The sequence below is a fragment of the Larus michahellis genome, chromosome 21 (assembly GCF_964199755.1).
Source record: "Larus michahellis chromosome 21, bLarMic1.1, whole genome shotgun sequence".
Lineage (NCBI taxonomy): Eukaryota > Metazoa > Chordata > Aves > Charadriiformes > Laridae > Larus > Larus michahellis.
This window is the reverse complement of record NC_133916.1, coordinates 7,814,932-8,100,332: the sequence shown is the minus strand read 5'-3', so window position 1 is coordinate 8,100,332 and position 285,401 is coordinate 7,814,932. Positions and strand designations below refer to the sequence as shown.

General features: G+C 49.8%; 4 protein-coding genes and 2 long non-coding RNA genes across 13 annotated transcripts; 2 read left to right on the top strand and 4 right to left on the bottom strand.

Annotated features, from left to right (window-relative positions):
* Window positions 1–86,863: 86,863 nt before the first annotated feature.
* Window positions 86,864–91,424, bottom strand: LOC141733602 (uncharacterized). 2 transcript variants are annotated; one of them, XR_012584349.1, is made up of 4 exons: window positions 91,252–91,424; window positions 90,076–90,262; window positions 88,058–88,279; window positions 86,864–87,421 (listed from the first exon to the last, which is right to left on the bottom strand). It is a non-coding gene; the product is annotated as an uncharacterized LOC141733602 (long non-coding RNA). The 2 variants fall into 2 exon arrangements; XR_012584350.1 differs by lacking the exon at window positions 88,058–88,279 and having other exon boundaries at window positions 86,867–87,421.
* A 1,137-nt stretch (window positions 91,425–92,561) lies between these two features.
* Window positions 92,562–234,248, bottom strand: LOC141733732 (uncharacterized). Its single transcript, XR_012584378.1, has 4 exons — window positions 233,905–234,248; window positions 154,944–155,127; window positions 121,446–121,516; window positions 92,562–96,513 (listed from the first exon to the last, which is right to left on the bottom strand). It is a non-coding gene; the product is annotated as an uncharacterized LOC141733732 (long non-coding RNA).
* On the top strand, window positions 140,778–169,740 carry NGF (nerve growth factor). Of its 2 annotated transcripts, XM_074564512.1 has the most exons (4): window positions 140,778–140,957; window positions 146,279–146,402; window positions 165,464–165,604; window positions 168,904–169,740. In XM_074564512.1, exon 4 carries the CDS (start codon window positions 168,916–168,918, stop codon window positions 169,633–169,635), a length of 720 nt encoding a protein of 239 aa, XP_074420613.1. In that variant the 5' UTR covers window positions 140,778–140,957; window positions 146,279–146,402; window positions 165,464–165,604; window positions 168,904–168,915; the 3' UTR covers window positions 169,636–169,740. The 2 variants fall into 2 exon arrangements, with proteins under 2 accessions (XP_074420613.1, XP_074420614.1); XM_074564513.1 differs by lacking the exon at window positions 146,279–146,402 and having other exon boundaries at window positions 140,798–140,957.
* On the top strand, window positions 207,838–257,829 carry TSPAN2 (tetraspanin 2). Of its 5 annotated transcripts, XR_012584377.1 has the most exons (10): window positions 207,838–207,984; window positions 210,158–210,260; window positions 223,576–223,673; window positions 224,126–224,200; window positions 224,729–224,830; window positions 226,024–226,092; window positions 226,828–226,911; window positions 244,680–245,085; window positions 245,882–246,062; window positions 247,049–257,829. XR_012584377.1 is itself a non-coding variant. In XM_074564515.1 (8 exons), the coding sequence occupies exons 1-8, from the start codon at window positions 207,916–207,918 to the stop codon at window positions 228,980–228,982; spliced, it is 666 nt and encodes a 221-aa protein (XP_074420616.1). In that variant the 5' UTR covers window positions 207,838–207,915; the 3' UTR covers window positions 228,983–233,764. The 5 variants fall into 5 exon arrangements, 3 of the variants coding, with proteins under 3 accessions (XP_074420616.1, XP_074420617.1, XP_074420615.1); XR_012584376.1 differs by having other exon boundaries at window positions 244,680–246,062; XM_074564515.1 differs by lacking the exons at window positions 244,680–245,085; window positions 245,882–246,062; window positions 247,049–257,829 and adding an exon at window positions 228,917–233,764.
* TSHB (thyroid stimulating hormone subunit beta) lies at window positions 238,619–242,737 on the bottom strand. The gene is made up of 4 exons (XM_074564518.1): window positions 242,624–242,737; window positions 242,182–242,351; window positions 239,680–239,842; window positions 238,619–238,936 (listed from the first exon to the last, which is right to left on the bottom strand). The coding sequence occupies exons 3-4, from the start codon at window positions 239,839–239,841 to the stop codon at window positions 238,694–238,696; spliced, it is 405 nt and encodes a 134-aa protein (XP_074420619.1). The 5' UTR covers window position 239,842; window positions 242,182–242,351; window positions 242,624–242,737; the 3' UTR covers window positions 238,619–238,693.
* SYCP1 (synaptonemal complex protein 1) lies at window positions 250,185–285,176 on the bottom strand. 2 transcript variants are annotated; one of them, XM_074564510.1, is made up of 37 exons: window positions 284,967–285,176; window positions 280,260–280,386; window positions 278,711–279,076; window positions 277,970–278,110; window positions 277,223–277,362; window positions 277,029–277,133; window positions 276,839–276,938; window positions 275,903–276,031; window positions 275,257–275,373; window positions 274,743–274,856; window positions 274,365–274,585; window positions 272,933–273,017; window positions 272,734–272,780; window positions 270,561–270,628; window positions 270,303–270,376; window positions 269,002–269,060; window positions 266,006–266,114; window positions 264,560–264,654; window positions 264,242–264,426; window positions 264,020–264,087; window positions 262,805–262,866; window positions 260,513–260,616; window positions 259,902–260,019; window positions 259,590–259,660; window positions 258,877–258,958; window positions 258,230–258,292; window positions 257,720–257,782; window positions 256,985–257,047; window positions 255,621–255,737; window positions 254,891–255,001; window positions 253,780–253,872; window positions 252,751–252,825; window positions 252,212–252,271; window positions 251,890–252,069; window positions 250,848–250,991; window positions 250,414–250,500; window positions 250,185–250,328 (listed from the first exon to the last, which is right to left on the bottom strand). In XM_074564510.1, the coding sequence occupies exons 2-37, from the start codon at window positions 280,348–280,350 to the stop codon at window positions 250,185–250,187; spliced, it is 3,951 nt and encodes a 1,316-aa protein (XP_074420611.1). In that variant the 5' UTR covers window positions 280,351–280,386; window positions 284,967–285,176. The 2 variants fall into 2 exon arrangements, with proteins under 2 accessions (XP_074420611.1, XP_074420612.1); XM_074564511.1 differs by lacking the exons at window positions 266,006–266,114; window positions 269,002–269,060; window positions 270,303–270,376; ... (2 more) ...; window positions 272,933–273,017; window positions 274,365–274,585.
* Between the last annotated feature and the right edge of the window lie 225 nt (window positions 285,177–285,401).

The following is a 285,401-nucleotide window of genomic DNA, read 5'->3' as shown; positions in this document are numbered from 1 at the left end:
GCGCGGCGGCCCCACCTGGGCGCCGGTGTCGCACAGGCTGACGGCCGCCAGAAAGCCCGCAGCCCCACGGGCTGTGGGGCCACGCGAGCGGCTGCCAAAGAGCTTTCCAACGAGGCACGGCTTTCCCTCCTGGCTCTTCGGGCGTGGGAGCTGTCGCCAGAGACGCGGCCCTACCGGAAAATGCTTCGCAGGCTGGCGCGGCGGCGCCACGTGGGCGCCGGTGGCACCGAGGCTGACGGCCGCCGCAAAGCCCGCAGCCCCACGGGCTGTGGGGCCACGCGAGCGGCTGCCAAAGAGCTTTCCAACGAGGCACGGCTTTCCCTCCTGGCTCTTCGGGCGTGGGAGCTGTGGCCAGAGCCGCGGCCCTACCGGAAAATGCTTCGCAGGCTGGCGCTGCGGCGCAACGTGGGCACCGGTGGCGCTGAGGCTGACGGCCGCCGCAAAGCCCGCAGCCCCATGGGCTGTGGGTCCACGCGAGCGGCTGCCAAAGAGCTTTCCAACGAGGCACGGCTTTCCCTCCTGGCTCTTCGGGCGTGGGAGCTGTCGCCAGAGCCGCGGCCCTACCGGAAAATGCTTCGCAGGCTGGCGCGGCGGCGCCACGTGAGCGCCGGTGTCGCCCAGGCTGACGGCCGCCGGAAATCCCGCAGCCCCACGGGCTGTGGGCCCACGCGAGCGGCTGCCAAAGAGCTTTCCAACGAGGCACGGCTTTCCCTCCTGGCTCTTCGGGCGTGGGAGCTGTCGCCAGAGCCGCGGCCCTATCGGAAAATGCTTCGCAGGCTGGCGCGGCGGCCCCCCCTGGGCGCCGGTGTTGCCGAGGCTGACGGCCGCCGGAAAGCCCGCAGCCCCACGGGCTGTGGGGCCACGCGAGCGGCTGCCAAAGAGCTTTCCAACGAGGCACGGCTTTCCCTCCTGGCTCTTCGGCCGTGGGAGCTGTCGCCAGAGCCGTGACCCTACCCGAAAATGCTTCGCAGGCTGGCACTGCGGCGCCAGGTGGGCGCCGGTGGCGCCGAGGCTGACGGCCGCCGCAAATCCCGCAGCCCCACGGGCTGTGGGGCCACGCGAGCGGCTGCCAAAGAGCTTTCCAACGAGGCACGGCTTTCCCTCCTGGCTCTTCGGGCGTGGGAGCTGTCGCCAGAGACGCGGCCCTACCGGAAAATGCTTCGCAGGCTGGCGCGGCGGCACCACGTGGGCGCCGGTGTCGCCCAGGCTGACGGCCGCCGCAAAGCCCACAGCCCCACGCGCTGTGGGGCCACGCGAGCGGCTGCCAAAGAGCTTTCCAACGAGGCACGGCTTTCCCTCCTGCCTCTTCGGCCGTGGGAGCTGTCGCCAGAGACGCGGCCCTACCGGAAAATGCTTCGCAGGCTGCCGCGGCGGCGCCACGTGGGCGCCGGTGTCGCCCAGGCTGACGGCCGCCAGAAAGCCCGCAGCCCCACGGGCTGTGGGGCCACGCGAGCGGCTGCCAAAGAGCTTTCCAACGAGGCACGGCTTTCCCTCCTGGCTCTTCGGGCGTGGGAGCTGTCGACAGAGAGGCGGCCCTACCGGAAAATGCTTCGCAGACTGGCGCTGCGGCCCCACGTGGGCGCCGGTGTCGCCGAGGCTGACGGCCGCCAGAAAGCCCGCAGCCCCACGGGCTGTGGGGCCACGCGAGCGCCTGCCAAAGAGCTTTCCAACGAGGCACGGCTTTCCCACCTGGCTCTTCGGGCGTGGGAGCTGTCGCCAGAGACGCGGCCCTACCCGAAAATGCTTTGCAGGCTGGCGCGGCGGCACCACGTGGGCGCCGGTGTCGCCCAGGCTGACGGCCGCCGCAAAGCCCGCAGCCCCACGGGCTGTGGGGCCACGCGAGCGGCTGCCAAAGAGCTTTCCAACGAGGCACGGCTTTCCCTCCTGGCTCTTCGGGCGTGGGAGCTGTCGCCAGAGACGCGGCCCTACCGGAAAATGCTTCGCAGGCTGGCGCGGCGGCGCCACGTGGGCGCCGGTGTCGCCCAGGCTGACGGCCGCCAGAAAGCCCGCAGCCCCACGGGCTGTGGGGCCACGCGAGCGGCTGCCAAAGAGCTTTCCAACGAGGCACGGCTTTCCCTCCTGGCTCTTCGGGCGTGGGAGCTGTTGCCAGAGCCGCGGCCCTACCGGAAAATGCTTCGCAGGCTGGTGCGGCGGCCCCACCTGGGCGCCGGTGGCGCTGAGGCTGACGGCTGCCGCAAAGCCCGCAGCCCCACGCGCTGTGGGGCCACGCGAGCGGCTGCCAAAGAGCTTTCCAACGAGGCACGGCTTTCCCTCCTGGCTCTTCGGGCGTGGGAGCTGTCGCCAGAGACGCGGCCCTACCGGAAAATGCTTCGCAGGCTGGCACTGCGGCGCAACGTGGGCGCCGGTGGCACTGAGGCTGACGGCTACCGCAAAGCCCGCAGCCCCACGGGCTGTGGGGCCACGCGAGCGGCTGCCAAAGAGCTTTCCAACGAGGCACGGCTTTCCCTCCTGGCTCTTCGGGCGTGGGAGCTGTCGCCAGAGACGCGGCCCTACCGGAAAATGCTTCGCAGGCTGGCACTGCGGCGCAACGTGGGCGCCGGTGTCGCCGAGGCTGACGGCCGCCGCAAAGCCCGCAGCCCCACGGGCTGTGGGGCCACGCGAGCGGCTGCCAAAGAGCTTTCCAACGAGGCACGGCTTTCCCACCTGGCTCTTCGGGCGTGGGAGCTGTCGCCAGAGCCGCGGCCCTACCGGAAAATGCTTCGCAGGCTGGCGCGGCGGCCCCACCTGGGCGCCGGTGTCGCCCAGGCTGACGGCCGCCAGAAAGCCCGCAGCCCTACGGGCTGTGGGGCCACGCGAGCGGCTGCCAAAGAGCTTTCCAACGAGGCACGGCTTTCCCTCCTGGCTCTTCGGGCGTGGGAGCTGTCGCCAGAGACGCGGCCCTACCGGAAAATGCTTCGCAGGCTGGCTCGGCGGCGCCACGTGGGCGCTGGTGGCACCGAGGCTGACGGCCGCCAGAAAGCCCGCAGCCCCACGGGCTGTGGGGCCACGCGAGCGGCTTCCAAAGAGCTTTCCAACGAGGCACGGCTTTCCCTCCTGGCTCTTCGGGCGTGGGAGCTGTCACCAGAGCCGCGGCCCTACCGGAAAATGCTTCGCAGGCTGGTGCGGCGGCGCCACGTGGGCGCCGGTGGCCCCGAGGCTGACGGCCGCCGGAAAGCCCGCAGCCCCACGGGCTGTGGGGCCACGCGAGCGGCTGCCAAAGAGCTTTGCAACGAGGCACGGCTTTCCCTCCTGCCTCTTCGGGCGTGGGAGCTGTCGCCAGAGCCACGGCCCTACCGGAAAATGCTTCGCAGGCTTACGCTGCGGCGCAACGTGGGCGCCGGTGGCGCTGAGGCTGACGGCCGCCGCAAAGCCCCCAGCCCCATGGGCTGTGGGGCCACGCGAGCGGCTGCCAAAGAGCTTTCCAACGAGGCACGGCTTTCCCTCCTGGCTCTTCGGGCGTGGGAGCTGTCGCCAGAGCCGCGGCCCTACCGGAAAATGCTTCGCAGGCTGGCGCAGCGGCCTCACGTGGGCGCCGGTGGCGCCGAGGCTGACGGCCGCCGCAAAGCCCGCAGCCCCACGGGCTGTGGGGCCACGCGAGTGGCTGCCAAAGAACTTTCCAACGAGGCACGGCTTTCCCTCCTGGCTCTTCGGGCGTGGGAGCTGTCGCCAGAGACGCGGCCCTACCGGAAAATGCTTCGCAGGCTGGCGCGGCGGCCCCACCTGGGCGCCGGTGTCGCCCAGGCTGACGGCCGCCAGAAAGCCCGCAGCCCCACGGGCTGTGGGGCCACGCGAGCGGCTGCCAAAGAGCTTTCCAACGAGGCACGGCTTTCCCTCCTGGCTCTTCGGGCGTGGGAGCTGTGGCCAGAGACGCGGCCCTACCGGAAAATGCTTCGCAGGCTGGCGCGGCGGCGCAACGTGGGTGCCAGTGGCGCCGAGGCTGACGGCTACCGCAAAGCCCCCAGCCCCACGGGCTGTGGGGCCACGCGAGCGGCTGCCAAAGAGCTTTCCAACGAGGCACGGCTTTCCCTCCTGGCTCTTCGCGCGTGGGAGCTGTCGCCAGAGCCGTGGCCCTACCGGAAAATGCTTCGCAGGCTGGCGCGGTGGCGCCACGTGGGTGCCGGTGGCGCCCAGGCTGACGGCCACCACAAAGCCCGCAGCCCCACGGGCTCTGGGGCCACACGAGCGGCTGCCAAAGAGCTTTCCAACGAGGCACGGCTTTCCCTCCTGGCTCTTCGGGCGTGGGAGCTGTCGCCAGAGACGCGGCCCTACCGGAAAATGCTTCGCAGGCTGGTGCGGCGGCGCCACGTGGGCGCCGGTGTCGCCCAGGCTGACGGCCGCCGGAAAGCCCGCAGCCCCACGGGCTGTGGGGCCACGCGAGCGGCTGCCAAAGAGCTTTCCAACGAGGCACGGCTTTCCCTCCTGGCTCTTCGGGCGTGGGAGCTGTTGCCAGAGCCGCGGCCCTACCGGAAAATGCTTCGCAGGCTGGCGCGGCGGCGCCACGTGGGCGCCGCTGGCGCTGAGGCTGACGGCTGCCGCAAAGCCCGCAGCCCCACGGGCTGTGGGGCCACGCGAGCGGCTGCCAAAGAGCTTTCCAACGAGGCACGGCTTTCCCTCCTGGCTCTTCGGGCGTGGGAGCTGTCGCCAGAGACGCGGCCCTACCGGAAAATGCTTCGCAGGCTGGCACTGCGTCCCCACGTGGGCGCCGGTGTCGCCCAGACTGACGGCCGCCAGAAAGCCCGCAGCCCCACGGGCTGTGGGGCCACGCGAGCGGCTTCCAAAGAGCTTTCCAACGAGGCACGGCTTTCCCTCCTGCCTCTTCGGGCGTGGGAGCTGTCGCCAGAGCCGCGGCCCTACCGGAAAATGCTTCGCAGGCTGGCTCGGCGGCGCCACGTGGGCGCCGGTGGCGCCGAGGCTGACGGCCGCCGCAAAGCCCGCAGCCCCACGGGCTGTGGGGCCACGCGAGCGGCTGCCAAAGAGGTTTGCAACGAGGCACGGCTTTCCCTCCTGCCTCTTCGGGCGTGGGAGCTGTCGCCAGAGCCACGGCCCTACCGGAAAATGCTTCGCAGGCTTACGCTGCGGCGCAACGTGGGCGCCGGTGGCGCCGAGGCTGACGGCCGCCGCAAAGCCCGCAGCCCCACGGGCTGTGGGGCCACGCGAGTGGCTGCCAAAGAGCTTTCCAACGAGGCACGGCTTTCCCTCCTGGCTCTTCGGGCGTGGGAGCTGTCGCCAGAGCCACGGCCCTACTGGAAAATGCTTCGCAGGCTGGCGCGGCGGCCCCACCTGGGCGCCGGTGTCGCCCAGGCTGACGGCCGCCAGAAAGCCCGCAGCCCCACGGGCTGTGGGGCCACGCGAGCGGCTGCCAAAGAGCTTTCCAACGAGGCACGGCTTTCCCTCCTGGCTCTTCGGGCGTGGGAGCTGTCGCCAGAGACGCGGCCCTACCGGAAAATGCTTCGCAGGCTGGCGCGGCGGCGCAACGTGGGTGCCAGTGGCGCCGAGGCTGACGGCTACCGCAAAGCCCGCAGCCCCACGGGCTGTGGGGCCATGCGAGCGGCTGCCAAAGAGCTTTCCAACGAGGCACGGCTTTCCCTCCTGGCTCTTCGCGCGTGGGAGCTGTCGCCAGAGCCGTGGCCCTACCGGAAAATGCTTCGCAGGCTGGCGCGGTGGCGCCACGTGGGTGCCGGTGGCGCCCAGGCTGACGGCCACCACAAAGCCCGCAGCCCCACGGGCTGTGGGGCCACGCGAGCGGCTGCCAAAGAGCTTTCCAACGAGGCACGGCTTTCCCTCCTGGCTCTTCGGGCGTGGGAGCTGTCTCCAGAGACGCGGCCCTACCGGAAAATGCTTCGCAGGCTGGTGCGGCGGCGCAACGTGGGCGCCGGTGGCGCCGAGGCAGACGGCCGCCGCAAAGCCCGCAGCCCCACGGGCTGTGGGGCCACGCGAGCGGCTGCCAAAGAGCTTTCCAACGAGGCACGGCTTTCCCACCTGGCTCTTCGGGCGTGGGAGCTGTCGCCAAAGACACGGCCCTACCGGAAAATGCTTCGCAGGCTGGCGCGGCGGCCCCACCTGGGCGCCGGTGTCGCCCAGGCTGACGGCCGCCAGAAAGCCCGCAGCCCCACGGGCTGTGGGGCCACGCGAGCGGCTCCCAAAGAGCTTTCCAACGAGGCACGGCTTTCCCTCCTGGCTCTTCGGGCGTGGGAGCTGTCGCCAGAGACGCGGCCCTACCGGAAAATGCTTTGCAGGCTGGCGCGGCGGCGCCACGTGGGCGCCGGTGGCGCCGAGGCTGACGGCCGCCAGAAAGCCCACAGCCCCACGGGCTGTGGGGCCACGCGAGCGGCTGCCAAAGAGCTTTCCAACGAGGCACGGCTTTCCCTCCTGGCTCTTCGGGCGTGGGAGCTGTCGCCAGAGACGCGGCCCTACCGGAAAATGCTTCGCAGGCTGGCGCGGCGGCGCCACGTGGGCGCCGGTGGCACCGAGGCTGACGGCCGCCGGAAAGCCCGCAGCCCCACGGGCTGTGGGGCCACGCGAGCGGCTGCCAAAGAGCTTTCCAACGAGGCACGGCTTTCCCTCCTGGCTCTTCGGGCGTGGGAGCTGTCGCCAGAGCCGCGGCCCTACCGGAAAATGCTTCGCAGGCTGGTGCTGCGGCGCAACGTGGGCACCGGTGGCGCTGAGGCTGACGGCCGCCGCAAAGCCCGCAGCCCCACGGGCTGTGGGGCCACGCGAGCGGCTGCCAAAGAGCTTTCCAACGAGGCACGGCTTTCCCTCCTGGCTCTTCGGGCGTGGGAGCTGTCGCCAGAGCCGCGGCCCTATCGGAAAATGCTTCGCAGGCTGGCGCGGCGGCCCCCCCTGGGCGCCGGTGTTGCCGAGGCTGACGGCCGCCGGAAAGCCCGCAGCCCCACGGGCTGTGGGGCCACGCGAGCGGCTGCCAAAGAGCTTTCCAACGAGGCACGGCTTTCCCTCCTGCCTCTTCGGCCGTGGGAGCTGTCGCCAGAGCCGTGACCCTACCCGAAAATGCTTCGCAGGCTGGCACTGCGGCGCCACGTGGGCGCCGGTGTCGCCCAGGCTGACGGCCGCCGCAAAGCCCGCAGCCCCACGGGCTGTGGGCCCACGCGAGCGGCTGCCAAAGAGCTTTCCAACGAGGCACGGCTTTCCCTCCTGCCTCTTCGGGCGTGGGAGCTGTCGCCAGAGCCGCGGCCCTACCGGAAAATGCTTCGCAGGCTGGCGCGGCGGCCCCACCTGGGCGACGGTGGCGCCGAGGCTGACGGCCGCCGCAAAGCCCACAGCCCCACGCGCTGTGGGGCCACGCGAGCGGCTGCCAAAGAGCTTTCCAACGAGGCACGGCTTTCCCTCCTGGCTCTTCGGGCGTGGGAGCTGTTGCCAGAGCCGCGGCCCTACCGGAAAATGCTTCGCAGGCTGGCGCGGCGGCACCACCTGGGCCCCGGTGTCGCCCATGCTGACGGCCACCGGAAAGCCCGCAGCCCCACGGGCTGTGGGGCCACGCGAGCGGCTGCCAAAGAGCTTTCCAACGAGGCACGGCTTTCCCTCCTGCCTCTTCGGGCGTGGGAGCTGTTGCCAGAGCCGCGGCCCTACCGGAAAATGCTTCGCAGGCTGGCGCGGCGGCCCCACCTGGGCGCCGGTGGCGCTGAGGCTGACGGCTGCCGCAAAGCCCGCAGCCCCACGGGCTGTGGGGCCACGCGAGCGGCTGCCAAAGAGCTTTCCAACGAGGCACGGCTTTCCCTCCTGGCTCTTCGGGCGTGGGAGCTGTCGCCAGAGACGCGGCCCTACCGGAAAATGCTTCGCAGGCTGGCGCGGCGGCGCCACGTGGGCACCGGTGGTGCCGAGGCTGACGGCCGCCGCAAAGCCCGCAGCCCCACGGGCTGTGGGGCCACGCGAGCGGCTGCCAAAGAGCTTTCCAACGAGGCACGGCTTTCCCTCCTGGCTCTTCGGGCGTGGGAGCTGTCGCCAGAGCCGCGGCCCTACCGGAAAATGCTTCGCAGGCTGGCGCGGCGGCGCCACGTGGGCGCCGGTGGCGCCGAGGCTGACGGCCGCCGCAAAGCCCACAGCCCCACGGGCTGTGGGGCCACGCGAGCGGCTGCCAAAGAGCTTTCCAACGAGGCACGGCTTTCCCTCCTGCCTCTTCGGGCGTGGGAGCTGTCGCCAGAGCCGCGGCCCTACCGGAAAATGCTTCGCAGGCTTGCGCTGCGGCGCAACGTGGGCGCCGGTGGCGCTGAGGCAGACGGCCGCCGCAAAGCCCGCAGCCCCACGGGCTGTGGGGCCACGCGAGCGGCTGCCAAAGAGCTTTCCAACGAGGCACGGCTTTCCCTCCTGGCTCTTCGGGCGTGGGAGCTGTCGCCAGAGCCGCGGCCCTACCGGAAAATGCTTCGCAGGCTGGCGCGGCGGCCCCACCTGGGCGCCGGTTTCGCCCAGGCTGACGGCCGCCAGAAAGCCCGCAGCCCCACGCGCTGTGGGGCCTCGCGAGCGGCTCCCAAAGAGCTTTCCAACGAGGCACGGCTTTCCCTCCTGGCTCTTCGCGTGTGGGAGCTGTCGCCAGAGACGCGGCCCTACCGGAAAATGCTTCGCAGGCTGGCGCGGCGGTGCAACGTGGGCGCCGGTGGCGCCGAGGCTGACGGCCTCCAGAAAGCCCGCAGCCCCACGGGCTGTGGGGCCACGCGAGCGGCTTCCAAAGAGCTTTCCAACGAGGCACGGCTTTCCCTCCTGGCTCTTCGGGCGTGGGAGCTGTCGCCAGAGCCGCGGCCCTACCGGAAAATGCTTCACAGGCTGGTGCGGCGGCGCCACGTGGGCGCTGGTGGCGCCCAGACTGACGGCCGCCGCAAAGCTCGCAGCTTCACAGGCTGTGGGGCCACGCGAGCGGCTGCCAAAGAGCTTTCCAACGAGGCACGGCTTTCCCTCCTGGCTCTTCAGGCGTGGGAGCTGTAGCCAGAGCCACGGCCCTACCGGAAAATGCTTCGCAGGCTTGCGCTGCGGTGCAACGTGGGCGCCGGTGGCGCTGAGGCTAACGGCCGCCGCAAAGCCCGCAGCCCCATGGGCTGTGGGGCCACGCGAGCGGCTGCCAAAGTGTTTTCCAACGAGGCACGGCTTTCCCTCCTGGCTCTTCGGGCGTGGGAGCTGTCGCCAGAGCCGCGGCCCTACCGGAAAATGCTTCGCAGGCTGGCGCAGCGGCCTCACGTGGGCGCCGGTGGCGCCGAGGCTGACGGCCGCCGCAAAGCCCGCAGCCCCACGGGCTGTGGGGCCACGCGAGTGGCTGCCAAAGAGCTTTCCAACGAGGCACGGCTTTCCCTCCTGGCTCTTCGGGCGTGGGAGCTGTCGCCAGAGCCGCGGCCCTACCGGAAAATGCTTCGCAGGCTGGCGCAGCGGCCCCACCTGGGCGCCGGTGTCGCCCAGGCTGACGGCCGCCGGAAAGCCCGCAGCCCCACGGGCTGTGGGCCCACGCGAGCGGCTGCCAAAGAGCTTTCCAACGAGGCACGGCTTTCCCTCCTGGCTCTTCGGCCGTGGGAGCTGTCGCCAGAGCCGTGACCCTACCCGAAAATGCTTCGCAGGCTAGCACTGCGGCGCCACGTGGGCGCCGGTGTCGCCCAGGCTGACGGCCGCCGGAAAGCCCGCAGCCCCACGGGCTGTGGGGCCACGCGAGCGGCTGCCAAAGAGCTTTCCAACGAGGCACGGCTTTCCCTCCTGGCTCTTCGGGCGTGGGAGCTGTCGCCAGAGACGCGGCCCTACCCGAAAATGCTTTGCAGGCTGGCGCGGCGGCGCAACGTGGGCGCCGGTGGCGCCGAGGCTGACGGCCGCCGCAAAGCCCGCAGCCCCACGGGCTGTGGGGCCACGCGAGCGGCTGCCAAAGAGCTTTCCAACGAGGCACGGCTTTCCCTCCTGGCTCTTCGGGCGTGGGAGCTGTGGCCAGAGCCACGGCCCTACCGGAAAATGCTTCGCAGGCTGGCGCAGCGGCCTCACGTGGGCGCCGGTGGCGCCGAGGCTGACGGCCGCCGCAAAGCCCGCAGCCCCACGCGCTGTGGGGCCACGCGAGTGGCTGCCAAAGAGCTTTCCAACGAGGCACGGCTTTCCCTCCTGGCTCTTCGGGCGTGGGAGCTGTCGCCAGAGACGCGGCCCTACCGGAAAATGCTTCGCAGGCTGGCGCGGCGGCGCAACGTGGGTGCCAGTGGCGCCGAGGCTGATGGCTACCGCAAAGCCCCCAGCCCCACGGGCTGTGGGGCTATGCGAGAGGCTGCCAAAGAGCTTTCCAACGAGGCACGGCTTTCCCTCCTGGCTCTTCGCGCGTGGGAGCTGTGGCCAGAGCCGTGGCCCTACCGGAAAATGCTTCGCAGGCTGGCGCGGTGGCGCCACGTGGGTGCCGGTGGCGCCCAGGCTGACGGCCACCACAAAGCCCGCAGCCCCACGGGCTGTGGGGCCACGCGAGCGGCTGCCAAAGAGCTTTCCAACGAGGCACGGCTTTCCCTCCTGGCTCTTCGGGCGTGGGAGCTGTCGCCAGAGACGCGGCCCTACCGGAAAATGCTTCGCAGCCTGGTGCGGCGGCGCAACGTGGGCGCCGGTGGCGCCGAGGCAGACGGCCACCGCAAAGCCCGCAGCCCCACGGGCTGTGGGGCCACGCGAGTGGCTGCCAAAGAGCTTTCCAACGAGGCACGGCTTTCCCACCTGGCTCTTCGGGCGTGGGAGCTGTCGCCAAAGACACGGCCCTACCGGAAAATGCTTCGCAGGCTGGCGCGGCGGCCCCACCTGGGCGCCGGTGTCGCCCAGGCTGACGGCCGCCAGAAAGCCCGCAGCCCCACGGGCTGTGGGGCCACGCGAGCGGCTGCCAAAGAGCTTTCCAACGAGGCACGGCTTTCCCTCCTGGCTCTTCGGGCGTGGGAGCTGTCGCCAGAGACGCAGCCCTACCCGAAAATGCTTTGCAGGCTGGCGCGGCGGCGCCACGTGGGCGCCGGTGGTGCCGAGGCTGACGGCCGCCAGAAAGCCCGCAGCCCCACGGGCTGTGGGGCCACGCGAGCGGCTGCCAAAGAGCTTTCCAACGAGGCACGGCTTTCCCTCCTGGCTCTTCGGGCGTGGGAGCTGTCGCCAGAGACGCGGCCCTACCGGAAAATGCTTCGCAGGCTGGCGCGGCGGCGCCACGTGGGCGCCGGTGGCACCGAGGCTGACGGCCGCCGCAAAGCCCGCAGCCCCACGGGCTGTGGGGCCACGCGAGCAGCTGCCAAAGAGCTTTCCAACGAGGCACGGCTTTCCCTCCTGCCTCTTCGGGCGTGGGAGCTGTCGCCAGAGCCGCAGCCCTACCGGAAAATGCTTCGCAGGCTGGCGCGGCGGCCCCACCTGGGCGCCGGTGTCGCCCAGGCTGACGCCCGCCAGAAAGCCCGCAGCCCCATGGGCTGTTGGGCCACGCGAGCGGCTCCCAAAGAGCTTTCCAACGAGGCACGGCTTTCCCTCCTGCCTCTTCAGCCGTGGGAGCTGTCGCCAGAGACGCGGCCCTACCGGAAAATGCTTCGCAGGCTGGCGCGGCGGCCCCACCTGGGCGCCGGTGTCGCCCAGGCTGACGGCCGCCAGAAAGCCCGCAGCCCCACGGGCTGTGGGGCCACGCGAGCGGCTCCCAAAGAGCTTTCCAACGAGGCACGGCTTTCCCTCCTGGCTCTTCGGGCGTGGGAGCTGTCGCCAGAGACGCGGCCCTACCGGAAAATGCTTCGCAGGCTGGCGCGGCGGCGCCACGTGGGCGCCGGTGGCGCCGAGGCTGATGGCCGCCAGAAAGCCCGCAGCCCCACGGGCTGTGGGGCCACGCGAGCGGCTGCCAAAGAGCTTTCCAACGAGGCACGGCTTTCCCTCCTGCCTCTTCGGGCGTGGGAGCTGTCACCAGAGACGCGGCCCTACCGGAAAATGCTTCGCAGGCTGGCGCGGCGGCCCCACCTGGGCGCCGGTGGCGCCGAGGCTGACGGCCGCCGCAAAGCCCGCAGCCCCACGGGCTGTGGGGCCACGCGAGCGGCTGCCAAAGAGCTTTCCAACGAGGCACGGCTTTCCCTCCTGGCTCTTCGGGCGTGGGAGCTGTCGCCAGAGACGCGGCCCTACCGGAAAATGCTTCGCAGGCTGGCGCGGCGGCCCCACCTGGGCGCCGGTTTCGCCCAGGCTGACGGCCGCCAGAAAGCCCGCAGCCCCACGCGCTGTGGGGCCACGCGAGCGGCTCCCAAAGAGCTTTCCAACGAGGCACGGCTTTCCCTCCTGGCTCTTCGGGCGTGGGAGCTGTCGCCAGAGACGCGGCCCTACCGGAAAATGCTTCGCAGGCTGGCGCGGCGGCGCCACGTGGGCGCCGCTGGCGCCGAGGCTGATGGCCGCCGCAAAGCCCGCAGCCCCACGGGCTGTGGGGCCACGCGAGCGGCTGCCAAAGAGCTTTCCAACGAGGCACGGCTTTCCCTCCTGGCTCTTTGGGCGTGGGAGCTGTCGCCAGAGCCGCGGCCCTACCGGAAAATGCTTCGCAGGCTGGCACTGCGGCGCAACGTGGGCGCCGGTGGCACTGAGGCTGACGGCTGCCGCAAAGCCCGCAGCCCCACAGGCTGTGGGACCATGCGAGCGGCTGCCAAAGAGCTTTCCAACGAGGCACGGCTTTCCCTCCTGGCTCTTCGGGCGTGGGAGCTGTCGCCAGAGACGCGGCCCTACCGGAAAATGCGTCGCAGGCTGGTGCGGCGGCGCAATGTGGGCGCCGGTGGCGCCGAGGCTGACGGCCACTGCAAAGCCCGCAGCCCCACGGGCTGTGGGGCCACGCGAGCGGCTGCCAAAGAGCTTTCCAACGAGGCACAGCTTTCCCTCCTGGCTCTTCGGGCGTGGGAGCTGTCGCCAGAGCCGCGGCCCTACCCGAAAATGCTTCGCAGGCTGGCGCTGCGGCGCAACATGGGCGCCGGTGTCGCCGAGGCTGACGGCCGCCGGAAAGCCCGCAGCCCCACGGGCTGTGGGCCCACGCGAGCGGCTGCCAAAGAGCTTTCCAACGAGGCACGGCTTTCCCTCCTGGCTCTTCGGGCGTGGGAGCTGTCGCCAGAGACACGGCCCTACCGGAAAATGCTTCGCAGGCTGGCGCGGCGGCGCCACGTGGGCGCCGGTGGCACCGAGACTGACGGCGGCCAGAAAGCCCGCAGCCCCACGAGCTGTGGGGCCACGCGAGCGGCTTCCAAAGAGCTTTCCAACGAGGCACGGCTTTCCCTCCTGGCTCTTCGGGCGTGGGAGCTGTCGCCAGAGACGCGGCCCTACCGGAAAATGCTTCACAGGCTGGCGCGGCGGCGCCACGTGGGCGCTGGTGGCGCCGAGGCTGACGGCCGCCGCAAAGCCCGCAGCCCCACAGGCTGTGGGGCCACGCGAGCGGCTGCCAAAGAGCTTTCCAACGAGGCACGGCTTTCCCTCCTGGCTCTTCGGGCGTGGGAGCTGTAGCCAGAGCCACGGCCCTACCGGAAAATGCTTCGAAGGCTTGCGCTGCGGTGCAACGTGGGCGCTGGTGGCGCTGAGGCTAAAGGCCGCCGCAAAGCCCGCAGCCCCACGGGCTGTGGGGCCACGCGAGCGGCTTCCAAAGAGCTTTCCAACGAGGCACGGCTTTCCCTCCTGGCTCTTCGGGCGTGGGAGCTGTCGCCAGAGCCGCGGCCCTACCGGAAAATGCTTCGCAGGCTGGCGCGGCGGCCCCACCTGGGCGCCGGTGGCGCCGAGGCTGACGGCCGCCGCAAAGCCCGCAGCCCCACGGGCTGTGGGGCCACGCGAGCGGCTGCCAAAGAGCTTTCCAACGAGGCACAGCTTTCCCTCCTGGCTCTTCGGCCGTGGGAGCTGTCGCCAGAGACGCGGCCCTACCGGAAAATGCTTCGCAGGCTGGCGCGGCGGCCCCACCTGGGCGCCGGTTTCGCCCAGGCTGACGGCCGCCAGAAAGCCCGCAGCCCCACGGGCTGTGGGGCCACGCGAGCGGCTTCCAAAGAGCTTTCCAACGAGGCACGGCTTTCCCTCCTGGCTCTTCGGGCGTGGGAGCTGTCGCCAAGGCCCCGGCCCTACCCGAAAATGCTTCGCAGGCTGGCGCGGCGGGGCCACGTGGGCGCCGCTGGCGCCGAGGCTGACGGCCGCCGCAAAGCCCGCAGCCCCACGGGCTGTGGGGCCACGCGAGCGCCTGCCAAAGAGCTTTCCAACGAGGCACGGCTTTCCCTCCTGGCTCTTTGGGCGTGGGAGCTGTCGCCAGAGCCGCGGCCCTACCGGAAAATGCTTCGCAGGCTGGCACTGCGGCGCAACGTGGGCGCCGGTGGCACTGAGGCTGACGGCTGCCGCAAAGCCCGCAGCCCCACGGGCTGTGGGGCCATGCGAGCGGCTGCCAAAGAGCTTTCCAACGAGGCACGGCTTTCCCTCCTGGCTCTTCGGGCGTGGGAGCTGTCGCCAGAGACGCGGCCCTACCGGAAAATGCTTCGCAGGCTGGTGCGGCGGCGCAATGTGGGCGCCGGTGGCGCCGAGGCTGACGGCCACTGCAAATCCCGCAGCCCCATGGGCTGTGGGGCCACGCGAGCGGCTGCCAAAGAGCTTTCCAACGAGGCACAGCTTTCCCTCCTGGCTCTTCGGCCGTGGGAGCTGTCGCCAGAGCCGCGGCCCTACCGGAAAATGCTTCGCAGGCTGGCGCTGCGGCGCAACGTGGGCGCCGGTGGCGCTGAGGCTGACGGCTGCCGCAAAGCCCGCAACCCCACGGGCTGTGGGTCCACGCGAGCGGCTGCCAAAGAGCTTTCCAACGAGGCACGGCTTTCCCTCCTGGCTCTTCGGGCGTGGGAGCTGTCGCCAGAGACGCGGCCCTACCGGAAAATGCTTCGCAGGCTGGCGCGGCGGCCCCACCTGGGCGCCGGTGGCGCCGAGGCTGACGGCCGCCAGAAAGCCCGCAGCCCCACGGGCTGTGGGGCCACGCGAGCGGCTTCCAAAGAGCTTTCCAACGAGGCACGGCTTTCCCTCCTGGCTCTTCGGGCGTGGGAGCTGTCGCCAGAGACGCGGCCCTACCGGAAAATGCTTCGCAGGCTGGTGCGGCGGGGCCACGTGGGCGCCGCTGCCGCCGAGGCTGACGGCCGCCGCAAAGCCCGCAGCCCCACGGGCTGTGGGGCCACGCGAGCGGCTGCCAAAGAGCTTTCCAACGAGGCACGGCTTTCCCTCCTGGCTCTTCGGGCGTGGGAGCTGTCGCCAGAGCCGCGGCCCTACCCGAAAATGCTTCGCAGGCTGGCGCTGCGGCGCAACATGGGCGCCGGTGGCGCTGAGGCTGACGGCTGCCGCAAAGCCCGCAACCCCACGGGCTGTGGGTCCACGCGAGCGGCTGCCAAAGAGCTTTCCAACGAGGCACGGCTTTCCCTCCTGGCTCTTCGGCCGTGGGAGCTGTCGCCAGAGACGTGGCCCTACCGGAAAATGCTTCGCAGGCTGGCACTGCGGCGCAACGTGGGCGCCGGTGGCGCTGAGGCTGACGGGTGCCGCAAAGCCCGCAGCCCCACGGGCTGTGGGGCCACGCGAGTGGCTGCCAAAGAGCTTTCCAACGAGGCACGACTTTCCCTCCTGGCTCTTCAGGCGTGGGAGCTGTCGCCAGAGCCGCGGCCCTACCGGAAAATGCTTCGCAGGCTGGCGCGGCGGCCCCACCTGGGCGCCGGTGTCGCCCAGGCTGACGCCCGCCAGAAAGCCCGCAGCCCCACGGGCTGTGGGGCCACGCGAGCGGCTGCCAAAGAGCTTTCCAACGAGGCACGGCTTTCCCTCATGGCTCTTCGGGCATGGGAGCTGTCGCCAGAGACGCGGCCCTACCCGCAAATGCTTCGCAGGCTGGCGCGGCGGCGCAACGTGGGTGCCAGTGGCGCCGAGGCTGACGGCTACCGCAAAGCCCCCAGCCCCATGGGCTGTGGGGCCATGCGAGCGGCTGCCAAAGAGCTTTCCAACGAGGCACGGCTTTCCCTCCTGGCTCTTCGGGCGTGGGAGCTGTCGCCAGAGCCGTGGCCCTACCGGAAAATGCTTCGCAGGCTGGCGCGGTGGCGCCACCTGGGTGCCGGTGGCGCCCAGGCTGACGGCCACCACAAAGCCCGCAGCCCCACGGGCTGTGGGGCCACGCGAGCGGCTGCCAAAGAGCTTTCCAACGAGGCACGGCTTTCCCTCCTGGCTCTTCGGGCGTGGGAGCTGTCGCCAGAGACGCGGCCCTACCGGAAAATGCTTCGCAGGCTGGCGCGGCGGCCCCACCTGGGCGCCGGTTTCGCCCAGGCTCACGGCCGCCAGAAAGCCCGCAGCCCCACGCGCTGTGGGGCCACGCGAGCGGCTCCCAAAGAGCTTTCCAACGAGGCACGGCTTTCCCTCCTGGCTCTTCGGGCGTGGGAGCTGTCGCCAGAGACGCGGCCCTACCGGAAAATGCTTCGCAGGCTGGCGCGGCGGCGCCATGTGGGCGCCGGTGGCGCCGAGGCTGACGGCCGCCAGAAAGCCCGCAGCCCCACGGGCTGTGGGGCCACGCGAGCGGCTTCCAAAGAGCTTTCCAACGAGGCACGGCTTTCCCTCCTGGCTCTTCGGGCGTGGGAGCTGTCGCCAGAGACGCGGCCCTACCGGAAAATGCTTCACAGGCTGGCGCGGCGGCGCCACGTGGGCGCTGGTGGCGCCGAGGCTGACGGCCGCCGCAAAGCCCGCAGCCCCACAGGCTGTGGGGCCACGCGAGCGGCTGCCAAAGAGCTTTCCAACGAGGCACGGCTTTCCCTCCTAGCTCTTCGGGCGTGGGAGCTGTAGCCAGAGCCACGGCCCTACCGGAAAATGCTTCGCAGGCTGGCGCGGCGGCGCCACGTGGGCGCCGGTGGCGCCGAGGCTGACGGCCGCCACAAAGCCCGCAGCCCCACGGGCTGTGGGGCCACGCGAGCGGCTGCCAAAGAGCTTTCCAACGAGGCACGGCTTTCCCTCCTGGCTCTTCGGGCGTGGGAGCTGTCGCCAGAGCCGCGGCCCTACCGGAAAATGCTTCGCAGGCTTGCGCTGCGGCGCAACGTGGGCGCAGGTGGCGCTGAGGCAGACGGCCGCCGCAAAGCCCGCAGCCCCATGGGCTGTGGGGCCACGCGAGCGGCTGCCAAAGAGCTTTCCAACGAGGCACGGCTTTCCCTCCTGGCTCTTCGGGCGTGGGAGCTGTCGCCAGAGCCGCGGCCCTACCCGAAAATGCTTCGCAGGCTGGCGCGGCGGCCCCACCTGGGCGCCGGTTTCGCCCAGGCTGACGGCCGCCAGAAAGCCCGCAGACCCACGCGCTGTGGGGCCACGCGAGCGGCTTCCAAAGAGCTTTCCAACGAGGCACGGCTTTCCCTCCTGGCTCTTCGGGCGTGGGAGCTGTCGCCAGAGACGCGGCCCTACCAGAAAATGCTTCGCAGGCTGGTGCGGCGGGGCCACGTGGGCGCCGCTGCCGCCGAGGCTGACGGCCGCCGCAAAGCCCGCAGCCCCACGGGCTGTGGGGCCACGCGAGCGGCTGCCAAAGAGCTTTCCAACGAGGCACGGCTTTCCCTCCTGGCTCTTCGGGCGTGGGAGCTGTCGCCAGAGCCGCGGCCCTACCAGAAAATGCTTCGCAGGCTGGCACTGCGGCGCAACTTGGGCGCCGGTGGCACTGAGGCTGACGGCCGCTGCAAAGCCCGCAGCCCCACGGGCTGTGGGGCCACGCGAGCGGCTGCCAAAGAGCTTTCCAACGAGGCACGGCTTTCCCTCCTGGCTCTTCGGGCGTGGGAGCTGTCGCCAGAGACGCGGCCCTACCGGAAAATGCTTCGCAGGCTGGTGCGGCGGCGCAACGTGGGCGCCGGTGGCGCCCAGGCTGACGGCCACTGCAAATCCCGCAGCCCCACGGGCTGTGGGGCCATGCGAGCGGCTGCCAAAGAGCTTTCCAACGAGGCACAGCTTTCCCTCCTGGCTCTTCGGCCGTGGGAGCTGTCGCCAGAGCCGCGGCCCTACCGGAAAATGCTTCGCAGGCTGGCGCTGCGGCGCAACGTGGGCGCCGGTGGCGCTGAGGCTGACGGCTGCCGCAAAGCCCGCAACCCCACGGGCTGTGGGTCCACGCGAGCGGCTGCCAAAGAGCTTTCCAACGAGGCACGGCTTTCCCTCCTGGCTCTTCGGGCGTGGGAGCTGTCGCCAGAGACGCGGCCCTACCGGAAAATGCTTCGCAGGCTGGCACTGCGGCGCAACGTGGGCGCCGGTGGCGCTGAGGCTGACGGCTGCCGCAAAGCCCGCAGCCCCACGGGCTGTGGGGCCACGCGAGCGCCTGCCAAAGAGCTTTCCAACGAGGCACGACTTTCCCTCCTGGCTCTTCAGGCGTGGGAGCTGTCGCCAGAGACGCGGCCCTACCGGAAAATGCTTCGCAGGCTGGCGCGGCGGCCCCACCTGGGCGCCGGTGTCGCCCAGGCTGACGCCCGCCAGAAAGCCCGCAGCCCCACGGGCTGTGGGGCCACGCGAGCGGCTGCCAAAGAGCTTTCCAACGAGGCACGGCTTTCCCTCATGGCTCTTCGGGCGTGTGAGCTGTCGCCAGAGACGCGGCCCTACCCGAAAATGCTTCGCAGGCTGGCGCGGCGGCGCAACGTGGGTGCCAGTGGCGCCGAGGCTGACGGCTACCGCAAAGCCCCCAGCCCCATGGGCTGTGGGGCCATGCGAGCGGCTGCCAAAGAGCTTTCCAACGAGGCACGGCTTTCCCTCCTGGCTCTTCGGGCGTGGGAGCTGTCGCCAGAGCCGTGGCCCTACCGGAAAATGCTTCGCAGGCTGGCGCAGTGGCGCCACCTGGGTGCCGGTGGCGCCCAGGCTGACGGCCACCACAAAGCCCGCAGCCCCACGGGCTGTGGGGCCACGCGAGCGGCTGCCAAAGAGCTTTCCAACGAGGCACGGCTTTCCCTCCTGCCTCTTCGGGCGTGGGAGCTGTCGCCAGAGCCGCGGCCCTACCGGAAAATGCTTCGCAGCCTGGTGCGGCGGCGCAACGTGGGCGCCGGTGGCGCCGAGGCAGACGGCCGCCGCAAAGCCCACAGCCCCACGGGCTGTGGGGCCACGCGAGCGGCTGCCAAAGAGCTTTCCAACGAGGCACGGCTTTCCCACCTGGCTCTTCGGGCGTGGGAGCTGTCGCCAGAGACGCGGCCCTACCGGAAAATGCTTCGCAGGCTGGCGCGGCGGCCCCACCTGGGCGCCGGTGTCGCCCAGGCTGACGGCCGCCAGAAAGCCCGCAGCCCCACGGGCTGTGGGGCCACGCGAGCGTCTCCCAAAGAGCTTTCCAACGAGGCACGGCTTTCCCTCCTGGCTCTTCGGGCGTGGGAGCTGTCGCCAAAGACGCGGCCCTACCGGAAAATGCTTTGCAGGCTGGCGCGGCGGCGCCACGTGGGCGCCGGTGGCGCCGAGGCTGACGGCCGCCAGAAAGCCCGCAGCCCCACGGGCTGTGGGGCCACGCGAGCGGCTGCCAAAGAGCTTTCCAACGAGGCACGGCTTTCCCTCCTGCCTCTTCGGGCGTGGGAGCTGTCGCCAGAGACGCGGCCCTACCGGAAAATGCTTCGCAGGCTGGCACTGCGGCGCCACGTGGGCGCCGGTGTCGCCCAGGCTGACGGCCGCCGCAAAGCCCGCAGCCCCACGGGCTGTGGGGCCACGCGAGCGGCTGCCAAAGAGCTTTCCAACGAGGCACGGCTTTCCCTCCTGGCTCTTCGGGCGTGGGAGCTGTCGCCAGAGACGCGGCCCTACCGGAAAGCGTTTCGCAGGCTGGCGCGGCGGCGCCAGGTGGGCGCCGGTGGCGCCGAGGCTGACGGCCGCCGCAAAGCCCACAGCCCCACGGGCTGTGGGGCCACGCAAGCGGCTGCCAAAGAGCTTTCCAACGAGGCACGGCTTTCCCTCCTGCCTCTTCGGGCGTGGGAGCTGTCGCCAGAGCCGCGGCCCTACCGGAAAATGCTTCGCAGGCTGGCACGGCGGCGCAACGTGGGTGCCAGTGGCGCCGAGGCTGACGGCTGCCGCAAAGCCCACAGCCCCACGGGCTGTGGGGCCACGCGAGCACCTGCCAAAGAGCTTTCCAACGAGGCACGGCTTTCCCTCCTGCCTCTTCGGGCGTGGGAGCTGTTGCCAGAGCCGCGGCCCTACCGGAAAATTCTTCGCAGGCTGGCGCGGCGGCACCACCTGGACCCGGTGTCGCCCAGGCTGACGGCCGCCGGAAAGCCCGCAGCCCCACGGGCTGTGGGGCCACCCGAGCGGCTGCCAAAGAGCTTTCCAACGAGGCACGGCTTTCCCTCCTGGCTCTTCGGGCGTGGGAGCTCTCGCCAGAGACGCGGCCCTACCCGAAAATGCTTTGCAGGCTGGCGCGGCGGCACCACGTGGGCGCCGGTGTCGCTGAGGCTGACGGCCGCCCTAAAGCCCGCAGCCCCACGGGCTGTGGGGCCACGCGAGCGGCTGCCAAAGAGCTTTCCAACGAGGCACGGCTTTCCCTCCTGGCTCTTCGGGCGTGGGAGCTGTCGCCAGAGCCGCGGCCCTACCGGAAAATGCTTCGCAGGCTGGCACTGCGGCGCAACGTGGGCGCCGGTGGCGCTGAGGCTGACGGCTGCCGCAAAGCCCGCAGCCCCACGGGCTGTGGGGCCACGCGAGCGGCTGCCAAAGAGCTTTCCAACGAGGCACGACTTTCCCTCCTGGCTCTTCAGGCGTGGGAGCTGTCGCCAGAGCCGCGGCCCTACCGGAAAATGCTTCGCAGGCTGGCGCGGCGGCCCCACCTGGGCGCCGGTGTCGCCCAGGCTGACGCCCGCCAGAAAGCCCGCAGCCCCACGGGCTGTGGGGCCACGCGAGCGGCTGCCAAAGAGCTTTCCAACGAGGCACGGCTTTCCCTCATGGCTCTTCGGGCGTGTGAGCTGTCGCCAGAGACGCGGCCCTACCCGAAAATGCTTCGCAGGCTGGCGCGGCGGCGCAACGTGGGTGCCAGTGGCGCCGAGGCTGACGGCTACCGCAAAGCCCCCAGCCCCATGGGCTGTGGGGCCATGCGAGCGGCTGCCAAAGAGCTTTCCAACGAGGCACGGCTTTCCCTCCTGCCTCTTCGGGCGTGCGAGCTGTCGCCAGAGCCGTGGCCCTACCGGAAAATGCTTCGCAGGCTGGCGCGGTGGCGCCACCTGGGTGCCGGTGGCGCCCAGGCTGACGGCCACCACAAAGCCCGCAGCCCCACGGGCTGTGGGGCCACGCGAGCGGCTGCCAAAGAGCTTTCCAACGAGGCACGGCTTTCCCTCCTGGCTCTTCGGGCGTGGGAGCTGTCGCCAGAGACGCGGCCCTACCGGAAAATGCTTCGCAGCCTGGTGCGGCGGCGCAACGTGGGCGCCGGTGGCGCCGAGGCAGACGGCCGCCGCAAAGCCCGCAGCCCCACGGGCTGTGGGGCCACGCGAGCGGCTGCCAAAGAGCTTTCCAACGAGGCACGGCTTTCCCACCTGGCTCTTCGGGCGTGGGAGCTGTCGCCAGAGACGCGGCCCTACCGGAAAATGCTTCGCAGGCTGGCGCGGCGGCCCCACCTGGGCGCCGGTGTCGCCCAGGCTGACGGCCGCCAGAAAGCCCGCAGCCCCACGGGCTGTGGGGCCACGCGAGCGTCTCCCAAAGAGCTTTCCAACGAGGCACGGCTTTCCCTCCTGGCTCTTCGGGCGTGGGAGCTGTCGCCAAAGACGCGGCCCTACCGGAAAATGCTTTGCAGGCTGGCGCGGCGGCGCCACGTGGGCGCCGGTGGCGCCGAGGCTGACGGCCGCCAGAAAGCCCGCAGCCCCACGGGCTGTGGGGCCACGCGAGCGGCTGCCAAAGAGCTTTCCAACGAGGCACGGCTTTCCCTCCTGCCTCTTCGGGCGTGGGAGCTGTCGCCAGAGACGCGGCCCTACCGGAAAATGCTTCGCAGGCTGGCACTGCGGCGCCACGTGGGCGCCGGTGTCGCCCAGGCTGACGGCCGCCGCAAAGCCCGCAGCCCCACGGGCTGTGGGGCCACGCGAGCGGCTGCCAAAGAGCTTTCCAACGAGGCACGGCTTTCCCTCCTGGCTCTTCGGGCGTGGGAGCTGTCGCCAGAGACGCGGCCCTACCGGAAAGTGTTTCGCAGGCTGGCGTGGCGGCGCCAGGTGGGCGCCGGTGGCGCCGAGGCTGACGGCCGCCGCAAAGCCCACAGCCCCACGGGCTGTGGGGCCACGCAAGCGGCTGCCAAAGAGCTTTCCAACGAGGCACGGCTTTCCCTCCTGCCTCTTCGGGCGTGGGAGCTGTCGCCAGAGCCGCGGCCCTACCGGAAAATGCTTCGCAGGCTGGCGCGGCGGCGCAACGTGGGTGCCAGTGGCGCCGAGGCTGACGGCTGCCGCAAAGCCCACAGCCCCACGGGCTGTGGGGCCACGCGAGCACCTGCCAAAGAGCTTTCCAACGAGGCACGGCTTTCCCTCCTGCCTCTTCGGGCGTGGGAGCTGTTGCCAGAGCCGCGGCCCTACCGGAAAATGCTTCGCAGGCTGGCGCGGCGGCACCACCTGGACCCGGTGTCGCCCAGGCTGACGGCCGCCGGAAAGCCCGCAGCCCCACGGGCTGTGGGGCCACGCGAGCGGCTGCCAAAGAGCTTTCCAAGGAGGCACGGCTTTCCCTCCTGGCTCTTCGGGCGTGGGAGCTCTCGCCAGAGACGCGGCCCTACCCGAAAATGCTTTGCAGGCTGGCGCGGCGGCACCACGTGGGCGCCGGTGTCGCTGAGGCTGACGGCCGCCCTAAAGCCCGCAGCCCCACGGGCTGTGGGGCCACGCGAGCGGCTGCCAAAGAGCTTTCCAACGAGGCACGGCTTTCCCTCCTGGCTCTTCGGGCGTGGGAGCTGTCGCCAGAGCCGCGGCCCTACCGGAAAATGCTTCGCAGGCTGGCGCGGCGGCCCCAGGTGGGCGCTGGTGTCGCCCAGGCTGACGGCCGCCGCAAAGCCCGCAGCCCCACGGGCTGTGGGGCCACGCGAGCCCCTGCCAAAGAGCTTTCCAACGAGGCACGGCTTTCCCTCCTGGCTCTTCGGGCGTGGGAGCTGTCGCCAGAGACGCGGCCCTACCCGAAAATGCTTTGCAGTCTGGCGCGGCGGCGCCACGTGGGCGCCGGTGTCGCCCAGGCTGACGGCCGCCGGAAAGCCCGCAGCCCCACGGGCTGTGGGGCCACGCGAGCGGCTGCCAAAGAGCTTTCCAACGAGGCACGGCTTTCCCTCCTGGCTCTTCGGCCGTGGGAGCTGTCGCCAGAGACGCGGCCCTACCGGAAAATGCTTCGCAGGCTGGCGCGGCGGCGCCACATGGGCGGCGGTGGCGCAGAGGCTGACGGCTGCCTCAAAGCCCGCAGCCCCACGGGCTGTGGGGCCACGCGAGCGGCTGCCAAAGAGCTTTCCAACGAGGCACGGCTTTCCCTCCTGGCTCTTCGGGCGTGGGAGCTGTCGCCAGAGCCGCGGCCCTACCGGAAAATGCTTCGCAGGTTGGCACTGCGGCGCAACGTGGGCGCCGGTGGCGCTGAGGCTGACGGCCGCCAGAAAGCCCGCAGCCCCATGGGCTGTGGGGCCACGCGAGCGGCTGCCAAAGAGCTTTCCAACGAGGCACGGCTTTCCCTCCTGGCTCTTCGGGCGTAGGAGCTGTCGCCAGAGCCGCGGCCCTACCGGAAAATGCTTCGCAGGCTGGCGCGGCGCCGCAACGTGGGCGCCGGTGGCACTGAGGCTGACGGCCGCCGCAAAGCCCGCAGCCCCACGGGCTGTGGGGCCATGCGAGCGGCTGCCAAAGAGCTTTCCAACGAGGCACGGCTTTCCCTCCTGGCTCTTCAGGCGTGGGAGCTGTCGCCAGAGACGCGGCCCTACCGGAAAATGCTTCGCAGGCTGGTGCGGCGGCGCAACGTGAGCGCCGGTGGCGCTGAGGCTGACGGCCACTGCAAATCCCGCAGCCCCATTGGCTGTGGGGCCATGCGAGCGGCTGCCAAAGAGCTTTCCAACGAGGCACAGCTTTCCCTCCTGGCTCTTCGGCCGTGGGAGCTGTCGCCAGAGCCGCGGCCCTACCGGAAAATGCTTCGCAGGCTGGCGCTGTGGCGCAACGTGGGCGCCGGTGTCGCTGAGGCTGACGGCTGCCGCAAAGCCCGCAGCCCCACGGGCTGTGGGGCCACGCGAGCGGCTGCCAAAGAGCTTTCCAACGAGGCACGGCTTTCCCTCCTGGCTCTTCGGCCGTGGGAGCTGTCGCCAGAGCCGCGGCCCTACCGGAAAATGCTTCGCAGGCTGGCACTGCGGCGCAACGTGGGCGCCGGTGGCGCTGAGGCTGACGGCTGCCGCAAAGCCCGCAGCCCCACGGGCTGTGGGGCCACGCGAGTGGCTGCCAAAGAGCTTTCCAACGAGGCACGGCTTTCCCTCCTGGCTCTTCAGGCGTGGGAGCTGTCGCCAGAGCCGCGGCCCTACCGGAAAATGCTTCGCAGGCTGGCGCGGCGGCCCCACCTGGGCGCCGGTGTCGCCCAGGCTGACGGCCGCCAGAAAGCCCGCAGCCCCACGGGCTGTGGGGCCACGCGAGCGGCTGCCAAAGAGCTTTCCAACGAGGCACGGCTTTCCCTCATGGCTCTTCGGGCGTGGGAGCTGTCGCCAGAGACGCGGCCCTACCCGAAAATGCTTCGCAGGCTGCCGCGGCGGCGCAACGTGGGTGCCAGTGGCGCCGAGGCTGACGGCTACCGCAAAGCCCCCAGCCCCATGGGCTGTGGGGCCATGCGAGCGGCTGCCAAAGAGCTTTCCAACGAGGCACGGCTTTCCCTCCTGCCTCTTCGGGCGTGGGAGCTGTCGCCAGAGCCATGACCCTACCCGAAAATGCTTCGCAGGCTGGCACTGCGGCGCCACGTGGGCGCCGGTGTCGCCCAGGCTGACGGCCGCCGCAAAGCCCGCAGCCCCACGGGCTGTGGGGCCACGCGAGCGGCTGCCAAAGAGCTTTCCAACGAGGCACGGCTTTCCCTCCTGGCTCTTCGGGCGTGGGAGCTGTCGCCAGAGCCGCGGCCCTACCGGAAAATGCTTCGCAGGCTGGCGCGGCGGCGCCACGTGGGCGCCGGTGTCGCCCAGGCTGACGGCCGCCGGAAAGCCCGCAGCCCCATGGGCTGTGGGGCCACGCGAGCGGCTGCCAAAGAGCTTTCCAACGAGGCACGGCTTTCCCTCCTGGCTCTTCGGGCGTGGGAGCTGTCGCCAGAGACGCGGCCCTACCGGAAAATGCTTCGCAGGCTGGCGCGGCGCCGCAACGTGGGCGCCGGTGGCACTGAGGCTGACGGCTGCCGCAAAGCCCGCAGCCCCACGGGCTGTGGGGCCATGCGAGTGGCTGCCAAAGAGCTTTCCAACGAGGCACGGCTTTCCCTCCTGGCTCTTCGGGCGTGGGAGCTGTCGCCAGAGCCGCGGCCCTACCGGAAAATGCTTCGCAGGCTGGCACTGCGGCGCAAGGTGGGCGCCGGTGGCGCCGAGGCTGACGGCCGCCGCAAAGCCCGCAGCCCCACGGGCTGTGGGGCCACGCGAGCGGCTGCCAAAGAGCTTTCCAACGAGGCACGGCTTTCCCTCCTGGCTCTTCGGGCGTGGGAGCTGTCGCCAGAGCCGCGGCCCTACCGGAAAATGCTTCGCAGGCTGGCTCGGCGGCCCCAGGTGGGCGCTGGTGTCGCCCAGGCTGACGGCCGCCGGAAAGCCCGCAGCCCCACGGGCTGTGGGGCCACGCGAGCCCCTGCCAAAGAGCTTTCCAACGAGGCACGGCTTTCCCTCCTGGCTCTTCGGGCGTGGGAGCTGTGGCCAGAGACGCGGCCCTACCGGAAAATGCTTCGCAGGCTGGCGCGGCGGCGCCACGTGGGCGACGGTGGCGCCGAGGCTGACGGCTGCCGCAAAGCCCGCAGCCCCACGGGCTGTGGGGCCACGCGAGCGGCTGCCAAAGAGCTTTCCAACGAGGCACGGCTTTCCCTCCTGGCTCTTCGGCCGTGGGAGCTGTCGCCAGAGCCGCGGCCCTACCGGAAAATGCTTCGCAGGCTGGCGCGGCGGCACCACGTGGGCGCCGGTGTCGCCCAGGCTGACGGCCGCCGCAAAGCCCGCAGCCCCACGGGCTGTGGGGCCACGCGAGCGCCTGCCAAAGAGCTTTCCAACGAGGCACGGCTTTCCCTCCTGCCTCTTCGGGCGTGGGAGCTGTCGCCAGAGCCGCGGCCCTACCGGAAAATGCTTCGCAGGCTGGCGCGGCGGCGCCACGTGGGCGCCGGTGGCGCCCAGGCTGACGGCCGCCGCAAAGCCCGCAGCCCCACGGGCTGTGGGGCCACGCGAGCGCCTGCCAAAGAGCTTTACAACGAGGCACGGCTTTCCCTCCTGGCTCTTCGGGCGTGGGAGCTGTCGCCAGAGACGCGGCCCTACCCGAAAATGCTTTGCAGTCTGGCGCGGCGGCGCCACGTGGGCGCCGGTGTCGCCCAGGCTGACGGCCGCCGGAAAGCCCGCAGCCCCACGGGCTGTGGGGCCACGCGAGCGGCTGCCAAAGAGCTTTCCAACGAGGCACGGCTTTCCCTCCTGGCTCTTCGGCCGTGGGAGCTGTCGCCAGAGACGCGGCCCTACCGGAAAATGCTTCGCAGGCTGGCGCGGCGGCCCCACCTGGGCGCCGGTGGCGCAGAGGCTGACGGCTGCCTCAAAGCCCGCAGCCCCACGGGCTGTGGGGCCACGCGAGCGGCTGCCAAAGAGCTTTCCAACGAGGCACGGCTTTCCCTCCTGGCTCTTCGGGCGTGGGAGCTGTCGCCAGAGCCGCGGCCCTACCGGAAAATGCTTCGCAGGCTGGCACTGCGGCGCAACGTGGGCGCCGGTGGCGCTGAGGCTGACGGCCGCCAGAAAGCCCGCAGCCCCATGGGCTGTGGGGCCACGCGAGCGGCTGCCAAAGAGCTTTCCAACGAGGCACGGCTTTCCCTCCTGCCTCTTCGGCCGTGGGAGCTGTCGCCAGAGCCGCGGCCCTACCGGAAAATGCTTCGCAGGCTGGCGCGGCGCCGCAACGTGGGCGCCGGTGGCACTGAGGCTGACGGCCGCCGCAAAGCCCGCAGCCCCACGGGCTGTGGGGCCATGCGAGCAGCTGCCAAAGAGCTTTCCAACGAGGCACGGCTTTCCCTCCTGGCTCTTCAGGCGTGGGAGCTGTCGCCAGAGACGCGGCCCTACCGGAAAATGCTTCGCAGGCTGGTGCGGCGGCGCAACGTGAGCGCCGGTGGCGCTGAGGCTGACGGCCACTGCAAATCCCGCAGCCCCATGGGCTGTGGGGCCATGCGAGCGGCTGCCAAAGAGCTTTCCAACGAGGCACAGCTTTCCCTCCTGGCTCTTCGGCCGTGGGAGCTGTCGCCAGAGCCGCGGCCCTACCGGAAAATGCTTCGCAGGCTGGCGCTGTGGCGCAACGTGGGCGCCGGTGTCGCTGAGGCTGACGGCTGCCGCAAAGCCCGCAGCCCCACGGGCTGTGGGGCCACGCGAGCGGCTGCCAAAGAGCTTTCCAACGAGGCACGGCTTTCCCTCCTGGCTCTTCGGCCGTGGGAGCTGTCGCCAGAGCCGCGGCCCTACCGGAAAATGCTTCGCAGGCTGGCACTGCGGCGCAACGTGGGCGCCGGTGGCGCTGAGGCTGACGGCTGCCGCAAAGCCCGCAGCCCCACGGGCTGTGGGGCCACGCGAGTGGCTGCCAAAGAGCTTTCCAACGAGGCACGGCTTTCCCTCCTGGCTCTTCAGGCGTGGGAGCTGTCGCCAGAGCCGCGGCCCTACCGGAAAATGCTTCGCAGGCTGGCGCGGCGGCCCCACCTGGGCGCCGGTGTCGCCCAGGCTGACGGCCGCCAGAAAGCCCGCAGCCCCACGGGCTGTGGGGCCACGCGAGCGGCTGCCAAAGAGCTTTCCAACGAGGCACGGCTTTCCCTCATGGCTCTTCGGGCGTGGGAGCTGTCGCCAGAGACGCGGCCCTACCAGAAAATGCTTCGCAGGCTGGCGCGGCGGCGCAACGTGGGTGCCAGTGGCGCCGAGGCTGACGGCTACCGCAAAGCCCCCAGCCCCATGGGCTGTGGGGCCATGCGAGCGGCTGCCAAAGAGCTTTCCAACGAGGCACGGCTTTCCCTCCTGCCTCTTCGGGCGTGGGAGCTGTCGCCAGAGCCGTGACCCTACCCGAAAATGCTTCGCAGGCTGGCACTGCGGCGCCACGTGGGCGCCGGTGTCGCCCAGGCTGACGGCCGCCGCAAAGCCCGCAGCCCCACGGGCTGTGGGGCCACGCGAGCGGCTGCCAAAGAGCTTTCCAACGAGGCACGGCTTTCCCTCCTGGCTCTTCGGGCGTGGGAGCTGTCGCCAGAGCCGCGGCCCTACCGGAAAATGCTTTGCAGGCTGGCGCGGCGGCGCCACGTGGGCGCCGGTGTCGCCCAGGCTGACGGCCGCCGGAAAGCCCGCAGCCCCATGGGCTGTGGGGCCACGCGAGCGGCTGCCAAAGAGCTTTCCAACGAGGCACGGCTTTCCCTCCTGGCTCTTCGGGCGTGGGAGCTGTCGCCAGAGACGCGGCCCTACCGGAAAATGCTTCGCAGGCTGGCGCGGCGCCGCAACGTGGGCGCCGGTGGCACTGAGGCTGACGGCTGCCGCAAAGCCCGCAGCCCCACGGGCTGTGGGGCCATGCGAGTGGCTGCCAAAGAGCTTTCCAACGAGGCACGGCTTTCCCTCCTGGCTCTTCGGGCGTGGGAGCTGTCGCCAGAGCCGCGGCCCTACCGGAAAATGCTTCGCAGGCTGGCACTGCGGCGCAAGGTGGGCGCCGGTGGCGCCGAGGCTGACGGCCGCCGCAAAGCCCGCAGCCCCACGGGCTGTGGGGCCACGCGAGCGGCTGCCAAAGAGCTTTCCAACGAGGCACGGCTTTCCCTCCTGGCTCTTCGGGCGTGGGAGCTGTCGCCAGAGACGCGGCCCTACCGGAAAATGCTTCGCAGGCTGGCGCGGCGGCCCCACCTGGGAGCCGGTGGCGCTGAGGCTGACGGCCGCCAGAAAGCCCGCAGCCCCACGGGCTGTGGGGCCACGCGAGCGCCTGCCAAAGAGCTTTCCAACGAGGCACGGCTTTCCCTCCTGGCTCTTCGGGCGTGGGAGCTGTCGCCAGAGACGCGGCCCTACCGGAAAATGCTTCGCAGGCTGGCGCGGCGGCGCCACGTGGGCGCCGGTGGCGCCGAGGCTGACGGCCGCCGCAAAGCCCGCAGCCCCACGGGCTGTGGGGCCACGCGAGCGGCTGCCAAAGAGCTTTCCAACGAGGCACGGCTTTCCCTCCTGGCTCTTCGGGCGTGGGAGCTGTCGCCAGAGACGCGGCCCTACCGGAAAATGCTTCGCAGGCTGGCTCGGCGGCGCCACGTGGGCGCCGGTGGCCCCGAGGCTGACGGCCGCCGCAAAGCCCGCAGCCCCACGCGCTGTGGGGCCACGCGAGCGGCTGCCAAAGAGCTTTCCAACGAGGCACGGCTTTCCCTCCTGGCTCTTCGGGCGTGGGAGCTGTCGCCAGAGCCGCGGCCCTACCGGAAAATGCTTCGCAGGCTGGCGCGGCGGCCCCACGTGGGCGCCGGTGGCGCCGAGGCTGACGGCCGCCGCAAAGCCCACAGCCCCACGGGCTGTGGGGCCATGCGAGCGACTACCCAAGAGCTTTCCAACGAGGCACGGCTTTCCCTCCTGGCTCTTCGGGCGTGGGAGCTGTCGCCAGAGACGCGGCCCTACCCGAAAATGCTTCGCAGGCTGGCGCAGCGGCCTCACGTGGGCGCCAGTGGCGCCGAGGCTGACGGCTGCCGCAAAGCCCGCAGCCCCACGGGCTGTGGGGCCACGCGAGTGGCTGCCAAAGAGCTTTCCAACGAGGCACGGCTTTCCCTCCTGCCTCTTCGGGCGTGGGAGCTGTCGCCAGAGACGCGGCCCTACCGGAAAATGCTTCGCAGGCTGGCGCGGCGGCCCCACCTGGGCGCCGGTGTCGCCCAGGCTGACGGCCGCCAGAAAGCCCGCAGCCCCACGGGCTGTGGGGCCACGCGAGCGGCTGCCAAAGAGCTTTCCAACGAGGCACGGCTTTCCCTCCTGGCTCTTCGGGCGTGGGAGCTGTCGCCAGAGACGCGGCCCTACCGGAAAATGCTTCGCAGGCTGGCGCGGCGGCGCCACGTGGGCGCCGGTGGCGCCGAGGCTGACGGCCGCCGCAAAGCCCGCAGCCCCACGGGCTGTGGGGCCACGCGAGCGGCTGCCAAAGAGCTTTCCAACGAGGCACGGCTTTCCCTCCTGCCTCTTCGGGCGTGGGAGCTGTGGCCAGAGCCGCGGCCCTACCGGAAAATGCTTCGCAGGCTTGCGCTGCGGCGCAACGTGGGCGCCGGTGGCGCTGAGGCAGACGGCCGCCGGAAAGCCCGCAGCCCCACGGGCTGTGGGGCCACGCGAGCGGCTGCCAAAGAGCTTTCCAACGAGGCACGGCTTTCCCTCCTGGCTCTTCGGGCGTGGGAGCTGTCGCCAGAGACGCGGCCCTACCGGAAAATGCTTCGCAGGCTGGCGCGGCGGCCCCACCTGGGCGCCGGTTTCGCCCAGGCTGACGGCCGCCAGAAAGCCCGCAGCCCCACGGGCTGTGGGGCCACGCGAGCGGCTGCCAAAGAGCTTTCCAACGAGGCACGGCTTTCCCTCCTGGCTCTTCGGCCGTGGGAGCTGTCGCCAGAGACGCGGCCCTACCGGAAAATGCTTCGCAGGCTGGCGCGGCGGCGCCACGTGGGCGCCGGTGGCGCCGAGGCTGACGGCCGCCAGAAAGCCCGCAGCCCCACGGGCTGTGGGGCCACGCGAGCGGCTGCCAAAGAGCTTTCCAACGAGGCACGGCTTTCCCTCCTGGCTCTTCGGGCGTGGGAGCTCTCGCCAGAGACGCGGCCCTACCCGAAAATGCTTTGCAGGCTGGCGCGGCGGCACCACGTGGGCGCCGGTGGCGCTGAGGCTGACGGCCGCCGCAAAGCCCACAGCCCCACGGGCTGTGGGGCCACGCGAGCGGCTGCCAAAGAGCTTTCCAACGAGGCACGGCTTTCCCTCCTGCCTCTTCGGGCGTGGGAGCTGTCGCCAGAGCCGCGGCCCTACCGGACAATGCTTCGCAGGCTGGCGCGGCAGCCCCACGTGGGCGCTGGTGTCGCCCAGGCTGACGGCCGCCGGAAAGCCCGCAGCCCCACGGGCTGTGGGGCCACGCGAGCGGCTGCCAAAGAGCTTTCCAACGAGGCACGGCTTTCCCTCCTGGCTCTTCAGGCGTGGGAGCTGTCGCCAGAGACGCGGCCCTACCGGAAAATGCTTCGCAGGCTGGCGCGGCGGCGCCACGTGGGCGACGGTGGCGCCGAGGCTGACGGCCGCCGCAAAGCCCACAGCCCCACGGGCTGTGGGGCCACGCGAGCGCCTGCCAAAGAGCTTTCCAACGAGGCACGGCTTTCCCTCCTGGCTCTTCGGCCGTGGGAGCTGTCGCCAGAGCCGCGGCCCTACCGGAAAATGCTTCGCAGGCTGGCTCGGCGGCACCACGTGGGCGCCGGTGGCGCTGAGGCTGACGGCTGCCGCAAAGCCCGCAGCCCCACGGGCTGTGGGGCCATGCGAGCGCCTGCCCAAGAGCTTTCCAACGAGGCACGGCTTTCCCTCCTGCCTCTTCGGGCGTGGGAGCTGTCGCCAGAGCCGCGGCCCTACCGGAAAATGCTTCGCAGGCTGGCGCGGCGGCCTCACCTGGGCGCCGGTTTCGCCCAGGCTGACGGCCGCCAGAAAGCCCGCAGCCCCACGGGCTGTGGGCCGACGCGAGCGGCTGCCAAAGAGCTTTCCAACGAGGCACGGCTTTCCCTCCTGCCTCTTCGGCCGTGGGAGCTGTCGCCAGAGACGCGGCCCTACTGGAAAATGCTTCGCAGGCTGACGCGGCGGGGCCACGTGGGCGCCGCTGGCGCCGAGGCTGACGGCCGCCACAAAGCCCGCAGCCCCACGGGCTGTGGGGCCACGCGAGCGCCTGCCAAAGAGCTTTCCAACGAGGCACGGCTTTCCCTCCTGGCTCTTCGGGCGTGGGAGCTGTCGCCAGAGACGCGGCCCTACCGGAAAATGCTTCGCAGGCTGGCGCGGCGGCGCCACCTGGGCGCCGGTGGCGCCGAGGCTGACGGCCGCCGCAAAGCCCGCAGCCCCACGGGCTGTGGGGCCACGCGAGCGCCTGCCAAAGAGCTTTCCAACGAGGCACGGCTTTCCCTCCTGCCTCTTCGGGCGTGGGAGCTGTCGCCAGAGCCGCGGCCCTACCCGAAAATGCTTCGCAGGCTGACGCAGCGGGGCCACGTGGGCGCCGCTGGCGCCGAGGCTGACGGCCGCCGCAAAGCCCGCAGCCCCACGGGCTGTGGGGCCACGCGAGCGGCTGCCAAAGAGCTTTCCAACGAGGCACGGCTTTCCCTCCTGGCTCTTCGGGCGTGGGAGCTGTCGCCAGAGCCGCGGCCCTACCGGAAAATGCTTCGCAGGCTGGCGCGGCGGCACCACGTGGGCGCCGGTGGCGCCGAGGCTGACGGCCGCCGCAAAGCCCGCAGCCCCACGGGCTGTGGGGCCACGCGAGCGGCTGCCAAAGAGCTTTCCAACGAGGCACGGCTTTCCCTCCTGGCTCTTCGGGCGTGGGAGCTGTCGCCAGAGCCGCGGCCCTACCCGAAAATACTTCGCAGGCTGGCGCGGCCGCGTCACGTGGGCGCCGGTGGCGCCGAGGCTGACGGCCGCCGCAAAGCCCGCAGCCCCACGGGCTGTGGGGCCACGCGAGCGCCTGCCAAAGAGCTTTCCAACGAGGCACGGCTTTCCCTCCTGCCTCTTCGGGCGTGGGAGCTGTTGCCAGAGCCGCAGCCCTACCGGAAAATGCTTCGCAGGCTGATGCGGCGGGGACACGTGGGCGCCGGTGGCGCCGAGGCTGACGGCGGCCACAAAGCCCGCAGCCCCACGGGCTGTGGGGCCACGCGAGCGCCTGCCAAAGAGCTTTCCAACGAGGCACGGCTTTCCCTCCTGGCTCTTCGGGCATGGGAGCTGTCGCCAGAGCCGCGGCCCTACCAGAAAATGCTTTGCAGGCTGCCGCGGCAGCCCCACGGGGGCGCCGGGGGCGCCGAGGCTGACGGCCGCCGCAAAGCCCGCAGCCCCACGCGCTGTGGGGCCACGCGAGCGGCTGCCAAAGAGCTTTCCAACGAGGCACGGCTTTCCCTCCTGCCTCTTCGGGCGTGGGAGCTGTCGCCAGAGCCGCAGCCCTACCGGAAAATGCTTCGCAGGCTGGCGCGGCAGCCCCACGTGGGCGCCGGTGGCGCCGAGGCTGACGGCCGCCGCAAAGCCCGCAGCCCCACGCGCTGTGGGGCCACGCGAGCGGCTGCCAAAGAGCTTTCCAACGAGGCACGGCTTTCCCTCCTGGCTCTTCGGGCATGGGAGCTGTCGCCAGAGCCGCAGCCCTACTAGAAAATGCTTCGCAGGCTGGCGCGGCAGCCCCACGTGGGCGCCGGTGGCGCCGAGGCTGACGGCCGCCGCAAAGCCCGCAGCCCCACGGGCTGTGGGGCCACGCGAGCAGCTGCCAAAGAGCTTTCCAATGAGGCACGACTTTCCCTCCTGGGTCTTCGGGTGTGCGAGATGTCGCCAGAGCCGCAGCCCTACCGGAAAATGCTTCGCAGGCTGGTGCGGCGGGGCCACGTGGGCGCCGCTGGCGCCGAGGTTGACGGCCGCCGCAAAGCCCGCAGCCCTACGGGCTGTGGGGCCACGCGAGCGGCTGCCAAAGAGCTTTCCAACGAGGCACGGCTTTCCCTCCTGGCTCTTCGGCCGTGGGAGCTGTCGCCAGAGCCGCGGCCCTACCCGAAAATGCTTCGCAGGCTGACGCGGCGGCGCCACGTGGGCGCTGCTGGCGCCGAGGGTGACGGCCGCCGCAAAGCCCGCAGCCCCACGGGCTGTGGGGCCACGCGAGCGGCTGCCAAAGAGCTTTCCAACGAGGCACGGCTTTCCCTCCTGCCTCTTCGGGCGTGGGAGCTGTCGCCAGAGCCGCGGCCCTACCCGAAAATGCTTCGCAGGCTGGTGCGGCGGCCCCACGTGGGCGCCGCTGGCGCCGAGGCTGACGGCCGCCGCAAAGCCCGCAGCCCCACGCGCTGTGGGGCCACGCGAGCGGCTGCCAAAGAGCTTTCCAACGAGGCACGGCTTTCCCTCCTGCCTCTTCGGGCGTGGGAGCTGTCGCCATAGACGCGGCCCTACTGGAAAATACTTCGCAGGCTGGCGCGGCGGCCCCACCTGGGCGCCGGTGGCGCCGAGGCTGACGGCCGCCGCAAAGCCCGCAGCCCCACGGGCTGTGGGGCCACGCGAGCGCCTGCCAAAGAGCTTTCCAACGAGGCACGACTTTCCCTCCTGGCTCTTCGGGTGTGCGAGCTGTCGCCAGAGCCGCGGCCCTACCCGAAAATGCTTTGCAGCCTGTTGCGGCGGCGCCACGTGGGCGCCAGTGGCGCCCAGGCTGACGGCCGCCGGAAAGCCCACAGCCCCACGGGCTGTGGGGCCACGCGAGCAGCTGCCAAAGAGCTTTCCAATGAGGCACGAGTTTCCCTCCTGGGTCTTCGGGTGTGCGAGCTGTCGCCAGAGCCGCAGCCCTACTGGAAAATGCTTCGCAGGCTGGTGCGGCGGGGCCACGTGGGCGCCGCTGGCGCCGAGGTTGACGGCCGCCGCAAAGCCCGCAGCCCTAAGGGCTGTGGGGCCACGCGAGCGGCTGCCAAAGAGCTTTCCAACGAGGCACGGCTTTCCCTCCTGGCTCTTCGGGCGTGGGAGCTGTCGCCAGAGCCGCGGCCCTACTGGAAAATGCTTCGCAGGCTGACGCGGCGGGGCCACGTGGGCGCCGGTGGCGCCGAGGCTGACGGCCGCCGCAAAGCCCGCAGCCCCACGGGCTGTGGGGCCACGCGAGCGGCTGCCAAAGAGCTTTCCAACGAGGCACGGCTTTCCCTCCTGCCTCTTCGGCCGTGGGAGCTGTCGCCAGAGCCGCGGCCCTACCCGAAAATGCTTCGCAGGCTGACGCGGCGGCGCCACGTGGGCGCCGCTGGCGCCGAGGCTGACGGCCGCCGCAAAGCCCGCAGCCCCACGGGCTGTGGGGCCACGCGAGCGGCTGCCAAAGAGCTTTCCAACGAGGCACGGCTTTCCCTCCTGCCTCTTCGGGCGTGGGAGCTGTCGCCAGAGCCGCGGCCCTACCCGAAAATGCTTCGCAGGCTGGTGCGGCGGCCCCACGTGGGCGCCGCTGGCGCCGAGGCTGACGGCCGCCGCAAAGCCCGCAGCCCCACGCGCTGTGGGGCCACGCGAGAGGCTGCCAAAGAGCTTTCCAACGAGGCACGGCTTTCCCTCCTGCCTCTTCGGGCGTGGGAGCTGTCGCCAGAGACGCGGCCCTACTGGAAAATACTTCGCAGGCTGGCGCGGCGGCCCCACCTGGGCGCCGGTGGCGCCGAGGCTGACGGCCGCCGCAAAGCCCGCAGCCCCACGGGCTGTGGGGCCACGCGAGCGCCTGCCAAAGAGCTTTCCAACGAGGCACGACTTTCCCTCCTGGCTCTTCGGGTGTGCGAGCTGTCGCCAGAGCCGCGGCCCTACCCGAAAATGCTTTGCAGCCTGTTGCGGCGGCGCCACGTGGGCGCCAGTGGCGCCCAGGCTGACGGCCGCCGGAAAGCCCACAGCCCCACGGGCTGTGGGGCCACGCGAGCGCCTGCCAAAGAGCTTTCCAACGAGGCACGGCTTTCCCTCCTGCCTCTTCGAACGTGGGAGCTGTCGCCAGAGCCGCGGCCCTACCCGAAAATGCTTTGCAATCTGTCGCGGCGGCGCCACGTGGTCACCGGTGGCGCCGAGGCTGACGGCTGCCGCAAAGCCCGCAGCCCCACGGGCTGTGGGGCCACGCGAGCGCCTGCCAAAGAGCTTTCCAACGAGGCACGGCTTTCCCTCCTGGCTCTTCGGGCATGGGAGCTGTCACCAGAGCGGCGACCCTACCGGAAAATGCTTCGCAGGCTGGCGCGGCGGCGACACGTGGGCGCCGGTGGCGCCGAGGCTGACGGCCGCCGCAAAGCCCGCAGCCCCACGGGCTGTGGGGCCACGCGAGCAGCTGCCAAAGAGCTTTCCAATGAGGCACGACTTTCCCTCCTGGGTCTTCGGGTGTGCGAGCTGTCGCCAGAGCCGCAGCCCTACTGGAAAATGCTTCGCAGGCTGGTGCGGCGGGGCCACGTGGGCGCCGCTGGCGCCGAGGTTGACGGCCGCCGCAAAGCCCGCAGCCCTACGGGCTGTGGGGCCACGCGAGCGGCTGCCAAAGAGCTTTCCAACGAGGCACGGCTTTCCCTCCTCCCTCTTCGGCCGTGGGAGCTGTCGCCAGAGCCGCGGCCCTACTGGAAAATGCTTCGCAGGCTGACGCGGCGGGGCCACGTGGGCGCCGCTGGCGCCGAGGCTGACGGCCGCCGCAAAGCCCGCAACCCCACTAGCTGTGGGGCCACGCGAGCGGCTGCCAAAGAGCTTTCCAACGAGGCACGGCTTTCCCTCCTGCCTCTTCGGGCGTGGGAGCTTTCGCCAGAGACGCGGCCCTACCCGAAAATGCTTCGCAGGCTGGCGCGGAGGCGCCACCTGGGCGCCGGTGGCGCCGAGGCTGACGGCCGCCACAAAGCCCGCAGCCCCACGGGCTGTGGGGCCACGCGAGCGGCTGCCAAAGAGCTTTCCAACGAGGCACGGATTTCCCTCCTGCCTCTTCGGCCGTGGCAGCTGTCGCCAGAGCCGCGGCCCTACCAGAAAATGCTTCGCAGGCTTGCGCTGCGGCGCAACGTGGGCGCCGGTGGCGCCGAGGCTGACGGCCGCCGCAAAGCCCGCAGCCCCACGGGCTGTGGGGCCACGCGAGCGCCTGCCAAAGAGCTTTCCAACGAGGCACGGCTTTCCCTCCTGCCTCTTCGGGCGTGGGAGCTGTCGCCAGAGCCGCAGCCCTACCAGAAAATGCTTCGCAGGCTGGTGCGGCGGCCCCACGTGGGCGCCGCTGGCGCCGAGGCTGACGGCCGCTGCAAAGCCCGCAGCCCCACGCGCTGTGGGGCCACGCGAGCGGCTGCCAAAGAGCTTTCCAACGAGGCACGGCTTTCCCTCCTGCCTCTTCGGGTGTGGGAGCTGTCGCCAGAGCCGCGGCCCTACTGGAAAATACTTCGCAGGCTGGCGCGGCTGCCCCACCTGGGCGCCGGTGGCGCCGAGGCTGACGGCCGCCGCAAAGCCCGCAGCCCCACGGGCTGTGGGGCCACGCGAGCGGCTGCCAAAGAGCTTTCCAACGAGGCACGACTTTCCCTCCTGGCTCTTCGGGTGTGCGAGCTGTCGCCAGAGCCGCGGCCCTACCCGAAAATGCTTCGCAATCTGTCGCGGCGGCGCCACGTTGGCGCCTCTGCCGCCGAGGCTGACGGCCGCCGCAAAGCCCACAGCCCCACGGGCTGTGGGGCCACGCGAGCAGCTGCCAAAGAGCTTTCCAACGAGGCACGGCTTTCCCTCCTGCCTCTTCGGCCGTGGGAGCTGTTGCCAAGGCCGCGGCCCTACCCGAAAATGCTTCGCAGGCTGACGCGGCGGCGACACGTGGGCGCCGGTGGCCCCGAGGCTGACGGCCGCCGCAAAGCCCGCAGCCCCACGGGCTGTGGGGCCACGCGAGCGGCTGCCAAAGAGCTTTCCAACGAGGCACGGCTTTCCCTCCTGCCTCTTCGGGCGTGGGAGCTGTCGCCAGAGCCGCAGCCCTACCCGAAAATGCTTCGCAGGCTGGCGCGGCGGCCCCACGTGGGCGCCGGTGGCGCCGAGGCTGACGGCCGCCGCAAAGCCCGCAGCCCCACGGGCTGTGGGGCCACGCGAGCGCCTGCCCAAGAGCTTTCCAACGAGGCACGGCTTTCCCTCCTGGCTCTTCGGGCGTGGGAGCTGTCGCCAGAGCCGCGGCCCTACTGGAAAATGCTTCGCGGTCTGACGCGGCGGGGCCACGTGGGCGCCGGTGGCGCCGAGGCTGACGGCCGCCACAAAGCCCGCAGCCCCACGGGCTGTGGGGCCACGCGAGCGCCTGCCAAAGAGCTTTCCAACGAGGCACGACTTTCCCTCCTGGCTCTTCGGGTGTGCGAGCTGTCGCCAGAGCCGCAGCCCTACTAGAAAATGCTTCGCAGGCTGGTGCGGCGGGGCCACGTGGGCGCCGCTGGCGCCGAGGTTGACGGCCGCCGCAAAGCCCGCAGCCCCACGGGCTGTGGGGCCACGCGAGCGGCTGCCAAAGAGCTTTCCAACGAGGCACGGCTTTCCCTCCTGCCTCTTCGGCCGTGGGAGCTGTCGCCAGAACCGCGGCCCTACCAGAAAATGCTTCGCAATCTGTCGCGGCGGCGCCACGTTGGCGCCTATGCCGCCGAGGCTGACGGCTGCCGCAAAGCCCGCAGCCCCACGGGCTGTGGGGCCACGCGAGCGCCTGCCAAAGAGCTTTCCAACGAGGCACGGCTTTCCCTCCTGGCTCTTCAGGCGTGGGAGCTGTCGCCAGAGCCGCGGCCCTACCCGAAAATGCTTGGCAATCTGTCGCGGTGGCGCCACGTGGGCGCCTCTGGCGCCGAGGCTGACGGCCGCCGCAAAGCCCGCAGCCCCACGCGCTGTGGGGCCACGCGAGCGCCTGCCAAAGAGCTTTCCAACGAGGCACGGCTTTCCCTCCTGGCTCTTCGGGCGTGGGAGCTGTCGCCAGAGCCACGGCCCTACCAGAAAATGCTTCGCAGGCTTGCGCTGCGGCGCAACGTGGGCGCCGGTGGCGCTGAGGCTAACGGCCGCCGCAAAGCCCGCAGCCCCATGGGCTGTGGGGCCACGCGAGCGGCTTCCAAAGTGCTTTCCAACGAGGCACGGCTTTCCCTCCTGCCTCTTCGGGCGTGGGAGCTGTCGCCAGAGCCGCGGCCCTACCGGAAAATGCTTCGGGGGCTGGCGCGGCGGCACCACGTGGGCGCCGGTGGCGCCCAGGCTGACGGCCGCCGCAAAGCCCGCAGCCCCACGGGCTGTGGGGCCACGCGAGCGGCTGCCAAAGAGCTTTCCAACGAGGCACGGCTTTCCCTCCTGGCTCTTCGGGCGTGGGAGCTGTCGCCAGAGCCGCAGCCCTACCCGAAAATGCTTCGCAGGCTGGCGCGGCGGCCCCACGTGGGCGCCGGTGGCGCCAAGGCTGACGGCCGCCGCAAAGCCCGCAGCCCCACGGGCTGTGGGGCCACGCGAGCGCCTGCCCAAGAGCTTTCCAACGAGGCACGGCTTTCCCTCCTGGCTCTTCGGGCGTGGGAGCTGTCGCCAGAGCCGCGGCCCTACTGGAAAATGCTTCGCGGTCTGACGCGGCGGGGCCACGTGGGCGCCGGTGGCGCCGAGGCTGACGGCCGCCGCAAAGCCCGCAGCCCCACGGGCTGTGGGGCCACGCGAGCGGCTGCCAAAGAGCTTTCCAACGAGGCACGACTTTCCCTCCTGGCTCTTCGGGTGTGCGAGCTGTCGCCAGAGCCGCAGCCCTACTAGAAAATGCTTCGCAGGCTGGTGCGGCGGGGCCACGTGGGCGCCGCTGGCGCCGAGGTTGACGGCCGCCGCAAAGCCCGCAGCCCCACGGGCTGTGGGGCCACGCGAGCGGCTGCCAAAGAGCTTTCCAACGAGGCACGGCTTTCCCTCCTGCCTCTTCGGCCGTGGGAGCTGTCGCCAGAACCGCGGCCCTACTAGAAAATGCTTCGCAATCTGTCGCGGCGGCGCCACGTTGGCGCCTCTGCCGCCGAGGCTGACGGCTGCCGCAAAGCCCGCAGCCCCACGGGCTGTGGGGCCACGCGAGCAGCTGCCAAAGAGCTTTCCAACGAGGCACGGCTTTCCCTCCTGCCTCTTCGGCCGTGGGAGCTGTCGCCAAGGCCCCGGCCCTACCCGAAAATGCTTCGCAGGCTGGCGCGGCGGCGCCACGTGGGCGCCGGTGGCGCCGAGGCTGACGGCCGCCGCAAAGCCCGCAGCCCCACGGGCTGTGGGGCCACGCGAGCGGCTGCCAAAGAGCTTTCCAACGAGGCACGGCTTTCCCTCCTGCCTCTTCGGGCGTGGGAGCTGTCGCCAGAGACGCGGCCCTACCGGAAAATGCTTCGCAGTCTGGCGCGGCGGCACCACGTGGGCGCCGGTGGCGCCGAGGCTGACGGCCGCTGCAAAGCCCGCAGCCCCACGGGCTGTGGGGCCACGCGAGCGCCTGCCAAAGAGCTTTCCAACGAGGCACGGCTTTCCCTCCTGGCTCTTCGGGCGTGGGAGCTGTCGCCAGAGCCGCGGCCCTATCCGAAAATGCTTCGCAGTCTGGCGCGGCCGCGCCACGTGGGCGCCGCTGGCGCCGAGGCTGACGGCCGCCGCAAAGCCCGCAGCCCCACGGGCTGTGGGGCCACGCGAGCGCCTGCCAAAGAGCTTTCCAACGAGGCACGGCTTTCCCTCCTGGCTCTTCAGGCGTGGGAGCTGTCGCCAGAGCCGCGGCCCTACCCGAAAATGCTTGGCAATCTGTCGCGGTGGCGCCACGTGGGCGCCTCTGGCGCCGAGGCTGACGGCCGCCGCAAAGCCCGCAGCCCCACGCGCTGTGGGGCCACGCGAGCGCCTGCCAAAGAGCTTTCCAACGAGGCACGGCTTTCCCTCCTGGCTCTTCGGGCGTGGGAGCTGTCGCCAGAGCCACGGCCCTACCAGAAAATGCTTCGCAGGCTTGCGCTGCGGCGCAACGTGGGCGCCGGTGGCGCTGAGGCTAACGGCCGCCGCAAAGCCCGCAGCCCCATGGGCTGTGGGGCCACGCGAGCGGCTTCCAAAGTGCTTTCCAACGAGGCACGGCTTTCCCTCCTGCCTCTTCGGGCGTGGGAGCTGTCGCCAGAGCCGCGGCCCTACCGGAAAATGCTTCGCAGGCTGGCGCGGCGGCCCCACGTGGGTGCCAGTGGCGCCGAGGCTGACGGCCGCCACAAAGCCCGCAGCCCCATGGGCTGTGGGGCCACGCGAGCGCCTGCCAAAGAGCTTTCCAACGAGGCACGGCTTTCCCTCCTGGCTCTTCGGGCGTGGGAGCTGTCGCCAGAGCCGCGTCCCTACCAGAAAATGCTTCGCAGGCTGGTGCGGCGGGGCCCACCTGGGCGCAGCTGGCGCCGACGCTGACGGCCGCCGCAAAGCCCGCAGCCCCACGGGCTGTGGGGCCACGCGAGCGCCTGCCAAAGAGCTTTCCAACGAGGCACAGCTTTCCCTCCTGCCTCTTCGGCCATGGGAGCTGTCGCCAGAGCCGCGGCCCTACCGGAAAATGCTTCGGGGGCTGGCGCGGCGGCACCACCTGGGCGCCGGTGGCGCCGAGGCTGACGGCCGCCGCAAAGCCCGCAGCCCCACGGGCTGTGGGGCCACGCGAGCGCCTGCCCAAGAGCTTTCCAACGAGGCACGGCTTTCCCTCCTGCCTCTTCGGCCGTGGGAGCTGTCGCCAGAGCCGCGGCCCTACTGGAAAATGCTTCGCGGTCTGACGCAGCGGGGCCACGTGGGCGCCGGTGGCGCCGAGGCTGACGGCCGCCGCAAAGCCCGCAGCCCCACGGGCTGTGGGGCCACGCGAGCGGCTGCCAAAGAGCTTTCCAACGAGGCACGGCTTTCCCTCCTGCCTCTTCGGTTGTGCGAGCTGTCGCCAGAGCCGCAGCCCTACTAGAAAATGCTTCGCAGGCTGGTGCGGCGGGGCCACGTGGGCGCCGCTGGCGACGAGGTTGACGGCCGCCGCAAAGCCCGCAGCCCCACGGGCTGTGGGGCCACGCGAGCGGCTGCCAAAGAGCTTTCCAACGAGGCACGGCTTTCCCTCCTGCCTCTTCGGCCGTGGGAGCTGTCGCCAGAACCGCGGCCCTACCAGAAAATGCTTCGCAATCTGTCGCGGCGGCGCCACGTTGGCGCCTCTGCCGCCGAGGCTGACGGCTGCCGCAAAGCCCGCAGCCCCACGGGCTGTGGGGCCACGCGAGCAGCTGCCAAAGAGCTTTCCAACGAGGCACGGCTTTCCCTCCTGCCTCTTCGGCCGTGGGAGCTGTCGCCAAGGCCCCGGCCCTACCCGAAAATGCTTCGCAGGCTGGCGCGGCGGCGCCACGTGGGCGCCGGTGGCACCGAGGCTGACGGCCGCCGCAAAGCCCGCAGCCCCACGGGCTGTGGGGCCACGCGAGCGGCTGCCAAAGAGCTTTCCAACGAGGCACGGCTTTCCCTCCTGCCTCTTCGGGCGTGGGAGCTGTCGCCAGAGCCGCGGCCCTACCGGAAAATGCTTCGCAGTCTGGCGCGGCGGCACCACGTGGGCGCCGGTGGCGCCGAGGCTGACGGCCGCCGCAAAGCCCGCAGCCCCACGGGCTGTGGGGCCACGCGAGCGCCTGCCAAAGAGCTTTCCAACGAGGCACGGCTTTCCCTCCTGGCTCTTCGGGCGTGGGAGCTGTCGCCAGAGCCGCGGCCCTATCCGAAAATGCTTCGCAGTCTGGCGCGGCCGCGCCACGTGGGCGCCGCTGGCGCCGAGGCTGACGGCCGCCGCAAAGCCCGCAGCCCCACGGGCTGTGGGGCCACGCGAGCGCCTGCCAAAGAGCTTTCCAACGAGGCACGGCTTTCCCTCCTGGCTCTTCAGGCGTGGGAGCTGTCGCCAGAGCCGCGGCCCTACCCGAAAACGCTTGGCAATCTGTCGCGGTGGCGCCACGTGGGCGCCTCTGGCGCCGAGGCTGACGGCCGCCGCAAAGCCCGCAGCCCCACGCGCTGTGGGGCCACGCGAGCGCCTGCCAAAGAGCTTTCCAACGAGGCACGGCTTTCCCTCCTGGCTCTTCGGGCGTGGGAGCTGTCGCCAGAGCCACGGCCCTACCAGAAAATGCTTCGCAGGCTTGCGCTGCGGCGCAACGTGGGCGCCGGTGGCGCTGAGGCTAACGGCCGCCGCAAAGCCCGCAGCCCCATGGGCTGTGGGGCCATGCGAGCGGCTTCCAAAGTGCTTTCCAACGAGGCACGGCTTTCCCTCCTGCCTCTTCGGGCGTGGGAGCTGTCGCCAGAGCCGCGGCCCTACCGGAAAATGCTTCGCAGGCTGGCGCGGCGGCCCCACGTGGGTGCCAGTGGCGCCGAGGCTGACGGCCGCCACAAAGCCCGCAGCCCCATGGGCTGTGGGGCCACGCGAGCGCCTGCCAAAGAGCTTTCCAACGAGGCACGGCTTTCCCTCCTGGCTCTTCGGGCGTGGGAGCTGTCGCCAGAACCGCGGCCCTACCAGAAAATGCTTCGCAGGCTGGTGCGGCGGGGCCCACCTGGGCGCAGCTGGCGCCGACGCTGACGGCCGCCGCAAAGCCCGCAGCCCCACGGGCTGTGGGGCCACGCGAGCGCCTGCCCAAGAGCTTTCCAACGAGGCACGGCTTTCCCTCCTGGCTCTTCGGGCGTGGGAGCTGTCGCCAGAGCCGCGGCCCTACTGGAAAATGCTTCGCGGTCTGACGCGGCGGGGCCACGTGGGCGCCGGTGGCGCCGAGGCTGACGGCCGCCGCAAAGCCCGCAGCCCCACGGGCTGTGGGGCCACGCGAGCGGCTGCCAAAGAGCTTTCCAACGAGGCACGACTTTCCCTCCTGGCTCTTCGGGTGTGCGAGCTGTCGCCAGAGCCGCAGCCCTACTAGAAAATGCTTCGCAGGCTGGTGCGGCGGGGCCACGTGGGCGCCGCTGGCGCCGAGGTTGACGGCCGCCGCAAAGCCCGCAGCCCCACGGGCTGTGGGGCCACGCGAGCGGCTGCCAAAGAGCTTTCCAACGAGGCACGGCTTTCCCTCCTGCCTCTTCGGCCGTGGGAGCTGTCGCCAGAACCGCGGCCCTACCAGAAAATGCTTCGCAATCTGTCGCGGCGGCGCCACGTTGGCGCCTCTGCCGCCGAGGCTGACGGCTGCCGCAAAGCCCGCAGCCCCACGGGCTGTGGGGCCACGCGAGCAGCTGCCAAAGAGCTTTCCAACGAGGCACGGCTTTCCCTCCTGCCTCTTCGGCCGTGGGAGCTGTCGCCAAGGCCCCGGCCCTACCCGAAAATGCTTCGCAGGCTGGCGCGGCGGCGCCACGTGGGCGCCGGTGGCGCCGAGGCTGACGGCCGCCGCAAAGCCCGCAGCCCCACGGGCTGTGGGGCCACGCGAGCGGCTGCCAAAGAGCTTTCCAACGAGGCACGGCTTTCCCTCCTGCCTCTTCGGGCGTGGGAGCTGTCGCCAGAGCCGCGGCCCTACCGGAAAATGCTTCGCAGTCTGGCGCGGCGGCACCACGTGGGCGCCGGTGGCGCCGAGGCTGACGGCCGCCGCAAAGCCCGCAGCCCCACGGGCTGTGGGGCCACGCGAGCGGCTGCCAAAGAGCTTTCCAACGAGGCACGGCTTTCCCTCCTGGCTCTTCGGCCGTGGGAGCTGTCGCCAGAGCCGCGGCCCTATCCGAAAATGCTTCGCAGGCTGGCGCGGCCGCGCCACGTGGGCGCCGCTGGCGCCGAGGCTGACGGCCGCCGCAAAGCCCGCAGCCCCACGGGCTGTGGGGCCACGCGAGCGCCTGCCAAAGAGCTTTCCAACGAGGCACGGCTTTCCCTCCTGGCTCTTCAGGCGTGGGAGCTGTCGCCAGAGCCGCGGCCCTACCCGAAAATGCTTGGCAATCTGTCGCGGAGGCGCCACGTGGGCGCCTCTGGCGCCGAGGCTGACGGCCGCCGCAAAGCCCGCAGCCCCACGCGCTGTGGGGCCACGCGAGCGCCTGCCAAAGAGCTTTCCAACGAGGCACGGCTTTCCCTCCTGGCTCTTCGGGCGTGGGAGCTGTCGCCAGAGCCACGGCCCTACCAGAAAATGCTTCGCAGGCTTGCGCTGCGGCGCAACGTGGGCGCCGGTGGCGCTGAGGCTAACGGCCGCCGCAAAGCCCGCAGCCCCATGGGCTGTGGGGCCACGCGAGCGGCTTCCAAAGTGCTTTCCAACGAGGCACGGCTTTCCCTCCTGCCTCTTCGGGCGTGGGAGCTGTCGCCAGAGCCGCGGCCCTACCGGAAAATGCTTCGCAGGCTGGCGCGGCGGCCCCACGTGGGTGCCAGTGGCGCCGAGGCTGACGGCCGCCACAAAGCCCGCAGCCCCATGGGCTGTGGGGCCACGCGAGCGCCTGCCAAAGAGCTTTCCAACGAGGCACGGCTTTCCCTCCTGGCTCTTCGGGCGTGGGAGCTGTCGCCAGAGCCGCGTCCCTACCAGAAAATGCTTCGCAGGCTGGTGCGGCGGGGCCCACCTGGGCGCAGCTGGCGCCGACGCTGACGGCCGCCGCAAAGCCCGCAGCCCCACGGGCTGTGGGGCCACGCGAGCGCCTGCCAAAGAGCTTTCCAACGAGGCACGGCTTTCCCTCCTGCCTCTTCGGCCATGGGAGCTGTCGCCAGAGCCGCGGCCCTACCGGAAAATGCTTCGGGGGCTGGCGCGGCGGCACCACCTGGGCGCCGGTGGCGCCGAGGCTGACGGCCGCCGCAAAGCCCGCAGCCCCACGGGCTGTGGGGCCACGCGAGCGCCTGCCAAAGAGCTTTCCAACGAGGCACGGCTTTCCCTCCTGGCTCTTCGGGCGTGGGAGCTGTCGCCAGAGCCACGGCCCTACCGGAAAATGTTTCGCAGGCTGGCGCGGCGGCGCCACGTGGGCGCCGGCGGCGCCGAGGCTGACGGCCGCCGCAAAGCCCGCAGCCCCACGGGCTGTGGGGCCACGCGAGCGCCTGCCAAAGAGCTTTCCAACGAGGCACGGCTTTCCCTCCTGCCTCTTCGGCCGTGGGAGCTGTCGCCAGAGACGCAGCCCTACCGGAAAATGCTTCGCAGGCTGGCGCGGCGGCGCCACGTGGGCGCCGGTGGCGCCGAGGCTGACGGCCGCCGCAAAGCCCGCAGCCCCACGCGCTGTGGGGCCACGCGAGCGCCTGCCAAAGAGCTTTCCAACGAGGCACGGCTTTCCCTCCTGGCTCTTCGGGCATGGGAGCTGTCGCCAGAGCCGCGGCCCTACCCGAAAATGCTTCGCAGGCTGGCGCGGCGGCGACACGTGGGCGCCGGTGGCGCCGAGGCTGACGGCCGCCGCAAAGCCCGCAGCCCCACGGGCTGTGGGGCCACGTGAGCAGCTGCCAAAGAGCTTTCCAATGAGGCACGACTTTCCCTCCTGGCTCTTCGGGTGTGCGAGCTGTCGCCAGAGCCGCAGCCCTACCGGAAAATGCTTCGCAGGCTGGTGCGGCGGGGCCACGTGGGCGCCGCTGGCGCTGAGGTTGACGGCCGCCGCAAAGCCCGCAGCCCCACGGGCTGTGGGGCCACGCGAGCGGCTGCCAAAGAGCTTTCCAACGAGGCACGGCTTTCCCTCCTGCCTCTTCGGCCGTGGGAGCTGTCGCCAGAGCCGCGGCCCTACTGGAAAATGCTTCGCAGGCTGACGCGGCGGGGCCACGTGGGCGCCGCTGGCGCCGAGGCTGACGGCCGCCGCAAAGCCCGCAGCCCCACGGGCTGTGGGGCCACGCGAGCGCCTGCCCAAGAGCTTTCCAACGAGGCACGGCTTTCCCTCCTGCCTCTTCGAACGTGAGAGCTGTCGCCAGAGCCGCGGCCCTACCGGAAAATGCTTTGCAATCTGTCGCGGCGGCGCCACGTGGTCACCGGTGGCGCCGAGGCTGACGGCTGCCGCAAAGCCCGCAGCCCCACGGGCTGTGGGGCCACGCGAGCGGCTGCCAAAGAGCTTTCCAACGAGGCACGGCTTTCCCTCCTGGCTCTTCGGGCGTGGGAGCTGTCGCCAGAGCCACGGCCCTACCGGAAAATGTTTCGCAGGCTGGCGCAGCGGCGCCACGTGGGCGCCAGCGGCGCCGAGGCTGACGGCCGCCGCAAAGCCCGCAGCCCCACGGGCTGTGGGGCCACGCGAGCGCCTGCCAAAGAGCTTTCCAACGAGGCACGGCTTTCCCTCCTGGCTCTTCGGGCGTGGGAGCTGTCGCCAGAGCCGCGGCCCTACTGGAAAATGCTTCGCAGGCTGGCGCGGCAGCCCCACGGGGGCGCCGGGGGCGCCGAGGCTGACGGCCGCCGCAAAGCCCGCAGCCCCACGCGCTGTGGGGCCACGCGAGCGGCTCCCAAAGAGCTTTCCAACGAGGCACGGCTTTCCCTCCTGCCTCTTCGGGCGTGGGAGCTGTCGCCAGAGACGCGGCCCTACCGGAAAATGCTTCGCAGGCTGGCGCGGCGGCCCCACATGGGCGCCGGTGGCGCCGAGGCTGACGGCTGCCGCAAAGCCCGCAGCCCCACGGGCTGTGGGGCCACGCGAGCGGCTGCCAAAGAGCTTTCCAACGAGGCACGGCTTTCCCTCCTGGCTCTTCGGGCGTGGGAGCTGTCGCCAGAGCCACGGCCCTACCGGAAAATGTTTCGCAGGCTGGCGCAGCGGCGCCACGTGGGCGCCAGCGGCGCCGAGGCTGACGGCCGCCGCAAAGCCCGCAGCCCCACGGGCTGTGGGGCCACGCGAGCGCCTGCCAAAGAGCTTTCCAACGAGGCACGGCTTTCCCTCCTGGCTCTTCGGGCGTGGGAGCTGTCGCCAGAGCCGCGGCCCTACTGGAAAATGCTTCGCGGTCTGACGCGGCGGGGCCACGTGGGCGCCGCTGGCGCCGAGGCTGACAGCCGCCGCAAAGCCCGCAGCCCCACGGGCTGTGGGGCCACGCGAGCGGCTGCCAAAGAGCTTTCCAACGAGGCACGGCTTTCCCTCCTGCCTCTTCGGGCGTGGGAGCTGTCGCCAGAGCCGCGGCCCTACCAGAAAATACTTCGCAGACTGGCGCGGCGGCCCCACCTGGGCGCCGGTGGCGCCGAGGCTGACGGCCGTCGCAAAGCCCGCAGCCCCACGGGCTATGGGGCCACGCGAGCGGCTGCCAAAGAGCTTTCCAACGAGGCACGACTTTCCCTCCTGGCTCTTCGGGTATGCAAGCTGTCGCCAGAGCCGCGGCCCTACCCGAAAATGCTTTGCAGCCTGTTGCGGCGGCGCCACGTGGGCGCCGGTGGCGCCGAGGCTGACGGCCGCCGCAAAGCCCGCAGCCCCACGGGCTGTGGGGCCACGCGAGCAGCTGCCAAAGAGCTTTCCAACGAGGCACGACTTTCCCTCCTGGCTCTTCGGGTGTGCGAGCTGTCGCCAGAGCCGCAGCCCTACTAGAAAATGCTTCGCAGGCTGGTGCGGCGGTGCCACGTGGGCGCCGCTGGCGCCGAGGTTGACGGCCGCCGCAAAGCCCGCAGCCCCACGGGCTGTGGGGCCACGCGAGCGGCTGCCAAAGAGCTTTCCAACGAGGCACGGCTTTCCCTCCTGCCTCTTCGGCCGTGGGAGCTGTCGCCAGAGCCGCGGCCCTACCAGAAAATGCTTCGCAATCTGTTGCGGCGGCGCCACGTTGGCGCCTCTGCCGCCGAGGCTGACGGCTGCCGCAAAGCCCGCAGCCCCACGGGCTGTGGGGCCACGCGAGCAGCTGCCAAAGAGCTTTCCAACGAGGCACGGCTTTCCCTCCTGCCTCTTCGGCCGTGGGAGCTGTCACCAAGGCCGCGGCCCTACCCGAAAATGCTTCGCAGGCTGACGCGGCGGCGCCACGTGGGCGCCGCTAGCGCCGAGGCTGACGGCCGCCGCCACGTGGGCGCCGCTGGCGCCGAGGCTGACGGCCGCCGCAAAGCCCGCAGCCCCACGTGCTGTGGGGCCACGCGAGCGGCTGCCAAAGAGTTTTCCAACGAGGCACGGCTTTCCCTCCTGGCTCTTCGGGCGTGGGAGCTGTCGCCAGAGCCGCGGCCCTACTGGAAAATGCTTCGCGGTCTGACGCGGCGGGGCCACGTGGGCGCCGGTGGCGCCGAGGCTGACGGCCGCCAGAAAGCCCGCAGCCCCACGGGCTGTGGGGCCACGCGAGCGCCTGCCAAAGAGCTTTCCAACGAGGCACGACTTTCCCTCCTGGCTCTTCGGGTGTGCGAGCTGTCGCCAGAGCCGCAGCCCTACTAGAAAATGCTTCGCAGGCTGGTGCGGCGGGGCCACGTGGGCGCCGCTGGCGCCGAGGTTGACGGCCGCCGCAAAGCCCGCAGCCCCACGGGCTGTGGGGCCACGCGAGCGGCTGCCAAAGAGCTTTCCAACGAGGCACGGCTTTCCCTCCTGCCTCTTCGGCCGTGGGAGCTGTCGCCAGAACCGCGGCCCTACCAGAAAATGCTTCGCAATCTGTCGCGGCGGCGCCACGTTGGCGCCTCTGCCGCCGAGGCTGACGGCTGCCGCAAAGCCCGCAGCCCCACGGGCTGTGGGGCCACGCGAGCAGCTGCCAAAGAGCTTTCCAACGAGGCACGGCTTTCCCTCCTGCCTCTTCGGCCGTGGGAGCTGTCGCCAAGGCCCCGGCCCTACCCGAAAATGCTTCGCAGGCTGGCGCGGCGGCGCCACGTGGGCGCCGGTGGCACCGAGGCTGACGGCCGCCGCAAAGCCCGCAGCCCCACGGGCTGTGGGGCCACGCGAGCGGCTGCCAAAGAGCTTTCCAACGAGGCACGGCTTTCCCTCCTGCCTCTTCGGGCGTGGGAGCTGTCGCCAGAGCCGCGGCCCTACTGGAAAATGCTTCGCAGTCTGGCGCGGCGGCACCACGTGGGCGCCGGTGGCGCCGAGGCTGACGGCCGCCGCAAAGCCCGCAGCCCCACGGGCTGTGGGGCCACGCGAGCGCCTGCCAAAGAGCTTTCCAACGAGGCACGGCTTTCCCTCCTGGCTCTTCGGGCGTGGGAGCTGTCGCCAGAGCCGCGGCCCTATCCGAAAATGCTTCGCAGTCTGGCGCGGCCGCGCCACGTGGGCGCCGCTGGCGCCGAGGCTGACGGCCGCCGCAAAGCCCGCAGCCCCACGGGCTGTGGGGCCACGCGAGCGCCTGCCAAAGAGCTTTCCAACGAGGCACGGCTTTCCCTCCTGGCTCTTCAGGCGTGGGAGCTGTCGCCAGAGCCGCGGCCCTACCCGAAAATGCTTGGCAATCTGTCGCGGTGGCGCCACGTGGGCGCCTCTGGCGCCGAGGCTGACGGCCGCCGCAAAGCCCGCAGCCCCACGCGCTGTGGGGCCACGCGAGCGCCTGCCAAAGAGCTTTCCAACGAGGCACGGCTTTCCCTCCTGGCTCTTCGGGCGTGGGAGCTGTCGCCAGAGCCACGGCCCTACCAGAAAATGCTTCGCAGGCTTGCGCTGCGGCGCAACGTGGGCGCCGGTGGCGCTGAGGCTAACGGCCGCCGCAAAGCCCGCAGCCCCATGGGCTGTGGGGCCACGCGAGCGGCTTCCAAAGTGCTTTCCAACGAGGCACGGCTTTCCCTCCTGCCTCTTCGGGCGTGGGAGCTGTCGCCAGAGCCGCGGCCCTACCGGAAAATGCTTCGCAGGCTGGCGCGGCGGCCCCACGTGGGTGCCAGTGGCGCCGAGGCTGACGGCCGCCACAAAGCCCGCAGCCCCATGGGCTGTGGGGCCACGCGAGCGCCTGCCAAAGAGCTTTCCAACGAGGCACGGCTTTCCCTCCTGGCTCTTCGGGCGTGGGAGCTGTCGCCAGAGCTGCGTCCCTACCAGAAAATGCTTCGCAGGCTGGTGCGGCGGGGCCCACCTGGGCGCAGCTGGCGCCGACGCTGACGGCCGCCGCAAAGCCCGCAGCCCCACGGGCTGTGGGGCCACGCGAGCGCCTGCCCAAGAGCTTTCCAACGAGGCACGGCTTTCCCTCCTGGCTCTTCGGGCGTGGGAGCTGTCGCCAGAGCCGCGGCCCTACTGGAAAATGCTTCGCGGTCTGACGCGGCGGGGCCACGTGGGCGCCGGTGGCGCCGAGGCTGACGGCCGCCGCAAAGCCCGCAGCCCCACGGGCTGTGGGGCCACGCGAGCGGCTGCCAAAGAGCTTTCCAACGAGGCACGACTTTCCCTCCTGGCTCTTCGGGTGTGCGAGCTGTCGCCAGAGCCGCAGCCCTACTAGAAAATGCTTCGCAGGCTGGTGCGGCGGGGCCACGTGGGCGCCGCTGGCGCCGAGGTTGACGGCCGCCGCAAAGCCCGCAGCTGCACGGGCTGTGGGGCCACGCGAGCGGCTGCCAAAGAGCTTTCCAACGAGGCACGGCTTTCCCTCCTGCCTCTTCGGCCGTGGGAGCTGTCGCCAAGGCCCCGGCCCTACCCGAAAATGCTTCGCAGGCTGGCGCGGCGGCGCCACGTGGGCGCCGGTGGCGCCGAGGCTGACGGCCGCCGCAAAGCCCGCAGCCCCACGGGCTGTGGGGCCACGCGAGCGGCTGCCAAAGAGCTTTCCAACGAGGCACGGCTTTCCCTCCTGCCTCTTCGGGCGTGGGAGCTGTCGCCAGAGCCGCGGCCCTACCGGAAAATGCTTCGCAGTCTGGCGCGGCGGCACCACGTGGGCGCCGGTGGCGCCGAGGCTGACGGCCGCCGCAAAGCCCGCAGCCCCACGGGCTGTGGGGCCACGCGAGCGCCTGCCAAAGAGCTTTCCAACGAGGCACGGCTTTCCCTCCTGGCTCTTCGGGCGTGGGAGCTGTCGCCAGAGCCGCGGCCCTATCCGAAAATGCTTCGCAGGCTGGCGCGGCCGCGCCACGTGGGCGCCGCTGGCGCCGAGGCTGACGGCCGCCGCAAAGCCCGCAGCCCCACGGGCTGTGGGGCCACGCGAGCGCCTGCCAAAGAGCTTTCCAACGAGGCACGGCTTTCCCTCCTGGCTCTTCAGGCGTGGGAGCTGTCGCCAGAGCCGCGGCCCTACCCGAAAATGCTTGGCAATCTGTCGCGGTGGCGCCACGTGGGCGCCTCTGGCGCCGAGGCTGACGGCCGCCGCAAAGCCCGCAGCCCCACGCGCTGTGGGGCCACGCGAGCGCCTGCCAAAGAGCTTTCCAACGAGGCACGGCTTTCCCTCCTGGCTCTTCGGGCGTGGGAGCTGTCGCCAGAGCCACGGCCCTACCAGAAAATGCTTCGCAGGCTTGCGCTGCGGCGCAACGTGGGCGCCGGTGGCGCTGAGGCTAACGGCCGCCGCAAAGCCCGCAGCCCCATGGGCTGTGGGGCCACGCGAGCGGCTTCCAAAGTGCTTTCCAACGAGGCACGGCTTTCCCTCCTGCCTCTTCGGGCGTGGGAGCTGTCGCCAGAGCCGCGGCCCTACCGGAAAATGCTTCGCAGGCTGGCGCGGCGGCCCCACGTGGGTGCCAGTGGCGCCGAGGCTGACGGCCGCCACAAAGCCCGCAGCCCCATGGGCTGTGGGGCCACGCGAGCGCCTGCCAAAGAGCTTTCCAACGAGGCACGGCTTTCCCTCCTGGCTCTTCGGGCGTGGGAGCTGTCGCCAGAGCCGCGTCCCTACCAGAAAATGCTTCGCAGGCTGGTGCGGCGGGGCCCACCTGGGCGCAGCTGGCGCCGACGCTGACGGCCGCCGCAAAGCCCGCAGCCCCACGGGCTGTGGGGCCACGCGAGCGCCTGCCAAAGAGCTTTCCAACGAGGCACGGCTTTCCCTCCTGCCTCTTCGGCCATGGGAGCTGTCGCCAGAGCCGCGGCCCTACCGGAAAATGCTTCGGGGGCTGGCGCGGCGGCACCACCTGGGCGCCGGTGGCGCCGAGGCTGACGGCCGCCGCAAAGCCCGCAGCCCCACGGGCTGTGGGGCCACGCGAGCCCCTGCCAAAGAGCTTTCCAACGAGGCACGGCTTTCCCTCCTGGCTCTTCGGGCGTGGGAGCTGTCGCCAGAACTGCGGCCCTACCGGAAAATGCTTCGCAGGCTGGCGCGGCGGCGCCACGTGGGCGCCGGTGGCGCCGAGGCTGACGGCCGCCGCAAAGCCCGCAGCCCCACGGGCTGTGGGGCCACGCGAGCGCCTGCCAAAGAGCTTTCCAACGAGGCACGGCTTTCCCTCCTGCCTCTTCGAACGTGGGAGCTGTCGCAAGAGCCGCGGCCCTACCCGAAAATGCTTCGCAATCTGTCGCGGCGGCGCCAGGTGGTCACCGGTGGCGCCGAGGCTGACGGCTGCCGCAAAGCCCGCAGCCCCACGGGCTGTGGGGCCACGCGAGCGGCTGCCAAAGAGCTTTCCAACGAGGCACGGCTTTCCCTCCTGCCTCTTCGAGCGTGGGAGCTGTGGCCAGAGCCGCGGCCCTACCGGAAAATGCTTCGCAGGCTGGCGCGGCGGCCCCACATGGGCGCCGGTGGCGCCGAGGCTGACGGCTGCCGCAAAGCCCGCAGCCCCACGGGCTGTGGGGCCACGCGAGCGGCTGCCAAAGAGCTTTCCAACGAGGCACGGCTTTCCCTCCTGCCTCTTCGGGCGTGGGAGCTGTCGCCAGAGCCACGGCCCTACCGGAAAATGTTTCGCAGGCTGGCGCGGCGGCACCACGTGGGCCCCGGCGGCGCAGAGGCTGACGGCCGCCGCAAAGCCCGCAGCCCCACGGGCTGTGGGGCCACGCGAGCGCCTGCCAAAGAGCTTTCCAACGAGGCACGGCTTTCCCTCCTGCCTCTTCGGGCGTGGGAGCTGTCGCCAGAGCCGCGGCAATACAAGAAAATGCTTCGCAGGCTGGCGCGGCAGCCCCACGTGGGCGCCGGTGGCGCCGAGGCTGACGGCTGCCGCAAAGCCCGCAGCCCCACGGGCTGTGGGGCCACGCGAGCGGCTGCCAAAGAGCTTTCCAACGAGGCACGGCTTTCCCTCCTGGCTCTTCAGGCGTGGGAGCTGTCGCCAGAGCCGCGGCCCTACCGGAAAATGCTTCGCAGGCTTGCGCTGCGGCGCAACGTGGGCGCCGGTGGCGCTGAGGCTAACGGCCGCCGCAAAGCCCGCAGCCCCACGGGCTGTGGGGCCACGCGAGCGGCTTCCAAAGTGCTTTCCAACGAGGCACGGCTTTCCCTCCTGCCTCTTCGGGCGTGGGAGCTGTCGCCAGAGCCACGGCCCTACCGGAAAATGCTTCGCAGGCTGGCGCGGCGGCCCCACGTGGGTGCCAGTGGCGCCGAGGCTGACGGCCGCCACAAAGCCCGCAGCCCCATGGGCTGTGGGGCCACGCGAGCGCCTGCCAAAGAGCTTTCCAATGAGGCACGGCTTTCCCTCCTGGCTCTTCGGGCGTGGGAGCTGTCGCCAGAGCCGCGTCCCTACCAGAAAATGCTTCGCACGCTGGTGCGGCGGGGCCCACCTGGGCGCAGCTGGCGCCGAGGCTGACGGCCGCCGCAAAGCCCGCAGCCCCACGGGCTGTGGGGCCACGCGAGCGCCTGCCAAAGAGCTTTCCAACGAGGCACGGCTTTCCCTCCTGCCTCTTCGGGCGTGGGAGCTGTCGCCAGAGCCGCGGCCCTACCCGAAAATGCTTCGCAGGCTGACGCGGCGGGGCCACGTGGGCGCCGGTGGCGCCGAGGCTGACGGCCGCCGCAAAGCCCGCAGCCCCACGGGCTGTGGGGCCACGCGAGCGGCTGCCAAAGAGCTTTCCAACGAGGCACGGCTTTCCCTCCTGCCTCTTCGGGCGTGGGAGCTATTGCCAGAGCCGCAGCCCTACCGGAAAATGCTTCGCAGGCTGATGCGGCGGGGGCACGTGGGCGCCGCTGGCGCCGAGGTTGACGGCCGCCGCAAAGCCTGCAGCCCCACGGGCTGTGGGGCCACGCGAGCGGCTGCCAAAGAGCTTTCCAACGAGGCACGGCTTTCCCTCCTGCCTCTTCGGGCGTGGGAGCTGTCGCCAGAGCCGCGGCCCTACCGGAAAATGCTTCGGGGGCTGGCGCGGTGGCACCACCTGGGCGCCGGTGGCGCCGAGGCTGACGGCCGCCGCAAAGCCCGCAGCCCCACGGGCTGTGGGGCCACGCGAGCGGCTGCCAAAGACCTTTCCAACGAGGCACGGCTTTCCCTCCTGGCTCTTCGGGCGTGGGAGCTGTCGCCAGAACCGCGGCCCTACCGGAAAATACTTCGCAGGCTGGCGCGGCGGCCCCACCTGGGCGCCGGTGGCGCCGAGGCTGACGGCCGCCGCAAAGCCCGCAGCCCCACGGGCTGTGGGGCCACGCGAGAGCCTGCCAAAGAGCTTTCCAACGAGGCACGGCTTTCCCTCCTGGCTCTTCGGGCGTGGGAGCTCTCGCCAGAGACGCGGCCCTACCCGAAAATGCTTCGCAATCTGTCGCGGCGGCCCCAGGTGGTCACCGGTGGCGCCGAGGCTGACGGCTGCCGCAAAGCCCGCAGCCCCACGGGCTGTGGGGCCACGCGAGCGGCTGCCAAAGAGCTTTCCAACGAGGCACGGCTTTCCCTCCTGCCTCTTCGAGCGTGGGAGCTGTGGCCAGAGCCGCGGCCCTACCGGAAAATGCTTCGCAGGCTGGCGCGGCGGCCCCACATGGGCGCCGGTGGCGCCGAGGCTGACGGCTGCCGCAAAGCCCGCAGCCCCACGGGCTGTGGGGCCACGCGAGCGGCTGCCAAAGAGCTTTCCAACGAGGCACGGCTTTCCCTCCTGGCTCTTCGGGCGTGGGAGCTGTCGCCAGAGCCACGGCCCTACCGGAAAATGTTTCGCAGGCTGGCGCGGCGGCGCCACGTGGGCGCCGGCGGCGCCGAGGCTGACGGCCGCCGCAAAGCCCGCAGCCCCACGGGCTGTGGGGCCACGCGAGCGCCTGCCAAAGAGCTTTCCAACGAGGCACGGCTTTCCCTCCTGCCTCTTCGGCCGTGGGAGCTGTCGCCAGAGACGCAGCCCTACCGGAAAATGCTTCGCAGGCTGGCGCGGCGGCGCCACGTGGGCGCCGGTGGCGCCGAGGCTGACGGCCGCCGCAAAGCCCGCAGCCCCACGCGCTGTGGGGCCACGCGAGCGCCTGCCAAAGAGCTTTCCAACGAGGCACGGCTTTCCCTCCTGGCTCTTCGGGCATGGGAGCTGTCGCCAGAGCCGCGGCCCTACCCGAAAATGCTTCGCAGGCTGGCGCGGCGGCGACACGTGGGCGCCGGTGGCGCCGAGGCTGACGGCCGCCGCAAAGCCCGCAGCCCCACGGGCTGTGGGGCCACGTGAGCAGCTGCCAAAGAGCTTTCCAATGAGGCAGGACTTTCCCTCCTGGCTCTTCGGGTGTGCGAGCTGTCGCCAGAGCCGCAGCCCTACCGGAAAATGCTTCGCAGGCTGGTGCGGCGGGGCCACGTGGGCGCCGCTGGCGCTGAGGTTGACGGCCGCCGCAAAGCCCGCAGCCCCACGGGCTGTGGGGCCACGCGAGCGGCTGCCAAAGAGCTTTCCAACGAGGCACGGCTTTCCCTCCTGCCTCTTCGGCCGTGGGAGCTGTCGCCAGAGCCGCGGCCCTACTGGAAAATGCTTCGCAGGCTGACGCGGCGGGGCCACGTGGGCGCCGCTGGCGCCGAGGCTGACGGCCGCCGCAAAGCCCGCAGCCCCACGGGCTGTGGGGCCACGCGAGCGCCTGCCCAAGAGCTTTCCAACGAGGCACGGCTTTCCCTCCTGCCTCTTCGAACGTGAGAGCTGTCGCCAGAGCCGCGGCCCTACCGGAAAATGCTTTGCAATCTGTCGCGGCGGCGCCACGTGGTCACCGGTGGCGCCGAGGCTGACGGCTGCCGCAAAGCCCGCAGCCCCACGCGCTGTGGGGCCACGCGAGCGCCTGCCAAAGAGCTTTCCAACGAGGCACGGCTTTCCCTCCTGGCTCTTCGGGCGTGGGAGCTGTCGCCAGAGCCGCGGCCCTACCAGAAAATGCTTCGCAGGCTGGCGCGGCAGCCCCACGGGGGCGCCGGGGGCGCCGAGGCTGACGGCCGCCGCAAAGCCCGCAGCCCCACGGGCTGTGGGGCCACGCGAGCGGCTCCCAAAGAGCTTTCCAACGAGGCACGGCTTTCCCTCCTGCCTCTTCGGGCGTGGGAGCTGTCGCCAGAGACGCGGCCCTACCGGAAAATGCTTCGCAGGCTGGCGCGGCGGCCCCACATGGGCGCCGGTGGCGCCGAGGCTGACGGCTGCCGCAAAGCCCGCAGCCCCACGGGCTGTGGGGCCACGCGAGCGGCTGCCAAAGAGCTTTCCAACGAGGCACGGCTTTCCCTCCTGGCTCTTCGGGCGTGGGAGCTGTCGCCAGAGCCACGGCCCTACCGGAAAATGTTTCGCAGGCTGGCGCAGCGGCGCCACGTGGGCGCCAGCGGCGCCGAGGCTGACGGCCGCCGCAAAGCCCGCAGCCCCACGGGCTGTGGGGCCACGCGAGCGCCTGCCAAAGAGCTTTCCAACGAGGCACGGCTTTCCCTCCTGGCTCTTCGGGCGTGGGAGCTGTCGCCAGAGCCGCGGCCCTACTGGAAAATGCTTCGCGGTCTGACGCGGCGGGGCCACGTGGGCGCCGCTGGCGCCGAGGCTGACAGCCGCCGCAAAGCCCGCAGCCCCACGGGCTGTGGGGCCACGCGAGCGGCTGCCAAAGAGCTTTCCAACGAGGCACGGCTTTCCCTCCTGCCTCTTCGGGCGTGGGAGCTGTCGCCAGAGCCGCGGCCCTACCAGAAAATACTTCGCAGACTGGCGCGGCGGCCCCACCTGGGCGCCGGTGGCGCCGAGGCTGACGGCCGTCGCAAAGCCCGCAGCCCCACGGGCTATGGGGCCACGCGAGCGGCTGCCAAAGAGCTTTCCAACGAGGCACGACTTTCCCTCCTGGCTCTTCGGGTGTGCAAGCTGTCGCCAGAGCCGCGGCCCTACCCGAAAATGCTTTGCAGCCTGTTGCGGCGGCGCCACGTGGGCGCCGGTGGCGCCGAGGCTGACGGCCGCCGCAAAGCCCGCAGCCCCACGGGCTGTGGGGCCACGCGAGCAGCTGCCAAAGAGCTTTCCAACGAGGCACGACTTTCCCTCCTGGCTCTTCGGGTGTGCGAGCTGTCGCCAGAGCCGCAGCCCTACTAGAAAATGCTTCGCAGGCTGGTGCGGCGGTGCCACGTGGGCGCCGCTGGCGCCGAGGTTGACGGCCGCCGCAAAGCCCGCAGCCCCACGGGCTGTGGGGCCACGCGAGCGGCTGCCAAAGAGCTTTCCAACGAGGCACGGCTTTCCCTCCTGCCTCTTCGAACGTGGGAGCTGTCGCCAGAGCCGCGGCCCTACCAGAAAATGCTTCGCAATCTGTTGCGGCGGCGCCACGTTGGCGCCTCTGCCGCCGAGGCTGACGGCTGCCGCAAAGCCCGCAGCCCCACGGGCTGTGGGGCCACGCGAGCGGCTGCCAAAGAGCTGTCCAACGAGGCACGGCTTTCCCTCCTGCCTCTTCGGCCGTGGGAGCTGTCGCCAAGGCCGCGGCCCTACCCGAAAATGCTTCGCAGGCTGACGCGGCAGCCCCACGTGGGCGCCGGTGGCGCTGAGGCTGACGGCCGCCGCAAAGCCCGCAGCCCCACGGGCTGTGGGGCCACGCGAGCGGCTGCCAAAGAGCTTTCCAACGAGGCACGGCTTTCCCTCCTGCCTCTTCGGGCGTGGGAGCTATTGCCAGAGCCGCAGCCCTACCGGAAAATGCTTCGCAGGCTGATGCGGCGGGGGCACGTGGGCGCCGCTGGCGCCGAGGTTGACGGCCGCCGCAAAGCCTGCAGCCCCACGGGCTGTGGGGCCACGCGAGCGGCTGCCAAAGAGCTTTCCAACAAGGCACGGCTTTCCCTCCTGCCTCTTCGGGCGTGGGAGCTGTCGCCAGAGCCGCGGCCCTACCGGAAAATGCTTCGGGGGCTGGCGCGGTGGCACCACCTGGGCGCCGGTGGCGCCGAGGCTGACGGCCGCCGCAAAGCCCGCAGCCCCACGGGCTGTGGGGCCACGCGAGCGGCTGCCAAAGACCTTTCCAACGAGGCACGGCTTTCCCTCCTGGCTCTTCGGGCGTGGGAGCTGTCGCCAGAACCGCGGCCCTACCGGAAAATACTTCGCAGGCTGGCGCGGCGGCCCCACCTGGGCGCCGGTGGCGCCGAGGCTGACGGCCGCCGCAAAGCCCGCAGCCCCACGGGCTGTGGGGCCACGCGAGAGCCTGCCAAAGAGCTTTCCAACGAGGCACGGCTTTCCCTCCTGGCTCTTCGGGCGTGGGAGCTCTCGCCAGAGACGCGGCCCTACCCGAAAATGCTTCGCAATCTGTCGCGGCGGCCCCAGGTGGTCACCGGTGGCGCCGAGGCTGACGGCTGCCGCAAAGCCCGCAGCCCCACGGGCTGTGGGGCCACGCGAGCGGCTGCCAAAGAGCTTTCCAACGAGGCACGGCTTTCCCTCCTGCCTCTTCGAGCGTGGGAGCTGTGGCCAGAGCCGCGGCCCTACCGGAAAATGCTTCGCAGGCTGGCGCGGCGGCCCCACATGGGCGCCGGTGGCGCCGAGGCTGACGGCTGCCGCAAAGCCCGCAGCCCCACGGGCTGTGGGGCCACACGAGCGGCTGCCAAAGAGCTTTCCAACGAGGCACGGCTTTCCCTCCTGGCTCTTCGGGCGTGGGAGCTGTCGCCAGAGCCACGGCCCTACCGGAAAATGTTTCGCAGGCTGGCGCGGCGGCGCCACGTGGGCGCCGGCGGCGACGAGGCTGACGGCCGCCGCAAAGCCCGCAGCCCCACGGGCTGTGGGGCCACGCGAGCGCCTGCCAAAGAGCTTTCCAACGAGGCACGGCTTTCCCTCCTGCCTCTTCGGCCGTGGGAGCTGTCGCCAGAGACGCAGCCCTACCGGAAAATGCTTCGCAGGCTGGCGCGGCGGCGCCACGTGGGCGCCGGTGGCGCCGAGGCTGACGGCCGCCGCAAAGCCCGCAGCCCCACGCGCTGTGGGGCCACGCGAGCGCCTGCCAAAGAGCTTTCCAACGAGGCACGGCTTTCCCTCCTGGCTCTTCGGGCATGGGAGCTGTCGCCAGAGCCGCGGCCCTACCCGAAAATGCTTCGCAGGCTGGCGCGGCGGCGACACGTGGGCGCCGGTGGCGCCGAGGCTGACGGCCGCCGCAAAGCCCGCAGCCCCACGGGCTGTGGGGCCACGTGAGCAGCTGCCAAAGAGCTTTCCAATGAGGCACGACTTTCCCTCCTGGCTCTTCGGGTGTGCGAGCTGTCGCCAGAGCCGCAGCCCTACCGGAAAATGCTTCGCAGGCTGGTGCGGCGGGGCCACGTGGGCGCCGCTGGCGCTGAGGTTGACGGCCGCCGCAAAGCCCGCAGCCCCACGGGCTGTGGGGCCACGCGAGCGGCTGCCAAAGAGCTTTCCAACGAGGCACGGCTTTCCCTCCTGCCTCTTCGGCCGTGGGAGCTGTCGCCAGAGCCGCGGCCCTACTGGAAAATGCTTCGCAGGCTGACGCGGCGGGGCCACGTGGGCGCCGGTGGCGCCGAGGCTGACGGCCGCCGCAAAGCCCGCAGCCCCACGGGCTGTGGGGCCACGCGAGCGCCTGCCCAAGAGCTTTCCAACGAGGCACGGCTTTCCCTCCTGCCTCTTCGAACGTGAGAGCTGTCGCCAGAGCCGCGGCCCTACCGGAAAATGCTTTGCAATCTGTCGCGGCGGCGCCACGTGGTCACCGGTGGCGCCGAGGCTGACGGCTGCCGCAAAGCCCGCAGCCCCACGCGCTGTGGGGCCACGCGAGCGCCTGCCAAAGAGCTTTCCAACGAGGCACGGCTTTCCCTCCTGGCTCTTCGGGCGTGGGAGCTGTCGCCAGAGCCGCGGCCCTACCAGAAAATGCTTCGCAGGCTGGCGCGGCAGCCCCACGGGGGCGCCGGGGGCGCCGAGGCTGACGGCCGCCGCAAAGCCCGCAGCCCCACGCGCTGTGGGGCCACGCGAGCGGCTCCCAAAGAGCTTTCCAACGAGGCACGGCTTTCCCTCCTGCCTCTTCGGGCGTGGGAGCTGTCGCCAGAGACGCGGCCCTACCGGAAAATGCTTCGCAGGCTGGCGCGGCGGCCCCACATGGGCGCCGGTGGCGCCGAGGCTGACGGCTGCCGCAAAGCCCGCAGCCCCACGGGCTGTGGGGCCACGCGAGCGGCTGCCAAAGAGCTTTCCAACGAGGCACGGCTTTCCCTCCTGGCTCTTCGGGCGTGGGAGCTGTCGCCAGAGCCACGGCCCTACCGGAAAATGTTTCGCAGGCTGGCGCAGCGGCGCCACGTGGGCGCCAGCGGCGCCGAGGCTGACGGCCGCCGCAAAGCCCGCAGCCCCACGGGCTGTGGGGCCACGCGAGCGCCTGCCAAAGAGCTTTCCAACGAGGCACGGCTTTCCCTCCTGGCTCTTCGGGCGTGGGAGCTGTCGCCAGAGCCGCGGCCCTACTGGAAAATGCTTCGCGGTCTGAGGCGGCGGGGCCACGTGGGCGCCGCTGGCGCCGAGGCTGACAGCCGCCGCAAAGCCCGCAGCCCCACGGGCTGTGGGGCCACGCGAGCGGCTGCCAAAGAGCTTTCCAACGAGGCACGGCTTTCCCTCCTGCCTCTTCGGGCGTGGGAGCTGTCGCCAGAGCCGCGGCCCTACCAGAAAATACTTCGCAGACTGGCGCGGCGGCCCCACCTGGGCGCCGGTGGCGCCGAGGCTGACGGCCGTCGCAAAGCCCGCAGCCCCACGGGCTATGGGGCCACGCGAGCGGCTGCCAAAGAGCTTTCCAACGAGGCACGACTTTCCCTCCTGGCTCTTCGGGTGTGCAAGCTGTCGCCAGAGCCGCGGCCCTACCCGAAAATGCTTTGCAGCCTGTTGCGGCGGCGCCACGTGGGCGCCGGTGGCGCCGAGGCTGACGGCCGCCGCAAAGCCCGCAGCCCCACGGGCTGTGGGGCCACGCGAGCGGCTGCCAAAGAGCTTTCCAACGAGGCACGGCTTTCCCTCCTGCCTCTTCGGGCGTGGGAGCTGTCGCCAGAGCCGCGGCCCTACCAGAAAATACTTCGCAATCTGTTGCGGCGGCGCCACGTTGGCGCCTCTGCCGCCGAGGCTGACGGCTGCCGCAAAGCCCGCAGCCCCACGGGCTGTGGGGCCACGCGAGCAGCTGCCAAAGAGCTTTCCAACGAGGCACGGCTTTCCCTCCTGCCTCTTCGGCCGTGGGAGCTGTCGCCAGAGCCGCGGCCCTACCCGAAAATGCTTCGCAGGCTGACGCGGCGGCGCCACGTGGGCGCCGCTAGCGCCGAGGCTGACGGCCGCCGCCACGTGGGCGCCGCTGGCGCCGAGGCTGACGGCCGCCGCAAAGCCCGCAGCCCCACGTGCTGTGGGGCCACGCGAGCGGCTGCCAAAGAGTTTTCCAACGAGGCACGGCTTTCCCTCCTGGCTCTTCGGGCGTGGGAGCTGTCGCCAGAGCCGCGGCCCTACTGGAAAATGCTTCGCGGTCTGACGCGGCGGGGCCACGTGGGCGCCGGTGGCGCCGAGGCTGACGGCCGCCGCAAAGCCCGCAGCCCCACGGGCTGTGGGGCCACGCGAGCGCCTGCCAAAGAGCTTTCCAACGAGGCACGACTTTCCCTCCTGGCTCTTCGGGTGTGCGAGCTGTCGCCAGAGCCGCAGCCCTACTAGAAAATGCTTCGCAGGCTGGTGCGGCGGGGCCACGTGGGCGCCGCTGGCGCCGAGGTTGACGGCCGCCGCAAAGCCCGCAGCCCCACGGGCTGTGGGGCCACGCGAGCGGCTGCCAAAGAGCTTTCCAACGAGGCACGGCTTTCCCTCCTGCCTCTTCGGCCGTGGGAGCTGTCGCCAGAACCGCGGCCCTACCAGAAAATGCTTCGCAATCTGTCGCGGCGGCGCCACGTTGGCGCCTCTGCCGCCGAGGCTGACGGCTGCCGCAAAGCCCGCAGCCCCACGGGCTGTGGGGCCACGCGAGCAGCTGCCAAAGAGCTTTCCAACGAGGCACGGCTTTCCCTCCTGCCTCTTCGGCCGTGGGAGCTGTCGCCAAGGCCCCGGCCCTACCCGAAAATGCTTCGCAGGCTGGCGCGGCGGCGCCACGTGGGCGCCGGTGGCACCGAGGCTGACGGCCGCCGCAAAGCCCGCAGCCCCACGGGCTGTGGGGCCACGCGAGCGGCTGCCAAAGAGCTTTCCAACGAGGCACGGCTTTCCCTCCTGCCTCTTCGGGCGTGGGAGCTGTCGCCAGAGCCGCGGCCCTACCGGAAAATGCTTCGCAGTCTGGCGCGGCGGCACCACGTGGGCGCCGGTGGCGCTGAGGCTGACGGCCGCCGCAAAGCCCGCAGCCCCACGGGCTGTGGGGCCACGCGAGCGGCTGCCAAAGAGCTTTCCAACGAGGCACGGCTTTCCCTCCTGCCTCTTCGGGCGTGGGAGCTGTCGCCAGAGCCGCGGCCCTACTGGAAAATGCTTCGCAGGCTGGCGCGGCAGCCCCACGTGGGCGCCGGTGGCGCTGAGGCTGACGGCCGCCGCAAAGCCCGCAGCCCCACGGGCTGTGGGGCCACGCGAGCGGCTGCCAAAGAGCTTTCCAACGAGGCACGGCTTTCCCTCCTGCCTCTTCGGGCGTGGGAGCTATTGCCAGAGCCGCAGCCCTACCGGAAAATGCTTCGCAGGCTGATGCGGCGTGGGCACGTGGGCGCCGCTGGCGCCGAGGTTGACGGCCGCCGCAAAGCCTGCAGCCCCACGGGCTGTGGGGCCACGCGAGCGGCTGCCAAAGAGCTTTCCAACGAGGCACGGCTTTCCCTCCTGCCTCTTCGGGCGTGGGAGCTGTCGCCAGAGCCGCGGCCCTACCGGAAAATGCTTCGGGGGCTGGCGCGGTGGCACCACCTGGGCGCCGGTGGCGCCGAGGCTGACGGCCGCCGCAAAGCCCGCAGCCCCACGGGCTGTGGGGCCACGCGAGCGGCTGCCAAAGAGCTTTCCAACGAGGCACGGCTTTCCCTCCTGGCTCTTCGGGCGTGGGAGCTGTCGCCAGAACCGCGGCCCTACCGGAAAATACTTCGCAGGCTGGCGCGGCGGCCCCACCTGGGCGCCGGTGGCGCCGAGGCTGACGGCCGCCGCAAAGCCCGCAGCCCCACGGGCTGTGGGGCCACGCGAGAGCCTGCCAAAGAGCTTTCCAACGAGGCACGGCTTTCCCTCCTGGCTCTTCGGGCGTGGGAGCTCTCGCCAGAGACGCGGCCCTACCCGAAAATGCTTCGCAATCTGTCGCGGCGGCCCCAGGTGGTCACCGGTGGCGCCGAGGCTGACGGCTGCCGCAAAGCCCGCAGCCCCACGGGCTGTGGGGCCACGCGAGCGGCTGCCAAAGAGCTTTCCAACGAGGCACGGCTTTCCCTCCTGCCTCTTCGAGCGTGGGAGCTGTGGCCAGAGCCGCGGCCCTACCGGAAAATGCTTCGCAGGCTGGCGCGGCGGCCCCACATGGGCGCCGGTGGCGCCAAGGCTGACGGCTGCCGCAAAGCCCGCAGCCCCACGGGCTGTGGGGCCACGCGAGCGGCTGCCAAAGAGCTGTCCAACGAGGCACGGCTTTCCCTCCTGGCTCTTCGGGCGTGGGAGCTGTCGCCAGAGCCACGGCCCTACCCGAAAATGTTTCGCAGGCTGGCGCGGCGGCGCCACGTGGGCGCCGGCGGCGCCGAGGCTGACGGCCGCCGCAAAGCCCGCAGCCCCACGGGCTGTGGGGCCACGCGAGCGCCTGCCAAAGAGCTTTCCAACGAGGCACGGCTTTCCCTCCTGCCTCTTCGGGCGTGGGAGCTGTCGCCAGAGACGCAGCCCTACCGGAAAATGCTTCGCAGGCTGGCGCGGCGGCGCCACGTGGGCGCCGGTGGCGCCGAGGCTGACGGCCGCCGCAAAGCCCGCAGCCCCACGCGCTGTGGGGCCACGCGAGCGCCTGCCAAAGAGCTTTCCAACGAGGCACGGCTTTCCCTCCTGGCTCTTCGGGCATGGGAGCTGTCGCCAGAGCCGCGGCCCTACCCGAAAATGCTTCGCAGGCTGGCGCGGCGGCGACACGTGGGCGCCGGTGGCGCCGAGGCTGACGGCCGCCGCAAAGCCCGCAGCCCTACGGGCTGTGGGGCAACGTGAGCAGCTGCCAAAGAGCTTTCCAATGAGGCACGACTTTCCCTCCTGGCTCTTCGGGTGTGCGAGCTGTCGCCAGAGCCGCAGCCCTACCGGAAAATGCTTCGCAGGCTGGTGCGGCGGGGCCACGTGGGCGCCGCTGGCGCTGAGGTTGACGGCCGCCGCAAAGCCCGCAGCCCCACGGGCTGTGGGGCCACGCGAGCGGCTGCCAAAGAGCTTTCCAACGAGGCACGGCTTTCCCTCCTGCCTCTTCGGCCGTGGGAGCTGTCGCCAGAGCCGCGGCCCTACTGGAAAATGCTTCGCAGGCTGACGCGGCGGGGCCACGTGGGCGCCGCTGGCGCCGAGGCTGACGGCCGCTGCAAAGCCCGCAGCCCCACGGGCTGTGGGGCCACGCGAGCGCCTGCCCCAGAGCTTTCCAACGAGGCACGGCTTTCCCTCCTGCCTCTTCGAACGTGAGAGCTGTCGCCAGAGCCGCGGCCCTACCGGAAAATCCTTTGCAATCTGTCGCGGCGGCGCCACGTGGTCACCGGTGGCGCCGAGGCTGACGGCTGCCGCAAAGCCCGCAGCCCCACGCGCTGTGGGGCCACGCGAGCGCCTGCCAAAGAGCTTTCCAACGAGGCACGGTTTTCCCTCCTGGCTCTTCGGGCGTGGGAGCTGTCGCCAGAGCCGCGGCCCTACCAGAAAATGCTTCGCAGGCTGGCGCGGCAGCCCCACGGGGGCGCCGGGGGCGCCGAGGCTGACGGCCGCCGCAAAGCCCGCAGCCCCACGCGCTGTGGGGCCACGCGAGCGGCTCCCAAAGAGCTTTCCAACGAGGCACGGCTTTCCCTCCTGGCTCTTCGGGCGTGGGAGCTGTCGCCAGAGACGCGGCCCTACCGGAAAATGCTTCGCAGGCTGGCGCGGCGGCCCCACATGGGCGCCGGTGGCGCCGAGGCTGACGGCTGCCGCAAAGCCCGCAGCCCCACGGGCTGTGGGGCCACGCGAGCGGCTGCCAAAGAGCTTTCCAACGAGGCACGGCTTTCCCTCCTGGCTCTTCGGGCATGGGAGCTGTCGCCAGAGCCACGGCCCTACCGGAAAATGTTTCGCAGGCTGGCGCAGCGGCGCCACGTGGGCGCCAGCGGCGCCGAGGCTGACGGCCGCCGCAAAGCCCGCAGCCCCACGGGCTGTGGGGCCACGCGAGCGGCTGCCAAAGAGCTTTCCAACGAGGCACGGCTTTCCCTCCTGCCTCTTCGGGCGTGGGAGCTGTCGCCAGAGCCGCGGCCCTACTGGAAAATGCTTCGCAGGCTGGCGCGGCGGCGACACGTGGGCGCCGGTGGCGCCGAGGCTGACGGCCGCCGCAAAGCCCGCAGCCCCACGGGCTGTGGGGCCACGCGAGCAGCTGCCAAAGAGCTTTCCAATGAGGCACGACTTTCCCTCCTGGGTCTTCGGGTGTGCGAGCTGTCGCCAGAGCCGCAGCCCTACTGGAAAATGCTTCGCAGGCTGGTGCGGCGGGGCCACGTGGGCGCCGGTGGCGCCGAGGCTGACGGCCGCCGCAAAGCCCGCAGCCCCACGGGCTGTGGGGCCACGCGAGCGGCTGCCAAAGACCTTTCCAACGAGGCACGGCTTTCCCTCCTGGCTCTTCGGGCGTGGGAGCTGTCGCCAGAACCGCGGCCCTACCGGAAAATACTTCGCAGGCTGGCGCGGCGGCCCCACCTGGGCGCCGGTGGCGCCGAGGCTGACGGCCGCCGCAAAGCCCGCAGCCCCACGGGCTGTGGGGCCACGCGAGAGCCTGCCAAAGAGCTTTCCAACGAGGCACGGCTTTCCCTCCTGGCTCTTCGGGCGTGGGAGCTCTCGCCAGAGACGCGGCCCTACCCGAAAATGCTTCGCAATCTGTCGCGGCGGCCCCAGGTGGTCACCGGTGGCGCCGAGGCTGACGGCTGCCGCAAAGCCCGCAGCCCCACGCGCTGTGGGGCCACGCGAGCGCCTGCCAAAGAGCTTTCCAACGAGGCACGGCTTTCCCTCCTGGCTCTTCGGGCATGGGAGCTGTCGCCAGAGCCGCGGCCCTACCCGAAAATGCTTCGCAGGCTGGCGCGGCGGCGACACGTGGGCGCCGGTGGCGCCGAGGCTGACGGCCGCCGCAAAGCCCGCAGCCCTACGGGCTGTGGGGCAACGTGAGCAGCTGCCAAAGAGCTTTCCAATGAGGCACGACTTTCCCTCCTGGCTCTTCGGGTGTGCGAGCTGTCGCCAGAGCCGCAGCCCTACCGGAAAATGCTTCGCAGGCTGGTGCGGCGGGGCCACGTGGGCGCCGCTGGCGCTGAGGTTGACGGCCGCCGCAAAGCCCGCAGCCCCACGGGCTGTGGGGCCACGCGAGCGGCTGCCAAAGAGCTTTCCAACGAGGCACGGCTTTCCCTCCTGCCTCTTCGGCCGTGGGAGCTGTCGCCAGAGCCGCGGCCCTACTGGAAAATGCTTCGCAGGCTGACGCGGCGGGGCCACGTGGGCGCCGCTGGCGCCGAGGCTGACGGCCGCCGCAAAGCCCGCAGCCCCACGGGCTGTGGGGCCACGCGAGCGCCTGCCCCAGAGCTTTCCAACGAGGCACGGCTTTCCCTCCTGCCTCTTCGAACGTGAGAGCTGTCGCCAGAGCCGCGGCCCTACCGGAAAATCCTTTGCAATCTGTCGCGGCGGCGCCACGTGGTCACCGGTGGCGCCGAGGCTGACGGCTGCCGCAAAGCCCGCAGCCCCACGCGCTGTGGGGCCACGCGAGCGCCTGCCAAAGAGCTTTCCAACGAGGCACGGTTTTCCCTCCTGGCTCTTCGGGCGTGGGAGCTGTCGCCAGAGCCGCGGCCCTACCAGAAAATGCTTCGCAGGCTGGCGCGGCAGCCCCACGGGGGCGCCGGGGGCGCCGAGGCTGACGGCCGCCGCAAAGCCCGCAGCCCCACGCGCTGTGGGGCCACGCGAGCGGCTCCCAAAGAGCTTTCCAACGAGGCACGGCTTTCCCTCCTGCCTCTTCGGGCGTGGGAGCTGGCGCCAGAGACGCGGCCCTACCGGAAAATGCTTCGCAGGCTGGCGCGGCAGCCCCACATGGGCGCCGGTGGCGCCGAGGCTGACGGCTGCCGCAAAGCCCGCAGCCCCACGGGCTGTGGGGCCACGCGAGCGGCTGCCAAAGAGCTTTCCAACGAGGCACGGCTTTCCCTCCTGGCTCTTCGGGCATGGGAGCTGTCGCCAGAGCCACGGCCCTACCGGAAAATGTTTCGCAGGCTGGCGCAGCGGCGCCACGTGGGCGCCAGCGGCGCCGAGGCTGACGGCCGCCACAAAGCCCGCAGCCCCACGGGCTGTGGGGCCACGCGAGCGGCTGCCAAAGAGCTTTCCAACGAGGCACGGCTTTCCCTCCTGCCTCTTCGGGCGTGGGAGCTGTCGCCAGAGCCGCGGCCCTACTGGAAAATGCTTCGCAGGCTGGCGCGGCGGCGACACGTGGGCGCCGGTGGCGCCGAGGCTGACGGCCGCCGCAAAGCCCGCAGCCCCACGGGCTGTGGGGCCACGCGAGCAGCTGCCAAAGAGCTTTCCAATGAGGCACGACTTTCCCTCCTGGGTCTTCGGGTGTGCGAGCTGTCGCCAGAGCCGCAGCCCTACCGGAAAATGCTTCGCAGGCTGGTGCGGCGGGGCCACGTGGGCGCCGGTGGCGACGAGGTTGACGGCCGCCACAAAGCCCGCAGCCCTACGGGCTGTGGGGCCACGCGAGCGGCTGCCAAAGAGCTTTCCAACGAGGCATGGCTTTCCCTCCTGCCTCTTCGGCCGTGGGAGCTGTCGCCAGAGCCGCGGCCCTACTGGAAAATGCTTCGCAGGCTGACGCGGTGGGGCCACGTGGGCGCCGCTGGCGCCGAGGCTGACGGCCGCCGCAAAGCCCGCAGCCCCACGGGCTGTGGGGCCACGCGAGCGGCTGCCAAAGAGCTTTCCAACGAGGCACGGCTTTCCCTCCTGCCTCTTCGGCCGTGGGAGCTGTCGCCAGAGCCGCGGCCCTACCCGAAAATGCTTCGCAGGCTGACGCGGCGGCGCCACGTGGGCGCCGGTGTTGCCGAGGCTGACGGCCGCCGCAAAGCCCGCAGCCCCACGGGCTGTGGGGCCACGCGAGCGGCTGCCAAAGAGCTTTCCAACGAGGCACGGCTTTCCCTCCTGCCTCTTCGGGCGTGGGAGCTTTCGCCAGAGCCGCGGCCCTACCCGAAAATGCTTCGCAGGCTGGCGCGGAGGCGCTACCTGGGCGCCGGTGGCGCCGAGGCTGACGGCCGCCACACAGCCCGCAGCCCCACGGGCTGTGGGGCCACGCGAGCGGCTGCCAAAGAGCTTTCCAATGAGGCACGGCTTTCCCTCCTGCCTCTTCGGGCGTGGGAGCTGTCGCCAGAGCCGCGGCCCTACCAGAAAATGCTTCGCAGGCTGACGCGGCGGCGCCACGTGGGCGCCGGTGGCGCCGAGGCTGACGGCCGCCGGAAAGCCCGCAGCCCCACGGGCTGTGGGGCCACGCGAGCGGCTGCCAAAGAGCTTTCCAACGAGGCACGGCTTTCCCTCCTGCCTCTTCGGGCGTGGGAGCTGTCGCCAGAGCCGCGGCCCTACCGGAAAATGCTTCGGGGGCTGGCGCGGTGGCACCACCTGGGCGCCGGTGGCGCCGAGGCTGACGGCCGCCGCAAAGCCCGCAGCCCCACGGGCTGTGGGGCCACGCGAGCGGCTGCCAAAGACCTTTCCAACGAGGCACGGCTTTCCCTCCTGGCTCTTCGGGCGTGGGAGCTGTCGCCAGAACCGCGGCCCTACCGGAAAATACTTCGCAGGCTGGCGCGGCGGCCCCACCTGGGCGCCGGTGGCGCCGAGGCTGACGGCCGCCGCAAAGCCCGCAGCCCCACGGGCTGTGGGGCCACGCGAGAGCCTGCCAAAGAGCTTTCCAACGAGGCACGGCTTTCCCTCCTGGCTCTTCGGGCGTGGGAGCTCTCGCCAGAGACGCGGCCCTACCCGAAAATGCTTCGCAATCTGTCGCGGCGGCCCCAGGTGGTCACCGGTGGCGCCGAGGCTGACGGCTGCCGCAAAGCCCGCAGCCCCACGGGCTGTGGGGCCACGCGAGCGGCTGCCAAAGAGCTTTCCAACGAGGCACGGCTTTCCCTCCTGCCTCTTCGAGCGTGGGAGCTGTGGCCAGAGCCGCGGCCCTACCGGAAAATGCTTCGCAGGCTGGCGCGGCGGCCCCACATGGGCGCCGGTGGCGCCGAGGCTGACGGCTGCCGCAAAGCCCGCAGCCCCACGGGCTGTGGGGCCACGCGAGCGGCTGCCAAAGAGCTGTCCAACGAGGCACGGCTTTCCCTCCTGCCTCTTCGGGCGTGGGAGCTGTCGCCAGAGCCACGGCCCTACCGGAAAATGTTTCGCAGGCTGGCGCGGCGGCGCCACGTGGGCGCCGGCGGCGCCGAGGCTGACGGCCGCCGCAAAGCCCGCAGCCCCACGGGCTGTGGGGCCACGCGAGCGCCTGCCAAAGAGCTTTCCAACGAGGCACGGCTTTCCCTCCTGCCTCTTCGGCCGTGGGAGCTGTCGCCAGAGACGCAGCCCTACCGGAAAATGCTTCGCAGGCTGGCGCGGCGGCGCCACGTGGGCGCCGGTGGCGCCGAGGCTGACGGCCGCCGCAAAGCCCGCAGCCCCACGCGCTGTGGGGCCACGCGAGCGCCTGCCAAAGAGCTTTCCAACGAGGCACGGCTTTCCCTCCTGGCTCTTCGGGCATGGGAGCTGTCGCCAGAGCCGCGGCCCTACCCGAAAATGCTTCGCAGGCTGGCGCGGCGGCGACACGTGGGCGCCGGTGGCGCCGAGGCTGACGGCCGCCGCAAAGCCCGCAGCCCCACGGGCTGTGGGGCCACGCGAGCAGCTGCCAAAGAGCTTTCCAATGAGGCACGACTTTCCCTCCTGGGTCTTCGGGTGTGCGAGCTGTCGCCAGAGCCGCAGCCCTACTGGAAAATGCTTCGCAGGCTGGTGCGGCGGGGCCACGTGGGCGCCGGTGGCGACGAGGTTGACGGCCGCCGCAAAGCCCGCAGCCCTACGGGCTGTGGGGCCACGCGAGCGGCTGCCAAAGAGCTTTCCAACGAGGCACGGCTTTCCCTCCTGCCTCTTCGGCCGTGGGAGCTGTCGCCAGAGCCGCGGCCCTACTGGAAAATGCTTCGCAGGCTGACGCGGTGGGGCCACGTGGGCGCCGCTGGCGCCGAGGCTGACGGCCGCCGCAAAGCCCGCAGCCCCACGGGCTGTGGGGCCACGCGAGCGGCTGCCAAAGAGCTTTCCAACGAGGCACGGCTTTCCCTCCTGCCTCTTCGGCCGTGGGAGCTGTCGCCAGAGCCGCGGCCCTACCCGAAAATGCTTCGCAGGCTGACGCGGCGGCGCCACGTGGGCGCCGGTGGCGCCGAGGCTGACGGCCGCCGCAAAGCCCGCAGCCCCACGGGCTGTGGGGCCACGCGAGCGGCTGCCAAAGAGCTTTCCAACGAGGCACGGCTTTCCCTCCTGCCTCTTCGGGCGTGGGAGCTTTCGCCAGAGCCGCGGCCCTACCCGAAAATGCTTCGCAGGCTGGCGCGGAGGCGCTACCTGGGCGTCGGTGGCGCCGAGGCTGACGGCCGCCACACAGCCCGCAGCCCCACGGGCTGTGGGGCCACGCGAGCGGCTGCCAAAGAGCTTTCCAATGAGGCACGGCTTTCCCTCCTGCCTCTTCGGGCGTGGGAGCTGTCGCCAGAGCCGCGGCCCTACCAGAAAATGCTTCGCAGGCTGACGCGGCAGCGCCACGTGGGCGCCGGTGGCGCCGAGGCTGACGGCCGCCGGAAAGCCCGCAGCCCCACGGGCTGTGGGGCCACGCGAGCGGCTGCCAAAGAGCTTTCCAACGAGGCACGGCTTTCCCTCCTGCCTCTTCGGGCGTGGGAGCTGTCGCCAGAGCCGCGGCCCTACCGGAAAATGCTTCGGGGGCTGGCGCGGTGGCACCACCTGGGCGCCGGTGGCGCCGAGGCTGACGGCCGCCGCAAAGCCCGCAGCCCCACGGGCTGTGGGGCCACGCGAGCGGCTGCCAAAGACCTTTCCAACGAGGCACGGCTTTCCCTCCTGGCTCTTCGGGCGTGGGAGCTGTCGCCAGAACCGCGGCCCTACCGGAAAATACTTCGCAGGCTGGCGCGGCGGCCCCACCTGGGCGCCGGTGGCGCCGAGGCTGACGGCCGCCGCAAAGCCCGCAGCCCCACGGGCTGTGGGGCCACGCGAGAGCCTGCCAAAGAGCTTTCCAACGAGGCACGGCTTTCCCTCCTGGCTCTTCGGGCATGGGAGCTCTCGCCAGAGACGCGGCCCTACCCGAAAATGCTTCGCAATCTGTCGCGGCGGCCCCAGGTGGTCACCGGTGGCGCCGAGGCTGACGGCTGCCGCAAAGCCCGCAGCCCCACGGGCTGTGGGGCCACGCGAGCGGCTGCCAAAGAGCTTTCCAACGAGGCACGGCTTTCCCTCCTGCCTCTTCGAGCGTGGGAGCTGTGGCCAGAGCCGCGGCCCTACCGGAAAATGCTTCGCAGGCTGGCGCGGCGGCCCCACATGGGCGCCGGTGGCGCCGAGGCTGACGGCTGCCGCAAAGCCCGCAGCCCCACGGGCTGTGGGGCCACGCGAGCGGCTGCCAAAGAGCTGTCCAACGAGGCACGGCTTTCCCTCCTGGCTCTTCGGGCGTGGGAGCTGTCGCCAGAGCCACGGCCCTACCGGAAAATGTTTCGCAGGCTGGCGCGGCGGCGCCACGTGGGCGCCGGCGGCGCCGAGGCTGACGGCCGCCGCAAAGCCCGCAGCCCCACGGGCTGTGGGGCCACGCGAGCGCCTGCCAAAGAGCTTTCCAACGAGGCACGGCTTTCCCTCCTGCCTCTTCGGGCGTGGGAGCTGTCGCCAGAGACGCAGCCCTACCGGAAAATGCTTCGCAGGCTGGCGCGGCGGCGCCACGTGGGCGCCGGTGGCGCCGAGGCTGACGGCCACCGCAAAGCCCGCAGCCCCACGCGCTGTGGGGCCACGCGAGCGCCTGCCAAAGAGCTTTCCAACGAGGCACGGCTTTCCCTCCTGGCTCTTCGGGCATGGGAGCTGTCGCCAGAGCCGCGGCCCTACCCGAAAATGCTTCGCAGGCTGGCGCGGCGGCGACACGTGGGCGCCGGTGGCGCCGAGGCTGACGGCCGCCGCAAAGCCCGCAGCCCTACGGGCTGTGGGGCAACGTGAGCAGCTGCCAAAGAGCTTTCCAATGAGGCACGACTTTCCCTCCTGGCTCTTCGGGTGTGCGAGCTGTCGCCAGAGCCGCAGCCCTACCGGAAAATGCTTCGCAGGCTGGTGCGGCGGGGCCACGTGGGCGCCGCTGGCGCTGAGGTTGACGGCCGCCGCAAAGCCCGCAGCCCCACGGGCTGTGGGGCCACGCGAGCGGCTGCCAAAGAGCTTTCCAACGAGGCACGGCTTTCCCTCCTGCCTCTTCGGCCGTGGGAGCTGTCGCCAGAGCCGCGGCCCTACTGGAAAATGCTTCGCAGGCTGACGCGGCGGGGCCACGTGGGCGCCGCTGGCGCCGAGGCTGACGGCCGCCGCAAAGCCCGCAGCCCCACGGGCTGTGGGGCCACGCGAGCGCCTGCCCCAGAGCTTTCCAACGAGGCACGGCTTTCCCTCCTGCCTCTTCGAACGTGAGAGCTGTCGCCAGAGCCGCGGCCCTACCGGAAAATCCTTTGCAATCTGTCGCGGCGGCGCCACGTGGTCACCGGTGGCGCCGAGGCTGACGGCTGCCGCAAAGCCCGCAGCCCCACGCGCTGTGGGGCCACGCGAGCGCCTGCCAAAGAGCTTTCCAACGAGGCACGGTTTTCCCTCCTGGCTCTTCGGGCGTGGGAGCTGTCGCCAGAGCCGCGGCCCTACCAGAAAATGCTTCGCAGGCTGGCGCGGCAGCCCCACGGGGGCGCCGGGGGCGCCGAGGCTGACGGCCGCCGCAAAGCCCGCAGCCCCACGCGCTGTGGGGCCACGCGAGCGGCTCCCAAAGAGCTTTCCAACGAGGCACGGCTTTCCCTCCTGCCTCTTCGGGCGTGGGAGCTGTCGCCAGAGACGCGGCCCTACCGGAAAATGCTTCGCAGGCTGGCGCGGCGGCCCCACATGGGCGCCGGTGGCGCCGAGGCTGACGGCTGCCGCAAAGCCCGCAGCCCCACGGGCTGTGGGGCCACGCGAGCGGCTGCCAAAGAGCTTTCCAACGAGGCACGGCTTTCCCTCCTGGCTCTTCGGGCATGGGAGCTGTCGCCAGAGCCACGGCCCTACCGGAAAATGTTTCGCAGGCTGGCGCAGCGGCGCCACGTGGGCGCCAGCGGCGCCGAGGCTGACGGCCGCCGCAAAGCCCGCAGCCCCACGGGCTGTGGGGCCACGCGAGCGGCTGCCAAAGAGCTTTCCAACGAGGCACGGCTTTCCCTCCTGCCTCTTCGGGCGTGGGAGCTGTCGCCAGAGCCGCGGCCCTACTGGAAAATGCTTCGCAGGCTGGCGCGGCGGCGACACGTGGGCGCCGGTGGCGCCGAGGCTGACGGCCGCCGCAAAGCCCGCAGCCCCACGGGCTGTGGGGCCACGCGAGCAGCTGCCAAAGAGCTTTCCAACGAGGCACGGCTTTCCCTCCTGCCTCTTCGGCCGTGGGAGCTGTCGCCAGAGCCGCGGCCCTACCCGAAAATGCTTCGCAGGCTGACGCGGTGGCGCCACGTGGGCGCCGGTGGCGCCGAGGCTGACGGCCGCCGCAAAGCCCGCAGCCCCACGGGCTGTGGGGCCACACGAGCGGCTGCCAAAGAGCTTTCCAACGAGGCACGGCTTTCCCTCCTGCCTCTTCGGCCGTGGGAGCTGTCGCCAGAGCCGCGGCCCTACCCGAAAATGCTTCGCAGGCTGACGCGGCGGCGCCACGTGGGCGCCGGTGGCGCCGAGGCTGACGGCCGCCGCAAAGCCCGCAGCCCCACGGGCTGTGGGGCCACGCGAGCGGCTGCCAAAGAGCTTTCCAACGAGGCACGGCTTTCCCTCCTGCCTCTTCGGGCGTGGGAGCTTTCGCCAGAGCCGCGGCCCTACCCGAAAATGCTTCGCAGGCTGGCGCGGAGGCGCTACCTGGGCGCCGGTGGCGCCGAGGCTGACGGCCGCCACAAAGCCCGCAGCCCCACGGGCTGTGGGGCCACGCGAGCGGCTGCCAAAGAGCTTTCCAATGAGGCACGGCTTTCCCTCCTGCCTCTTCGGGCGTGGGAGCTGTCGCCAGAGCCGCGGCCCTACCAGAAAATGCTTCGCAGGCTGACGCGGCGGCGCCACGTGGGTGCCGGTGGCGCCGAGGCTGACGGCCGCCGCAAAGCCCGCAGCCCCACGGGCTGTGGGGCCACGCGAGCGGCTGCCAAAGAGCTTTCCAACGAGGCACGGCTTTCCCTCCTGGCTCTTCGGGCGTGGGAGCTGTCGCCAGAGCCGCAGCCCTACCCGAAAATGCTTCGCGGTCTGACGCGGCGGGGCCACGTGGGCGCCGCTGGCGCCGAGGCTGACGGCCGCCGCAAAGCCCGCAGCCCCACGGGCTGTGGGGCCACGCGAGCGGCTGCCAAAGAGCTTTCCAACGAGGCACGGCTTTCCCTCCTGGCTCTTCGGGCGTGGGAGCTGTCGCCAGAGCCGCGGCCCTACCGGAAAATGCTTCGCAGGCTGGCGCGGCGGCCCCACGTGGGCGCCGGTGGCGCCGAGGCTGACGGCCGCCGCAAAGCCCGCAGCCCCACGGGCTGTGGGGCCACGCGAGCAGCTGCCAAAGAGCTTTCCAACGAGGCACGGCTTTCCCTCCTGGCTCTTCGGGCGTGGGAGCTGTCGCCAGAGCCACGGCCCTACTGGAAAATGCTTCGCGGTCTGACGCGGCGGGGCCACGTGGGCGCCGCTGGCGCCGAGGCTGACGGCCGCCGCAAAGCCCGCAGCCCCACGGGCTGTGGGGCCACGCGAGCGGCTGCCAAAGAGCTTTCCAACGAGGCACGGCTTTCCCTCCTGCCTCTTCGGGCGTGGGAGCTGTCGCCAGAGCCGCGGCCCTACCGGAAAATACTTCGCAGGCTGGCGCGGCGGCCCCACCTGGGCGCCGGTGGCGCCGAGGCTGACGGCCGCCGCAAAGCCCGCAGCCCCACGGGCTATGGGGCCACGCGAGCGGCTGCCAAAGAGCTTTCCAACGAGGCACGACTTTCCCTCCTGGCTCTTCGGGTGTGCGAGCTGTCGCCAGAGCCGCGGCCCTACCCGAAAATGCTTTGCAGCCTGTTGCGGCGGCGCCACGTGGGCGCCGGTGGCGCCGAGGCTGACGGCCGCCGCAAAGCCCGCAGCCCCACGGGCTGTGGGGCCACGCGAGCGGCTGCCAAAGAGCTTTCCAACGAGGCACGACTTTCCCTCCTGGCTCTTCGGGTGTGCGAGGTGTCGCCAGAGCCGCAGCCCTACTAGAAAATGCTTCGCAGGCTGGTGCGGCGGGGCCACGTGGGCGCCGCTGGCGCCGAGGTTGACGGCCGCCGCAAAGCCCGCAGCCCCACGGGCTGTGGGGCCACGCGAGCGGCTGCCAAAGAGCTTTCCAACGAGGCACGGCTTTCCCTCCTGGCTCTTCGGGCGTGGGAGCTGTCGCCAGAGACGCGGCCCTACCAGAAAATGCTTCGCAAGCTCGCTTGGCGGCGCCACCTGGGCGACGGTGGCGCCGAGGCTGACGGCCGCCACAAAGCCCGCAGCCCCACGGGCTGTGGGGCCACGCGAGCGCCTGCCAAAGAGTTTTCCAACGAGGCACGGCTTTCCCTCCTGCCTCTTCGGGCGTGCGAGCTGTCGCCAGAGCCGCGGCCCTACCCGATAATGCTTCGCAATCTGTTGCGGTGTCGCCACGTGGGCGCCGGTGGCGCCGAGGCTGACGGCCGCCGCAAAGCCCGCAGCCCCACGGGCTGTGGGGCCACGCGAGCGGCTGCCAAAGAGCTTTCCAACGAGGCACGGCTTTCCCTCCTGCCTCTTCGGGCGTGGGAGCTGTCGCCAGAGCCGCGGCCCTACCCGAAAATGCTTCGCAGGCTCGCTTGGCGGCGCCACCTGGGCGCCGGTGGCGCCGAGGCTGACGGCCGCCGCAAAGCCCGCAGCCCCACGGGCTGTGGGGCCACGCGAGCGGCTGCCAAAGAGCTTTCCAACGAGGCACGGCTTTCCCTCCTGCCTCTTCGGCCGTGGGAGCTGTCGCCAGAGCCGCGGCCCTACCGGAAAATGCTTCGCAGGTGGGCGCGGCGGCGCAACTTGGGCGCCGGTGGCGCCGAGGCTGACGGCCACCACAAAGCCCGCAGCCCCACGGGCTGTGGGGCCACGCGAGCGGCTGCCAAAGAGCTTTCCAACGAGGCACGGCTTTCCCTCCTGGCTCTTCGGGCGTGGGAGCTGTCGCCAGAGCCGCGGCCCTACCGGAAAATGCTTCGCAGGCTGACGCAGCGGCCCCACGTGGGCGCCGGTGGCGCCGAGGCTGACGGCCGCCGGGAGCCCGCAGCCCCACGGGCTGTGGCGCCACGCGAGGGGCTGCCAAAGAGCTTTCCAACGAGGCACGGCTTTCCCTCCTGGCTCTTCGGGCGTGGGAGCTGTCGCCAGAGCCGCGGCCCTACCCGAAAATGCTTCGCAGGCTGGCACGGCCGCCCCACGTGGGCGCCGGTGGTGCCGAGGCTGACGGCCGCCGCAAAGCCCGCAGCCCCACGGGCTGTGGGGCCACGCGAGCGGCTGCCAAAGAGCTTTACAACGAGGCACGGCTTTCCCTCCTGGCTCTTCGGGCGTGCGAGCTGTCGCCAGAGCCGCGGCCCTACCCGAAAATGCTTTGCAGGCTGGCGCGGCGGCCCCACGTGAGCGCCGGTGGCGTCGAGGCTGACGGCCGCCGCAAAGCCCGCAGCCCCACGGGCTGTGGGGCCACGCGAGCGGCTGCCAAAGAGCTTTCCAACGAGGCACGGCTTTCCCTCCTGGCTCTTCGGCCGTGGGAGCTGTCCCCAGAGCCGCGGCCCTACCGGAAAATGCTTCGCAGGCTGGCGCGGCGGCCCCACCTGGGCGCCGGTGGTGCCGAGGCTGACGGCCGCCGCAAAGCCCGCAGCCCCACGGGCTGTGGGGCCACGCGAGCGGCTGCCAAAGAGCTTTCCAACGAGGCACGGCTTTCCCTCCTGGCTCTTCGGGCGTGCGAGCTGTCGCCAGAGCCGCAGCCCTACCCGAAAATGCTTTGCAGGCTGGCGCGGCGGCCCCACGTGAGCGCCGGTGGCGCCGAGGCTGACGGCCGCCGCAAAGCCCGCAGCCCCACGGGCTGTGGGGCCACACAAGCGGCTGCCAAAGAGCTTTCCAACGAGGCACGGCTTTCCCTCCTACCTCTTCGGGCGTGGGAGCTGTCGCCAGAGACGCGGCCCTACCCGAAAATGCTTCGCAGGCTGGCGCGGCGGCCCCACGTGGGCGCCGGTGGCGCCGAGGCTGACGGCCGCCGCAAAGCCCGCAGCCCCACGGGCTGTGGGGCCATGCGAGCGGCTGCCAAAGAGCTTTCCAACGAGGCACGGCTTTCCCTCCTGGCTCTTCGGGCGTGGGAGCTGTGGCCAGAGCCGCGGCCCTACCAGAAAATGCTTTGCAGGCTGGCGCGGTGGCCCCACGTGGGCGCCGGTGGCGCCGAGGCTGACGGCCGCCGCAAAGCCCGCAGCCCCACGGGCTTTGGGGCCACGCAAGGGGCTGCCAAAGAGCTTTCCAACGAGGCACGGCTTTCCCTCCTGCCTCTTCGGCCATGGGAGCTGTCGCCAGAGCCACGGCCCTACCGGAAAATGCTTCGCAGGCTGGCGCGGCGGCACCACGTGGGCGAATGGTACGTGATGGTACGTAATAGGAATGGACTGTTGAGCCCACTAAGATGGACGTTCAGGAATCCTGCCTTCAAGACCTAAGAACATAACGACGCAGGGAAGAAATCCCAGTCGTGGAAGTGGGCTGTCTGTAAACTTCTGAGACAAGACCAATGCACACTTTAAGATGCTAACGCAAGAAGAGCAGCAGCCAAATTGTGCTACGCCCACGGGCCTGAGCATTCGAGACCCTAAGGATGATGCGTGGGGCCCCACATGTTGCTCCTGGAGCTCAAAGATGACCTCGAGACCCAGGAAAGGGCTAAGATACACAACACAGACCACATGAATGACATGACAACATGCACAGGCTAGAAGTGCCCTGCCCAGGACGCGCTAGCATCACACTGAACAGTAAGCCGCATCCTGTACCTTCCCAAATATGACTGTGCCCCAGGACAGCACTCGCCACTACGCTAACATCAAAGACCCCATTTTGCAATTGTCCACCTCGGCCCCTCTCCGGCGCCTGACTGTCAACTTAGCTTTTAGAGGGCCAGGCATCTGACTCGTTCTTCGATGCGGTCCGCAAAAACCAGCCACCCGATACATTTCCACAGTCACCAGGTTCCTCCTCTTCCTCTGCAAAAGGAAAAGAAAAAATAATCCCAGAGGCAGCCACAGCACAAGCAATAAGCATCCTGAGAGGAGACGCCAACCTCTTCCACGACACGCTCAGCCTCACGAATGCTGTGGCATTCTGCTTGCCCGCTCCACGCCTATTCCGGAGTCCAAGGCTGCGGTGATAGTTATTCACAGCACCTAAGAGACCAAGAAACACAGCATTACCACTTCGCTTCTGCCAAACCGCCACACCATCAACTCTTATCTTCTGTCTTCCCCACAGACTCCGGGCTCTGCTGCAGACCCACAGAGTCAGCAAAGCCCTGACCCGACCTACACCAGGGGCCTGCTGCAAGCCGCAAAGGCTCCAGGGACACGGCAGTACCCTGCGTACTGTGGGGGAAAGTGAACAGGCGCCCCATAGCCTGAAAGAGGTTATACCTTACGGCCCTGCTGCTTTCCTGTGAAATGTGAAAACTCCATCTACGGCTGCAGACAAGATGCTCACCTGGTCCCTGAGTAGTAATCTCATCTGCCCAATTTAGAAAAATTCTATCGGTGTCTTACCTGGGATACAGCAAAGCCGGTGGAAAAAAAAACCTCCCCAAGAAAGGTCCATCTTCAATACACTCAGGGATTCCAGGAAAATACCCGTGCCTGGAAAATAGAAAACTATACCCTTAAACCATCTCGCTGCCGCTGAAACACTCATTACAACAGGACTCAGCCTGACTGCAACAATTCTTATAGCCCACTCCTTCCTTTACCTTGCCCGTTGGTCCACCTGGCCTCCATACTGTGGGGCTGCCGCCTTGAGGCTTGCGCACACCAAAACCAAAGGACTTTTAGAACTTCACCCACAATACAACACCTGAAAGAACTGTGATTTCAGACCCACCCACCCCCACCCACCCCCAAGCTACTCACCTTGTCACACTCAGCCCCTGTGCCCATATTGAATATTGCTCATTGCTTCAAATTGAAAAAAAAATAGGATACCGTAGTGTACTTGTAGAGTCACCGGGCACATCTTCCCTCTCAGACCACTCACCGACCCAACTTCTTACCGCATGCCACTCGGCTCTCCTGCGTTGCTCGATATAGCTTGTTCCTCATGCATCTGATAAAACAATATCGAACTAATAACCTGAATGCAGAGCGATACCTCCATAATACCAAAAGCCTTGTTCCAATTTAGAAATACCATCTCAGCTCCAACTATAGCCTACCATTAAAAAACCCACTGAATTTAAGGCCCACACAAAGCACCCTTAACGTCTTTGAAATGCAGTCTCCTTCAGAACTGCTGAACAGCCCCTCCCACATAGCTCTGCTCTTCCCCGTAACACATGGCCATACAACATGCTGATGTCTACTCCATCTGAGGCAATTGTACCGCCCTAGCCTCAGCAGCCTAGGCAGATCCACATACTAACTGTAGACTCTTATCACTGTTCCGCCTACCCCTGACTCTACATCCCCGGGCAGGGTGGCTCCGAGCCAAACACACACAAGCACAGACCAACACTACACAGAATACTACAAACAATGCACCACAAAGATGAGAGAAAACTCTCTGCAAGAAGAATGACACCAGGATGGAAGTCACCACCAGGCAAGAAGACCTGTGGGTCCATGATGGTGATGTGAAGAGGCTCTATGGAACTCCCTGAAACCAAGTGTACAATGTCATGGTCCGTGATAAGAAGAGACTCTCCAAAATGAGAGGATGTGTGCAGGAAGCCTGACTTCAAGACCTAAGAACATAACGATGCACGGCAGAAATCACAGAAGTCCCTGAAAATGGACTGCTTAGTGAGCAGAACTACTCATGCAACCAGGAACAACTCTGCAAAAGAGGACCAACCGGAAACTTCCCAGACTTGACAGCAATCCATCATTTAAGCTTGTAACGCAACAAGAAAAGCATTGCCCAATTGATGCTCTGCCAATATGGACAGACATTTGAGGCCGCAGGGGCTGCGACCGAGGTGCATGCTGTTGTCCTTCAGCACAAAGGGCAACAAGGACATAGAGAATCCGGGAAGGTCTAAGACACAGAAGACAGACAACACCAACTACGCAACAACAGACACAGGCTGGAAGCACCCTGCCCGGCACAACCTAGCATCATACCGAAGACTAACCCGCTCCCTTTACCTGTCCCGAGGGGACCACTCCTGGAAACGCCTCTGCTCTACGCTGGCTTTAAAACCCCTCCCTGCAATTGCCAACCTTGTCCCCTCCCTCCCCCAACCCCACTCCAGTGCTAGTCCCTCAACTTATCTTTTAGAGGGCCGGGAGTCTGACTCCATCCTCAACAAGGAAAACCACAATCAGACAACGGGATGAATCCTTCAGTCTTCAGGTTCTTCATCATTTACAAAAGAGTCCACACACAACAGTGTGGTCAGTCAGCCAACGCATCAGGCAACACAGACCCTTCGTCCAACAACCTGCTCCTCAGAGGGCTCTTGCCTTCTGCTCACTTGCACTGTGGAAACTCCAAAGTCGGATGCTGCAGCTGTGTCTGAGCTGGTAGAGGCATGATACATTAACAACCGCAAAACAACAGAAGAACTGCAAAGAATAAATGTATTTTTGTTACATGGCCAACAGAGGAATTCCAAAAGCGGCACACGGGCAAAGGCACACAAGCAACACTGTAGGTGCTGCAGAGCTCAGTCGATGCTAACGGATCACCAAGCACCCTGTTTTCACTGGTCTATCAGGGATTGACACAGGTAGAGTTTACCACTGTGCTTCGATCTTTCCATGGCAGAGCAGGGGTCTCAAGCGTGTTCCTTAGGGTGCTTCTGAGTCTACAACAGGCCTCTTATAAGTCAACAGGTGTTCTACTTGTTAAGCACAGAAGACTGAACACCACTTAAGATACAAATGTTTTTTTACACCCCATCCTTAGAGTGACCTCTAAGTCACTTGAGTGTGTCTAGAGGCCTCCTCACCAACATTCCCTTTTCACCGCCCCCCCCACAGGCTATCTTTGATTATGGCATCTAAGAGACCAAGACACAGATAATTGTCATTGCACTTGCAAGTAATCACCAGCCCCATACACCTCCTCTCTACTACCCAGCTCACCTCAAATGCTCATCCGGTTCCACAGGCCAACCACACGTACCTGAAAACTGAAGACAAGCACTCCACTGAGCTGCCACATAGTATTCTGCTGCTAGACACCAACTGTACCTACAAATACCTCACCTGTTTGAGTCCCTTATCAGCATGTGGCATCACCCCTCTGAGTCTGGGTGTGGCACCTGCAAAAACCCAAGCAAAACAGTACATGCTGAGATACTGCCCAAATCCATAGCCTGCACACACCAATTCCCTTCTCCCATCCCTTTACCTTGACAGCTTGCTGGCCCGTCCTCTGTCAGGTTGGGTTGCCACCTGGAGGCTTGCGCATCACCTGCAAAATCCACATCAAACAGGTTGCTTAAAACTTGACCCACAATATAACACCTGGAAAAATAACTGCAACTTCAGCCCATCGTTTACCTTGCCCTAGTCATCCCCGGCAGCCAAATCCAACATTGCTTCAAGCTCCAAACTGAAAAAAATATATTACCATAACACAGTCATAGATCCACACATCCCACCTTAGCTCTAATACCACCCACTGACCCCCTTTTTACGATGCTCCCTTCGGCTCTATGTTGCTCTGCACATCTTGTCCCCTGTGCATCTGATAAAACTGTATCAAACCAGTCAGCTGGATGCAGATCAATACCTTCATAATGCCAAAATTCTTCTTCCTATTTAGAAATACTATCTTGGCTGTAACTACAGCCTATCATTAAAAACCCCATTAACTTTAAGCCCCACACAAAACAGCCCTGACATCTTTGAGATGCAATCATCTCCTTCACTATTGAACAACCCCTCCCACATAGCTCTGCTCTTCCCATAAAATAATTAATAAGAACCTGTCCACACAGCCTGCTGATGGCTACTCCGAGATGACTGTAAAAACCTTTATCTCAGTCTAAGCAGATCCACATATTAATCACAGACTCTTATCGGTACTCCTCCTACCCCTGACACTACATCCCCAGGCAGGGCAGCCCCGAGCCAAACACATATATGCACAAACCAACACTACACAGAACACTACAAACAATGTGCCTCTAAAATGAGAGAAAACTCTCAGCAAGAAAAATGGCACTTATGAGAGAAAAATCTCATCAAGAGGAATGCATGGAAGTCACCCTTGAGCAAGAAGGCCTGCGGGCCCCTGATGGTGACGTGAGGAGGCTCTAGGGAAGTGCTAGGAAAGGGGCAGAATGACATGGCCCAAGACAAGGAGTGACTCTCAGAACTGAGAGGACATATGCACAGGAAGCCCGGCTTCAAGACCTCAGCACGTAATGACGCATCTCAGAAGTTTCCAGACAACCCACTTCCATGACTGGGACTTCTTCCCTGCAAGACCAATCTACGCTTTAAGTGCGTAACACAAGAAGAGCAGCAGCCAATTGGTGCTATGCCCACAGGTGCAGGCATTTGAGATGCTAGGGATGGCGCCTGAGGCGCTGTGCCGTGTTACTTGAGCTTAAGGACAACATCGAGGCCCAAGAGAGGTCTTAGACACAGAACACAGAGCACACAAATGACACAACAGACACTGGCCGGAACTACCCTGCCCAGGACGCACTAGCATCATGCTGAACAGTAAGCCGCATCCTTTACCTGCCCAAAGGGGACTGTGCTCCAGGACAGCCCTCGCCACTACGCTAACTTCAAAGGCCCCTTTTTGCAACTGTCAACCTTGTCGCCTTGGCCCTTCTCTGGCACCAGTCTCTCAACTTAGCTTTTGGAGGGCCGGGGGTCCAAATCCATCCTTGACACAATCCACAGAAAACAGCCATCTGATATGTTCCTGTGGCCACGAGGTGCCTCCTTCTTCCTCTGCAAAAGAAAAAAAAAAAAAACATAAATCCCAAAAGCAATGACCGCATCAGCAATAAGCATCTTGAGATGCCACCCTCTTCCATAACACCCGCATCCTCCTGAACACTGTGATGTTCCACTTGCCTGCTCTATGCCAATTCCAGAGTCTGAGGCTGCAGCAACAATTATTGACGGCACCTAAGATACCAAGAAACACGTTACCATTGCACTTTGCCAAATCACCAGTCCCATGCTCCTCCTCAATACTATCAAGCTCACCTCAAATACAAGAGCCTAGAAGAGACCAGATCCTGTTGACACCCAAACCCAATGGCGAAACCTGTCTGAGAAAGACACGTGAACCTGCCTCCCTTTTCTAGTCATCCCTCAGTGCTAAAAGTTTAGGACCCCTCTTTCTTCTCCTGAACTGTCAGGGAAGGAGCCCAACTTCTTCCCGACAGCTCCCGCCCTCTATTTGCCAGCCTGAACCCTCTGCATCAGCTGCTCCTCTGGAACTGCTCTTCTGAACCCTGCTCTGCATTTGGTGGGCACCTCTTATCTTGTGTCTTCCCTTAGACTCTGGGCTCTGCTACAGACCCACAATGTCAGTGAAGCCCTGACCTGACCTAGCAGGGGCCTGCCACAAGCTGCAAAGGCTCTACGGACACCATGACACTCTGCACACCATTAGGGAAGACAACGAGCTGTCCCATACCCTGAACGGCAGCATGCCTTACATCCCTGCTGCTTCCTCAAAGCGCTAAAAGTCCATATATAAACACATACAAGACATTCACCCTAACTCCTACTCAAAAATTTCATAACTGGCCCAATTAAAGGTAATAAAAACAACTGCTTAGAGAGTGTAGAGCAAAACTAGAGAAAAACACGGAATTCTACCTTCAATAAAGTCCAGAATTACAGTAAAACACACAGCACCTGGAATAAAAAAAAGGAGAGACATACTATTAAACCACCTAGCCACACTAAACACTCATTGCAAAACTACTGATCTGAGGAAAAAAAAAAAAACACAGAGAAGGAACATACAAGTCAATTTTCTACTATATATAGCATCAAACCTCACATTGTCTGAGAAGCCTTACCTCAAATTTCTTACCTATACTAATCTTAATGTTAAAAAAGACTTGCCCAAACACCTGAACAAGCTCTAAAGTTATACTTAAGCACCTGCAAACTCCCATCCTGGAGAAGGCCAGCAGCAGAATGAGCTCCTGAGGGGAGGCTGGGGCTCATATACCCCAGGCCCCGCCCACAGCCCTCAGGCCCCCGCCCACTGTCCTTCCCACAATCCCCTGGAGAAAGGGGCGGAGACAACCCCCCCAGAAAACATAAGGGCGGCCACAGGAGCAGCAGCTGTTTTTCTTCTGCCTTAACTTGTCAGCAGGCAAAGCACCACCTTTTTTTATTTCTATTTGGGAGTTACCTCTAGTGATTCTCTTACCACTTTTGTTTGGTTTCTGTCCAGTTGTTGCTGTGGAGAGGAGAGCTCTGCAGGGGCTGCTTTATTTTTGCGATCTTCAGATATTTTTGTGGTTAATCGTATTTTGTGGTTTTGTAAAAGTGCTGGAAGCATATGATTTCCAGAAGACTGATGAGCATTTCTGGGGTCCTGGAGGACTAAAGTGCCATAGAGACGCACGTCGAAGGACTGAGGAGGCTCCTGGAGGACTAAAGTGCCATAGAGACGCGCGTCGGAGGACTGAGGGGGCACTTCCGGGCTACTGGAGGACTAAAGTGCCATAAAGACGTGAGTCGGAGGACTGAGGGGGCACTTCCGGGCTCCTGGAGGACTAAAGTGCCATAGAGACGCGCGTCGGAGGACTGAGAGGGCACTTCCGGGGTCCTGGAGGACTAAAGTGCCATAGAGACGCGCGTCGGAGCACTGAGGGGGCACTTCCGGGGTCCTGGAGGATTAAAGTGCCATAGAGACGCGAGTCGGAGGACTGAGGGGGCACTTCCGGGCTCCTGGAGGACTAAAGTGCCATAGAGACGTGCGTCGGAGGACTGAGGGGGTCCTGGAGGACTAAAGTGCCATAGAGACAAGAGTCGGAGGACTGAGGGGACACTTCCGGGGTCCTGGAGGACTAAAGTGCCATAGAGACGCGCGTCGGAGGACTGAGGGGGTCCTGGAGGACTAAAGTGCCATAGAGACGCAAGTCGGAGGACTGAGGGGGCACTTCCGGGCTCCTGGAGGACTAAAGTGCCATAGAGACGCGCGTCGGAGGACTGAGGGGGCACTTCCGGGCTCCTGGAGGACTAAAGTGCCATAGAGACGTGAGTCGGAGGACTGAGGGGATCCTGGAGGACTAAAGTGCCATAGAGATGCGCGTCGGAGGACTGAGGGGGCACTTCCGGGCTCCTGGAGGACTAAAGTGCCATAGAGACGCGCGTCGGAGGACTGAGGGGGCACTTCCGGGCTCCTGGAGGACTAAAGTGCCATAGAGACGCGCGTCGGAGGACTGAGGGGGTCTTGGAGGACTAAAGCGCCATAGAGACGCGCGTCGGAGGACTGAGAGGGCACTTCCGGGGTCCTGGAGGACGGCGGGGCCATGGAGATGGACACCAGGAAAACTGACGGGGGCGCGGTAACGCGTAAGAGCCGATACTGAAGCGCCGACGGCCGCTCTCGAGGCCCGGCGGGCGGCACCGATCCCGCTCCAGGTGGCGCGGAGCTCGCCGGAGTGCCAGCGGTCCTGGTTCGCTTTCCGGCCGCCGCTCTCTCGACACCGTCGCCAGACCGGCCTCCGCGAAGCCGCTCATGCGCACGAGCTGCGGAACAACGCACAGCGCCGCCGGGGGCGTGGCCAGGGAGGGCGGGAGGCGGGGCCTCAGCGCACGCGCGGCTCCCCGCCGCAGGACCAGCCTTCAGCCGCCGGGCGGCAGCAGCCGCTCAATTATTTACACGTATGTGTATGTATTTAGGGAATTTATGTTACCTGTTTATGCTTATATAGAAAAATCTGCTTGGACATATACATTAACACTTATGATACAGAATATCTATTTAGACTGTCTGTTTACACATCTATTTTGACACGAACATCTTTTTATAAATACATTTTTTTAAAGTATTTTTTTATTCTAGGATCTTTTATATAACACAGAAGCACAGAATCATAGAATCCTTAGAGACAGAGGACTTTATTTTGAACTTATTTTACATACATAATATTATTTATTTTTTTTCTTATATATAAATGAGAGACTGTTCCCTATTTCAATGCCTCATGCCCATAGTTACAGCTTTTTACATTTTTTTTAATGCATCCCAAGAATTTTCAGACATTTTGGGGCTGTGACCTACCTCTTTCGGGAGATCTTCATGTAACCCCCTCCCCATCCCCCAGTCAACTGCTCCTCTGTTGCATCATCGCTGCCCCAATGACATTGGGGTGCCGCACATGACATCATCACCCCCTGAGACACACACAGACACCCTTCTATTCACCCCAAAAAGAGGCCCAAACCAAAACCACCCAGACCCAGGGCTGGCCTCTTCCATTCAGGGGGGCTCCACCACCAGCTGCAAACCTGGGCTGGGGCATCTCTCGAGCAGCACGAGACGTCTACAACAAGGCACCTGGAAAAAAAAATCCCCAATTATAGCTCAGCATCTTAAAAAATAGCCCAGAAGGAAGTAGAGGAGTTCCGTCAGACCGAGGGACAGGACAGGAGCTGAGCTACAGGAGGATTCTGGGGAAACAGCTCAGCTCAAAATACAGCACAGCCTTCAAAAACCGGCGCCAGCTCAACTCTTAAAGTCAGGATTAAGTCTACTTACTACAATTTTGAACACGTTCTTAGCATAACGGTAAACCTTCTCACTGGTGTTGGGAAATGCCTCGTCCCTTCCCTTTTGGTGAAAAGGTGTGCATTAGGTTTATGTACACCCAATAAAAATACTTACACTATAAAAGTATTTGACTTCCCTCTGGCACTAATTTCACTTGCACAGCTGTGAATTGATACCATGACACTATCTCTCGTCAAAATACATAGTTATAATTGGACTACAAGGGTTTTTGTGTGCTACACAAGGAGGAGGGACATCTGGCCAGCAGCACTGCCCGACAGAGATGCTACTGGGCTGCCTGGGAAATGTGCCACTAAGAGCCAGACAGAAATAAAGTACTTCAGAGCACGCTGTCTAAATATCAGGGGGAAAAACAAGCCTGTTACATTCAGTTGCCTCTTTTTAAAGCTTTAGCGCAAATACCTTCCTCCATCTCCAAGGCACCTGGTGGCACTTCATCTCTCTTTCCCTCTCTCTTGTCCCGTCAGAGCCCCCATTGGTCTCTGCTCCGCAGCTCCTTTATCCTCCTCTCCACCATCCAGGGGGTCCCTGCTCAGTTCCTCTCTCATTCACTCATCTCTCCTGTGCCGAGATGCTCTGTGGGGCTCCAGCGCTACCAGAGGATTTGGCAGGAGCTCGTGTTTCCTGGGAGGGGGAAGCGGGTGTAATGGGGGTCCCAGAAGGTCCCAGTGGGATGTAGGGGGTACTGGGGGGGGGGGGCTCTAGGGGGTCCCAGATGGCTCTGGAGGGTCCTGGAGAGGGTGCAGGAGGGTCCCAGAGGGGCACTGAGGGAATGTGGGTGTTTCCAGAAGGCTCTAAGGAGTCCTGGGGGAACACGATGGGTTGCAGAGGGTCCTGGGAGGCACCAGAGGGTCCCAGGGGACTCTGGGAGGGTCCCAGGGGGGTCCCAGAAGGCTCCAGGGAGCCCTGGGGGAACATGAGGGGTCCCAGGGAGTCCTGGAGGGCCCTGGGGGCTCTAAGGGGGTGTGGGGGTGTCCCAGGGGGATGTGGCGGGTACCACAGGGGCTCCAGAGAACTCTGGAAGATCCTGGGGGGCGGGGGAGGGTCCCAGGGGATCCTAGACGGCTCTAAGGGGTCTCTCTGGGGGTGTGGGGGCTCCCAGGGGGATGTGGAGCATATCGTGGAGGGCTCCAGGGGGTCCCAGTGGGGCCCAGGGGTGTCCTGGGAGTGCGTGGAAGGGTCTCAGGGTGCTCCAGGCAGTCCTAGGGGTGAATGTGGGGGGTCCCAGAAGGTCCCAGAGAGTCCTGGGGAATATGAGGGGTCCAGGGGGTCCTAGAGGGCTCCAGGGGGCTGTGTGGGGTCTGGGTGCGGGGGTGTGTAGGAGGGTCCCAGAGGATCCTAAAGGGCACTGGGGGTGCTCTCAGGAGGTGTGGGGGGTCCCAATGGGATGTGGGGGGTAGCAGGGGGTGCTCCAGGGGGTCCCAGAGGTCTCTGGGGTGTCCTGGGGGGCTTTGGGAGGATCTATGGCATGCTGAAGAGGGTGTAGGAGGGTCCTGGGGGCTCCAGGGAGTCCTGGGGGAATGTGGGGGGTCCCAGGAGGGTCCCAGAGAGTCCTGGGGGAAGACAAAGGGTCCCACGGGGTCCTGGTGGACTCTGAGGGGCTCTCACAGGGTTGGGGGAGGAGGTCCCAGGGGGATGTGGGGGTACTGGGGGCCGGAGGGGGCTCCAGTGGGTCCCAGAGGGCTCTGGGGTGTCCTTGGTGGCTCCGGGGGGCTCTAGGGGATCCTGTAGCAGGTGTTAGAGGGTCCCAGAGGGCTCCAGGGGGTTCTGGAGGGCTCGGAGGTGTCCCAGAAGTCTCCAGGGAGTCCTGGGGGGAACATGAGAGGTTCCAGGAGGTCCTTGGGGGCTCTCAGGGGGTGTGGGGGGTCCCAGGAAGATCCCACAGAGATGTGGCAGGTACCAGGGGGAGCTCCCAGAAGGCTCTAGAAGGCACTGGGATGTCCTAGGGGAGCTCAGGGAGGTCCTGAAAAGCATGTAGGAGGGTCCCAGGGGGCTCCAGGGGTCCTGAAGGCCTCTGAGTGGGTAGGGGGTGGTCCCAGGAGAGCCCCAGGCGGATGTGGGGGATACTGGGGGGGAGCTCCAGGGGGTCCCAGAGGGTTCTGGGGCTTCCTGGGTGGCTCCAGGGGGATCTGTGGGGTCCTGGGGGGACTGTGGGGGGTCACAGAAGGCTCCAGGGAGCCCTGGGGGGAACATGAAGGGTCCCAGTGGGTCCCGGACGGTCCCAGAGGGGTCCTGGGAGAACATGAAGGGTCGCAGGGGGTCCTGCAAGCTGTCAGGGGGTGTGGACGGGTCCCAGAAGATTCTAGGGGCTCCCAGGGAATCCTGGCAGGGGTTGGGGGATCCCAGGGGGTATCAGAAGGCTCTGGTGGGTCCCAGGCTGCCTCAGAGGGCTCTCGTGGGGGGTTCCACTGTCCCCATACCTGTAACGTGGACGGCAACAGCACAGGCCCCCAGGGAATAGCTGGTGTGGAGGAGGCAGTCCCCGCTGGGGGGAAAGCGTGGCGATGACACAGGGCACACTCCTTTGAAGCCAAGAACAATGACCTTGGAGAAGTCGCTGAGCCCCTCGCAGATCCTCAGGTACAGGTCACTGCAGGGCTCCTCATCCTGCAGGAGAGGGCACAGTGGGGGGAGTGGTCACAGGGACCCCCAAATTCCAGGGGATGCCTCGATCCTCCCTTCCCACCCCCAGCCCCTCTTCAGCCCCCCAATCACCCCTCAGCCGATCCCTGTCTCCCCCTCACAGCCTCCCTCCAACTCAGGGCCCACTTCAGGCCACAGCCTGCCCCCTCCCCCCCAAACTCAGGGCTCCCCCAGCCCCACCACCACCTCCTAGCTCAGGGCTCCCCTCACGCCCCACCACCACCACAGCCCCCCCCAGGGCTCCCTTCAGCTCCCGATGTCCCCTACTCAGCCCCCTACAGTGCCTCACTCTCAGGGCCCCCTGTTTGCCCCCATAACCCCTCACGACGCTCTCAGGACCCCCCTCCCCACCGTCTGGGCCCCCTCAGCCTCCCTGTTCCCCCAGGCCCCCTCAAGGCCCCCCCCTCACCCCTCAGGGCCCCTTTGACCCCCCCCCGATCCCCCTCATCCCTCTCCTTCCCCCAAAAAGTTCCCCCCCCCGAGAGTCCCCTCAGCCCCCCCATCACTCCTCAGCCCCCCCTCAGTCCCCTCAGGACGCGCCAGTCCCTCTCAAGGCCTCCTCCCCATTCCCCTCAGGAGCCCCGTCCCTCCCCTCAGCCACCCTCCAGGGCCACCTCAGCCCCCCCCCATTCCCCCTCTGGGCTTCCATCCCCCTGTCAACTTCCCCGTTCCGCCCATGTCCCCCTTAAAAGCCTTCTCAAGACCCCCCTCGGGGCCCCCTCAGCGCCCCCTTAGCCACCCCTCAGCAGCCCCCCGTTCCACCTCAGGGACCCCGTGTCCCCCCCCTCAGCTCCCTCCACCACCCCTCGGGGCCCCCACAGACCCCCCCGTTCCCCCCAGCCTCCCTCAAGTCCCATCCTCAGCTTCCCCAACCCCCTTTGGGATTCCCTCAAACCCCCCCACCCCCATCATTCCCCGAGGCACCCTCAGGCCCCCCGCCGCCCCCCGCTCACCTTGACGCGATCCAGACGCCTCACAACGTGCTCGTGGAGGCCCCACGAGCCCGGCCCGGCCCGGCCCGGCCCGGCCCGGCCGAGGACCCGCTCGTTGAGCCCCACTTTCCGCCCAGGCCGCCCCGCTCCGCCTTCGAGCTGGCCGCCATTTTCCCCCGGGCCCCTCCGCTTCCGGAGCGCCCCGGCCCACCCACGATGCGCGCCCATTGGCCACCGCCCCGCCGCCCGCCCCCCTACTTGGGCAACCCCTCTCCACTGGTCCGTCGCCGCCGTCAATCCCTGCGCTGCCCCAGCCCTGGCAAGCCGATCCGACCAATGGAAGCGCGGCGAGGCGATCCGACCAATGGGAGCGGGGCGCCCGCGCTCTGATTGGCCCATCCTCCCGCCCATCTGCCCAGCAACGGTTGCCATGGTGAAGACGCCGCGGCGGGCTTGCCGGGCTATTGCCGTGGCACTGGGACTGACGCGGAAGCGGATTTACTAAAACCTGGATTTTTCTCCTTAAAAACTTTATAGATTTATGTGCGACAGCACAAAATAAACCCGGGTCCACCTTCTTCTCCTCTTGCCTTCTGTCCGCTCTCGTGTAACTCCCTGGGGCTGCTCGGACCCGGATTACCTCCAGCTCCCTGGTAGCCTGCCAGCGGGCAGTTTGAAGCTTCCCGCCCAGACAGCCCCGGGCGGCCAGGGGGGGTCGGCTCGCCTCCCCGGTGGTCCCGGCCTTCCCCCGCCGCCGAGAATGGCGCCCGGCAGCCGCCCTTGCGGGGCCGGCGCTGCAGTACCGCGCTTTGGCCACGGGGGGGAGGCGGCAGCGAGAGCGCGGCGGGGCGGGGCTGAGGGAAGGCGGGAGGCGGGGCCGAGGGCGCGGGGAGGGCCGGGAGGGCGGAGCCGAGCGGGGGGGTCGCGATGTGACCGTCAATTGGGATGGTGAAAGGGGAAAAGGAGAAGGGTGCTCAGCATAGATTCGTGTGCGAGAGCACAAAATAAACGCCTTGCGCGGGTTTATTACCCGGCCCCCCTGCAGCGCTCTCTGGGGTCCGCAGCTTCGAGGGCGGACGGGGCTCCCGCAGCTCGGGGGCAGCGGCCGCTGTGGCTGCGTGTGGGCCAGCGCCTGCGGGGGGGGACACGGCGGGAGCGGCGGGGAGACTCCGGGGGAGCTGTGGAGACCTGGGGAGGCGGCCGGCGTCTGCGCCCGGGGGGTGTTCGCCGCCTTCCCCGCTTGCCTTCCGTCCGCTCGCGGGTACCTCCCCGGGGCTGCCCGGACCCGGCTCGCCTCCAGCAAGTCTCTAGACACAATACAGCTCACAACTAAAGTTCAAGATTTTATTTCCATGTTGTTAATAAAAATAATTACATGACTTCGATAAACCACTGCATAAACGCTACAGTATAGAAACGCATTAACAATTTTAAACAGTTAACTACAATTAAGTCGGTACGCATTAAAAATAATGCTTTGCATTAAGAACAATTTCATTCACAAAATCATTTCTGTCTGTACACTCAAAACATTAACGGCTTCCATAAATTAATATGAGTAAAAATTCCATATTTATTTAGGGTCTGATGGTGACCACAGTCTCACAAGCATAATGTGACACTAATAATATTACCACCTATATATTACATACTTGAATGGCAATATAGAACAAAACAAGTATGTCTTTAATAATCTGCTACTCAAAGAAGACTAATAATAAGCCTGTAAGATGCAGCTTGGGATCTACTTGTAATTAGCACACTTTTGGTTAAATTACAGCTCCTAACTGTAAAAACCCTGAGAAATCACGATTTTAATCTATTATTCTCCAGGCTAAAATAATTGTGAGAACATAATGGCATTCACATTAAAAATCACATTATTGCACAAATTAACAATTTTGCCAAATACCAAAATGAATCTTGAAAAATCAATTTAGTTTGCTTCTACGCATATTGTGAATTCAGCAAGGTGCCATACTGTAGTCTCACTACAATACAATTTTCATGTATCCAGTTTCTAGATAGCGTATATAGCACAAGGATTAATACTTAAAAAGGTCAGGTTTCCCTTCTGACTTCTTCCAAATAGTCATCTCTAGTCAACTACATTAATTTTATTATCTTCCATTTTAAAATATTGGTGTAAAATATGTATCTCTGTATATTACATAGTTAATAAATAATTAAATAAATATTTGTATTTGCAGTTGACTTGCTTTAATAAGATACAGAAAACTTTGCTTAGAATTCCTCACAAAAAGAATTTTGTGAAGAACAAGTGTGTTATTTCCATGTGACTGCAATGTATGATGATCTATGGTTCAAGTGATTACCTAATGATTTGTCTTATAGCAAGCTACCCTGCCTGAGAATTTCACACATAGGTACATTTCTTTGCTATGTGTTTTTTTCCTTCTCCACAAAATGGTTGGTCAATAGTTTTTAAACACGTCCGTAATTCAGCACCAAAGATTACACAGAAAACTTCCAAAATTTTCACTACCGATATTACTATCGGACACACATCATTATTTTCAAGATTCATCACTGTAGAACACAAAACATACAACTCTTTAAAAAGCAACAGACTAAACAGATTAGTTCATTGCCTTTAAAAATGCAGCACACATAAACTATGAACGTCAACGTGGTGATTCACGCTGCAAGTGCTGTTTATATTCCTTTTTTGTTGGTGCCGCGACATTAGGAAAATCGCCTGTTACTACCAAAAAAAAGGGACCAAAAGACAGCCCTAAGCCACAGGCAATCGCACGTGAAGGGCTCCGACCTTAGGCGAGCAGCACCAACCCGCGCTCCCGTCGCCGGGGCAGCACGGCGCGGCCCGGGCGCGTTTCTTCTAAGGCAGAACGGCAGCAGGGAGCACGCCGACCAGCAAGGACGAGCGGCGCCGGCGGCCACCGGGCGCGGCCGCCACCTCCCAGCGCCCGCCCGCTGCACTGCGCATACGGGGACGGCCGGCGGCCGCCCTGGCACCGGAACGCGCACGCGTACGGGCGCCGGCACCAAACCAGCGCGACACGGGCAAACCGGCCGGCCGCACCGCACACGGGCACGCAGCGGTGCGCGCGACCACGCGCACTGCGCATGCCGCAAAAATCACGTGGTGAAGTGGGCCAATCAGATGACATGCCGCATGCGCAATGCGACCACCGGCAGTACCCGAGCGCAACCGAGAGGGGGCACCACCGGGCGCCCTCCGTGAAAACGCGCGTGCGCCACCCGATGGTCTGCAGTGCCGCTGCCCGCCACCAGGGGGCGCGGCGCACGGGCGAGGCCTGAGCCGGCCGGGCCGCACGTCACGCAGCGGAGCGGGGCCGGCGAAGCGGTGGCCCGGGAGGGGACGGCCGGCGGCGGTACCACCGCAGCGCTCCGAGGAGCTCTGCTCACTTACGCGTGCGTAGGAGCGCTCTCAGCCCGAGTCGCAGTGTGCTGCCCCGCTTCCTGCTGGTGTCCCAGGGACAGGCTGCCTGCTCAGCAAACCTGTGGGAAGGAACTCAAAGACTCTCAAACAACTCTCCCAAGACATACCAGCTTTGGGCATCGCCAAGCTGTCCAAAAAACACGGCAAAGACCTCAAGGCACCCTGCCATGGCCCCAGGGAACCACCAAAAGCATCAAGCACCCAAGATCACCCCTGCACCTGCCTGAATGTGGCAGCGCAGTGGTAGGAACTGCCCTGCAGACCCCAAATGAGCTCCCCCACACCGAGAACAGAGCTCAAAAGTGAGTAAAAGCCCCAGAGAGCCTGGCAAAGTGCCAGAGAGAGATCACACTACCGCAGAGCCACAAGTGTCCCACCACAGGCCGTTGGAACTGCCCAACAGAGGTGACCAGAGCACTTCAGGGATTCCAGGCTCCGTGGAAGCAAAAATAGCCATAGAGGACCTGGAAAAACCTGCTCTGAAGACCCCAGAACACCTCCACAGGCACACAGAATCAGGGGAAGAGCCCCCTGCACCATAAAGGATGCAAGTGCATGCAGGCACATGCATGCAGGCAGAGACATCCTGCACCCCTGGTGTAGGCACAGTGAGGGAGCAGCTCTGCCTCACCGCCAGCACGAACACAGGCACATAAACCCACCCATAGAGAGTTAACTTCTCCACCTGTCTGACAGACGGACACCACGACCAGGGAAAGCGGGATGGGTAGGGTACCGAAGGCATAACAGCCTCCTCCTCCACATGCAGACATTGGTGCATGCACACTTCTCCATGAACACTGGTACGGCTGACAAGGCAGACACCACCATGGAGAAAGGCACTGTGCAGTAATCCTGCAGGCAAGCATGGACACTCCCCTCAGCACCACGACGTACCCAGCAGCCCAGATGCATACACACAGCATCCCATCTCCTCCACACACTACCCATCAGGAACCTCTCGCAACACGCACAGGTAACCACAAACCTGCACCCAAGACCCCACTACAGATCCAAGCAGCCCAGCCCAGCCCAGCCTATGTCCCGCCCGCTGAACAACCTGCTCAGGTAACTCCACTCACTCCTTGGAGCTTCCGCTTGCAGCCTCCATCCTTCCTCACACCCTGCCTGCTCCTTCCATACTCAAAGGCCTAATGGTGCCCCACTAAAGCAGGTGTGATTCATGAAGAGAGCTGACTAACAAATCCAGAAGCTGCTGTTGGTTTCAATGTACTTTTTCTCCCCTTCCTTCTTGGGCCAGGGCAAGTGGATGTGCTGCCAGGAGAGAGACAGCTGACTGACCGTAAGAAGCCAGAGTAACACTGCAGGGAGCATGCTAGGTTGAGAAAAGTCATGCCTTCCAGAGAAGTAAGGGACTACGCTCTGCTCCCTTTTGCCTCTGATAGCCCCATGCTCATCCAACAAAACAGCTGTGCCGCAGTGCTAGGGGACTGCAGAGTTGATGCAGTCCTGTTGCAGGCAGCAAGGAGGACCCCAATACAGTCTGAGCATAGTGGGAAGCACATCAGCCTCCAGCATGGCCTACGTTGGGGCTGAACAGGCTGGCAGCCACCTGGCCAAGCCTCACACTTTCCCCTGATGTAATCTAACATCAGCATTCACTGACAAAAAAGTGAAGTCAAGAGCTAGCTTGTGCTTGTCTTACTGCAATGGGAAAAGGAAATGCTGGTAAACTCCAGGGAGCAACGCATCCTCTGCTGGGTCTCTGAATGGCCTGTGCCTCAGTCCCTGCCGTGTCCAGCCATCCATCCCATTCTAATGCAGCACAGGACCAAGGGCGTACAGGACCATGTAGGCACCAAGAAGCTGACTCCAACCTGTGAAGGGAGATGAAGAGACATCTGCAGTCGTGGTGTTTTGGGGGCAGGATTGTAGGTGGTTTGCGGTTGCTGGGAGTACTGGAGCATTGTTTGGAGGTGGACTTAAGGGGAATGAAGACAGAATTGCGGATGGTGGGGTGAAGCAGGCTTCAGGGGTGCCATCAAAGGCATTGGTGGTCTTGGGCAGGCCTTAGGGGGAGTTTTGAGATTGTAGGAGGGGGATGGTTCAGGTGTGGGGGTCGTTTTGAGGTCCAAGGACTTCAGAGGCTAGTAGTGGTATTTAAGCAGGTTTTAGTGACCAGGGGCTTTGGGGTTGGTTTGAGTGGCATCTGCGGAGCCCTTGGGCTCAATGAGTTTGCAAGCAGCAGGTCAAGGTGGGGGCTACCTACCAGAGGGGTTCTAAGTGCGTGTGGGTAACGGTGACCTGGGTACTACCTGTGCCTACTGACATTGTAGCACAAGTCCCTGGCGACCCCAGAAGCAGCCCTGTCTTCAAGGACATTGCGGGGGATGCCAGTGGGCACATTAGGGACCTCCTTGGAGATGAAAAGCCCACATCCGTTATTCCTTTAGACCCATCTCCCATTTCTCTCCATGTGAGTTTGTCACAGAGCAGCCCTCACCAAGATCTAGCCCTGCTCACCCCTCACTTGCCCAGCACACAGCGCCCAATCCACACTGACGTGCCTGGCCTCAGAACAAGGACTCCATGCCAAAAGCCCGCTTGCAGGCCTGAGGCAAAACTTTGGGTTCATCCATGGTATTTTTCCATTCCTTGTGTGCTATGCTCTCTCAGACCTTCCTATAAACAATGCTTAACCAACATTCCTTCAGCTTTTAATGGCTTAAGTACTGAGGTCATTTAGTTAGCTTTTCCTCTGTCAAACGCTCCTTGCTCTTTCCTTTCCTGTTTGCTACCCCTTCTAGGCCCCTTCTATACTTACCTATTTCCTTAGAAATACATCACTGAAATGAATAAATCAGGTCAGACTGTTTCTCTTCCAAGTTTTTGGTCCTCAGAGGACTAACTTGCAAAAGAAAAAAACGTACCCAGCCTGGTCTCATTCTTTGAGAGTTGGTTTGGGAGCACTGAGCTGGGGTTTAAGCACACCTTAGGTGTTTTGAGGCAGGATTTAGTTGGTGCTCACTTTAGTTGGCACCTCCAGTCTGTACGCGGGGGTAGGCATGGTCCCTGGCCGTCAAGGCCTGGAGACCTGAGGATCTGAAGGAAGGGGTGACAGAAAGAGGGAAAGATGAGGAAGAAAGCAAACAGAAAAGAAAGAAGGATGGGAGGGACAAGGGAAGGTGAATTTGTATGATGAGGGAAAGGGGGGAGAAGAGGAAATGGGGGGCCAGTGTGAGAGAAAGGGGAGAAGGGCGGAGGAGACAGAGGAGAAAGGATGTCAGGAAAAAAGGGGGTGACGGAGGGAAAGGAAAGAAGGACAGAAGAAATCGAGTGGGGAAGGGGTGGGGAGAGGAAGGGAAGAAGGCGAAAAAGCAGGTGGGAAGCGCAGGAAAGAGAGAAGAGGCAGGGAGAGCGAAGGGAAAGGAGCTTATTGGAGAAAAACCTGCGGGACCGAGGGCAGGACTCGGCCGCGCCCCCGGCCCCCGCCCCGCCCCGCTGTCCCGGCCCCGGCCCCGGCCCCGGGCCCGGCCCCGGCCCCGGCCGCCCCCCGCGGCAGAGGAGCTGCCCCCCGGCTGGCGGCCGCGCGCGGGGCGGGGTCTCGGTCGGCCTGCGGGGAGCGGCCCCGCCACCGCCCAGCGGCGCCATGGAACGAAAGAACGACCCTTGTGGGAATTCTGAAGACAAGGGGAGGGACTGGGCTGGTTTTTAGGCGATTCTAAGGGAAGATTTGTTAAAAGTTCGAAGATGATAATGTCGTTTGAGAATGTCTTGAGACATCAGGATGGGATGCCGTGAGAAAACGCTGGCTGCATGCCTCAAGACAGCGCCAGACGGCTCTCGCTCTGGAACTTGGCGGGAGATGCTGGGATGGGTAAGGAAGCGAAGGAAGCCTCCAGGAGCAGCGGTGGAGCTGCGGCCAAGGGGTGCCAGAGCTTTGAAGGCAGGAAGGGGCTTCGCTTCCAGGCTGGTCTGGTGCTCTGAGGTACTAGGCAGGTGTCAGGGTGCAAGGTTTGACCCATCTGCTGCTTGAAAAGTTGTTTCTTTACTGCTTTGCTGCGCTGCAGGCTGCAAGCTAGACTCTCATTTCATAAGTGGTACCATAACTCGATTCTAAAGTGTGACCGTAACTCGATTCTAAAGCAGGTGTTCCGAATTACATCTCTGCACTGTTGTCTGACGTGGTATCTCCTGTGCAGAGAGATTCTTACTTTTTTAATGGATACCAGTGCTAACACTGTGCAGGACGAGCGTTAGATGGACATCTCTGCTAATTAAATTAAAAGTATAGACTGAAAATGTGTAAGCCAAGCATCAGAAGTGACTTCAGCCTTTATCTTGAAGAGACAACAAGGCAACAGTAAGTTCTGATGTCCTGCAGTGTTATGAGATTCTTGTTGTTTCTCATTACAACTCAGCTTTTAATTTTGCAGTCCTGCTGCGGACACGAAGTTTGTGGAGGAAGAAATTAAGACCTTAGAAGGTGTGTGTCATGCTACACTGACTTTTGAGTTGTCCACTCACACTCTATAAATATTTCTTCTGTCACGCTGCCCGTCTCACAGGGTTACTGTGACAGCAGTTCTGCCTAGATTTTGTGAAAAACTTGTACAATAAAAACCTCAAGTTAATGCAGAGAAGAAATACATCTTATCTGCCACAGGCAAGGGAAAACTAGCCCCACACTCAGGCAAGGTTCAATTTTGAGTGCTTTGTGCTCCCTGGCATAAAGGTGATCAAATAAACTATAGTATATATTGATTAATATGACTACTGAAGGAGAAAGAAGAGTCTCAGGAGATAAGAGTCTCTTCTTGCGTCTCCTTTCTCTCTCCAGGAGCACCTCTTAAGAGAGAAATACCTTGGCTGGGTTTACACAGGGATGTCCCATCTGACCCCTTCCCACCCACGCCTTCCCGCACTCCAGTGTTTGATCTATTCTGTGGGCTTCATTAGCTAAGTAAAGAGGAGTCCCAGTATCAATTAACATGCAGTCCTTGACGCAGCAGGAGAAAACACTGGTTAGAGTGGGGGTGTTGATCTGTGCGTTACCTGGATTCCACCCACCGCACTGCCCCCAGCCAAAGATACCAAAGAATCCCCATGAACCCTACACTAATCCAACAGATACCGGCAGCCGCTCCCTCCTACAATCCTCAGTGGCCTCAGAGATGCTGCATAACCTTGTCTGCGGGACGGCTTGTCCAGGACAACTTTTACTGTGTGCAAGCAGCACACAAGGAGCACCTACACAAGTTCAGAGTATAAAGCAGAATCATTATCACATACAAACAAGAACTAAGATTTAGTGGGCTAGCAGGATGAGCATTAATATGCTCACTGCCCATTTTCTTCATGACCACGCGATGAAGTCCAAAGAAATGCCACTGCCCAGACAGCTATTGGCCAGAGAAAGACTGGCTTCTGCTCCCTGTGTTTCTGAGATGCTAGCTGGCAATTCCTCAAGTTTTCCTTCAAAATTATTGAGATTTTTACTATTTCAGTGCTTTCTGTGGGTGGGTAACCACCACGAACCTTCTTTCTCAAATCCCTGAGGTACTACCCAGCCCCGTTTCAGGCTCATGTCTGTGCTTCCACTATCTTTCATGGCTACACAGTATGTACTTCCTTACAGCTCTCTCCAACAATTTAGCAATTTCCTGAGAAGTCTGAGTGCACGTAATGAAGCTATCAAAACCAGGTCTTGAATCAGACCACAGAGAGACGAACCCTGGATAGTGAGGCAAGAAGACTACATATCTTACTTAAGGGTTGGAGTTCAAGAGTTGTATCGTTCATGAGTTTATAATTTACTTTAGCAAACCACAAAATGCTAAACATCGAGTATGAATCCTAAATGATAAAGCATGAGGCCTGAGAGTAGAGTAATCGATAAACCATAAGCCATTGATCACAGCAATATCCTGTAAGTCATAAACTCCTGGCAATATATGGCAAACACTGAGGGCTAAACCATCAACCCAAAGCAATAACCACTTAAGCCAGGTGAAAACCTGGAAATGCTACTACAGTTGTTTTACAACTTTTTCTTTCTTTTTTTTTTTGGGGGGGGGTGGAGGGGAAGGTGGGGGGGTGCAGAATAGTAGCTTCTGTCTGAAAAATGTTATTTCTGAGAAGTCTCCTACACTATTAACAGGTTTAATGCGTTTACAATTCCAAAGGCCTTTTCCTATCTTAAATGGAAGCACTGAACGATGCTTTGTATGACCAGCCTCAGGAAAAATGGTCTCAAAACAATGCTGAATTACATGTGAGATTATATTAACTCAAATCAAAGGTTACTTTTATCATTCAGAATCAGCAGACTGATTAGTCAAAGGCAAGACAGTTAACCAACTGATACCTATTGCTGGTATAAATGGGTTCCAGGGCAGAACTGAGAGTATCTGTTACCACACCTAAGGATAAAAGGATACTACCAACATTCCTAACTACTCACAATTCCTTTGCTATAGCTATTGCAAACAACTATACGAGGTATGTAGAGAAAGCTAATGAGAACAACTATACTGGCTATGCAGAGCAGAACACTTAAGGGTACTTGTTTGTGCCAGAAAGCAATTCTTTTTAGGAAAAGAAGAGTAAACAAAAAAATAATAATCAAACAACAGCAGCTTTTATGATCTTATGTAAGCTGACACTTTCAACTTGAAGCTGAAACAGAAAATACAAGTGCCTTTATATGTGCGTGTTTGTAATAGGTAATATCCCAAATTCAAGCCAATAAAAAAATTCGGCGAGTGTTTTTTTTTTATGGGTAACTAACTGTATGACACTTTGTAGCATAGGCTTAGGGAAGACTCACAATACTCCTGTATTACCAGAGACACAAAAAAAGGCATTGTGATAAACCTAAAAATAAAAGCCAAGTTACAGCCAAATTACATGACTGATAAAAGACAAAGAATTCTGATAGACCCAGTAATTTTCTGATGGTTCTTTCCCTCAAAACAATTACTTCATTTTTCATGAAGCAGCATCATCCAGGCTCAACAGCTAAACTCGTCAAGCATTTCTGCCTCCTGGGGTTTTCCAGGGGTTATTTTGACTACTGATAAAGCCTGTAGTGTTATGAAATTAAGTCACATTAAACGAACTGAACAGAGAGCATTAATCTGGGCAAATTACTTCCAACAATTATAAAGCCATGGCTGTAGCAAAGTCAGACAATAGCTTCTATCAGAGAACAGAAAAATAATGCCATATATAACCTCCTTTCTCTTAGACCCTAGATACAGCTCAAGGTTTTCATTCTACTGTAACAGAATTTAGAAAATATTTCCTGGATCCCTGGTAGAGTAGATGCCCAGCCTTCCTATTATGTTATTCGTAAGTGCCTGGGATGATGGGTGAAAACACAACTTTTCTTTTGGAGAACCCTGAATTCCAGCTGAGGGAGAACATATGGGAAGAAAACAGAAACATGCAGCATTCTTTCATTTCTTTTGAACAACTGTTATTGGAAGTTAAACCTAACTGATTACATTCCTTGTGCATATTTACAAGCTTTTTTTTGGCAAAGATGGTGCCATCTGCAGTAACACCTGTACAGTAGTAAGGCTTGGAGGAAATAATTTATTCTGCAGTTAGGCTGGAGATAATATGGAAATAGAAGTTTCCACTGGTCAAAAGCTCCCGTTCTCCCCTGTTCTCTTTTGACATGTTTCTCCCATATTTCAGCCCTCCGATCAACTGTATTGAATACGTGCTTCTAGTCAGTCGCTTCTAACACTGAATCCATTCTAAAACTGAATTCACAGTGCAGCAGAGAGCTAAAAAAGAGAAAGCCTCATCATCCTCTGTCTCTATTATATCTGCGGCCCATATTCACAGAAAATTAAACATCTCAGCACATCAGTATAGACTCTGGGAACAGTCGCCCAAGTTATTTATCTTATTATTAGAAAATGCTTTTGAGACACATTTACAGGAAGCTCCCATATAATAACTCCCTTGAGTAAGTGTGTGTTTCCCCACTGAGTTTCTCTAAATTACCAAGGACAGAGATTGTACCAGTTAAATATACTTCCCTATTAGACAGATTATAACAGCAAGTGTTGCAGTGTGAAGTCAGTCCTCCTCCTTTCTTTTTGGACTGTCAGTAAAACACAGCGATGCTACTGAGCGCTGCCGCTCATGCTTTGTGGCGCTGAACAAGCCTCCCTGTTTGTCCTGCGTGGAACAATGAAAAACATACGCAATACGACACACCCAAGTATCCACAAAAAGTGAAAAGTGCTCAAGTCTTACACATAGTACCAGAATAATCTTTCCAAAAGCAGGAAATAATCTTCCAAAAGAGGAAGAAGGATTTAAACACTCAGGTCCATAAGCCAGTAAGCAATATTCCTAAACTGGCAGTCTGCGAATAAAAACCTCTGTTATGATAGCATTTTTCATTCTGATCACCAGAAAGTTTGTGCTGAATGTTGAAGACAAAAACAAAGCCTTCATTGAGGCAAATATGGAGACTTTGCCATTGAGGCAAATGGAGGCTTCATTCATGAGAGAAGGAGAAAAGGAATCAGGAAGATAATAAGACATTTTGCAGGCATGCAAATCTCACTGAATAGCAGCGCAAGAGCACTTTCCTGAAATATTATCCATGGTAAATTGCCTGCACACAGTCTATTCACAGATGTCTCTGTTCTGCCAATCTAAAGTAGCTATTCTCTCAGTATTTTAAGAGCAAATACACACTTGTGACGCATCCAGATATCACTGACTGCATTCAAGTGTCTAGCATTCAAGTGTCTATCATACAAAAACACTCTTGAGTTCAGCGAGGCACTCTCAGGCACAGAAATTTTTTAGTTCTTAAAGGTCAGTAATGACAGCTTCATTTCACTGTTCTGCGCTGAGGATTTTTTCCATGCAAAGCTGTAGTGTCGACTGAGAGAGCGGTACAGAACCAGCTCTCCCAGCTGTAAAAGTAATAGTTTTAAGTCAACAACCTCTGTCTGCTCAAAACCAGCTGTGATATGGCCCTCAAATGACAGAATCCGCCTCAAAAAATTCACTAGGCTATCTGTTCTGTAAGACCAACTCCCTAGACTGTTGCAGCTTGCAACGGAAAATGAGAGCTGTTTATCGATAGGTCACTCTTCCAATTCTGAATAATTTCAGAGTTACATCTAGAAATAATTACAAAAACTGGTTCTAGCATGGCAAAAACAAATATACTTCATAAATTCACTCAGGATTCAGTGAGCCTGAGGCAAAGCGATCAGGATATGAACATTTTGTCTTACACAGTGTCTTCAGTTCTCCAGCCTCCAAGCACAAGGGTATCTGAAGCTTTTTGCTTAAGCTTCTATTGCATTTTTAAGTCTTTGAAAGGCCTGCTGCATTCTGTAGCACCACAGCTAAATTTGAGGTTTCTTGACACATTAGAGTCAAGTGCATTGAGAAGATGTTTCTTTGTGTAAAAATATACGCATATATCCTCCCGTGTTGTCCCCAGTGGGACACCTCTTCTACATTAAGAGGCTTGTGTAAGATACAGTTGAGTATCTTTGAATAACTGAAGAAAAATGTAACAAGTAAACTGGAAACTTGCGGGTGTTTAATCATCCAGTTTGTACCTAAAATTACATGCATCAGCATGAGGAAGAAATGGACAATTTGAATGCCTGGAGAAAAGTGGGCCAACCATCACATGTCACTAGTATGGCTCGCTGTCAGTAGGAAATACAGTTTGGGGCACAAGCAGTGACTATAACCGAGTTTCATTTTTAAACATTGGCTCGCTACATGTGGCCAGTGAATAAAAGGTCATTGGAATTTCAACTTAAAATTCAATCAATTAATCCCTTCAGGCCAGTTAAATGATTGCAAGTTAGAAACATGAGCAAGACCCTGCATCGTGTAGAAAAATCACTACAGCATAGCTGCCATAAATTTGAACTACTTACATTCATAGAAATGTATGGAACCTTATTTGTGTTTGTTCTTAGGATCATAGGAAAAATCAGGTTGGAAAGGACCTAAGGAGGTCTCTAGGCTCCTGCTTGAAGTGGGTCAGGAATAAGGTTAGACCATGTTACTCTGAGCTTGTGAAAAGGAATTCAAGAAAGCAACCTCTAAATGAAAACAGAGGGGCAAAATATCCCTTCCCCCTTGATCCCACCACCACCACTGCTTAAAAGACTGTACAGAACTAACATTAAAAGTACATTTCCAGCAGTCATTTGTCACCTGTATTAATTCATTTGGTTCAAATTATATAAAATCCCTTGTAAAGGAAGTCATATAAATTAATAGGAGAACAGAGCTCACGTCTGGGGGAAAAAAAAAGAAATACGGCTTGGAATCATAGAATTGTTAGGGTTGGAAGGGACCTTAAAGACCATCTAGTTCCAGCCCCCCTGCCCTGGGCAGGGACACCTCCCACTAGATCAGGTTGCTCAGAGCCCCGTCCAGCCTGGCCTTAAAAACTTCCAGGGATGGGGCTTCCACTACCTCTCTGGGCAACCCACTCCAGTGTCTCCCCACCCTCATGGTGAAGAGCTTCTTCCTAACGTCCAGTCTGAATCGACCCATCTCTAGTTTTAATCCATTCCCTCTAGTCCTACCATTACCCGACATCCTAAAAAGTCCCTCACCAGCTTTCTTGTAGGCCCCCTTAAGATACTGGTAGGCCACTATAAGGTCTCCTTGGAGCCTTCTTTTCTCCAGACTGAACAACCCCAACTCTCTCAGTCTGTCCTCATAGGAGAGGTGCTCCAGCCCTCTGATCATCTTCGTGGCCCTTCTCTGGACACGTTCCAGCACATCCATATCTCTCTTGCAGTAGGGGCTCCAGAATTGGATGCAGTACTCCAGGTGAGGTCTCACAAGAGTGGAGTAGAGGGGGAGAATCACGTCCCTCGACCTGCTGGCCACACTTCTCCTGATGCAGCCCAGGATACGATTGGCTTTCTGGGTTGCTAGTGCACACTGACGGCTCATGTTGAGCCTGTCGTCCAGCGGCACTCCCAAGTCCTTTTCTTCAAGGCTGCTCTCAAGCCAGTCACCACCCATATATCGGTGCTTGGGATTGCCCCGACCCAGATGGAGGACCTTGCACTTGGTCTTGTTGAACTTCATGAGGTTGACATGGGCCCACCTCTCCAGCCTGTCAAGGTCCCTCTGGATGGCATCCCTTCCCTCCAGCATGTCAGTTGCCCCACACAGCTTGGTGTCGTCGACAAACTTTCTGAGGGTGCACTCCATGCCACTGTCCATGTTGCTGATGAAGGCGTTAAACAAGACTGGTCCCAGTACTGATCCTTGAGGGACTCCACTTGTCACTGTCCTCCACTTGGACACGGACCCATTGACAGCCATTCTTTGGGTGCGGGTGTCAAGCCAGTTCTTTATCCACTGAATTGTCAGTCCATCAAACCCATATTTTATCAGCTTGGAGACCAGGATGTCATGCAGGACAGTGTCAAAGGCTTTGCTCAGGTCCAGGTAAAAAACATCAGTTGCTCTCCCCTTGTCTATTGATGTTGTGACCTTCTCATAGAAGGCCACCAGGTTTGTCAGGCACGATTTGCCCTTGGTGAAGCCGTGTAGATTGTACCAAATCACCTCTTCGTTATTCTTCTGCCCCAGCAGTGCCTCCAGGAGGATGTGCTCCATAATCTTACCAGGCACTGAGGTGAGACTGACTGGCCTATAGTTCCCTGGTTCATCCTTTCCCTTTTTGAAAATGGGGATTAGGTTTCCCCTTTTCCAGTCAGTGGGGACTTCCCCAGACTGCCATGACTTTTGGAGTATAATAGAGAGTGGTTTAGCAACCTCATCTGCCAGTTCCTTCAGTACCGGTGGGTGTATCCCATCAGGTCCCATGGACTTGTTCACTTTCAGGTTCATCAGATGGTCACGAACCTGATCTTCACTTATGATGGGCAGTTCTGTCCAACCCCTGCCATTGTCTTCTGTGACTCTGGGAGTGTGGCTGGAGCTCTTGTCAGTGAAGACTGAGGAAAAGAAGTCGTTGAGAACCTTGGCCTTTTCCATATCACTTGTCACCAGCTCCCCCGTTTCCTTTATGAGGGGGCCCACACACTCTCTAGTCGTCTTCTTACCATTAATGTACCTATAGAAATTTTTGCTGTTTCCCTTGATCTCCTTGGCTAGATTTAATTCTAACTGAGCTTTAGCTTTTCTCACCACGTCTCTTGCTGTTTGGACATCTTCCTTATATGCCCCCCATTCCAGCTGTCCTTTCTTCCACTCCTTATAAACTTTCTTTTTGTGTGACAGTGTGTCCAGGAGCTCCCTGTTCATCCAGGCAAGTCTCCTAGCATTCTTTCCTGCCTTCCTCTTTGTCAGTATAGTTTGCTCCTGGACACGAAGAAGGTGATCCTTGAATACTGACCAGCTGTCCTGGGCCCCCCTTCCCTCTAGAGCTTTGTCCCATGGCACTTTGGCCAGCAGATCCCTGAAGCGATCAAAGTCTGCATGCCTGAAGTCCAGGGTCGTAAGCTTGGAATATACCCCACTAGTTGCCCTGAGGATCTTAAATTCTATTGCTTCATGGTCACTGCTGCCCAGGTTATCCCTGAGCCTCACGTTGGTCACCAGCCCTTCCCTGTTGGTGAGAACAAGGTCCAGCATAGCACCTTTTCTTGTTGGTTCTTCTACCATTTGGAGGAGGAAGTTGTCATCTATGCATTCCAGGAACATCCTGGATTGCTGGAGCCTTGCTCTGTTGTCCCTCCAGCAGATGTCTAGAGCTCAGAGGGTCGTGATTAGGGGCACAGAGTCTAGTTGGAGGTCAGCGACGAGCGGTGTTCCCCAGGGGTCAGTACTGTGTCCAGTCCTCCTCAGTATATTCATCAATGACCTGGATGAGGGGATAGAGCGCACCCTCAGCAAGTTTGCTGATAACACAAAGCTAGCGGGGGTGCCTGACACACCGGAAGACTGTGCTGCCATACAGAGAGACCTGGACAGGTTGGCGATTTGGGCAGAAAGGAACCTTATGAAATTCAATAAGGGCGACTGTAGGGTGCTGCACCTGGGGAGGAATAACCCCATGCACCAGTACAGGTTGGGGGTGACCTGCTGGAGAGCAGCTCGGTGGAAAGAGACCTGGGAGTCCTGGTGGACAACAAGATGACCATGATGACCAGCAATGTGCCCTCATGTCCAAGAAGGCCAATGGCATCCTGGGGGGCATCAAGAAGAGTGTGGCCAGCAGGTGGAGGGAGGTCATCTTCCCGCTCTAGTCTGCCTTGGTGAGACCGCACCTGGAGTATTGTGTCCAGTTCTGGGCTCCCCGGTTCAAGAAGGACAGGGAACTGCTGGAAAGGGGACAGCAAAGGGCTACCAAGATGCTGAGGGGACTGGAACATCTCTCTTATGAAGAAAGAATGAGGGATTTGGGTCTCTTCAGTCTGGAAAAAAGACGGCTGAGGGGGCATCTTATCAACACTTATCAACACTTAAAGGGTGGGTGTCAGGAGGATGGGGCCAGGCTCTTTTCAGTGGTGCCCGGGGACAGGACAAGGGGCAACGGGCACAAACTTGACCATGGGAAGTTCCACCTAAACATGAGGAGGAACTTCTTTCCTGTGAGGGTGGCAGAGCCCTGGCACAGGCTGCCCAGAGAGGTGGGGGAGTCTCCGTCTCTGGAGACATTCCAAACCCGCCTGGACGCGTTCCTGTGCCACCTGCTCTGGGTGACCCTGCTCTGGCAGGGGGGTTGGACTGGATGATCTCCAGAGGTCCCCTCCAACCCTATGATTCTGTGATTCTGTGATTCTACGTCAGGGTGCTTGAAATCCCCCATGAGGACCAGGCTTGAAATCCCCCATGAGGACCAAAGCCACTTCTTTCTGCCTATGGAGGGCCTCATCTGCTTGGCTCTGCTGGTCAGGTGGCCTGTAGCAGACCCCTACTGTAACATCACCTTCCCCTATCTTCCCTTTAATCTTAACCCATACACTCTCAACGAGCTCCTCATCCTTCCCCATGTGGAGCTCCATCGATTCTAGCTGGTCACTGATGTAGAGGGCAACACCTCCTCCCCTCCTACCCTGCCTGTCCTTCCTAAAGAGCTTGTATCCATCTATCCCTACATTCCAGTCATGGGAATCGTCCCACCAAGTTTCAGTAATGGCCACTATGTCATGGCTTTCCAGCAGCATAGTGGCCCTTATTTCATCCTGTTTATTGCCCAAGCTGCGTGCATTCATGTAGAGGTACTTCAGCTGGGCTGGCCATGTCACCCTCTTGCGCGAATCCCCCTTGATTCCCTCGGGGTGTCCCGGTGCGTCGTCTCCTGCTTGTCTTAGGGCAACAAGTTGAGAGCCTTTACTAGGACTCCATCCCTCTGCCCCCGATGTGCTGCCCCACTGTTTGTCACAGGCAAGCATGAAATTATTGACCCCTTCCCCCTCCAAATCTAGTTTAAAGCCCTATCAGTGAGGCCTGCCAACTCCTGCCCCAGAATCCTTTTCCCCCTCTGGGATAAGTGCATCCCATTGGCTACTCACAGCTCTGGTGCCTCATATACCAAGCCATGATCATAAAACCCAAAGCCCTGTCTACGACACCAGCCCCGGAGCCATGAATTGACCTGTTGACTCCTCCTACATATTCCCTCGTCCATCGCTGATATCAGAGGGATGGAGGAGAACACAACCTGAGCTCCTGATCCCTTTACCAGTTGCCCTAAGGCCCTGAAATCTTTTTTAAAGGATTGTGAGCCTCTCATTGCTACCTTATCACTTCCCACCTGAAAGACCAGAAGTGGGTAATAATCTGAAGGGCTCACAAGGGTGGGGAGTTTAGCTTGCTATTATTCATGACATTCATTAAAATAATCTCATGCTGACAAATTTGAAAAGTGATCTTTTGTCTCAGTGTTTTGATGACGAAGTACTGCTTAATACGTTTTTTCATTTACTAAATGCTTTAGAGAGCAGCATGAAAGTACAATAGAAAATTAAAGATTTATATTTGCCACAACTGTTGCTTTAAAGTACAGCCCTTTCAGGAAATAATCCAAATTCTAAATTACCCCATCACATTCTCAATAGTAACTCCATGCAGTTTTTCTAGCTGTTGCATAAAAAACAAACAAACAAACAAACAAAACCAACAAAACCAAATCACTTGTCTCTTGCTGTAGATTGTGGCATTATGCTAAACTGGCACTGATGAAAAACAAGACCACAGCTACTCAATACGTGAGAATTGGCTCTGTTTTTTTTTTTTATGAAGCACTGCAACTAAGGACTGCTTCATATAGTTTTTAGTCCAGCCAGTGTTAGGGTTACAGAAAGCAACAGGACTTCAGGAGTTTGGTATGTGCTACTGGTAGTATGTACTGGTAAACTATTCTGTGTCCTTTGTTAACTGCACCTATAAGCATGTATTTATTCAGAATTTCTTATAGGGGATGATGATAAACGAGTAACGTCACTGGCAGTCTAAAGCTTGAGCGCTGTAATGAAAACACTGCTCTTTTCATTGCAAGTTTTGTCGAAAGTCTATTGAGGATACGCATCTAACTTGTACATAGCTCAGAATACAAAGATCAGCCTGCTGGTTAATGGCAAATTATTGATTGAATTTAAACAAACTGGGAGGTTTTTCAGGAGGTCAGCTTGACTGCGGTGTACCAGATCAGCTTCAGCAGACAGCAAATACAAGGCTAAATTTCTTTTCCAATCAACTGATTTGAACATAGGCCACCAATCTAGCAAGGGCAGTTTGTCAAGAAGTGTGTGTTTTTAAACTAACAGCCACAAGCAACCAGTCAACTCAGGTAGGATAGTATTTAAGAGCACAGTAAAAAGACATTTAACTTGTCCTAAATTGCAACGAGTTTACAGTCTATTAATTTGCACAACATAAAATACCATGATAGTATCAGCAGAGCCTCTGTAAAAACTTGTCTCATATGCACAATGGTGACCTGCTTTGATACTTACTTTTGGCAAGTCGTATCTAATCTATAGTCTGAAATTAGTAAATTGACTTGTAGTTTATAGCCAAAAAATGGGGTTTGGTTACAGTTCTGCATAAGCACGCTTTCATTTTTAAAGGCTGGTGAAGACTTATTTAATATCAGCATGTTTAGCTAAGACACTGGCCAGATTCTTCTGCGAGTCATACTTGCATTACAGTAAGGGAAGTTCCCAGATTTTATTTCTAGCCCTTACACTGAAACTAGCCTGTGGCACAATCTGTCACAGCACAGAAATCAATACAAACTCATCCTCCTGTTTGTCAATTCCATTTGATAGTCCGCGCTGTACTGTCAGCATTGACCATCAAGGGACAAAGTAATGGAAACGTACTTGAGAGTCTGCAAGAGGAGTCCCTGCAGGATTGCTGTCAGAGGTGTGCAACTACAAGAACTTTACAGAGTAAGAGAAGCAATCTGCTCACCAATACACACTGGTCCCACACCCCTTCCAACCAGACAGACCTCATGCATATTGCAGATAACTCCTCTTTCATTAAATAGCCCTCTCATTTCAGCGCAGGGCCACAAAAGCCTGCTCTTACCGTGCTCCTTACTGCCTAGACTTGGAGCTAGTGCTACACCAGTTTCTCCCAAGCCCAGAAGCCTTCTTACCACATCTTTGTCATAATTTACCCGCTACCTCCTCCTCTAAGTATTGATAGAGCTCTTAATTTAACTTTCCGGACATACGTTCCAGCACAAAGGTCAACTGTGACCCACAAAGCTAGTTTTCTAAGCCAACACCACCATGGCTCTGGGATAACAGCAGCACTGTTTTAAGAATACGCTTCAGCAAAATCCGAATTCCAGAGTCCTTTAGAATTCCAGAGTCCATGAGATCTACTGGCTGCAGTTTGTACCCAAGTATTCTAGTTAATAAGGTGAAAAATAAAATCCAAGAAGCTTTGATAATAAAAAAGCTTGCCCTTGCTGTCAATACCCTTCAAGGCCCCTACCTGGAACTAATGCCTGTCTGAGGGCTGACTAGATGCAAATCCACCACCCACAGCTGCCTTCTATCCTGAACAGGTCTTAATTGAGTTTTCCAGCTCCTTTTTCAAGAGCAGAGCCAGTCAGCTCCCGGTATGCCTGCTCCTTCCAGGTGCAGCCGTAAGGGGCAACCAGAACCACTCAGTACTGATTGGTAAGGTTTTTCGAGCATGTGGCTTAAATATTATCTCATTCATACAGGTAAGTGAAGTGAGAATACCATCCTTGTATTCCTCAGCCTTGGGGCCTTCAAAAACCTGCTAACAGACCACACAGATACAGAACAGAGGTGTGAAAATATTCATGAAATAAACAGTGATAGGATCACTGCTGAAAGCCTGGTCAGGGAAGCACAGAGGGAAGGTCAGATACTTCTCTGTTCTGAGAGGACTTTTTCTTTAAGTGTTGGTCTACTGCCTAGTCTATGTCAGCGTGGTAGAATTCTATGTGCCTTATATGGTTTGTTCTGAAATGGATGGTTCTTTTAATGACTTCACAGATTTTTTCATCCTATAATCACATAAGAACATTTTCACATAACTGTCTTCATTAACTGAAATCATCGGTGCACTTGAGAAATATCTTTCACACAACTTTGCTGTGAAAATCTTCATATGTAATTATTACTAAGAGACTTTACATTTTATTTTAATTTCCAGTATATATCTTAGTCTGTTTTAGAAGAGAGAATGCCTTGCTTAACACCTCACGTTGTTCTGTTGCCTTGTACTTGAATAAAATGGGTTCCAATTATGAGACTGCTGGTCTTGATGCTGGTTTTACACTTTCTCTGGAGAAACACAAATGGGGTTAAAACAAGCCTGGTAAGGGAACCAGACCCTGATAGGCTACACAGAATTCCCCCCCCCCGCCCCCTTTCCCCCCCTTTTAGAGTGCAAAATGGTGAAAAGAAACTCAGAAAGTCTTCCGCTTGTTTGGCAACTAACAGAAAAATATTTCTGTTTGCACTTAGCAACACTCTGAATCAGAATTTTTAGTACAAAATCAGTTTACATAGCCTATGCTGTTACTCCCAGCTCTCTGCAACAGTTTTACTCCGGCTTCTTGCCTTTTAGAAATCTTCAGGGCTGAGAAATTTTTCAGGAGACTTAACTCAAGAAAAGATCTCCATAGCTTCCCTTCGGGATACTGCTCTTTCAGAGTATCTTGCTTGTTTTTTTAAAAAATAAATTCACAGGAAAGACATTGCAATAAAAATACCTCCACAATTAACACGTGAAAATGGAAATACCACACATGTAGAATGACTGTAGTATGTTGGAGTTTTTTGCTTTATGATAGAAAACAGACCTGTACTATGGGCACACAAAAATGAGAAAATTATTATTTCCAGTCTCTAATATATTAGACAGGAAGGATTTTTAAATGATGAGCATAATTCATGCACTTATTAAAAAGCATAAAGTAAATGATTAATATAGAAATGGGTAAAGTGTAGAGTTTGTACCTTTGCAGAAGCATGGTTGCCCTCTAAACTGCCATTTGAATTCTCATCTACTGTGGTTTCAAATTAAAGCAAGGCAGTTAAGATCTGACATTGCTTTAGTTTAATAGACATTAATTGTGGATCCTGATCCTGAAATATTCTGTAACTATCTAAAAACTTCTTGCCTTATTAAAAAACAAAGAATGATAAAACACTTTCAAGTCATCTGCCTAGAATTTTTCATGGTAATTATCTCAGTTCATAGACTTCAAAAATATAAACAACTCATTAAATACAGGAGAATGACATTTTTTACATTCATAAAACTATAGATCAGCATTTTTAAGGCCTCATGAAGGCATCTAGCCCTCATTCTAACTAGATATGGTAGTTTAACACCTAAAAAAAAAGGAAGGGGGGACAGATATCTCTTGTTGATTTATCAGTTATGGCATTTTCTGTCAGACAGAAATGATGCATATAGGCTTTGAAATAACACAATCCCAATGCCAGTTTCTGTAGTTATGGAAAAAGGGCTATGCTAACAACAAAGTCAGTTTCACGTTCTGGTATTCCATTTGACTTTCTGTCTCCTCAGTTTAAGGGATGTGGCCTGAGGCCACCGTCGTGACAGTGAGCTACATAGAACACTAGCAATAAAACAAGTGTAGAATTCTTGTAGGAACTGGAAAAAAAAGTAAAATCCCATATGCATACATGCACTACCTTGGAGTGGTAAGTCTACCTTATGAGTCTCATGATGTACCTTTTGTAAGATCTTTAGCAGATAACTGAAACCTTAAGCAAAAGTTCATGTGTGGTTTATCAAAACATACATAAAAACAATTGTTTGCTTACGTATAAGAAACATTTCTGATGGCCCTTCAATCTTGAGAATGATTCTCTATGGGCCATGTGAATCTCAGGCTGAGTCTTGGCTGATCACAAGAAGCTGCACATGCGCATAACGAGACCTGCCGTTAAACGGCACCTTCCTGCTGGAGAACAAAGTGCTGTGCTCACAGGCATTCCGTACTTTGGCAAACTCAGTCATCAGTGAAACAACATTTACATTTTTTATACCTAGAAGAGCAATTGGGCGAGCAGGGCCCCTCAGACTGCAAGCTTCCCATCTCCATAAGACAGAAATATACTTAGCAGCTATCCTGAGAGGAAACTGGAGATAACTTGGCAGTGTGCTCTAGTAGCAACACATTGCTGCTTTTGAATTGCAGAACCGAGTTCAAAGAGACAAACTGCTTGCTCTACTACTGGAGGGGAGAAAGCACAAACTTAGAAGGCAATTACAGAGTATTTGTCATTTAAGAAAAAAGAATGACTGCAGTGGAAGCACCGAGAGCTCCAACACTGAAAAAAAATTAGAAGATAAATAAATTTTGAGCAAAAATTGTTACGTCTTGACTATGTCATGTACAACACTACTGCAGAACTCGCCAACGTAGAACAGAACAGGTGTGCTCATATCAGTGTCGTATTGAGCAGGAGTTTGCTACAGCTGAGGTGCTCTTAAATCCTGCGCTCTGATGGAGGTATCGTGTGGGCAGCTCAGGCACCTGTCACTCAACCCTGCGCTTGTACCGACGAGTTTGGAGCAAAAGGAGAGGAAAAGACACAACAGTTGGTTACAAATAAAAATTTTAAAAGGAGGAAACTGTAAACAGTTCAACAACTAAAGAGGTATTGAAGAGAAGTCAATGAGACAAGTGAACATGGACAAACTTTCAAAGGAAGAGACGGACACATGTAGTTAACAAAACACTCAACATCATTACATGGCGATTACTTCAATATTCGTATTTGATTTGAAAGGATGACCAGGCAGATCTACTTTCTCTCTCTACTCACTTCCATCTAACTTCTATCTCGCCTCTTTTTAAGTTGTATTAGGATGACGTTTCAAATATCAGTGCTCTGCATGAATTCCAGAATATTTTTGCCAGTGGGAAGGGAGACATACAGCATCTGAATGAACACAAGAGAGCTTGATCAAAATTTCAGCCTCGTGTTTTTTTTCTGAATGCTTGCTGTTCTCCTTCAGATCTGGAAAGTTGCAGATTGACATATCTCTGGATTTTTTTATGTTGTGGTTCTTTTCTCCTAGGATCTATGCCCTACTGGTTCTGGGAAACTTGTGACCTCTGCATTTTTAATTAGAACTCGTAATTTTTTCCATAGCAACATATTTTGATGTCACAAATACAGAATCTGTCAAATCAAACAACTTCTGGTCAGATGAAGTCCAAATACATATAAATGCTGAGCAGCAATAGGATGCATAATATGACACAGTTAAGAAAAAACTCAAAATAGATGGCAAAAGAGGGACGGAAGTCTTGGCTTTGGTTAATTTATACATTTTATCTTAGTAATTAATGTATCAACACAAATATAAAAGAATTACATTGCATGCTGAACAGGTTTAGACGAGGAATTCTTAAAACTAATTTCCTTGCAGTTGAGAACAGTAAAATCCATCTGTCTGATTGGTGTGCCAGGACTCACACGGTACAAAGGAAGTGAACTATTCCCAGGAAATATTCTAGATGTGGAAAAAGCCTTACTCACAAAGATCAACTGTATAAGCAGGCAGTGAAAAAAAAAGAAATCCTCTGCGACAAAACCTGAGTCCAGAGGATACTAACAGACTCAGGAATAATGCAATTCAATATGATGGGTTAAGAAAAATAATTTAGTATAATACAGCTGTTATATACTTATTTTTTTCAAAAATATTTATTTATGCTACATACCTTGCATATGCCAAAAAATATTTCCCCCAATAAGAAAAACTAGCAATTTTTGTCATTCAGATACACTATTTATGTGTTACTATAATTCATATAGTGATTCTTGATTACAGACATTTTATGGTATTACTGTTCTTCACATCTATGCAAGCTTTTAAAACATTTTTCAGTGTCAGTAGACTTGCACAGAATGGTGCTTCCCGTCTTCACCTTTTCCTTGTAATTACCAAGAAAGGCACTACCAAATTTCCTCTCTAGTATGAAAAAGTCTTCTACAAAAATAATATTATTTTCTGATGAACTAGACTTTTACTCACTGTTACCATAGTCAGTTACCTGTGTTTCCTTTTCCTGCTTTAAACTAAGATTCGGCTTCAGACTAAGAAAGCATCTTTTAGAGCCATTTCTGATACCATCCAAGACAATCACCCTTCTGCAAGGACACCCATATGTAACGCATTGTCAGGCCAGCAGCCAAGAGGTATAAATGTGCTCAGTAAGTTTTCTAAAACAATTGTTGAACTGCATGAACATCTTCAAGAAGAAAAGGCAACCACCAATGTGGGAATAGCTGCTTTCCCCCCCCGCCCCCCTCTGGTTAGCGTTAGACACACAATTACTATCCCTTTGTCTATTCCATCTGTTTCCACTTGCCATAAAAAACACTGCAATATTAAGTAAAACTTGGTGTGTTTTAACCTTACATTGCAAATAAGGCCTTTCTGGGGTTCCTGGATCCTCCTCTATCACAGGCACCCTGCCTGAGTATGCACTGGGGGAGAGGGGCACAAAAACACAAAAAGATTTCCTAGCAGGTACCTGATTTCCCCTCATCTGTCTCTGGTATAAAAGAAAACTGACTAAGTTCAACATTCCAGAAAATGTACTTCGGTAGCCTGCAAGACTGTCTAAACAGAGTATGAAAATAGATGACATTACACGATTTATATTTTCTACTTTAAACTGCAATGCTCTATTTGCATAAACTCTCCTACAATTGTCAGTGGATGTAATTTTTCAAATTAAATTCTTCATCTCACCAATTTAAGAAAATAAATCATCACTGCTGTGAAAGCTTTGATTTCCTAAAACCAAAATGTTTTAAAATTTATTTAAAAACAAGATGCAACAGTTTAATAAATCTATTGCTACATATAACATTCATTTGAGCAATGTGACAGGTGGTTTGCTGGTATTGTATATGAGATAGAGAAGGAGCATCATAGAATCATAGAATCATAGGGTTGGAAGGGCCCTCTGGAGATCATCCAGTCCAACCCCCCTGCCAGAGCAGGGTCACCCAGAGCAGGTGGCACAGGAACGCCTCCAGGCGGGTTTGGGATGTCTCCAGAGACGGAGACTCCACCACCTCTCTGGGCAGCCTGTGCCAGGGCTCTGCCACCCTCACAGGAAAGAAGTTCCTCCTCATGTTTAGGTGGAACTTCCCATGGTCAAGTTTGTGCCCGTTGCCCCTTGTCCTGTCCCCGGGCACCACTGAAAAGAGCCTGGCCCCATCCTCCTGACACCCACCCTTTAAGTGTTGATAAGTGTTGATAAGATGCCCCCTCAGCCGTCTTTTTTCCAGACTGAAGAGACCCAAATCCCTCACTCTTTCTTCATAAGAGAGGTGCTCCAGTCCCCTCAGCATCTTGGTAGCCCTTTGCTGCACCCTCTCCAGCAGCTATCCAGCAGTTATAGCATCACTATATTTATGTGTGCCTCAAAAAGGACCATATTATTTTTAAAAACCAAATAGTAAAACTGGAATATTTTGGACTTATACTTCCAAGTATACATTGTTCAAGGTTACGCCTGCAGCAAACAGGCATGTCTTCTGTCTAAGCAGCTTGGTGAGAGAAGCTGAAACTGACCTTGCTTTTACAAAACCAGCAGCATTTATTCGCTTTCTGCGTTTGCACTTTTCCCAGCTATTTCCATAGATCCTGGCTGCCTCATGGGTCCTAAGGATGCCATAACCTTAAACAGTCTTATAAATCTAGAGGGGGAAATGATCTGTCTCTTGTCTTAAGCAGAGTGCCTAGAATGTCTACGGGGCTTTACCAGCAAAGTTGCTGAAAAAAAGAGCCAAGACTCAGGGGTCCCTGACCTTTCCCAGCCCTCCTCCACTAGTATCAGCCTGCAGCCTGCTCTGTAAAAGTTTCTGCTCACCCAGGGAGCAAAATTAGAAATCTTCTCCAGGGACACTCTCTTCCACCAAACCACTCATCAGTCCAATGAGACATGGAAACCAGAAAGAAAAAAGCAAGACAAAAAAATGTATGTCACTCAGTAAGGGTTTCCCACAGTAGAGGGTAAATGGACAGACGTGCACGGAGACTCTCAGGCTGCCTGGTCAGCAAAGCCCAAGCCCTCGCGCTTTGGCCTTCGGTGTTCAGAGTGAGCTGTGACGGTACAGAACCAGCACATCTATGATGCGTGTATGTGTAAACATGTCCAAACTGAGTACCAGCAGCACTGAACAAGTGTTCAGATACTCTCATCCCCACTGCTCATACAAATGTGCGTGGCATTTCATTAATGGCATATTTTCTCCACAAATTTTTGGACTTACGACTGTTGTGCAAGGCCTGTTGAAGGCCAATGATAACCATATCATTTCTTGGAAAAAACTCATGGTTTTAGTCTCATTTTTATCATAAGTCACCACAGATCAAGGTAAAATTGATAAATGTAGAGAATTTTTCCAGTAAACTAAAAAATCCAATATTAAAAACAACCAACTGCAGTACATGTATTTTTTTTAGTTCAATTGACTAGTTATTGGGTTATGATTAGCTTTTTTTACTAAAACCTATGGAACAGTTTGTCTATCCAATTTTTGCAACCACTCCTAATTCCTGTCACAGGTTCTGCACAGGGAGGATGTGAGGTTCAGAGACATTTTGCACCACCTAGTGAGCCGCTGATGCCTGCAGCTGCTAGCACGGAGCTCCAGGTGTGTTTTGAATGGGTAAAATGTATTCTCAGCACAAAATTCACAGAAGGTTTGGAAACTGCTGTCCCACAAACACAGGTATGCTGATGTCCTTTCAGTAGCACGGCTGCAGCCTCCGCACCACGAGAATCTCCCGTTTGCTTTAAAACCGATTCCCGCTGGTGGTGCTACAGCACCTAGTGCTCGTATTGGGAGAGGCCTTAACAAGCCACTATCCCGCTGGCTCCTGGGGGCAGCTATATTATGTGCATGGAGGTCTGAAATTATAATAGGCTTTACTGCATGAATGTGCAAAGACACACGATGAAAGGCATGGTCTGCATGCTCTGCTCAGTGGGTGCTCCCCCCAGGAAGGAAAAGCCCGGTCTCAAAATGTCTGATGAGAGTACAGAACAAGCCATGACACAATCCTGCTCTGGGTGGGGGCTACATACAAGTCACAATATTTTTCCTTAAATAATCATAGAACATCTCAAATTGGAAGCGACCAATTGAGCAATCATTGAGTCCAACGCCCTGGTCTGCGCAGGACTGACTAAAACTACATCATATGACTAACAGCATTGCCCAGAAATATATATAAACCCATATATAATATATATTCTATTATATAATATAATGTAATATAATATGTATAATATGTTATATATTACACATATGTAATCACCAGAAGTATAACAGCATGTAAAAATTACTCTCTCACTTTTAGAAATCCTTCTACTACAGTAAGTATCCACTATTTTTCTATACCCTTTTACTCTTTTTTTGTGCTTACACTGACAGTCATAGGTATCTCAGGTAGCCAACTGCTCTCTGCTCACACCTTTAAGTTCTGGTGTGTTGTTTGTCCACAACTGAATAGTATAAAAGCCGCATGTAAATAAGCATTACGAAAGCAGTCTCCCTCCTCCACTCAATCCTCTGTGGAGGCGAAAGGCAAAAAACCTGAATGGGAAGAAGATGTCCACTTTCAACTGTCTTGTTCAACGTAAAAGCTGCAAAATTCACAATCGGACTTCCTTTTTCAATTATCTCCACATTACATTGTGGCAAGTAAGTGTAACAAATAGTTAACTTCCCTCCAACACAAAGTGCTTACACAAAACTAGTCAATCAGACCAAACATCTGTTTAGCTAAATATCTTGCTTCCTACTATAGCGTCTAAAGGGTAACCATGGAAGTGCGTAAGATTAAGACATACATGTACTAAAGGGCTCCAGAATATTCTCTCACCCTCCAGAAACTTGCATTTTAGGGGTTTCTTAAATCACAAGATAGCAGTGATCCTCCCTGGATTTCCTTTCCAGGAATGTGTTCATTTTCCCTTGAACCCATACAAATTTCTATGTTCGTAACATTCTACAGCAACGGGAAGAAGAGTCATCTTCTCTTTACTCTGAGAGTGGCTTTTGTTGCCCCCTACTTCTCATGCTGTAGAAAGCACACTAGCATTACCTTTGCAATGTCTCTCACGACTTAGCAGATTTCTATCAGATGTTTCCCTTTTTCCCCATTATCTTACTCCTTTTCCGTCTAAAGTGTTCAACTAATTAGGCTGCTTCTGCATGAAAAGTAATTGCATACTCTTCATCGTCATTCTCACTCTTTTTTCCAGTTCTGCTCTCTTCGTTCTGAAGCCGTGGAATGAGAACTGCACATGTGTGCACAGGCAATTTTTACGGTGACAGACTTTATGCTGCAAGTCCCCTTGCTTGCTTTTTTTCCACCGTTACAGACTAATTAAAAGCAAAAAGCTCCAATGACTATTATAGGTATTTTTCATGATTTTTAATAGTCAGAGCCAATTACTAGAAATGTAAAATTAGGGTTTTGAGGGTTTTTTTTTGTTTGTGGGTTCTTGGTTTTGGTTTTGGGGTTTTTTTTTTATCCTGATACATCACATTACCTACCCTGACCTTTATCTTTCTTTCATTTGACACCTAATGTAACCGCATCCCCCCGTAATTCCTCAGAGAGACTGACGACTCGGGCCTACCACGAAAACGGAGGCTCCTCATTATTTTCCCATTCCTAATCACTTATGAACGCTGATGAGCCTGGACTCAAGACCCCTGCAGGACTTCCTGGAAATTGGCTATTTCGTCAAGTCTTGTTGCCCACCTTCTAAACCATTCATTTCAGCATATAAGGACTCTACCCTCATAGACCATGACAGCCTAGCGGTTTCAGTACTGAAATGTGGTTTCTGAAATGTCTCATCATGATTTTGATATCATATCAGGCTAGAAAATTTTACAGTGTTTTTATTTGGTTCCATTTAAGTGCATTTCCCATTACCAGGCTTTAGCATAAACGGGATTTTGCACATCAACTGTTAGCAATAACTACATGACTTACTCCAAACAAGCAAGGTAACAAGGGAAGTTATTCCCTGCCCTACAGCTCTGTCTTCAATGCTAAAGGCTCCGACTGAAGGGCAGCCTCTGCAAACGCGGAATTCAGGTACGCCAAAGAGAAGTATAACCAGGGGAGTGTTCACTCTGACAAAATTTGTTGCCATTTTAATTTATACAGCTACGTTATTTCCAGAACTTACGTAATTAAACACTTCAACAAGAGAGACATACTACTGTATGTAGTTATGGTTTACATAGCAACATTAAGTATTTATAGCTATGCAGTTACAGTTTACCTGTCACCAGAATAAGTTCAGCTCATGGACACATCACACTATGGACAAGTGAAACTTTACTTCGAAGTCCCCTAAAACAAGAAGAAAAAACATGCTTTATCAGTGGTTTGCTTTTGTCACTAAGAAGAACAAATAGTAAATTTCCTGTTTATAGTCAGAGAGACTGAGGAATAATTTTTACTGAAGATAACTAGTTTTACAGCTGATTCATGAATCTGCAGGTTGCACAAAGTCTCTGAATTATGTTTTGTCAGTAAGTAGAAACTCATGGTGTCTCCTCAGAGAAAGACACTTGTATTCCTCCAGAGCCTACAGCTGTGGTTCACATACTGTGGCAGAAAGAAAGGGCAAGGGCAAGGGGAAGAGAGAACAGCAGCAGAGAGAAATGAAGAGCAACTGTGTAGCTCCTCTGCTTTCTTTGCTCTTGCATTTTGTGAGGAAAACAGATTACATAAAGATTATGAACTTCAGTTCTACACTATAATTTTACACGTATTTTTGTGAGGAAGTCAAATCATTAAACAACTAAATTCATAAAAAACAGTTCCTCTCTCAGCTGATGTAAACAATCATAGTTCTACTGAACTCTGTACGTCTTCACTTTAAATCATCCCAGACAATTTTAAATCAATGGCTGCAACGCCTAAGTTTTGTGTGGTTGATCTCAACCGTGGAATTCAGAACCATGTGCTAAGATTAAATGTACCGCAACATGCAGGGAACAAGACACTCCAGAGCGATGATCGTGCCACGTGGAGGGAAGTTTAACCAGCTCTGTCTAACCAGCAAAAAGCACCCGAAAAGTGACAATGAGGCTAGAGCAGATCTGAAATCTCCCAGCTCACTGGGAACTGGGTATTTCGCTCAAGTCTGTAAGGAGCCATGTAGATTTCATGGCCTGGAGCCTCTCTCAACCACAGGCACCTGCAACTTCATTTTCAAAATTCTCTGCAGCCCCCATTCACTGGGAGTGTGGCAGTGAACGTGACTGCTTGCACTGCAGCATGCTGCACTCGCTCCCACCCTGCCTCAGCTCTTACTGCACGTACCCGGGAAGCAAGAGGCACAATGTGAATTTCTTCTTTCTGTAAAAACGTAATAATCCACATCTTCCATGTTGTGAGAAAGTGTTCTAAATGCCAACCTGTTATGTTAGAAGTGGGCACTAGTGCAGAGCAGAGCAAAGCAAAGCCCACCCCACTGTTTCTAAGGAACTCTAACCTACAGGCCAGTGCTAACCATATTCCAAGAGCATTTGCTGGATGCAATCCCCTTGGGATTGCGACAGGTGATCACCACATTTCCAGGATCTGATCCGATTTACCTACTGAGAAGCTCAGGGAAGGCAACCACTTCATTTCAGAGCGTTTTCAAGATCGTTACTTCTCTAGGGACTTAATTAACTTTAAAATAAAAGAGTAAAATGACAGCCGATGGTAGTGCAGTAGATACGCAGAGGTTTTTCCACACCGCTATTTTACAATTAGGTGACCAAACTCAGCCCTCTGATTTTTCTGAACTTTGAATCTGGCCATTATGTAAATTCTTTTGAATATGAAAGATCACATGCAAACGTCACCTGTTATCTGGGCTGGATGGGAGGTGATATTTTTGGCAGCATTAAATTTTTATACAACTTCTTTAGGTCCAAGATTCCTTAGTATTTATTTTGTCATTATGTGTCTATGTCCTCTGGGAGTCTTGGTCTGAGAACTTTCTGGCGTGGTTTTGTTCAGTATTTGAACTAACATTCAGTTTCTTTTTTGTGTCATGGAGTCATGCCCCCCCTCCCCTTTCCCCCCAGACTGATGTTTGGGTTTCCTTACCCCTCTTTGGAGAACTTATTATCTGACATTAATCCCTGAGCCTACAGATTAACCATCCTGGCATATTTAAAACCTAAAATTTGAAAACAATCAAACAAGCAATAAAGGTGAAACAAGACAGTATCTGAGAATAAATGCCACAGTGATGGATCAGCTGGCAACATTTCAGGAGCTATACGGAATTTGTTCTCATCTGCTAGTGGCAGTCAATGAATCTTATTTTTCTTTTCAAGGGAATGACTATAGGGAATTATTTGCTAATGCCAGATGGCTAAAATACACCAGTCTATCAAAAGTTGAAGCTGGTGATCTGCTACACTGCCGTTTAATTTTACAGAAAGAAAGTCACTGTTCCTCAGGATATTAACTCCTCAGAAATGACACACTGAACTTTGTTTTTTCTTGCCTGTAAGGATGAGTGCAGACTTTAAAGAGAGGCAATCCTCCTTTTTTTTCCAAGTGAAAGACACTGCAGAATTCCCTTCATTAAACAGCAAATAAGAAGCATAACTTCAGAATATCCAGAAAATGGGACAAAAATCCACAGTTGCTGTGTCTAGAGGGCTGCAGACCACAGAACCACTTCACCCACAATAAAAAGATGAAAAATAAATACACTACAGCAACCTGTGATACATAATCAGATATTTACATTTCAGTCTAAAAATTTTTGAAGACCCACTCTAGACGACAGACTTCTCCTTTACCAGAAACAGCACCCAAAGAAAACCTGAGAATGCTGTGCATCAGGTTTACTTTTCTTAACTTCCTTAATTGCTCTGACTGCATTGGAAATTACTCCATGTTTTACACTGCATACTGTTCTCACTTTTAAGAATTTCAAGGAACAGTTGAATATTGTGAAATGTGATAGCAATTGCAATAAAAATAAAAGCAATACCTTCAAAACATTGTCTTAAACATCAATGTAACAGATGCTGATGCTTTGCCTTAAGGTTAAAATGGATGCATTCAGCATCTGTTACTGAGTCACCATGACAGAGATTAGAACGTTATGTTTGTGTTTAGATTATCTGCTATAAACGCATCCGGGTGACTGCCCTGGGATTAATTTGATGAAGTCTGACATTTGTGTACTATCACCTTATTGTTATCTGGTCCTCACAGGGTTTATTTGGCAATTCCACAACTACCTCCCCCATTCAACTAAAGGAAGGGAAATAAGAAAATGGAAAGGGTCAGACTTCTGAAGTAATCTGCACCGTGAGTTTAACATTTACATCACAAAAATTAATGGAATAACTGTAACTGCAGGCACACAAGATAAAGGACAGAAGCTCTTTTTCCTTGGTGCTGCAAGCACCTTCTCACACAGAATCTGTCACCAATTCTCTTCCCAACTCCATGAGATTTATTTCTCTTCTAAGACGCCAGCAACCCAGCCTCTAGCTAAAGTTTGCTAAGACAACTATTTTTGACTTCTCTTGATGAAACTGTTGCATCACATTTAAACACTTGCTCTTTCTACCATCACAAATGCTCAGCCAGAGGAACAGCAGTGTGCTAGATCTGGGGTGCTGGAGATGAATACTGCAGGTTTACAGTATCATCTCTGCTTGTCAACTGGTATCACTAGGAAACAAAATACTGCCAAATTTTCATCCAGCTTTTACTGGGACACAGTATTAGTCCACATATAATTAAATGCAAAGCTATTGTGACTCAGAGGTATTCAGAGAACAAAACCTTCTTAAAACTACTGAGCCGAAATCTACTGACTGTTACCAGTATTTCCTTTCTCACTATGCCAGTTCAAACCAGTGCTAACAGTGGCAGTATGAAACATTTGTAAGTACAGGTTATTGTAGCTTAATGGAGTTTGCCTTCTAGCGAACTGGAAGCTCACCTGTCGACATGAAGTCCAAAGACAGTCATGCTATATATTTCACTGACATAAAACTGGACCTTGAAGTCTGAAAACTGCAATATTTTGTGTGGTTCTGACTACGTACCAAATATCCTCAGCTTCCAAAATCCACTTTGCAACAGGAGGCCTTTCAACTGGAGCTCAGTTCCGTATGTGCCAACCCATGCATGCTACTACATTCACACCCTTTGTACCATTGTGTAACTGTGACATTTTCATGTGAGCAGGCAAAGCATCCGGATCCCTTTGATTTGTTACCTGCATCCACAACCCAAAAACTGCAGCAGAGAACTGTATGCGTTTAACAGAGCAGGATGGGGATAACTTGTGGCTATTTTAATTACGTCGATTTAATACGGGATTTTTTATACGTATCAATTTATGTCAGCATATTGCGAAGTAATTCCAAGGGACAGTCTGAAAATGTGGTACACAATCACATCCAAAACCATAGTCATCTTGCTGTATGAAAGGACTGAAAAGGGAAAGGGCCAGACCTATAAAGGCAGCTGAACTCCAAGGTGTAAGCAATGCTGCTCCATGGAGATCCTCCAACAAAGTAGTGACAGGATCTGTAATTTTGTAATTTTTGACAGAAATTACAAAATAATGGAGAAATCGGAGCAATTCTACATAATGGCAAAAGGTTATCAGTAGTAGCCCAAAAAAAGACATCAAACACACGATAGGGTGCTAAACGCAATCTTTTTCATGTAGCATCTTTAAGTCAACCTACAGTTGTCTAGGACAGGCAAACTCAGGCCAAGCAACAGTTGAGGCTTATGTCCTAGGGCCAACATAAAATTTAAGTAAGAAGTGACAGCTTGCTTTTTTGTTAGCTGGGAGCTAATGTGAAGGTACTAATTTAGTTTTCAAACATCCTCACTGAAATACACTCAATGCTAAACTGAGAAGTGTCCTTGAAAACCTCAGAAGTGAGGAAATGAGCAGGAGTAAATAGTGCCTTCCTTTAGATATCTGGGTTCATGGAAGCTTTTCTGAAACAATGACAGTTAGGTAACAAGATACAACCACTTACAAGGTGTTACCTATTGTGAAGGAAAACTACAGAGAACCACATCTGGCTTTAAAAAGCTTCCTATTCTACTAATTTACTCAGAGATGGCAGCTTGAAAGAATATGATCTTCTGAAAGTGCCTACTGTAAAGCACAGCCTGAGATGCACGTAGAGCTCTAACTTCTAATATAAACACATTTTAATCTAAAGCTGTTTGAAAAGTTAGACAAATTCTTCAATTTAGCACATCTCTATCAGTACAAAAGAACTCTAAATACTAGAAAGCTCTCAGAAAATATTACAGGAGCCTCTTCTCCTCAGAGAAACTGGAGAAAGTCACACCTGACAGCTCTCCCAAAGAAAAGTACTGGAAGCCCTCTTTGCATCAGGTGAAGGAAAACGCGAGTTTAGGTAAGGAATATGTCACAGAGCACAGGACACAAGCTCCAGCATGATAAAAAAAGGCACGAGACAAGTTGTCTGTGAAAGTGTTTGTAATGTCAGCGAAATTCATTCTTCACGTTGCACGAGCTACAACTGAAATGGGCAAGGTCCAGTTTTGCAAAGCATTGCATTTTGACTGTGATGGTCCCACAGTGAACGTTGCACTTTAGTGTCAGCTTTGTAAAACTTAAAATCTGAATTATCTGCCTTTGCTCTTTCTTTTCTATAATAGTTTCCAGTGTGGCATACTGGCTTTAAAAACCAACATAACCCAACACTTTCTAGGGGCACTAATTATCACTTCCTTTTGCGGTTTTCCAATGCAAAACAAAAATCTGAGAAAAAAAAAAGTAGCTTATGAAGTCCACAACAAGAATAAGTTTTAATATAATGCATTAGTTTCTTCTCATTCGATTCTAGTGAGGACAATATGATTCCAGGAATGTGTCTGGTCCAAAAGTTTCAATGTCACTGAAATTCTAATCTTTAGAAAACACTGGAAGATGAACTTTGACTGCATAAGACCTTTAAACAAAAATAGCATTTTTACTAATGTATTCTTCCCAAGTGCCTACTTCTTTCTAGTGTGTTTCCCATCCTAATACTGTATGTTTTTGCAGCTGGCAATTGACACTGCCAATGAGCCTTTATGTTCAATGTTGTTTAATATATTCCCATCAGAAAGCTATTTTTACTATTCAATTTCAGTATCTTCTTGAAGTGTCTCGCATGTAACATTCATGTTTTAATTTGCATTTTTCCCATAGGATAAGTAAATAAAGATTCAAACAACAATACTGAAAGAATTCAGGCTCGTTTGCTGAGAGAAAGAATTTTATGGAATAGAAAACTGCTTTGTTTTATCAAAAATAAAGGAAAAAATGCACTTTATGGTTCAGATGGCTATACCGGAGATAACCGATACAGCACCATCATGATGGGACATTTGCGTTTAACTTTATAGGTAGAGGAAAATAACATGCTCAGTTATCATTATAAATGTTAGGATGAAAAGTTCTCAAAATATTGTCCCATTCTATAGAACAATCTCTTAAGCAGCTACAACTGGCCCTTCAAGAGATAGTCTGTGTAGATCAGTGTGCACGTGCCATTTTTCCATGAAACTGGCATTTCCTGGGCTAGCATTCCATGCTATGGCTAAACCCACGCCACCCAAATTTCCCTTAATGTTTCTGCAGCATGCTTACGAGGAACCGTGTGCCGCACAGTCGTGCGTCCCACTGTCACAGTCGCAGGGCGATGCAGTAGGAACCTTCAGGCTCGCACCTGGAGGAAACACCAGCCTGTTGTAGGGCTCAGGACCATTCCTTGTGCTAAGAGCGTTTGAGTTCACTGCCCTCCCAATCCTTTCTAGATTTTCAAACATACAAAACTCAAAACACCTAGCAAGATGGAATCAGTTCCACCTGAGAGTATAGCAGCGGCACCCACTACAAATGGTTCTTTCATTTACACTTCAAATATACTTTGCTCAGGAAACTGTAATTGGCATTTTGTCTATATTGCTCACAAAGCTCACAATAGCACTGGGTTAACTTACAGCGTTTGAAGAGTAGATACCATTTACATATGTTTGCTTAGGACATATCTACCATTGCTGCATTACAGTAAGATGTACATTTCCTTTCTGCTATAGTCTACTAAGTAAGCATACTCTGTCCCTTCCCCTGGACTGAGAAAATTTTTATTCACACACAACCAGTATAAAAATACTGTGACCTCTTTAACAATCTTCAAGCCAATACTTTCTGCTGAATTGGAAAAATAATCTTATGTGGCTACAGAAATAATGTTTGTGTTTTATCAGTGTTGTTCCCGCCAAAGGCTGGATTATCTGTTTCACATCCATTTAAACACAGGAAGGTTATAACAGGGCAGACAGCAATCTGGACTTTATTGGCCGGGAAAACTGACCTCATAAATCTGATTTGATACATCTGTCCTTTCGGCTGTCTGCATATATGCCCATGCATCCCGTTGGCCATGTGCCTGCTCAGTGGTAGATCAGCTTCTGTGGCTACTGCATGAAGGATTTTCCACCTCCCCCCCTCTGCTACAAAAATAAATATATCGAAAGAAGTGCAGAAGGGAAGACATGTTTATGGTTGCTTGTAGGTGCTTAAAAGAGACAATGTACTGTCATGAACAGTCAGGAAACTACTTAGAGCAACACTGATGATGTCTATCCATCTGTTTCTGTAAGCAGACCCTGACATTGCTCTCATTGGCATACTTTCTGAGTACACAGGGGAGTCAAAGAGTGGAGTACATCACTACACAATGTTGCAGGCCATTTCACATCCCAAACACCTTATAGCTCCCACTTCAACAGCAAAAGAGTGGTATCTACCACTTGAACCCAGCTAAAAATACCAAACTTTCAAAGAGACCAAGTTTCAAGTAGGGAATGAAGGATCAGAACTAGCACTGTGTAGCTACAAAATCGGTATTATGATGTAACAATTATTCCAGGTACGTGAATTTGCTGAATTGCATTTACTAGAGTGAAATGTTTCAGTTTGTTTATCACCAAAGACACATGAAGTCTGTTGCTCTGCAGCACGACACGTAATAGTGAGTTTTTTGAAGGGAGTCACCCGCAACCCCTTTTTCCTCCAGTGTTATGGCCATTCCATTCTTTAGGACTACCTATACAGGCTTACGCAATTTGTTTTCCATTAGTAAGCAAATTTGATGTAATTAGTGAATACCAGAGAAATTTTTAAAAAAGAGCACATTTCACTCATTGCCTTTTCAAAATGAAGACTGACAATTTATTTTTAAAAAAGTCCCTATACCAATAGGCAGTTTTTAAAACTGCTCATGCTCTACTTGGAAAAGTGACACTATATGATGGAAGTAGGAACAAAATAAAAATAAATATTGTCATTTTAGAATATTTCCCTCCTGCCTTAGATTTTCTTTTTTGATGGACACAGTGGTAATTTCATGATTGACAAACATTTCTGTTTCAAATGTCTGACTTAGTTGCTAGACGCATATAAGAGCAGTAAAATATATACCTAAGCAGCCTGGCATTTGTACTGATTTATGCTTGTTTCAGGCACTGTTGTTTAACTTCATAGTGGGAGAGTAGAGGATAAAAAACAGATTAGCCTCCACACTACGGATGGATTTGGCAGTCCAGCTGCTTAGAGGGAAAGCAAAGAAGAACAGGCTCATACTATTGATCCAATTTTCTGCTATGTGCTGAGAGGATGCAGCAGTTTGATCTGATTTTACAATTACTCCACTTCCCAATAGCTCTTCTAGTAGTGCAGGATAAGATAAGAAGATCATGGGAACAGCAGCTGATAGAATAATCCACCCATTGATTTCTTCTCCCTGCTTACACCCTGTGCTTTAATTGAATTTTGTGGTTCAGCATTGGTTTCAGCCTGTGCTTTAGGAGTCAACTGCAGTACAAAGTAAAGCAATGGGAAAAATCAAATTCTTGAATTTTGTCCAAATGGAATTGGACAAAAATAGACTCAGAGATTCTCATTGCAAATTTGACTCTGGAATGAAGGTTGTGTTGGGGTTTTTTTGTTCTGATTTGGGTTTTTCTCCTTTTCACTCAGCTCTTCCTTGCAACAAGGGCAATGTGAAAAGGAGAATGTTGGGAAAGAGAAATTTTCTTGTTCCCAGCAAGCAGGTTAAAACATTTTTGAAGAACAGTTTTGAAGAACTCACTTTTGACACAGAAGTCACAGAAGAAACTTAGCAGAGTGCAACAAGTTGCCGTCAGTCACCTCTTACACAAATACTTCCTTTGCCAGTCATGCTAGAACTTGGTTTGCAGTCCCTCATCAATGCACTATGTAAATGCTAATAATTTAAATGCTGGACATCTAAAGGCATTACAATGTTAAATGATTCTAAAAGAAAGGGAGACATTTAAGAATAGAGATGAACAGTTCACTTCCACTCCAGCACTGGGCAGAGTCTTTACATGCCCTGCCTTCCCTGTGCTTAAGTTAAGCATCCATCAAGTAATATTGTTTTCCTCCACCTTGAGAACATGGTTCTGCATCACTCTTTTTTTTCTGCTTTACCTGGAGAATGCCTTTAAGAATCTAGGTGCTAAGATTTACAAACATGGATGATGATTTGTTTCACGATCTACTAACAACCAAGACTATGGATGATAAGCTTCAATTCAGTATTTCCCTATTGTCCGGCGTCCCATGCAAAATGCAGGTAACTAATGCCCCTTTCTCTTTAGCAGAGCTATCACAAAAGCATGGTTTCATTACGAAAGGTCAGTGCGTGAACACTGCTGTATACTTTTTCAAAAGTTCAAGTGGCTAAAGAACTGATAGGCCATATGTAAACAGAAAATACACGGTGGAAAAAAAAAAAGCGCACACACAACTTTTCACTCTGATCACAAGTTTTTACCATGACTTAGGTTGCACTAAAGACCTGCGTGCTCTGATCAAGATCAGAGCTGCAGAATAAGGGAGGTACTCTGACTATCCTGCAAGTTACCCTGGACCTCCAGAACTCCTTAGTAGCTGTTCTTTATAGGAAAACATTAAGCATATGTATTACGTGAGATTTGTAAGTTTGAGTTCTGCTCTTTGTGTAGTAACACTTATAATTCCTAGGTTAATTTCCAAGCAGAATTACTTTACCCATCTGACGGCTTGCATTTGGAATGATACAAATTTTGGAAAGGCTTATGGAATGACAAATGCAACGTAAAATTGTATTTGCATGTCCTGAGAAGAATAGTACAAAGAGGAAAACCCAAAATACCAACTCTCCCTTCTTGCATAATGAAGAATAGTTTTAAGACATAATGCGGCTCAGCATTTCAAAAGAATCACAGCACAGCAAGGAGAATGCTGCCAAGACACATAGCAGAATGGCAGGAACTCATGCAGTGCCAAGCCTTTAAGACTACAGATCTTGGATATTCATGCAGAAGCCAGGCATGATGCTACGCACAAGGCAGCTACACGTCTGTGTCTAGTCACCAACTACGCTGCATCGTCTTCCACATTACAAGAACAAAGACAAAATGAGGGAAGAGCCTTCAGCAATACTGATTATCTGCACATTTTTCCAAACAGCAATCATAGGACGGACAATCAAAACTGCTTTTTATGGCAATGGCTGCTCTAGTCTTATCTTCTTCATGTCTGGAAAGAGGATATGACATGTGCATTGCATTAAGGAAAGGGGGAATAAGACTGATATCCAGGTTAGAACCAGTAATTGTCTCTTGTTTGGGGACCATCTGGTCTAAGTGGGGTTCTTCCTGCCGTCCAAAGAGGGCCCACATGAGTTTCATAAGAGGCTCAAGATGAGCTAGCCAAAACACGTGCCTTCTGCCACTGCTTCAAGAGCAACACTCTCATTGAAACAGTCTGAACTTCACCAGACCCGAGGCAGTGCGGGCATAGTAATTAACCCATTGATTGCAGCTACAAAATACTGTGCAAATCTCATAGTGGTAACATATCCACTTCATCCGTAGTCTCCAATTCCTCAACAGCACGCAGAGTAAGTTTTTGTTTGCTGAGCACTACATGACCACATTATATAAGGCTGCTGCTAGCAATATCAAAACATATTAAAAGTTTAACTAAGACAATGTGTTTCAGAAGAATTTGCTTTCTTTGGAGCTGGAATGTCCCCATAAAAAGGCATGATCTGTACTAGACTGAGCTGTCCAATGATCTGCAAACGCTGCGCATTGTGTCCTGGAGTAAACCCTGCTTTCTTCAAACCCAAATTGGTTTGGATTCCTCCTGTGCATGCAGAGAGCATTTTCCACTAATGCTACAGCTGCATGTCTTAAACCTGCATTTTGATTTGTATGGTTGACTTTCACAAATGTACTTTCACTTTATAGTATTGCAAGTCTACTGACAACGCCACAGAGCCTCTTCACAGTATCCCTGGGAGGGGGTCTGCAAGAAAATGTCCCTGAAAAGCACAGGTGTTCCCATTTTCAAGGCTTGATCCACTACCCTGATTTGGCCAAAAAAAGGGGTGGTTTTTTTCCCCCAACATTCTCCCTCTTCCAGCTAGTCCACTGAAAATACTACTATTTATGTAGATCTGTGCAGCACAGAAAACTGTAATCCAGCACATGCACGCTTTTAATTTCTCCCTGCGCCAACACAGCCGCACGGTTATTAGCAGCCTTCTGCATCTCCTGAGTGCCTCTCGCCACTACTTCAGCCCATCCTCTCCAGTGTCACACATCTCTACTACAGCTGCTTCACTATTTCTCTTTAAAGCTTTGTATTCTCCAGTCTCCCCCACCTCCCTGTTAATACTTGTGGTCCCACAGTAGTGCACAAGGCAGGAAAGTCCAGGACACACCAAAGTGAGCCACACTGGCTCAGTCCAAAGGTCGTTCTGGCCTGGAGTTCTGTCTCCAACAGTGTCCAGAAGACGTGTAGAAAACAACTGCAAGAAACAGGGCAAGCGCAGAGCAATTCACTCTTTGACATACCCTCCCAGTTTACTGCCTTTTTTAGTAGTAAAGACAAGTTGTAACATTGGCAGGAAGTCCCAGCTTTTTACACTTTCACCAGTTCTATTGTTGTTACACAATACAGACCTCAGGTCCTGGAAGACAAGTATGATAGGAAATACTTTTACAGCATTGCTTTAAATCCAATCATTTGCACTTCTTTTCAGCATTCCCCCAAAGCTTCTTCAAGATTTATCACAAAAGACAAGAAGATACTGGACACAGAGATGGTGAAGAGCAAGTCCATCCTTCGAGTCTTCTGCTGTCAGGGGAGGGTCCCTCCAACTGACACATTCTTTAAGCTATTTTAAAATGTCCCACCCTCAGTAGTCAAATGCACCTCACCCCAAGTTTGGCCTTAAGCCTATGTTCCTAATTTCATAAGCAGGGCTTCCTACTAACCCGTTTGTACCTCCCCCAGATAGTACTGAAGGGACTACAGCTGAGTGCAGAAGCTAGGGTCAGTCATAGCTAGTCACTGAAATTTTTCCTTTGTGTGTGTACACATACATATAGTGAGAGAATACTTATAAATGCAGGGCATAACCCTTGTGCTTTAAGATAATGTTCATATTCTGGTATCTAGTAAGAGAAAGGCAGTTTAAAAAACTATTAGTGATGACTGCCTTAAAAAAATGGACTCCCTCCAAAAGAGAGAGAACCAGCTTCTCTTATCAACATGAAGTGGTGTTCAGTAGGGTGGACTGGTGTTCAGTCTGAGATATAATTCACATGCCTGAAGAAAAACTGCAGTCAAGTCAAGTTCTGACCTTACTACTGCGAAAGGAGAAAGGCCTTGTCAATATCTGCAGAATTTGAACCAACAGAAAAACTAGGGATCCGCCTGACACCTGCTGAGTCTACGTGCAGTTCTAGTCTCAGGAAGGGCATAGTGGAGTTAGAAAAGGTTCATAGAAGGGCATGTAAAGAGATTAAGACGATGAAAACAGCTGCCTTATTGGGGAACTGGGGAGGAAGAAGGTGGAACAGGACATGATGGAGCCTTGCAAAATTATGAAGTCGGTGGATAAGGTGAATATGGAACTGCTGTTCAGGAAACCTGACATCACTGAAACTCGTGGACACCCGTTGAAAAGTAATTCAAAGAGACGGTAGAGAACTTCTGGGTATTGTTGCTGCAAAAGGTTGTGGAAGTAAATAGTGCCTGTAGGTTGAAAAAAGAACCAGACAAGTTCACAGACAACGGGTTCACGCAGATATAAATGGAATTAGGGTATGGTGTACTTTCAGCATCCCTACTTCAAATCTTACGTCCTGTTGCTGCTTCTGGGGACAAAGTGCATTTTTTATTAACCTAATTTTGCTGTAGTCACTAAACATTCCTTTCTGTTCCTAAAGCTTTGATGGAAAAAAAACAAAACAAAACAAAACACCTTTACCACAGAATACAGACTAACAAAGCCAGTGCTTTCAGGCATTGATATATAAAGAGTGAATAACAGTACTGTTTTTAATTACTGCCATGCCACAGTGCTAGGACTAGAGAACCATGTTTTACAGCAATCCCTATGTGTGCTCCACAGTAGAAACACAGAGGAGCATTGGTTAGGGAGAATCCTGCAGATGAGATTTTTTTTCAAAAAAGGCCATCTGTAGTTCTCCCCAAAGCATGGCCTCTAGCATGGTAATTGACTTATAGTAAAGTACAGCTAGCTTGAAAACTTTTACAAGGTGTAAGTGTTCAAAGAAATTTGCTTATATTGTAAAGCCTGTCCTGGCACCTGAGCTTGGACAAATCCTAGATGAACTTTAAAGCAGCCACGTAATACCTGTTATCACAGAGTAGTTGCTAACTTTACCAAATTACTTTTTTTTACCTTAACTCCACAGCATGGTGAAATTTTGCTAGTTAGGACTTTAGTCTCCTCTGTTGTGGCCCAAATACTCGCTTAAAAACTTTCAGCAAAACTGGTGCCCCTGAAAAAGAAGTTTTAGGCAGCACGTTTATAGAAAAAGAGGTGGGCCAAGCAAGCTGGACCTCTTATAACCGTGTTCAGACCAAAGAGCAGGAAAAGATATTTAATGAAAAGCCTAATTTTACACTTAAAAAAAATTATATACCAGCAACTTAAATGACAAAGTGTTTTTCCCACCTCCTCTACAAGATTTATGTAGTGAGGCAACCTTCTCTTACAGCACCAAGCTCTCCTCTTGTGGTCTACTTTATGACAGAAGGTCAAGGGGCACCCTGAAATGTTTTAGGGCACACTGAAAAAAGAAGATACGTCTGTGGGAGAATCTTTGGGACAGTGCTTATAGTTCCTGTGATGTTCAAAAGCCACTTGCTATTCAGGGCCACTGACGCCTCCCTTAAGAACAAGTACAACGCGGTGCCTTGTGGGGACTGCCCAAGGGCAGACTCTGATACACATCGTGTGTCTCTAGCAAGACCTGCTGCTCTGTATGAAGATTCAGTACTGCAAGCCTGAAAGAAGGAAAAATTATGATACGTTCATATGTCATTTGCCCACTAACATGGCAAAAAGGATCAGATTATAATACTCATCCCCTGTGGATATAAAATCTCTTAAGCGGCTGCCAACTCCAAAGGTCATGAGCAAAGTATGGCCGTACCGGCAAATTATTCCCATTATCTCAGTGCACACTGTGCACATGTGATGAAGCCAGACTTTGACAAGGAGACATAGTTTCTATTAGAGCACGGTAGAAGAGCAGCAGAGAGCAAGAAGAGAAAACATCAGGCCCGTTTCATAGATCAGAGCAGAGAGGAGTCGCTCTGCGCGAGAGTCGATACTCCTCTCTGGTCCCAAATGCTCTGCAGCACGCAGAGGAGTCATGCTGGAAGCCATGGTTTCCCAGGCAATCTGCAAATGATAGCCTGGCTACCCAGCAACACATCTGGGCCTCCCTTCATGCTGACAGTGGGTGAGTGAGTCTTTAAACAGCTACGAGCTTCACTGAGGGTGCCGATACCCCCAAAAAAGGATACCACTGTCAGACTCTGGATTTTAGGAAGATTAGTGCGAGCACAGTGTTAGTAGCATATAATCAGTCAAAAAAACCCAACCCCAAAACAGGGGAAGCACGCATTTTACTAGTTCTTGAAATGCTCCTGTCATGGAGATGAATATGAAAGGCACACCAGACCACGTGTGCTCCTTATAAAACTGCATCAAAGAGCTTTTGTCCACGGAGAGAGACCTCACAACTAGTGAACTCTTTATGATTTCCAAGGAGAATTCAGACTTCAACCCAGGCCTGGTTCAGCCAAGTGCAAAAAGATACATTCTGGGAAAAAAATTTACAGTTACTAAGTGGAGTATCTGAAAACCTTTTATCCTCTCACAGAAGAGCATAGAATAAACACGAGTGCTGATTTTCAAAATCCATAGCTCCTTTAATATTTTAAATAGCATATATGCTCTCATTTGACCCTCACTGCCAATCAATAGCATTAATAAAAAAGGTATTCCAACAGAAGCACAGGCCTTGTGTGTTCCAGAAATATTTTTAGTTACTATATATCTTTACAAACAACTATTGGGCAAAATCTCTGCTGAGTCTGAAGAGTAATGTGAAGTTTTTCTCATTGCTCTGCTGTGTCTATATGTCACTCCCATTAGAATTATATTGTTTGTCTGTAACAGCACTTGAACAATCAACAGACACATTGCTTTTAGCAAGCTCAGGCTTTTGAGATGTTTTCTTTCTACTGTGCACTACATAACTAACGAGAAGCGAAAGAAAAGATTAGTGCAAATCACTTCCATAATTCACCATAAATGAACATTTCTAATCACCGCTTGGTTTGAATTGCAGTGTATCGGAAATGCATCATGTAAAGATCAATTTTCCGACGCACCCAAGCTACATTCTGTATGCGTTATTGACCCAACTGTGAAGCCATGTGGCAGAAACAGTTAAGAAAACATTTACAGGAGACTGAGTCCTACAGTAAATCAGTAATGAACTTGTTTGTCTGACCTATTTATTCATGACCTGTCAGTGAGCCGCTGCTTTTTTCTAGTAACTTCTACCATACACATAATACTACAAAGTAATGTCACACAAACTAATAAAGACAAAATAACCACTTGATTCCTGTATCGACTTTCTTATTTTTTGTAAGTAACACAAGAAGATAATTTGCATTGTGATCATTCCTTCCAACATCTTGGTTAACTTCTACTTAGCCAAACATGGGTAAGTTTCCTCCAGCTGAATATTGAGGGAAAAGTTTAATTCAATTTAGCCTTAGGAAGAGAGCTCTCAAACAAGTTTATGCAAGATAGCTATGTTCTATTTTCTGGAAATTTTTTAAACCGTAAATTATAAATATTCTTTTAGGTAAAACAGACACTGTCTTACACTTTGAATGTTTCATTTGAGATGCTTAAAACTTTTCCTGCATTCACATCAAAGCGCCTCCATGACAGCTAGGGAAAATGGGTTATTTTTTATATATCTTTTTTCATGTAGAGACTTAGTATTACAAGGAAGTATTGAATGTGTGTTCACACACACACATGTAAATAAGTGTCTCTGAAGAAAATAAAACTTGTTAAGCTCATCCCATCCCCCTATACTTCTATGGGATCTCTGAAAACTGTTTGATGCTCTGTGGGCCCCTCTCTCAGCGACCCAACACGTCCCTAAAGTGACAAAATTTTAGGAATAGCAGCTGTACTCACCTGTGTTACTTCCAAACCCACAAAGATTTCAGAAATGAATGAGGACTTTCATCATTTTGGGGAGCTTTTTTCACTGAAGAGTGCTGCTTCTAAACAGAAACGCGCAGCAACTTCCCAAATGCCTTCCCTGAGACCTTCAGCAGCACGAAAGACACTGACTCCAGGAGGAATTCACCTGCAGTCCTGAAGCCCTCTTACAATGCTAAATATACCACATAAGCATAAGGCACTTTTTTCACACATTGTGCCTCCTCCACCTGCCAGCCTTCTTGTACAGAAGTGCTGATACGGAAGGAAGAGTCTGTGACGATCCACAGTTGCTGTTGTGGGGCTTAGGGCAACACTGAACTCAGACCAGAACCTCAGGACAGACAGCCCTACCGTCAGGAGAGTACACATCTTACCTGTAATCATCACTCTCAACAGTGCTGCTCTTCATTTTGGTCCGGGCACTTTTGTTTTCCTGAAATGAAATGTGTTAGTGCACTACATGGCAGCACTCAGGCACACACTGGATTGATTTACTCTTGGGGGAACTGGAGATTTTGTTTAAGGAAGCTCATACAAGAGATCATGGGAGACCTGAAATTACTGTAGTAGACGCAGAGAAATAAGTGGATGCAAATCTGTAGAGAACCAGGATTCATTAGTTCTGTGCTCACAGAACTTTTCTTTATGCAGCTGCTTCTCTGATCCCAGAGCGCATCTTTTACTCACTCAGCCTAACATTACCAGTCCCTCATCTTGTATGCAGTGACCTGCCAAAGAAAGAAAATCCTCAGCTCAAGGAGGATGAAAGTTAAGAACCGTGCATGTAGTAAGGCTTTTCTCTTTAAATGTGATGTTCGGACCACTGCTAAAAGAGAAAGATACGTGACCACCACGCAATGCCTTCAGACACTCAGCTCGGAGTACAGCAGTGCACCTGGGATGGGGCGTTCTGTGCACTGCTAGCGTGCCGGCAGGGCCACTCCTACTCTGAAAGCTAGAAACAGTGTTCGTTTGGCTTACATGGAACATTAAGTAAAGAGAATACAAGTGAGTGCTTTTTCCCAGCGATTGTCACAGCTGTCCTTCTTGCTTGCTTATATCAGCCTGCCGGTGTAAACTCAAGAGGTACAAGAATAAGGTACAGGAGAAGGACTTCTTCAAGACAGAACTGTGTTTGTGATACAGATCAAGTATGAACACAGTATATTACTGATTACTGTGTCCAAATGTGCTTTTGTGACCACAGTTTTAAGAAAAAAAAAAGGCAAAAAAACAGCTCTTGCCAAGAAATCAATTGTAGAGATGCTAAACGCAAGTGTGCAATAATTTTTAAGTAAAGAAAAAAAAGCATATCTTTTTATAGCTCTGGTTTGATGCTGTTTGCTACAGTCACAATGGGCTATAATGCTCTTTCAAATTTTCCAGCACAAAGTCCTAATCTGAGGATATTCTAATGAAGCGAGACAAATGCTCAACACAAGAATAGCCTGGCATTTCTGCAATGAAATGTGAAGCTAAGGCCAAATCCCGAGGTCAAGTTTTACAGGCAAAACTTTCAGAAACTCTGATGGATGGCTGTGTAAATGAAGACATCACATTTTGGCCTGTGACTGCTATCATGTACGGAAAGCATTTTTCTTTTAGAAAAACAAAGCAATCTGCGTAATCCTGGCAAATTGGGAAGGTAATTTTAGTACTTGCATCAAGAATTTGTGCTGCAATTTCCTTAAGGATATTTCAGTCCATTTTAAATGCACACCACCTCCAAGAAACAGTCTAGCACTGACGCCGCGGTTATCTTTGGCACTGTGGGGAAGAAATTTAAGGTTTATCTACTAGTTTTAATGAAATATGAAGATACGCTTGCTTCAGGTTCAGAAAGCAGCATAGCCATGTGGCAAATAAGAAATGTAATTTCAAAGCTACTTTGCCTTCTTGCTCTATGCCTTTCCGCAGTACCTTCCACACATCTTTCCCCTCCCCAAAGGATTCTAAGGACAAGTCTCTCCATATGGCTGCCCTCTTCTGGATGGAATCAAAAAATGTTCAATAATTTCCACAAAGATAAAATACAGTAGTCTGCTTTTCAATGGAGGACGATTTACATTTTTTCTTGTGTCTGTGTAATCACAAAGGTTACATTATGCCAGAATAAGAACTGTGAAATTCTAAGGGGCTGCTTCATAATCCTCTACATAGTTAGCCATGTATTTTTGAGCAGAGTTTTTAGCCAACTTACTACTTTTTTTCACCTTATGAAATTTTTCACTTTTGCATTTCTTTCCTATATTTATCATTGCTTAAAACACACTGTTGTTTCCTCGTAAAGTACTTAATCCTCCTCCACAAGCACAATGGAAAACATTTCCATGTCTCTTTGTTGCTTAAGGTAAGCATGTTAAACACAGAATATCAAGGCTGGAAGGGTTCTTATATAATCTTTTTCTCTGCTCCAAGTCAGGGTAAAATAATTCTTTGCTACTCTACATCAGCGTTTGGCTGACCCCTGTTAAAGACACCTGATAACCGGGACTGCAAAATTTTTGCAGGGAACCCAGTCCACTGCTTCACCAGTTAACTACTGGTGTTCCCGTAGGTTTGTTTATAGACTCATGACACGAGTAAAGGGCTCTAGAGATGATTTTCAAAAGTAGCCGTTCATCAGGGAGCTCGGAGTTTCTTTCTGTGAGCTCTCATCTTTAAATTGAGTGCAAGGATTAAGATGCAAAGTAGAGAGGCTGAAGACAAAACGTCCCTTAAAGAGGGTTTCAGTTCTTGACAGTGGAACCAGGAAGTCGGAGGGTTTTCTCAGTGTTATGTTTGCACAGTCATACAACCAGTGCACGCTTCGAAACTTTCACTGCACATCTGTGCATCACTGCGTGGACTAGGCACCGAGCCAAAGGCCGAATTCCTGCGAGTCCGCGCAGCTCCCACACGTTTACAGCACTAGGACCCAGAGGGAGCTTAATTTCTGTGAGTCAGTGCAGGCAGCAGAGCCCCGAGAGCAGTGAATGAGGCTGGAAAGGCAGAGGGAATGTGAATGGCTCTTCTGGCTTGGGAAAGTGTCCACGGACTGGGGTGCCAGAGCCTACAGAACAGCCTGGACAACCCTCGGGATTCCCTGTACCCCCGGCACCCAGCGGCACTGCTCTGAGGTGAGTGACCCCGCAACAGTCAGTTTTCGCAAAGCAAGTAATGCGGCTGCTGCACCAGTTGTGAAGTTTGGTATCTTCAAAATTAGCTAATGTGTTTTTGCTGTACAGTGATTTTCACTCTCTTGAGCGCTCGTTGCTTAAAAACAGCATTTGCAAGAAAAGCATGGTCTAGTGAAACTGAAAATTGCATCTACTAATGCAGGTTAAACTGCACACACATCTGGAAGGTGTTCCTAAAGCATCTGTGTTTAAGCTTAAAGCTTTAAAAACATCTTTAGTAAGAACAGCTTAATCTTAAAGAAACATAACTATTCTTCTCATTCTTTTTATCCAGCTATATGATAACTTTTTATTATTATGAGAAGTTTTATTTGCATTGTACAGCAGTTACACCTATATGAGAATTCTTTGCTGTCTTTGTTCTAAATATTAAGGCTTACTTAACACTTTCCTTTTTTTTTTCTATGATAATTCTATTCTAGATGAGAACTCCTTTCTTTCTTTACTAATATGAATAAACAGGTAAATCAAAGAATTATCGGCCCAAGGCAGAAACCTTTTAGCTATAGGCAGAGCAGCAGGTCACTAGAGACTGTGTTTCCTCTAGGATGTCCACTTGGAAGAGCTCACAAATGCCCTCCTGCCTCCCTGTTAGTGACAGGATGGAACGGACAACGTTTGTTGATTTATACCTGGTGCTAACACTGTTTTACCTGATACATGAGTCAGAAACAAAAATGGGGATCCCAGTCAGGGAGACAGAAGGAATTTGTGTGCTGAGAACAAAAAGCGTTTGTGCTTCAGTTCCTTTCTTCACTTTAAACTCTCCTTATATGCTCAAGAAGTTTTAGAAAAACAGCAAAAGTGAGCATGCTTGTCAGGCTGGTTTTTCCAAGTTATGACAACTTCGAAGTTGCATTGTAACTGTTAGACATGATTTATGGATGCTTTCATGCATTAGAGTATCACAATAAAGTCTTTTTGGCACTTTTTTGCTAAGCCAAAATAAAATGCGACAATTATCTGCAAAAAGATAGAAAGGGAGTTAACTTGCCTGTACGTTCCTACTCTTTGCACTTCTGAGCTGTTTCAGATATTATGGAATAACAGGCTTTTTGAAATAACCCTGACAACAACCATTTCAGACATTTGCCTGAAACTCGGAAGGTTACAATGTTTTCTACACTTTCACTAAGAGGTTACAGTGATGGAATGAAGAACCAAATAAATGGGAGTGTTCACATGAGTATGATAAGAAAGATTTGGCCTTTAAATATATTCATATATATACATAAAAATCATTTTCTAAAATCCCAGCAAGGTCTGGAGAGGAGCCCTCCTGATCAATCTGTGCAATAGACTAATAGTGATTTCACATCTCAGTCAATCCCAGACACTCACCCTAAAGGGATCTGTCAGTCTCACAATAAAGTAGTAAAGAAATTAACTGTGGCTTTCTTTTTCTCGTCCTCTTAGCTAAGCAGTGCCTATTTTCTCAATCAAAAGCTTAAATTACCTTTTCAGATGTCTTAATTTAAGTTCAGTGGAGAATTACAATGAGCACAAAAGATCATTCTAACCCACATCCTAAGTAAACAATTGTTACATAGAATAACTAGGCAGTCTATGCAATCACTGTCAAATTTAAAAAATCAAGTCAGAAAAATACCTAAAATACATATTCAGATTAGCATTTTCAAGTGTAAAATGTCCTTCTTTAATGGGATACCTAGAACGAGGGTTAGATAGAACATATTTAAAAACTAGATTATTTGAATCAATAGAATAAGTCCCCTAAATTTTCCTACTGCTCTCCATGGATTTGGCCATGTAAAAGCGTTCCTTTAAATGCAAATTCTATTAATTGGTTTTCTGTTGCCTTTCAAAATGCTTTTAGGACTAACAGAATATGGAATACAAATTAGTTAGTATTAATTGAATTAAATTAAAGGCATGTGGAAAAAATATTGGTAATTTTAAAAACTTAACATAATTCTGCCATTTTTTAGCCTATATTTTAATAACAAACTCTACTGATAAAAAATAAAGCGTTCATAAAATTAATGCTTTCACTCCAAAAGATTCAATATTTTAACACCAAAAGTCAATGCTGGATTGGTGGGTTTAGAAATATTTGTCTATCCTTCAAATCTCAGTCCAATAAAAGCCAGGGAAACTCAACTCCTTTCAAACCGGCAATGGTGACCTCTGCTGGCAACCGCCCTCTCATGAAAGGAAGTTTTAAGGGCTTCTTCAGAAAGCGAACCATGAACTAAAACATTTATTAGATCAGCTGATACAATTAGCGAAATGTAAGATCACACCTCTTCCCACGGACCTTGCCTCATGGTAAAGAAAGTGAAAGGCACATGTAGCAATGCTGCTACAACTGCATTTCTTTCACAGTAAGGAGGAAATTCTCCCTGTTACTGAATTTGACTTGAACCCAGTCACAGAGGCCAATGTATTTACGAGCATTTCTACGACAGAAGCGTCTCCCGCTGCGGGATAGATGTCCTATGGGATGCGTGTGGCTTGTTCTCCTGACACAATGCCCTTTGTGCAGCTCTGCTGAATTCATTAAATATTTGTGTGTGTGTGTGTATTTATACCAAAAATCATGTGGCCAAGAAAAACAAGATCATTTTTGCTGTTGCCAAGATATCGTAGTATCTATTACTGTGAATTATGTGCACTCTTATCTGCCCCGTGCCACTAATACTGGAGAGAAAATCTCAGACCCTCGATATAAACCTATACTATCCCTACATCCTGAATATTGATTTACATCATTTACATCTCAGGAAAAGAATAAAGTAAAACAAGAAAAGGTATGGGACGATGAGAGGCCTGGAACATTTTCCATATTTAGAGAAACTACATAGATCATGATTTCTAAGTCTGGAAAAGACATGGCTAAGGAGGGGTATAACGAAGATATAGTCATGACTGTCCTTAAAATGTTTAAAAGGAATTGGCTGTTGTATGCCTCCCAGTTCAAAAATCGAGGAGCGGGAAATAAAACTAGCAGGTGGCAGGCTGAAGGCAAACAAAAGAAGATGGTTCCTCTCTCCATGCATAACTGAGCTATGGAAATCCTTTCCACAGGACACTGTAGTTCGCAGGGGTTCAGAGAGTCATCAAACATACTAAAAGCAAAGAGACTACCTGTGGTTCAGGAAATCTGTGATTCAAAAATGCCTCCTGACTGGGAGAGTACACCAAAGAGAAGATCACTGTAGGGCTGCCCTATTCATACATCACTCCCTAAACTGCAGGAGACAGAATACTGACCTGGGTGAACTTCTCTTCTAGTACAGACACCCCAGCCTTCTCAGTGTTTTAGCCTGTCAAATACTTGACCGGTCCTAGCAAGAAGAAAGCTATGTAATATTTACTATGGGCTGCTGGTTCACTGATGCAAAAAATGGTGATTGTGGCAAAATGAAAATGTAAAGATAGCCTTCTTTAGTTTTATTTTTGTTCAAGAACTAGGTGTAGTCATGTGTTCATGTAAGTTTCCACTAGAGAAGGCCATTAATGCTGATATGTACAGCTATTCAGGCAAACCAATGTCTAAATAGATTATGACTAAGATACTAAAGAAAGGCCTGTGAAAGTACGTAACTGGTTGATCTTGTGAAATTCACTGAAATCTACTGCGAATGGGAAAATACAATTTTATCTCACACGGCCCGCGGCCTGTTTATTTGTGGATCTGACATTTTATTTGAAACTCATTATTGAACTCAAATCTTTTCTACCTGCTTTCACTAAAAATATTTTAGAAACATCTAAGTAAAAACTAGTGTGGAAATACTACATCATTAATTACACTGACAATATACCTTTCCCTCTGAGAACTGCATCAACCGGCAAAATGCAGCCGTCCAGAGAACAGCAATGCAAACAGTGAAACCTGAATGCCAAAAACCGCTGGCGTATTCCAAGGTTGAAAGACAGAGATGTGAGACGTCAACCTGACTTTGCTAACCTATCCCCAAGTGTAGGTGACTTGCTGCTGATGCGTTAAATGTGTTTTTCAGCCTGTAGCATGCATAAAGAAACACTACAATTATACAGAACTTCCTTTGCGTAAAACTGGTATTTTGTGCCCACAAATTTTGCTTCTCTGAGATTATTAAGTACTTGGAAATGAGTTATGATGTAGTGGAACATTAACGCCTGGCACTTGTAAACAATTATGGGGACACAGGAGAAGGGACGAAATTAAATGTAATGGATACACAAATGAAGATGATGCGAAGAGAGTTGGGAAGTCACCAAAGATGTACAGAGTTGGCTACAGCAATTCACTAGTCAGCACGCCTCTTGAAGGCATTAGCTCCAAAATCCTCGGGTCAAGGACACCACACTGCACAGTTCTTTTCATGTATTTAGAAGGAGAGACAGAAAGATACTGTACTTTACTACCTTCAGACATTACGTCTGTGTGACTATATTCATGTGAAAGACATTTTGGTTACACCATTATTGTACAGCAGGAGAAAATATGAAAAGCACTGCTTAGTATTTTGAGCCTGCATACAGATATTTAGATGAAAATTGTTGTATGCATGGAGAAATCAGGCCCTACATACATACATACATATATATGTGTGTATATATATATATGAACAAGACTCCTCTGGCATATTATCTAAATCCAAAATTAAAATGACTGCATGAAGTAGTATTAAATAACATGCTTGATGGCTTAACTGCCAGGCTTCTGTAGCATCACTTGAATTTCCTGTGCCATTGTTGAATGAATGAAACACCTCTGACTTTTCCTTATCTTGGAGGCAACATTTATTTCCCAGTAAAGAGCCCTTCTTCCTTCTGTCCTAGGTTCTTGCATTTACAACAATGCTTTGAGATTTTATGGCATAGTAGTTGACGCTATCAGATGACCCAAATCAATATCTATCAGACTCACATTCTCCGTTGCTGGGATCAGTTTTATCGCATGAACATGGCTTCCACATTTCATAGTGGTATTCCCTGGAAGAAACTGTGAGATGGTGACAACGCATAGCAAAAACCCCGAGGAATTGCCTGGCCTGAACTTTAAAACCCAAACTCTAATGCAGTCTTCCCTCAGTCTGACAATCCCTACAAATATTTTCTGAACACAACTCTGATCACTGTCAGAAATCATACCTGCAGTAACCAGACCACCTGATGTAGTTCAAGACTTGTTTTGTTCAGGGATTTTCTAAAACTGAACATTGAATACAGACCATTAAACTGATTAAAAGAAAAAAATATTTCCCCAATTTATGTTCCTGGCTCCAAAATCAAATTTCCTGTTCCCATAGGGTCCGTAACAATGTGCTAATCAAAGACCAGATTCTGCTCCCATTGACTTGTTATGTATCAAAACTCCCATTGACTTCAGTGGAAAAAGACTGAAGCACAAAGACAGAAAAAATCAAACAGAAGGTAAGACACTTTCTTTGACTTTGTTTTGGGCCTTGCTTTACATATTTTTGACAACATCATAATGATCATTTATGTTGTGCAAATATGAATCTCCTTCCAGGAATAAAATTCATGAAATGAATGAATAACCAATAAAATTAATCTGCTTCTTACACTCAGGGCTGATCATTTATTTTGAACTGCCATATTTGTGAGAAATGTTGTGCATTAAAGAGTATCCAACAAATTGATTTAGGTCAGTTAGATGTTAACTGCTCAGGAATATAATAAAAGGTTAGACTCTTTCTGCCAGTTCTGATGTACAACGAGTAAACGAGCTCAGTATAAATACTGCTGGGAAGCAGATTATTTCTTTGACAACTTTCTATTTACTAAGTATGGCTTTGCTATTCTAAAAATTACTATTTTGATTTTTTCCTATTCTTACCGTTTCATATTTTTCCCGCTGTATTGTATACGTATAAAGGTGACATGGATTTTTTTGTGGTCTGGTTCACTGATTTACTTTGATTGTCTTTATTTTGTTCTTTATACAACCACATGCGATCCAGGCTCTTAAAAAAAATAAATAACTCTTCAGAAATTTTTGTGATGGAAATTTGCCAAGGACTGCATTGCTGTGTATTACTTGGATTGTGACATGTGTAACAGTTCTGGCTCACAGAATATGTGTTTTTCTATTTTGAAATATATCTCTTTTTTTTTTTTTTTTTTTTTTTTACGGCTTTATGTGCTGGATGACTCAGGTATGAAAAAAGACCTGTGCTTGTTCACAGAGAGATTTTTGCCCTGTGGTGAATGACACAGCCTGCATTTTCCAAAATGCATCATTTCCTGCCCATTATTTCGTGATCCTTTTGAGACGCTCTACGTACCAGCCTCAGACCAGCAAGGTGTTTAGGGCACATGCATTACTACAACCATAGAAATCGCTCATTTGAACTATTCGTTGCTTAACACATTTCAAGAACTCACAATTCTGATGAACAGAACTATAAATTCAGCCCTACTTTGGAACTGTACTGTCAGTAATCACGAACATTATTACGCTGTGGCCTTTAGGGAGGGTCAGCAGGGCATGTCAGCAGTGGGTCAGCAGGCAAGAATTTACTGTCAAGCGGTGCAAGCGTAAATGTCTCTTGTCACTGCAGCTGTCCATACCCTTAATTTTCTGGTGCTTTCGTATTTCAGACTGAAAATAATGCTTCCACACAGCAGCCTTTCAACAATGGCATTCTCCCTCATTAATAATGGGCAAGGGGGCACAGAATAGCCATCTCTGAAGATGCAGAAATTTTTCATCTCATTTAGAAGTATGAACCGAATTTTCTAATTGCAATTGATGGACAGTCTGCTGGCAGCTGCTGTTCAGAGGGACTGTATAGGACAGTGTGCTTCTGGGCAGGATGATCTACAAAAGAAAGGGCAATTTTTTTTCAAAAGCAGCTATTAATGCCAGTTGCGTTGTATTTGTGTGTCATATTTAGGACCCACTTAGCAGGTTCAGCAGCATCTGAAAATCAATATGGGGTTTGGGAGCACAACAGCTTTGGAAATTTGATCCTAGGAACTGAAAATCGGGCATTTAAAAACTAAGATACCCACGAACAATGTGTTCTATAGGGCACTTGCTAAAAGAAGTATGCTAATTTACATTGCATGCCATATCATGCTGCTTCTGTGTTTAAATTTGTGTCCATTTATTCCTAAGGTTTTATTACATTAGAAACAAACAAAAGAAATGCTTTCTAATAATTCACATTTAGTAGAATCTCATACTCCATTCAAATTTTACCGCTGTTTACCTGTACAGGTCTCAAGGAATCAAGTACACTATGAGTGTGAAGTGCCTATAACCTGTGAGACAAATACACACGCATGTAATCTTAGGGGGATTTAAATTACATTAACATATTAATTCTTATGAACTAAATATGCACGTGGATATAGGGATCGTATTACTTTGTGTGGCTACATGTCATTACATTTGAGTGATTTTCATATTCTCTAGAAAGGCAATGGATTCCCAAGTAACCACTGACTGTATTCTTTTTTGTACTAATATATCAAGCTTCCATAGGTTTGCTTGGTTATAACTTCAGTAACCCAAGTATAGGCTTATTTCACTTCCATCTTCTACTGGGCGCCCTTCTGGAGAGTGATGTTGCACACATGCCCCATGTGAATAAAGGGAGTGCTCCCGGCCGTCTGCCTTGTCCACTGACAGTGGTAACACGCTTTGCGTTGCTAAAGTTACAGCCTTCTGTCTGAATTAAGAAAATCTCTTAAGAGTCCTTTGTGGTCAATGGATACATCCTCCTTATGTACCAGTAAGAGACGAGGAAATTCTGCATCCAAAATTAATAACGTAGAGCACATCTTAAGTTTTCCACGGCTTTCTGTCTTTTTTTTGTGTGTTAGCACTTTATGAACACAAATAGAATTTTGGACACCACCTAGAGCATCATGTTTGACAAGTTTGTTCAGATTGCTGATCACCAGAAAATGTCACATTTGTATACTTTTCTGTTTGCTTCTGATCTCCTAAGAATTCTTAAGTAGGGGGAAAAATAAATGCATAGTTACACCTTTCTTTTTTTTTTTAATTATTGCTACCATCTTCACACATCTAGAAAAGAACTAAACTTTGTACTGGACTTTCAACACGGGAAATACTTCAAAGCGACAAACATAAATAATTTTTTGTTAAAAAACAGCATACAGAACAAGTTAAGCAAGTCAGCTATACAGGGGTCCCTGAGAGGAAGACGACCTTCAAATACTGAGAAGCAGCGTAGAATCCAAGAATAAATCAAATTGGAAGGGAGCTTGGGAGGTCATCTGATCCATCTTCCTGCTCAAAGAACGACCTATGAGGTTTTCCATATAAGAAACCACCCATCCTTTCTCTTATTAGTCAGTTTGGGGGTTTGGCTACAAATGTCATCTTTTGTCTCTTTACTATATGCTCCCGCATGCTACCTTCCTTCCAATTCAGAGTAAGATTGCCTTCTTGTAACTGTTATGACTGTTCCTGACAATTGATTCAACAGACAAAAGCAGTAACAAATAATACTAAGATAAATACGACAAGGTGCATATTAAATATCCAGACAAAGAAAATACATGGTTACATACAATGTTAATTTTTAAGTATTCTGTTCAGGCAGTTGTTCTATTCTGTCCTGCACACTGCTGAGTAATCTGCACTAAACTGAAATACAAGCTAGAGTCATAATTATGTGGGGAAAGCACTACGTATTTTATTACACTTCCTCTATTGTGACTAATGACTAGAAAATGAAGACCAAAACCATGTCAGATAGCTCATGTATATCACTAGCAGGTTCCCAGCTGGTCACAAGTTGTAGGTGCAGTATATAAGCATTGGAGTAAATGTGCCTAGATTCTTTATGAAATACAGACACTGTTCTTTGCAGGGCTGAACATAACAGCAGAAAAAGAAACAATTTTTGGTTTATGTTACCCAGCACAGAAAACCAGAATTAAAGATTAGTATTACAAACTCCGAATAAGTTAGTAAAAAGTTGTACTTGTTAGTGAAAGGTCTAGTGTGAATTTGGAATAAGAATTTATATCCCTTTCTGCCTTCCCCACTCATATAGAGGATCACCTGTTCTAGAAGCAATTACCTGCTCTAGAAGCAATGCAGTATGGACTCGTGGTAGGGCACAAAGAGGAAAGAGAACTGAACTCAGAAGAAGAGCTCTAACAAAACCCTTTAACCACCTTCTCCTATTTCCTTCAGCTTTATTTCAGTTTTCTCCCAGCAATGCCATCATTCAACAAATCATAAAACAAAAAGGGAAAGGAAGAATCCTCCATTTCCAGCGTTTGTGTTAAGTAAAGCCTTATCGGCATGAGATAAATTTATCATCTCGATCCACTGGGGAAAAAAAAAAAAAAAGAGAAAGAAAAGTAACTGCTTACTTTGTAATAACAGATCTTACCTAAGATTCTCCCACCTGCTTTGCACAGTCTGTGCTACGTGGTATAGTACAGCCAGATGAGAAAATGCCTAATCCAGGTGCGTGATTTGCAGCCAGATGTCTGTGTTGTAACTTTTATCTTTATATGATTAGTAATTAAAGAAGACTACTTGAGTCATATTGTATCGGGTCACAAAATGATTATGAATACATTAACTGTGACATTGTATTAAGAGGTTAAGTGTGCTTGGAATTTCCAATATTACAAATGTGATGGAATAGCTTCACACGACAAATATCAAATATTCATCAAAGCAAGCAGTCAGTAAAATTGTGCAACTATGTGGGTGCAGGAAAAAAGATGATTCATTTACAGATGATAATGCTGATGATAAATTTTTCATCATTGCACGCAACCTGGGGCACATCAGGAACCAGGCAAGTATTTAAACAACCATGGTTATTTTCAATTGGACAAACTCTTCCAAAAAATTTGACATCAACTGTCTTCAGCTCCTATTTGAAGCAATTTTTGCTAGATGTAAGAAACAAAACCCATAAAAATATCCTTCTGGGATTAATTCTCTAAAAATAATAATTGAAAAACCTACCGACTTCACTCTAAAATACCCCATTTCCCTCCCAGGTGTGATTTTTGCTGCTAGTAGTAAAATCTGCAAGAGGTTGGTATTATTTATCTTTCTAAAAGCTTCTAAAAACTTATTTTAATTCTTAGAGGCTCTGCAAATTATCTGTCCCAGAAACAAGGCAATATTGCAGCATCATTCAGAACGTGAGAGAGGGCAGGTGCCGTGTTTCAGTCTGTTAATCTGTACATTACAGTGTAACCTAATGTAAACATATAAAACGGAAATAAAGTTCTACTTGGAGGGAACCCTAGTGAAAATCCTCAAAATATTACAAAGAACAATCCAAGTTCTCAGGAAGCAATTAACTGCTTGACTGAGAATGTCACTACTTTTTTTTTCTTCTATCTAAAACTCATGGGTGAGATTTTGAAACATTTGACTGAACTCCGTCACTCAGTCTTGATTATGGTTTGGCATTTCCCTCTGTGTAGGCCGATCCATAGGGAATGCCATTCATACCAACACTGAAGTAGAGCAGGATGACTCAGCTCCAATCAGCGTTCTTTTTTCTTAATAAGAAGCAAGTATTTCATTTCCTCAGCTGCTAAAGTGATAATTGTCACCCTCATGTTGTAACTCACATAGTTTTGGTCACCCCAACTCACGTTCTAAGAGAAGGAAAGTGACTTGTAACCTTCGGTCTGTTACCCAGCAATATGCCTGCTGAACACAAACAGCAATACTATACCCAGCACTTTCTGATCACTATAAAGTCCATGTAATTTGGGGAAAATATGTTCTTTTCTTGTTACTTTCTGGTCAAGATTTGTCCCAAATTTGGAATCAACCACAAACCCAGGGTTTATGGGTTCTGACAGCAGCATCAACTGCTATCTAGATAAGTAGCTACTGAAAACAGAGCCCCTGTATTTTGCGAAATAGATTTAGACACTTCCTTAGCTAGAACATAGGACAGGATCTACAGATGAACCATGTCGCTCATTTCCAACCCAAAACTTTGCCGAATTTACTAACGAAGTTAACAGAAGGAAAAAAAAAAAAGCTACTTGTAAAAATCTTAAGTAAACACAGAGCCTTTTTTTTTCTTTCATTAATAGGTAAATCGCAACAGAAATGCAGAAAACGTACAGGCAAAGTACGTGATCATTGCCATGCCTACAACATAAACAGGCTTAATGACAAAGTCAAAGAAATATCAATTAAAGGCACAATGATTCTAGGCAGACAAAAACCATCACTCTCCCAGCTTCCCATTAAGTAGGTCTCCAAGCATGGAAAGGTTGCCAGCTATGGGGAACAGTTTAGAAAGTTAATGACAGTAAAAATGGGATTCACTGGAGACTGTAATCCTAACTCCAGTAAGCATTGCCAGAGGCCTGACATGAAGAAACAAGTACTATTTCAAACAGACTGCAAAGCCAAGGGAAAGATTAACATCTGCCAGAACCAGCTACAGATGAGATTCTTATTGATCCTTGAATGTCACAAGAATTTAGAAGGGCTAAAAGGAAATTTAAAGAAAATAATCATGTCTGTGGATTTGATTTGTAAATTTAGAATACCTTTCCCTACACTTCACTATATATTTTCAAATAGCTGTGTGTTACAAGACAGAAGAGGTATTTCTTCCAACTTATTCACTGTCAAGCTTAGTCTTGTATGAAAGGTAGGGACAGGGAGCAGTTTCGTTGCTCTAGCTAGCACTGCTGTTACTAGCCTCCAAGCCATTGATTTTCATGTTTAGGCTGTGTTGCTGTGGATTTTGTTTCTGCCTTATAGAATCATAGAATCATGTGTCTATCCCTATTAACAAGATTAAGACTTTGCTCACATACTTCTAATTAAAATGCTGTAATTCTGGGAAGAGATTCCATGTCTTCTTTTAGCAGGGTAATCAGTGTATCCGTGAGTTCAAGTCACAATATTTTAACATCAAAGTTTGCACAAAGATAGCCCTCTTCCTCGCAGGCCATAACTCTTTATCCACACTGGTTTGAATAACATGCTCCCTTTCGTAGTAGTGGTATCAACAGCGTTTGCACACCACAGCTAGCTGCAGCGCTGCCTCAAGCTGATGAGCGTACAGGTCGTGGAATTGCCACCCTTTTCAGTAGTTAAGCAACCAAAGGCACTTCACACCCTGTCATGCTAGGAACATACGTGCATTTCTCTGCAACATTTTTTCCCTTATTAAACTGGAAGAAGCGTGATCTGAACTTCAAACTGTATTGCACTTACCAGCTGTAGCCTTCAAATATTATTTACAAGCTATTATTTCTGTAGCTTCTCATTCCTACAGCAAGTTACCATTCCACAACTTTCAGAAGTACCTCCTCCCACTCTGGCTCCTTCCCCTGTATCATCTATAAGGATACAGTATAGGATACAGTACTAAAAGAAGTTTTTGTTTAATCAGCTTCTGCAAGATTGTTTTGATGAATGTAGGGTGAGAAAAATTGTTACAGCAGTTTAGTCATCCCAGTTCCAAGAGTTCACACGTTCAATCTATTGATTGTCCTCACTATAGAAATGGAAAAAAGGTTCATACCTAATATAATAAAAGACAGCAAGGAAAATAATATGCTGGTAAACACAGTAACAGTAAACTTCTAATCCTGGCCTACTTTTGTTAGAATTCTCACATTTCAAACTCTGCATACCAGGGAAGTCAGTGAACCTCACAGAAAGCTGAAGTGTGAACAGTGTAAAGACATGCAATGACATCAGCGATTAGCATCGCTTTGCAATTTAGGCATTCATATTTATTCAAACTTAGAATAAGGCCAAAGAGAGTTCTAGAAAAACTGATAGAAACCTGCAAGTGCACAATTAAAAGGAAAGAGATGCGTCTTCCCCATTATATTTTTTGACTATAGCAAAAAATGCATTCAGCAACCAGATGATGCCAGAAAACAGAAAATGAACATGTAAGAACCCCACAAATGTTCCTAACGCAAGCGTGTCGCGAAATGCAGATTTATAAGAATTGTTGAAGCTGACAGGTTAGTCCAACACCCTGTTGCCTGTTCTTAAGCAGAAGTTGATGAAGTCTGAACTTCATTTAAACTTCTTTGCACTTTGTTCTTTGCTTAAAGGATTCCCATGTGTGAGGGAGTGAAGAGTACAAGAAAGGATCAGATCTTTTCTTTTCAAACACTTTTCTGTTTAACCGTCCCTTTGCACAGTATAACCGTATGACCAGGATAACTGTTCAAAGACACAGGCATTCATTTCAGAGACAGCTGCGCACTCCCAGCAAGGGAGGACATCTTGCACTCTGTATCATCATTCACTTCTCTGCATATTACACTGATCGTCCCTCCAGCTTCGTGTGAACTAAGGATGTTTCAGAGAGAGCCGTCAGGCTCCAGAGGCCACTGATTCCAGATCCAGACAAACCCCTTCCCGCATTTAAATTTCACCTTAAATATCTGGGTGGGGAAGAAAAACCTCCTATCTTAAAACATTCACAGCAGCTGCCTCCCCTCAAACTCTGACATAATACAAAGACAGAAAACTCCTACTCACCCACTGCTGACTGGGTCTGCTCCCAGAAGCCCACACTGTAGAGCTGAAATATGGACCCAGTTCAAACTATCTTTGCTCTCTGGGAGCATTAGTCAGATTTTTTTGTGCAGCAGCTGCCTGACACGCTCAGGATGCTGGGAGCTTTGGACAGTGCAGAAGTTTGGACTGTATTTATCTGGACTCGTAGGTTTAGTGTTGGGGTCTCAACTAAAGCAGAGCTGAGATTCTCAGAGCACAAGAATGAAGTAACCTCCTAAATCAAGTCACTGTACTTACTTACTCAGTACAAGCACATGCAGTTTGAACTAGTTTTTCTGAATATATATTTTGGTGCTAATGTACAGGATCCACTACATTTTGTTACTACCTCTCCTTATGGTTGCCAGCAGTTGTCTACCATTGCAACTGTGTGAGTCACTGTGCAATGGGTTAATACAGTAATGAGCAGATACCTTCCACAGAAGATAAAAGGCAAGATGCTTAAGACAACAAGAGGTCCAACGTGCACTGAGGTGAAGATTGGGCAGGGCAGCAACTCAGGCAGCAGGTCTCGGTGTGTGAAAGGAGAATGCAGGGAGACTTGCAAATAAAGGAGAGGGCACGGTCGGAAGGCATGTGGAGCAGACAGCACTGGAGCTGGAGAGGAAACAAAAAAGAGCATGTCAAGAAGCCATAGGCACAAGCATGGGCAGAACTGAGTTCCGGAGAATATGAGATTTTACCAGCAGGAACATATTGCTTGGTCCTTGAGTGTGCTACCCAGCAAATCATTATCAAATCTGCACAACTGTTGCACAGAACAGCTGTTCTGCGTAGGCAGGGAATGCACAGGTTGGTTGGGCCTGAAGGAATGGTTTAGTGCAAGTGCATATCGCGTGTGTTTGCTGCTGTACCACTTAGTCATAGTAGCAGTCACAGGCTGGACTTGGGGATGGTAACCCCATCCCCCTAACTGCTATTTAATCCACGCATTCCATAAAGAAAGGTGCAAAAAAAGAGTTATGGTAAAGGGAGAAGGAACTAGTACTCACATGGATTACAAACAATGAGCAGAACACACTTGTTTTTCTACCACCTGAGGCATGCGCACACACAAAACTACAACAAACAAATCAGGACAATAAAGCAAGTAAGCGTGCAAAGAAGCACGATCTGTTTCCCAAACGTCCTGAACACTTAGGGAGATCAGCGTTGCACTGGTTTACTCTGCTGCCAATTAATCAAGACAATCTTCTAGGCTGAAAACAGTTCAGACCAGAAAACACAGAGGGGAAAAAAATGCAGGTATGGAGCATTTTACATAATGTCAGCACATTTACACAGAAACCATACTTTAATCCTAAGTAAGTACTGAGTACAAACATATGAAGTATGAAAGCACATGCGTAAAAATTCCAGCAGCGCCACAGTTCACAAAACAGCTGTTTCTTCAGAGAAAATTATGTAGCTTCATTGCTTCTGAAGTGCTAGAACTCCAAGATGATATCCTATTTGCTTGTTTCCTTTTTCTGATCTGTCCAAATGATCCAAAATATTAGAACAAATGGCTTAAAGAACCTCGTGTTTACCTTGGTAAACTACCCTAAGTGTCAGGAGACTCTCACTTCTCCCGTAAGAGCTACTTGTGCTTACAGAAAACCTTACAACAGTTACACAGATGACGCTGCAATCTGATAACTCTTTCAGTGTTTCTGTATTTGCTTAGTTTAGATGGCAAAACCCACCATATTTCACAACTCTGTAATGGAATACTTAGGAATTGTAAGGAAATTGTTTCAAATGCAAATTAAATGGGAAAGGCAAGGTGGAGTACAAGAGTCTGAGCATCACTACATCATCTTCGCCATCTTCAGAAGAAGCTCAGGCTTTGCAATGAGAAGATACACAAATATCTGCCCAAGTCTTCGCACGGATGGCAGGACACAGCTCACCGCTCTCCATTGCATATGTCCAGTAGTCATCCAGAAATGATATACTTCTCAAATTTACAGGATGTGTCAAAGAATAAAGAAGGCAAACCGCTAATGGGCAACAGCCCAATTCCTAGTTCTTTATACATTCAATTCAACTTGGGGCATGCTGATTTTTTGAAAAATCTTAACATTTTAAGTTACATAAAAGTATTATTCACATATCTTATGTGGACTTTTAACAAAATGAGTTAAATGTAGTTACAGTATGCACAGAAGGAATGTGACTGCTGGGGGGTCAAAACCCATTTTCAATGGTAATGAAAATAAGGAAGTCAATTTCTAAAGCTCTCATTTGAGTCTTCTTGTCACGATTTCCATATTGTCATGTAAAGTAAATCATTAGAGAGGAAATTAAATCACTAAGAAGGTAATTGAATTCCCTAGGTCTCATGAAGGTAAAACAGATTTAGAAATAGGGAAGAATAACCTAGGAATTTAAAAAAAAAAAAAAAGAAGGGGGGGGGCAAGGGAGAAAAGGAACATAGCTGTTGTTTGGCAAGAATCCTATGTTATTCTTCAGGTTCTTCACTTGCTACAGAAGTAACTTCTACTGATAGACCATAAGCTACTGGTGAGGCCCATTTGATTAAGTGCTTGTAAAACGACTTGAGGTTTTCAGATGGAAAATCCTACATACGCCAAGTAATATTCTGTTTCAGTATTGACTGTTTCTCTACTATCTCAGAAATCTGTGAATGGACACAAAAGCATCTCCACTTGGTAAGGTGGCAGTTTTATCTTGCAATCCTTTGTCTATATCCTTAAGGGGATTTTAATGGGAAAAAATCTAACATGTCATTTTGAACTGCTCCAGCTATAAAATGTTTTATCAAGTGCAGCCAGATCCTCAGCTTCAGTAGAACACACATTTTAAAGTTCTCTCAACTTTAGCCTTCTTTGCTGCATCCTTCCTGTCTTTTGGCTTGCCAAGTACAGACACACTTCAGCTTCCCTTTTGTACGTTCATAATTCCTGCCCTATTAAAATATCATTGAGGCTTTTAAAATAGTTATAAAAGCACTGGAAGATTTGTAGAAGATAAAATTCCTTTTAAATGTAAAGAGTGAATAAAACAGTAAAGCCTGAAACACACAGGCACCTAGTATTAAAAGTCATGAGGATCACGTCTATAATTTCTGGATGCGTAAAATGTTCTTTTCCAAATTCAAGATCTAGAGAAACATTACAAATGATGGAATCTATCTTTGGCAATCTGATCATGGCATGCCAGATCATTTTTATTTTCTACCTCATGGAGTCACCACATTTTATGCATTACACTAGAATACACGTCCAATCGCTAAAAATCTCATTTCTTTCTTCAATTTCTTTGTACAGTGGTATAAAAGTGAGAAAGGGTAACAAAAATTAAAATTATGAGCTTTCATAAAAATTAAATGCTAGCATTGTTGTTAGGATTCAGCTGCTTCTTATTAATCAGGGTTTGGACAAGAATCAAGATTTACATTCCCTTCTGAATAGCTAGAATAAGATCACTAGTTGGAAAAGTTTACTGGCCCTTAAAGATATTGTATTTTTCCGCCTTAACTACTTTTGGCTGTAAGATGGGATAGTAACATTGTAGTCTGATTGCCCTCATACTTTCTTTTCCTAGATGAATTCCAGTTTGAATTAGTCTGAAAAAAGTCTGAAATTCCAGCTCTTTCATTTCCGATCATTTCATATTGGAAACCTTGGGTAAAGTGTAGAGGGAGAGAAATACACACTCAGGCAGCTCTTTTGGACCCACTGATTTAAGCAGCAGCTAGGGAACAACTCCTCTTCTTGTGTTTGGACGGGAGCTGTGGGTGAGCAGCGATCCTTCGGGCTGGCTGGTAGCTGGGCAGGACGGAGGCGCCTGTTTCCAAAGACCTCAAAGGCATCCACCTTTATACGGGCGGGATGGATTTACCCCATTTATGCTGCAGTAGCTTTCCTTTCCGTTAGTGACCGAGATCTTTAGTCACTCCTTTGTGCCAATGAAGATTTATGAAACCCTGGAGTCCTATAAAATATATTTACAGTTTGAAATCTATATTGGAAGTTCCAAAGTAATCATCACATGTCAATCATTAATTTTAGGATTTGCTTTACAGATGTTAATGTAGGGATGATATACAACTGTAGTATGCTCCATTAATTTATTTCTAGACAGCATATTTATTTCTAGCTCACTTAATTTTACCAGTTTTATGCCATTCAGGCTATTGCCTTCAGGAGAATCAGATTCACGTGCTCCTTCTAAGGCTGTTTTCTGTTACTTATTTTCAGAGAGATTTCTCACTAGTTTTGATAAGTGACCACTGAATTATTCTTCCTTCACTGTATTTAAGAAGGTTTTTATCCTGACAGAGACAATTTCTTTATCTTTTATTCAATGACTGTCAGTTTGTCTTTGTTATCTTAAATAGGATAAAATTTTCTGTCAGAGTGGCTCTGTGCATGTTTAACACTGTACTAACAGACAACGTCTCACAATGAGAGCTGCACCACATTGCCAGTTTTTACTCGTATGGCCATCGTGACCTGAAGATCACGTATTGTTTTCCCAAGAAAGCTACATTTTAGATGACTATTGATGACTCTAAATTCCCATGACCGTATTCTACATGCGAAAGTGTCATGATGCCTAACATTAAATCCTTAGAAACAGAAGTCTCGATTATGTTCTACAACTCAGCAGTGACAAAGTGAGCATTTTAAAGTTGAGCTCTGTCTGTCCTGTGTCACAAGTCTCCATCACCTTCTGTAAGAAACCCCCACCTGCTGCTGCAGGCTGGATCTCTCCCACCAGGCAGCTTCACTCGGCACCCTGTGCTCAGCGGGAAAGGAGCGTCAATGAAGGTGATGGGCAACAGACTTGTTTTCCTCTTTTTGGGCTTCTCTGCAGAGGCACTAGCAACTGAAATATTTATGTACTGGTTCAGGAGGACAGAAGCAATAAAACTAGGTTCCTGCATTCCTGTTACTTATGCCCCAATAAGCATAAAATAAACCCTAAGAAGGAGTGTTTTCCAAAGCCTTATTGGTTTCTGATTTGGTGAATCCCCACCCTGCAGGTCAAGACTCATAGTGCTATTTTCCCTTAAGTACCCAAAATGGACAGATGCATCATGGGCTATCAAGCATTCTTGTTATTACCCTTGCCTAGACTAAACTTGAGTCAGAAGTCTAAAGGCAGATATCTGTTGCACATCCTGTGATCACGATGATCATGCTGACATGGTGCATGCTCATCGCTGCAGGGCAGCATTTTTCTCAGTCTACTGCTCTCCCTAGAAATACTCAAAGGAACATTTCAGTACTGGAGGTATTTGGAACAAAAGGAAGTGTATGAGACACAGAGAGCTTCCAACTGGCTCTTCAGCGTACATAAAGCTCAGGATGAGTCACTGTAGATACAAGAGAGGAATGAAATCTTGAGTCCATTAGAAATTCCCATCTTCTTGCTCATCAGCTAAGATCAAGGGAAAGCTGAAATGCAGTGCCTCTGACACTCCTCTTAGTCATAATGGCTTAAGGATTCCCTTCAAGGCCTCTCAGGTCTCAGAAATTTTTTTCCCTCAATTGTTACTGCTAAATTTTAATTCATATACCTGTTGAAATGTTTCAGTGAGGAAGATGTGCCACTAGACACCTTCCTCTCCTCTTTAACAGGAACTTCAGCAGCAACTGCCTCCCTCATTTCTCGCTTACTACCAGAAGCAGCAAGATAAAACTAACACACTACTTGCTGCTTATTTTGGTGACCTCCGTGACCCCATTAGCTGCATAGACAGCCAAGCATATCATCCATCATTGCAAATAAAACCAGAAAACAAGCAGCAGTTTACTGGCTGCAAACCATCTGCTACCAGTAGCCCTAGCACAGCGCACGCGCTCCATACTGTGCCATTGGAAAGAACTGCACAAACTTCACTGCTGGGTCAAGCCCTGTATAGTACAAACAATTTCTTTTGTCATCCCTGAATAAAGCAACCACTTCTCATCTCTGAAATGGAGAAGTCTAATCAAATACTCTGTGGACTCCATTGGCTTATTCAGTACTCTGAAAACTATTATTTCCTGCTTGTATGATGTTGGTTTTCCTCCATTTCCTGTAATCTGAGTAAATCAGATGTGTGTTCTCACAAGCCTAATCCCTTGTTCTGCCATACCTTTTTCATGAACTGCATGAGATTTGTGAGTAACTAGGTTATTTGCATTAGGGAGCTCATTTCTGAAACACGTGTCATTTCATAAATTCAAGATATATCAGCATTTCTGTAGTTATGAGGACAAAAAGATTCAAATATTCTTTGTTTATTTTTTGCATATCCCTAAAATATGCCAACAACTTCAAGAATGACAGAAAACAACATTCCAAACTGTATCATGCTTTAGATTACAACATTCTTAGCCTATGTTATTTGCCTGTGTTTATTTTTATTTAAAAAATAATTTACTTGCTGTATTTGATTGAGCTAAACTGAGCATTATTCATCTTGTCTCTTACTAGCGTAGGAGCTACTTTAATGGAAAATGGTGAATGTGCAATTAGAAGGCTGCACCGTCTTCTCTGTTAAAATAAGGCACTAAAATATTCTATATTACAGACAAACGTGCTTCATTTTTACTAACATTTATGGATAGCCCAATTCAATTCTAGTGCTTCACTTTACCCAGTCAGGCATTACTGGAAGCAGCAGGATACCCAAGAACCTCAAGACCGACAGGTCTCATATATTATCATTGGTTTCTGTGCTCTAACAGCCTAATCAGTACTCTGTGCAGCGAACAGTAAGTATCTATGATAAAAACTGGGATATAATTAAAAATTTACTGGTGCATTATAGGTGACAAAAACCAAAAAGGCTTGCCAAAGCATTTTGGAAAATTTTATTCCTTCAATTGAAGCGGCAGCACACTTCATGCAAGCTGAGGATGCTCCCACCTGCTCATGACAGTAATTACGTGAGGTGTCAGAGGTGTCCTGGCATAAAAATCAAGGCTTGTGGTCTTAGTTTCCACTTCATGCTGGTAAAACTGTAACACAATCATTTCTCCACCAGGTGTTTGTTTATTTTCCTGGTCTTTCAAGTCTCACATCCTGAGATTTCACAAAGCAAAACAATCACCATATTTACAGAACTGTATAATGCTAGGACAAAAACCTCAAAGGAAAAAAAATACAGTACTCTTCAAGGAAAGCAAGAATACATCACAACCTGCCTTTCAGACAGCCCTTAGATCAGTGGGTAAATACTGTATTTGTTTTACCATAAACCCCTATAAAGCATTCATGTGCAAATAACATTTTATGTACTTATAATGTGCCATTTCTCCTACCATATGTGCTGGGACTAAGAAATAAGAATGAAGTGAGGTTTTTTATCCCCCAGATCTTTAATCCTGAATGCATGTAAATTCTGAAGAAATACTTAAATCAGTAAGATATTTTATTAATCTCTGGGAATGGCAGGTAGAGAGGAATAGTATACAGATGCTGTCTTCAGCATCATTTGAATAACACTGCATCATTTACTGGATTCCACCACAACCAGGAATCCGGGAAAAAGACAGTAAAAGAACTTTAAAAAAAAGCCCTGCTGAAAATAAACTCTTTTGTGGTTAAAACCCAGCCAGTTGGAACTGAAGCAGTGTTTTCTTAGGGTGGCAGAACAGTCGGAAAAGTTGTTGGATTATTTTTGGCAGCGGCCAGCATATTACAACTCTATCATTACTGTTACTAAACTGTCAAGAGTCCACTGAAAGGGTTATTACTTTACTAGCACATTCTTGCAAAAATATAGCATACTCAGTACGGTAGCATGAAACTTTGGAGTTTAGAACTTTGTACGACCTTTCTGACACATTCATATCACTGTAACTAGCTCAACTCCTAAATATTTCAACCACACTGGTAGAGTAGAACGTGAGCCATGACCTACAGACAGCAGCAAATCCAAAGAGTGGACAAATCATCGCAGAAGTGTTGCACAACGCAATACAATGAGCACGTAACAGATTGACTCCTGTGCCCTGCACTGCTTGAAAATGGGCTTGGAAGATTTCAGTTTGAGTTTTAAAAATTAAACAGCTTATATTTGGATCTTGGTAAGAGCCAAACCCAGTGGCTACAGTTACTGGCAGCCAGCTCTCCTGTGGACAGAAACTGTGCAGGTGTAAAATGAATCCAGTTCATGCTTTGGCATTAGCAGCACGTTCTCCTGAGCAAATGCACTTGAATCTCCACATTGAAGCGAGCAGGATCTTTTGCAGTACTAGAGTACTTTATACAACTCTTATTTCATAGACTCATCAAACACGTTGGGTTGGAAGGGACCACTAAAGGCCATCTAGTCCAACCCCCCTGCAGTGAGCAGGGACATCTTTAACTAGATCGGGTTGCTCAGAGTCTCACCCAGCCTGGCCTCGAATGTCTTCAGGGATGGGGCCTCCACCACCTCTCTGGGCAACCTGGGCCAGTGTCTCACCACCCTCAGTGTAAAGAACTTCTTCCTAATGTCTAATCTAAACCTGCCCTGCTTTAGTTTAAAACCATTGCCCCTCGTCCTATCGCTCCATGCTCTTGCAAACAGCACCCCCCAGCTTTCCTGTAGGCCCCCTTCAGGGACTGGAAGGTGCTCTAAGGTCTCCCCGGAGCCTTCTCTTCTCCAGGCTGAACACTCCCAACTCTCTCAGCCTGTCCTGATAGGATAGATGCTCCAGCCCTCTGAGCATCCTCATGGCCTCCTCTGGACCTGCTCCAACAGGTCCATGTCCTTCTTGTGTTGAGGACTCCGGAGCTGGACGCAGTGCTCCAGGTGGGGTCTCATGAGAGCAGAGTACAGGGGCAGAATCACCTCTCCTGATCTGCTGGCCACGCTTCTTTTGGTGGAGCCCAGGATGCAAGTGGCCTTCTGGGCTGTGAGTGCACATTGTTGGCTCATGTCCAGCTTTTCATCCACCAGTACCCGCAATTTATCCTATTAAATGGAACAGATAAGCTATCTAAATAGTATTTCTGTCACTTTCAATGGCATTCCTGAATTTACAATTGGAAATGTACCCCACTGAGACGGTATCAGCATGCTGTATTTAATTGGTGAAGAAAATAATGCTTTTCCCTCAATTTGGGGTCTGTATGACCATTCATAGTGTAGTAGTTAAGACTCCAGTTATTTCTGCCTTCACAGTAGCCAGAGGACAAGCATTTAAGTACGTGCCTTCCTGCGTCTGCGAGTTTTGTATCTTCAGTTATTCTCAAATATCAGCCACAATCAGACAATTCTCTGCCAACAAATGCCAATCTGTGATTCTCCTTCTGATTACCTACTGAACTAACCAAGGTATTTCCCTGCTGTTCTAGCTGTTGCTTTCAGCCCAGTGCTTTCCTCTTCTTCACTAGGCTTCAGCAGCTACCCTTATCTTCTGTCCGATTTACTAAATCTGGGAGCAGGTCTACAGTTTAAGTTGGCTCAATGAAAAAGACTATCCCAGCCAAATAGGTCATTTGGACCCACTTTCAACCACACACCAGAAAAATACCCCAAAGTTTAAGGCCTTTGTCCTGTGAAAGGTCTTCAGATTCTCTCCTAAGCCAAGACTCAAGTATGTCTCTGGCCCTCACCCGATTCCTGCCTGAATACTAGTGAAAAAAGGAAGCCTGCCTAGAACAGAAAGAGGATAACTCATTGCCTTTTCACCTCACCAGTGCTAGTTTGCCCAAAGTCTTGATTAAGAGATTCCATCAAGTAAGCACACACTTGGTCCACACCCTAAAATGTCATCCCAAGCTTATCTCCAAGTTTCATTTTGTACAGCATACTGATTTTCTGGGGTTTTTTTTCCTAAAATTGCAAACATCCAGCGCTGAGGCTGACCAATTTGCTAGCTTTTAACACACAGTATCTTTTTGCTCTGGCGGTATAAGAGCCTTAGAACTTTTTTTTTTCTTTTTCCAAAAGATCTTAAGCATCATCCCTTCACTGAAACAGACCCTCAGCAGTCTCTTATGAAATTACTCAAGTGGAACTCATGTGTATAACAATCAGCAGAGTCCAGTCACTATCGCTGGACAACCTGTGAGATATTTCGTCACTCACTCTGCTGAGCTGCACACTTTTTTTTCCCCTCCACTCACTTTCACTGAACGTGACGCTACTACAAAGCGGCCCAGCCATCTTTGCAACGGCATTTCTTCACACGTAGCTCAAACAGTGATGGGGGGGGCTAGAACTATCCTGTAGGTAGCTGGTATTTCATGTGGAGTATTACAATCACCAACAATGTTACCGAATATGTTGACAAAAAAATCAAAAGGAGAAACCCCAGGTGCTTCCCACTGTCTGTTCAGATACACAGTAGTATGCAGGTTGGCAACCCTCCTTCGGGGTCTCTAAAGGACTTCCAGCGTTTGGGGCATCATAGAAAGAGAAAGCACGGGGCACGAACTGCATAACTGAGATGTGTGCATAGCAGATTTGTGGATTGGGCATAGATAGGTTTGTGTCTTGCAGGTACTACAAACATGGCTGGTTTTGAGTGTTTGAGTGCTGACAGTCGGAGTGCACCGTTCTGCGTTTGCTAGCAAACAACTTGCGGTGCCTTTACTTGTAAGCACACTTGCTTCCCAGACAAAGATGACGCTGGGTCTGAGCCTTCATTTGTCTGTCGCTACTGTGCAAACTGAGCTCAGATAGTGACTTCAGCAGGTATTGCTTCACTCTGCTACATCGCTCCTAGTTTTGGTGAGCCTGCAAGACACCCGAGAAGGATAAGGATTGCTAACTGCAGTCTGGTGAAGGTGCTGAATAAAGGTAGCTCTGTCTTACAAACGTGCTGCTCTTGAAAGTCGAGAACTGCACTTTAGGCAGCCTCTACACCGTAACAGTGAAAAAGGCACAGTTCAGAGAGCCAAGCAAGTGGATTTGTCTCTGTATTCCTGCTGTCAAGTGGGGAATGGTACTGAAAACACTTATTTGATGGCTAATTGAAACAAATACTTCTACTTCTAGTGGAACGCAGAATAAGCAACTCCCAGATTCAGCTACGCAGTCAAACTGGCCCGATGGCATGCTGCAGCCAGCCCCAGCTCAGCCTCTGGAAGAAATAAAGACCTTGCTGGGGGAGCAGTTTTTTGTGCGGTGTACTCAGAGGTAAGCACAACACATGCGCTCTTCTCAGAGCAGACTGAAATTGTCTATTGCCAGTATCGCACAGAAGCCTGAACAGCTATACCAGAAGAAGTGTTTAAATGACACTTGACCAACACACAAGCAGGGAAGAGAGTTGTCATCTTGAACTTAAAATATCATTGGTCTGTCTTCCAAAAAAAGAAGATGAAGGCAGTTTGCATTTAATACTCATATTTTTGGAAAAACATAGTTCTTTGACTTATTAAACAAGTTGCTTCACTTACACCCACTAGCTAGCTATTGTCTGGCTAAAGTAGGAGTTTCCACTTACTCTGTCTTCTTGTATTCTGTCTCCAGACGTCATCTGTTTTGTGGGAAATGTTTACTTATAATGAGATGGTCCACTTAGAAGTCACAATTTTCATTAACATCCTCTGGTTTAGGACAGTGTTTTTTTTTATTTTCGGCATTGAAATGCCTGCCACAACCTTTGTGGCCAATGCTACAAAGAGATACCCGTGTACTACGAGCACCAGAATTGGCAGTTGTCCCTGGAAGTTCAGGCAGCTGCACTCGGCAAGCATTGTGAACACCTCTAGAAAGCACCACAAAAGGGTCTAGTAACTAAGTATGTGACAAAGTTTAGCAATAACCCCACAAAACAGGCTGTAAAATATCTGTGTGTGTCAGCAAAAAAGTCCACAATCCTCACAGTCTAAAGCATATCTATTCTTTAAATGTTAACTTTTTTTGCTTGTGTTGTCATCAAGTATAGCCCATTTTTTTAATCTATCAGTTTCTATTCTCCACTGATTTGATAACTGATTAAAAGATTAAATTTTAGATCTTCAGGAAAACTACCAGGTGTCCCAAATACAGTTTGTCTCTTCTTCAGCTACACTTTCCACAAAATGCTTTACCACAAGGAGAGGAAATACAAGCCAAGATTTAAAAAAAAAAAAAAAAAAAGGAAAAAAAAAGGCAAGCAGGAGACATCGTTCTGATTTTGTGTTAATGGCATTAAAGCAATAATCTTGACATATGCAACACAAGAAACTCAGAGAAGGGAGATAAATGTAGCTGGTTTTAGAGCAGTGGATCTTGTACAGCACAAAACCAGAAACAGCTCTTTGCTGACATTGCAATGTCTCTTTCCTATAGAAGGAAATAATAAAAAAAGGGTTTATGTATAAACACAATAGGTTGAGGCTGCTATTGGCATGTCTAAATTGCGCCTGGATTTTGTTCTGCAAACCTTTTCCATTAACATTTCTGTCGGGAAAGCTAACTCTTTAGAGATGTAATGAACCATCTGATTTTAATTTGGTTGTAGAACAAGGGGTTACTCTCTGAATCATGCACAGCCAAGCTATTGAGCTACACCCAGCTCTATTTCCTTATACAGAAGATGATGACTGCTCAAGCATGAGCAGCATGTGGGAAACCAGCAACCCTCAGCCTTGTTTTAAGCAAATTAAAGTAGCTTTGAAACAGCAAGGATCTTCTCTGAGAGACAGATTTGACTTTCCATCATTTTGTCCACAATTCTTCCAGCCCAACTGCTGCACAAACAACTGCTAATGTGGCTTTTGGGCTTTCTCTTCTCTTCTCCCCTTAATACAGAGGCTGTAGCATCTTCACTTTCTTCAGCCGCTATCTTCACTTGGCATCTCCTGCTGATTTCTTAAATGCTTGCCCAGCCCTGCACAAACACTGCTGTTTATTTCATTTCAGCTCTTGTCTGAGATAAGACTATCTACACAAGCTCCTATGGGACATCTTAGGACACTGCATTTTCTACAAGACTCTGCTCTAGCAAAGCTAAAGCCCTGGTTGAGTGCTTTAGCGCTGCTTGGGATTCTAGTCTGAGAAAGCTGAACGGAACGAATAAGGGGGAACTTCAACAGTAATTGACCCACACCCAGAAAAAACATCAGGACATGCTGGGAAATCACAGTGGAACTGCAGAGCCTGATTCCTCTTTTACAAAACCCTGTTTGTCCAGTCTATGTGCGGCTGCCTGCCTGCTGGCCGGACACAGCGTAATTCAGGGCCAGCTGAGACATGTCAGGCAAAAGCAGGCAAAGAGACAGGGGAGGAGCCTCGCTTGGTAGTTTTTTTCTGTTTATACTCTGTCTCTGCTTATTAAGTCTTCACAGAGGAAATACAATGTCTGCCCTTAACTGCAATTTCAGATCAGTTTTAGTGTCTCATATTCCCAGAATGCCTGCTGCTGATTTGTTAACCCAATGTGTGGCTGAATTAGTCAACACAGGGTAGTTACCTAACGAGGTATTACTGCTGCTGGTCTTCTAGCATAACATTGTTCTTAGTGAAGTTTTAGACTTTTGTCTTACACTTTTCCACGTCTAAACAGATGTGCATATTCTCCAGATCGAAGGAAGACTAGCACTGGATCTGCTATGCAGTGACATTGTGGAGCTTCTTGGTCACGGAACTCTGAAAAAAGGAAGGTGTTTTCCTGTACATAATTCCCAGTACTACGTCCACAGTGGTTTTAGCTATGCTATACCTAAGATGCCAACCCAGAAGTAGCCTGTCACCCATGGTGCTCCAATGTAATAACCATATTTATCCTAATAGGCAGCCTGAACGTGTAAAAATCCCATCTGCACTTGTGACACGTGATGCCTGAGCTCTTCTGGGAAGGAGCCTGGGCTTTATCTGCCCAAAATCAGCAATGTGGTACGTCCCAAAAGGGCAGGTGGGATAGATGGAGGCTGCTGAACCAGCCAGAGTGGTGGGGCCTGTCCGCAGGGCAGGTAAGCGTGGCCGTTGAGTGTGTGATAATGGCACAATTCACTGGGGCTCCTTCCCTTCCACAAGTCCCCACCCTAGCCCCAAGGACACCTCTGCAGACAAATTAACTGAATGGATAGCTATTTTAGCCAAGGGACTGCTTCTACTCTCACTGCTCAGCAGGGTATTTGCAGCCAAGAGATGAGCTCTGGCCAAAAAGGTTGCTGCAAAAATCACTAGAGATTTTACTCCTGGGAACATGCTGTTGCCATATGGTCTCCACATTAATAACACCAAGCAAGTGCTTCATAAACAGTGTTCTAATAACAAATACCAGAGGAGTTAATAATAATCTAGCTATTATTTTCTAATGTTCTCGCTTTACTAAGAACATTCATGCTGTCTGAATGAGCTCTTCCGGAAGAACAACAGCTGGCACCCACATGAATACCTGATGAAATCTGTATGATCCTAGGTATCTTATAAATTTATTGTCATCAACGGCATCCGTTTGTGCCAGCATGGCTTAACAGTAACATTACGTTTTTCTTTTGTTCTAGGTGCATAGCGTAATGTCCATGCTGTACTACACTCTGATTTTAGCTTTTTTGATCGGCACACAGGCAGCTCCAAAGTCAGAGGACAATGCTCCACTGGAGTATCCTGCAGAACACTCCCCGCTCAATACCCACCGGAGTAACAGACACCACGTTCCCAAGGCAGCTCCACAGACATCCCACGGTCACTCTACTTGGACGACAGGTAGAAGAGAAGCTATAAATATCACCATGGACCCAAAATTTTTTAATAAGAGGCGTTTCCGGTCCCCTCGGGTGCTGTTCAGCACACAGCCCCCCCCAGTATCAGGGCAAGGACAGAATACAGGATTCCTCAGCAACGCAGGTCCTCTTAACAGGACTGCCAGGACCAAGAGGACCGCGCATCCCGTATTACACCGGGGAGAGTTCTCAGTGTGCGACAGTGTCAGCATGTGGGTTGGGGACAAAACCACAGCCACTGACATTAAAGGCAAAGAGGTGACAGTGCTGGGAGAGGTCAACATTAACAACAACGTTTTTAAGCAGTACTTTTTTGAGACCAAGTGCAGAGACCCTAAGCCAGTCTCCAGTGGGTGCCGAGGGATCGATGCGAAGCACTGGAACTCTTACTGCACCACAACACACACCTTTGTCAAAGCGCTGACAATGGAGGGCAAGCAAGCAGCCTGGCGGTTTATTCGGATTGACACAGCCTGTGTTTGTGTGCTCAGCAGGAAGTCAGGGAGACCCTGAGATGGATCTGCACCCCGAAAAAACATCCTCCTACCCCCCTACCTCAGTCTGTAAATTATTTTAAGTTATAAAGGACTGCATGGTATATTTATAGTTTATACAGTACAGAAAGAACCTCATTATTTATTAAACTCTTTTGGAAACCTTTTGTGTTTTGCAATTTATTTACTGGCAGAACCCTCCAAAAGATGTTCACTTTAGTCTTAGTCAGCCCTACAACTCCAAAATGTTCGCAGGGCCACTGAACAATCTTTGCTTGCCATTCTACCAAAAGAAAACATTTTTCACAGTTTTCAAACATGTTCCTCTCTTCCACAACAAAAGACTTTTCTTCACAGGTGAGACCTGGCAGTTTACGGCGAAAATCTTGTAGGTTTATTTTAAATTGAAACATTTAGTCCAACTACCAAGAGACTGAAAAAGACCTTTCAAAACTTGCTTCCACTTTTACTAATTATCCCTTAGTGAACTCCGGGGAGAAATACCAGTTCTTCATGTTGCTAGATAAATTTCTAAGTAAGACCTTTAGTGCATTATTTTAAATTGCCAAATTATTTTCACCACAAAAATAATCCATTATGAATTATTTTGGAACATTTGTCTGCACAGGAGTAGAATCTAGATGTACGTATTTTTGCATTAAAATTATATTTTACAACTCATCATTTATGTGCTATATTACAGTGATGGTGTTGAAAACGTCAATATACATAAATAAAAAAGCTCATGTGGATTATAATTAAAATTTGAAAATTCTCTCAAGCTAGTATTGTGGCAACAGGGACTTGACATAGTAGCAAGTCTTTTCACGCATGACAGAACAAAATTTAAAAAAAAAAAAAAAACAACAAACAAAAAAAGTCAGTCGCTGAGGCTATGTGTTAGCAAGGAGCTCAAAAATAACCCTATGCTCATAATTCCTGTGCTTTGGGGAACGCTGGTCTCTTAAAAGTACATGGTGCAGCCTGAGGCCTGTGATGGGTGTTTCAGTCATTGCAAACTAAATAAGGCTGCTGTTTCTCGCATTGTTTCCTTTGGAAGTGCAGCTGTTAACCATTGAAGAAACTCTCTCAAAACAAATACCATTAAGGTTTTTCAGCTTGATTTCTTCCAAATCCTAGAGGGCACACTTTCACACTTGCCTTCCCTCATGCACAGTTATTTCTTTAATGAAAAAAGCAGAACCTGACATACGCTTCCTCCACATAAACACCAAAGAAGAGCAGCAGATCTCTAGAGAAAACGTGTTGTGGTAAAAGAGCACCAGTTGAAATACCCAAACCTAGGCAAAAGACGCTTTCTGGCAGGATAGTGCCAGTCTGTGTGAAGTGGAAGGCACCGAGACATTCCTGATAATCACTGGTATGCCACTTTTCAGCCCCCTCTAGTAGGTGGTTATGGTGTGGGACAGCAGTATTCCAGTGAGAATGTTTTTCTCTCTCCAGAACAACATATTTGTAATATTTACATGAATAGTCACTTATCTGAAAGGTCAAGGAGAGGGCAGGCTCCTAACTGTCCTGTGTCCTCCAAATAATGACGACTTGTTCTGGAGCAGGGGGAGGCAATGAAGACTAAGGAATACTTATAGTGCAATCATGTAGGCATCAGATGCTCTGACACAGTAGCAGAACACAACAGCACTGGCAGCCACCTGCCAGTCATCACAGGAGAGACCAAGGGAGAGCAGTGAAACACACAGTATTCTGAAGAAAAGAAAAACGCGGCATTGGAGCAGAGTCCCCTCTGTGCTTTTTGGTGGCCTTGAAGCAATGGATAAAAGTAAGAAATCTGATTTAGAGCTGCCTTTTACTGTCCATGACACAATGTGACTAGGGAAAAATGAAGCTGCTACTCATCCAGGACTTTCAGGTTTATGGAGACTGCCATTATTTTAACACTGACATAACAAAACTGCAATTCAAAGTGTCTCATGAATGCATTTGGTAATTCCAAACATGTGTAAGACTTGGCATTTCTTCAACGAGTCCTGAAACTGACGACTTACTCCATAAAGCAGTCTTGGGAGCTGACATTCCTTCCACATCCAGCCTACTTATGAGTTCCTCTGACTACACCTTAAAGCACATTCTTGCCAAGAACAAGGTACTACTACCTATAGCACCCAGTCTGAGGGACAAACAGCTGGCAGTAAAACCTCTATGAACTACTGTTATAGATCCGGACTTTGATTAAAATTTCTATTAATAGCCTTTTAGCTATTCATCATTTAGACTTGCAGATATTGATGTGATCTATTCCACGTTTATCCCTTCAGCTGATTTTTATTTTGTGCTCCCAAGACTGAAACTAGATTACTGGTTCATCCTTCGTGACAGTGACCTATTATACGACTGACGTTTCTTACCTGTTCATAAAATAGGTCTCAAAAGGGAGGGTGGAAGAGTGAAAGGACAGTTTAACGCATTCACACTTGATCTTGATCCCACTGTTAATTGTAGCATCTAAAGTTCCAGACTTGCAGCTACAAACCCAAGCCTGTAACTTAAATTTTAAAGGGTGTACATTGTCGCTCTCCCTGCACAGATGTTATTGTTATGCCTGTGCGACATGTTGATGTAACTGATGATCTACTGAGAAGTGGTGAAGTATTTCAAGAAATTAATTTAATGAGAATGTGAGGTTTTATGATTATAAAATAGGAAAAACCTGGCATTCTTAGAAAGATAATTATTGCCGTATTTCAACTTCTGTATTAACTGTGTGCTTAGATGGCAAAATAAGGGTCCACCTCACAAATGCTACTGGTCTACAGCATAGGAGGGTTAATAAAATCAGAAACAGAACAAGAGGAGAGCTTTTTTGATACCACTGTTGATACTCTGGAGGCTTAGCCTTCCAAATCATAGTGAAGCCAACGACAAGACACCTTTCATAAAGACCTTCTGATAATCGTAATAAAAAGTATCTCTTAGCATCCTACATCAGAGATAGGTGAACTGTCACGGAAAACTCCTCTACACAAATACCTTGAGAGGGCATCTCAAAAGCCAGTGTTTCCCACATCACAATGCAATGTCTCCAGAAGGTCAATCAGTGTGTGCACTTGTCACTCTATCCTGACTGCTCTCTGCTTCCTTGGGCAACAACTGGTATCTTAAAAACAAAGGGCTACATCAAGATTCAATTAGAAAACTAACTCAGTGATGAGATGTTGCTAATTTCTTTTCCCCCCAGAGAGAAAAATCCAGCTAGAGATACCCGAGATATCTCCTCAGTTGCACTGACTTGATCTTCTACATCATTTAAGACTCGTTTAGATGTGGTGTTAAGGGATATGGTGTAAGGGAGAACTTTGTAGAGTGGAGATGATGGTTGGACTCGATGATCCCAAGGGTCTTTTCCAACCTAAATGATTCTATGATTAGGTTACAGTACGTTGTCGTACACAATGCTTTCTGGCTGGAGTACAGACAGGGGAACAAAACCACCTGTCTTCAGTTTGCTCTTCTGGAAAGTACACCCATGAGGAATATCAGACCAACACATAAGAGTGACAGAACTTTTATAGATAGATTATGCAGATTAAACGCGAACAGCAATGCAAAGTCCTGTATTCTAATTTGAAATACCTATTTTCAATGTCGAAGCAAGTAGTTTTCCAAATACTTAATGTAAATTGATTCAGTGCTGCTGTTTGGCAAGCTGTGACAGCCAATAACAACTGTCAACATACTTGTTTTGTTAAGTCTGCAGCTTCTAAATATTTTCAGAAACTGTTCTTTACCTTGGTTAGCTTTTTTCTTTCTTTTTCTCCAATCAAGCATGTGGTAGTCTGCCATTTTTTTGTCTGCAACTCACATTATTACCAATGTACACAATCCTCTATTGCTGCAAAGTCAGGTACAATTGTGCCTTGCTTAAATACCCTTCTCCTTTTTTTATTTTGATACACGTTCCAGTGTAATGTCAGTGTTATGTTTACTGATAGAGAAACAGTGCTTTCAACAGTGCCTTCTCTCAGTGGCTTAGACGAGATGGCGGTATGTTACAAACTTATTTGCTGGAGAAATCAAACTGATGCGATCATAGCAAATCATGCTAAGAGTATATACAGTAGAGCAAAGGTGGAAATATTTTTTCCTACATGATTTTAAGGAAAGAGGAAAGCAATTACAGGATTACTGCTAAGCAGGAACTTCCTGGATTCTGAATGAGATCTCACATGATCAAACATACCACAACCGCAAGAGAAGGGATGAGGAACTGAAGAGCCAGGTGACATCGTATCTCAACTTACACTGTTGAAACACTGTTAAAGGCACCCAAAATACCTTATTTTGCTGTTATTTCCACTGTATCCAAGGAATGACACGAGCATCCATACTTCGTAAGTTACTTTCCTTTGTAATAGCTGCAGTTTTAACACATGTGCTGATTCAAGACTGCGGTTCAGCATGGACAGTTCTGCAATGAAATGGACTTGATAACCCCACGCGCTTATGCGTATAAAGTGACAACAATTGAAAGAGCTGTGAGGAAGGATCTCTACAAATCAGTTTTGTTCTACGTAACTGCTAGCTTGCAGTACTCTTCATTTTTCAAGAGCGCCCCTGGTACCCACGGCTTCTCTACTTCTTTAGAAGCAAGTGCTACACACTGATGGATGCTGTTGTGAGTGTTTAAGTCTACCAAGTTTTATTTATATGAGCTTGACAAGCAACTGCTTGCCTAAAGATGAAGTGCCTTCATATCTTCTTAAAGCCTTACTTATTAATATACAGGCCTGTCAGTCTGACCTTGGTGCCAGGGAAGGGTATGGAGCAGATCCTCTTGAGCACCATCACGTGGCACATACAAGACAACCAGGCGATCAGGCCCAGTCAGCATGGGTTCATGAAAGGCAGGTCCTGCTTGACAAACCTGATCTCCTTTTATGACAACGTGACCTGCTTAGTGGACGAGGGAAAGGCTGTGGATTTTGTCTACCTAGACTTTAGTAAAGCTTTTGACATTGTTTCCCACAGCATGCTCCTGGAGAAACCGGCTGCTCATGGCTTGAATGGGCGTATGCTTTGCCGGGTTAAAAACTGGCTGGCTGGGCCCAAAGGGCTGTGGTAAATAGAGTTCAATCCAGTTCCCCAAGGCTCAGTATTGGGGCCAGTTCTCTTTAATATCTTTATCAACAACCTGGATAAGGGCATCGAGGGCACTCTCAGACAGTTTGCAGACAACACCAAGCTGTGCAGAAGCGTTGATATGCTGGAGGGTAGGAAGGCTCTACAGAGGGATCTGGACAGGGTGGATCGATGGGCCAAGGCCAATGGTGTGAGGTTCAACAAGGCCAAGTATCAGGTCCAGCACTTGGGTCACAACAACCCTATGCAGCGCTACAGGGAAGAGTGGGGAAGAGTGGCTAGAAAGCTGCCCGGCAGAAAGGGACCTGGGAGTGTTGGTCAACAGCTGGCTGAATATGAGCCAGCAGTGTGCCCAGGTATCCAAGAAGGCCAATAGCATCCTGGCGTGTATCAGGAATAGTGTGGCCAACAGGACTAGGGAAGTGATTGTACCTCTGTACTCAGCACTGGTGAGTCTGCACCTCAAATACTGTATTGAGTTTTGGGCCCCTCCCTACAAGAAAGACATTGAGGTGCCGGAGCATGTCCACAGAAGGGCAATGAAGCTGATGAGGGGTCTAAAAAACAAGTCTTATGAGGAGTGGAGTTTAGTCTGAATAAGAGAAGGCTGAGGGTGGACCTTATTGCTCTACAACTACCTGAAAAGAGGCTGCAGCAAGGTGGAGTTCAATCTCTTCTCACAAGAGATAGGACAAGAGGAAACAGCCTCAAGTTGCACCAGGCGAGGTTTAGATTTGATATTAGGAAAGATTTCTTCATCAAAAGGGTTGTCAAGCATTGGAACAGGCTGCCCAGGGAAGTGGTTGAGTCCCCATCAATTATGGCCAAGAAAAAGGAAAGCTACTTCATATAAAATAAGATTGACTAGAGGGACTGCTATGAAAAATGACATATTTGTTGTAATAGTGACTATGCAATTCTTCCAAGAATCTCAAATGCATCTCTCTAAATTCTGAGGAAAGAAAAACAAGATCCTTATATTTAAAAAGTAAATCAGACCAGACTTGGTTTCACCTTTAGCCAAATGCCACATGCATGACACCAACAATTTCATTACTGCTCATTTGGTTTGACTAAGGAGTGCAGGTTAAATTTTGCCTGGAGGGAAACAGATCGTTCTCTAGAAAGATGAAGAAAGTGTGGACCATAATCAATTTCCATCACCTAGCATGGGACGCATCCTCTCGTCACTGCTGTTATTACAGTTTTGGTTTGGTGGTAGTTTTTGTTGGGGGGGACAATGACACATGTCTGAAATCCTACTGGTTTCACAATCATTCCTACTGCTGAGCTGATGCCAAAAGCCTGGAACGCCAGAAAGCCCATTCTAATGCCCAGACCTGCCATCAGGTTATACTTCATTGGGCCTCGCCTTGATTATTTTTACTTCAACTGCAATACAGACAGGAAATTTTGACATTGACAGAGAAAGAGCCAGGTTACATAACAGTCATGCGTTCTCTATATGCTTCCTTTCATCCCTTACAGGACACTGCTGCTTCATTATCTGATCCCTCATTTAAACATGCAATTAAAGAGAAGTGCTGTAGAAGCCACACCCTTGTCAGCTTTTCTTTAGTAAGCAACACCTTTCATTAGAGCAATTACAACCACTGTCAGGGAATTAACCTAGGGCTTGCCATCACCGTGTATCCTATTTTCACTTTTCTCTGTCTTCTAGAGGAATTTGTTGGTCTAGAACAGTCAGCTTCTGTATGCCTACAAAAAAAGCTATTCTGATATGGTATCTCTAGCATTATATAATAGTCATTGGACCTGATATGCAATCCTGAACTCCAGCACTTGGTCTGTATAACCTCTGAAGATTGCACATTGACACTTCAGTAGTACCCTTCAATCAAGCTGCTTTATGAAGTGAAAAGAAACTAGCAAAACCTAAGGAACGCAATGTCGCAGCCCAAAGTGGAACAAAATATGGAACAGCAGAACACCTGGGCACAGGAAGCAGGCTTGAAACTAAGAAAATATAAGAAAGAATTATCCAACTTCCAGTCTGGCCAGGAGACAGTATCCGTTGTTTTAGACAGCATAAGGTAATCATGACAGGGCCAACATCTCGTTAGAAAAATGGATGTTCCTTTGGCTTGGCACTGACCTCAAATTATCAGATAAAGTATTTTGCCCTTATCCTCCCAGTAATAACTGTTCCTGCAATGATCAACCTAGTAAGCACTTCCTTAGTGTTGAGATTTCCTTAGAGCCCTTCCAGACGTCAAACAGCACCAAATACTTCCCCATGCAGTCAGAAATTCATAGTTTCTGGAGTGCTTCCCTAAACTCCCCAATAAATTAAGAGGAATGATGAAGCTGAAAAGTTTTACTGTGCATCTTTGTTCAGGAAAGTCATCATTTTGGTACCTGTTGTCCAAGTGATGGGGACATTACAATCTGACTATAATTAAAGTCACCCGTGTCTGGGCAGGAGGTTGGTTCCATTGTGCTTCTGCCAAACTGTTCTGGAGGACAAATTTTTCTTGCTTTACACCAAAAGAAAACAAAACCCCCTCAAAAATGCCCATGTCTAAATCAGGTAAACGGATTCCTGTTTTAAACGCGTATGGCTTTTTCTTTTGAACCATTGCTTTTGGCACACATGGTCTTTAAATAAAATAATGCCAGCCAGCCACTGGAGCACAAAATCTACCCTACTTGCTCTGCAAAGTGGTGCTTCACTTAATACTTAAATTCAGCCGCTGTGCGATGGCTCCTTCTGCCTAGAAAAGGCAAGCCTGTACTGAATGCATTGACTCATAGATTGTCTCTTTTGTGTCACTTCTGTTTACATAAACCAGCATACACAGTGGCCCCGCTTTAGGTATTTAGCAAGATCTTGCCCTTAGGTTTGTGATCCAAAGCATGATCATTTGAGAAATGAATCATACAGTTGGAAAGCTATACAATAACATTCAACGTAGGTAATACCTTTAGCCTCTGATGAACACAGCACAGATGCTCTCAGCATCTCAATGAAAAGCACATCCGCTGTTGCTTCTGGTCATATGCATCCTCTGGGGATTTTGTTCCGTTTTCCTTTTTTCTCGTGAATCATTTGGTTTGGTTAGATTCCAGTTCTACTGCACAGAATCCAACTCTGAGAACAAGTTAAGCCGTAGCAGGCAAGCAGGAACGTATACAGTCTGAATTCTCTTGTGAGACCTATTAACCAATAAATAACAAGACTTTTATTGCAGGTTCGAAATGAAACTGAACTTGTCTTGATTTAGGAGTTAAATTGTGTACTAATTCCAAAATTCAGTTTGATATGTTGCGTAACATGCAAGCTCTATTCATTTTCATTTTGTATTGACTTGGTGCACAGTAAAAAAGGGAAGGGGGAAAAAAGTGTTCATGTCACCAACTGCAAATGTTTGCTGCAGATCTAGTTTCCTCAAACAGACCGGAATTTAAATTTCTGAAAACACATGCAGTGTAAGTCTTTAGACACCGTGGGATGACATTAAGTGGGGTGGAGCGTACTGAACATAGGAAAGAGCTGCTGAATAGGTAAATAATGAAAGAGCGTGTACAATTCATTAGACAATGTCCACTATGTCAAACTTATAATTGTAAGATCCAAGTTTTTATTCTGTTTTCCCACACAAAATTAAGAATACTTTTCAGAAAGTCATGAAAAACTATTTTCTATTAAGGTAGTAAATAAACTGAGGAGACAGATTTTCTACAAATTTTTCAATAGCTTTTATGTCAACTGACAACAATTATAAAAAGTTTTAGCCACAAATATTGTTCAGCATGCAGTAAAACTAAAGGCTTCGGTTAAAAATATTCTGAATCAGAACAGCTGTATGTAACTAATTAAGATGAAGAACTAAAGGTGACCAGAATGCAAAAAACATATGAGAAGTCCCTTGTCCTCCATTAGTTTCCTAAGACTATAAAAATAGAATAGACAAGGAGGGTAAAAAGAAGATCTTAGTATCTTAGAAATACATTTAGGTGATTAGTAACATAGAAAAGGCAGTATCTACTGGGAAAGTGCTGTTCTAAACTGGAACTGTTTACTGACTAATGACGGAAGTCCAGTTCTCTCATTCTAGGAATACAAGAGTTCTTGAAGTTCTCTTTCAAAGTCCACTCCCAAAGCAGACCATTGAAGCCAAACACAACAAACTCTGCAAGGGCTATTGTATTCTGAAGCAAACAACTTTTCAGATGTCTGACGGAAGCAAGTTATCAGACAAGCTAAATTCAGAACAGTTAGGCACTAACACCATTTTCAGCAGCCATCTAACACGCATCTCTTGCAGAGTTATTTGCCAACTACAGTATTACTACACACAACTGTATCACTGAACTGTAAAAACCAGGCAAAACCCAGACAACATGCAGCTACTTTTTGCCACAAGACTACTAGCTACTATAAATGGCAGAAAAGCCATTTATAACAGACAATATAACCTTCTTGCTCCACTTCTTGCCACGTAAGTGTGGTGACCTACACACAATGCAGCTTACTATGCATTGAAGGTACTGTTACAATTAACGACTAATTCCTGACATATGAAAGAGGAAAAAAATGTTTGGTTTACTTGCACTTGACAACCTCCTATTGAAGTTTTCATGCTTTCTCCAAGTTGATGCTGTAAGAGAGTCCCCAGAGCCAGAAGAACTGTGGTGATAAAGTTTCTGAAAAAAAGTTAAAGGCTTTCTGCTGTGTCCTCAGTTGAATCAGTTACTCTGATTACAATTTCCACAGCCAGCACAGGGAGAAGAGTGGCACTATGAAAATTAAGGCCATACATTCCAGGAGTAGCAGACTTCTGTATTAGCTCTGCGCTACTGACAAATGCACCACTTTCCATCCAATTAAGTTACATCTTTCTGAAATTAGAAGATAGTCTCCCCAGAAACTTACGTTATCATCAACCCAGAAATTTCCTTCATATTTGCACTTGAAATACTGAATTGCCCTCTATTTCATCAATGTTTTAAAGACATTACAAGTCCTAATTTTCTGATTTGTTTAAAAATAACCAGACATTTCTTTGGAGAATTTAACATACAAACTGTCTTATCTACAATGGATTTTGGACAAACTGAAACAAGTAATATTTATCCCATCTTCCCTAAACTCAGGTCATCTGCAACTTTATCATACTGCTTGAACTTTGTCTAACGCAGGTGAACAGATGAGTCATTCAGTGATTAGTGACTTCCAATACAGCTGTCATCTGCAGCAAGACTTAAACACTGATTTCTGAACATCAAAGCTATACAAGGGCAAATAGGCTTTAATCCAATTAATAAATGATATCTGGCAAACTGGAACTGCTCCTAGCTTCTTCAGCACTAGGCTGAAAAATGATGCTTATTGTAAGAGTTTATTCCTTATCTTCATAAGAACCAGGCGTTCTTTAGAGAAAGTATACATTCGCAGCAGTCTTGACACTGATCTCACACTGCAAGCCAAGTCAAAAAATTCTGGTTTTCTGTTAATTAGTTCTAACAGGATCTTACATTTGAGCATAAAAGGTGATTTGACAAACATTTAATATTGTTGCTTTCTCAGCAACTTACACTTACAAACTGCTGCTTTTTTCATAATACTGACATATTTAGGGAACAGCTGTACTACTAAGCACCCAGGTGATGCTAACAACTTAAAGTCAAACAGGCTACCTTGCCGTTTCCTCGTTTCCATTTTGTTTTAGTGTATTTTCTCCATCCCATTCTTATTTCTCTTTTATTTTCATGCACTAAGTTCTTCCGTGCTCAGCATCTAGCTTATTAATGTTATTTTTTTAAATGCTCCTCAAGAGCAGCATCTCTCATTCTATTTTTGCCCATTTTTCACAATACTTACCTACTTTGCATCTATTCCTATAAGTCTTCATTTTCTATTTTGCTGCCTGTTTGTTTCTCAAACTGTCACCCTGATCAGCAAGGCACAGAAAATGCTGTACCTCAGTCCCCAGGCAGGTGACCACACACAGTGGGGCCCAGTCAATCAACCCGGGCCTTCAAAACAGGTATCGTTCCTTACCTAAAGGATATTCCCTGTCAATACGCTAAATTGAAACGGCAGTTGGAGGCAAGAACAACTAGGCCACAGTTTTAGCTGCTTATGATAAAGTAGTGATGGAGGAACAAACACACATTTTACCCTCCAAAGCTCACGCAGAACAGGCTGCAGCACCACCAGTGCTGCCAACATGCTTCACCCTCTGCCCGACAGGGCCTTGTCATCCAAGTACCTCAGATCTTTCGTCAGGTATGTATTAACTACTGTATTTTGCAACTTGAGCATCAGTTACAGTTGGAGAAAAAAACACCACTCTAGCATGTTCAGAGCAACCCATGGAAATAGTAGACTTCCTTGCTCGTTTGCCCTGATTGTATGAGAGCTCTGCAACTCACTCCACTGGAAAACTGCTAAATATACCTCTTTGCAAGGCTGATCATTTTCAGGTATCTTACAGATCTAAGGAAGTTACTATACAGGAAATGAACAACAATTTATGCCGATCAGAAGCAGGACTGAAAATGAGCAAAAATGTGTACATTTACAGCATTTACTTTGTGTTTGACAGTTTCCTACTGGCAGTCTTCATGTAGGTAGCAAATCTCAAGCAATCATTGTAAAGCCCTCAAATATTTTTTTCAAAGAAAAGGTACATTTTTGAAAAAAGGTTTCATGGGGTTTTTTCTGTTTGCTTGTTTTAATAAATAAAGTGGCTGCAAGGATAAAAAATGTTTCTGGGCTGACTCCAGTTGCTTTCCTGGCTCTTTTCCCATGATGTTCAAATCAGGGGTTGTTCAAACTAGCAAACAGTAGTTTTGTGGTTTACTCATACAAAAAATTGGGAGCTCTGATATTTTTTTAGCACATATTACTAACAGGGTTCAAGAGTACCCTCTCCTCTGTCATGTGGTTCTGGCTGTGCATAAACATTGCTTTGACCAATAGGGGCAAATTTAGATACTTCCCAGAATGATTTGTTGCATTCTCACGACAGTTGCGATCCCAGACTGGATTAGATCCAGTGGGAAAAAGTTTAGACAAAGTACTGCACCAAACAACACTCCTCAGAGATGTGCCTGTGGTCTGCCCATAACAGAAAGTCAGGTTACAGAATATGATTGCATGCTTCAGAGCGAATGACCTATTTACAGGGTCCAAAGAGATTTCAGGCCAAAAAAACTGAGCACCCAGCAAATGTGCTGCCACGCTCATCATCTCTACCACCAGCCATTTGGTGCAGCTCTGTATACCTCAGCTATCACGACAGTCCAGAAATGGCAACCAGAAAAAGAAAGGAGGTACATTGGGAGACTAGAAAAGGAAGCTACCACTTAACCCTCTCCTCCAAACACTCTCCCCCCTGACCCACGAGATTTGAGGTTTTGAGAGTCCTTACGAAATATTTAGCTAAAAAGACTACTACTCATCCAGTGATCAAACACGAGAGGTAAGCATGTGGGGACTGGGAGTTGGAAAGCACAAGCACAGCATGAAATTGGAAGCAGGAAAACGGTCTTAGCACCTCTACTACGCTGCACCAGCCACAGTATAACCAGCAGGTTGAGAGAAGGAACTATTCCCCTATACAGCTTCCACAGGAAAGAAAAAATAAAAGATCAATAGCAAGACCATTGGGATCAAAACCACCACAGGGAAGTACCAAGAGTACAGGGTCACTACTACCAGGGAAAAATGGAACTCAGTGAGTGGCTGGCTTTGGATGCCAGTCGTGGCCAGTCTGCCATCTAAGTAGTTTTGCCTCCTCAAACATTTCTGCTTGTACTCACATTTTACTTACAGATTTGCTTCCCATTCACTGCAGAGTTATGCTGGAACAACTAACATTCAACCATAGCTCCTTCTGCGCAGTCAGAAGCGACACAGCACATAATGGTCGGGGGCAGAGAGTTTATATCCATCACAAGTTATAATTCTGTGGTAATACCAATGGCTTCTTTAGCATCTCAAGTATTTTAAAGACTGAGCTCTGATAGCAGCTTAGGCCACAAATTGTTCCACTGTGAACAGACACAAAGCAAAGTGATAAAACACTTCTATGAAAATATTTCTGTCAACAAGAACCAATGAGACAGCAAATGCAGAAGCTCCATGTCCTTAACTACAGTTCAGCTCCGTAACAGCCTTTGCCTTCTCAATTTCCAACACTTAAACCCAGCCTATGCCTCTACTCATTTCTTCTCACCAACTAGTTCGGATCAACATTTCCAAAACAGTTCCTTTCTATTGGTTTCCCCTTTCTTCTTGTATTAGAGTTGTTTGTAGTCTTTCTACTTGCACAGATTCCGCTCAAGGCAATGAAGTTATCTGTGTAACACTTCTCATTCAAGACATTTCTCCTCTCTAAGGCATTTTTGCCTTTGCCTTCAATTTGCTTGAAGACTACTACGCAAGCTGCATAGCCTTGCATCTTCACTTCAAGTGAGTTTTACCAATTTTTGTTACTCTTATTGCTAAAGAGGAGTGCTCTGAATAGCAGTTACTATACGTGCACATTGACACAACTCAGAAACAATGAAATATGTTGTTACAAGTTCATTAAACTGCGTACTATCACAAGATAGCTGTACGAATGTCTATGAATATATTTTCTGACTCCGGTGACACCATTATCCTGCTTTTCTTATACTCTCTGTTTGCTGGAATGTTACCTAAAGCTGTTTAGAACGTAGATGATGTGAGAAATTGCAATCATCTGGAGACAGTTTCTTGTCTGCTACTGATCACTGGTAACATTACAAAAACTAATTCACTATTACTATTAAATTGCTGTTAGATGTAGTTGTAGTTACTTTCATTCACATCTTTGTTGTGAATGCACAAAAGATCCGTTGTAAACCAGAGACTAATCAGCAGCAAAAGATAAACAGCCAGAATACTTACCAATGACTTACTAGTTCTTAAACTGTACGTCCTTCATTTTATGTTTATTCTTGGTGTTTAAAGTCACTTCATTTCTAAGCCAGAGGTCAATGTGAAATTTCTTATATTTATTTTCTCAGTGTGATGGAATAAGCAGAATGTCAGGGTGTTACTTTATGACAAATCACATTAACTTACGTTACAAAACAACTGCTTCGACTTTATCTGAGGCATATTTTGAAGCAATAGCAGCATAAAGCTGAGACCACTTTTCTCAACCTGGGAAGCTGATAACTGTGGTGCCTTTTGTTGCACAGCCTGGTCCAGGAAGGAGGAGCTAAACTTCAAGGTCCATGGGCAGAATGGTTCATTTGATTAGAAAAAAAAAAAAAAAGAAAAAAAAAAAAGGAGAGAAGAAATAAGAGGACCTCTGAGCCAACAGCAGTGGAACCAAAAACCTTCTCAATCTTGTCAAAAACAATTTCTACGGTTTTTAGGACCTAAACAGGATTTTGGTATTACTGTAAGAGTACCTAATCCTCTATTTAGACTCTTCCTTTTATAAGACACTGAGGGAGCTGTGAACGAACAAGGAATGAAACATTTCAGCCTCCTACATTGGCCACCCCATCCAAACTGCCAGCCCTGCAGCAAGCTACACCCCGGGGGGGTGGTACACACACCCAACCCGGTAGCACACCATGCCAGCTGTGAAAACAGTGTCTCTGTGAAGCAGACGATGTTTTTAAGTGCAAAGGCGTAAGAAGTGAGAGGATTCTTGCAAAGCAGTCCTGAGGCTGGTTAGTATGACTCAGCAATATTGCTATGGGCTATTTTTATACTCCTGGATAAAAAGTGACGCGTAAAGCAGTTAAACCTCAATGGCTACTTAAGAGACTTTAGTGGGGCACTTGGTTCCACTATGGCTCATCCAATGCATCTCATTTCTGCTATATTAGATGACAGGAACATGAATGGAAGTCTATTTCCAGAGCATCAAAGAATTCTTTTCCTTTTTCAGAGAGAGGTATGTTTTAATGTATTCATCATTCTAGAAGACTGTTCCATACACCTTTGGAAACTAAGCCCCACTCAAAATACTAACAAGAGTTGATCTTACCCATTCACACAAACATACTCCAGGAGTTGCACAACTGAGGCCCCATTTTATATAAACAGAGCACCATGAGACACAAACGCACCACCTCTTCAACCCCATTACAAGATCTTTTTCTGAGATAAAATTGCTTGAAGTTAGATAATATGCACAGCAGAAAGAAAACAAAGGGGAAAATCTGATTTAACTGAAAGAAGAGTCTTCCCTGAAAATTCCATGCTGCCTGTAGCTCCAGTGCACTTTTTAAGAATATGTTTAGACCATATATTCAAGTCAGACCAAAGGTCTGCTATTTCAGCACCCTGTTTCCAACAATGGCCAAAACTGGATGCTTACAGGAGAAGAAAGGCCAGTATGCATACTTACTCAATAGCTGGTAAAGATCTGGATACAATTTAAACCCCAAACAAAACACACTAAAATCCCTATGGTTGTGAGATCTACCAGATCTGAAAAACCTAATCAATAGCATGTATCTTGCCACTCAATAAAGAAATACTTCCTATGCTTTCCCAGGAAGGAGAAAAATAGCAGAAAAATTTTATCATCAAATCTCAGCATGTGTGAAAAAGAGGAGGAATGCAGCAAGACAGAAAGACTCTAGCTAGCAGTTGCATTATTACATCATCCTCATTAGACAGCTTCACTGAGAGACAACTCAAGTTTGTATTCATTAAGTTATAGGCTAAAACACAGGGTAACAGATTTTATTAGCTTCCTGAACTCACAGGTCATGGATGTTCAGGCAAATCTTTGTCTTCTTGAACAGCCTTAGAGTGAAAGCATTCTATATACAGTATTATTCATTGCACTATGATCAAAAATGCTATGGTTCTGGAATTGAACTGGGGCTTGAGGACATGCTAACGCTACCAGGAGTCTGGGAAACACACACCTGGGAAAGAAAAGTGCACTTCAACAGTGGAAAGAGTTCAGTCCCTTCTGAATTACGCAGGACACAGCAATGTACATTCAGTTGCATGACACAAACCTGTAGCAGGAGGCAAAATGTTACAGAAAGCAATCAACTAAGAGACAAGCACATATCACCCCTCACCATCTTTCTTGCCACAGCTGGTATATGTAGAATATATCATCATAATTATCCATTACCATGGACTGCATGTATCCCATACCATTATCAGAATGTATCATAGGCTCCACATTCTGTCATACCTTTGATAACTTCGCTGTCGACCACCTTGAGCTGGATCACTTGATAGGTTAACAATGCTAACTTCTATTATGTCATCAACAAATTACAGTTTTTGTTCAACTGACAGGGCAACTTTTCTTATTTTAAACAACAGTGGGCCCCGTTCATATTGCTGCCAGCACAGATCACGTTACTGTGTGCTGTTACGATACCAGCAGTGGCAGAACACTAGCTTATACAAAACTCAGAACGCTGTAAGTGGAGGCCGCAAAGAAACTTGCTACTGCCTACTACTGTGGCATGTAGTCCAAAAAAATACCAAATATTATCATTATATCACTCTTACATTTGAAATTTGGTTATACATTTGCTGTCCGTTCTTTTCATTCCCCTTTACCTTCCCTTAACATTTCACCATCGCTTAATTTATGTATAACATTTAAGTTTGTATCTCAAAAGCATACATGCTCTTGGCCTGTGAAAAGTTACCAAGAAGTCACCTTTACTTCCCACAATGTAGACCCAGAGCATCTAAAGTGTATTTGCTTGTTATATTAATAGAATTCAGAAAATTGCTCTACAAAATTCCTAAAAGAGAATCAGCCAAAGTTAGACTTGGCATCTGCACAAGTCTCAAGTTATTTTTTGGAATACTTGGACAACACGCTTATGTTATTGTCTCCCGGTTCATTTTTCTGTTCATGTATTCCCCAAAGAAGGAAAGAATGGTATTCCTGTTCTCTGAATAAGGACACATCTTGCTTGTTAGAGTGACTTAATTATTTATTTTCCCTTCTCCATCTTGAATTGTTGGATCTTTGGATCATGAGGCTTCAAATCCTTCTAACCCTTGCCCTTCAGAGGGTACAGAAGTCATCCTACTGCCTCAAAGTAAAAGAAATTAGAAAAAAATTTTACCAGCAGAGGAGACGCTTTCAATTTTTTTGTCTTTTCAGATGGATACTACAAAGAGAGCCTTCAGAGATCACAGGATGCCTGTTAGTTTCCTAAATCTAATTTGGTAACACAGAAAACCTGAGCAATTCGGTGCTGGCATGAGCAATGTTGCAATGCATACCCTGGCTCCACAAGGCCCTACTTTGTTTCACCTGTGTACACCTAGAGACGAAAAAAAGGTGAAGTATGAACAGGGTTACTCTCCTATAAAGCTGCTTCTGAAGGAATACTGCAGTCAATTGAGAACATTTTCATTTTTTTTCTTCCATTTGATCTTCTCTGCAACATATTTTTCATATTACTCTTCACATTTTACTTCCATCTGGTTTCAGCTTTTGATTAGAAACTTGGAAGTTCAACTTTAACAACTCAGTGCAGAGACCTGAGCTGCTTCCAGACATTTTCCTCCTTGGAGGATCTTAATTCAGTCGTATGGTTCTTTTTACTGTACCTCTGCCCACACTGGAGGCTATATCCTTAGTAAATAGTTTGCAACTCTTGCAAAGAGCAAAGAGCCCAGACCTCTGCAAACATGGGAGGGTTTTGTTATCCTGAAAGAAACAAAATGTACAAAACAGATGATACTGCTTTAAAAATATTTGCTACACAAAGTGTCATTATAGGGAAGCTGCAAATTGTCAGGTTTATCAGATAGGATACAATACATATTTAAATGTTAGTCAGCAGTTTCACCGATAATACAGCACCAAGAGTACCTTGGGTATCTGAACTCTGTGCAGAATTCACTACAGAGTCACCAAAACCCGATGCCCAAGTTACTGCTCAGAAAAGAAGAATTCAAAATGTTCAGTAATAAGCATTGTTTTGATGGGATATCCGTGTCCTTCCCTGTGCAGGATGAAGAGAAGCTGGCAGTCATCAGTTGTGTAGTCAGGTCAGGAAAGGCTTGTGGATAATCCCATTTTCACCACTAAAAGAAAAATCATCTTTACCTTAAAAGCACTAATACAGCATACTGAGTCAGAAAAAAGACCGGTATATATCTACTCAACTATTTGCAACAGGGCAGGCCTGTGAAGTATACAAGAGGCAGGCACATAACACACAACATAAACGTGGGCGTAAAGACAAATTGGTGATTTGGGAACAGTGACTCTCCCATAACATCTCAATTCCAGCAGAATAGCCAGAATTGCTTAATTCTGAAGGACCTGTGAAAGTCATGAAAGAAAACCGGATATAAGCCCACATCAGAAGCAAGAGAAACCTTGTGATTTCAAACATCTTTTGAACAGCACCGCAGACAATAATTTTCAAAGGTATTCTGAATCGCCACCTTCTATAAGCACCCATGAAAAGTTATGTACCTAGCCTGGAAATGCAGAAGAGACCTATAAAAAGGCCTTCAATTGCTAATTGTAAGAATCAAGGAAATGGATTTAGACTTCCTACATTTCTGAGCAATCAAAACAAGACAGCTAAATACAGAAAGCAGTATTCTGATCACAATGCTATGAAGAGGCAAGCTTCTGTATTCGTCCTGCTTTTGTGACTTGCGTATTTTTTTGTCTATATTCTGAGCCTGATACTACCTCATCTGGGCTGCACTTTAATATTATTCTCTGCAGTATTTGTTCACAGAGTTCACAGTGCGAAGACCTGAGACATATGTAGGACATCTGCAGAAGATAGCCTGGAATTATCTCATATTTACAACTCAAACAGGGATAAGAGAGCTGAAAGTTGGTCTGGATTGTCCTCTAGTGGTGCCCACCCTTCTTGGGGAGGAGAACCCAGAACAGGCTGTGAGAGTGCTGATTGTTATGTTAATCTCACCAACTGTGATCTGACCATAATAATCAGTATGTTTGCCTCCTTCCCTATAGCGTTTTCTGCTCAGCTTGCAGTTTGCAGCATCTCCCAAATTCTTTACTACAAACCATACCTGGCCATTTTCCTCCAATGCCACATGTGTGATGATGCTTATTCCTACACAAATTCATGATCTTTTATGTTATTATTAAGTTATAGCTACTCTCTTAGACGTTTTCTCTAATCTGTCAGTCATTTATAATTCTAGTTCTGTCTTCCTCCATTATGGCAGCTTTTTGCTGCTTGCTGTCATTTATAAATTGCTTATGGAGTTTCCATTACGTTATCCAAGTTATGATGAAGAAAATAATGGCCAACACAAGATTCATTGCCGTTTACCCAATAACTTCACTTGATACATTCTTCTATGCACTAAGAAGCACAAGTAACTGATGCAGGTTATTTTACTGAAAACACTGAAGGAAAAAGACTGACTTTACAGTAACTTGTCACAGATCTTTGCTCACATTTGTCTTATTTTCTTCAGCTACACAGCTTAAAGAAACAATACCATACATAAAATCTGAAATGCTATTTTTTCAATAACAGGATAAAATTTTGAAACCAGCTACCAACTCTGTCTATGCACAATTTTTTTAATTACCTCTTGTCCAAATTAAGTCATATGTTGTCACATGATGTTGTCAGTAGGCTTTCTTTATGCATGTTTTTCCATGTTCAAACAATAGAACACTATTCTGTAATTTAATTGAAAGCTGACAGCTCCAGGCATCCTAAGGCTCCTTCTCTACATAGTCAATCTCCTCCATGTTTGACCTCAGCAACTAGAGAGACTTATATGTTTTTATTAAGAGCTCAGGAAAGTACTGTTTATGTCTTTTATCGTCTAAAGAAGCTTTTACTCTAGGTTCCTTCCTCTCTGTCTAAATCATCTCACAGCTGCATGTGCAACCCAGCCCTTTTTTTCAGGCTAATACTTATTATCCATTGTTCTGTTATTCTTCCTCATTTCTCGTCTTCTTTCTATATACTATGCCTTCTCTGGTGCCAATTTCAGCTGTTTTTCTAAGAAAGATCCTGACTATAGAAGGCAGCAGGCCACACACGCAGAAGCACAGGAAGCCCAGAAGAAACTGTGGTATTAGTGGCTTAAATACAGTTAAAAGGATTGTCTTGGAAACAATCTAATTTAAGCTAAAGAACAAAATCATTAGCCCAACTCAGTGCCCCAGAATTACAGTAAACCTTCATTTCTGTTCTCTATTCCACCCAAAAATACTAAGGAAGGAGAAAGTTCACCACTAACCGCAAGTCATGTTATTTGCCTTAAAAAGAAATAGATAGATATAGATAGATAAAAAAAGTAAAATATACTTGCAAAAACTCCACTCAGCAGAAGGAAGGGAATTCCTTCTTACTCTAGACATAGAAAGCTGCCCTAGAGTAAACACTATGCAATCTTAAAAGATAAGCTCCCTTTTCTAAGCAGACGCAATGAGCTGTGCAGTAATACAGTAATGCAATAAAACAATACAATAATGCAAGAACATAGTAAGGATTAACCAGTACTTTACACATTGGGATGAGTTAAGGGAACATACTTTTATCCTTGCTCATGGCAGGAGGGTTGGAACTAGATGATCTTTAAGGTCCCTTCCAGCCCAAACCATTCTATGATTCTACACCCAACACCTGTGGCTGTGTCCTGGTTTGAGGTAAAACAGAACCCACTTTCTGTTCGGTAATTTTTACCTCTTAGCTAGGCCTCTTCTAACTCTCTGAAATTAACAGCATGTTGTGTCTAAAATGGTTCATTCAGAGTGATAAGACAGTTTGTGACAAGGAATGGTGTGCAGAAAGGCTCTTGCTTATACTTATTGCTATATCAACCAAGGTCAGCTAATTTCGTTATTTGCCCTGTTGGAGGGTCAGAAGCAGAAAAGTGTAGAGAGGTCCCAGCTGCGGGGAGGAGCGCACAGCACAGGTGACCAAAAATTGTCCAACAGGGGTATTCCATCCCATTTGCCCCATGCTCAGTATAAAAGCTGAGGGATCAAAGGGTCATCTCTCTTCCTTCAATGGCTGACGTCCGAGGAGGACCCTGTGCATCTGCCTTTGATCCCGATCCGTGGGTTCCTGACTCCATCTGTGGAATCCAGTTCCCACCTGTCGCTGAGTCCTGGGACTTCCCCAGTGCCTGCCGGTGACATCATCCTGGGAGCTTAATATGGTTTTGTATATACTGTATCTATTTCATTATTTTCCTTTTTATTTTATTATTAATATTTCATTAAAGTAGTTTAGTTTCTTCTAAACTCCTAAATCTCTATCTCTCCTCCTCCTCTCCCTGCACGCGAGGCTGGGGGAGAGCATCTCTCACTGACCAAAACCACGACAGGCTGCATATTCTGTAATGAAGTTCCCCTTAAGATACAGCCTACATAGCTCTGATAGCTGGTTCCTAGCTGACCCTCATAATCATATTCAGTTCTAAAATTTAGAAATTAATCAGTTAAGTGTGATACAAGTGTGCTGAGAGTTGATCATAGCCTTCTGAAACAAGGCATTTTATAGCTAAAGTTTTATACAACTACAGAGCAAAACAGTTAAAGAAAAATATTCAGCGAAGTGTCTTGTGCAGTTAAAATAATTATTGTTCTGTCTGATGGTATCTCAGGGATTACATCAAATGTCTCAGGTTAGTAAAAACAAGTTCGTTCAAAAAGAGACAAGATGGCAACAAGACTAAGTCTTTCCTCTTTGCTTACCCAATTCTCTGTTTAAGAAGTTACTAAGCCATAGGATCATTCCCATTAACTTTTTTTTTTATAGCACTGCTTTTAATAAAGTACAGGGATTCTTATGCCACAGACCAACCACGCTACAGCAGTGAGGATCTACACACGGCCTTGTGGTAACTCCTATCACCCAAGAAGTTAAGCGTGCAGACAGACAGGTTCTCCTATACACAACACCATAACTATTCATGAGGTTACTACAATTTGACACGTTTTATTACTCATGCGCTCTAAATTCTGATTACAACTAAACTACAAAAAAAAAAAAAACAACACACAAAACAGCCCTGCAAGATACTTCAAAGAGGAGCTTTACAAAAGCTAATAAAACCTGGATGATTCAGGTGCCAAGGGTTTCCGCTGGTGTGCTCTTATGACATGAGCATACAGGATATACATGGAAAGCAACAGACTAGGTCAACATGCCTGTAGTAAAAAGTGGATAGGTGGTCCCATCCACTCTGTTCCACTCAGGGTTTTGCACTAACCTCATTAGCAGTTTCCAAGCACAACCCAAGAACACTCTAAAGAGCAAAACTGGCATCTGCCACAAGACGTTCTCCCTCTTTCCTCATCCGTGGGAAAACGGATAGAGGTACTTTTATTTCACCCTGTGCCTAGCTTGCTACTGGAGTCAGATCAAAAGAGCACACCTTGCATTTGAATGGAATGCAAAGAGCTCTGAGCTGGCTCATGGATCCTGTGAGGGCTTGTCCAACAGCCTTCAGCCAGCTATTAGCAAAGCCTTATCCTCGGCGCAGTTTTCCCTTGCTACAAGAAACGTCATGCATGCATGTCAGACTGTCAAGTAACGTGTCCTACCTCAAGCTACTGCGAACAGGAAAAACTCCCACTGTGACTTGACATTCATGAGGCAACAAGTACAGAAAGCCAAAAGCGATAGGTCAGCAATACAAGTTTTTTTTTTAAAGACGCTTTTCCCAAATTCAAATAATTTAATTTAATAAGGGCAAAATGGCAGCCAACTAACTAACCACAGCCAGCCAAGACAATTTATCTGTCTCCCAGTATACCTCTTGCACCCCCCTCCGATCAGAAAGCTGCATTTTTATATGTTCGTACGATACTGGTTTTATCTGGAAGCCCACAGAGCTGGGAACTGAAAAAAATGAAATTACAGTTTGGCTGGCTGTAAGCGCCTCTCCCTAAGCCGGGCATCCTTTACCCAGCTGAGCACGTGCCAGTGGGTAAGAACGGCACAAGGAACTCGATGCAAGAAAGCACCCAGGAGAAATGCAGCTGGAGACCCAAATCAGGGCCAGAAGCAGAGGTTTAAATGAGACCAAAAAAAGAGCAACTCAGGGAAAGAAGAATCAGGAATTAAAATACTCCACACAAGAAAGAGGCACAATGTGACTGAAGAGAGCTAAAACCAGGAACAACCTTGCAAAGGACGGTAAGCCCAGCAGCGAAAGCAGCAGCGAGGACGCACCACGCTGGTGGGGAGCCCAGGACAGGCCAGCGGCGCCAACCGCCCCCACCACGGCTGGGCCCTCCCGGCGCCCACCGGCCGCCCCGGGCCACCCCCAGCGCCAGGCCCCGCCACCGCTTACCTGCTGCCTCAGCGGCCGCGGCTCTGAGCGAGCAGCCCAGCGCTGCCCCGCGCCGAACCCGGCCGGGCCGGGTAGAAGAGCGGGAACCACCCGGCGGCACCGAGCCCTTCGACCTGCCCCGGGCCCGGGCCGGCTAGCTGGAACGGCTGCAGCTCTTCAGTTCCGGAGCCCCTCCACCCTCCCGGAGGTGGGTGGGGTAAAGAACCTTCCAGCAGGAGCCCCTGCAAAGCCTGGAAGGAGCTGAGCGGCGTGTGGTGCTTGTGATGGCAGGCGGCTGTCACCTGGCTGAGGGAGCTGGGGGTGTTCAGCCTGGAGAAACGGGGGCTGAGGGGAGACCTTCTCGCTCCCTGCAGCTCCCTGAAAGGAGGGGGCAGCCAGGGGGGGTCGGGCTCTTCTCCCAAGGAACAGGCGATGGGACAAGAGGAAACGGCCTCAAGTTGCGCCAGGGGAGGTTTAGACTGGATATTAGGAAAAATTTTTACACTGAAAGGGTTATTAAGCATTGGAGCAGGCTGCCCAGGGCAGTGGTTGAGGCACCATCCCCTTTAAATTCCTGTAGGTATTTAAAAGACAGGAGACGTAGTGCTTAGAGATATGGTTTAGTGATGGTTTTTGTCAGAGTTAGGTTGATGGTTGGACTAGATGATCTGAAAGGTCCCTTCCCACATGGGCAGTTCTGTGATCCTGTGAAGTATTTCCAGCTTTGAAATTACCTAGGGAGAAGTGTAAGGAAAAATGGGGGTACAGGACTTGAAGAGACAAAGGCTGCTGCAGAGGATGCCAAGGTGGTTGTGGCAAACACAGAACAAGCCGCATATTAAGATGTGAAAGAGGACAGGATGATGGGGCAGGGAAGGATGAAGACAAGAGACTGTTTAAGAGAGAGCAGACAAAGGTGGGAAGACCACTAGATTAGGCAGTAGCTCCCCTAAGAGTGGGTGAGTGCGATTAACAAGAAGTAGATGTTACACAGTACATAAAAGGAGTCCACGTCCTTCATAGGAAATCTGACTCACCAGAAAGCCTGTAAATTGCCCAGAAACTCAATGAATTGCAGCTTGTAGCTTCATTTCACTGACAATTGTGAGTGAAGATGCTGTGAATTGAAGGTTAGTTGTGTCTGTGTCAGGATGTAAGGAGAATTGTTTGAAACTCACCAGTCAAATACAGCCTGCTTCAGAGGCAGCTGCCAATTCTCAAGCAAAGTTTGTTTTACCAATACGTTGCGATCATCTGATGGAAATGAATTTTCAGTTGTGCAGTGCAGCAACATCTGGAGTCAGCCGCCCGCAGACAATGGATTCTACTAACAAGCATGGGGAAAGTGCCCATGGAGCTGCCTGGGGCCGAGCTCCAGCCTCAACATGGCTAGGGAGGCCTTGATCTCAGAGATGTAAATTCACTTTCTATAGCTGCTAAGTAAATAAAACTGCAGAGAGTGAACAGGTTAACTTGGGGGCGGGAACAGGTTAACGCAATACCATTCAACGGTACAGTGTATCCATACATAGGGGATCACACTGTATGCCTTTTATTAAAGCCCAATTAATGGAATTTTATGATAGCATCTTTTTTGTTTTGGTGGATAAGGAAAACATCAGGTTACAGAGAAAACCTACAAGATTTGATCTGCATGAACACTAAATATTCAGAAAAAAACTTTTAAAAGGGCTATGCGTATAAATCATGATCTGACTTATTAGTTCAGAGCACTTAGGCCTGGGGTTGTTGCCTCTCAATTAGATGGACAGTATATAAGCTCAAAGACCTTGTCTTTGTCGCATGTTGCTGAAGAGCAATGAATACTTGGCCCGTGATACAAACAAAAACTCAAATCTTTACTCAGACTTCTATGTGTGTTTTCCACCTTGGGAACCAGATCAATATTTTTAAATTTTTTTAACAAAACTTCTGAAATTCTGAAGTGTGTTACTAAGTATTAGGGTCTACTGGCAGGCCTGTACTACCTTGCTAGTCTCCAGGTTTTGTTATGGATGCTTTATAGAAAGGCTGTCAGATGCTATTTGTTCTACTTCCACAAAAGCAATCTTTTTAGAGCATCACGCTATACTTGGGGAGAGCACAGAACTGGACCAAGAGCAATAAAGTGGGAACAGACTCCAAAGAGCAGCTCAACTTCTTGAACATTAGCTCTATTTGAGGCTAGATTTTCTTTTAAACTCCCCAAATACCCCACGTTTCTGTGATCGATCCAAGTACAAAGGCAAAGCACTATTGCAATCAATCAGCAATCTTTAGATTATTTCCTTCTCATTTCTCACATTACCCACAAACAAAATTTACACCTGGAAATTTACACCCACTCCCCCACAGTAGGCTGTTGGGGAAAATCACTAATTGTTCTACCAACCTGATGTTGATAAATCCTACTAATTCCCATGCTCAGTTCTGTCCACTGCTGCTCCTGAGTACGCATCCTACTATTCTGACCTTTACCTACACTGGAAGAAACAGCTCAAGTGCCCCCTAGTGTGGTTTCAGAATATCTAGTCCATGCTTTTTCCACTTTTGTGGGACTAAATGAGAGGGTTTGAATTTGGTTTGAAACATTTTTATAGCTCCATAGAATTTTATGACATAAGCCACTGTGAAAAATACTTTGACTGCAAAATTGATGGTGATTGTGATTTTTTTGTAAAATTGCTGAATGATAGTTATGGCTAGTTTCACAGGCATATTACCTGTTTGATCCCCAAAATGCAAAAATCGCAAAATTTACTAACCATGTCTGAATTTTGCATGACCATTATATCTGCTTATGCAGTGGTGCTGTTGTTGGGTTCTTTTTCTTGATATAGATGTGTTTAGAGCATCACCATTCTGGAAAAAAAATTATGGTCTTTCTACTTACTTTTTCAGTTTCTTCTATTTCCAAACTTGTAATATGTATTTATCAAAGTAAATTTTATTTTTCTTTCTACTACATTTTTAGTACCTTTTTGCCCACAATAAAATTGTTCTGAAATGCTCAAGTGATTCTTACTTTTCTTTTTGAATTACTTTCCTAGCTGATTCAGCCCTGAGCAATTTGGCCCTTTTAAAGCTATTCACAGTCTGAATAATGAACACGCTTAGATCATCTCGAGCATATGTTTCTGGAAGCTTTCGGGGCTGTGGTGCACAGTCTTTGAAATAAGCTTCCCATTTAAGCTAATACACTTATTTAGCTTCAGTAGTGTGCAAACCATGAAAGCCAAGAGACTCCGGCACCAAACGGGTTTATTTTTTCCAAAGTGAAGGTAGAAATGGGAAGAGTACAGGCTGTGGACTAATGTAATTGTTTCAGACATATTGCAGAGTAGTGACAGTCTCAGAACTGACTTGAAAGAAATGCCAGGTATACAATACCTGTTCTGGTCATACCAATGGTCCATCTACTTTTATTGGTAGCGCCAGTAAGTGCTTAAGGAAACAGCTTGAGAATGTACGTGTAAGAATACGGGGAGTACTTTCCTAGTATTGGCTGTCTGGAATTCAGTAATGTTTGTTTTAAGAAGAACAGGAAAAGAAAATTTAGAGTGAGAATAGTAGAAACAAAGGACAGCCTGAACTATCCAGCTGTGGAATGATTTCAAAGGAAGAGTCCTGTCATTTGGCTCATCTTTACACAAACAAATGTAAACACTAGAATTGGGTGTCTCAAATTCTCCTCTACAGTTCACAGAAGGTAATGAAGCTCCAATACCTTTTCCCCCGTTTTTCGTAACCACTTCATCCTATTCCGTTCTTAATGGCCTTTCTGTGACTTCTAAGACCTGGGAAAATGTGGAAGTCTATTTAAAACCCTGGCAACTTTCCAATCAGCAGTAGCAGCTGTGGCTAGGATCAGCAGCTCTCCCTGGCAGAAATTTTCTCTTGTTGTACACGTACGATAGCACAGCATGACTGCATCGAAATATTTCCTTCAAATTCTGTCTCATGTATTTTTATCCTTCTTAAACCTTCTATACCTTCTTTCCCCGGAACTCCTGCATATGCTCCATTTCGATATTGTGTATGTGTCTGTGTGCCAACATGGCCTTTGCAGTAATATTTTCCCCTTGCATCATTGTGTATCTCTTTATGCCCACCCTGTAGTCAATTTGAGTTCAGAAATACGTGAAGCCCTACACCATGGCAATTTTAACCATCTTTAAAAGTCAGCTAGTACTTAATTCTGAAGAAGACAATTTAGACATGAATCCTCTTTGTAAAATGTGTGTTCTGATAACTGGGAATCTTTTGAGAAACAGCCCAGGTATCCCACAGCTGTTGGTGGGATACCAGCATTACTGCTGAATAATTTTTAAACTTTCATTAAAACAGGCTGGATTTTTTTCCCTTGCTTCTTTGGCTCTTATTAAAACACTTGCTTCATCAAAATTCCCTTTTTTAAAAGTTCTGAGCAAGTCAGGTATGAGATTAAAGTTTCCCTTTTGTTTTCTAGGTTCATGCCTGTGAATAGGAGTTCCCACAACATGCCTTGTTCTTGTCATTTTCGTAACTATTCAGCTCATTTTTTTTCTTGTCTTCAGTGGCACGTCCTTGCATCAATTTGTTTATATGACTGTTATGCATAATGGCTTTCTCTTTGTTCTTCTGACATGCATCAAATTGGTGTGAATTGTGAAATTTTCAAGCCAGAAGCAGAAATGCAGTGCTCCAGCAGAGAAATTTACTCTGTGAGTGAGGAGGAGAAAAGCACTCCTGTTGCCAGCCTTTCACATGGCTAACTTGAGTCACGCTATTGGAAGTGGAGCCATTACCATTATGTAGCCTGTAGAACAGATTAAACAGCAGACAAATCTTCCCAAAAATTAACAAAATAATTTACTGTAAACTTGTTGGATTGAAGATTCCTTGCAACAGAAACCAAAACTTCACTTAGATAACCGAATTCTGTGTCCAAATATTCTTCTGATACAACACAGGCAGAGCTCTTCTGGGCCAAGAGAAAAATCACATTTCGTAGTAAGGGTATAACAAGCAACTTGGTGGTTGCCCAGATATAACACTAACCAAATGCTACTAATGGTATAGCTTTTTAACTCCAAAAATTGTTTGTCTGTTTGTCTTAAAAGCTGTCTTTCTTGATTGAAAGCCATCAAGCACTCAGTGAAATAGAAAAAAAGGGCTTAATAGACTTTTTCAGTTCCCTTGTTTTCTTCTATTTAACCAACAAAAAGAACAAGTTTACAATCTTTAAGACAATAAACAATATATGTTCAGATACCCATCTTGGGTTTTAGTGAGCCTTTCTCTGTGATACTGAGCACCTGCCACAGTTCATTCACTATCTTCTGCTGCTGTCATTACATAGTGAACTCAAAAAAATGTCTAAACCTCCATCAATTTCTAGCTTAAAGTAGTTCTGAGGAAGCAGACACTTCTCTCTAAGGGCATCAGAATGATGTCTGCTGGGCTGCCCCATCCACCACCATAATAAGATGCAAACCCTGCAAGCACTACTTAACCCCTGCTGTTTATGGTCTTCATCTTCTGTTGCTGGACTGCTTATGCCAGCCAGAGGTAGATCTGAACTGAAGCCAGAATCTGTTGGTGGGACCATGCTCGGCAATGCATCGCTCATTCGTTCCCCAGGAGCTGACCCAAGTTACAGAACTCACTGGTGGAACTATTATTTCTCATCATGTTACAAATCATCACTGTCCTTTATGTCAGTAAAGTGAAATGCAAAAAATATGTGGCACGTTTCACCACTAAGTTCTCTTATTTCACATTCCAGTCTTGACGCATTTTTGAAGGACCACAGAAATGTGTAGTTTAAAACCTGTCTAGTAAACTTCCTTGATCCTGAGGCATACGCTTTGAGTTTAAATAACTTTCTTTTTTTCCATTGTCCTTTGGAACAGTTTCCTTTTCCTACTTGGCTCAAGCAATTTTCAAATCAAGACAGCAGCAACAGCACGTTCCATCCTGTGGTGCAGATTGTGAGTCGGGGCAGCACGGTCCCAAAGACCTCCGTGCTGACTGGATGAAATTACATGTGCCCCCAGGGCAATTGCCCCAGGGGTGTTGCTGGAACGACAAGCAATGCTTGCAATGCTTGCGGTACCATACAGCACCCTGAATTTCTGCTGTTGAGACACAGTACAGGAACCCTGTTACTTTCCAGGCAAAGAGTGGAATTGCACACTCCCCCCTAGATCATGGCATACAGCACAGAGATTAGTGGAGCTTTTTGTAGGCTTTCTCTAATAAACAGTCCCAGACCACTATGAAATAAGTGACTCTTAGACCCTTTTTTATGTATTAGATTTTAATTCCCTGAAGAGAAGAACAGATCTACAAGGGAGTAAACCACAAGGCTGAGCTAGGACAAGTACTCAAGAACTTTCAGTTCTGGGATCACTCCAGTAGCCCAGTCTCTGCAGAAAATCTCCGCTTTCATGCTGGCTTCTTGATGGTTGTGATACGTGCCTCATAGACCTGTGAAAGCATCCTGAACCCAGAATAAATGAACACACAAAAGCCAAAAGCTCAGGAAAACCAGCCTTTTCATGCATCACTAGGCATTAAAACCAGGGAGCACTGGCAGTACCTCGAGGCATTCAGTCTGTAAGAATGAGGATTATGGCAGTCCTTCACACTGAGAAGTCTATAAATATAGGAGAAAAGTACACATGCAAATATGCATCCGCTTCTTGGTATATGGCAGTCCAAGAAGAATTTGCAGAGAATGTATTTTAGAATATTATAGTTTTGGAGTATTAAGATCTTACTTTATAATGACATGTACAGGGTGGGATCTATCGCTGGAAGGAAGGGATGCCATCCGGAGGGACCTGGACAGGCTTGAGAGGTGGGCCTGTACAAACCTCATGAAGTTCAACCAGGCCAAGTGCAAGGGCCTGCACCTGGGTCATGGCAATCCCAGCACAAACACAGGTTGGGCGGAGAACGGCTTGAGAGCAGCCCTGGGAAGGACTCGGGGGTGCTGGTGGACAAGAACGCGCGCTTGCAGCCCAGAAGGCCAACTGCATCCCGGTCTGCATTAAAAGAAGTGTGGCCAGCAGGGTGAGGGAGGTGATTCTGCCCCTCTGCTCCGCTCTGGTGAGACCCCACCTGGAGCACTGCGTCCAGCTCTGGAGTCCTCAGCACAAGAAGGACATGGACCTGTTGGAGCGGGTCCAGTGGAGGGCTACAAAGATGATCAAAGGGCTGGAGCCTCTCTGCTGTGAGGACAGGCTGAGAGAGTTCGGGCGGTTCAGCCTGGAGAAGAGAAGGCTCCGGGGAGACCTTATAGCGGCCTACCTAAAGGGGTCTACAGGAAGGATGGGGAGGGACTCTGGATCAGGGAGTGTTATGACAGGACACTGGGTAACGGCCTCAAACTGAAAGAGGGGAGATTTAGATTGGATATCAGGAAGAAATTCTTTACGGTAAGGGTGGTGAGACACTGGAGCAGGTTGCCCAGGAAGTTGTCAATGCCCCGTCCCTGGAGGGGTTCAAGGCCAGGCTGGATGAGGCTTTGAGCAGCCTGGTCTGGTGGGAGGTGTCCCTGCCCAGGGCAGGGGGGTTGGAACTAGATGATCTTTAAGGTCCCTTCCAACGCGAACCATTCTGTGATTCTGTGATCTTTATGCTTTTTCAAGCAGTGCATACAGCAAGGTTACTAGATTCTACCTTGTGGTATTTTTAGTTTGAAAGTGAAAGGCAGCACACCTTGATTTTGGAGGGACAGAGTTCAGGTTGAACAGGGCATTCTTTTTAGTGGTGGGAATGCAAAGGCACAGTTATTTTTTAGCATGCCATATGTAAGTGAACATACCAGAAAACAAAACAAAACATGCATTTGGATCCTCTCCTTTTGGGTCAAGGAAAAGCGTTTACTACCTCAGACCAGCATATTCTCCATTGCCAAGCAGCATGGGGAAGATGAGGATGGTTCCTCTTGGGATAATTATCATGAAGAAATCTGCCTCAGACCAGAACAGTTTCAGTTATGATGTGAAAGAGCACACAGTAAGTCTCAAAAGAGCAGCTAGACAGTGTCAGAATATGTTGTATTTCAGGGAGAGCATCTCACCTCTCTAAGTCAAGGCCCATTAACGACTCATTCTACAGATGCCCTTTTCAAAATATGTTTTACTTTGTGTTTAAAGCTTGCGCTGTAATATCACTTATGTCCTGGAAATTGCCAGTTTATAAGGACAGAAAGGCTATGTGAAGAAACAGTATCTCACACTCTTATTATTGCTGGCATGTTTTTTAAGCTATATAAGGGGTTTGCGTTTTAAAGCATGATAGAAAAGAAAATAAATGCATATTCAATAATATGAAATCAGGCTATGCATAGGCAAATGCCAGTCATTTCTCTGGTCAAAACACTCATATTCAGTAGCTGGTCACACTCTAATCCACAGTGGAGACTCTTAGGACAAGGCCAAATAAGTTTATCCCTGTACAGCTGTTCTGGACCCACTATGACTCATCGTAGAACTAGTTCCATACCTCATTTTCCATGCTGACCCAACCATCTAGATTAGCTCAAAAGGATCTAATCCTTTTGAGGGTTTTTTTGTGTGTGTGTGGTTGGACTCGATGATCTCAAAGGTCCTTTCCAACCATGAAGATTCTATGATTGATTCTATGATTCTATGATCTTAGCCATCATACATAGCAGAATTCCTCCAAATTAAACCTTGAGTTACAGTTTTGATAACCTGTTTTTCCTTAGTATTTTTCACAGTTTGACAGATCATGTTATTACCCTCTAGCCCAGGTTTTCTGGGAAACAAAGCATCTCCTTAGTCTTCTAACCCTTCCAAGGAAATGAAGCCAAATTAAAACATTTCATGGGCATTCATTACATCTTATCATAGATAGTTCGTGGACCTATCAGTGTCAATTGTCCAGAACGTGCTACTGCTTAGTGGGTAGCAGAAACAACTAAACTTGCTTTTTATAACAGTCACTTCTTGTCCAGGGACAACATTAACCAGGGACAAAGCTTCCCTTCTGGGCAGCGCTTTGTTTCATGCCAGGTCAAGGAAACACTCCACTTCTGAGAACTGCATGTTGCCATGGCAAAAATGCGTGAAAGGGGCCCTTCACAAACATGCAGGCCAACTCCAGCTTCTATTATGTATTTGTCTCCTTTGATTTTCTGGAGGGGAGCGCATTCTTGTAAGTTAAAGATGACAGCAGATAGTTCAGCTATGGTATGGAACCTTATTTCTGTTCTTCCTTTGGCTGGGCAAAAGTTAGTGGAAATGTTCCTTCAGAACACACGCAGTCATGCCTAAGAGGCTTGTGCGTGCTGTGACTGCAGACATGCCCTGTTCACTGAACACACACACGGGATGGTCATTTCTATCAACGCTAAGGACCACTCATCTGCACTTTGCAGAGGAACTTACCTTAGTAGGAAGAGCTGCTGAATCAAATTGGAAGTGTGCAACTCACGTAATTGGAAATCTACCTGAGTAGAGAGATATCAGGCCCACAGAGCAGAAGGAATCCGCAAAGAGAGTATATCAGCTGGTAATTGGATGAACGCCTCTCATTTATTTAACAGAGAGCTGGGAGGGGACTCAAAAAGCCAAACTGAGACTGCAAGCAGCTTACTGGGAGAGAACAGAAAAGAAAACGAGGTATTCTTCTATCCCCATTCCCATTTTGGCCATTAAGGGGAGATGCTAGAAATAATACCAGGATCACGCTTGCTGTAGAAATTACATAGTTTACAGGATTCAGTGATGTTACAGACTTGCAATGCTTTGTCTGAAAAGCAGCTTTCAGAGACAGGCCAGAATTTGAAGCACAGGAAATCCTGGACACTCCTAAAAAGAGAAAACCAGGCCAGTGCAGTTGTCAGGAGATCCAACTGTAGTTCTCAACAGCCTCGTATAAGATTTACAGACTGATCTGTCATGCAAGTTCCTGACGCAAAGCAAGTAAATCTATTTTAAAAAATTAAAAAGCGTGAAAGGAAACAAAGGAGCAGACTATTTTGCTTAAAGAGTTGGAGAAGCACAGTCCCTTCTGACCTCCTCTGTAGCCCAAGGAGCAATTCCTGAGCTGTTCTGAGCCGTTGCCAGGCCCAGCATTCCAGCAACTACTCAGTGAAAATGGAAACAGCAACAGATGCCAGTGGTGTGATGCAAGTTTCATTGTCCCCGTCAGAATGGGAGTCCATTACGGTTTCTGGGCTGTTTGCTTGGAATTTAAAGTCAGTTGTAGTTCCATGTAAATCACGCGTTTAAACCAGGAAATAAGATTATTTTTTAAGGGAGCCCCTCCTCATTCCTTGGCCTGTGCTGCTCTGAAGGGCTATTTTGGACCTTGAACAGGAGCTTAGCACGCATAGAAAGAGCGGAGAAACAGGAAACCTGAACAATCCTCTGCAGAGATAAGAAGCATGGATATGAAAATTTTGCTGTTTGTAAAGCATAAAGCTGGAATCATTGTAGGTGCATGTTTGCAAAACACTTAGGAAACACTCAAACACCAGAAAGAAATGACAATACTCTGCCCTCCTAATCTCTCAAATGTCAGTGGGTTAGCAGAGAACAATTTGGAAGACGATGCAAAACAGAGCAAGAGGAGGGCAGACCTGGAAGGAGAATAGTAAAATTCAGGCCAGTGGGGATACATTTTAAATGTTTTAATTCTGAAGTCAGTTTAGGGATAATCTTTGTGGGATTAAAACCTCAGGCTTGCTTCTAGTAATTGAAATTAAACATCACTTGCTCAAGCAAGGATAGTTTCTTTTCCATCTATCATTACAAACAAAAATAATACCATATGTTTAGCAGTATCTAAATAACTAGTGCTACAGCTGGATATCACTCATTTCAAATGTTTCCCAGCATGCTCTGCGGTGAGAAAATAACCAAAACCAAATGGTGTTTGCCCCGGGATCTGCATAATTGCAAATCTAACCGCAAAGAAAGACATTCCCAGGTTAGAAAGCTGTTACAAATACCCATACGCTCGTTTCATCTAAGATATATTACGTAAGAACCTACAGGGGAAAGGACGTTTTGATAAAACAAGGCTCTTTAACATCCAAAGCAATACAATCCATGGATCATGAAGCTGGACGTGTTCAAGATGGAAATAAAATGTTGGTCTTCATAACAAATACGACTAACTAGCGCAGCTCATGAAATCATGTTGTGAATTGTCTACCAACTGAATGTTTACTTCACAATTTGATAATCCTATTGACAAAAACATGAGTCCCTTCATTCATTAATTATATTCCATAATAGACTATGAAATGAAAATATTTATCACCTTTGTAGTTTTTCTCAAAAGTCTCTTAATGGATAGAAAACCTGGAAATCACAAACACCGTTAAAATAAAGGTCAGGGTTGCACGGCCACGGGTGACCAGAGCAACGCGGAGACAGGAGGTGCAGCAGGAGACGCGGCAGCTTTTAGAGCAACGAACGCACTGGATTTGCGGCGGGACGCCGGCCCCTGGGACCCCGGCACGGCGGCCCCTCGGACCCCGGCACGGCGGCCCCTCGGACCCCCGCACGGCGGCCCCTCGGACCCCCGCACGGCGGCCCCTCGGACCGACCCTCCCGGGCCGCCAGCAGAGGGCGCTGCCGCACGCAAGATGGCGCGGGCGGGCCGCCGGGAGCGCGCGGGGGCGGCGATGGCGGCTGAGGCGGGGCGGGAGGCAGGGCCTGTTGGCTTCTGCCCGGCCCCCGTCCTGCCATAGAGGGGTTGGGGGCTGCCGCCGCGCCGCGCTCGGGCCTCGGGTGCGGGGACAGCCGGCGTCTGCCCGAGCTGGCAGCAGCAGAGCAGAAGAAACCCCGTCCCGCCACCTGGGCTTCGGCAGGCCTGACAGGGGCCCTCTGAGCTCCCCTAAGAGCGCAGCGGCCGGTTGTGCCGCCTCACCGTGCCCGACGGTGGGTGGGGCACGGCAGGAGGGCGCTGTGAAGCCCTTCCCGGGGAAGCCGGGAACTCTGTGGTGGGAAGCAGCAGGTGGGAATTCAGGCGGGACAGGCTGGGGAGAAAGGGCACGATACGGACCCCACACGCTCCCTGCCACTAACTCTGGATCGTTTGTCTCGTCTTCACCTGTACCTTCTGTAGAGTGATTGTGCAATCGCGTGATTAAATCCGCTCTCCTGCCCGAATCGGTTTTCTGTGGAAATGAAGGTATCGGCCATTGAACGCTCCCCGCTCCAGAGCGAAGGGTCCTGCCCGCAGCTCCTCCCCAGGGGCTCGGGTCCTCCCTGGCCCTCCGGAATCTGGTTTACTATCGCCAGCGCCCACTGAGCTCCAGTTCAAAAAAAAAAAAAAAAAAGTACTTTTCTGAAAAAACACATTTAATTTTAATCCTGGTTAGCACTAACCAACATTAAGGCACCATCTTCCTCCTCTCGGCTGCCTGCACATAGAGTGACCACGCTGCCGTGAGGAGCACGCACAGCGAGCAGATGGGACAAATCGGGGCACACAGTGAAGTCGTCTGCGCTGGACGGTGCGGGGAGATTACGGCAGAGCTCAGGACACAGTCACCATCCCACCACCCAGTTCACTGTCCACCCAGTAAAGCTGTGGATGCTGATTTATGCAGAGATGGCTCCTGCCTTCCACTGTTGCCTACTTGTCTGTCTCCTAGATGAAAGGTTTTATTGACAGCTAAATTAAAACCCAAATGTAAATGTCATTTATTGCCCTTGGAACCTGGATTGCAATTTGTAATGGTAGAATTTTGCAAATAGTGTTTATTCAAATCCAGATTTTGTTTTTAAATTGAAAAAAAAGGGATTTTTCTTCATGGCTCCCTGTTATTGAAAATTGCCTGTAACTCTTAGGAACAGACTTAGCTGGATCCAGATATTGAGGGGTCTAAAAATCCTTCCCAGGGCTCTCTGAGAAACTGTGGAACTACAAAGGGACAGGTTTTTAAAGATGATCTTTTGATCTGCTTTGTGGAAGAAGAGATATTCTGTGTTACAGAACATCTACAAGAACTTAAAAGGCTGAGTGAGGGGAGTGGGACCAGGACTGAAGTTCACAGGCTGATATTTTGTGCATGGACTGTTTGCTGCCCCCCTCGCCATAGCCCTGGGAACTCATTTTTGAGAACAATGCAGAAGCATTTAGCAAATCACCAGTTCTGAAACGGTTTGGGGAAAAAAATAATCACAAAAAGATTGAATCAAGTCCACATCGAGTGATCTCACCCTTCCTGAATACAGTCAAAAGAGCTAAACAGGAGAATATGCTCCTGTCACCGTGAATGACTTTCTTCTGGAAGCAATGGAGTATTAACGTACACGTATCTGCAACAACAAATGATGAGAAAAGCATAGCCCCATGCAGTAGAATATCAAACTGGTGTCGCTACTCATGACACCAGTTGAAACTGCGAGCTGGAAAAGGCAAAACCTTCCTGGTAAATTAGTCAGTTCAACTGGATTTCATTCACTGCAAGAATTATGTAGCAAGGAGACCTACTACTTACAAAGGCTGAACGCTCCATTCCTAAACTTTTAGAAAAATTAGCATGAAAATTTCTAGAGAAGTAGAGAAGCCTGATAAAGACTTTCAAAAAGCATCTATTTTGCTGTCAGAAGCCAACGTAAAACTGCTCCCTCTTTTACATTTTTTATTGCTTCAAATGTATTGGGGGATACTGAAGTCTTTCCCTACTGTTTCGTACATCTAATTGTCATTAAGTTATTTTGTCTATTCAAGTGGATTCATGTTTTTGTTATTTTAGAAGGAATACATTGGACCTGGTAGGTCAATACCAATTAGCACAGCATTGCTCTGAAGCAGAAAAGGGAAATCGCAGGGTTTTGCTTTATGTCATAAGGTAGGTTGAACGTTTCTTTAAAAAAAAACAACAAACTAATAAAGTGTATTTCATTGCAAATGGAACAAGAGATTCTTAATAAAACTCTGTTGCTGCAGTTCAAATAAACTATTTGGGATGATTTTCCCAAAATGTTGCCAGGCTTTAAAGCAGCTGAAAACGAACAGCAAAGTGAGTGAAAATAGAAACCACCTCCAACATTCTTCAGTGTTACCGGGTCATTAGATGAGTGCAATTGCATTTGAAATAAGACCCAGACATCTTTTCCTATGCCTTTTAGCATGGTTTTCATGCACACTTGAGAAAAATTGATTCTAAACATGAAAACCCTGGATAGGTAAAACTGTACAGTTACTTTAATGCAGCACAAAACAAGAAACAACTGCTTTATTCGTTAAACTTGAGAGGAAATGTTTAACACAGAAACCCACTTCTCAAGAGAACCTACTGTACCTCGTGCTCCCTTGTCAAAGCCCCGCAGGCAGCTTCGGATTCAGACTTTCTGAAGACTATGAAAGAAAACAGCAGCTGGAAAATATCGTCAGAGGAGAAAGAGCTGGCATTTTTGGCCAAATCTTTAGAACAAAAGTGGAAGTATTAGTGACTGGAAAGTGAAGCTAGTTTATACGTGTGTGTGAAAACCATTTTAAGGAGAATGACCCTATCCTGCTATCCTCGGAGGTCACACATCAAATTACCGATCTTGCTTATCATTTTGTGGGCACGCATTCTAATATCTGCTAAATTTAAGTGCCTAATTTAAAGTCTTGGCCGGAGACACGGCCGCCCCCAGAGGGCCGGGGGGGATTTCGGCGAGTCCGGGCGGAGGAGAGGGCGGCGCGGACCCCGCCTGCCCCCGCCGGGCACCTCCCCGCCACCCCCCGCTCCGGGCTCCGCTCCGGGCACCTCCCCGCCGCCCCGGGCGGGTCCCGCTCGGCGGGGCCGCCCGAGCAGCGCCGCCCCGGCCCGGCCCCCGCCGCGCCCGGCCCTGCACCTGCCTCCCGGCGCCGCCCCGCGCCCCGCCCCGCCCGGAGCCGCCGGCGAGTCGGGCCGAGCCGCCTCGGGAGCTGCTGCCGGAGCCGGCGCCCGCCATGGGCACGGGGCGCGGGGGGATGCGCTGCATCAAGATCCTGCTGTTCATCTTCAACCTGACCTTCTGGGTGAGCGCCGGGACGGGCGGGCGGGGCGGGGCGGGGCGGGGCGGGACGGGACGGGACGGGACAGGCCGCCGGCGGCACCTGCCGCGGGCGCCCCGGGTCCGCCGCCGCCGGTCCCCGCGGAGGCGGCCGGGCAGCGCGGGCGGGGGCGGCGCGTCCCTCGGGGGAGCGGCGCAGGACGGGCTGCCCCTGTCCGCCTTGCCCCAGAGCCCGGCGGCGCTCCCGAGGCTCGCTCGCTGCTACAACGACAGAGCTCTCCGCGGGAAAGTACGTGCTTGGTATAAGATGACATTGCTGAGAAAAGACAACCTCTTTCTTAACCGGCAATTTAAAGTAGTGACCATTTCTGCAACAAGCATAAAACTTCAAACAACGGAGGCTGTGAGAGGTTCTCCCGGCACTTCATGCAGCGTATTGCTGTGGAACACTTCTTCACAGCATCACGATGCTTTTTAATAATGTAATTTTCAAATAGTGAGACAACAGCTGCTGCTTTTACAAGTTCATCCTAAGAGAAAGTCCTTGCATCATTTGCACTTGCTTTGCTGAAAGCTACCCTAACATGACAATGAACAGTGTCTACTGCAGAACCCTCCAGAGATTTAGAGAATGCTATGTCCATCCTCTCCTCATTGCACCTTTTTAATAGTCTCACAGTTCCATAGCACAATTAAATTAAAGCTTTCTTTTTTCTTTCTTTCCCTCACACTGTGTTCTCCCTTCAATAGCTTTCCAGTTTTTTCACACTGGAAAACAATTAGCAATGTTATCTTCTTAAATGTCTTTTTCTTTCTTTATGATTCACAGTTTTGTTTTAAAAAAGTCACGAAATAATCCTGTTCAGCCTCTCTGGAGCAAGCAGTTTTGGGCTTTTGTCTCCTTTATGCTTGAAACACAGTTAAACCAAATGCTTTCCCCTCTTGGTGACAGCACTGCAAGCTCCGGGTACAGAGTGCTGCTGTGCTCAAGCTGCAGGAGCAGAGTGATGCTGCCCAGCTGCAGCTGCAACTCAGTTGAAGGACAAAGCTTTGCGTTATGTTGTTTCACAAAAGTGACAATTATCTGCCTTTTCACTGAGGTGGAAGAAACCATCTCCTCTGCCGGACTGGGGGCATTCATTTCACACACCCCAACTACCAGAGGCACTCATGGGCTGACGGGAGGTGGCCCGAGTGTGCTCTGGCAGGCGGAACGCTGAGCCCATGCCAGCAAGCAGGGTGGTTCGAATGCTGTGAGCAGGGTGGCAGGGCACCCTCACACTCTGTGCCGTGACGCTTCTGTGAGGACAGCTGTGATCCCAAGCTCTTCAGCCGTATCCTTGCCTGCTTTCTGGGCTTGCCATAGCTATGCCAGATGAACCAAGTGCCAGGCAGTAACAGGACAGGTTAAAAAGCACCACGCCAGGCTGCCGAGGATGTGGTAAGCAGCTGGTGTTTTGTGAACCTTGTTCAGGTTGCACAGTTGCTACAGACCCAGGCCCTGGCCTCCGTCAGAACGGCAGCAGAGCACTGTGCCTGGTCCTGCAGGATGCTGACGCTGCCTGCCGGGACACACACCCTTGCATGGTAGGCTTATAAAGGGGTCTGGCATGCGGTAGGTCCGAGACCACTGTCTGTAGATCTTTCCCCTCAAACACGCCTTGATGCTCCTTTTTGATCCAGTCTCGTTCACATTAAAGGGAATTTTGCCTTGCATTTGACAGCATCCATCACTTGTCTGTTAGTAATTTCTGTGATCCAAGATACTCTACACTGTAATAATCCTTTTCTCTCCTGGTTCTGGTAGGGGGTGTCATGGTAATTTACAGAAAAATGCCCTGTCATAGTCCAAACACGCTTAACTTCAGCACATCCCTAAGAACAATACAAGCCTCTCTTTCTGGTAAGCCTCTAAACAGAACCCTTTTTACAACTGAGCAGCAGCAGCAACTCTGAAATGGCAGATGGTCTCCTGCAGTTTGGTATGATGATTTAGAGGTCCAGCTGGTGTCTCTACAGCACCATACATCCTGTGACACTGGAGCTGGACCTGCAATACATGAATGGCCTTCCTGAATTTTCTGACAGTGCAATCCTGAGCTGTGGGATTTCAAGAAAGCATAAGGTGCCCATGACACCTCTTTGATGCGCTCCACCTAATTGTTACTAAAGTATTGACTGGTCTGTTTATCTTCCAGGTGGCAGGATTGGCTGTCATTGCCTTTGGTCTATGGCTGCGGTTTGGTGGGGTTATGGCAGACTTTGCTTCAGACAAAAAGTCTCCAGAGTATTTCTTCATGGGTAAGTTAAAGTGCCTGTGATGACAGTAGCCGTTAGCTTTAGTTTCATCCTGGGGCATGTGACAAACTTTATGCATTGAATTATATGAAGGCCAGCAATTCCTGGGCTGAACTACACAAAACTGGACATTCTGGTGCTGTGTGTCATGTGCATGATGGCTTTAATCCTTTCTCTGCTTGGCATCAACTTCCTTAGGCCTAACTGAGCTCTTCTCTCAGATTTGATCCAGTCCTCACACATCCTAAGTGAATTGTGCTAATACCGTCAGAATAAGAGCTGGGATGGGTCAGAGACCCCTGGAACGTGGGGCTCACCAATATATCCTTCCAGAGTTTTCTGTGCAGCTGCTAGCCAACAAAGCAGCAGTGTCCCTTCTGAACGTTTCCTATATCAATGCAGCAGTAAGACTTTTGCTCACCAGTTCTCCCTGTGTCTGCACACAGGGGCCCTCAGTGGGACTTCAAGTACCAGAGCAAATCCTTCCACAGCTGAAAAGTAAAACTACACACAGTGTTCAGTCATCTCAAGGACTGTTTCTCCAGTCTAGACAGGAATCATCTAGTTCCCCAAGCCCACTGAATGGTATCGGTCATCTGTAATTTTAGGCATTTAAGATAATTTTTTTTCTCCCTAGGATTCCCAGTTGGGTTTTCTGCAAACGCCACCTGTATTACATGTCTATAGACATGCTTAAATAGCAGCTGTCTAGGACTGCCAGCAATTGCATTTCTCTGTCCATTGTCAATCATAACATGACTTTACACCAGAAAAGTCAGATTTTTTTCTGTTTTAATATATCACCCCTGGAGATGGACTCACTCAATAAAATCCAATTGTTGGAAACATTTTTGCCGTCTACAAATGCCAAGTGTGAATGAATACCCAGCCCTGCCTTGTCCATCAAGCCATTCTGACAGGGTGGCCAGGAATGGAAGTTGACCCGAGATGTCCTGTAGCAGTCAGTTACCCATCACAGGAATATTGCCTGGGCTGCGCAGTTATTTGAAATACCACGGTTCTCTTAGAGGAGACCTTGGCTCTGATACACCACAGTCCTAACCCCAAGCTTGTTTAATGTTTGCAACCAGGCTAGAGGCACAGAGCTGACTGTATAGTACTGTGGGAAGAGAGGGGTCGAACGTTATGTCCAGCAAAGTTTCTGTGGGAGTTTATGAGGCTGAATAAAACCATTCAGATGAGGATTTGATTGGGACCTGAGGGTTACTGTAAAATACTCTGTAGCACCTCCACTGACACAGAGAGTCAGGAGGTATGATTTACTTTTTCTCTAACATTTGAGCTGCTATGTCAGCAGCATATTAGATCACCAACTTAATTTCCAGATGCAGTTTATACCTGCTGAATTTCCTATGCTGTATCTTGGAACTCTTCCCTGCCTCATCCACTTATATTTGACCCAGGAGACTGAAGAAGACAGAAGGATGTTCTGCCCTTCAAAATCAAGTACTGCTGGTTTGTTGGAAGCTAGAAAGTAATACATCCTGTGATGTGAATGAGCACCACAGTCATTTCACAGCTTTGCAGTGCAGGCCGAAACGCTGTGCAAACAAGATGTTCTTTGGTGCACATGTATTTAAATCTCTAAAAGATTTAATCTGCCTCAGTCCTGAATAAGAATTACAAAAGCTGTTCAGAGTTGTTAATTTTGGGAAGTCCTGGGGAACGTTCTTGTAAAGGTTCCATCACATACCGTGACATTCAGCTATTGGCTGTCACGTGTATTTATAGAGCTGTATGCTGTATATGTCCTGCTAGCAGACGAAGAACTAAGGAACAGCACATAAATATGCTGAGAATTCTTTTAAACTTGCAGTTTTGACTGAATTCTAAAGCAAAGTTTTGGCCCTTTTTTGTAATAGGGATTGTGCTTGGAATGGAGCATTCCTGTTAAAGAAAAACAAAAATAATTTCTGCTGCTCTCCCTTATTACAAATCGTGTTAAATGCTGTTGTGACTTCTGAGCACCTGATGGGGCAGCCATTCATTAGTTTGAGGCTGTTAACAATCTGTGACTAAGACAGCGGTAAAAGAATGGTGGTAAGTTCAGTAACTAGTGGGGTTTTTTGCAGCACACAAGGCTGCACTTGATGGACATGCTCACGAGCTTTACCTCTCTAGGAGATTTCAGCTCTGAGTCCCTCTTGACAGTTGTGTATTGGTCCCTTCTCACAGAGACTGTAGGAGTGCTGTTTATTTGGCTTTGTGTGTTTGTTCTGTGTTTGCATTCTGGGTGACAGCCAGAATTTTGCATAGGAATTCTTAATACGGAACGCTGTGCAGCACACAAGGAGCAGCTGCCCAGAGGGCTGAAAGAGAAAGCAGATCATCAGTATGACTTGGAGATATAAACATACGGCCATATATATATATATATATATATTTAAAAATAATTGCTTTAGCTCTGTTCCACTGACCACTTTTGGGGCTGCCGTGTGATAACCTAAGCCCCCTGTGATTAGATCAGCTTTGTGTCAGTGCTTGGAGCAACACTGCAGCTGTATTCAGAGTTTGCTTTGTAGCTTGAAGCACTCCAGAATCACCATCTTGTGGAAAAAAATCTCATTTTCTTGCTTCTAAAGAGCAGCACATTCTGCTCTTTTTGTACCTGGATTGAGCCACCAGCTGAATCTAACCAGCGTCTCTCTTGTGCTTCTTTGTGATGGTCTTTTTCCTGGATCTGAAATGTTGTTTTAGTTTAAAATAATTGATAATTATATCCTTGCATTTTCCATTAGGCCAGAATGAGTCTCCTTAAATAGTCTTGTTCTTTACCAGCTGTCTTTTCTGCCCCCTGGAATAGTTCAGGCCACAACTTGGCAACCAGGCCTGTTCATCTTTTCCAGCCACTGAAATGTTTTTGTTGGTTTGAGAACAACTTACAGGCAGCAGTGCTGAGGTCAAGCACGTATGTGTTCTTAGTTTTCTGTTGCTTGTGGTTTTGTGTTCCGTGATCCATATTCCCCACTGCAGCTTGCAGTTTTTTAACCTACCTAAAAGGTTGGAATTGGAACTCTGACCCATGCAGTCTCCATCCACTTTATCAGATGTAGCTTACACTGGAGCAGCCTCCTAAAATTGAACATTCTCTCTCTGCAGCTCCCCAACTTTTGGAGTTCCCCCTGCAGTGGCAAGCATGACAATATTTTTATGTTACTCCATCTCACAGTGCGTCTTTTGTGCCTGTGCTTCAAGTGGTGAGGCAAAACTGTAGCTTTCCTGTTCTATTGCAGTTCAGCTCCGGTAGATTTCATATATTCCTCTTAGCTGTACTTGAGAGGAAAAAAAAAAAAGAAAGAGAAAGAAAGGAAAAGAAAGGGAGAAAGAGAGAAAGGAAGAAAGAAAGAAAGGAGGAAAGAAGGAAGGACAGAAGGAAAGAAGGAAAGAAAGAAAGGAAAGAAAGAAAGGAAAGAAGGAAGGAAAGAAGGAAGGAAAGAAGGAAAGAGAGAAAGAAAGAAAGAAAAGAAAGAAGGAAGGAAGATAATTTCAGCAAAGGTCAATAGCTGGTTAGTTACAGCTTTTACTTGAGTTGTCTGTGACACTGTACTGACCAAATGGGGAAAAGATCTGTAGAATAAAGAGAATTCCCTCAATTTGCTCATCCTTCTTAAAACTCCTGTATCAAGACTCTGGCAAGTTTTTTACTGAGCAGGAAAGTCTGCAACAATCAGAAGGAAAAGAGAGATGCTTGTGTGAACCCAAGATGTCAGCATTGCTGTCTCATAATTAATTGTTCCTTAACTAATTCTCTGTAGTACTGCTGTCCTTAAATTTAAAAATACCTAAAGCTCAGAAGTGAAGACAAAGTGCCTGCTGAGTGCAAGCTGAGCATTCGTGAAGTAAAAACCAACACAAGGACTTTTTAAGGGTCAGTTCAAGACATCTATTCTTCCCCCTTTGCTTTTGGTGGATGGAAAGTCTGTTCTGGTTCCCTGGGCAACGTGGAGGACAAACTCTCTGTATCCCTAATAAATGAAGTGCAGAGGGTCACATCACTGCCAGCAGCAATGAAAATGAGGTGTACTCAACAAGCCCCAGCAGGAATGGCAACACGAACTGATGAATGTGAATGAATCAATATGGATGACTCTCTCTCATAACCGGCAGCACTTTACTTCTCCTGCACAGCCAGAGCTCACAAACTTTGTGCGATGTTACATCCTCTTTGCTCCACTTCCAGGATCCAATCTGTGGTCCAGGCATTCATCAGGGCCAAACCAGTTGTAGATAAAAGCTTCAGGGTGGCTGTGGCTTTTTTCCTGGGGTCTGTGAGAGCATGAGTGCTCATTCTGGCTTTGAAAGGTACAGTTAGATGGTGGATGCCTTAGGATATGAAGTCATGTCTGGAGCTGAAGGATATTAGTAGTTTTTCCCCATAGTAGTGGGTGCCCGTACAAATACGAGTTGGCCAGCAGTTAAATCCATGTAAACTGTAGTTCTCTGCTCCTATGCCTTATTTTATTCTAGTTCTATTCATGTATTTTGGAGTCAAACACTATACCCTTAGTCAACAGTATTTTCTCTCCAAAATCCATAGCCCCTCAAACTCTATCAGCCTTTAAAATGAGAGCTATTGGCAAAGGAGCCTCAGTGTAGAGATGTAATAGGACAAGAGGAGCATCAAACGGTCCTGTCATCATGTGTATTCTAGCGGCTTTTAGTCTGTACTTAAGACTTAAGCAATGAACTTTTTTTTCTTCCTATCATCTTGTGTGCAGGTCTCCTCTTCTGCAGTTGAGTAAGTGGTTTAAAAAAGGCTGTTACTGGCCCTGAGTGGAAAATGAAAGCTGCTGGACTAGAAATCTGCTTAAAAAATACGACACCACCCCCGAAAAAAAAAACCTTACTCAAAATGAAAGTTGTTCAAAAGTCCTCAGAGACAGTATCCCACCTGGCAGAGTAAAGGCAAGGCCACCACAAAGTTAGAATTCTGACAAAACAAGCTAGTTAAGCCTAATGGAATAATCTGTCCATCTAGCTCAGGTTGCCTGTTTTATATTTGCAATATGCTGAGATTCAGGAGGCTTTTTTTGTTTGGTTGGTTTTTTTAATTAATCACTTAAGCATGATAATGCATTTTGTGCTTTTTGCCTGTTAAACCGTCCTCCTGGGTAAACCCACCCTGCTCTCTTTGTGTGTGGCTATCTAAAAGCTCACCAGTTCCACGCAGCAACAGCAGCTGAACCAACCGTTACGCCATTTCCTTCTTCGATGCACCCTCCTCTCCTTCCGCTGGGCAGCCACAACCTCCCGGTGCCTGCGGTGGCAGTGCTGTGAACGCTGAGCTCAGACAACGCCGCTCACCAAGCACGCGAGCGATCAAGCGGTCGTATCTGCCCAGCACCACAGGCTCAAGACTTCTACTGTTCCAGAAAGAGCCGCCTGCAGCAAGTGACCTGGGTGACTGGGGATAAACCCGTCACTGGTCCTGCATGAAGCAGAAAGACATCAAGATGTTTCCTCTTGCTGCAGCAGCATGCTAAACACCAGGAGCGCTCAGGCTTTTTCAGTTACATGCTTTGTTCTTCGTGCATACCCTCTTTAAAAGAACTAGCTCTGCTCTGGATGACAGTCTCTAAAGCGGCTTCTAGAAGAAGAACCAAACCAATATAACCCAAGGGAAATGTCCTGTGTTGTTTCATTCTGACAGCACTGGCAATACAATGGGACTGTCCCCTATGAAGCTGTTAAGAGGAAAAAATAAAACAGCAACCAAAAAGCCTTTACCTCCTTTTTGGGGTGTGTCACTTCAAAAGCATCTGCAGAGAGGGTTCTGATTGAGTTGGCTTGTTTTGTTCCAGCACTTGGGTGGGTCAAGACAGCCATCTGCAGAGTCCTCACGTTTGCTACTGTGGGGCTGCACATTTCTGTGAGTGCATTACGGCCATTTTCTCTTTTGTGTTTTGGGTGGCTCGGAGCCTGTGCATTGAAGCATTAGAAGCATATAACTGTTGTTGATATCTGCATGGAAATGTATGCACACACACAGGATTTTTGAGGGTGTCCTAATCTAGAGAGGATTACAGAGAATTGTGAGAGGATTTCAGAATACCAAATGAGTGAGTATTAAAAAGTTGGATGAAATACAATAACAGTAAAGCAAAGTGACACAAGTGGTAACACAGTCCAAACAGTATAAACACTGGCAGACTTTAAATTAGCTATAGCCACACAGGAACCTAATCTTAGACTTACTGTCAGTTGCTCTTGACAAAAGTGCCTTGCTTAGTTGCAGTCAAAAAGGCATGTAAATGTCTTAAGAAAGGAAATGAGAATCCAAATGAAAAATTTTGATGTCATTGTGTAAATTTGCAGTGTACTCAGTGTCTTGAATGCTGTCTATGGTTCTGGTCAAAAAAGATGTAATAAAACTCTAAAAAGTACTAAGAACTTTGACAATGTTATTATCATACTATGCACTATAAATGACTTCCATACTAGGAAGTTTTTCACACTATTCACGTCATTAAATTGTAGAATCCATTGCCACAGGATTCTGTGAAGTTCAACCGTGATAGTACAGATCCGCCTAATACAGGTATGTTGATTACATCTGACTTTGGTGAAGTTTGGTATAGGGTGAAGTAGATATCGACAGAGGCATTGGAGACTACTGAGAAGGCGATAGCTGACATGTTGGCTTGCGTGAATTTGGGACATAATTATTTAGGGTGGTGAGATGCATGTGAGCAAGCGATGTAACAAGTGCTGGTATTCTGTGGGATGGGGGAGGCAGTGGACTGGGACGTTACATTACAGCGAGCTTGCTTTAAACTGAAAGTCAGGATTTGTGCACGAACAGATGCCTACAGACTGGCTGGTATCTGTCATGCTTTTGTGGTTCCAGGAAGATTAACCACAAAACACCTGTTGAATTCACACAAGACATGTAATTATGTCTGTGCATTATGCTCAAATGAAGGGTATATTCCAATTCTTCAGAAATGCATCTTCCTTCAGAGGACTCTGCCTCTCCTCTCCAGTTTTGTAAATGCATTTTATACCTAAATACACTAAAAATCTATTAACACAAAAATGGTAATCTCTAGTAATGGGCCTGTGTCAGAAACTGACTTTGCTACCATGTGCAGCATACACAGCTGTCCCTGTCTGGCCTGTTATTTCCAACTCCTACATGTGTTTCTCATCTTTTCCAATAGTGCATTTGCACTACAGGTTCCTTGGTGCCCTACTGAGGGCTCGAGAGCCTCAGTCCTTCTGTGGAGGAGCACATCTCCCTCCCAGACCGTAGCACACATACAACGTCAGGAAAATCTGTCCAAGTCAGGTCTGGATTCTAGGACTCCTGTCATCGCTGCCTCTGGATCCCTTATACCAACAACAGAGCTGCTTGTTTTCTCAGCGGAGTATGAACAGTTGGCGGTTTGTTCAGTATTAGTTACTCAGCCCAAAAAAAGAAAAGTAGGACTATTTAAAATGGAAAGTGACCATAGCAGCCAGGTAAACAAGAAGTCCATGTGAAAAAAGGCCAGCCAGCCAGCCAGGGTACGTCTGTCTGCTCCTGCTCTTTGCAGTAGGCTCCAGACAGGGATTTCTATCTCGAAGCTGTCAGTAAGATTTTTGGAAAACAAAACAAAACAAAACAAACACACACCAAAAAGAAACCCCCAAGAACTCTGGGAGTGGGTTCTATTCCAGACTCTGAAATTAGATCTCTACTAGCCTGGGTAGCCAGCTGCTCTGAAATACGAATTGTTTTAATGTTCACATTAGTTGGTTCCCACCGGCCTGGTTTGCGTTGTAATGTTTCTTTCTGTTCATAAACATTGGTAGTACGCACTTCTGCCTGTCACACTACGCTGTGCAATGGGAGCACAGAGGGACGCTGGCTCCAGGACACAGCTGTTGCTCTGTCCAAGTGCCATGTGACAGACTAAAGAACTGGTGACTTTTCCTTTCAGATTAGTTATGCATAGATTTGCATGTTACCTTGAGAGCTTTTTTAAATTGCTCCTGCAGATTGTCCTGCAGATTTCATTCACCATTTTTCTAAAAACGACGCTGATGCCTCCCTCGCTTTTGATACAAATAAACACATACTGCAGTCAGCAGCTATAAAATTCCATCCTTTTCTTCTTGGTCTAAAATGATGAAATTCTGTATTCACTGCTAATTACAAAGGTCTCATTCATCCAGAAATGACACACAGAATACCCTTTACCCTTCTTGAGGTGCTTCTTCACACTTGCAGATCCACTGTGCTCCTACTCAGGGGAAGGCTTATGGAAGAACTCTGTCATTTATAAACATAGATGCCAATGTAGAGATCTCTACTGAGTTATGGACTTGCCATTCTTCACTATTGGGAGCCATAGGTTGCTCTGAGGTTGCCAGGTAACTTTTTAATTCTCCTTGTAATTGCAAAGCAGAGTCTGCAAGAAAATGTGACTCTCTCCTGGTGGAATTTTCACAGGGAATGCCCCCATCAGATATTTTCCTTTCAGGAAATACTGATTTTTCCCATGGGATGAATCAAAAAAACAAGTATATAGAAAAGCTACTGCTTTCCAACATTTTCTTTGCGAAATTAAAATACGGCTGATGTATGGGGTTCCCCCCCCCTTACACTCTCTGTTATCACTTGACTTACTGCTAAAAGCAGAAGTGTTAATTTCCCTTCACAGCTTATAAAAATGTGCATGTTTGTGTGCGGAAGTGTTTTAGCCCAGCTAAAACAGAAAAAAAAAAAAACCAACGTGAAAACCCAACACCCCGAGACCAGAATACTTCCCCACAAAAAATGTCAAAAGAATAGGCTCTGTCAAAAACAAATCCAGTCCTATGACACCTTGTTTTTCATCCTCTTGTGTTTACAAAGAAGCCCAAACCTCCTCCTCTACCCCTCATAGTCATTGGTGTCCTGGCTGCATCTGCTCAGATCAAGCAATTTTCTGTTGCGTTTTGCACACGGCTTTTAATTCTTTGGAATGTGCCTCTTCATCCCCTTGTGTACAGGGGCTGGGAGTGACTTGGCTTTGTGGGTCCTGCAGGCAGGTGCAATAAGTATTCCTAAGTTGTGGGCAGTCACACAGATGACAGGTTTCTGCCATTAGGTCCAGTGCTTGCCCTCCTTCATGCCGTAGCAGTGTGCCTGTTCCCAGTATTCTCTCTTCATCCGTTGTCTGCTCCTGTGTGGGCCGTGTGCTGCCAACGAACTCTGAGACTAGTTAGTTTTCAAACCCTCTCTCCTCTTCATTAGCAGACACAGATCAAAGTGACAAAACTAGGAATACGGAAATGAGCAGAGGCAAGAAGAGATAAGAGGAAAAATTTCACACAGGCCACAAACATTTGCTTCCTTTCTACCTTGTACTTTTTTACTTCTGCTGCATAAGAAGCGGCAGCTAGACGGTCTTCTCAAAATTTTCCATTCACTGAAATAAGCTCTCTACCTTGACCTGACTTGCACATTTCTTTTCGCCATGCTGAATTTTGTGGTGAAGTTTTTTTGTGTCAGTGTTTCTAGCTATCAAGTGTATTCCATTTTGTGACTGTAAACTTAGAGGTTTTTCTGTTTCTCTGCTGTGCCAAATTGGAGGCCATGCCAAGGCTTTGTATTTTACGATGGAAGTGCTTATGAATAGAAGCTGATTAAGGCTTTGCTTTCCATCCTGCTTTTTTGAAAGGAACAGGGTTTAGTGAAGCTTAGATCCTTCTGACACATGATACTATTGCATAGCAATGTATGACATTAACACCACCAAATTCCTGGATTTGTCTGCTTTGCTGATCCTAACTGGGCCAACTTGGTGGCTATTAGTGCATGATGTCTCTAGGTAAGAGAAACGTGCCTGCATTGCTGCGTATAGCCCACTAGGAAAAGAAATACTAGCTCCTATACCATCAGGATGTTTCTGAATCTGTTGCTTTGATACCCTTCCTGGAAATCATCTTCCAGTTGAGCACACCTGGATCTGGGCGCTAGGAGACCTCACAGTGCAAGCTGAGAAGTAACCTGGTCCCTTTGAATTTTTTCCAAGCTACTCTTTAAGCGTCTCATTCCTGTGTGAACGACTAGGTATGTGTATATATAGCAGACGAGTGAAAACATCTTTAGCTTTGTGGATTTTTTTTTAAGTGTCGTCATTATTTTCCATCTAGAAATAGCTCTCTGAGTATCAGCAACTACCAGTCCCAGGCTGAGAAAGGACAAAGTCTGGAATGAACTCTCCCGAACAGAAGATGGAAGAAGGTGTTTTTAAACTCTCGGCTGGCTCAGCTGTGGGGCCAGACGCACAGCAAGCTCCGCTTTGCTCAGTGAGTGGCGTGAGTTCTTCCTGTAACACGCCTTAAAAGGGAAGTTCTGATTGAGGTAGCGGTTTAGCTGTGAGTCATGCAAGTGAAATGTTAAGTCTGTTTCTCAGACAAAAGCAAATCCAAATTCCTGAAAGTGGTCTCACCCCTGAGCCTCAGAGAGCTTTGTCTTTGCTAGCTGGAAGAAACAAACAGAAATGGGAAGACTGCTTTCCAGCCTTCTTAATCAAAAAGTCTCTCTGCTAAGTTCTCTGATAAGTAATTACAGGGACTGGAGGTGGGAGTGACATGCAGAAAAGGGTCCAGGAAGCATCTTTGTAATTACACACTCTGTTTGCTACCATGGAGATCTCAGAAAATGGCAGTCTTGGTGTTTGGCAGTTGAACAGCAGGTTCTGCGCCTGAGAGAAGTTTTTTGTCTTTTCCAGTTCATCTTCCACGAGGGGCTGACCTTTAGTCCTGAGCCATACATATCTTTGTGTATCCCTCCCTCAGTAAAAACCACTGCGTTGTGAATACGTGTACAAGCATTAGCTTCATGAATGCTCAGTCCTAGTAAATCACAAGATGCTGAATACTAAAAATCTAGAAAATACAGAATACGAACTGCCAGCACGATCAGCAGCAAATCGCACATATCTGGCATCACAGACCTGGCAAAGCTATATTAATTATAATTGTTTTAATGATATTTAGCAGAATATGTTCCTCAGCAGCAACCCTTAGCACAAGAAAGGTACCGGGGCAAGAAGGAAGGAGGGGAGAAGGATCACAATAGCTGGGATAGATATCTGCTCAATATGCAGTGACTGGACAGGGATGTGCCAATGAACGGGCAGCAGGCAGGAGTTTGCCTCCCCCAAGCAGGCTGCATCTGTGTGGCAGAGTAGCTAGATGCTCTGCACTCATATATTGATTGATTGATTGATTGTTTTTTCATTTTCCTAGCAATCATTGCAAACTGTAACTTGTTAGGCTTTCTAGTCTACGTTACGCAAGGCCTGCTAACAGTAAATGCCAGCAGCTAAAGATTAACCCTAAAGATTTGGGTCAGATTTTAAAACAATGTTTAAATTGGTAACTGAAAATACTAAACTTTCTCATTGAAAGTTTGCGTAGTCAAAGCTGGGAGCAAGGCTCGCTGTGCCCTCTAGTGTGCACAGTCTGTAGCTCCACTATCCCCTCATAACGGCATGAGGGAAATGATGCTGGTTTTTCTAGCAGTGGATTGTCGTTGCAGATTTCTGCCGGTCCTCCACGCTGCCCACACAAGACAAAGACTAGATTTACACGGCCATGCACTGAGCCCGTTGTACTTTGGCTGACATGGTACCCGGAGACAAGGCATAAACACAGTTGTTGTGGTCTGAAAGGAACTGACGCAGCACATGAACAGATACATTGCCTAAGAACAGATCAAGCATGCAACTTTACAAGTGAGAAAAGCAGAATCCTATGCTCTGGTTTCCTTTTGTCCTAGATAAAGCCCATAAAAAAAAAAAAAGCCTGTTGAATGTGATTATCTCTAGCAGTTTTACAGGTGGCAGAGAGGAATGTGATTCCCCTTACCTCTACAGTTTTTGTCCTGTCAAGTTCTGAACATAGCTAGGGTCCTCGATTGTTAGCTATGTATGGGGCTATACTGACAGCTCCAGTGTTGTGTACTTGTCTCAGCTTGGTCTTTGCTTGCAGTCTCATCCCCAGATTGCTTCATTATCCCCTTAGTCTGATGATCCACTATTTGCTGTTCTTTCTTTATGTTATTAAATTTGTCTACACACAAATAACTCCTTGTGCCAGTAGCCTCAAGTTCCCTAAATGAATTCAGTAGCTGTGTAACACTTAACTGTGAATGTCCAGAACATGAAGGCAACGCAGAGTGGCCACCATCTGCTGTAGAGCCACTCTGATTCTGCCTATTGAAATGAAGTGGTGGGAGGGGATCCCACAGTTCAGATGAAGGCAGCGCGCATCATGAGATGCTTTTTGTAGGCCATGCATGCAAGGGTCTTGGCCTCTAGGTCTTAGACACTACTCCTTTCACACAGAATCACCTTCTTGTAACATCTGATGTGATTTGTCTGGTTTTGTGATTCTTTCCATTTTCAGACAGCTCTACTCCAAAGCATAACGCACTGATAACAGTAGCCTTTAAAAGCTGCCGATATCTCGTATTCTGACACTTGCATCAGTATGTGGAGGGAAAAAAATGTAAAGTAATGACGCTGGAATATGCCTGCCCAGGAGGCAGTAAAGCAGCCACTTATCATAGAAAGAAGATGCCACGCTCCAAATAACTGAAATGTAGACCAGCTTCCATTCTCTGCAGTAACCAAGCTCAGGACCATGGCTGAGCTTACAACCTCCCCCACGCTGCTCTTCCCACTCATTATTTTGCCAGAGGGTGCAAATTCATTGTTTCATTCACTTCCTCTAACAGCTTTCAAGGGGTTTCCCCAGTCATCCTCTTCTTTCCAACAGCAATCAGCTTCTTCTGCAGCCAAAGCACTGATTTCAGAGGAACATGACACTGTAGTGCCTGTACCTTTCCTGAAGATCTTAAAATGTCCTTTTTTATGTACTGCCAGGCAATTGATAGAGCATAGCTGCCAGGCAGCTGTTTTAAGTTCTACCTCTACATAGCAGTACAGCACATTTCCAGCCCCAGGTTTCACAGAAATAAGCCCTCTAGCAATGTTGGGTTTTGCCTTACATTTCTCACTGAAGAGTTGTAAGGTGGTTCTGGATGGTACGGTGTATGTTCCTCCTGGACTGAGCTGCCCTTGGGACAGGAAACTTGGGAGGTGTAAATCTTCTCATTTGTCTTCATGAGATTCTCCAAGAAATCTGAATAAATCATTGGTCTCCTTTTGTGGCGAGAGCAACTTTTCTGTGTAACAGGTATCCTTTGTGAGAGCCAGAGACCATTGTTTCTTGCAAATGTGTGGGTTTGACAAAATAGGTACCAGACTTTGGGAAGAGAAACCTTCTTAAATTCTTGTCTGATTCTGATTTTTCATAGGACTCTATGTATTGGTGGGAGCAGGGGCTCTCATGACCACAGTTGGATTTTTTGGGTGCTGTGGAGCAGCGCGGGAATCTCAGTGCTTAATTGGAGCAGTAAGTAAAAGGTTTCAAGGGCCTGGGCTGTGCAGGAAAATAATTCAAAAGCTTATGCTTTGTGTCATTAGTGGAAAGATCTTTGCTGTCCAAGACATGAAATGTCTTATGTCCTTTTACTGGCTAATCTAGCATCCCTAGCCACCGTGCTATTGCAGAGCTTCCACACATGAAGAAGTTCCGTTGCTTGTCTAATGTGATATACTTCCTGGAATTACCTTCTGTCTTTTCTGAAGCTACCATCTGAGCCACATCTTTGCCATTCCCACCTCTGTTTCCATATTACAACAAATCTGACTTGACACCCTTGTTACAGACCCTGCTTACCAGCTTTCTTTCAGTTACTGTGTGGGCTGCTGAGGCCTGGGCAAGGATGAGGGACTGACTGGCAGTCCATATCAAGCAGAATTGTGCGAAGTATATTAATATGAGATTCTCTTCTTCCTCTGCAGTTCTTTGCTTGCTTGTTGGTGATATTTGCAGCTGAGATTACTGCTGGAGTATTTGCCTTTATAGGCAAGAAAGTGGTAAGTAGCAAGCAACTTCTAATGTAGTAATGGGGCAGCTATGGATTCCAATGCCAACTGACCTACTGTCTGGCTCTTGCATAGGAAAAGTCTCCAGAAGACTCTTCCCAGGAAGACTCTCTGACATTCTTATTTGGAGTCAATGAGAGCTTGTGTTATCACAAGTCCAGAATGGCATGCAGGTCTTGCCCCTCTCTATTAAAGAAAATCTGTAGGTGTGGTTCAACCTTACATCTACAAGGAACATCAAGTAGAACTATACAAGAGGGTATTGCTTGGGAAAAAAGCACTGAATTTCTCCAACTAACAGTGTTTAACCAAAACACAGAATACAGCATATGTACATTTTGACCCACACAGAGTTCCTCTGAATGCCATCAGGCCACAAAACCTATCTTTCCAATCATGGTACCTCAGTTTAGCAGGCATAATTTTCTGCTCTGGAGGTTGATGACACAAGCTGGAAGTCTGCACTGGATTTGGGGTGAGACTTACTTGCCACTCACTTGGAAAGTCTGATTTCTGCAGGCGATACAGGAAGCCCAGAAAATCTATGAAGACATTTATGACGACTATATGAAAAACCCAGTGGGGAAGGTCAACAGCACTATCTATCACTACCACGTGGCCGTGAGTAGTCCTCCTGAGCGTTAATACCTTGCACTACTACTTTACTGTCACGTTGCTCTTTAAAAATCAGAACACCTTGCGCTGAGGTATGAAAGAATAGAACTGAGCATTACTTAAAATGCGGCCAGAGGCTCACAACCTGTTTTCCTGATGGATCTGTCCGAATTCTGATCCCAAATGATCCCTACCTTTTAAAGTGAAAATGCCCAGGCTTTTAAATTTCAGCTGATGCTTCTCGTCTTTGTTGAGCAGAAGACAGGACTGTTATGGCCCTTTTGGATATTAAAATCCAAGAATAAATACTTATAAATGCAGTGAGAGATGGAAAGGTCTGAATCTCTCCGCATTTGTCAGAGAAAAAAATGTGACCCATGTCCCAGGACCTATATTATGGTAGATCCTGTTGCTGTCTGAGCCAAGTAGGTAAAAAACCAAAAGCACGTGTGACTCCGTTCAGGACACCCAAAAATTTAGTGTCTGAATCAGAATTACCACCTGTGACTTCCTGAATCCTATTTGTGTCCATCCTGTATCTACACTGCCTCCCACAGAGATCAAGCCCAAGCTTTGCTGCTCCTTACAGCATTCCCACGTTCTTTAGAAGAAACATTTCACAACCTCAGACCCTTTTGTCCTTCTCCCATAGCTGTTATTTCTGACCCCAAGAGGAATTCCAAGCATTTTGTGGGAGATAGGCAAAAAGGAAAAACAAACCCTCTGAAACACTCTGATTTATTACTGTCTCCAAACCCCGCACTATGTTTTGTCAGAAATAAAGATTCTAGCATGCTCTGGTGTAGCTTTTGTGTGTTGCCCGTAATTCTGTATGCACTATTTGAACTTTCTGCTTTCTACCCTTAACAACTCTGGTTTCCTTGTAAGCCACGGATCTGCTTTTCCAAAATCCACTTGTTTGCTTTGTTATGAGATACGGTGATAAAAATTGCTTCTGGATGTTGCTGTTAATACAAATCTATCTGTTTGCTATGGCTTCAGACAACTGAAACTGATTTTTGAGAATTCTGGCCCACGCAGTTGGAACTCTGCCAGAGGTAGCAGTTAATACAGGGAATAAATTTATTACTTGATCTGTATTGTTTCTTTTTTTTTTAGTTATTTATTGTCTCACTTTCAGTATGAAAGAAGTCTATGGTTTACCCTTCTTTGACTCTTGATCTCTCTCTCTCATTTAGCTCCAATGCTGTGGTAAAGGTAATACGGAACAACAAATGGGATTACCCTGTCCAGAGAATACTCAGAAGGCAAGTGTCCTCTGTTCTGGTTGTTCTAATCACTTTTTCATGTCAATAGTTTAGTAAAATTGGACACATTCTAGAAGTAAAAGAAAGGAAGAACTTCCTTTTTACCTTGCAAATTCCGGCATGAAATTCCATATGAAATGGAGCAGAGTGGAGGCAGAACTAAGTTGGAGATCATACTGAACATGCCCAGCCCACATTTCTGAAGCCTGCTTGTAGCATACCTTGGTAGCTGAGACGATATTACATCATCTGAGAAGAAAAGTGGAAAGGAGGTAGCAGAACAGGAGTCCTAAATGAAAAGCCCCCTGAAAGCTGAATTTTGGCAAGTGCCTGCTTTAATCATGCATGGGGATTCCTGACTAGAAACTCTGTTGGTATTAAGAAGGATACTGTTATTTCTGACATTTGTGGAATCTGCTTGTGAGTACGATGTCAATCTGAAGGGCCAAACATCTTAATTTAGCATGGTCTGTCACATAAAGGGTTTTAAATTTACAGAAAACTGATTGTAAGCAAATGACTTGTATGTGTCAGCCTGTACAGGCAAGACGTCCACATGTCTCACTAGAAAAGGGAATATGCTGTGAAACAAAACACAAGGCATAGATGCAAGAATCAGGACAGTGACTGCAATAATATTTTTCATGTTTATGTGTTGTTTAGTGAGAGCAGCTGACAGAGTCGGTTGGAGTATATTTTTTAGGAGTAAAAATCTTTCCATTTTGTTTTAAATAGAACTGCCTGGTTGAAATCCAGAACATAATTGATGCTAATCTGCATTTAGTTGGAATTGTTGGAATTGCAATTGCTGGCACCACAGTGAGTAAATCCATGTTCTCACTCTCAAATGTATATTTGAGCCCAGTACCCTGCCCCTTACTCAAAGCTTTGTGGAAGGTATTTTGCAGCAGCTGGTGAGATTCCTCAGAGGTGCAGCTACTCTTATCGCTTGCAGTGTGTCTTCTCTCTGGGAATTGCCCACATTGGTGCAAGCACACTTGCGTGACTTTGTTTTACCAGTTTATTTTGTGTCCTTAGACAGTGTCCAAAGTATCCAATGGTAAACTTATTTTGTTGTAATAGTAGGAAAGGGGAGTTCACATGAACCAAACTGAAAAGCAAAAGGCTGTAGCAGCATTTCATCTATTCCAAAACAGCTGCAGGCTGATGCTTTAAGCCCTCTGAGGACCCATTCCTTAGATTTCATAAGGAACAGAGAGTACCTACCCTTTGTATAGAAATGGCTTTCCTGGAAAATGCTGGTTGTACCATTGGTTCAATGTGAAGGATAAACAGGTTTTCCAGGTCACAGATTCCAGTGATCAATACGTATTTTCTTAAAGGAACAGGATTTAAACTGCACAGTTTTCAGAACAGTATTTCTTTCCTCAAAACGTAGCACCTAGTTACAGGCAGCTGTTTATTGAATTATGTCATCAACACGTGGATAACATTTCTTACAGTCCACCTTCTCCCACAAGTGTGCATTGCTGCATTCCCAAGGTCTGCTCCTTCATGACAGAGCTGTGACCAATAGATGTCACCCTGCTGCAAGAATATAGCAGGAGCAGGCAGTCTGTATCAAACACAGGCTTTAACAGAAAGCATTTTCCACCATGCGTGTCCCATGACTTCCTTCAGATTCAGAAACCCGCAGCAGTCTGAAGAACTATGAGGAGCCAGAATATTAGTAAAGAAATACCCCTTTTAGCTGCTCTGAAGAGCAGGAGGTTCGTGGACTTATGCGGGCACTTAGGAGCAGATGAAAGGTTTATGTATGTAATAGAAACTGTGTCATGGGTAAAGGGGATTAAAGAATCCTATGATTTTTATAAAACATGAACGTGTACTCAAAAATACAGCAAAGCACTATGGGTGGGACAGAATTCCAATAACCTCTCTGCTCAACAAGGATACACTAGAAATATGAACATCTCTTCTATGGCATCCCACCTCAGATATAGCAGAAGTTAAGAAGCTATAACCTCTTAAGCAGCAGAAACACGTCTGTACATTTTTCTGTGCTTGTTTCTGACACTTCATGGGGTATGACTGGTCACCTGTCTCCTCTTCCTTAGGGAGGTGTGTGGGGAGGGGATATGAACTCAGTGGTTTAACTGCCGGATAGTATTGCTCATCTCCCATCATTAGCAATGAAGCATCAGGAGGTAGCTGCTAACTGCTTTGGAGGATCAGCCTGTGGCAAAAAAGAAATTTCTGGAGACTCTGGCAATACCAACTGTTCTCTGCTTTTAACATTCCCTCTAGTTAACTAATTCCCTATCACGAACCGAGTTTTATATTCAATGCATAATCTTGGTCTTGACTAGTATCTGTTAAAAACATAGCTTTCTCTGTAAAACCGCAATTCTCAGCACCAGTTCCAGAGACCTGGTTGCTCTGGGATCATTCTCTGCTCTTATTCAAATGCGTATACAATATTTCATGTAGAAGCATTCTGAAACTGAGAACCTTTTGGTGCAATACTAGGCATAATACCAGTCATCGCAATTATTGATGTCAGTGAAATCTGTGTCAATAATATTAACGGTTGGGGTTACTATGCTGGCCTTAACATTTAGAACAAAGAACAGTGAAACTAGTGTAAGCAGATTAAACCTTGGCTTTGAGTATCAGTGAAATGTCTTTTATGTTAATTGTCTGATGTCTCGGGGTTTGTAGATGGAAGCAGTCACTTGCTACGCTTCCATAAGAACCTTCAGATTGTTCTGATATGCAGACTATTTTCAGATTGTTCTGATATGCAGACTATTTTATAACTGTTTTGTAAGTGGATCCCTAAATTGGTTCCCTTCTCTTCTAGATCTTTGGCATGATATTCAGCATGGTTCTGTGCTGTGCGATCCGTAACACAAGAGACATGATCTAAAACTTTCACTGCACAACTATGTCCCAGGATTTCCAGACTAAGCTTCACAAGAAGTGCTCTTCTACCCAATTTAATAACTGTAATGCATTTTAATTAGTGTTTTAACATACTGAGAGGAAAATATCCCATTAGGTGAGCAGGTGAATTGTATTAGTTACAGTAAAACAAAAGTGAACAAAAAAGGGTTTTAAAATGTCCTTTTTAATGAAAAAAAAAAGCAAAGGTACATCTAACACTAATTTGATTTTTAATGTTTGTGTATGTGCAATTATGAGTTTATACATCTGTAGACATGCAGATAAGCACATGCATATCTCTCCTTACAAATATATGCACATGAGCAGGTATCTGTATATGCAGTACCTTGTTTAGGTAAGTATGTGCAAATGGAATATGTTGTGTGTGCATGTTTGCATGCATATTCTTCCAGAGTCTCACTATGCAAGAATGTACACACACCCATAGGTATACAGTGCTTGAAACCCTTTCATATCGAGCCCCTGTTTACAAAGAGTTAGTAGAGGAACACATGCCATTTTAAAAAGTAAGACCCATGATCCATTTTGTAACTGTTCTTTCCAAAGCCCAAACAGAGTAGAATTAATAAAATTGGACTTTATTTAATGCCTCAGGGCCTGCTCTAGCAAACTTTAATTTATGTGAGTAGACCCATTGACTTCACTGTCATGCAGGGACTATTTTTTTTTTTTTTTTAGGACTGAACCCTTCATGCAAAGGCAGAAAGCTCTGGGGGAGGAAACATGTCCAAGGAGATCCAGGCTAAGGGAAGAGGGGGAAAGAGGTGGGAAGATGGCAGTTATTTGTGAGCAATTGCAGGGCAAAGCATGCTCAAGCTTCCCAAGCTAGCCTGAGACACACACACACAAAAATCTATGAGTTAAAGGGGCCACTAAAATCTTTATTCAGAAGTCCCTTTATCCTGCAACACTCTATATGGTATATGTGCTGGCGCAGGAGTGGAGCCGATATCCAGAAGAGCAGCAGCTTTGTCAGATACTCTGTAGAATCTAACTGGCATGCGGAAGCCAACCAAAGAGTGAAAATGGTCAGGGAACGACACGCAGCACTTTAATATCCTCTGTTTCTGCTTCTGTGACTATCACAGCTTCTATGGGGCTCTTACCTCAACCTCTCACCCTTTCTTGTGGGTGTAAGGCAGGAAAGAAAGACAGGACGTTTTTAGAGCCATAAAGTAAATTTTCTTACTGGCACCTTTAGATTGCATGTCAAGTATAAAAATTACACTGTGTGCTTGAAATACCTCAGGGCTTGCGTTTACATAGTTTGTTTCTATATTTTTATTTTTCTATTTGTCATATTTATTCATAAGAGAATGTTCTTTTTAAAGCAGCCTAGAAGGGAGAAAGATTGTCCCCAGAAGGGGAAAATAAATTACATCAAAGGCTCAGAATCTCTTAATTTTTGGCTTACTCGAGATAATTCACCATTTCAGAGAACAGCTTTTTGCTAACAAAATCCACGCAGCAGCTCTGTCTCTCTGATGATCACTAGTTCAGATTTCTGATGCAGTTGTTCCATACATGATGGGGAAAAGTTCAGCTCATTGAAATGGTCCCTGATGTCTAACAGGACTTGGCATTTACCATTTATGGGGTCTTTATTCCACTGAAATGGAAATGGGATTTCAGAAAACGTGTGCATTCTAGTGCACGTGTTTGTGTGGAATATACATCCCTCGGGATACTTATCTCACGTTTCCCACAGAAGGACCAACTCCCATGGCTTTTCTGTTAATTCAGGATTGGAAATAGTGTTGCTGTTTCATGTGTCCGATTTAATTGACACATCTTGCTGTCTTTTACATAGATCTTTCTTCAAATTGTTCAACCACGAACTGAGACACTGAGACAGCTGTGCACTAAATGCTGGGTATGCAGCTACCAACTGAGCATTTTCTGGGCCTAGCTTCAGGCACCCAGCTGACAGGGAGACACTATATCGCACGCCAAAGAAGAGTTAGGCTTGTATCACTGTTCACAGCTGATTAGCTATGGATGCCGTGTAAAAGTAGGGCCTGGGACCTTATTTTGCAAACATCAGACCAGAAAATGGTCCCCCATGTGCTGTCTGCTCCTAGGAAAGGCTCAACTGGGAGAATGACACTGGCAACAAATCCCCGAGGGTCTCAAGCTGACATGAAGAAAGTAAGTTTCTCACAGCAAACTGACACAGGCAAAGCAGCTTCCTGGATCCCAGGTACACTTGAAACTGTCCCTACAACTGGTTCTGCTCTAAACAGATAATGGGATAGTGTGCAACTGGGGTGTTTTCTCACCGGCTAATACCGGCAGAAAGAAGAAACCTGTGCATAGTGTCATTTTTGCCATTCAGAGCAAGATAGCTTTCCATGAAAACCAGTAAAAATAGCACAATAGGGAAGACAGTGGTCCAGGTTCCAAGATTATTGCCCTACAGGGACAGAAGTTAGGTTCAAATAAAGCTATTTCTTTCTGTTACACCCCCTTGTAATAACAACGTTTTAATTATTTTAAACACATCTAAATATAATTGGTTTTAATTCCTCAAATTTGTAGCACCAGAATGTAGTGATAGGACCAGAGTTTACTACTTTATTTGTTTACTGCTTCTTCAGTAAGCTGGAAGATGCCCACTCCTGCTATTGAGATGCACTGAATTAAAAGGCAGCTTGCAGAAACTTCTGTGGCTTCCCCAGTGCCCCACTCCCCCAGAAGTACAAAAACATCTAAGTGCTTTATGCAAACAGGGAAGAGTGGTACAAAGAAACCTTCTATAAGTTCAGACTTGAACAACCTAACTTTCTGCTGAAGCATTTTGGGTTTGTGTTTGTTTTTTTTTTTAATCCTCTGAACAGTGCATTTGTTTTTCTGAGCGTAACTACTGCTTATACTCTAGAGTTTACTACTATTTAGGTATAGGGGATACCTGCACTTGCATATCAGAAACAGAGTAATACCAGTTATTGGTTTAGTTCTCTAAGTTATTGGTACAATTTAAGCTGGAAATCAACATGTTATGCATCTACTAGTGCCTGTAACGGAATCCAGAGATACAGCCTCTTTTGTTGTTTCCTGCTGTTGTCTGCTGTTGTGAAGTGCATAATATATTTGCAGTTGTCTGTGCATCTTAGTAACTGGAAGTCTTCTGTAACTCATTAAGGGACAGAAAATACAGCTGTTCTTTCCCTGTCAAAGCTGTAAGAATTCGATCCTGTTGCTTTTAGATCGTAGCTAGTTAACAACTCCAGTTTCCACTGACTAGCTTGAGCAGCCCTTTTTAAAATGTTCAAATGTCACAGGCAGGGTTATGGCTATCAAAACTGGATATATAGTGCCCACAGTTTATTGTGCTGCTGCTCTTTCATTTCAGCTCCTGAAAGTGCAAAATCTTTGATTTTTGTCAGCAGTACAAAATAATTTCCAAGCAACTACACCATATGCCTTCAATAAGAAAGATTTTTAAAGCAAACTAAATCCAAAACAGTATCTAAACTTCCTCAAATACAGTTCACACTCCAGAGTTGCATGCCAGGATTTAATTAACAAACTCCAATGCTTGTATGCACCAGATACATAGACATATAACTGCCATATAAGTCAGCAGAAGTACCCATTTAGCCCTGTCCCTTGTACCTGTTTCAGAAGAAAGTAACAAAAGATCAAATCCCTCCAGGTGATAATTCTGAAAGCACATTTCTCACGTTTTCTTCTACTGTCAAACCATTTGCTCTAAAGCATAAAGATGTAAATTGTTGATGCCCTTATTACATCTCTAGACATCATTATTCACATTTCCCTTGTCTAATTTTTGTAAGTAACTGACTTTAGTGGCAGCTTCATTTGTTACAGGAAAACATCAACCAGTTTTGATGTCTTGCAGAGATTGCACAGGAGCTGATGAAGCACAGCCCTGTAATATACCTACAATGAAGTTTCATATTTCACTTTTCTTCATACTGAAAGCGATAGTTTTATAGCAAAATAAATTTCATAGAATCATACAATACTAGGTCCAACCTTTCATGGCAAAAGCGCAGTCTAGACAAGATGGTGCAGCACCCTGCCCAGCTGAATCCTTAAAGTGTCCAGTGGTGGGGAATCCACCACTTCCCTGGGGAGATTATTCCTGTGGCCGATTGTTCTCATTGTGAAAAATTTTCCTTTTGAGTCCAGTCGGAGTCTCCCCTGCAGTAACTTGTTAACCCATTACCCCTCATCTTTTCCATCTGACTGCTTGTAAAAAGGGAGTCTCTGTCTTCTTTGTCGTCACCCTTTAAATACTGGAACATGGTGATAAGGTCTCCCCTTTCATATATATATTTTGTATGTATTGAAAAAGAAACTAAGTTATCTTAAGCCTTCAAATGCTGTATTTTACAGCCTTTGGAGGCTACTGATTAATAGCGTGGGAGGCTGGTCACAGAAAACGTACATAAGTAAAGCTTTTCAATCTTACTTCTTCCTCTCTAATGGTGCTCCAGACACTGGGTTCTCCAAAACACAAACCACTTCCAATATAACATATTTGTTTCTATACCACGAATTCTGATTTTGGACAGAAATGGCGTATCGGTTTGTGCTGCAAAGTCTGTAGCAGAGTTACCTCTACAGCAGCTTTCTTTGCAAGGAAAAAAAACCCAAATTACCCTGTTGCTGAATCAGCTTTCACTTCCCTTTCGTCTAACGTGTTCTGAAGTGGCGTTTTATCACCTTTTCTGTCTTGAATTTAAAACAACTTTCTAATAAAAATAACCCGAAATAAGCGACTACCGGCGAGACCTGGTCTCTGTGCCTTCCCCCGTCCCCCCACGCGCTCCGCGACGCGCCCCCCCCCCGCCCCAGGCCACACGCCGGCCGGACCGACGGGCGCTCCCGCCGCGGCAGCGCTTGCCCTCGCCTCACCTCCTGGCGCTCCGGACACCCGCTGGTCACCGGCCCGGGCGGTCACCCGGCGGCGGCGGCGCCAGCAGAGGCCCGCGGGTTGGCCAGCCGACCGCCCGGCGAGGGGTTCCTCCGGCCGGGCGCGAGCGCAGGCTGCGGGCCGGCTCTGCCCAGAGCTCGCCCGTCACCCTCGGCGGTGCGATCTCCCTGGCGCCGGGCCGCGGGCTCTGGCTGACAGAGCAGGCCTCGGCCGGCGAAGGGAGGAGAGGGAAGGGGAGCGCGACCCCGTACCGCGACCGGACCTGGCGGCCGCCGCCGCCTGCCCATGACTCGCCTCAGGGACGCGCGCGGCGGAGCGGCCCCGCCCAGCGGGGAGGGGCAGCGGGCGGGGCTCGCCCCGCATTGGCCACCGGCGCGCGGGCGGTGCCTTGCCTGGCGGAGAGGCGGGAGGGCGGTGGCCGAGGCGGGGCGCCGCCGGGTCCCAGCGCCCGCCGCTCAGGGCGGCCACCCCGCCCGAGGATGCGTCGGGGCCGCGCGGCGGCTCGGTAGGGGCCGGTCAGCGCTGGCTCCGCGCGCGGGGCGGGCCCCGGCTCCGCCCCCTCCGGCCGCTCCCCCGGGGTGGTCGCGGGCCCGCCCCGCCCGACGGAAGGACCGCGCGGCGGCGCCCCCTGGCGGCTGGGCGGTGCTGCCGCGGTCGGTCCGGCCCGGGGCAGGCGGGCGCGGGCAGCGGGTGCGTTCTCCTTCCCCGGTTTCAGGTGTTAGCTCGTCTGGGACTGCGCTTCTCCAAACCGACCGCAGCGTGGCGACCGCCGGGCGCCGCCGGCAGGAGTCGTCGGGGGCGGCTGCTCCGACCCCGGGCCCCCCAGGCCTTGGTGCGGCAGCGGCGGCGGGGCGAGGCCCGGGCCGTTGTGTGTGAGGGGCGGTGAGAGGGAGACCCGGCTCTCAAGCCTCTCACAGGTAAGAGAGGCCGCAGAAATGCCAGTACCGAAGAGGAGGCGTCCAAAGGACAGATTTGCCTCAGGGTGGGTTCTGAGAGACCAGGGGCCCCCCACAAGCCCGCTCTGTGTTCCAGGCGCCCATGTTTTCTGTTACTTCCTCGCCAGAATTAAGATGTTGAGAAGAGGTAAGATGTTAGGATTCTCTGCAAATCCATTGCTTAGTTGTGTGAAAAGGCATATTAAGATAAAGTAAATGCAAACAAACACCTGACCCTGAGGAATCATCACCTCGACAGATTGCTGTCACTGGACCTGAGGGTCTTGAACACATATTTGTGCTCCAAGGGCACATAAATATGTATTTAAGTAGATGCATTAACACAACCCAAATGTCTTAGTTTCGATTTTTCTCAAGTGTAAAAGGATTCATGTTAGTGATTTTCCACAGGTGTTAACCATAAAAGTAGACTGCTGTTTTTTGCATGCATATCTTCATACTGAAGATAAATCTGTCAGTCTCAGGCGTAAGGGAGCATTACAGTAGTTTTGCAGTGGTGCTTATTACTGTGAGTAGGCCTAGTTCCCTTTTTTATTTTGCTAAGTGCAAGTGCTGCTTAATAGTAAGCTGACTTAAATTTTACTGTGCTTAATATCCTTTTTTAAAGGGTCAGGCACCTTCAGAAGTCACTATCTGATCTTCAAGCTGAACATTTTGTTTCTTTGCCATTTACTAGGTAAAATAATTGCTGCTTTGTTGGATAAATACCTACTTCCCAATTTTTTCCTATCATTCTCTATGCTCTTCACAAACTAGAGAGCAGCAATTCACGTTGCAGCTATTTGCTGAGAACTTGTGAGTCCATAGCGCTTTTGCGTGCTATCACGACAGGGTTTTTACAGTTGTGTTGGGGACTTCACCAGAATCTCTTTTGTAACTTAATTGAAACGAGCCTCTCTTGGTCCAACAGTTGTAGAATTAGTCTTGTATATATCTAGCCATACCAGGATTATTTAAACCATAGGTGTAAGGGACATATCTTAAAGAAGTAGGGCACCTACTGTTCCTGCAAAATCCTCTGGATTTTCTATTAATTTTAAACAGTGATTTTTGAGAATTTAAATTTTCAAACCTTGCTTGCGAAGGCATTTCTTTATCACCAAATTATGCATATGACAATTACAGTTCATGCCGTGTGTAGAGTCCGTGACAAGCACACAAATGCTGTCAGCTTATTATTGCAGTTGTCCTGGACAAAGCTTTTGCTGTTTCACAGAATGGTTGAGGTTGGAAAGAACCTCTGGAGGTCATCTTGTCCAACCCCCCTGCTCAAGGAGGGCCACCTAGTAGATTCCCTTAGTCTTTCATGAAGGCTTTGCTGCAGCTGAAACAAAATAAAGGTGTTTGGAATAGAGTATCAGATTCCAGGAACACTCATGAAAACTGCAAAATTGAAAGCAAGATTTTTCTAAGAAAATTAAATTTCCTATTTGTATCCTGTGAATTCTGGTTCCTTTATTTACTATTTCAAGGAAAGTGTGAATGGAATATCTAATTTCTTGGGAGGTAGAGTCATATTTCTAAAAATGAATTTGCATAAACAGAAAAAATATATCTTGCATCTCAGTAGTATTTTTAGGTATTGAGGTTAATTTGACATTGGTAACAAGAGAATGCTGTTAAACTGACAGGAGATTACTGTTTAAGGCACTTCTTTGCCAGGGATGGGAACATTTCTTTTCTAATCTTCTAGATCATTCATGTTTTGTATACGTCACAGTTTTGATTTTCAGCTTGATTAAATTTTTCTAAGTACTTCGATTCACCTTTATGGCCTTTCTGAATGTAATATTTAACTTAAAAATGGAAGCTGGTAGAATTTTTTAAAAATGAGCAGTAGTGAGTTTACAACACAGTACGTAGTATTAACTAGGAATCTGATAGTTTTCCACACATCGACAATTTCTTGTTTGTCATTATATGCTTTGCATTTTAATCTGAGTAAACTTTGGTAATCAGGTTAAAAATTCGTCTTGTTGGTCAGAAAAGATGTTTCTTTTCTTGTAACTGATGCAATACAGTGTAGGATTAGAGCTGGGTAATGAATATATCAGGAGGCTGAAATTACTGTTCAGACTTTGCTCCTGTGCATGAGAATAAGGTTACATGCGTGGCAAACTAGATTATTTTGTCTTTATGATTCCTGCTGCAAAAGAAGGATAATATTACCATTTCATAAAATTTTCTCCCCCTATGTGAGAAAGGGCTAATTCTATGTAAAGAGATCATCATAGGACATCGGTGCTGAAACATGCCAGGTCATTATCACCTTTCCCATGGAGATGTTGAAAATTCAGTTACAGGATGCTAGAAGAGTGGGCAATTGTATATTTATTTATCATCTTCATAGAGTACATGTTTGGTTTGAGTGTCTATTTCTAAATATTATTTATTTGATGTTTCTGCTAAAAATTAACTTTTACACTTTTATGCAAAACTTTAGGCTCAAAGCATTATGGCAGTTGGCATTGTTTCAGGTTGTACCTTTGATTGCTTGAGGGCTGTATTCAATGTAGGTCATTTTTTATACATAGCACGTGGATCCTGGAAGGGAGGGCAGGGAGGCAGAGAGAACTCTTGAGATGAGAAAGGGTGGAGAGTGGGCCATCGATGTCTTCAGTGCTACCTCTGAGAGGTACAGATTAATAACCACTACTTTTCATGAGAAATTGCATGAGTGAATAGAGATACTGCTATGGATGGTGGCAAGAACATCAAATATTCCAGCGTCATCCTTAATGAGGGATGAGGAAGAGCAAGAACTGGATTTTCAGGAGAAAACATAAGGAAATAAGTTACTTGCTGCTTCATTTCAGCATCGCAGTACCTTTTGAGTAAGGTCTGCTGTTCAATACCTAGTTGAAAGTTTGTAGGTATCACCCCACTGCTGACTAAAGTGTGTAATGTCAAACCTGCTGTGCTCAGTAGAAGAATGGCCCATTCTTAGCAATTGGGTTCGTGCACACAGAGGCCATTAAAAGACTTCAGAAGAGTCTTAGGGTCACCTTGCCAAGACAGGACATTTCTTATTTTTTCTTTTTAATACTTTTAATCTGTTAACTATGGAATGTTATATAAACTTAACGTAGGCTTACCTTAGGACTGTTCCTTTTTCTGTCATCTACTTTCCTTTGTTTGCATACTGAATAGTATAGACTATAAAATTAAAAAAAAAAAAACCAAACCAAAAACCTGCCCTATTGTTTTTTTCTAACTGGTTCTGCAGTTGTAGTAAGAGAGGCTTACTCCAGCAGTGCAGGCATGAAGGAGTATGCGTAAGGAACACAGTGGTGATGGACAAGAGTGGTGATGACCTGTAGTAATGATCCATAGTGTAGATAAGCAAACTGTATGTGCTTCGTCCCAGTTGACTACACTCAAAAAACCCAATATTACATATATGGAAAATACTGTTGCTCTTAGGAAGGCTGTAAGTATATGTGAAAATCTAAATCTAATTAAGATGTTCAATACTAAGAGTATGCATTGCCTTTTTTTAACTCTGAAATATATCAAATGTTTTGTCTCTGAGTATCACAAAATACCTGGGATTTATGAGCAAAATTTTATACATACACATAGTAATTTCTCCTTCTTCCCTGAAGTAAATTACAGGTGGGTTCTGAACACAAACCTGCAGTCTTATGACTCTGCTCTTGTGCACGTCACAGAATATCCTGTTAATTGAAGTAAGCAGTGATGCATCTTTGAATAAAACTTTTTGCACACCAGTTTGCAAACGTGTTACGAAATACACTTTTATTTACGCTTAGTTGTGGGCAGAGGTACATTTTGACCACGTTCTGTTGGAAGCTTACATGTTACAGAGCTTCTGTGGTTTAGTGCAATAGTTTGTCCTAACCTTCTCATGAACACAGTCACTATAATCAGTGTTACATTTACCACACTTGCAGCTCACAGCCACAGGGTAGGAATAATAAGGGATGGTGTGATGAGGACAGCCCGGAATCAGTGCTGTTTGATAGAACATCTCTTTGTATGTGCACACATTCTGGGACAGAGCACTTTTGAGTAGCAGCTTCTTGCCATTGCTGTCCTACAAAGAAAAAAGAAATGCACTGTTTCACTGATGCACACGAGTGTCAGAAGATTTCCTTTGATGTTTTCTCAAATGTGCAGAAAGCAAACATCTTTGCACTTAGACTGGCTCTGATATTTTCAGCGTACTTCTGTTCAGATCTGTAATTTTGAATCTGCAATGACTGGAGCTCTCTACCCCTGTAGATATGTCCACCTTGCTTTTATGGTTTTAACTAATCTGCTTGGCTCAGAGTAGTAACAGTGTTTTGTAATCCGTATTGGCTACCTACTGACCAAGGCGGAAATTAAAATGCCGTGTTGAACAGTGAAGCGCAAGCACAGTCGTTGGCATGCCTACATGCGAGATATTCTGCACAGCTAGCTGTCATAACAGCAGTGGAATTAACAGTTACCCAAGTCATTTACATTAAATAAGAGTGACTAAATATCATCTGCTTCTCACCTGTTCCATCCTGACCCCACAAACTGACTACAGAGGCTCTGCAGTGACCGCAGCAGTCACTTCTCTGCTATGCCACTGGTGTGATAAACTCCGCAATTCCGGAGGCTTGGCATTTCTCATCCATACCTTCACAGAAAGCTAACTTGGAATCATGATGGTAGTGTGATTTTTCTGTCTGTGACAAACATTATTAGAGTGGGATCATTTACACACAGTTTTCCAGTGAGAACAGGCAGTTGGTTTGCAGTGATGGCCGTCACAGAAACCATTGCCTAAAACAGAGTAACGCCTTGTACCCGAGTCATGCAAAATCCAGCGCAGATGGTGGTGTTGATGGCCAGGCAGTAGGCACATTCCCTTTTCTCCACGTGGATTATATACTCAGAAGGAGCACAAAGTGATGCTGTTTGACCGAAAGTCAGGCTAAAGAGGAGAGACATCGCAAAGAAGGGAGTCATGCTAGATGGGGGGGAAAAAAAACAAAGCAAACCCTAAGTAAAATTAGATGTACCTTCCAGGCCTTCTCTCAGAATTTGACAAGAATAGTTATGATAGTCACAGACCACAAGTAAACTTAACTTTTTTAGCTACAGCCTGACAAGTTCTTTTCAGTCTCAGACCTTTAATTGAAATAGTATTAACCACTAAACAGAAAAGTGTAAGCAGGCCATTAAAAACATAAAACAAATTCACTTTTTCCCCACTAAGGCATATTACATGGAACTTTTCACTAATAAGTGATAAAATGCTGACACAGAAAAATAACAGGAGCTAAAGGATTTGAAAATGTGACATATATGAGAGAACATGAGCTCTAGAATTAGCCAGAGATGCTAAAATAATCTTTCTGCTTTAAAAATAATTTTCTAAAGAAAGCATGTTATAAAATGTTTAAGAGAGAAAAAGAAACAGCTGTGCATATCAGGCATACCACTGTATTTTTTACAGTTGGCTTAGAGGCATGATAAAATGGGAACACTGCCAAGAATTAAATAATAGATTCAAGCAAATAACAATCAAGAACATCAGCAAAGAGTTCAAATCAATGAATGCCCACTTTATCTGGCTGTTGTGCTGACCTCATTTCTCAGACCTGCTGGGGGATCCCGAGAACAAAGCTTTGGTTAGCTCCCAGACAATTCCAAGGTCTACGTTATAGCCTCTAAACTACAAACTGTAAATGACAGTGTCTACAAACAGATGGACATCACCCTCTAGGCTCTTCCAGCGGTCCGTTTCCCCTAGCAAAAGCCGTTCGTTACACGGTCTGGTTTACCCTGTAGCTGCAACAATGCAAGTCTGGAAGGACCAACCTCTTGTCAGCTGAATTCTTCCCTATTACAGGAACCTGATTCTGCCTTGAGCTGGGGGAGGCAGTGACCCAGCACAAGCTCTGTGTGCGCTTTATACTCTCCAGGCTAATTCCAGGCTGATCTTACTGTTTATATAATTGCATCTGAATTGCTGCTTTCTTATCGCATAGTCATCTATTGAAAATTCATACTGAACCACGAAGCAAATGTGATAGGAACAAATGTGTCCATAATATCCTAACCTGGAAACTGGAGCTGGAAATCTAATTATTTTAACAGTCATTCTCTTCTCAGGCTTTTAAACTAACCACTGCTTTAAAAAAAAGTTATTATTGATTAATTTAATTGCTACATAGGACAGCAACATCATGACAGGAAGGCTAGCATGGAAGCGGAGTCATCCTGAATCGCATATGACTAATTCTACACATATGTTTTGCAGAAGTTTAATGAAGTCTGTTTCACTCAGTTTGCTCGTTACCAGGCGGGCACAACTGAGAGATGCAGTGCTGTACACAGAAAGTAACAAATCTCAAATCAAAGCCATTGCTCTGCAGTGTGATTAGGTACAGCCTGACTTACATACTCAAAAAAACCACTGAGAAATTATCTGTCCTTGAACCTACTGAGCAAATACTGAAGTAACAAGCAATTCACTCTGAAATACTAATGATAGGGCAAAGAACTTAGGAAACCACTCCTTGTAGCACAATGAGAAGCAAAATACTGCACCACCACCAGTGAAACTAAGATGTCCACAGATGAGGTAAAACACTTGTGTTTAGGGCTTTGTGGAAGAGCTGGGAGGAGAAGAAGTAAGAAAGGGTCCGGTGAGCGTGCACGTCTTGCGCTGACTCGGCACAAAACCTCTGTCCTCTACGGCTTCGTCAGCCTCCGGCCAGCCTTCTCACTGTGCTGAACCACTGCAGCTCTGCTCACACCTACCCTTTCAGTTAATCCCCCGCCTGCCGTTTGGACTTCAGTCTGATGTATGTCTCATGCGGGTAACCACATTCTTGATTTACGTAGCCATAAGAAATATGGTAAAGTTGCGTTTGAGCTGGTAAATGTCGTCACTTTGGGCTGTTGGAGGAGTGATCCAGTCAGTCCCAACTGGCGTTTAGCTAATTCCTGAATAACCAGGCTGCTGCACACAGCTTTGTGTCCTGGACTAATTCTTCAAGGGTTTTTTTTGATAATATGGTAGAATTCTTGTTCTATTAAGACCAGCCATAGTCTTCTGTTTTCATGGAGTCTTTAATTATGGGTTAATTTCTACCATTGAACTTCTCAGGAATTAAATACAACTCTTTCTGGCTGAAGGACAGTAATTGTACTCTCAGTAACATCTGTCCATCTACACTTAGCAACAGAAGTATAACACTTATTTTGCTACTACTCCAGTACATTATTTAAATCTGCATTTTTCTGACATGTTTTAAATGCAGTTAAATATACAGGCTATATGAGTATACACATACATACCCCCATATGTAGATAATGTGGTGTGTATATATATACACACACACGCACTCTCTCTATATACACATATTGCTACATATATATGTATGGGTTTGGTTGTTTAAAACTTTAATCACAGAAAAGAATGTTCGTTCTTGGGAAATCTTACGAGTATTTCAAAGCAGACAATGATCCTGAAAGGAAAAGGAAACAATTCACAAAACAAAATCCTGGAGAGGACAAAAAGTGCCCAAAATAAGAATAGAAAATGGCATTCCTAAAGCAAGAATATCGCATGTGGCCCCTGCATGTACAGCTGAAGTAGGTACAGCTGATTTGTAGCAATGCTTGGAAGTCTATCATAGGGAAAGAAAAAGAGAATGCAACAGTAAAAACTATAGCCATGGAAAAAAAAGGAAAACAAACAACAACCACTGTTAGAAATGAGAAAATGTAAAAGACTCACATGTGACGCTGGAGACTAGGAAATAATGAAGATGAAGACAAGCTGTTGATGCAGTAAGTGCGAAGTCTTCAGTAAGTACATGTGCATTTGAAAATGTAGCGGTTGAACAACCAACGTACATATTTGAAAAAACAAACCTAAATAAATTGTATAAGAAATAAATATTTTAAAATTAACATCATTAGCTAGCTAATGTTAATTTCAACAAGTCTTGGAATGCTAAGGAAATTTCAAAGCATTAAGAAAAGTGCTATTATGCCAATATTTAAAGAGAGAATGTTGACCCAGGTAACTCTCAACCAGCTAGCCTGACATCTATCCCTGGTAAATCAGGTAAAATAACAGAAAGTTGATACAGGATTTGAGCAATAAAGAATTAACGGATGAGAACATAATTAATGCCTGTCAAGATGGTGTTACATAAAATAGGTCATGCCACACAAACCTGATTTCATTCTTTGAGGTGATTACAAATTTGGTTGTTAAGGCAACTACATAGACGCAATGTCCTTCGTTCCATCTGTCCAGAGCCCTACTGTCATGAAGATTTAGAGCTATTAGGCAGAGTACGATGTGGTGTATACTGAATGTCGGGAATTATTAATCACTGGAGCAGGTAGTATAATTTTAGCAGTGCATTTTATTCACTGCAACTCTTTTCCCCAGCCTCTGAATGCACCGCACTGCATTACAGAAATAGCTGACCAAGTATTAAGAATTAAAATTAATTTATCTGGAAGCACAATAAATTACTCTGAGTGGACCTTGAGACTAATGTGACAACTGCTGCTCGTTCTCAGACCAGCCCCACACCGATATGGACGCAGAACCTCTTGGCTACTACCTCTTCTTTGCTGGCATCACATTAGCGTGCCCATCTGTCAGAGATGCACTAAACATCCCCAGAGCGATATACACGCTCATGTCTGTTCAGTAGTTTACACAAACTATTAAGCTGGTAGAAAAACTTTTCCTTGATTTTCCTTCTGGATATGGCCGTAGAGTTCATTCATGGCTGACTGCTCTGAACACTTGATGGGAGTGAGATCCCGATACCTACAGGGTGCAGCAAGACAAAAGACCATGGCAGGACAATGAAGTCCAGTGTGGCAATCTATGAATGCCTGAGGCTTCTTTCATACACTTCCCTAAAATCAGTAGTTAAAAGTCTCATGTTTATGGATCCATTTCTTTGGTTGCCCTCCTGCTGACCTGCAGACTATTCAGTGATAGAAATTTTTAATGTGTTTTTACAGCCATCAGCTTTGTAGCCCTGTTCTGGAACAGCCAGTTACACTGTTAATTATTTATCTTTAACCTTTCTGTTAACTAAACCAATCCATTCACTGACATCAGTTATTTTACACTTTCATTAAGTGAAAGACAGTATGCTGATGTTCTACAAGAAGTGGTTTAAGTGATCTCTGTAAACAGAATTTAGTAATCATAAAATTCTTGGGTTCATTACCCAGGAATCTTTGTAATGGTGTAATGGGCTAGAGAAATTCAGTGCGTACCAGAAGGTTTATATAAAAGTAATTTAATAGGATTCTCTGTCACTGACCAATGCCTAAGATAAAAGTAGGAACAAGGGGGAGAAGTTATCACACATTACTCCTGCTCACTCTTCCCCTGTTAGTAGTACAACACAATGAAAACTCTGTGATCTAATGAGCAGGTTAACTTACACCGCAGGGTGACTCTTGTTTCCACTGCATATAGCACCGTCCGTGCTTGCAAACAACAGAGAATTAGAAGCTATGCTGATGAAAAACAGGCAAAGCCAATCACATTTCCAGAAGATTAGTATTCTGGTAGAGGAATTATTTCCAACCCCATCCTGTCACAGACCTCCACTGATCAAAGGAAAGTTGATCCTAATATGCTGCCATAGAAACAAGCGGTTTTGCCAGGTTTTGCATTTAAACAGACTGTAGCTGCTGAATTTTCAAAGCTAATCTGTCTATTGTGAGCCTCTCTGTAATAGCTTGAAACATAGCTCCCATCTCTTAAATTTACAGATTCACAGATGACCGTTCTTCTCTTTCTTTCCTAGGATTAGCTGCAGCATTTTCTATCAACCAGAGATTAAACCATCAATTCTCTTTGTTGCCTGTCATATGCCAACGATCTCCATTTATGGTCTGCAAATACTTCATAATCCCGTTTGCTCTTTGGCTCATATGATACACTGCTTCGTATTTGGTTTCACTTCTTTGGAAAGTGCTAGATATTTCTGTTATTCTAAGATATACAATTGCTACACTGAGGACAAAATGTAAAAAAGCCCAAAGAACAACAGCAAAGAGAATCCAGAAGCCTTCTGCAGCGCTATCGAGGATGAACGACTACCCACCTGATATCAGAACTATGCTAAGGGGTAAAAGCCACAGGCACTTTTCAGTCCCTAAGGCTTGTAGTGTTCTCCTGGTCTGACCGCCAATCTGATAAGCAGTCAACAGGTAATCAGACAAGATCTTTGCTGATGAAGGTCTGGCATGGAGAGGTGACACTATGCATGTACAATTGACTTTTTTTAGATCAGAATTTATGCTAATTACATACGCTGGGTACGAGCACTGGGGTATGTTTCTGTCTCTCCTTTCAGACGTCAGGTGTGCAGCCCCGCCGGAGGCTGCTCGTACCCAGGAGCCATTCATTGCCCTCTCGGGCAACCTCACACGCCCACCTGGCAAAGGAGGGTCTGCCACAGCTGTGACGGACTGTGGAGCACGCCAAAGGGAATGCCCCCCAAAGCAGAAGCCACTCCACGATTCCAACTGAAAATTAAAATGGCTGTAAAGAAGGAAAAGGGAAGACCTCATGAACCCTTCCCCCAGGATACTGCCGGTAGAAGCAAGGCAAACTAAATTAAATACCTTGATACCTAGGGACAGAAAAGGTTGTAGGAATAACCCTGGTTTTTGTTTTTTTTGTTTTTTCTTATTAGAGACATTTAATTCCTATAGCATTTTTTTAAAAAATCCTCTTAGTTTTGAAATTTAAAGTAGTATTATTATTAGTGGTTTAGAAATAGTTGTTCTTTATAATAACTATCGTGCACACCTGAGGATTTTTTTAACGCATCTTTTTAATCAAGATTTTAATATCTTCCTTACATACGCTTGGGGAAAACTGTTTAAAGTTTTCTGTGCCCAGTGCAGTGTCCAGTTCTGAAAAAGCTACCTTTTCAAGCTACTGTGAAGTAAGATCAGCAACTGCCGACATGTAACATTCCCCGTCCTCTCACGTTCCCAGCTAGTCTCCATCAGGCCCGGTCAGCGCTGTGTGGGTACACTGGCTAATCCCTACCCCCTGAGCTCCCCTGGTTTCCATGGACACTGGGTATCGAGATCCCGAAGGAACAGGCGCAGCCAGGACATCGGATCTGTCACTCCGGACTACCTGCCAGTCCGTACTCCTGCCTTTGTCAGCTTGGGTGAGTCCTCACAGTGTGATTTTCTTAAAATCTGCTCTTATTTTCCACATTCTATTTTGCACTCTCTGCTCTTGCAGCTTTAAACAAAACACGTTTTCAAATACCATTTGGAGGTCGGTAGTGTTGAGCGACAGTTACTACACACCTGGAGTGCTTGCACAGGCTAACCCCGCACTGTAGTTTTAAATGCTGGCAGTGGTTACATTCTTCTTTTTTAAGTAAGATAGATACAAAATGTGGATTTTCTCAAGTTGCCAAAATAACCTTGTGGTCTAATTTGAAATACTTGGTAATATTGTATCAAGTTTTGCCACCATTCTAGAGTATTCCATTTCATGACACAGTACATAATAAAAACCACTGTTGCTACAACATGCCTTGCATTTAACAAAGAAAACAGACCAAAGAGATAAATTTTTTGACTATTTGCTGAGGGAAGGCGTGCGTTCATACGCTACCAAAAGGTATGGCTCTCTTGCTGGATCTATCAGTATTATCCAGGACAGGAGTTAACTATAAGTACGGGGTAATAACAGGGGTTGAAACATTAATTTAAAAATTCAACTTTTGAGTGAACCCCAACGTTCTGTACTAATGAAATAGCAAGCTAACAATTTTGAGATTTCCTGTGCTTAATAAAGCCACGATGGACAAATGATACTGACTTGACATTTGAATATTTTATGAGAGATCCAAGACAAGCATTAGAATAGGTAAATGCTGATTGTTTGTCTTCTAAGACTTAGAACTGAATTTTCAATGCAGCTTTTTAGGCTTTCCCCTCTTCTGCTTTTGTTTTAAGCTGTTGGAACAAACAGGTGTACTAAAAAGTTATTACTTACCATACAGAAAAAATAGTTCTCAATGAAAAGCAAATATCTGCACCAGAAATTTAAGATCAGGCATTAAACATATGGCCAGGATAAGTATTTAAATTTAATCAGTTCCTTTTTTTTTTTTTTTTTTTTTTTTTTTACAATCTATAGACCCAGGGCTACTCAGTTATCCAGTAAGCAAATTAAAGGAAAATTTAGTTGTTCCCAAGGCAACTCAGAAAAAGAGGACAGAGCAGATTAGACAAAGACAAATAAACCCACTGCTGAACAAGAGAAGTGAGACAATAGAGGAACAGAATTCAACCTATGCATTTTCCAATCCTTTTCACCTGTTGTTACCTTATGGCAAAGCACTTTGTTCAAGCCAAAGATTATCTGTTTCTTATATAAGAGACATACAAACAAAGGTACAGCGTGGATCTGGAAAAACACCAGCAACAAGTTTTACAGCCTCCAGTATTTCAGCTGAAGTCAATCAAACCAAGGTGCAAAATGCAGCTTTCAGCTGGAACCCAAAAAGGATCAGAATGGACAGCAGCAGTTCCTCTGCTTTAACAGCCACATCACACCTGGCACGTGTTGCATGTAACGCCATTCACAGCAAGAAGCCTTCAGATATCACAAGGCTGAAGCTGGTTATCACTCTGCCACCTGCATTTTTACCATTTAAAAGAGCTGCGAGTCATCAACATCAGAAACACTCAAACTAAGCAATCAGCTTTTCAGAACCGTACCGGTAAACTTCATCGAAGCTCTGACTCCAGATCACGCAGCCCAGGCTTCAGGTCGGTGTCACTACATATGACAGCGTTTCCGTGAACCGCTGGGGCCAGACCGGGTTAATTCAGTTGAATGCATAATACAGATGAGGAGCTGCGTCAAGAATATCAGAACATAGCCTTTAAAACTTCAATAAAATTCCACAGATAAAAGCGTCAATATTCACTGCTATGAAGAGCTTCTGACTGGTAGCTCTCGTTTTCACTTTTTTGAATTGTGTGCTACCTGAAGGATTCACAAGCCAAAGCACGTGAATTTATTAATTTTCATTTGCTTTTCCTACACAAACTGGGTTAATGCCTTAACATAAAGTTGTTTATATATTCAGTTTTATTTACTATATATAGTCCATTGATGGAAACAGGTGTAGTATGAGGCAAATATGATTTTACACCCTTCTTAGCTGATTAGTTTTCCTGTAAGCTTTCTATAGTGCTACTAAGAATATTTTTGCAATTTTGCAGATGATTTATACAGTACACCACATGACACGCTCATGGTATCAGGAGGATTATATGATGCACCATGGAGTCACAGCTCTGCCGCAACAGTACTGGAAAATAAGGATGTCAGATACTGTACATATACCACTATAATGGAAGTCATGTTTGATAGATACCAATTTATTTTTCATGTAAAGTCTCAAATAACAATAATTTTAATCCTATTTTTTATAGTAAGGCATTCAAATGTCACATATTCTGGAATTAGCAAAGCTATGAATGTGGGTAGGCTAGACTTGATGTGGATTTTGAATATCAACTTCAGGATTACAAAATTATAGTTTCCTGGATCTGTACGTGAGCCGTGGCTGAGAAGACTAGAGAGTAGAAGTCTCATTATACTCAGAAACAACTGGAATTTTTATTTTTGGTTGCTCAGTAACTAGCTTAGGGGTCGAGTCTGCCTATCTGTTGAGGATGTCAAAACTAGAAATACGCCATCTTGAAATGAAGTAACGAACATTGGCAGGTATTTAGATCTTGTATAAAACACTATCCTCTATTAAAATAAATTATAAACTGCACATACATGTTGTGTTTCCAGTGAACGTACTGTCTTTTTCCTGCAGAGTAGCTGAAGAGATATTAGTAAGTAACACCCCAAACTAAAATGAAGAATAACTGACTTTTTGCATGACATTCTCTGTATCAGATCAAAAAATAAGTAATTGATGAATCTGGGAGAGGTTTAAATGGATTACCTTACAGGACTTACGGTAGAATAATCTTTCTTGGTAAGGACAGACATCTGGAATTTGTGTGCTATAAGCAGCTTCTCTGTCCTTTATTTTTTCTAATTTACACTATTTAAGCAGATATATTATAAAAACTCAATATTCTGCAAACATATGAAGTATCTTTCCAGCAAGGAAGGTCATTCTAACATCTCAGAAAGTTTGCTTGCATAACAGATTTGGTTTCCAAATATGGAGAAAAAACCCAGTATATTTTTTCAGATCCTTGGAGAGTATTTGTCAGTTACATACAATAAAAAAATCAACAGATAATTCATAAGGAACCCAAACTACTAGCCTATACATAAAATTGCTACACAAAAAGAATGAAGTACGTATGTTTTGCTACCCACTTCAGATGAATCCGAGATTTTGATTTTTCGTAGTATTTTAGGAGGTACCCCTAGTTTTCCTGTTACCTCGAGGCTCTGAAGCACGTTTTATTGTTGTTGTGAAACCAAGATTAATCAAGGATTAACGCAGAAATGTACGTTGTTCTGAACTATTCTTACGCTTATGTGGCAGAAGCTTTTAGTCCTTGGGAAGGCTGCCTGGTGATCTGTATCTGCGTTCTAGTACGTAAAGCAACAACATTTGGTCCCACGCTTTATGTTTCAGATAAACAATTTAATAACATCTTCACATTGTTTTTACAATCTTAAAACATGCATGCGTATTTTATTCCTTATGAAGCTGAAATCTTTTTAAACCAAAGTAATTATATTGAAATTTCAATTTTAAAAGTTTCAAAACTGTTTTAACATACTGAAACAGTAGCTACTGAAAACAAAACAGCCTAAGACGACAGTTCTGACAACATTTAAAATGAATGAAAAAGCAAGATGACTTCAGGTAAAAGTGCATGCATTTCAAGAGCTTCAGTATTTCTTTCAATAAACAATATCCTTTTGTGAATTACGTATTAAGACATTTAAGAGAACAAAACTGAATTTCTTTAAAACCAGTACTTCTAATTCCAGACTTTTTTTCTTTTTGAAACATCTTTCTATGTATTTATACTTATTTCTACATTTAAAAGTAGCTAATTTATGTCCTCAATTTTTATAGCATAGGGAATGCAATACAGAAAATGCTCTGCAGGTTGATGTAGTTATGTACCTATAAAGTTTATATGCATAAAGGAAATTAATGTAGTATTAAAGACACTGAGTATGACAGAAAAATGTAACAACATACTAACTCTGAAGGACTAATAATACTGTGGTTATACTAATCAAATAATGCCAGGGCACTAGTCATTTTTTCATTTTAAGTAAAGAGCTTTTCAGCTTCTTTAATTTTTCTTTTCCTGTCCATTTTAGAAACTGCAGTCCATCCAGCCTCTCTCATTTTTCTCATGGTTTTAAGTTTCAGTACAGAGCCTGGAGTTTTCACGTTTGATGTAGCTGGTTTCTAAGAAGAAAAATAAAGCCATCCATCAGTTTTTATAACCAGTTTGATTAACTGTTCGTTTTGATCTAAAGAAAAGCTAAGGTACCTTTTTTGGTGTCATGGCATATAATTGTGAAGCTTGAGGATAATCTTTGTATAATTTTTTAAACATTTCTTCCTCTGAGACTATGCTCTTAAATTAAAAATAAAAAAATTACATAATTACACAATATTTAAAAAAATTATTTTCTTTCCCACTAGGATTTATTAGAGTATAACAAAAAAAGTTCGGATGTTACTATGAAGCCTTAACAGTTCAATAAAAACAATGTAAAAAATCATTATAAAAGTTAATATATATTTTTATATAGTGGTACTGTTTGTCATACAGTTATTAATTATACACATATAAATACAATTCCAGAAAGAACCAATGAAATAAAAATTACATATAAATTTTGTCTTGGATACAGAACATTCTTAGATACAGCAGTGTGCATAAAGAACTGTTAAGTACACTATTTTTTCCCTGATTCTTACCAAGAGGTCACTGTGTTCAGAGCTGTCTGAATGAGTGTCCAGCTGTAGAAGCACTTTTTGCTTTTTCCTCATGCACTGTTCGGAATGCAGATTTGTGTTTTCACTTTGCAGTTTATGTACTGGAGGAGTCTTTATAATATATGTCTGGGAAAGAAAAAGATGGCATTTAAAGTTACATATTCAGTGGCAATTATAGAATCTAAAGCCAAACTCATAACTGAGTTTACAGACTGAGTATCCAGGAAGACACTAGAAAGATGCTGTGGAACAATTATTGCTCCTATGGAAAATGAACAGGAAGCTGTGGAAGAACTGAGTTTTATGGCACACTATGTACATCTAACTTCTTCATGCTTATCTGCAGAAATTCAGGTTGTTCTGAACTGTGGTCAGTACATGCAAACTAACCAACATTTAAGAAAACGCAAACAAAACTGCAGGAAAAAGCTTTCAGGAAGACACTGATAGTGAGATCAAGAACAGGATTGCTTTTACTTAAATAGTTCTTTCACTAGAAGTTAAACTTCTCAGAAACAACACAATGAAACAATGCAATCTTTTTTTCGAAAGGATAACATAAAAATGGTAGTTGTTTCTATTGTTAAGATATAAACATCACATGCGAGCTTCTGACAGGGTAGAAGTGTAAGGTTTTACAGTTACGACGAAGCAGTTGATACTTCTTACAGCTACGCAAGCTATTTTCTGTTCCATAGAGAAAAATATGCCTTTAAAGACAACACTTTAATTTTAAGACTAAGTAAAAGAATTCTAGAGACATTATTAAATTCACTGTCTCTCTAGGACAGGAATTGTCACTTATCAATGCTAACAAACAAATTAAGTAACTAAGCATGAAAAATGACACACAGTGGGAGCCCTTACACAAACTGCTTTCTAGTATCGCTGTGGAATACGTTGGGTTTTTTTGTGGCTGTCTACCTTTTAAATCACAACAAAAAATAAATAAGCATCTACAGAGAAGTAAGAAATACAGTCAGAAAAATAAAACAAGAACAATTCACTATTATGAGTTACAAACCTTTAATGATGGACTACCCAAGGGACTTTTTGCAGATGCTGAAGGAGGCATTTTTTTCTTTTCCATCATGTTGACTTTTATAGGAATATCATTTGGAGACTTTTTATTTTTTACATCAATAGATGCACAGTCTAGATCTAAATGAAGTTTAGGAGTCTCAGAAAAATGATTTTGTATTTTCTAAAATTAAAAAAGGTTTAAATTAAAAGCATTTCAGTGTCTTTGGTCGAGTGTACATAATTTATCATGGAACTTCAATCAGATTGCATACGTATAAATATTACCAAATTCTAAAATTGATTAAGGATAAGGTTAAAGCTACCTTGTGCTTCTTTTCATCTTCAGGAACCATATTTTGGGGGGGTTCTTTTGCAAGATTCTCCTAAAAAAAAAAAAAAGCGTTAGGAAGTAAATATTTTATTTTAATTTAGTTCTTGAAAATCTTGGTGTAATTACAGAACACAGTCCACAATCATACTGTTACAAAGTTCACACAAATATAATGACCCAGATTTAGTCATACTGCTTTTCTTGTTGCTCTTCACTTCTCTTGTCAGTTTTACCTCCATATTGGCTTTACCTTCCTGACATCATCCCCGCAAGCCTGGCCAGTTCTTCATAGCATTTCAATGTCCCCCTGCTTCCCTCATACTTACCAATTGAGGCTTAATGCAAAACACTCACTGCCACCAGAAATGAGACATAATGACTTCAGAGAGCGTCAAGCTCTTGAAATAAGACAGCATGTGAGAACAAGACCTAGAATCAAAAGTGCACTTCACAGCTGTCCTCATTATATTGTATAAGACCAGGCCAAGCGAGTCACCCATACTGCTACATTTTCTTAAAAGAAAAAGATACCTTCTCTTTAATTTCTGCTTTAAGTTGCTCCTTAAGGGACGACAGTTCACTTTTCAAACATGACAGCTCACTTTCCTAAAAACAAATAGATAAAGGATAGGGTTAACTATGCTTAACCTGGAAAAAAGAAAATGGTCCACATAAGACAGTAATTAATAGGGATATTAATTATAAACAAAAGAAAATTCCATTTGCTCAATAGAGCTGACTTATCCATAAAGTTAGCATACTGAGGGGTATCTACGATTCATTTTCAGAATGATTCAATCACTAGAGTAACATGATCAGAGAAGCAGTTACCAAATTAAAAAAAACAAAAACACAACAAACACATAGACTTGAGTCACATCACCTTCTATTAAAAAAAAATCTAACTGAAAAAAAACCCTGTGAAGAAATATTCTGTAAAAGGAAATGTCAGAAAAATACTGCGTTTTAAGTAGATGCTGTAGAACTACACTTTCGTGAAAGCCTTGAAGGGATGTTGGCTCTCAGAACATTTCTCAAAGCTAAGCTTCCCAGAAAGAGAAAAAAAAAAAAAAAAAAAAAAGGTGATGCAACTCTAGACTTGGAAGTTTTGTTTTTGTTTGTTTGAAAAAGAGTTGAAATACTACTAAGAAACAAGTACTTGACCAGAACTGTTCAAGGTAAGAACTTAAAACCCTTGCAAGAACAGGGGGGTAGGAGGTGTGGAGTGGAATCCAACTATTTAATACATAAGTTTCTTATTCACACAGGGAGGTTGGAGCATGATGCACTATCAGGAAAAGTAAACAGAAAAGCACAGCTACTCCAATTTATTTTCAGAAGCATCTGGGTTTTTTTAATGCACATAATAGAATCTGTAAGAAAATAACAGTAAACAGAAGTTAGTGGGTTGATCTTTGCTGTTCAGTCCCACTAAAGCAGACACTTAACCACCCCAAGGATTAAATAGGAAGAAGTCTAATACGATATTTATAGTTATATTACACCCTAAGGACAGCAGCCGTTCCATTTAATTATTTGGTGCTGAAGAGTATACCTTACCAATGATCTTTTTGATGATAACTGCTCTTGCTCTTTTATTTTATAAAGTTTTAACTCCGTATCTTTTTCTTCAACCATTTTATCATATTCATGCTGTGTTTCAAAACAAAACAGAAAAAGCCAACAAACTCAAAACATTTGACTAAATGTTACAATTATAGATCTACCTAATCTTAAAACATTACTCATTATTTCAAATAAGGCTCTTGTGAAGATTTAGAAAGCACTATGAACAAATATTGATGCTTCAGCAGAAACTGTAAAACAGAAAATACACAAGCAGTATTATTTTATGGGCTGACAGAGAATGCTTTATCTCTAGGCAGTGGTACATGTTCGGCACATAAAAGCTAGCCATATTATTTTTATTAATGGTATCAGCTAAATATACTGCAAAACAGAGTAATAAGAAATGTAAATTAAAATGTTAAGTTAAACTGCTAAAGGTCACTAAGCAATCTCCTCATAAAAAGAGGCCCAAACTGATACTGAAGAACAGTATGGTATCAAGGAACAGGACAATATCAAAGGAAGGCTGAATATAAAAAAAATAAATAAAAAAAAATCCTGCAAAGCACAAACCTATATACTCCTTTATTCAGCATCCAAATGTAACATCTTGAATAGATGCAGTCTGCGGGACAATTTCAAAAGGCCAACACCGCCACTGTGTCTTACCTAAAGCACTACTGGGCATTCCAAGATGCTACTAGTTCACATCATGTTATGATTCCTACAAATTTAGATAAATGGAATTTATCTGCCAGTAGGCATGTTTTCAAAAAATATTAAGATTAATTTAGTTTTAGGTGATGAAAAGTCAGGCATGTGTTCAAGTTAATTTTCCTAGACTCAGGTCTTTATTATCAAGTTTCACTTTCTAATTCATAGAATCACAGAATGGTTTGGGTTGGAAGGGACCTTAAAGACCATCCAGTCCCACCCCCCTGCCCTGGGCAGGGACACCTCCCACTGGACCAGGTTGCTCAAAGCCCTGTCCAACCTGGCCTTGGAACACCTCCAGAATATTCGTAATATTCTGGTTTTGAAAGGTTTTTACTTAGCATAGTATCATACATTACAAATCACAGAAATCAGTAAAATCTCCTACCTTATGTTTTTCCATAAGTGCCACCATTTCAGTTATCTTGTGCTGACATCGGATATCAGTTTCTCTCTGTGTTATTGTTGCTTCATCAGCAAGCAACCTCATCTTTTCTACCTGTTAGTAACAAGTTTCATTTAATTAATGAACAATTAACAGCAATGTATTTTTTAAAAAATCTTATTTTAATTTCTTCTTACCCCTGTGGGTGCAATGTATATGAAGACTACATTTAGTGTAGTCTTCATTTGCTTCTAAGATGCTTTTCAAATCTTACATCTTTTACACATATTGTTAAAATGGGCAAATAAAAATAGATTAAAAGTACATCCATTCTTCCATGGTGGACAAGTGTCATTTCAAACCACAAGGCCATTTCAAGCACTCTGCCCTAACATTTTGTGATATTGCCATCAAAAAAGTGTCAGCAGGAAAATACTAATACGGGAAAAGTTATAATCTAATTTGCTTATGCTATATTTATACCAAGAATAGAATTTCTGTGAACGCTATTTTGACAAAAAGAATTTTAACTGGTTTCTTATTTTTAAAGACATATACAAATACGTCAACTTAAGGATCTAACGTACTAAAGCTTTGCTCACATGCATACACAAGAAGTTCCATTTATGTTGATAAGATGGCTATGTAAGAGCAAGGAATCTGGCCAATATAGCTTCATAAAACAATCATACATAAAAAAATAAAACATGCAGTAAAAATTAACAGCTCTCACCTCTTCAATAAGTTTATTTTCATTTAGTTTTTGTGTTTCAATGTCTTTTTGATAGATGTCAACTGTTTCTTTATGTTGCTTGTTCATATTTTCCATCTCTAACTGTAATTTATTCACCTTTTGAGAATGCAGAATTATTGCTGTTATTTGTTCAGGAATAAATATACCAACGATTTTTTTTTTACCTCTCATTTTCGAACAGAAACACTCTGTTACTTTTCAGGTGTATGACTAAACTATTTCCTATTTAACGTTCAGCTTTTTTCATAAAGAGTTGAACTTTGGCCTGAAGTGAATTAGAAAATACTAATAGAAACAATGGCAACACCCCCATGGGAAAGACAGCCTGTAACAGTTTTGTGCACACGAGTCGATAAAACAGTCCTAAAGCTAGAGGCTAGTCAATCACAAAGAATCATTCCAATGTAAGGGAACAAACCATTAGCAATCTGACACTATTCTGCCTTTTGCACAAAAGACTCTAGTATCGCTGGCATGGAATACAAGGTAGGAAAATGAAGCATAATTGATAGTCTCCTAAGACTTAGCACTATGAATGTATGACTGTATTATGTTTATAATTAAATCTTTTTTTTTCCTTCAGTTAAGAAGTGGAGAAACAGTTTATCTAGAAATAGTTTATTTTCAGAATTTTATTTAGTTCCAAAAAAGATTAATTACTTTGAGCTGCTAATACTAATGAGAATTTGGTATGAAACAAACAGGAAGAGTCTATTCCTAAGCAGTAACCCTAGATGCTATGAATTCTTTGGAAAAAAAACCAACCAACAAACAGACGGAAATTTTATTCCCTCCCTTATTTAAGATTTTAACTGTTTTATGGTATGTTTTCCTCCCAAGCATGCACTTTGATTATAATTTTTCCCTTTAAGTTTATCATAAGAATACCCTCAGAACAGTCTACATCTTGCTTGAAGTGTGGTACCCAAAACTGGACACAATGTTCTAATCAGGTACTTAACCGTTGCAGAACACAGTAAAAGAACAGCCTAAAGTGAATAATACATGTGTTTCTTTTAATCACTTTTAATTCTATTTCAATGGGGTGGCAGTAGTGAATAACGTTCAGTACACTATCAACCAAAAAAGGGACTGATTAGGAACATAATTCCTTGAGTTGTAATTTCTATCTCTTACAAATGCCTGACAGTCCAGTCAGTGTCCAATGATTAAAAATGGAAGTATTTTACAAAGATTATGGGATCATTCCTGTAAAATCTGATCCCAGATCCATAAAACAATTAAGAACGTGCTTAACATGTATTATCATTAGTTACACTAGGCCTTAAAACATTGTGTTTGTGCTTTACCCTCATCTTGTACATGAAGTTTTTTAAACCTACCTTCCCTTCATAAATGCTTGTTTTCTTGCTTTCTGCAGTAATTTTCTTTTTCAGTGCCTTATTCTGTTAAAATAAAGTAAAATAAACACTATACTTTAATAAGTTAACAGAATTACGTAATGATTTAACTGCATCAAGTAGGTCAGAATCTTAAAAATGCAAGCTTTCAGCAAGCAAGTAACTTTTTTTGTTGTGCAGTTCAGGTTCCAGATTAATTCTCCGAACAAAAGTGTGCTCAACTACTCACTTTAATAATACTGTTACTTCATGACCTTATGAAAGGCTCCTCATTGGTGACAACAGAGAATAATGAAAAAGGGTGCAGAATGGGAAGAAAAACTAAGATGCTGCTCACAGAAAGTGTGCAGATGTCATGACAAAAAATACAAGTTATATATTTTTACAGTATGGTTATTAACAATTTGTCCTATTTGTAACTGAGACAGGTCATTATTCCACATGTATCAATGGCACCATGTACTAAACGAAAATAGTAAAAGTTTAATAAAGATTTTATTTCTGTAATTGCATTTTTCAAAAGTAAGGATGAGTTTACAAATCAAGTAATTCCAAAAGTGACTCCTTAATTTGCTCAGAGTTGGGATAAGAAAGGAAGTATTATAAATTACATAGGTATATCTAAGGATACCACACCAGACAAAAACTGTTGAGAAGTAACAGTTACCACAAAATACCATGGTTTATGCATTTGTGACTTTTTAAAAATGTACATACCTCCTGTTGCAACTCTTCAATGCATTTGGTTTTATTTTCCACCTGTTTCTTTAAATTATTCAACTAAAAGAGATATTTCAAACATTAATTAATAAACTCCTAAAAAACGACTCCCTGTGTTAGAGATTACTGTCAAGGTTCTTAAACATGCATTTGCACAAGTCTTATCAATTTCAATGGAACTGAAATACACACTAATACGCACTAATGTGTTACAATGGTTGGAGTTTTAACTATAAAGTACTACAAGAATTTTGCTGGCCCAATGTCATCAACAGTAGTGAATATCATCATAGCAGTGAATCAGTTTCTCAGTGGTTGTAGGGGAAAGGGAAAGGGAAAGGGAAAGGGAAAGGGAAAGGGAAAGGGAAAGGGAAAGGGAAAGGGAAAGGGAAAGGGAAAGGGAAAGGGAAAGGGAAAGGGAAAGGGAAAGGGAAATAACTTTGTAATTTAAAAAATAATCTTGTATTAAGTTCTCTACAGTTCGTGAAAAAAAATGAATTTTCATACCTTATTTTCTAGAATCTTCAGCTGCTTTTCCTTCCTTGAAATTTCATTTTCAATACTCTTAGCCTGGAATTATAATTGTAAATCTAGTCATAATACTATAGCATTTTTATACTCTCCTGAAGAAGAAAAAGGCGTAATGGCAGAATTGCTATTAATTACTGCATTGCAATTACAAAGCAGTTCCCTCAAAATTGACAAGTAAGTGTATTCCCTATTTTGTATTTGTGAAAAAAATAACTAAGCTATCATCCCAAGTCCTGAGTATTTTCTTTGACTTTTACAATAAAATTTTGAAATCCATTATGATTTAAAAAAAAGGTGTGCTTTGAAACTACAGTATTAAAGTAAAAATATTTGAACGTATTACTAAAACTCATATTACATATTGAAAGCTAATCCATACCCCATCCATCACTAAATGGGTATAACAGAAATAAATAAATGGGGTTCTCTGTTTGCCTGAAATCTAACAAATATGGACTTTTAAGCCTCCATGTAAAGAGTAAACAACCCACAGAAGGTCCTTATCTTTTAAAATAAAAGGACTCAGCATGTGTACATATGTTGACTCAATGGGTAGCAGCACTGAAAGAAAGCCTCTGTAAGAGATTACATATTTTCATGATAAAGCAGATGACACAGCATACATTTTCTTCTCTTTCATCCAGTTTACTTTTAATCTCTTCACCTTTCTTTGCCATCTTCTCCTTCAAGGACTCCAGTTCATTTCTAAATGCCAAATTAACAAGTATTAGTAAATATTTACTTAATAACTTTAACTCCTTTTCACTACTTTATTTTCTATAAAGAGCTGCTAATGTTGATGAGAACTTCACAAGCTGTTCAACGAAAATTTTCTTAAAACGATGCAAAGTGACTGCTATTTAATGTCCAATCTGTACATACTTTTTGAAAGTACAGAAAGATGTTCCCCTTACCCGAGTAAAATATATTCTAATCTGTAATATTGTAATGCATCTATGAAACATGGAAGGCTGCCTGTCTATTGGGTTGGTGGTACAGAGATTACTTCAGAGAGTAACATTTAACCAGTTTCACGTTTTCACGTTTAATCCATACCCTTAACTTCTATTTTCATTTCCTTCACACCTAAGATGTTAATGCAGGAAAGGACAGCTCTCTTTATGTAACACGAAGCTATGGCAAAAATTGTTCCTGTAGCAATAGGTACACTGCTAATTTGTAGAAACATCTACATGGCTAACATCAATACTAAATTGTTTCTGTTTAGCTATATAACCTAAAAAAAGCATTAATCTAAAGATCAGAGAAAGCAGTGTATGATCACAACATTTAGACTAACTTCCTTTAATAATATTATACATTTCTTTTTACTTGCCTTAGCTGGCCATTTGCTTCTTCCAGGTTTTCAACTAACTGCTTTGTATTTTCTTCTTTTTTTCTACTATCCTAAATAAAGACCCATGAAAGTAAAATGAATAAAATTCAAAGTAACATCTTAAAAAATTCAAAGATTCTTAAGCAGTATCTTGACCTACCATACTGACAAGGGTAACTGCACTTCCTTTGTATTTTAAACACAAAAAATAGTACAGATACTCTACCGAACCATGTCACGTTGAAGTTTACCACGATTTATATTTTAAATTGAATGTTGTCCTTTAAAAATAGCTGGAAGTTTAAAACTTACCTCATGACTTTCTTGCAGTTTCTTGAGTTCTGCAGCCATACCACTTTTCTCTTGTGTTATTTGTTCTTTTTCTAATAAAAGCTTATTGATAGACACTGTAAGTTGTTCATTCTTTAGCCTAATTTAAAACAAATGGTCAAGAGAAATGAGAACATGTATTCTGAACTTTCCTTTTAAGTTAAATTTATCTGTTACAAAATGTTACTTCACGCTGAAAAAAGTCCAGGCCTGTGTCTAGAAATTTAAGCTTTGCAGCAAAGTTACAGGGATGCAAAAAGGCGACAGGAGAAGGAAAGAAAATTAGAGACAACATTTATATAAATATAATGGTTGTTGAAGATGATGTAGTTCAATATCCAGCTCAAAGCAGGGTTAACAATGAATTCAGAAACTTTTTCTTCATGTTAACCCAACTAAGTCACAGAGATGTGGAACACAAATAAATACAGAAAATGCCATTTATAAATATAAGTATGTAACAGATATCAGACTGTGTGCATAGGTTCAAAAATTCCATTAGAAAACAATCATAGATCATTTCATTGTATACTAACATATCTTTTATGTAGCACACAAAAAATTAAATACTATATTTTCAAAAATGATCATACGCCTCTCGTTCAAGATCTGTATTCAGTGTCATAAGCCGTTTTAAATAATTTTGTTCCTTTTCAGCTGTACTAGTCAGCTGTACTTTCAAATCATGGATTTCTTTCTGCAGAAGAAAAAGAAAGTGTTTTGAGTACACATATATAAAATACAAGTCATGAAATCTATCATAAATGAACTGACAACACAAAGCTTTAAGATGAAACAAAACTACATACATGCCATAAATTAGCCAGACTGTATCTTTACATCTCTATTTTGATATGAAAGTAGTGTGAAATATCGAACCCTGATACGAATGCTGAATGCATTCCCTATTGTAAGTCTAATTAACCTGTCTTCAAAATTACTGACAAAATTACACTACAGATTAAGAAATAATATAAATTAAACAAAATTTAAAAAAAAAAATCACAAAATCCCAATATTACGTGATAGAATAAGCATGTGTTTTAGATGCATCCAAACCACAAAGCAAAATTCCTCCCTCAAATTTGCTGCCATTACAAGATAAGCCTTGTAACGTAATATATTTTAAAATATATAAATGCTTTGAATACTGTTTCCTCCAAACAATTGGTGATACACTGATACCACAGGCACTGGCAGGCAGTTGAGGGAGTGGGGGAGATGAGGGAGAGAAGGAAGGAGAGCGAGTGAGATTATGTGTTGTCCTTAAAAACTAATGAACTTCTGGAATTTCTAATCACAGAAGGCTATGGAGGCAAATAGTCTGAAGAGGTCCAAAAACAGATGAGACAAGTGAACATGAACAAGTCCATAAACTGATAGGAAAGGCAACTGACAGGGGTGTGTCCTCAAACATCTTTAATATAGCTACTGCAGGAATGTAAGGGGTATGGACCAGAGATAATAGTCAGGATCCTCTACTACACAGTACCTTCTGCTGTCATTATCACAAGCAGAGCAGCGCATTGGGTGGAGCACTGGTGTGACTATGCAATATTTCTTATGTTGTTATATATAACTGATAATATGTAACTTAACTATTTATAAAAACATGTTACTATCACCCTTTATTCAGACCTCTCTGATTTGGAGAACATTTTTTGTTTCTTTTTCTCTTTCATGCAAATTTTCTACAGTAGCCTCAAGATCTTTCTTCTTCACTAGAAGTCCTTCAACTTTTCTCTGTTTAAGATCAGTGAAACTCAGTTTAGAAAAATATAATGCACAGTGTATAAGGAACAAACATACATGGTAAAATGCAGACCTGGTTTCACACTATCTTACTTTAGCTGATGCAGTTTCTTGTTAGACTTGTAAATATAATATCATAACTAAAATAATCCTTATCAAATGTGCACTTCATATAGCCTAGACTTCTGTAACAGAGAACAGGCCTTTGTCACAGTTCTGTTGGGTTCACAGATACCAGAGCTAATTACGTCAGGAAACTTCCCTATAAGTAGAGAACAGAACGCCCAGCATAATGGGAATAGATGCAACAGAGTGTTGTAACCCAAAAGACCTTTCTGCAGGCTCTTAAATGTTTTCTCTGAAAAGAGACATGCATCAACACAGTACACAATGCTTTCTAGATACTAAACACTGCAGTGCGGAGGACATCTCCATAACTAACACCCCACAAACAGCACAATAATCACAACAGATTTGTGAAGAAAAAAACCTATTAAACCTATGAGATTGCTTATCAGTTTTCTCAATTTGTCACACATAACCCTTTCACAAATTCCACTGCCTCTTCTGGGTGGTGCCAGAAGATTGGTTATCCTTTAAACACCAAAATGAGGTAAGCCTGTAATTTACAATGCTTAATTTTTAGAAGATTATTACAAAGAAAGCTATTCACTCGATGAATTATCTTTGCTGTCGAAAGTTAGTTGATCCCTCAGCCTTAAATGTCATATGCATGGTGCTCACAAGGTTTGAGCTAATGTTCATTACCAAAAAAAAAGTATTTTTCAGAAAGGTTCAGAATGAGGAAAGGATCAGTACTAGACATATCTAAAAACGTGAAATCTTTATGTCCAGAGGGAGTAGCATTTGAATAGCTGTGAATGAAGAAAGAAATGACCAGAAGTATTGACAAGGAAAACCAAAACAAAGCAGAACAAAACAAGAAAAACAGTGGAAATAATCAAGTTCTTCAAAGAAAACACTGAAATAGTCTAAAAGACAGGTAAGAAAGTTTAGTAGCAACATTAAGGCAGATTACACAGTGTTTATATGTGGCACTTAAGATACTTAAAAAGCAAGAGAGACTTCATATGAAAAGTAAATGCCATGAGACTAATAGAATGAAAATTTACCAGTGTTTCTGACAGCTCTTCAAGTTGCATTTCTTTGTCACATTTGAGTTTAGTCATCTCTTCTACAGCACATGTAATGTAAAATTGAACAGAAATAATTTTACATATTTAGCAGGCACTATGAAGCATTTATCCCTTTGCAGTACCCAATTTTCAAAACTTTCAGAAAATGTAAAGCTAAATTATAACCTAAATTATGACTTAACCTAAACGTAGAGTTGAAAAAAATGATTCAGAAAGACATTAGCAAATATATATCTGAAGAGAAACTAATAATTCATCTTAAATAGAATTCAGAGCATATTATGCTTTCCACAAGCGTGGCTTCAAATAAACTGTGGACTGTAAGAATGTTTACAGTCTCCAAGTATTGAGGCACCTGCATTTTCTAGAAAAAAAGACAGACTGCTAAATATTCACATGGATATCCTGAAAAAGGAAACCACTTATTAGTAACTTGAAAATGTTTTCTATGCGCACATTCACATTACTGGGTTTTTTTGCAAGTACTGGATACAAATTCATTTTTGCTCTGGAATTCTCGCAGGTCACATCTCATCTTGTTTTAGACAAGCATTAGCAGTTAATTTTTGAACACTTATCTTTAGATGCCCTCAATACATACAAGGACACCAAACTATATTTCTCATTTATCGTATCAGGACTAGAGACATACGCTGCACACTGGGAAAACGGTGCTAAAGATAGATCTCTTACTCTGGGGGCTAAGAAGCGCATATCTATAAATCACAGGATATCAAAGCAATATTTAAAGCTAACTACTGCAGTGTGATTCTACATCCAACATGGGGAGTGTGGTCTGCAGGAAAACTTAATCCAAGTGTTTTGTCTCTGCTACAAGGTGCAGAAGTCATTCCAGGAAACTACTGTTCAGCAGCCTAACGCTACCTCTCAAACAGGTCTGCAGTACTATCAGTTTAAGTGAAAGTGTGCAGAGAAACCAAAATGACTTCCAGGAGAATCCATACATATATGGTCTTGCTATTGGAGGTCTGCACGGCACTGCTCTTTGACTGGTGACAGCTACAACAACTACCAAAAAGAAGGAAGTCAGATGAGTAAAAATAAATGTAAACATTCCTGACAGGTACAGGGTACTCTAAACCATTTTTCCAAGAAATAGGGATGGTCTATTTTTAGGAAACAGAAGAGAAATGCTACATAGCTCATTTTCTTTCTTTCTACAAATCTTACCCAGTTCAGCAGTCTTATTTCCGAGCTCCAAGGTAAGTAGCTTTGACTCATTTTCACATTTCTCCAATCTAAGAAAATAAAATTGAAAAAAATAGTTATTAGAGATTACAAAAATGTAATTACACCAAATCACATATGAAGTTTAGGTTTTATTCCCGGTAGCTCAGTAATCTGGTATTTTACCTGCAAGATCATTGTTTGAATATAAACTGTTTAATTTACCTATTTTGCTCTTTTTGCAGCAAGCTTTCCAAATTGGAAATAGAAGTCTCAAACTCCTCTCTCAGGGATTCGTGCAAAGCCTTAATTTTTTTACATTCTTCCACCTCTGCTTCTTTTTCTCCAGTGACCTGAACCAGTGCTTTCACTGCAGTCTGCAACTCTGTTTCTAAGCTCTTTTGAGCAACCTACAAAAAAATGATATAATTTCTGAACATGTTTTGCAACAGATACAACTGTTTCATATCTAAAGTATAAGTAATTACTTATGCAATTACTAGTCTAATCTATTTACACCGGAAAGTTCTAAGCAAGCTGTACCTCTGTTTTTTGCAATGAAACTTTGGCCTCTTCCAGTTCTGCCCTCAAATGTTCTTGATTGATCTGGGATTCCTTTAACATGTCTCCTTCATATCCTAAGCAAGAAGATATATGCTTACATTTAAGCAAAATAAGATATTTAATAAAAAATGCTTGCAATTCTATTTTACAGATAAGTACATTCCTACACTTTAATCAAGTTACACGATGTATTCATGTCATTGTTAAGCAAAAAACCTCCAAGATGATTACTCAACTTATTAAGCAACAGTAAGCAAAATGTAAAGTTACATATATTTATAAAATTTAACAAAATGCAGCCACTTATATGTATCTGGCATAAAAACAATACTAACGCCTTCCCCCCAACTCCCCAGGGAAGGGGAGGCTGAAAATTGCATCAGTTCTAAAGAACAAAGGTACTTGCATAATATACTAAAAATATTTTGGTATATAGATGGCTTACAAATACTGAAAATCAAGTTCTGAAGAGTAAGTTACAGTGGCACCTGACTGTAAGTTTGCAAAATTCAAGCAATGTATTTTCCCCTTGCAGTCTTCAAAAGTTCTCACTGCTTGACTCACCCTTAAAAAAGAACCCTTCAAAACTAGTTAAACTTCCAACCCCAGACAATCCTTTGCCTATTTGCAACTAGATTCCATTTAAAAGCAGTAACATTTTGGAGGGTTATTTGGCAAAGACATGAAAATAAGTCTTGTTGAACACAGAACAAGGCTGCTATTTAGGGACTACTGAACAAATATTATACCTTGAAGACCTTTCACTAACTTGATTTGAAACAGATCAATCCAGTAACCAGGAAAAACACTTATCTGTTGTAGTGCCATGTTTACTACATGAGTCCAACTGAAATGGGAAAAATCTCCAGAACAGAGACAGGGCTATACAGTGTCCTGGTAAAACTTCAGTTACAGAAAAGGAACGACACGGTATATGGCACCTTTACAGTAGTACAACTTGTAGTATACTACAAGTATACTATAACAGTAGTTATAGTATAATAAGTATATATATATATATAGTATATATTATATATATAGTATATATATATATACTATATATATAATATAGTATAATAAGTATACTATAACAGTAGTATAACATGTTCACACTAGAGTTTATTAGTTCACACTAGAGGAAAGAAAAGTCCTTCTCAATGAAGCTGTTAACGTCAATACAAAAACAGAGTGTAGCCTAAGCCTAAAGGGAAAACCTCTGTTATGAAATAAGGGCCTAGATTTTATACATATGCAGATTACTGTACCAGTCCGGATCCCACATCAGCAGCTTCTCTTCCACAAGAAAATATGGCCCACAAGGCCCAAAATTCTGCTGCTGACTAGTAACAGGGTAAAATTACCATGATCCTGTTTCCTATACTTCTATAACCAATTACATTTTAAGACAGCAGAGAGAACTCTTACTTTTTGCTTCCACTAAGTCAGCAATCTTATTTTTTGATTCCTGCAGCTGAGTCTTGATGTCCCTTATTATATCATCTTTTTCATCACTCTGTATGGTAAGAACTGAAATCTAACAAAATTAAAATAATATCATAATGAAATGTAGAAAAACAGGACAGATTCTCATTTTCATTTGTGCATTGTGTATGATTAGCATACATACTGCTGTCACTCAAGTTAAATAAGGTGGTCAGTCTTAAGACAAATACTGATCAACTCATATTACCCTGGATGAAAAAGCTCTTCAGTTCAAAATCAAAGCATTGAATTCCAACAGACTGAAGATACTGTAACATCCCTAAAGTTAGCAGAATCCGACTTAAATGTGGCTCCAGCTGTTATTTTTCTCCTTTTTACTGATGACCAGAAACACTCCTTGCCCCTTTGTAATGTCATATCCATCCTCAGAAAAACCACCAACTCTTGACCTTCCCAGATACAGACAGATGCTCTGCTTCTCAGACTCCTGCTTCCAAACTGAAAACTCTTACCACAATTAATTTCTTCAACTTAATCAGTCTTCCATCATGGCTACCTCATCACATCACTACAAAAAACCTACTCTGATCTCAGTTTCCCAAACTCTCTTACCAGCCTGTGCTCTGATATGCATTTTAATCCTTCTTCAAAGTTCCCTCTTACCAGATATGAACTATACCTTTCTTAACTATGAAGAGTGATGACTGCTTTTCTAATTTTATGCTTCTGCACAAGCCACTTTTTATAAAGGCAAGCGTATGTATAGAGAACAGAAAGATTAGTCAGTGTTTACGTGGTGCTTTTAAATCCTGTCACTAAGATGTCCCCTGTTATGATACAGCAGCCTAATTCACATTTTATTCAAAATAAATAATACAGAAGAAACATACCATCAAAAGGTCATTTGCAATATTAATTTCCATCCTTCCAAAACACAAATATTATATGTATTATGTATATGCATACTATGTAATAGTATATGTATTTGTATATGTATATACAAATATACAAACAACCAAGCACTTTTAAAGTAATTGTTTTCATTTGATGTATCAGTAAGTCACAAAACAGAGTTCGAATATTAAAGGAACTGCAAGATTTGTTTCAAAAATAAAGCTGTAGATATTAGACTGTAAAACTGAGCAAACCTGCTTTTCCTTCATACTGACTTCCAGTTTGTATTCTTTTTCAAACTTGTCCACTTTTTCTGCTTCTTCTTTTACTTTTGAGATATAGTAACATGCATAGTTAATACACTAGCTAAAATATACTCCAAGTTAAATAAAATTTCCAGTTTAAGATTGCTTATAATTGTACAGCTGTACAATTTATTTCCTAAAGAGCAATTGTTAAGGTCGTATTTGAAATTATTTTCTAATCAGACAAATTATTTTTGCACCAGCTTTCCACAGAATGAGTCCATTATTCCATGTATTACTTAATAGTTCAAGAAACTAACAAAAATACACATGTAAAAATGAAATAGGCACACAGTAGAATAAATAAAGCAAATGAAATTAAAATTTCTGTAGGTGTAGACTAGTGCATTATCATTTAAATAAACCAACTACATAAAGTAAGTAGTGATTGCTAGACTGTACTTCACAGACAAAACTTTGACTTTGAGCGACTATTTGAAAAACAGAGTTCAAAATCTGACACAGTGGAAAAACAATAAAAGGGCCCAGGCATTTAATAGCAGACAGCATGAATAAAAGAGTGTCTGTCACAGTGTTACAGTTCACCATTCCAGCATTTTGTATCTTTCTGGCCTGAATGCATGCAATAAAATCTATGAAGTACAAAATGGTTAAGCCTGCAGCATAAACACAATAAACAGAATTCTCACATTTGAAACACATTTCCAATCTGGTGTTCTCTGCTTGCACACGAAGCTCTTCAAACGCAATTATCATTCTCTAAAAATAAAATTCAATATATACATTCATATAAAACTAAGTAATGAAGAATTATGTTTACGGTTTGTTGTTAAGAGAATGTTGTAATTATTCAAAGTCGGAAGTTTAAGAATTTCTATACCCAAGATCTAAACAATTTCAAGGATGAAATATTTTTACTGGTCCATGTTTGTAGATGCCTAGCACAACGGAGAAGCAGTTGTGCTTTTCTTGGTTGCTACCACAACCTATAATTAATATTCAGCCATTACACCGTGTACTCTCTGACTCTGCTTAACATCAAGTTCATCACTCCCAAAACAGTGATGCCTTGCATTTCTCTATTATAAATATACTAGGGTCTTATCTTCCACACTGGAATAATTAATAACAAAAATATGAATAATTAATTTCTTTGGCCAGACTGCACTTCTTTTGCAAATTAAAAAGGTAAAAACCCTCTTTAAGTCACGGAATATTCACACCTTATGTTTCTTATCGCACACAAAATCACAAGTTCCCATAATGAATTTTGTTGTTGTGTCACACTCAAAACTGAAATTAATTTTCTTTGTTCATCTTTATTTTACATTGCACTTTACATTAAATAAAATTATCTAATAGAATAACCCTAATATACCTGACCCCAAAACCTGGCTGAACCAGCTCTACTGGACCTTGCTTTTAGCAGGGGAAGTTCTCCAGATGTTCTTCAGAGGATGTTTTCCAACCTCAGACATTCCATGAAATGACCAGTTAAGTGAAACACAGTACAAAAAGACAGAAGTTATGGCAGTCACCTCACACTAAGCAGATCATACATATCACACAGATCATATGGATCTACATCCCAAACACTGCTGCATTTTATCCAATGAATCTGCCCTATACAATGCAAAAATAGTTCTTGAAAAGGGACTGAAAACCTGACTTCCTGCATCACACAACAGTTCTAATCACTTTATCAGAGAACATTCTTTGTACAAATAGTATCTCAACATACGCACATAACTCAGATATCTCAACATATCCATGTAATTCAGATCACATTTGAGCCTATTAACAAGCTACATCACTTACTTCAACATTGTTATTAAGTTCCACATATAGTTGTCTTGTCTCTTCTCTTTCATGTTCATCTATCAAAGTAAGAATGTACCATAAAGTTTTCCTTTTGAAAAAGAACACCAGCTGTCCAAGCCACTATGCTTAAACAGCATAATGAATTTAAAAAGGAATTATAGGCTCTTTTCTTATTTAAAAAAAACCATTATAAAACAGGTGACAAAAGTTATATAATCTGGAGAAAAAGTATACTCCATTGAAACATCAAGCAAGCTCAGCTTTTCAAATTCCTTCCTAATCTCAGTTTTTCTGTGAATAGTGTAATTCTGGATCAATTTTTAGAACTATATTAATTTTGACAGTATTAATGTTGTTGAATATTAACATATCAAAAATGTTAGGGTTTTAAAAACTTTAATATAAGGTTTAGCACTGAATTTCTTCCCATCATCAGAGATACCCATGATCACAGAACTGTCATAATAGAATTGTAACAATATTCCATCTCCATCTTTTTATATTTTTTTTCCTTTCGTTTTTGTAATTGGTATTATTTTTCCCTAAGAAAACAATTCTAGAATAGAACAGTAGAAACAAGGTTATCAAAGAAGTACAGTACATCTATACACGGGTGTTCAATTTCATATAGAATAAAATCCCAAGTCAAGAACATATTTTAAAACCTCAGCATTTAAACTTTCTTAAGTTATCCAGGTGTCTTGGCTTGGCCTGTTTAGTGAGAAGAATGCTAGTTACTCATAGCGTCTTGGAGTTTGGACCTTTTTTCCCCATGAATCTATAACTGCTTCAAACAGCATAACGACAACTCTGGAAATTTGTTAGAGAGAGCTGGGGAAAGTAACTGAAGTAGAGTAGATTCTACTGCCTGGACACAGGCATGAAGTGCTACCTCATATGTCTTCACATATTCAGGGTATCTGGATGGGACTGACAAACGTCAATGGACAGACAAGACCTCAGGAGATCTGCCCTCCTCTGGAGTGGCTGCTACTAGCTAATCAGGGTTGCTTACACTGCTTTAAACCTGTATCAGTGTTTAGACACCTAAATAGTTTCCAGGCTTACAATCTTTTAGCAAACAATCAAACTGACTTCAGAAAACCTCTAGATTTAGCACTATGAAACATATGTGGATTAGACCTATGGCTTCACTTCCAATTTCACTCTGATGCAGAGCCCCCTATAATTTACCTCAACTGGAGAATGTATTTGGATCAGAATGATAGCTTTTTTCCTTCGTGAATTTAGAGAAAGCTACATTTACTTTTATAAATAAAAATATAAATAGCATTTACATTTGTTGGACTTCTCTGTGAAGTGAGTACAGGTTTCCTTGAGCAGATTACACAGATGTCTTGAAGCGCTGTTTCTAAAAGAGGAAAAAATACCGTAACATGTTGTCACAGGAATGCATGGCACTTTGAATACCTAAGTAGTAACAATGTAAATGCCTGATGACCCTTACAATTTAACAGCTAAATGTAACTTCACGTATCAATACAGTTCTTAGCACTAATTATTTTCACAAAAATGTATTTTACTGTATTACTTACTCTTTTAAAAGATCTTTATTTTCACATATCTCATCTTCCAGTTTTAAACTTAGTTTTTCATTTTCAAACTAATTTCATAGGGAACAAATACAAAAACACATCGTTATCGAAAAATATACTAGAAATATACACTTCTCAAATCTCACATGAAAAAGTAATTTTTTGCATCAGAAGACAGAAATCTGGTTTATCTGATATTACATGCTGAGACCATTTACAGTTTCCCTGAAAGACATAATAATAATAAACAATAATTTACCAGCAACTGAAACACAGGTATGTTATTCATACATATACTTACTACATGTGCACATCCCTTCTCAGAATAACCATTTTATCAAGGCAAAAGTCAAACAATCAAAGATGATTCAGGTTACCAAAGCCAATGCAAATGCAAACAACAACAAAAAAGGACAAATAATTTGTATAAAATATACAATTCAATCACAATTGTATGTATATGTATTTCTGTCTATCACTACCAGCAAGATAAGAAACTGGAATAAAGCAGAGAGCTCTATTTCCTGCATGCATTGAATACAAAAATATGCATGAGCACACTTCACACATACCAGGAGAATGAAAGCTTATTCGAGCTTATTCGGTCTTGAGTAGGTTTCTGCATACCCACAGTGTGAGGTGCATGTAAATAGTACAAAGATGGCATGCACGTTGTTAAAAAGAGGAAAACTATTTTTAAAAAACAAAATGTTACTTTTTCCTTTAATAACAGTAGAGCCATAGGTCACTGGTATCTAGACAAATGGCTTCTCTAAAGTCATCACATTAACAGTTCAAAATTTCTTCAACCTCTGCAACATTCTTTAATATTTAATTGTATGAGTAATATTTTCATATTAAATCAGGAAGAACTTTATCTTTACATATTAAGTGTATATTGTACAACACTAGCCTGCAATTCCTGAATGGCTTTACGCTGTGCTTCAACAATCTTCCTATTCTCTTGCAGTTTTCTTTCTTTCTGCTTTAGTTCTGATTCTACAGTTAATTTCCACCGCTTGATCTTCTCAGCCTCTTTGTAGAGTTTTGAATACAATTCATTCATTGTTTCTACATGCTATTAAAACAGGTTCCACAATTTAATCTCAAATGTTATTTAATTAATAATGGTTTAGATACATATTTATCTCTTAGAAATATCACAAGAGTAAATTTTTTTCCACAGATGGTGACACAAGCTTATATACACGATCAGGAACCACAGTTTAAATCTTTGTGTATCCACTGTGTATGTGTATGTATCAACAGACGTTACAGAACAAGTAAGAGACACAAACACAACTGAAAAACACCCCACTGCCTTCAGGTATAGTGACATAGCTAAATAAATACCATTAAAGATATGGATAACCACACTCCACCAAAAGTCAATAAAAGTTTTGCTAGAATTATCAGTAGAGCCAAGATTCCTTCCATTAGGTTTTTCACACCATTTCCCTCTTGTTCTGACAGATACTGCTGAGTTAAGTAAAAGCAGCTTCAGAGATCTTGTCCAAGACTACCTGTGATACGTTTTTGCAGTTTAGCTCATACACAAAGCAGGAAGGAAAACCAACAAACCTCGTGCTCTTAGAACATCTTTAAAGCGCTGTACAAACAGCACTTGCTCAGTGGTTTAGGCAGGTGATAGTACAGCAGGCCACAGGGGAGTTCTGCAGTTTGTTTCAGATATGATGTCACCTAACGCCATCCTTGTTTTGGCTGCATCATAATACTATTACAGTTGTAACTGTACTTTAATAGCTGCTTGGGCTAAAAGAAGTTTAGTCCTCAGGGATATAAAAATCATCAGAAGGACTGCAAGAAATATGTTCCATTGTTGCAGCAAACAGCATGTTGTGTCTGGGAAGCACAGGAAGCTACTGGTAAAAAAAAATAATTAGCTTTACTGAGCTATACTAAAACAGAAAAATGTTGGTAAAGACACTATGAGAAGAATCAAATGCTAGGGGAAACCACTTCACTAAACTCATTGTTTTATAGATAAATACCTCCTGTAAGTGATTCAGCTTTAAACAGGAGATGGAAAATTATTATTCCCCTTTGACTACGTCCTTTAGCCCTGAAGCATCTACTAGAATAGTGGTTTAGACACTGTTCTGGGAACAGAGGCCCTAAGAAATTAGATAAGTAGAGTTTATACTTAGCTGACCTCTTCATCTACCTCAGAGCAAAGTTTTACTTGCTGTGAAATCGCATCTGAAATACGAAGACATTTTGATCAATGTATTTCTAAAAAAATAACAGTGGAACTGTATAGCTACAAAATTGTTAAACTACTTATGAAAAATGTTGACTTTATTGAAAAAATGTAAAAGCATGTGCAAGGTAAATGCTTATTTTACTCTTACCTGAATCAGTGATTTCACCACGGTTCGGTGTACTCATCATTACAAATGGCAAATTAAAATCATCATCTGGGCATTTGTTAAAACCCTGCACAAATTTAAAAATTAGTTTCTTATGGGTAGATTTGTAAAGAAGGATTATAAAACCCAGAAAAAAAATTACAGCTAATGTGAAAATAGAATTTTCCATTAACAAATCAACTACCTATGATTTTCAAAGCCCAAGGTATTGGTAATGGCTTTGGAACTTTGCTTCTTACTTCACAGTGGATTTTCAAACTGTTGGTCTTCTGTAGTTTGCTTTATAGACTACACTGTGTCCAAAGTGGAAGCTTTTGATGACAAGAACTTACTAGCCTCTGCATGCCTCTACACAGTTGCATGGTAAAGGACTCATTAACCAAAATGATTTTTTTTTTTTCAAGTCCAGTATTTGATACTTATTTTTTGCTTTATTCCTAAGAGTACTTGTAAAACATATCTGATTATGTTCTATCATGAAAATTTCATTTTACAATGTGTTCTAAAAGTCATGGAAATTTGTCTTGTAAATAGTGTAACACATCTCCTGTCAGAATATCACATTGAAATCTAAACATATTTCATAAGGACCCTCAACATGAAAAAACATCTTGTTGAATTCACCTAACTCAGACCCTAGCGACAGAACATTTTCACTGCGCGCTGGATGTGGTGGGACTGATAAAGCCAGGAAGGTACCCAAGTGGTGTACTTCCCACTCACTGTTCTGAGCTACCCACATCAAACATGTATTTATCATCGGTGATGTACAGTTAAAATACATAGCAGATGCTCGAAAAGGCGACTCTCTTCAGCTTTGATAGAAAAAAGTAAAAGTCTTTGAAGTGCTCGCCCCCAGCGAGCACTTATTAAGAACAATCTTAATAGTTCGCAGGAAAGTGAGTTGACCGCACACGCCGTCACGCATACACGTGCTTTCCAGGACGGCGGCTCAGGGCTTCGCTTGGGGACAACTGGAAGGGCCGCTCCCTCCCCGCGCCGCCCTGACGGGCCCTCCCACCCCTCGCCCGGCTCCCGAGCAGCGCAAGGCGAGGCAGGTGAGGCGGCAGCACCCTTTACCTGGCACGGCCCCGCTGCCCGAGTGCTCGCCTGGGGTTTGACTGCAGACACCTGGCCACCGCTCAGGCGCGGCGGCACGAACAATTTAAAGGGTTTTTCTTTTTCCATGGCCTCGGAGAAGAGCGCAGGCCGCAGCGCCTCACGGCGGGCACGCCCACGCGCGCGGCTGAGGGGGGACAAAAGGGCGGGAAGCGAGCACGCGCGCGCCGGAGGCGGGAGGGAGGTGGTGCGCGCGGGGCGGGGCGGGGCGGGGCGGGGCGGGGCGGGGCGGAGCAGGCCCCTCCCTCAGCGGCGCGCGGCTGTGTTAGGGCGCCGCCTGGTGGAGGTCCCAGACCTGGCAGAGCAGCGCGGTCAGGCGCGGGTCCTTCGTCCGCCACGTGACCAGCACCGCCGCGTGGGCGTGGTTGAGGCTACGCAGCTCCGTCAGGCGCGCGACGAGGCGGGCGAAGCGCTGGGGGTCGCGGGGGTGGTGGATCTTCGAGTGTTTGTAGAGCAGCCCCAGCAGCGGCTCCTGCAGCTCCTCCACCCGCCGCTTGTTCTTCAGCAGCGGGCGGTCTGCGGGGCCGAGGCGGGAGAGTGCGGTTAGCGGGCGGGGCCGCGAGCCGGGCTACCGCCGCCCCTGAGGGCTCGATGGAGGCGGGCAGCGCCTGAGGTGAGTGAGGGCCCGTGATCACACGCGTAACAGAGTCCGTCCGTCCCTCCCCCGGTTTACCTGAAAAAAACACGGTCGTTGCCACAAGCAGGGCATATTCCGCTTCGGTCACTTTCAGTTCACCCATGCTTCTGTAGAAGTAAAACAGCGCGGTAATAAACTCCTCGGTTATACCTTAAAAATGAAATAAAACAATCATAATGTTATGTCAATGCAGAAATGGGCACCGCTGTTACAAGTCATCTTTGCCCTAATTTTTTAAGACTCTGGGCTGTTCCATTGCATGAAGTAGTAGCCAGCTTGGTGAAAACAATTTCTGAATTAGTAACAAAAGTTGAATTGCAGTTGTACTGCAGAGCTCAAGCCTTTATCCTAGATAAGCCAACCCACCACCTCTTCGTTCCCTGAGGATGTAATGCCTGTGCACGCAACCGAGCAGCTGGAGGGAGCGGAGAAGAGAAAGAAGAGAAGAGAACGCGCAGCGGCCACGCTGACAGTGTTGCTCACTGTGATTAAGAACAGAGCCGGCAAAGCAAAAGATTCCCAGGTGTTTTGATTCTGAGACCTCCATTACCTGTGGTAGTAGTGGAAGTTGGACTCTCTTCATCGTGAGACATTTCCATGGAGTAAATGTTTTTATCAAGAGTTTGAATGTGACAGCATGTCCCATGGTCAGAAAGTCTTACATGACCTGAAACAAAATAGATGACAGTTCCCAGCTAAGCTTAATGTGACTTTAAGTGTTTGTCTGCATCTGCTTTGCAGATATATACCCGGAAATGTGTGAATTTTTCCCAGATCCATGTGGGTAGAAAAAATGGTTCTTTTTGACATCCAGCACCAAGTTCTTTGGTGGCATTATTGCTGGTCAAGGTCTCTTGTGTTAAACTTGACACAATATGTAACATGTCATTAATATGACTAATATTATCGATGCACCCCACAATTTGCGAAAACACTCAAAAATGTTGCTCTTTCTTTGGAACTAATGAGAGGAAAACAGAGACCCAGTTATTATTTTTTTTTTCATTTTTTGTATGCTCTTTGAACGGAAAAAAGTGCCTATAGAAGGTGTGTGGGCATTACTGTTACTATTCTAAATGCCACTATGCTTGAATAGGAAATTATTTGAGATTAAGTGAACTAAAATGAACAGAAGTTGTTTCAAAGTGGCAGAACCTCCTACTGGTGTTAATAGAAAGCTTGTTAGTCAAACTTACTTTCACTTGTTGATGGCTGGCATTCACTAATTCTTTGGTTATATATTTGGGCTGCACGCAAAAACATTGCCTCAACTGTTGACCCTTTTAGCAGCGCGATCTGATCTTCACTAGCTAAACTTTCAAATCCTGCAGAGAAAGATACATGTTAAGAATCAACGAAGGATGTGGCTGTCTTTTAAGCCCCTAACAGGAGTTGATAAAATTGTTTTTTTTAATAAATGCCTTTACTGGAAAGGAAGAGCCATAGTTAAAAGATGCATGTACCAAAGACTCTTGGATCTGTCTTGCTAGTTTGCAAGTTAGACAAGTAAAAAAAATAAAAAAAAAAAAAAGTGTGGTTTTCAGGGTCCTGTGTTAGAAGATTCACAGGAAGACACAAGTAAAAACTTTGGGACTTTCAGATCTCTTCCACCATAGTGCTAAATTACATCAAATGTCTGCTTTAGACATGTTGATGGACTTTAGTAATTAAATTTTACAAATGTATTTAATTACATATTCCCTTGTTTTTTATGAAAGAAAAATATGAGTAGGAACACCTAGTTAGTCCCTTTTCTGCTGCTTTTTCCAGGAACATCTGGGTTTTTTTCTTTGATGACTACGATAAATTGCAAACTGAATAGGATTTCAGAGAATGTGCTGAAATAGTAATTCACTCAAGATGGTATTTTGAGTGTACTTTCAGAAAATGTCTCTACTCCATGGCAGAAACCGAAAAGAAATATAATGATAGCATGCTTTTGAAGTGAATGCTTCCAACTTGTGACAAGTAAATGGTAACCCTGATTGTTAAGAGTTGTAAGAAAAAATAGTCAGTTGAATGAGAATTTTCTCAAAGTCTGTATTATTCTCAGATTCATGCCTTTAGTATGGTTTCTGCCTCTTAAAAAGAGTCACACTGTTCAGTAACATTTGCCAAAGGAAGGAACTTACCTGGAAGTCTTTTTGTGAAATCCACTAACACCTGTACGTGGACAACTGCTGTCTCAGAGAGACGGAGAAAACTTTCCTCAGGACTTGCAGTTTCTTGCAGCTGCGTGAAAAAGTGTTTAGATATCTGATGTAACCCAGATACAGTGCTTAGGATAATAATAACTTAGCAATGATTGTTCTGTATACATACAAACTTCTTTGCTTCCTCAAGGGGAATTGTGTATTTCTGGTGCGCTGCTACAATGTGGTCAAGAAGATGATGTTCCCCTGGAGTAAGTTCCATTTTCTCTGAGATCTGTCAAAAAAATAAACCAATCAAGTGACAATGACTTGGAGCAGAAAGAAATTATTAAAAGAGATATTTTAAATAGAAAAATGTCACACTTTTCCAGATCTTGTTGTAGATGATACGTGCTTACTATTCAGTCCCTCATCTTCCAGTTTTATGTTGCAAAGAAAACTGTTCTTCTGCTTGAAATTCTTCCTGAGTCGCTTTGACTTGCACTGTACTTCAGTCAGCAAACCTGAGAGGAAGCATGTATCAATACGTAAATTTTCAAATAATTACAATTTGAAATCATCAATTTTATTATTATTGATAACGAGTCTTGCATCAGAGGAGCTATCACCTATAAGGAGTGAGATTCCTAGAGAATACGGCAATTGTTATTCATTAGGCGAGTCAGTGTTCAGTATCCACCAAAGGCCTGAGTGTTTGCAGTCTTCTTATGTTATCTTGCTTGTGGCTCTGTGACATACAAGTGTAAGAATTTTTAATGAAAAACTATTGCGCAATTTTTTTTATTTTTCTTTTTTTCCAAACACAAAAGCACATCTGATATGCTTACTGCTGTCCTGTCAAGGTTCAGGATATTTAGCTGTCTCTTGTTAGTACTTTCTTATTTTTTCTTGTAATGTGTTTGAACAGCAGTTCTCTTAACTTCAGGATGAATGTCCCAAGCATTGGTGGTGTCTGCAGATGAAGATGCTACAGGTGCTACAGACTCCAAAGGTACATTTTCCTACAGTTAAATGAAGTTTAGACCAATACCATTTAGCTCTAATGAGGACTTTGGAGAAGGTTTTATCCGAGTTGATTAGTAAAGCAGCCAGCATGGAAGGAGCACTTACATTCAGCTAGCATTCCCACAGCTTTACACTTCTTCAGGCGACATTCCTGACACTTCCTTCGCATGTACATGTCCATTTCACAATGACCACCATTCTTGCATCGATACACTGCATTTTTGGTTATGCTCCGTCGAAAGAAGCCTACGGACAAGGATCAGGTTATGACTGAGGGAATCTAGGGAGCTTTATCTCATATTGTTTTAAGGAATTAAAGTGTCTTTTGGGGGTTTTGTGTGGGTTTTTTTTCAGTGGAAACTTTACCTTGATTTTAAATTTGCTTTTTAACAACATAGTTGTGTCTTCCTTCCGACTAACATTAATGACTTTTTTAGGACCAAAGCAGCTTCCGTATAGCAAGTAATTACTACTTGCATTTATTTAATAATAAGTAAAATTAATAGCACTGAAGTAAATGTATAATAAATGGTCATGAGAAAGCCAGCACCTGCTTAAACAGACACTATTCTAGTGAATAATCAATGCAAAAATCGGTTGCATGAAATGCTTGTATTAAATACATGCTGTGAAAGCATTTCTTCAAAAAATGTTACACAAATGAGATTCTGGATAAGCGTGTTAGAAAAATTAGTAGAATCTGTAGAATTCTGTAGAAAACTGTAGAATCATCAGCTTAAAAAATAATGAAATCTGTTTGCTTAAATCACAGATGTGGAACATTATGTTGAGCACTGTGGAGCCAAGGTCCTGGCTAAGGTAGTGGTCAGCCTATTATCTTCTTACCTTTACAGCCCTCGCAGGTCAGTGCGTTGTAGTGGTAGCCTGAGGCTTTGTCACCACAGACAACACACAGCTCCTCCTGCCCCTTCAGTCTCAAAGAAGAGTGGTTTAATCTTGGCCGTTTTAGCCCCTGGTATCCAGAGTCATCAATGTGGGGAGCCATGAAGGGGGGTTTGCTTAATTCACAGCTGCTGATGACACACTGCCCGTCGCTGTACTGAGAGTCCAGGCTGTATGTGCTGTATTGGGACTGAGAAGGTTGTGACTGTAATGCTGGAGGAGGAATCTGAACTGTTGAGTACTGGCAGTAAGGCGCAGTTTGAAAATCAGTGTCTTGCAGCTGATAGTTGATGTGCTCCGGTAAAACATCTAGATACAGAAGAAATTGAAAATGAAATAAAAACCTGAAGAGTATCTTGACATCAGCTACTTGAAAGTTTTAAAATGTTTTATAGATTGAATATTTATTAATGAATATTAGAGAAACACAGAAGGGCAGACTGGCACGTTCTTTTTAAATGTGCTACCTGTAATGTTTTTAAGTAAAACCTTGGATGTAGTGAAAATGGATTGGCAATAGTTTGGGCAATGTCATGTGTATGCCACTGGATTCTTGTTAGTATGTAATTGAACATCATTTGCCAACTGATGATATAGCTACCTTTGATTTTACACTGAAGTGAAAGTTGTCCACATTACAGAAGGATATTTTCCTGTAAGTTAGTGAATTTGTTAATGAGTGAAATGTTTGATATTGATACATATTTCGGGCTTAATTTTGAAAATGTTGCACAAAAAGAATCTGAGAAAGATAGTCCAGAAATAATAGAGTGGTAAAAATTACTGTGACAGGAGTCTTAAAGTTGAAATTCAGTAGAGTAAAAAGCAGAGGCTTGGTTTTTTTAGTATTTTTGCACGTACAATCCTTTATAGTTAAGAAATTTAATTTTAGCAAAATGTATGTACAGAATTATGAGGAGAGTTCCTTTCTGTCTGTAGAGTTTTAATTTTGTCCAGCCCCCCTTAAATGTACACAGCTGTACAGAAGAAAGCTTGTGCAACATGCATCATGTTTCATTCTTCCTTTTAGATTGTCCAAATCTCTGTAAAAACAAATTGGAAAGGGTTTTCTTGAGCAATTGGGAGGTCTTTTTCTTTTCGATGGGCTTTGGGGCCTGCTTTTACTCATCCAGAATCAAATTGGTTATTGCAATTATATATTTATACATCATATAAAAATATATAAATATTATATATATAATTAATATTAAATTATATATATAACCATTATATATTTATAATGTATCTGGAGTACTGTAATAAAACCTATATCTTCTTCATACAAATCAAAGGGAGACAGCACCAGCATAATCGCATCATATACCAAAATCTGTATGAGCACATGCTTCTCTATTTCAATACAATTTCAGTATGGGCTTGATAGTCAAATGTGTAGCTTCTAAGAGCTTGTAAAGATGAACTGAAATTAAGAAAATAATGTGTTCATTTTACTATACTGCTTTTTCATAACATAAAAATTTGCTTTACTCACCATAATACTGTATGGGTTCAGGAAGATAATACCCATCAGGTACAGTGACAAATGTATTTGCCATATTCTGCTCCCAACTGCACTGTTTCATTCACTTTGCTATGTGATAGACTTTTAAGAAAGGAACCTAGAGAAATGGAAAAAATAAGAGAAACTTCATGTGAGAAAGAATTGCTGGGTAGGTTTAGCTACAAAGCTGAAACCAGAAAACTCCAGAATATGAAACAGTTTACAGACCATAAGAAAATCAGTTCTATGTGCAAATTCACATAATACTTTAAATGAGGTTGCAAAACATTTGATTGTGCAGTAGTACGGATTCAGGGTAGAGTCCATTCCTAAATTTCCAAGTTACGTTTAGAACTGTTTTGCTCCTGATTTTACACAAAACCACGTGGGGGAATCTGACTAATCATTGGTGAATTCTCTACTTCAGGAAGAGATTAAAAGGAGCTTCACTGGGTAGAAAAAACTTGCTTTCAGAACGAGTTAAGAGCATTTGCACTAACGTGGATGTCGTGAATGTTCTGTTTCTGCACAAAAATGGGCTTTTAGTGAATTTGCTTCATTCACTTTTTATGCAAATTTGAAGAAAGTGAATATAGGAAAACAGTCTGTAAAGGCCAATATAGAATATCTCGTCTTCCCCATGTAAATATTCTTTTATGCTGTAAAAGTTAGCTTTGGCCTACTTAAGCACTGCATAATTTACATTAGGTTCCAATTTTAAGAGCCTGTATTCCCTTAAGAGTACAAAGCATCCCGTGAAGACCAAAAATATTGATCTCATGTAGGAGGTACTGGTCTCTAGAGAGCTTGTCTCTGTCCCTTGATTATTGAAGGAGCCTGGGCTCCTCCAGCGTTGGATGCTTTGATGTTCACCATAACAAAGTGTACTGAGAGCTCACAGTGATGCAGTTGGGGCAGAATAGCTATTGTGCTTTGAGTTCACCAGGTACCTTATTTTTCAGTAATTTCACTTTATAGAGAGGTTCTGAAAAAGTGTGTTCTAAAAATTCTTAAAAGAGTTTTAGAAAAAAAAGGATGTCTGTATGGATACTAGCATCAGCTGGGTTTGTGTTTACATATGTGTATAGCCAGTCTCTGGTATTGCTTAGCAATTGAGTGGTAATGGAGTGGCCGTTAGAGAAGTAAGTAGGAAATATTTTCCTTGACCCCTTGTCCCTCTGCATGTGTGGTATGTATGAGAGCATCACTAGTTAAAAGTATGTTGTATCTGATGTCCATTGAGTAAGGACTCGACAAGATAATTTGTCAGCGAACTCTCACAGGCTCATCCTGAGTAGATGGGAAAGACAGAAAAGGTGAAAAAGGCAAGTATTTGGCAAGTATAGAAAATCAAACCTCCTACGTGTGCGGCAGAATTCTCTGTATATGCCTCTTGCAGAATTTACAGCAAATTGGGTTTAAAGATCTTCCTTCAAAGACTGACATGTTGGGTTTTGTGCAATACCTATGGTTAGCTACAGCTGAGAAAATGAAAATATTTCAGGGAATCTGAATTGAAGTAATGTCTTAAAAGACACACGTCCCTTCCCCCAAAACGACATATCTTTGGAACTGAACACTTTCTCTTCATGTTGTCAACGGAAGGTGAAAAGATGCAGTGAGGCTGGAATGCTGGTTTTTTTGTTATCTCTACTAGTAAATATTTGTTTGAAAGAGAAATGACTCACTGAATCAGGAGGTCCTTATCAGTTAGATCAATTTGGCCTGGGCAAAGTCTACATTTTTCCCCAAAAATGTGTATTTGCTGAATAAATGTGTTTGTTTAGAGTAGTTTCTCTAAATAAAAATAATAAAAGAATGGAAACTAAAATAAAATTACATTGATCCAGTTTGATAAAAATATTAAATTGGGTGTGAAGTACGTATCACCAAATGCAAGGTGGTCGGTTGATTAAACATTCTAAATCTTGGAAGCAGACTTTCATTAGGAAAGTTTCCTCAATTCAGGTATTGTATGAGAATGGATTTGAGGATTTATCCCTTCTTACTGATTTTTATGGCTACTAAAAGTTATCAGTTGCAATCACAGAATTCCTAGCTTAGAATGAGACACTGTGAATTGAAACTCTTAAATTAAGAGAATGTTATAACAGTATTAATAGTAAATCCAGTGGTTATTTGAGGAATGCTATACTGTCTTGAAATGAAACTTAATGGTCATGCCTGTGCGTGAATGTTAACTGTTTCATTTTCTGACACTTCAGAATTTAGCGTTAACAAGCTTGTTCTTCTCATATAAAATAGCGTTGGGCTTTTTAGAACAAAAAATATGCAAAACAGAATAACATATGTAAGGAAGGAACTTAATTTTCTAGGACAGGAAAGTTTTGATTATTTATAAGATTGTCCGTTATAGTCTTGTGTTACAAGCTTTCCCTCACCCTTTATATATGAGTCAGTCAGCAGGAGGGAAGCCTCCTCCAAACTTTAGGAGCTGCTGAAATTTCATGATACATTATGTGCCGGTCTCTCAAAAGTTCAGTAGCCATCCCTAATCTCTCACACCTCACTGGGAGTGAACCCTGACCAAAAGGACACTTCTTCAGCCCGCACATACGTTCATTAACCCTTTGCCGTGCAGGCAAGTAAATTCTGCATGCACACAGAGCTTAGCCACGCACTATGAAGCTGTGGAATCCTCGACAGAATGTAGCAGACATGCCCAGTTGTAATTTTCAAAACATAGTAACTTGGATAAAGTTGAAATAAGATTGGAGTAAGAGCTTTGGGTGTTTGAGGCAATTAACAGTCATGCTGTCCCCAAACCAAAGTATTTTGTGCCAATTTTTCTCTTTTCTGTGTACTCAGAATATAGCCATATGTTTTGTGTATGTGTGCTTTGAAAAGGAAGCTAAAAAAAAGAAATATCTTCCCAGAGATGATGCATAAAGGCCTTTAGCTTAAAAAGTGGAAATAACTGAAAACAAGAGAGTATTAGTTTTTTAATAACTTGTTTCGTAGAGCTACAAGCAGTAACACAGTTAGGATGAAAGTCTTTAATCCTTAGTCAGACATACGGACCTGAAATAAAATGTTGTATGCATAAAGGCATATGCTGTTCCCTGCTTTTCCTTCTCAGTTACTTCTCAGGTGCTCGCTCTGCTGGGTATTTTGACGTGTGAAATCCTGATCACTGGGAGGGTGAGTTGGTTGGTTGTTCTTAATTTTAGAAACCTAGACAAGCAGGAGAATTTAAACTTTTTTTTTCTTTTCTTTTTCCCCAGAAAAAGATGTGACCTAGACTCTAGGTTGCTTAAGCCCCTTTGAAAATGTTGCGCTTTTACAGGCTTAGTTTTACAGTAATTAGTCTTCTGAACTAATAATGTTCAATATAAACCGGAATGTTTGTTGATGCAAGGGGTTGGTTATCCATCTAATACAGAAATTCAGCAACATTCAGTTATTAGTCCTAACTGAAAGACTTCTCAATTTATCAAAGGTAGAAGCTTAAAAGAAAAAAAAAAGCCATGAATTGATAAAAGTAAAGTAGAATCACAAACCAGTCACTTAACACAATGTACATGTTCTTACTAGAACACATACTGTACATCTATTGATTGTTACTTATGGTAAAAGATGTTGTTTTTATCATTTTTATTGCTATAAAATACCACGCCATAAAGTAACATGTCATCATCTTATATTATTAAATTTATTAAGATGCAGAACATACTTCTTGTAGAAGAAGCTCCAGGGAGCTCTTTGAGGTGTATGTATTGACAGTACTTTAACTGCTATCATAAATATTTTGACAGTTGAGTCATAGGGAAGTTTCTTGTTTACAGGGAGTTTTAGGAACTCGAGCTGAAGGTCTTCAACATTTATTTAACACACCTTGTGGCGTGTTAATGATCATGTAGTGGAATTAGATGGCACAGCTCAATCTCAGTGTTAATTGAGGTACTTTTTTTGCTTCTGAAAAGCATAGCTGAATTTTTTAATTTGTGACATTTAAACCAAAAACTGAAAAAAAATTAACTGAGCACAATCAGCAGTAACTATGTGTAATGCCAGATGATATATTCAGTTTCACTCGTGCAATTCAGTAATCAGTAATTACTGTAATTAAAGAATGATTTTGCAGGGGAAGTTGTAGCATCACTTGCGTATAAGGTGCATATAGGATCAATCATTATTAAGGTTTTATCTGTTTCTCCCAGTTTTAATGTGCCAAGAAGCTGCCCAAAGCTGCAGCCTGAAGAAATACCACTTCTCATTAAATGTGTTTCTTTCTTGTCATGTAATAATCATAATAAGAATCGGCTTATTTCACTAATGGGTTGTGTTGCAATCATCTTGAAATCTTCCTTTGGAATTATTACCCCATGAATAATTATTTCAAAGGTGTAATTTTTATACATTGTAAAATAAGAGGGTAGAGATAGTTTGCAACTTACAGTTTTCCCGGTACTTTGGGGAAGAGAAACAAATAATTGAATTTAGAAGTCATTTTACTTCACTCCGTATGTCAAATGAAGTACTGTTAGAACAAATTCTTGGCAGCAGCATACTGAATTTAAAAGTGCATGTTTTCTATTTTCATTCAGTCAGACATTTAAAAATAAAGGAAAAAAAAAAAAGCCCAATACCTGAAATATTTTCACATGGCAAACTGATTTATGACTAGCGCAATAGTTTGTAATCCCAGAGCATTCAGAAAGTAAATGAAATACTTACGGTGGTTCCAGAGAGTTTCTTGCTTCCACAGCTGAGTCTGCTGGGCTGTAGCGCTGGTCCCTGCTCTGAGTCCAGCTGGAGCAAACTGGGCCTTTTCCCTATTTATCAGTTTCTGCGCATACACTGGGCTCCAGACACTCCGCAGAGCAACGCTACGGCTCTGAGACACAAACTTCCCACACAGCCTTTTCTGGGGTCGAAGCAAGGGCAGCTGCGAGTCCACATAAATCAAATAATAACTGGGTCATCAGGGACAGAGGCCATGGGGACCCTCACGTCACTGTTTCCCAGAGTTCTCCCTGTCCAATTACTAAATATTCTGCTTTCTTGGTAGAATTTAAAATTCTCCCATTTTGATTGCTTAGCATTGACATGTCTGAGTGTTATGGATAACGTTCATTTGCTGGGCAGAGAAAATATTGCAATAGTATATCT

Coding starts and splice junctions, on each gene's coding strand:
- NGF (XM_074564512.1), top strand. CDS start 168,916: ATGTCCATGCTGTACTACACTCTGATTTTAGCTTTTTTGATCGGCACA.
- SYCP1 (XM_074564510.1), bottom strand. CDS start 280,350: ATGAAACAGTGCAGTTGGGAGCAGAATATGGCAAATACATTTGTCACT. Junction 276,032..276,838: donor TTTCACAAAAAGACTTCCAG/GTAAGTTCCTTC, acceptor CTTTCTCTGCAG/GATTTGAAAGTTTAGCTAGT. Junction 255,002..255,620: donor AAAATAAACTTATTGAAGAG/GTGAGAGCTGTT, acceptor TGTTACTAACAG/GTAGAAAAGATGAGGTTGCT.
- TSPAN2 (XM_074564514.1), top strand. CDS start 207,916: ATGGGCACGGGGCGCGGGGGGATGCGCTGCATCAAGATCCTGCTGTTC. Junction 207,985..210,157: donor TCTTCAACCTGACCTTCTGG/GTGAGCGCCGGG, acceptor TTTATCTTCCAG/GTGGCAGGATTGGCTGTCAT. Junction 224,201..224,728: donor CCTTTATAGGCAAGAAAGTG/GTAAGTAGCAAG, acceptor TGATTTCTGCAG/GCGATACAGGAAGCCCAGAA.
- TSHB (XM_074564518.1), bottom strand. CDS start 239,841: ATGACTCCCTTCTTTGCGATGTCTCTCCTCTTTAGCCTGACTTTCGGT. Junction 238,937..239,679: donor CTGGATTTTGCATGACTCGG/GTACAAGGCGTT, acceptor TTTTCTTTGTAG/GACAGCAATGGCAAGAAGCT.